The sequence below is a fragment of the Peromyscus maniculatus genome, chromosome 16 (genome assembly GCF_049852395.1).
Source record: "Peromyscus maniculatus bairdii isolate BWxNUB_F1_BW_parent chromosome 16, HU_Pman_BW_mat_3.1, whole genome shotgun sequence".
NCBI lineage: Eukaryota > Metazoa > Chordata > Mammalia > Rodentia > Cricetidae > Peromyscus > Peromyscus maniculatus.
The window spans coordinates 8,022,098-8,281,288 of record NC_134867.1 but is presented as its reverse complement, the minus strand read 5'-3'; the positions used below and the strand labels follow the sequence as shown (position 1 = coordinate 8,281,288).

Sequence of the window (259,191 nt, the reverse complement as noted above, 5' to 3'; positions counted from 1 at the left end):
CAGACGTTGGGGTGAAAACCTACTAGCTCAGAGAGGCCAAGAAGCAACCAGCTGACCTTCCTTGTTTGGCTGGAGACCCAGCAAGAGATGGTTTCTCCAGTCGTCCCAAACCAAAAGACAGCAAAACTCGAAGTCCCTCCCTCCTCCTTCCTGTGTGTCTCTATCCATCTTCCTGGGTCCTCTGTACTCTCTATGACTAACTCCTGTCAGCTAGCTGCTGGCTCTGCCCCTGATCCGAGGTTGATTTTATTAACACAGTCTCCAGTTTCACAGTGTGATCAAATATCCCACAAGTTGGGTTTTCAGTCAATTACAGCGATCTGCTGGATGAGTTGGCAATTAGATGTTATAGATTATAGCTTTTCAAATTAGCATTCTGAGTGGGTTTTTTTATTTTTTATTTTCTTTTTAAAATGTTTCATGTATTTAATATTTTAAATATCTCAACCAATAATTAAATCTGAAGATGGGAAAGGTTTGCTTTGGCTCATGGTTTCAGAGAGGCTCCAATCTGTCGTGGCAAGAGCTCTCAGTTGGTATCATGGGGAGCTGCTAGTGTTGACTGCTCACACGGCACAGACCAGGGGCAGACAGGCTGGGCCAGAAACAGTAGATTCAAAGGTTCATCCCGAGTGTCTCACTTTCATCACCGAGCACCCACCTCTCAAAGGCTCCTCAGCCTTCAAAATAGTGCCACAAGCTAGGGACTGAGTAAGCATCCGAAGTGCAAGCCTCACCCATCTACACAGTCCTGCTCTCCCTCACCCCGGGTACCTGCTGCAGATCCATGTACTGCCACAGAGGGGTCGCACTGCCTTTCTCTACGCTGTCTCAGGATCTGCACTGACAAATGACAGGAAGATGAGTGGACTCCTCAGGCCGCTTACCACTGCTGGGGCTGCTGTCTCAGAAACCCTTACTGTTGGACCCCAAAATTTAGGGTCTCAAGTGGGCACCCCAAGAACCCAGACTCCAGTCCAGTTGATGCAATAGCAGGGGGATTTATTAAGCTTCTATATAGAAGGGCAAACCCTGCTCCTAAGAGCGAGAGCCGCATCTTACTGCAGCCCCATAAGGGCTTATAAAGGAAAAACCCACAAAACCCACAAGATTACAACTCCCATACAATTTCGTTTCACAAGATCATGGTCTGGGTACAGAGTGATCACAGAGGGGGTACAGTTACGTCAACAGGTACATTCTTCCTGAAACCTCAAGGGGGGGGATATCAGGGCAGGAGTGGAGTTTACACAAAGGTCACAGTGGTCCTTCCTGGAACACCTGCAACTATCCCAGTCACAGTTGAGCACATCTCTTAACAGAAATCTCTTTACACTGTTATATGGTTGCAAGGGAGATTGAATAATGACTAAGTCAGGTGGCCCTTGGAACTAGATTTTTAGTTTCTCATTTCCTGGTGCTTGAAGTTTCTCTTTTCCTGAGGCTTGGGGCTGTAAGCCTGAAGGGCTAGGGTCTTTCACTTACAATGCAGATCCAGAATCAACAGCTTCTGACAGAAGATGCATTGCTCAGCAGGGGGCCACCAAGCCCATTGTGGGGATAGCCACATGGTGGTGAGGGTCCCACACCCACATCCCCCTGCCCACATGGAGCTTGACTGCTACTGCCCTCACTCCTGTGCTGCAGGGTGGGTCTCTCCAGCCTTCAGTCACAGTCAAAGAACCATCAGAAGACACCGAGCTGGAAACCAAGGCAACATTGCACAACAAGGTAAGGCAAGAAGATACATCTTTGCAAGAAAATTGTTTACAAAGAAAGCCACCCCCTGGAAGTGGTGGCGATCCCTGATCCAGAAGCATGATGGATATGAAGAAAAAAAAAGCAATAAAGTGATTCTCCAGCAATGGATCCCAAAGAAATCAACAAGGATAAAGCGTCTGATGAAGAACTTAATTAAAAGGCTAAATGAGAGCCTAAGGAGTATAGAAGAGTCAAAGGGAACCAGGAATATCATGCAGGATACTACTAATAAATTCAGTATGAAACACAAATTTGGACAAAGACCCAAATACCCCTAAAATAAAAAATTTAGTATATGGTCAGGGAGGGAGATGCCACAAAGTCAATCAAGCAAGAGAAAGGAAATATGAATGCAACAACAGGTCTTTTTCAAAAGACAGTGTAGCACAAATCCTAAAAGGTCTTATTAATGAAGATAAACCTGGAGCAAAGTATTGGGGTGAATGCTGGAAGATCAGAGAAGCAGAACAAGCCACAGCCACCTCACTTTGCCAGTTCCTCAGCTGATCCTGTTTCCTCAGAATGGAAACCTCTGAGTCCTCATCCAGAATGAATCTCAACTGAACTGTTGCTGAAAAGCCTAAAAGCTTAACCAGCTCTAGTTCTTGGTTTTCACGACTTATATACCTTTCTGCTTTCTGTCATCACTTCCTGGGATTAAAGGCTCTTGTTACCACTGCCTGGCTGTTTACAGTGTGGCCTTGAACTCACAGAGATCCAGGTAGATCTCTGCTCTGGAATGCTAGGATTAAAGGTGTGTGCTACCACTGCCTATCCTCTATGTTTAATATTATGGCTGTTCTGTCTCTCTGACCTTTCAGCATTTACCCTAATACCTAGGTCCAGGTTTGTTTTTATTAATAAGACCTGTTAAGTTCTGTGCTACAGACAGGTCTTTTAAAAAGTCCCAGTCAGGCAAAATTAAAAAATAAAGGACACATTTGAGGTCTTTGGGACACCATTAAAAAAAAAAAAGACACATACCTGTGTGTTTCAACATCCGCAGAGAATCACACATGTCCATGTTAGTGTAACAGTATTTGTAATAGCCAAGATGTCCATTAACAGAAGTGTCCACTAACAGATAAAAAGGGCTGGAGAGTTGGCTCAGTTAATAAAGTGCTTGCTGCCCAAGCACAAGGACCTGAATTCAGTTACCCAGAACCTACATAACAGAGCTGAGATGCTGTGGAGTGTTACTTTAACTAGGCAAAGATGTGTAACATTTGTTTATGCTGCATTTATTTAACTATGTAAAGATGTGTTACATTTGTTTATGCTGCATTTGTTTAGCTATGTAAAAATGTGTTACATTTGTTTATGCTGCATTTGTTTAGCTATGTAAAGATGTGTTGTTGTTTTACCCTTCCTGCCCAAGGCATCTGATTGGTCTAATAAAAAGCTGAACATCCAATAGCTAGGCAATAGAGGGATAGGTGGAGTTGGTGGGCAGAGAGGATAAGTAGGAGGAATCTAGGCTTAGAAGAAGAAAGAGAAGAGAACAAGGGAGGAAGAGAGAGAGAGACACCCAGGGGCCAGCCAGCCAGGCAGCCTACAGCCAGCCAGACATAGAGTAGGACACACAGAATGAAAGAAAGGTAAAAAGCCACGAAGCAAAATGTAGATGAAGAGAAACTGGTTAAAATAAGTTATAAGAGCTAGTGGGACAAGGATAAGATAAGGCCAAGCATTCATAATTAATATTAATTCTCTATGTCATGATTTGGGAGCTGGATGGTGGCCCCAAAGAAAGCATGCCATACTGAGCAGTGCAGCATGTACCGCTAACCCCAGTACTGGAGAGGTGGAGACAGGTGATATCTGGCTTGCTGAGAAGTTTAGTTCAATCAGCCCTGGGTTCAGCAAGAGACTGTCTCAAAAAAATAAGGAGGCGAGTGATTAAGGAAGACACCCAACATCTACCTCTGGCTTACACACACACACACACACACACACACACACACACACACACACACACACGCACCTTCCCACTCTTTCCCATCTGTACATACATGTAAACATACACAAACACATGCACACACAAAAAACAATACATAAAGAAAGTGGAGCTTTATGTTTGGCTATGAAGAATGGAATCCTGCCATTTGCAGCAAAATGGATGAAGAGGACATTCTCTTACATGAACTAGTCCAGGCTCAAAATAACACGGACCCCATTTTCTGTCACAGCAGTAACTAAAGAAAGGTGACCTGAGAATAAACAGTGATTGCCAGAGGGTGGGAGCCGTCTGTGTAATGGTGGAAGCCAGACTGACTCGCTCACGCCACAGGCAGGTGGGGAAATGTCATGCCGAACTTCATTAATACTCAGAATTTTAAAATCTCAGTAGAGGGGACGCTATACAATACCTGATTAGTAGTACCCTGCAGTGTCACAGGAAGTCTGTGGAGGGGTCCCAGCAAGCAGACACCTGCAATCTGACCAATGGAAGTGCTGAAAGGGGGCATAAGATAAAAACTTACAAAATCTGAACAAAGAACATGGACCCCAGTTAATGCAGGGCTCATTATTTCTGACTATTGTCAACAGTCAGGGGAAGTAAAGCTGGACTGGGCAGGACCTCTGCCTACCTTTACAACCTTTCTGTGCACCTCAAACCATTTTAAAAGGAGGAAGTCTGATGACTTAGAAAAGGAGATCACTAAAAATCAAGCACCAGGGCACACATGGCTTCTGCAGTCCTGGACGCTTGGCACAATGAGGCATGAGGATGGTAGGAACCAGGAGTTTAAAGCTAGCCTGGGCAACACAGCAAAAACCCAACTCCAAAATAAATAAAATAAAGACAGGAAAAGACAGGAGTGTGTGCCCTGACCACCAGGCCCTGGCTGGTAAGGATTCCCTTTCCCGTGCTGGTCTCTAGAGAAGAATTTTCTCATTTTCAATAATTCACTTAAATTTGATCTTAAATCCTGAGTCTTTGGTCTACTTTTCCTAAAGCTCAGTTTTTCATCTGTATACCTAAAGTGATGACAGATGGCATATGAAAAATACCTCACGCAATGGAGAACACGACAGATTAGGTGTGGGGAGTGGCCTCCCGAGCTTGTGCTGTGGCGTTCACGTGCAGAAGCTTGATCTCCAGTGTAGATATACTGGAAGGTGGAAAAGCCTTAAATATACAGGGCCTAGTGAGGGATAACCAGGTCATGGGGCATTACACTTGAAAGGCATCGATGCTGGCCTCACACGGGGAGCGAGGTCCTGGGATTGTGGCTTGTTATAAAAAGCAATCCTGGGCCCTGCATCTCCGTGACTTTGCGTCTCACTTCACCACCTCCACTGGAACACACTATTTTTTTTTTTTTATTTAACATGTATGAGTGCTTTGCCTGCACATAAGTCTGTGCACCACAGGCAAGCATGGCCCCCATGGAATCCAGAAGAGGGTATTGGTTGTCCTGGAATTGGAGTTACAGACAGTTGTGAGCTGCCATGTGGGTGCTGGGAACTGAACTTGGTGGTCCTCTGAAAGAGCAACCAGTGCTTTTAACTACAGAAGCTTTTCTCCTACCCTACTATGACAACATTCACCATGTTGTGACACAGCCAGAGGCCGTCAACGGTGCCAGTAGATGGTGATCCCAGCTCTTAAATCTCTCTAAACTAAGTGCACTTTTCTATCAAAGCAAGAAAAATGTGTTAAACAACAGGGTCGTTACTGGTACACTAAAACTTCAACAGTGATGGGCAAAATGGATGTCCAGACACATCTTTTTCTTTTTAATTTCCTTATTTAAGTATGTCTGGTTTTGCCTGTGTGGATATCAATGTACCATATGTGTGTACTGCTCAAGGAGACCATAAGAGGGCGTCCAATGCCCTGGGGCTGTAGTTGCAGGTGGTTGAGCGCCTCAGTGTGATCCTGGGAATCAAACCTGAGTCCTCTGGAAGAACAGCCAGTGCTCTCCGAGACTGAGCCATCACTCCAGCCCCTGTCCACACTTTTCACAGAAAGCCTAAACTGACCTGCGGCTGAGCACTTCCCTTGTTAGAGATCCCACCCTGTCTACTGGCAACTTGAGTCTTCCAGACAACATCAGTATTCTATAAGAAGGGCTCTCAGGCTGCAGAGCCTTGTGAGGGAATCGTCAGCTCATCTGGGGGGCACAGAGCTTTTTATCCTTGACAGTGTCATGGAAGGTAAATGGAAAAAAATCCATGAGTGGCAGGGGGAGAGAAGCAGGAAAATGTCAAACCAGCACCAAGAACGCTTAGAAAGGGCTTATTGTTTCCCTGCCTTGAACAACTTTCAATGTGGATTCATCTTCTGTGGCTAGGAGACAGCTTGCAATTCATCAAGGACACAGACGAAAAGCTGTCCTGCCTCACTTTGTTTCCTTAGGAAATGAATCCTAACAGACCACGCTGAGGTAGGAGAATAACAAGGACGGGGGTGTGCACCTGCCGCAGCCCGAGGAAGCAAATATAGCAGCTCAAGGGACTCCAAGGTGTGAGTTTGGAAAAGAGAGATTAGAGAGAGCCAGAGACAGTGAGGGAGGGGGGTAAACGGCAGTCCTGGCTGTTAGAAATTTATGAACTAATCAAAAATAACACACTAGAGAGATCCAGAACAATGCACATCCAAGTGTAGAAGAAAATGGCCTGAAAGGTATGCAAATTTGAGAAGGAATTCAATAGCTTCTTTACCTGAGGGTTGTTGCATTCACTCTCCAGCATCGAGACAATGTCCAGGGTCTGCAGAAATCCCCACTAAAGGAGCTGTGGTCACAAGTGAAACCAGGGAGGTGAGCTGAGACACATTCTCATAGTGTCCATTTGTAGTTAGCGGCCTCGGAATTCGGTGGCTACATAAGCACCTGTGGGCTGCAAAGAATGGGGAAGCAGAGGAGGGGACATGGAAAACCTGTCCGTGGCAACGGCTTCCAGGTCTAAGAACTGTGGCAGAACGCTGCCGCTCTGGAGTGTTGTCCAGAGCACCAGTTGGAGAGTACAGTTCAGTCCTGGGGCTGTGGCCTCCCTGAACTAACTTTGTGCTAGAACTTAGATGTTTAGGACCCAAATCTTTCTGTATTTCTCACAATGAATTTCTGTTTAAATTAAATAGCTTAGTTTTTCCATCCTAATACAGGGATGGCTCTAGGCAATGGAGCCCTAAGAGGAACAGCGAGAAATCTGAGGCTGCTCCCTTGACTGGCTGAGGTAAAAGGCAGCAAAGTAGGAGAGGGGAACTCGGCCCTCTCCAGACCAGCAGAGGTGAGACAGTTGACTTCTTGGCTTCCCTTGGTCATCAGATGACTTGTACCCTGAAGGTCTCCTCAACCTGGGCTCTACTGATGGACATTCTGTGTGGTGGGGTTGCCCTGTGCATTGTGGGATGTTTAGCAACGTTCCTGGCTTTGACCTGTAGGTGCCGATAGCTCCCTTCCCATCCTCACACAGTTATGATAGCCAGTCACACCAAATGTGCCCCCGGTTCAAAACGACTGCCGTGACTAGAGAAGGAAACCGGTGACTCACAGGACTTTGGGGTGTGTAAGTTAGCACAGGATAACAGCACTCCCACACTAGTCCAAGGGACAAAGACAGCCAGGGACTTGACTTGACTTTGCTAAATCCCTTTATCTCCCCGTGTACCTAGCTGTAACAGCCAAAGGCCCACCTCTCGTTGGAACCCGGCTCCCAACCCAGAGGAGCCTGTGGTATGCAAACCGCTGCAAACCGGGGCGGCTCTAGCTGGTGGCAGGCGGTCCTTGAGAACTACTGCACACTTGTAGGGGGTGTGCCCAGCTCTGTTCAACCATCCAGTCTCTTCGGAATCGCCACCACCAGAGGTGAGGCCTAACAAGGGCACACCCACACCCAGTGCCTGCCGACATAGCAGTTCAGGTGTCTGGACACTGCCTTCGAACTCCGGACGTTTTAAAAAGGCTGCCCCAGCCTCTCAGCTCTTTGTGGGTTCGGGTAAGGCCTTGCTCGATTGCGTTGCAGCTACAGGTGTGTTGGTAATCGAACTCTCGGGAAGAGGAGGGAAACTGATTTACAGTGTTCACCACTCTCCATACAAGCTGGCTCCAGTATGCCATGTACTGAACCTATCTCTCAGGCCCTCTCCACTTTCCTCCCTTCTCTTCTATGGGATTTTTCAGAGCATGGCCTAATAAATCCCTCCTTCCCAATCTCTGTCTCAGGGTCTGCGTCTAAGGGAATCCAACCAGCAACGCACATAGACTCAAGGTGGCTGAGTTCCGAGAGTGGGGGATCTTCCACTGAGGGCGACTTCCCAGTTGATGTTCTTGCTGGGAAAACCCTTCTTGGGCACTCCAAGTCTTTAGAATTTGTCTTACAGATGACGAAGGAACAGTAAAAGGTTTAGAGCAGATACATGGAACACTGAGCACATTTTAGGATGATTTCTTGGAAGCAGAACACAGAATAAATTGGAACACCAAGAGACTGTTCACAAGTCCAGCTGGGACTCGGTACTCTGGGGAGACATGGTGGCTAGTTAGACACAGGGATGCAGGAGAGGCAGCTAGTTAGACACAGGGATGCAGGAGAGGTGACTAGTTAGACACAGGGATGCAGGAGAGGTGACTAGTTAGACACAGGGACGTAGGAGAGGTGACTAGTTAGACACAGGGACACAGGAGAGGTGACTAGTTAGACACAGGGATGCAGGAGAGGTGACTAGTTAGACACAGGGATGCAGGAGAGGTGACTAGTTAGACACAGGGATGCAGGAGAGGTGACTAGTTAGACACAGGGATGCAGGAGAGGTGACTAGTTAGACACAGGGACACAGGAGAGGTGACTAGTTAGACAGGGATGCAGGAGAGGTGACTAGTTAGACACAGGGACGCAGGAGAGGCGGCTAGTTAGACACAGGGACACAGGAGAGGTGGCTAGTTAGACACAGGGACACAGGAGAGGTGACTAGTTAGACACAGGGACACAGGAGAGGTGACTAGTTAGACAGGGACACAGGAGAGGTGACTAGTTAGACAGGGACGCAGGAATGGTGACTAGTTAGACAGGGACGCAGGATGGGGAGAGAAGAGATGCCCAGCATTGCAATTAACTACTACTTTGGGAAGCTGACTTTATTAGTTCATGGCGGACAATTAGAAGAATGATGGACTTTGATAATGACAAATTTAAAGCACACCCTCATGGACTTTCAAAGGGAGATAAGCAGCAGGGATGCATTTGGGTAAATATGTTACATCATGTTACTTATACCCTGAGCAACTCTAAAGTAAAGCTATATAAATAAAGTACGATATGATAAAAAGATAAAACTTTCAGTTTAAGGGGATCTCGAGAGGCATTGGAGGGAAACTAACCAACAGCTACAGAGCCGGCCCCAAACCTGCCAGAACTTGTCAGCACCAAGCAGAGGGGATTGCTGCGATTTCCATCATCATGGTTTCTTTCTACCCTGCCCTCGAGCCAGTCGCCCCAGGGACTACGGTTATTAAGAGAGCTCTTGGGTACTGTGGACTGGCTCATTTAAAGGAAACTTCTGCACAGGAAGGAAAACTCAGTTTATTCGGATCTAGTGTTGGCTGTTAGGCATTCCTGGTTTTCAGCTGCAGAGTGAGTTAGGCCGGGGCCAGTGGCAGGACCATCAGACTCACTGAGGGGGAGCTTTAAACAACTTATAAGCTGGTAGTGCTGACCTGTAATCTCAACACTGAGAGAGCTGAGGCAGGAGGATCTTGAATTCCAGGCCATCCTGGGCTACAGAGCAAGTTTTAGGCTAGCCTGGATCACATATCAAGACCCTGTCTCAAACATCAAGAAACAAAAAGTTAAGTAAACAACTTGATGTCCAGCCTAAAAATGCATGTCGAGGCAGCAGTATTCTGCAAGTCTGAGAGAGATGCAAGCCCAAACTTCACTGAGCCTGTATTCAGCAGGAGCCAACAGCTTGGAGAATCACCTGTTCTCTGCCATAAGCTCAGGGCAAGCATCTTCCAGGTGAATCAGCTGCTAGAAGGTCTGAAATAGGGACGGAGTCAAAGGGCACAGGGTGTGATGATGGTGATCACCAGGAGAGTGTCTAATGGGCAGAAAAGGACCACAGGTGCTACCCCAAGGAAGATGTTCATTCGAGGAGACCTGGGAAGGAGGGAAAGAGGAGTGGGGATCTGAGACCACACAGTGAATCACAGATGAAGGAATTGCAGATATTGTTCAGGAGTACCTGCATTTGCAGGTACTTATAATTCTGTTGTCTATGGAAATGACAGCAGCAGCCATAGTCCTGAGGGGGGGCAGGGAACTACTGACTGACAGCCTTCAAATGCTTAACTGGGGACAGGAAAAGCTTAGCCATCTTGCTGTTCTCATCAGAGGCAGGACCACTCGCCAGGCTCATTAACATAACCCAAATATAAAGGACTATGAGGGCCTATCAGTGATAAGGCAATATAACTAGAAATACATTGGCAGATCGTCTCTGCAAGATATTACTAATAGTTCCTAACTCAACTCTAAAATAGAAGACATAATTCAGAAGTGATCAAAGCTTCAAGGGATATGTAAATATAGATTTGGAGAGTTTTGTTTTTGGAGAGTGTCAGATGTAGTCATAGCTGGCCTCAAACTTGCTATGTAGCTGAAGATGCCCTTGAACCCCTGACCCTCTCTCTTTCTTCCATTTCCTGAGTCCTGAGATCAGAGGCAGATCTCAGAAAAGATCATATTTTTTAAAACAAGTTTCTCTAATCATCCTTTCTTAAGAACATAAAAGTTTTGTTCATTGGTTTTATTTGCAAAGGGTTTTATTTCCCTCTCTATCACAGCAGACAAGTCACTAGGCTTATCTGTGGATTAGCTGATAAATGAAATCAGGTTGTCTGTGCCCTGAAGAAACTCCAGAGCTGTGTGATCTCATGAGAAGGCAGGCTTGAAGGAATGAGTTCAGGAGGTCATGGCGGGCACTGCTTTCCTTCAGGGTATAGGGAAGACATGAAATACCCTGAGACACGCAAGAATAATGCAAACAGAAATGACCATATCTCCCAAATCCAAGCACTACCTGATAAGTCTTTAATAGAAATGCCATGAAGAAAATCTACTGTTTTACCTTTGATTTTGAAAGGAAATAGAGAGTAGAAGTAGGTACATCCTATGAGAGAGGAAGGAACAGATGTGAACAGGCAACCACATGGGCAGCCCATCGAGGAGAACTGGATGATTAATACACTACAAACAAGTTGGGACAGCATGATTTATCTCCATCTCAGAATGGAAACCCATGAAGCAGAAAATGAGGTTAAAATGAAAAATGTAGGAATCTTGACAAACAGCAGAATAATGGATAATCTATGTTTAAAGTAAGGACATAAATTAAGAGAAAGAACCAAAAGTCTCATAAAGAATTCAGGAATCCTCTAAAAAATTTTTCACAAGCAAGCAAGCAAGCAGAGGTTGAACACCTTCTCAGAAAATGAAGTCTTTCTTAGCACCATAGCCCCAGAAGGGAACAATCGATACCCTGCACTGCTCCGTAAGATGATGCTTTACTAGAAAAGGAGTCAGGCAGGAAATGGAAGCCACTAAGACTTTCTTTATGGGAGACATGGGAATGTTCAGTGTTCCAAGAAAAGTTACACTTGGCCAGTGAGTCATGACAGAAACTAAGTAAAAGTAAATTAGGACCAAATTTGCAAGTTATCAATATTAATGATCAAAACCAAGGATTGCTTGCCCAGAGCCAGAGCAGTATGTATGCACCTGCAATGATTTTTGGCTTAGTGATATCTTGACTTCACAAGACACCAGGGCAATAGGTGTTCTGTTGAACTTTGGTCTTTCCTAGGCCAGAAATATGTGTCACTGTTTGAACAGGAATGGCCCCCATAGACTCAGATATTTGAATGCTTGGTCATTAGGGAGCGGCACTATTAGGAGGTGTGGCCTTGTTAGAGGAAGAGTGTCACTGGGGGGAAGGCTTTAAGGTTTCAGAAGGTCAAGCCAGGCCCAGTGTCACTTTCTCTTCCGGGTGCCTGCTGATACAGATGTTGAACTCTCAGCTCCTTCTCCAGCACCATGTCTGCCTACATGCTGCCATGCTTCCCCCCATGATGGTAATGGACTAAACCTCTGAACTACAAGCCAGACCCGATTAAATGTTTTCCTTTATAGGAGTTGCTATGGTCATTTCTTCATAGCAATGAAACCCTAACTAAGACAGAAGTTGGTACCAGGGACTGGGGTATTGCTGTGACAGGCCATGCCATGCCTTTCTTTGGAGGAATAAGGACTTTGGATTAGAAAAGCAGTTGAATGCTTGAAGTGGGGCTTAATGGGAACATGGAAGACAGTGGTGCTGAGGGTGATTTGAACTGTGAGGGAGGGCTCGGCTCAAAAGATTTCAGAGGGTGATACTATTAGTATGTGGCCTAGAGACTGTTCTTGTGGTATTTTGGTGAAGAATGTGGCTACTTTCTGCCCTTTTCAAAAAAAAAAAAAAAAGAAAAGAAATCTGCCTAAAGCTAAACTGAAGAGTTATGGGTTAACAGCTTTGGAAAAGGAGATTTCCAGCCAGCCTAGTATTGACTGTGTTGCTTGGTTATTAGTGCCCATGCTTTCGCAGATCTATAATGAAAAAGAGGAAGCTGAGCAAGGAAAAATACAAATGTACAGGAGAAAGGAGGCATGAGAGAATGCAAAGGAACTAAGTCCTGTGTTCAAGGAGATAAAAAGAGTAAAGAAAAGCCTCATTTTTTTCTGTTGCTTTTCTTTAATGGAATGAAGGGAGTGGTGACCTCAGGGCAACATTCCATCCAGCTTGTAAAAAGGAATTAAAGGATAGTTTAGGGCCAGGTGTGGTGCACACCTTTAATCCTAGCACTCCAGAGGCAGAGGCAAGTGGATCTCTGAGTTTGAGGCAGCCTGATCTATAGAGCACGTTCTAGGACATCCAAACTTAAGTAGTGAAGGAAACCATTAAAAGCAGAAAGTTGGTGAAAATATATTTGAATGAGGGAGGTCATGTTCCAGCCCCAGCAAGCAACTGAACTTGGCAGCTTTGGCCACATGGTTCCAGCTTTAGAGTCAAGGATACAAGATACGGGTTATTGAATCTCCCTCCAAGACTAAGGAAAGCCTCTGGGGCCAGGCATATAGCCCTGCATGGAGGCCTAAAAAGGCCATTGTATGAAGCTGTGAAGGTGAAGCCTGGACTGTGTTAAAGACCCCAAGATGTTGGAGATGCCAGATTCGTGGGATACCTGCTGAGGAAAGCTGCTAATAGGGGGTGGAAACAGCCCAAGAGAGAGAAGTGTGTTGCAGTCAACAAAGCTGAAAGGAGTTGGAGATCTGAAGAATGCTTTGACATCAGACAAGGAGATGCAGACTTTGAAGTTTGCCCAGCTGGTTTTCAGTCTTGCTTTGGTCCAGTATTTCCTCACTATGCTCCTTTCCCTCCCTTTCTGAATGGTAATGTATTTTCAATGCCACTGTATATTGGAAATACATGATCTACTTTGATTTTGATTTTATCAGAGGTTACAGTTAAGAGATTGCATGAGTCTCAGAAGAGACTTTTTAAAAAACAGAGTTGAGACTGATAGATTATGGGGACTTTTGAAATTGGACTAAATGCATTTCTGTGTTAGGATGTGGGTAGAAGAAGCCTTTGGGAGTCAGGGAGTAGAATGTGGTAGTTTGAATAGGAAAAGTCCTCATAGGTTCATATATTTGAATGCTCATTAAGAAGTGGCACTATTAAGAGGTGTGGCCTTGTTGGAGTAGGTGAGGCCTTGTTGGAGGAAGCGTGTCACTGGGGTTGAGCTTTGAGGGTTTTAAGTACATGTGTGCAAAATTGTATCTAATGTATAAATCTAGGAATAGAACTATTAATACATATTGATCAACAATTCAGTGTTTTAATCATTAACTCAATTTCTTTGTGACTTATTAAATACTTCATTTCTTTCTGAATCAATTTTTATTATCATGTACACATTGTCAAGAAATCATAACTTATAGTTAAAAATTGACCACAATTGATGGGGCTGGATAATGATGGGGGTGTTTTATGATTTGTTTCATTGCTATAAATGTTTGCAATTTTTCTCAACATAATTTTTAAGCTGCTAGAGGTGAAAACCATGACCTGCATATATTTTATTAATATATTTTCATCTATCCACTTTTATCTTAAAAAATTAATAAGTGAAAGCATCGTCACTAACATAAGTGAACACACTTAATCACTTGGGTACTGTCCATACCTGTGTTTGAAGGGAAATGTGCTCCAATTTTATCTTTGAAGACACTTCAAATGCTTTTTAGAATATAGTGGCTGTGAAGAAAAATACTTATGCTAATTGCTCAAACATATAACATTTTAAAAGTATAAAAAGCACCAGACTCTCTCACCTTCTTAAAAGATCAAATCTTTAAATTCTTTTCTTTAAATTCAGTCAGTTTCCAGCTGAGCAGACATCAGCACTCACAATAATCGCATGTTCCATTTCCTGCCTCGCTTCCAATGCTATGCACCACTAGAATGCATGGCACCCCCATCGGAACGTGGGCTCCCTGGGATTTACCTTGGGCTCAGGAAGCTAGCCAAATGCTGGCACGTGATTTGCACCCAACAAAGAGAAGAGTAATGCACTGCATTACACCAGTTACTACTCCGTCACTAACTTAAAAAGTCAAAGCCTTGAATAGTGAGTATCTGCTTGGTTGATCCTCTACCCCAGGCAATAAATAAGCTGTTCTCATCTCTTCTCAGAGAAATGGTTCTTTTTCCTCCTCTTCTCTTTTTGAGACAGGGACTCACTATAAAGCCCAAGCTGGCCTTGGAGTTACAGTCTTCCTGCCTTACTTTCCCAAACAAACCACCTCAGCCAGCTCTGAAAAAAAGCTTCCTGAAGTGAAGGAGCAGTCTTCACACACACACACACACACACACACACACACACACACACACACACCCGGGCACAGTCTGTTGTTGCCTCACAACTGAGGTAGGCCTGTCCTGAATGTAAGGAAGAGGTTGGAGTCAGGAGGTACAAAGGAAGCCGGGGCTTGCCGCCATTCACAGCATCTTTCTTGGGAGGATATCCTAACTGAAACTCTGGCACTTTCGTTAACTGGAGAGAAAGATCGGGAACTGCATGGTGAGGTGCACCACGTTGTAGCTAAAAAACACAGAAGGATGAATTTGTTCTGGATTACTCTCTGTGGCCTTTCTTAACCTAGGGCATCTTCTTAAGTAGTTCACATCCTAATTGGAAAGACTACGAATCCCATGCTCCTGTCTCTCTCCTCTCTTGACAATGAGAGGAATTTTAGAGGTCACTTATTATTTCTGTAGTTTTCTTCACTTCTCTAGTGTTGTGGTTTGCAAGTGAAACCTCCCCCATAGGCTCGTGGGTTTGGATCCTTAGTCCCCTGTTGGTGGCGCTGTCTGAGAGGTTGGTGGTGGAACCTATAGGAAGGGGAGCCTTGCTGGAGGACAGACAGCGTGGTTTATAGCTGGTCTCCCTCCTCGCTCTCTCTCTGGCTCCTGACCACTAACTCATGGGATGAACTGGCTCCACACTCAGACTGCCACTTCTCCCTGCCATGGCCTTATCTGCTGAGAACGTAAGCTGGAAGAAACCCTCTCTTCTCTAGGTTGCTTTGATCAAGTAATGTGTAGCAGCAACGTGTAACAAAGACACATAGGTAAGATAAAACATGAATGTATGAAACAATTAAATCCATTACATTAATAAGCACAAATAAATACAATTGGTAGAAGTATAGAAATACTTAAGTTAAACTTGAGCTTGGTATTTAATGTCAGTTCATTATTTAAGTTGATTTTTCTGTGCAAGTCAAGAAAGTCTTCAGAATGGATCTCAATGGAACTCAACAGTTGCCAATACAGGGTGGATTTCTAAACGCCACTTAGAAGAGGCGGCCTACATACATTGGTCTAGGGTTGGCTCAATGAGTTTTTATGACCTCCTTTGTCTAGTAGATTCTTGCCTTCATATATGCTATAAGATGAGTGAATTCTGTGGTTTCATACCCAGAACCAGCTGAGGAGGAATTTTAGATTCTACTGTATTTAAGGTCCTACATCCACATCTGTCCATGCTACTACAGTGACTCCTCTCTCTCTCTCTCTCTCTCTCTCTCTCTCTCTCTCTCTCTCTCTCTCTCTCTCTCTCCCTCCCTCCCTCCCTCCCTCCCCCTCTCTCTCTCTCTCTTTCTCTCTTGGTTTTTTGAGACAGGGTTTCTCTGTGTAGCTTTGGTGCCTGTCCTGGATCTTGTTCTGTAGACCAGGCTGGCTCTGCCACCCGAGCGCTGGGATTAAAGGCGTGTGCCACCGCCACCACCGCCACCACCACCACCGCCCGGCTCACTTCTCACAGTTTCCTGTGTGACTCTGACCAAGTTTCCCTATCCTGCAGGACCACAAGGGTACACATCAGTAAACCCTAGTGCAGAGAAGCCAATAACCAGTTCAGCCCTGCGGCTCAGAACGGAGAGGACCTCCTAACCCCCCACTGCCAAAATCAATTTACCACTTGGATCAATGGTCTCAGTTCCACAGGACTCATGCGCCAGACCCACCTCATATAATTTCCCTCACCACCAAGATGTTTTATAGGGAGTGTATCAGGGGCTGCCTACCTGTTGACGGGCTCCTTCCTTGTTCAGTAGGGAATTGGTGCTTCAGGGCTGTCCTCTGCCATCCCTCCCCCGACATCTCTGCTTCTAGGTGTCCTTTGTCAGCTCAGGGCTGGCAGAGAATTACCACAAACACAGCACCCGACTGGTCTGCTGCTGCTGCTGCTGCTGCTACGCCTCTCAGATGGAGAGGAGAGAACCTTCCAGACTAAGACCAGCTCATGTGAGTCTTCCTTCAGACACAGGATGACTCCTTTGTATTTTCATCTCTCTGTCACCCACTTTGGTCAGTGATCAGAATGTCACACAAGGAAAAATTCCTAAGTCCTAACATGGTGCATGAATGTTAATGTTGTATGCTGTTGTGCATGTGTGTTTAGATAATTTAGAGAAGCATACTGTCCTGGAAAGATGGGCCAGTAAGTACCTGGGAGAGATGTCTCGTAATTCTGCTTCCTGTTGTGCTAAACATTTATTCCAATCACAGCTTGTCAGTGGCCAACAGAATTCAGAAACCAAGAATGCAAAGAACAGGCTATTGCGGTCCTTTCGAGACCTAGGAACAGCTTGGGGTGGCTGTTTCAGCAAAGGAAGCCTGGCTCCACTGGAAGACTAGCCTGCTCATTCTGCTGATGAATTAGTTGTATTAGCATGCCAGAAACAAAACAACAATCTGGGGATGATTTCTATAAAACTTGATATTTCAGCCAAATGTGATTAACGTAGCCAAGGATTTCTGCCCTTGCTACTGTGAAAGAACTCGGAGCCACAGGCTGAGTTAATCAGGGCTAATTTTTTGTTCGCCATTGCCGAGCACTGCAGTTGATTTTCCTTCCTTTCTGGATATCAGTGTTTGAAAGAATCATAAATAAGCCTCTTGTTTTTCCAGCCAGAAGTTTGTTTTTTGTGTGTGTGTGAGATTCAGATCATGGAGTCTGCCGGGGCAGAAGTTCATCTGGGGTTGCAGACTTCTCAGGAGAACTACCCAAACTTTTGCAATGAAATACAGATTAGATGGCTCTGGCCTTCAAGCTGCCAGGGGGACAGGCCAGGTGCGGTAAACACAAGCTCGTCTTTAAAGCCTGGGAATCCATGGAGAAGCGTGGCTAGACGTGCACAGGGCATCAGCATGAGCCTGGTTCAATGGTCTTCCTTTAGGTTGTGCTGGAGGCTATACCTAGTCACTCCAGACTGCCTGTATGTCCATTTCCCATCAAACAACCTCAAAGTAGCACAAAGTAACCGCTCAACAAATGATGGCCATTGTTACTAGCTGCTTACGTCTCAAATCCTTCAGATGGTAAAGAAGACAATGCCTCCAACTGGAAGAAATGCTGAGAATTTATCTCGTTTCAATTAGTGATTAGTGTTAGCACACTGACCAGTTTTCTTCATAATTCAGACTGCCTTATTTATGCATACTTAGACTGAAAATTTTAAATTATCGTTTACGGGCTGGTGAGACGGTGCAGTGGGGTAAAGGGGCCGCCACAAAGCCAGACAACCCAAGTTTGACCCCAGGAACCACGTGGTGGAAGAGAAGAACTAACGCTTGCAACTCGTCCTCTGGCCTGGATGCATGTGCTGTGGCTGGCACACACACACACACACACACACACACACACACACACACACACACACGGCAGTGTTTTTATAAAATAATTAAAAAAAATAAAACCACATACTGCATCTGAGACAGCTGGTCTCCAGGAAGCTTTCTGAACGCATGAGGATCCGGTGACAGGGCTGTGAGTCAGAAGGCGGCGAACAACTCAGTGTTTGGGTACAGAGTATGATTTCTATTTCAGACTCCCTAGGCATTCAGACCCCGGGTTCTTCACCAGCCAGGGTTTGAGATGCAAGGAGCAGGCGCGGTAACTGACTGTCCCGACTCTCTGCTAGGCGGTGGAGCCAGTAGTCAAGAGGGATTGAGAAGAGACGGTGGAGCCGGGAGAGGGAGAAGAGAGTCACGGCGCGTGTGAATATGACCAAAGCACATTGTGCATATATGGAAATGTCATCATAAAAACCACCCTTTTGTACAACTAAAATATGTTTAAAAATGATGAGTCATTTAGATACCAAAATATAATCCAGGGCAGCAGCTACAGATGTGGGCTGTTCGAGCGCCTGAGTGGAACTCCACTGAGCTCCGGAACCCTGGGAGTCAACCCTTCCTGCCCGGGCTTCTTTATGTGGGAGACAGAGACGGGAGCAATAACTGCTCTCAACGTCCTCGGAAGATCAATGTCTTTATACCGGGGGCCTGCTGACAGCCCTGCCCAGGCTACTGGGAGCAGTGGTGACTGCTACTTCACGTGTGGAAACAGTCTAGGTCTTGTTTGTTTGTCTCTTGTTTGTGATACATTTACTTTGTAAATTTGGTCCTAACAGGTCTGAGTGTGCACCTTTTATTTATTTATTTTTTTTTTTTTTTTAGCTTTCCACTTCAAAGAGATTTCTAGAGAAGGAAAAAGATATTTCTAAATCAAGACTATAAATATTAAATTATTTATCTTTGGGAGCAATGTATTCTGATTCACTTAGCTTTTTTTTTTTTTTTAATGAGTTCTAGAAAGAGTTTCATAAACCACTAAGATTGTAAGATTTAAGATACACTCTTGTCGCCGGGCGGTGGTGGCGCACGCCTTTAGTCCCAGCACTCGGGAGGCAGAGGCAGGCGGATCTCTGTGAGTTCAAGGCCAGCCTGGTCTCCAAAGCGAGTTCCAGGAACGGCGCAAAACTGCACAGAGAAACCTTGTCTCGAAAAACCAAAAAACAAAAAAAAAAAAAAAAAAAAAAAAAGATACACTCTTGCCCAGGGAAATTGGTTCTGATCATGGATCTAAACTCAGCATCTAAGAGAAAAATTAAAGATAGTCAAATTGCCCTGGAAAGTTACAGTTCAGGAGAGCTGTTTTATATCAAGCCCACTAAAGCCGTTTCCTCTCCTGCCTGGATATCCTATTTTTTCTAGTGAGTATCCATTTAAAGTGTCTGGTTTGCATTGGAGGACCTTTGTATAAAAAATAAATACAACATAAATCCAGCACTTTAAAAAAAAAAAAAAACCCAGCATTTCACTTACTACCCACAATGGCCTTATCATGGGTTCTTGATCCCTTCTTACCCACGAATGATGGGAACAAAGCCCAGAGTGTTGATCTCGGCTCTCTGGATGCCAAAGCCCTTATTTTCTCTTCCCGTGTTTCCTCCACTTAGATCCACTATGACACAGCATTGAGGGACCCAGACTGGCCCTTGCCTGAGACTCTTCAGTGCCTCTCAGAGGAAGGTGAATTTAGAGTACCTCCCCTTCAATAAATGTGAAGGCATTGGAGACAGGCCAGTGAAGACCAAGCCAGCTGAAGATGCCTTGGGGGGGGGGGGATTTAGAGAGGGAAAGGACATTATTGCCTCTGCTGGGGCTTAAAGCCATAAATAAGTGATGGTGAATAGCCCGGAAGAATCAGTCATCCTTAAAGATGGAGCTGGGCGGATGCCCTTGAGATACTTTATATCTTACAGTTCTAGGAACCCACCCTGCCATCACTAATGGGGCACAGTGAGAGACCTGCACCATCCACAGATTCTCAGAATGCCTCTGTAAGGGGAAACAGTCATGACTGCTGGACTCAACTTAAGATGAGGAAAGGAAACCCAGGGAGATGATTCACAGGAAGTGACTGTCAATGAGTGGGCAGCTCCAGAGGACCAGCTCACGTATCAGTTTCCCATGTATGACATCATTGAGAGAGGACACCACTTACTGTGTATGAAAGCGCTCAAGTCTATCACCTGGGCAGGAGGAGGGCATCACTTAGTGACTCCCAACTGGCAGGTTGGTGTGATCAGAGGGAAAGACTGTTCAGTGTGCTGGTGGCTGGTGTCACCTACCTGTGGCAATCTGAGTAGCCCACCTCCTCTCTACAGAGACGCTTCTCAGAGTAGCTGGTCCACACTAAAGACAAGGTCCCCTACTTACCTTGTTCTTGTTAAAGAGTCTTTGGTTTAGTTGCTTTTTAAAAATCACAGTGCAATATATAAAAGAGAAAATGTGAGATAAACATCATGTCTACTAAAAAAATCATACGTTCATTATATATATCCTTTTAAAAATATATGTTTAAGGATTTTGTGGGATGTGTGAGTGTGTGGGGGGGAGGAATACCTGCAAAGGCCAGATGAGGTGTCAGATCCCTTGGAGTTGAGCCCCCTCATGTGGGTGCTAGGAACTAAGTCCTTCAGCAAGAGCAGCAAGCGCTCTCCTCTACTAAGCATCTCTGCGGCCCATATATATAGTGATATATATATATATAGTGATATATATATCACTACAAAATTCCCGCATGTGCGAACCATAGTAACAATGACGATGGTGGCACAGTTTATGTCCCGGACACTGCGAAGGACTTAATTTGCATCATGTCACTGAACAGTCCGAGAGAGAAACGCTGTACCTTCAAGGAGTCACAGACTTTCTTTTCTTTCCTTTAAAAAACCTAAAACATGGAATGATACTTAACACTTGAATTATCTGAATTATAGCCTCAGAGTTAGGGCCAACTGTGGAGAAGCAGTGAAGATTAACTCTAGTGATCCGCCCCTAGCTTGCGCTAGTCTGAAAATCTGATCATGGGGACCACACCAGGCCCAAGGTAGAATGGACAGCGCCATCACAGGACTAATGAGAGCCTCACCTTGGCCATGCCTGGTCTACTGACTCACAGCGAGAACTTCCTGGGGCAGCTCTGTGGCAGCAGGCTCCTGGCTATTAAAGATGATGCAGATATAAACACTTCACTGATATTTTTGAAAGCATAATTTTTCAAAAGTGAACGTGTCTGAAAAATAAAAGTTTCTTTTAATTGCAGCTTTTAACAGAATTTTGTTTAAAATATAGTGTAATATTGAACAATAAACAATAAAAATTTTGAAATCCATATGGAAAATCCATATGTTTCCATCTTCATGATTTCTCTTCACCTAATTGGTATATTTTTCAATTTTCCAGAAATTTTACATTTCTTGATTATCACTAACTTCCCATTAATTCTCCTTTCTGAACACAGATAATTTATGATTTAAAAGTCCTTCAAGGGCACTGAATTTACAAATGTACTTTCTATCAGAAACATTAGCAATAGTTCTTACTAAAAAGGCTTACTGTTATGAGCTGGGTTTGCATATTTTTTGTCTTCATTGTATCCCATTTCCAACTTCTCTGTAAGACAGAAAATGAGATGTAGGAAGATTTTTCTGTCCCGCCAACCATCTCCCAAATATCTACACAGAGACTTTTTATTAATTATGAAAGCTTAGCTGATAGCTTAGGCTTGTTTCTAAATAGCTCTTATAACTTAACCCATTTCTAATAATTTATGTGCGGCCCCGAGGCTCGTTGACCTCATCTACATATTGTCCATGCTGATTGTTCTGTGTTCCAACATCTCCTTGCGACCTTGCCCTTCTTCTTCCCAGCATTCTCTCTGCCCCAAGAATCCTGCCTAGCTATTGTCCATTCAGCTTTTTCGTAAACCAATCTAAATGACACATATTCACAGTGTCCAAAATGATTATTCCACAACAATGAGACACTTTGTGTCCACTCTTCCCCTGTGTAGAAAAGCTATATCGTCACTTGGGGATTGGGTTTGAATGTTTGAGATGTCCGATAGATCTAAGGCTAGTCTGCTCTCTTTCTTGAATCTGTTTTCCTTGCACTGGTGTTTTAGGATGAGCTTCCAATCTCATGCTTGCAGCACGCTGTTGCAATGGCAGGGTTTGGGGGAAAGCAGATTTTCCTGTGAGCCAAGGCAAGAGACCCCCAAATCTTCCCAGGACCCATGAATGGTGGAGTCACCTCTCAGAGGGCTTCAGAGACAGGCTGTCATTGAGGTTTTGCTGTGGAGCACAGAGAAGCCTCTTCACAAATGCTGGCTGACAAGGATCTTTTATAGTGAGCCTCTGCTTTTTATTTTTTTATAAGAACTTCTTTGATGTAAGTTAAAGAAAAGCTTGTTCCATAGTCATTCTTTCTCTACTGATTTTTTGTTTTCTGAAAGAACGATTACTTAATATGGCATAAGCGTTAAGACTGTGTCCAAGTTGCAGCTACTTAGGTAATCCTCTTAATAAGATGGCACAAAGTGTGTTTTTCAGGTGGTTACAACACTACGTAAAAAGAGTTTAAGGGGCTGGTCAGAGTGCTCTGTGATTAGGAATACTTGTTGCTGTTGCAGAGGACCAGGGTTCGATCCCCAGCACCCATAAGACAGCTCACAACAAGCTGTAATTATAGTTTCAGGGGATCCGATAACCTTTTCTGACCTCAATGCCCACCAGGCATACATGTGGTGCACATAAATCTACAAAAATTAAAATGTGCTTAAATGTGCACTCACAAACATTTTCACACCATAGTTTACATGCACCGTCAGTGAACCTCTGAATAAACTTCTTTATGGTTATGCTTCACTCATAGCACACTTCGCATTGACAATTGAAAGTTTCTTTACATCAGTTTTATATTTGCTCACGTACAATAAGAACCTTTCATATTCAATTCTTTTTGGCATTCTCATAGACCAGTGTTATCTGCCATCCATTCTCCCCACAATGATATTGTCTAGTGGTAACTATTTGTATCAATCTATTGTATTTACCATTTTAAGAAAGAACTATTATTCAGCTGTATACTGAATTTCTTGAACTTTGGTCTTATTTAGTTCAAAATTTATGTAAAATGAATGATTGCATAATTGTGATGTAAAAATATAGGTATATATGGGGATTTATTTACCAGGCAACTCCATGTAGTTAAAAAGGAGGTTTATTTTGGGATAACTTACAGCCAGTAAAGGGGTTTGTTACAGGATCCGGGCGAGGTGAGGTGCAGTCCAGCAGGGTTCTATGGAGAACTCTGACTCAGTCTGCCATCCAGCATCCAGGATCACCAGGAACCAAGGCACTTGGCACATCTGTATTTTGGGTCTTAAGGGCTCCTGTCTCTGCCCCGCCCCAGCAGCAGGTCATAGGTAAGCGTGACAGTTACCAGAAGCCTCACTAGGGGTAGTACTTCCTGCTCAAATCCCCACATTACACATATACCTATATTTTTACATCACAATTATGCAGTCATTCATTTTACATAAATTTTGAGCTAAATAAGACCAAAGTTCAAGAAATTTGGTATACAGCTGAATAATAGCACCGACTACACACGTGCTAGTTCAAGTTCTCTAACTTAAATCAGTTTCCGCTTGCATCAGGTAGCATGAGGCTATAAGAAGGGATGAAGCATGAATGAACATTCTGGAACTCACTGGGATGCTCTGAAGTTCTGGGTCCATCTTTCAGCAATCATCTTAAGATGGATGTTGAAAAGCAGTAAAATTCAAAACCAATCATAGGCACATAAAATCCCCTACAACCCTGAACCCTTCCATCTCCTATACATTCCAAATGCCTCTACGATGCCCTAGCCAACTCCCAGCACTGTGCCTGCTGTTAAAGGGAAAAGCTAAGGGCTGTGGGCGCGAGAGAGGAGAAGACGTCTTCCCTTGGGTGTGACGTCACATGAGAGCTGGGAGTTCTCAGTCCTCTCAAAGGGCAGGATAACATGAAACAATCTCAAAAGGCAACGGGAGGCCCTGTAGAGATGGCTCAGTGGTTAACAGCACTGGCTGCTCTTCCAGAGGACTGGGGTTCAATTCCCAGCACCCAAACGATAGCTCACAACCATCTGTAACTCAAATTCCAGGGTATCAGATAACCTCCCTGACCCCTGTCTGCACCAGGAACAAATGCAGTGCACAGATATACGTAAAGGCATAACATCCATAAACACAAAAAGAATAATAAAATGTTCTTAAAGGCAGTGGGAAACCAATGATGGGGAGGGACAGACAAAGAACAGTGCAGAAACAAAATACAAACATGCTTCAGAGAGCAGTAGGAATGACTGTGGGTTCCCAGCTGCTGCTGGGGACAGATTAGCAGGCGGCTCTTCTGCACTGCAATCCTGAGCTGGGGACAGACAAGCAGGCCGCTCTCCTGCATTGCAATCCTGAGCTGTCCTTGCCATGATGCTGCACTTGGTAGCATACTTGGCATTTATGTGGAAAATGTCAGCTTCTAAAACAAAATTGAAAAATTAAGGGAAAGGACAAAGGTGTTGTGGAATATTGTTTTAAGATGTGTTGCATTTGTTTATGCTGTGGAACATTTATTTAATGATGCAAAGATGTGTTGCATTCTTTTATGTTGCATTTGTTTAACTGTGAAGCTGTGTTACTTTGTCTAAAACACCTGATTGGTCTAATAAAAAGCTGAACAGTTAATAGCAAGGCAGGAGAAAGGATAGGCAGGGCTGGCAGGCAGAGAGAATAAACAGAAGGAGAAAAAGAGAGAAGAGAGATCAAGGAATGAGAAAGGAGGAGGACACCAGGGGCAAGCCATCCAGCCACACAGCCAGCACAGAAATAAGAGTGAACGTAAGATTACAGAAGTAAGAAAAGGAATAAACCCAGAGGCAAAAGGTAGATGGGATAATTTAAGAAAAGCTGGCAAGAAACAAGCCAAGCTAAGGCTGGGCATTTATAATTAAGAATAAGCCTCCATGTGTTTATCTGGGAGCTGGGTGGCAAGCCCCTCAAAAGAACAAAGAGCAAAGAGTAAAAACAACCAACAACACAAAGGATAGTGAGGTGAACAAAAGTCACCCCTGAGGAGTAAATTTGCCTAAATACAAGATTCATAAGCTGAAAGCTATGGAACACTGCAGAAAGAAGTTACAAATGACCCAAAGAAGCCACCATGTTCGTTCTCGTATTGGAAGACTCACTATCATGAAGGTGCCATCCCTGGGTGGGCTGGTCTGGGCTGTATGAGAAAGCTAGCACAACATGAGCCTGGGAGCAGCCAGAAGCGGCGTCTCTTCAGGATCTCTGCTTCAGTTCCTGCCCTGGCTTCCCCAGATGACAGACTATAACCTACAACCCAAACAAACCCTTCACTGCCCACCACAAAAAAAAGATGATGACATTACCAAATCACAATCCAACAACATAATCAAAACCCAACAGCCATTCTGCAGAGATGGAAAACAAAAGAGAAAACACAGAATGGTGAGGCTCACAACCATTGATTTTGAACATTACAAAATAAACAAAGCACCGTAATCAAAACGATGTGGCCCTGCCGTAAAGATCCACACCTGGATCAGTAAAGATCCACACCTGGATCAATAAAGAGCCACACCTGGATCAACAGATGCAGTAAGACTGAACGTCCTGATTCATCACTGACTCCAGTAAAAGTGGCGGACAACTCCGGGAGAACAGGGTATTCAAACACAACACTGGGACCACGGAGGTCTTCCTTAGAAAAGTGCAAGTGACTTGCTACCTCACAAAAACTGAGGAAAGAGGCGGGCTGTTGCTTACTGGCGGAGCACCTTCCAATGTGTGCACGGCTCTGAGTTCTGTCCTTAGCACCATCAAAAACAAAATTAATATAGACCAAAACCTGAACATAAAGGTTGAAACCACAAACCTCGAAACTCTTAAAACAAAACACATGGGTAAATCTTTATTACATCAGACTTTACAATAAATTCTTAGATATGACTCAAAAGAATAAAAGAAAAAAGCATGGGGAAAAACCTAGATAAATCAGATTTCAGTAAAATTTAAAACTTTCATGTATCTAACAACACTATAAAGAAAATGAAAACATGACACAGAATGAAGAAAATATTTGAAAATAAAAATAACCTGGTGTCCAAACTATGTAACGATATCCCTCCCCTCCTCCATGAGACAGGGTTTCCCTGTGCAGCCCTGGCTGTCCTGGAAGTCACTCTGTAGACCAGGCTGGCCTCAAACTCAGAGATCTGCCTGCCTCCACCTCCTGAGTCCAGGGATTAAAGATGTGTGCCGCGCCACCAGCACGTAAAGATAGATATCTTACAACCCAACAATAATAAACAAGCAAATGAAAATCCAGCAAAGGGCTTAAACAGTCATTTCTGCAGAGGAAATATACAAAATCCCAATTTAGCATATGAAAGCATATCATATAATGATTAATTACAGAGATGCAAATCATAATACCACCCATTCATATCTGCTAGGACAGCTTTCATGCTTTTAAGAGAGACTATAATAAGTGTGGTCCGGGATACAGACAAATTAGAACCCTGCGTAAGCTGCTGTAGAACAGACTGTGTGTCCAAAACAGTCAAGCATAGGTCTCCACTCGCACAACCTTTGCTTTCCTAAGTGTCTACCCCAAAGGATTGAACACTGGTATTCAATAAAAGTAGGTGTGTTCAAATGTTCACTAAGTGGACTAACAGAGTTTGAGCCACCTATGACATAGAATGTTACTCAGCTATAAATGAGTGAGGTTTTAGAGCTTCTTGTCCGTGAAAGGAACCGGATACACAGTGGCACATACCGTATGAGCCATTTATATGAAATGTTCAGAAGATTGGTGGTGGCCAGGGTCCGGGAGAGGGGTTAATGGGGAAACGAAGGCTTTAGGGCACAAAATTTCCTTCTATGGAGACTGAAAGTCTCACCACTACATAGTGGTGATGTTCGCACTAGTGGTTGTATGTGTTATTCATGTCACAGTCACCACGTGGTTTGGTCACCCAAACAAAATAAAAACTTCATAGAGGCAAAAATGCGGTGGCAATTACTTTTAAATGCATATTTGCCTATTGAGCTCATGTGACATTTGTGTTTTAGTTTTCTTTTATGTTGATCTATATCCTGTATATGCTTGTTTTTTTAACCATTTTACCCACGAATAAGCACTGCCCTTTCTCTGTCCTGTACTCTTATGTATCCCACTCCCCTCTGGTGATTTATCTTCTCTTTGGCGGGATGCAGCGTGGTGATAAGGTGGACAGCAGATTTTCGTGCTGGTGCTCAGCTCCATCACTCTCTCTCTACCTCGGGTGACCTGGCGTCTGGGCCGAAGGCCGGTATCCTGAGCTGAGCGCGTCTTTGCCAACTTAGGGCCTCGCGAGTCCTCCACGCCGGTGGCGCCCGCTCTGCCCGCGTGCCTCGGAGCGCGCGCCCGAGCCCGTCCCCGCCGCTGGGAGCGGCTCCGATCGGCTGCGCCCCGCACGGGCAGGCGCGGGAGGACGCGTCCGGCACCCAGGCGCGGGTGGGCGGACGGGCAGCGAGGCGTGCCCGGGTCGGGCTCGGGCCCTCAGGGCCGCCGGGCCTTGCGCGCTCTGCCGGAAAGTTCTGCGGGCGCCATCGGGAGCGGCGCGAAGCTCGGGAAGGTAAGCCGAGAGGTGGGGGCACGAGCGGCCGCCAGGCAACTTTGCTGGGCTGCGGGGAACGGGAACGGGGAGAGGGAGAGACCCCGGTGCGCGCCCCCTCTACGCGCGCCCTGGAGCCGGGTACGCGCCCCGCAGCTCGCAGCTCCCGCCGGGGTCCGCAGGGGAGCGAGCGGTCCGCCCCTCAAGCCGCTAGCCCCGCGCTCCAGGTCCCTCGCGGGGCCCTAGACACCTGGCGCCCAAAGGCAAAGATTTCGGGGGTTCGGGGAGCCGATCCCGGGGTCCTGGCAGGCGAGGGTTTCACCGTGGGCGAGTCGTGGCCCGCCGCACTTGACTTTCCCCGGACTAAAGGCCCGACTGGCGTCTGTGCCGTTAGTGTCGGGGCAGCTGGGCTCTGACCTGATCTCTGTACTTGAAGATCCCCTTGCCAGAGAAAGAGAAATTTATAAGCCCCAGATGTCCTCGCCAAGGTCGGTTACAGCGGTTTAGTTTTGAGAGACTTTATTTTAGGAAAAGAGCAAAGGCACTGTATCAAAATGCTGTGCAAGGATCGAGGGGGGAAGCAACATTTGGAAAAAGAAAAAAAATCTGTTAGTAAGTACTGAGAAGATGAAATTTAATAAATTACTAAAAGTAGATGTAGAATCCCACGTTTAAAGGAATACTGAATCAAAACAAAACAAAACAAAACTACCCACCTCCCGGGTGTTTCTTCTGTGTACTAAGTTCTTTTGAATCGCGCGCCTGCAAAGTTCAATTAAACTTCATGACAACCTTGAAAAACATTGGTGTTGGATTTAGTGGCTACTTTGCTCCCCTGATCGTTTTTCATTCTAAAGCCTGTCGCATGAAAACACTCATTCCGTGCCAGTACAGTAACTTGCCGTTGTCCTCTGTAGAAGTAAAACCAAACAAAAAACAAACCAGAGCTACAGAAGCGAGGAATTGGATCTCAGCTTCCCCATCTGCAAAATAAAGGATTCATTAGTTGATTCCATCCCAAATAATCCGAGGTTCTTCTGTCCTGAAAAATCTGAGTGTGGTCTTCAAGAGTTTGGTAAACAAATCCTAATTGAAATCTACAGTAAGGTATTATTTGTTGTCAAAACTTTTACAGTTAAATGGGAGGCATTTGCTAGTTAAACTTATTAATCCAATTAGTCTCTCAAAATAGCTGAATCATTGTGTGGCCTGTGCTTGAGAACTGTTTCAGCCTGTGCTACTGAATACAAAGAAGTCTCGGGAACCAGAGATCCCAGAGTGCACATTGCCAGACTAACAAGGTAGACAGCCACAGCATCCGCGCCTGCTCCTTCTGCAAGTCGGCAGTGCAGACCAAGCGTCAGGAAGCGTTTGCCACAGTGCACGACAAGGAAGCAACAAAGCAGGAAATTTCAACCTGCTTTGGAAAATGTCTGTGATGGGCATGCAAGCCTGCAAACTGCAATTGAGGTAGCTTTTTTATAACTATACTGGTCAGCTAAGGGTTGTGACAAACAGAGTTTGACTTTACCTCTGGAATAAAGGAGCATATTGAGTCACTAATTACATTTTTTAAAGGAAAGGGACTTCTTTTCCCCTTTTATAGAAAATGTATTCAAGTAAAAGTTATTATCGAGAGCTGACAGGTTAAATCACCTGCAGTGTAACTATGTAGGCTCCTCCTCCAGGGCGGAGATTCCAGGATTAAGTCACACAGACCTGCAATGATTGCTGACTTTTCACTTTCTGTTCTTCAACAGAGATAAGCTCCAAGGGGCTGTCACACTGAAAGTGGCCAGGATAGGACAACCAAGGAATGGGGTGTGATGAGTGACACCTCCCCCCCCCAGCGTGTATACGAGAGTCCCTGGGACCAGTGTGCAGATACTCTGAAATCCAAACAGAAGAGTTACAAGTTGACTGCAATGAGAAAGGGCAGGCAAAAGCTCACCTCTGCGCATGTCAGTGATGGCATTCCCTGAGGCAGCTGCATCTTGAGGCTCTGACCTGATGAATCGATGAGCTCATCCCTGGATGGGCTCACTGTTGGCATTATTGGGAGGTGGTGAATGGTAGGAGATGGGCCTAGTGGGAGGAAGTATCACTGGTGGTGTGTCCTTAGCGGCAGTGTCTTGTCCTGGCCTCTTCCTGTATTCCCCTTCCATTGCACACTCCTCACCAGGACACACACTGCTTTGCCACGCCCCCTGTCGTGGCCTAACGCGTCTGAAAACATGAACCTGATACATTGTTTCTCCTTCAGGTTCTTCTCTCAGGTTACTTCCATCACAGCTACATAGAAGGAGTGCAAACACTTCTGAAATTTGAAATCCTTGTAGTCTTAAGCATTCTAGACAAGGGACCCCGGATTGTAGGAATACTTGGATGATAGAACCGCTGATGCCTGGGGAGGCTGCTGCTTGAGATCTGACACCCACACTCAGCAGGACCGTTGTCTGTGCCACGGCCTATCTTCCTCCCAAGAAGGTGTTTGTCTCAGACAAAAGGAAATGCCGGCTAAATAATGAGTTCAGTGTTGCTTTTTCACAACTTTGTTGTGGAGACCTTGGTATTTGTTGGATCTGGGTAATGGCTGTGTGGGGTCCTGGGTTTGATACATCTGTTTACTCTGTTTTCCCTTCCAGTGCTGGGAACCGAACCCAGGGCCTTTCACATTCTAGGCAAGCTCTCCACCACCTCAGCCCCTATTTTAACTGTATAAAATTATTCGTCCAGGAGCTGGAGCGTTAAGTAGCTCAGTTAGTTGAGCTCCTGCCATGTATGGATGAGGACTTGAGCTGAGGTCCCCAGTCTGTGAAGGGACTGTCTGTGGCCCGACAGTGAGCCCCAGTGGGGACAGGCCGGTCCCCGAGCTTCCTGGGCAGCCCAAGGTGAGCTCCAGGTCCAGTGTCAGATCATGTTTTAAAAGCTAGGGTGGAGAACAGTGGAGGAAGACAGCTGCTATGGGACTCTAGTCTCCATGTGCATACACACATATGCAAACACACACAGACACTAAACACAAAACTTAAAAATTATTTATCAAGCTGGGCGGTGGTGGCACACGCCTTTAATCCCAGCACTCGAGAGGCAGAGCCAGGTGGATCTCTGTGAGTTCGAGGCCAGCCTGGGCTACCAAGTGAGTTCCAGGAGTGGCACAAAGCTACACAGAGAAACCCTGTCTCGAAAAAAAAAAAATTATTTATCAAAAAAATTGAATTTGAAAAAATGAGGCATTTACTAACTCAGCATTTCATTTCAAATTATATAGGGATTTAAAATTGTATTTCAGGTATTTGAATGTAGATTAACATTCCTTATATATAGGGTATTTGCAGTCAGGGAAGGCGTCGGAGTAAAAGCTGCTGGTGATCTTCAATGTTTTGTGGACTTAATAATGGAAAGATCTAAAGAAAATATGATAGCATTGACTTTTTTTTAGTTCTGGTTGCTGTGTTAATGCATTTTACTATCTTTAAAATCTTGTAAATTATTTTTATATTTCATATAGTGTATGAGTATTTTGCCTGCATGTATGCATGTGAACCACATGCAAGCTTGGTGCCCATGGAGGTCAGAAAAGCACATCAGGTCCTCTGGAACTGAAGTTGTGAACCACCGTGTGGGTGCTGGGAACAGAACCTGGGTCCTCTGAAAGAGCAGCAAGTGCTCTTAACTGATGAGCCATCTCTTCAGGCCCTGAGTTTATTTTAATGTAAAATCACCTTACAGTTTTCTACATTATATAAAGAATAGAGAGTGCAGCTGCTGCATCATAAAAGGGAAGGAAAGGTGTCCTGTCATGTGGGAATCTGCATTGTTACCATGGAGTGAAAGCTATCCTCTGAGTCTTTCTGTGCATTTATACAAATTGCATTCATAGAAGACAGAAACACTTTTAATTTAAAAAATAGTGTTTTTAAATAAGCATGAGGCCACTAGTCTGAGTCCTGATGCCCTGCTTTGATTCTGTTATAACAAACTCAGCCTAACATCATAGTCAGTCAAATGGAAACCTAATTTACAAGAATGATTTCTGTAACAAATGGCCAGGTTTCAACCAGTCACAAGCAGCTGAGTTTCAGCCACCCATAGGCAGCCAGCTCACACCTCCATGAAAATGGCAGAGGCCTCACTGGAACCAGCCAGGATGGAGAGTTTTTGTTTTATTTTTCTGTTTGGCATTTTAAAGGTTTATGGCTGAGTCTTGGCGGAGTCCTCTGAGTCCCTTCTGTTTTCAGTGCTGCCAGACTGACTGAGTCTCTTTGCTCACCTCTGTCAACTTGTCTAAAATTATCCTTCTCGTGAGATAATAATAGAGGTGGTTTGAATGAAAGTGGCCCCCATGGGCCCCTAGGGAGCGGCATTATTAGGAGGTGTGGCCTTGTTGGAGGAAGTGTGTCATTGGGGGTGGGCTTTGAGATTTCAGCAGCTCAAACCAGGTCCAGTGTCACTCTCTCTCTCTCTTCCTGCTGCCTGCCTATCCAGATGTAGAACTCTCAGCTTCTCTCCAGCACCATGTCTGCCTGTGTGCTGCCATGCTCTCCACCATGATAATGGACTAAACCTCTGAACTTTGTAAGCCAGCCCCAGTTAAATGTTTTCCTTTATAAGAGTTGTTGTGGTCATGGTGTCTCTTCACAACAATAGAACGCTAAGGCATGCATGTCTTTAAGAAAAAAAAAGTGATATTTCAACAGAAGAAAAGACTAGTTTTTTAGAATTTGACATCAGTATTGAGGTGGGCATGGTTGGTTGTATGTACCTGTAATCGCAGGGCCTAAGAGGCAGAAGAGGATCATGAATTTGAGGCCACATTGAGCTATATAGCAGAGCAGAGGGGTGAGGGAGAGAGGAGAAGAAAACAGGAAAGGGAGATGAATGTTTTAATGTCCGGAGTGGTAACAGGTCCTTCCTAGTTGAAAAGGAGACGCATCTCCAGAGTAGACTGTGTGTGTGGCTCCCTGCTATTAGAAAGCAAGTCATTATGTGCTGGAAGTCCAAAGTCAGCATCCCAGTTTCCCCCAATGCAGCTGACCTGCTTTTTCTGCCTAGAGACCTGGTGTTTCCTTTCTATTTTTGAGATTGAGTAGTTCAGCTGGACTATGTCATGGTTAATATCTGTATCAGTTCCTCACGGAACTTGTTGTGTTCTCTTTATTGGAATAATTTATTGTTCTTAATCTTGGGTGGTCTTATCATTATTGATATATTTCCCTGCATTTTGTAATTCTTTACTTTGGACATCAGTAATTCTTACAGTATCTTAACTTTGCCTTCCATATCAGTTATGCTGTTTATTTTCTTTTCTTGTTTTCACTATGATTGTCTGAATGATTTAAAAATGTAACTCATTAAGAAGTGAAAATGAAGCACGGCAAAAGCAGTTGGTCTGGAGAGATGGTTCAGTAGGTAAAGCTTTTTGCCGAGCATGATGATCTGAGTTGGGTCCCCGGGTATCACGCCGGGGTTGGAAGGAGAGAATGACTGCTCAGATTGTTCCCTGACCTCACACGCTACTGCAGCACGTGCACCAAACCCCAAATAAAGTGTAATGTAAAAGATGCAGCAGTAGGTCATGAATGAGGATGTTAGGATGCTGACGTGGCCAAGTCACTTCTTCGTGTGGTACCAAGGAAAATAGCTGCCCCTCCCTCTTTCCCACAGTGTTCTTACATCTGTGACGACTCTGGCATAGAGTTCCTCATGTCAGATGTTAGCTGTCACTACTTATTATAGTCTCCACGCAAGGAGAGGATGATGTAAAACTCAAGGTCCAATGTCTGTATGTTATGTTTGTTATGTTGTGTTATGTTTGTTATGGTATGTTATGTTTGTTATATTGTGTTTGTTATGTTTGCTATATTGTGTTTGTTTTGTTATGTTTGTTATGTTTGTTATATTGTGTTTGTTTTGTTATGTTTGTTATATTTGTTATATTGTGTCTGTTATGTTCTGTTTGTTATGTTATAATTGTTCAGGAAACTGCAGTACATGAGTAATGGTGCCCTTCTTCTGTTACAAAAGAAAATTGGGTTTCTATAGAAAAAGGAAATAAAATACTTTAAGCCTTTTAGATTTTATCTTATAGAATCTAAGCTTTGCTTCTGTCCTTTGTGTTCATTTTAAAGTTGAAATGCAATCTTAGCAGCTAACCACAGCATTAACTAGTGGGTCTGTCTTTGGCTAGTTCTTGGTCACATAGGCAAGGAGGGGTTAGTATGAAAATTCTGATTTCTTTGTCAAAGTCATTCCTGCCAAAGAAATTCTTCTTGGGAAATAAGAAAGCTAGCCATAAAAAGATGTAAATTTAGCTATTCTGGTCTGGACTCACTCGACCTGATAGGGCCCTGTGCAGCTCTGAGCTGAGACGGTAGACTGGCCACGTCTGGCCTTCGGCATTACGCCTTTTCAGCATTCTCTCTTGACAGGATTTATAAAACTATCACTTCACTAGCATTTCAGTGTCAGTGGAGTTCTCACAGAATCTGGATTTCTGGCTGCTTTTGATCAAACAGTGATATGCCAGCACTAGGGTCCCTCACAGCCGTCAGCCGGAGCTAAGGAGGGTGCCCTGTGGATGTGGTGTGTGCAGGCCAAGGGCTCTCCTCACATTCCCAGGTTCACTCATGTACATTGGCTGTACAGTTGCTGAAGACGCCACTGAGTATATCCCCTGATGAGTATACATATTAATCCTCATCTTTCAATCATTTTTATTGAATTTTTCATGCAATATATTGTGATCACGGTTTCCCTACTCCATCCCCTTCCAGCTCCTTCCCACTTCCTCACCCGCCCAAAGTCACACACCCCTTTCTTTCTCTCTCTTATTAGAATACCAACAGGCATCTAAAATAACAATAAACTAAGATAAGGTAAAATAAAGACAAACCAGAATAGGACAAAATGAACAAACAGGAAAAAAGAGCCAAAGGAAAAAAACACAAGAAACATATAAGGACACTGAGACACACGGTCACACACAGAAAACCCAAAGAAATAAAATCAGAAGCCATAATATATAAGCAAAAGACCTTTAAGAACAAAATAAATGTCCAAACAAAGCATCATGAGACAAAACAACTCCAAAAATATCCCGTTTAAGCTGGCTGTCTACTTCTGAGCATGGGGTCCCTTAGGTGTGGGCTGTGTACCCTGTGAGACTGCACTCGGGGAAACTGACCAGTCCTCAATTCAGGGAGCCTGCTGAGGCCCAGAGAAAAGTCTTGACAGAGTGAGGACTAGTACCCAGGTTCTTTGGTGTCTACATCTCCTGTGCCTGCTGCCCGCCATTGATTACAGCCTTAGCCTCACTAAGAAAAAGGGAGAAGATATAATTTTCATATAAATGCCAGCCAACACCAGGAATTGGTTTCTGTGTAACCAAAAAGTCTAATAAAAGAAACACTTGACTATTAAGTACTAATATTATCTGAAATTTTGTGGGGGAGATGGGGAGATGGTTCAGGGGGTAAAATGTCACAATGTGAGAACCAATTTTAGATGCCCAGCACTCACAGAGAAAGCTGGGCACAGTTCTGTGTCTCTGCAATCCTGGTGCTGATGAACTGGATCCCTGAAGCCAATGACCAGCCAGTCAAGCTGAATTAGTGAGCTGTAGGGCCAGTGAGAGATCTTACCTCAAAAAAGAAGGTGGGCCAGTGTGGTGTGTATGCCTTTAATCCCAGCACTCTGGAGGAAGAAGCAGGAGGACCTCTGAGTTTGAGGCCAGCCTGGTCTATAAGGGAGTTCCAGGCTACCCAGGGCTGCATAGTGAGGCTGTATCACAAACAAACAAAACAAAGGGCTGGGAGATGGCTTAGCAGTTAAGAATACTTGTTCTCGCAGAGCCTCAGACTGGATTCCTAACTCACGTGGCAGCTCGCAAGCACCCATAACTGCAGTTCCAGGGGCTCCAACATCTTCCTGCCTCCTGGGGCACCAGGCACATATGAGCAAAACACTCATACACATAAAATAAAATGAATAGAAAGAAGGTGACGAGCAGTTGCAGAAGACGCCCAATGTCAGCCTCTGGCCTCCATGTGCACATTCACACACACAAATACACATGAGCACACATAACATACATACCGTGCACACATACACCAAGAGAAAAAGAGGAAAATCAACTCATTTGCTGACCCATTATACGTCAGTTTAAATTAATAGAAGATTTATGTTTTATTTATTCTGGCTGATATTTAACTAAGAAAAATACCCTTTCCAAGTTGGATGAGATTCAGCAACAGTCACATTCATCTGGCCCAGAGTCTAACTCCCCTCAATAACTCTAATTTGAAAGTTAATTTCAGAAAATATGGTGGTAGAAGGACTGTGATTCTGTAAAATTGGGGAAGTTTCAGGAATAAGGGTCATGTATTTCCCCTACCCATCATGCCCAGCTGCTGGCTACTGATGAATTCCAAAAGGGGAAGTCACTGAGTTCTGTCATGTACCTCCTTGGGGACTTACCAGGCTCCAGTGATCCTTCCAGACAGGTGGCCTTGGTTAAACTCGGTGATCACAAAACCAAAAGTCATGAATGTTGGAAAGGGACTGGGGGGAGGGGGGCAGGGACTAATAAGGATGAGAGGGAGATAAGAGAGTGTGGGAGAGAGAGTAAGCAGAATGCACTATATAGACTGGATGACGTCACGGAAGAAACATTTAAAAGTTTGGAACATTGTGGAACTGGGGCCTTAAAACATTGTTTAAACCTATAGGTTTATCATAGCAAGTATTTTGAGTAGACATTGAATATTCATCGTAATATGTGAGGCATTGTCAACGTGGCGAGAAAGGTGGGCATGCTGCTGACATGTTTTCATAGACCAGGTTAATAAAAGGATAATAGTGCTGGTTATTGTTTAATTGTTTCATGAATACTTTAATGAAATAGTAAATTTTTCAGTTTTGCATAACTTGTCTCTAAACTTGAGTCTGTGAGCAAAGGAGAGTCTTTACGATGGTATTTCTCTCAGGCATGACTTATCTGGTTGCTGTGGATGGGGGAGGTTGGGGGGAGACGAGGTCGACACAGTGTAGTTTAGACCTGCGAAGCTTACCTGCCTGTGCTGTGCACGCATTGTATTCCTCCCATAGCAGGCCCTGTCTTTCTAAAGGCAGTGACCACTTAAAAATCAGTGTGTAAAGATTGACTCTAGAAGAGTCTCAAGGATTACTTGTACACATCTCATTTTAATTATGTAAATGGCCCTGTAATTTAGAAACTAAGTCTATATAGTGTCGACATTTGAATTTTAGTAAAATGCCAGCTTCCTGGGAGAAGGAATTTGAATTATTGCATATATTGATTTACTGGTTATTTGAGAGTTAATGCTATGATGCCCGTTTTGAACATAGGCCTTGTCCAAACACAACTGACACATTAAGGAACAACTTGAGCATATGCAACCCTCCTGCTTCCTTGTGGATGATTTATTACACAACAAAGTGCTGGTGAGTGCATTAGGCAGTGACCGGGTGACCTCAGCTATGGGGGGGACACACAAAACACCAACACACACATCAAATATGTACCAGCTGCTCTGACTTCATCACACATGGCCCTCTGATGTCAGGGTTTGCTGTCTTTTCACATGTATGCCCTTTCCTGTATGAAAACATGTTCACTCAACATCCCAAACATACCCAAACAGCTCGGTCGAAAAGTGACAAATAGAGTTTGCTAATGGAAAGAAAGCCTTCGTATTGGAGAGAAGCTGGAAATAACGAAGCACCTTCGAAGAGCCCAGGTACTAGGTGGCATCCCCTGAGGAAAAAGGGAATGGATGAATAAGGCACTTTGCCAGTCATCAGAGCTGCCAGAGAAAAGTCTGTGGCGGGGATAAAATGCAAGTCAGAGAAGAGGCTTAAAGAAGTCCAGGCGGAGAGAGCGTGGGGCACACGGGTGAAGAGAGAAGTCCAGGCGGAGAGAGCGTGGGGCACACGGGTGAAGAGAGAGAAGTCCAGGCGGAGAGAGCGTGGGGCACACGGGTGCAGAGAGAGAGAAGTCCAGGGGGAGACAGCGTGGGGCACACGGGTGAAGAGAGAGAAGTCCAGGCGGAGACAGCGTGGGGCACACGGGTGAAGAGAGAGAGAGAAGTCCAGGCGGAGACAGCGTGGGGCACACGGGTGAAGAGAGAGAAGTCCAGGCGGAGACAGCGTGGGGCACACGGGTGAAGGGAGAGAAGTCCAGGCGGAGACAGCGTGGGGCACTCGGGTGAAGGGAGAGAGAGAAGTCCAGGCGGAGACAGCGTGGGGCACGCGGGTGAAGGGAGAAGTCCAGGCGGAGAGAGCGTGGGGCACGCGGGTGAAGGGAGAGCACTAGCCATTTACAGACACCTTCAAAGGAGGCTGTTGCTTGCTACAGGAGGCTCTCTGATCATTAGCCGTGGCTGCCTTGAGGTTGCCAAATGCTTTTGGACAAAACCAAGAGTTCCCAGCCAGGACCTAGAAGCCAGTTGAGGAAAACTGCGCACTGGATCAAAAATGATTTTCTGACAAGACAGGCACTAATCTAAATGTATCCTTCCCCGGCTTACATTTTAAAGAAAAGAAGATCCTTCCAGGACTCATGGGAGATGGGTTCCTTCCAGCCGTCTTCCCTCAGCAACCCTCCCGTGCATGCTACTTCCTGCCCCTCCAAGTATTTGGTTTTTATGTCATTTCTTTTAGAGTTTGGGGGCAGAGTGGTCTCACTACTGGGCAGGTTGAAGGTCTTCTTAACAGTTAAAGCCCTATTTGTGTATTTTTAGCCATATTACATATATAAAATGGTGCCATTATTTTTATTAAATTCCTATCCTTTTACAAAGGCCTGGTGAAGGTTTGGGGTGTTGCATCTCTAACTCCATTCCCCTCCCTATGGTTCAGGTTGCAGTTTTGCATGGTACAATGATTTTTTTTTAAGGATCACATATATTGTGTTGTAGCAGAATTGACTCTAGTTGGCTAAAAGTAGACTAGCAGTGTCTTGCCATTTGATAAGGGTGACTCCTGGCATTTCCTATACTAAAGGTCCAGTTATGACCAGGGCCAAAAATGACTCCTCTGACCCAGGGGTATGATGTACATATTTAGCTAGAAAAAGAAAAGATTATAGCCAACCAGCTGATCTTCTCAAAGCTATGAGAAAAAGGAAATGCATCTGGTCTGCAGAGGTCACTGGGAGCAAGAAGAAATGTGTGTGTGGGGTAGGGAGAAATTTATAGTTTAGAAAATAGGCCGTCTAATGGTCCAGCTTCTCTCCCTTCACCAGGAGTCGCCCTATGGCAAAACAGCTATGTGGCATGATCAGGAAAGGGAAGAGTTCCCATCTGCAGGGTGTAGGGAGCCAGAAGAGCAGCGGCTGTGAGTCAGGCACACAGCACAGTGAGGAAGGAGATCAGAGCAAATGGGCTTTTGTTGTGTTTTTTAGTTAATTATTGGACTGAATGACCGAACTTTTTTTTTTTTTAATTACAAACTGAATGGCCTATGGCTTAGACTCAATACTAACTAGCTCGTACAACTTAACTCAACCCATCCCTGTTAATCTATGTTTTGCCACGTGGCTTCGTGGCCTTGCCTGTTCTCTCATATCTTGCATCTCTTGGCGGCGTCTCAGAGTGTCTCCTCTGACCCTGCTTTTCTTCTCTCTCTGTCTCTCGAATAACTGAACTGTTGAGGCCCACCTTCTCATCCTTTGTGGCTCAAAAACTGTGGTTTCCCAACCAGACATTTAAAGTGCTCGAATCTAACCCTGAAGGGCACAAACAAGAAAGCTTTGGATTTAGCAAGTCCAAGGACACAGATTAAGATGATACACGGAGAGCTGTGTCGGGCAGAAGAGACATCTGTGTAGGGTTGACTCGGGGCTCCATGGTTTGCACATCCTGAGGGAATCTGTTCACACTCTCACCTCAGCTTTCTCATATATGAAATGACAACAACAAAACTATCTACTTCAAGAAATCTTTTAGAGATTAATTAGTATACTATTTTAAGATCCTTAAGTTCCTGACACACAGTAAGCGCTGAATCAATGCGACGTGCTGTCAATAGCACCCAAGGGCAGAGAAGGGCACTGGATCCTGTATTAATTCCTCATTGGTCATCTGGCTTCATAATAATCCATTGTTTGGAGTCATACATGTTGAAGAATTACGGAGTTGTTGTTTTGTATCCTTATGGGCCAGATTTTGAGTGTTGGTCTCTGGGTATGTATTGAACATCACGTATTTTTGCATTATCTATATTGGATGAGAACTGACTGAACTGAAAGCCATTCAAGAATTCAAGTCTTGAGTGGTGTATGCACATCACAAGGTTGGTCAATGTATGTATGTATATATATATCAACTGTTCAGAAGCTGCCCGAGTATTCAACAGTGCAGGGCCTTCTGACCCCCTGAAGAGTGCTCGCTTTCATTTCTAGTGTCTCAGTGCCTCGTTTTCCAGATGCTTTGGAGGAAGAAAATATATATGTATATACATCATGCTAGATACTTTTCTATCACCTTGCCACAAGCTAGTCGTCTGAGAGGAGGGAACCTCAATTAAGAACATGCCTCCATAAGATTCAGCTGTAGGGCATTTTCTTAATTAGTTATTGATGAGGGAGGGCCTAGCCCATGGTGGGTGGGGCCATCCCTAGACTGGTGCTCCTGGGTTTTACAAGAAAGCAGGATGGACAAGCCATGTGGAGCAAGCCAGTAAGCAGCACCCCTCCATGGCCTCTGCAAAAGCTCCTGTCTCCAGGTTCCTGCCCTGCTTGAATTCCTGACTTCCTTTGTTGATGAACTGTGATGTGGAAGTATAAGCTGAATAAACCCTTTCCTCCTCAGCTTGCTTTGTGTGTGTGTGTGTGTGTGTGTGTGTGTGTGTGTGTGTGTGTGTGTGTGTGTAAACAAAACCATAAGCTTACGATCTTAGCCACACACTTATTATCTCAGTTTCTGTGGGTCAGGAGTTTAGGATGCTCAGCCCATGGCCTCACAGATCTGTAGTTCATAGGGCAAACACATTTCATTTCTCATTTGCAGTTTGCAGTCTTTCAAACTCTGAAGTAATTGGAGGGTTTTGTTTCTCAGTGACTATAGGACTAAGGTCTTAATTACCTTACAGATTGTCTTGTTGGTTCAGGTCTTCTTTTATCTCATAGAGACCACTTGTCTTAGTTAGGGGTTTTATTGCTGTGAAGAGACACCATGACCACCGCAACTCTTATAAATAAAAACATTTAATTGGGATGGCTCACTTACAGTTCAGAGGTTCAGTCCATTAGCATCATGATGGGGAGCATGGCAGCATGCAGCCAGATGTGGTGCTGAGAGTCCTACACCTGCACTCAGAGGCAACAGGAAGTCCACTGGCTGTCATACCGAGGGAAGCTTGAGCAAAAGAGACCTCAGATCCTGCCCCCACAGTGACACACGTCCTCCAACAAGGCCACACCTAATAGTGCCACTCCCTTCGGGGGCCATTTTCTTTCCAGCCACCACACCACTTGCAGTTCCTTTCCTTAGAGACTTCTCAGGTAGATCACAGCCTGGATGTTGCCTTTCTCTGGTTCTGCAGGAGCACAGCTCTGACCCGCACCCCTCCTAAATCCTCTAATCACGTCCCATATAACTTAACAGTCACAAGAGTGACCTTTTCACCATCATTTCCCTTAGAATGCTGTCTAAGTACGGGACATTTATCTCATCCCGTTCACTCTGCTTCTCAACCTCCATAAGTGGGAATTATATAGATTTACATAGTGGGATCTACATAGAGAACACACGCAGGGATGGGCAGGCTGAATGCTGAGGAATACCTTTGAAGTATGTGATAAAATGTGAGAACAGTTATGGCTCAGATACTCAGGGGTGATGCCAACTGTGACACAGGGGTCAGAGAAAGTATGGTGTTCTCAAGGATACTCCACACTGTTTAGTAAGGAAGAGCAAAGGCACAGTCCAGCCTGCAGAAGAGCAGGACTTAGAGAGTCTCCTCCATGCCCTAAGTGAGATCCGTCGCTGGTGTGAACCCTCTGGAACTCAGAAGGGCACAGAGATGTCTGATTTCAGTATATTCGTGCATTTGGTGAAGTATCATCAGAAGATGGGATGAAAGGATTAAGTCAAGTAATATAATTACTTGGGCGACTGAAACTCTCCTAATATAAAAGGAAAAATTATGTTTCCCTTGGTATATTAGAGGGCCGGTGGCTGCAGGATTGGCCATTCCTGGGGGCAGAAACTAGATGGCAACGTGAATTCTTTGAGTAGATTGCCTGCGGTGCATGATTATTGTAGTCAATATCTTCTACATTTGTGTCAACTCTCTGTTCACAATCTTGGATAATTCTTGCATATTTATATGCTAATGCATTCATTATACATATGCACGGTTCCCCAGCATCTTGCCAAGTCTTTCTATCCCCTCTTCTTGCTTGAGAGATTCCCTACCAACATTGTTCAAAAGAAATGCAAAGCAAGAAAAACCATCATACGCATAAAATGAAAGAAAACAAATTAAAGACCATAAAAAAGCTACAACCTAGAAAGTGACTGTCAATTTACTTACTACAAAATCTCAAGTCTTAAGCTCTTTTAGAATGATCAGTGTGAGAAGAAAAAAACACCTCCTTTCCTAAGCAAAGAAGTGAAATGCAAACACTTGTATTAGCTTTCTTTTACTGTGACAGTTATGTGTCCAACTTACAAAGAGGGGTGTTTATTCAACACTTTGGAGAGTTCAGTCTGAGGTTGATTTAGCCTTTTTTATTTGTTTATTTTTTTAATGGGGGGGGTGGTGCTGGGTATGGTGGCTCATGCCTTTAATCCCAGCACTCAAGAGGCATAGGCAAGAAGAGCTATGTGAGTTTGAGGTCAGGCTGGTCTACTCAGTCAGGTCAGGTCCAGGCCAGCCAGAACTACAAAATGAGACCCTGTCTCATTTAAAAAAGATTTATTTTATTTATGTCTGTGCTCATGTGTCTGTGTGTATGTATCTCTGTGAGTGTGTGGATGAACATATGTGTGTCTGAAAGGAGTACCTGTGAAGACTGAAAGAGCTTATGAGATCCCTCGATCTGCAGTTACAGGCATTTGCATGCTGCCCAATGTCTTAGGGTTTTTATTGCTGTGAAGAGACACCATGACCATGGCAACTCTTATAAAGAAAACATTTAATTGGGGTGGCTTGGCTGGCTTACAGTTTCAGAAGTTCAGTCCATTATCCTCATGGAGAGGAACATGGCTGTGGTACTGGTTACATCTTGGCTTTCAGGCAACAGGAAGTTGACTGAGATACTGGGTGGTATCCTGAGCATAGGAAACCTCAAAGCCCACAGTGACACACTTCCTCCAACAAGGCCACACCAACTCCACCAAAGCCACACCTCCCAATAGTGCCAAGCCCTATGAGATTATGAGGGCCAATTACATTCAAACTACCACACCCAATATAGGCTCCAGGATGTAAACCTTGGCCCTGTGGTAGTTCGGATGAGAGTGGCCCCCATAGGCTTTTATGTTTGAAAACTTAGTCTCCAATTGGTGGAACTGTTGGGGAAGGATTAGGAAGTGTGGCCTTGTTGGAGGATGTGTGTTTCAAAAGCTATTCCAGTCACCTGTCTCTGCTTCCTGATGTGAGCTCTCAGCTACTGCTCCAGCACCACACCTGTCTGCTTGCTGCCATGCTTGCCACCATGACGGGCATGGGCTCCAACCCTCAGGAACTGTGAGCCTGCCCCTCGGTAAACATTTTCTTTTATGAATTGCCTTGGCTATGGTGTGTTATCATGACAATAGAAAAGTAACCGATATAGCCTTCATGATTGAGTAACAAGATGTTGAATCATCTCTTTAGCTCCAGGCTGTTGCTGTTGGGTCTGCAGTGAAGCAGCATGGTAGGAGGTGTGTGCCAGTGTCCCTTTCTAGGGCATGCCCCTGATGACTGGGGCCTTCTAAGAAGTCCTACCTCTTGAAGGTCCAACCACCACCCTAGCAGTACCAAGCTGGGGACTTGGCCTTTGTGAGGATATTTCAGCATAGAAGGAGAGTATGTATGTGCCTTGCCACTGCCTTTAAAACGAGGATTAAAATCCGAAGCTTGTTCTCTGAAAAATGTTCTGGTTCCATCTCCTTTCCCTTAGATTTACCGTAGATGTGTAATGTGTAACCAATTACACAACAAAATCCCAGGAAGTTTGTGAAAATGACCCTCAGTTGGAGCACACGACAGGCCTATTAACAGCCTTTGAAGTTGGCCCAGGCACAAACCTGGTGAGAGCTTGAGTCTTGAGTCAGCTCTGCAAGTCAGTGCTACATTTTGACCAGTGTTTGGAATGATCTCATTCCACGTTACACCGAGTCGCTGTTTTAGATTACAGAGACTCATACTATGTTGCTTAATTCCTTGACTTATCAGTGGAAACCAAGGTTAAAATCGCATAGTACTTCTGATGAGCGGAAATGTACCCTGGCTAGCCCAGTCGCCATCCCCGCTAATCTTCCCACAGAGACACAGCTAGGGACCAGAGCACAGCACCCAGTAGGCAGCATGGCGGGGCAGCAAGGGTCCTCCTGGAGTGACCAAGCTGAGGTCAGCCAGATAAGCAAGGGTAATTCAGATGTCAATCATCAAACATTAGGGTGCCTAAAAGTCGCCTGGGGGACTTGCTAGAAGGGGGTCTGTTGGCCAGTGAAGGGACAGAGTCGGGCAGTTGAGCTGCCAGGGTGACTCTGATATGAGTGATTTGGGAAGACTGCTAGGAATTACTGAACTAAGAGAGAAAACGGTTGCTGGCTTCCGGAGAGGGGCTCTCTGCCCTCTGGAAAGAAGGGCGGGCTAGTTATGGGTCCACAGGATGAGTGAGGGGCCAGAACACAGGACAGAAGACAACAGCAAAGAGACCACCATGGCAGAACCGCACCAACTTTACACTTATAATTAAAGATGGAGAGTAGACAGTGTGTTCCTGTCTTCAGGTAGAGTCCTCTAGGGAAAGATGGGTTTAAAAACTACACTAGTCCCAGTGGCCAGACTCTATAAAATACAAGCAATAAGTACAGTGGTACTCTCTCTATATTTAAAATAATAATAATAATACGTGTGGGGAAACAGATTTCTTCATTTGAACCATGTACTATTTATTTATTAACCGTTTAAAACACTATGCATTGACGTGTATGTAATGTATTCTGACCACATGTGGTGGTTTGAATAGGAGTGGCCTCCCTTGACTCATGTGTTTGATTACTTGGTCCCTAGGGAGTGGCATTAGAAGGTGTGGCCTTGTAGAAGGAAGTGTGTCACTGTGGGCCTGGGCTTTGAGGTCTCATACATGCTCAAGCTACACCCAGTGTCACAGTTCACTTCCTGTTGCCTGCAGATGAAGATGTAGAACTCTCAGCTCCTTCTCCAGCACCTTGTCTGCCTGCATGCCAACATGACAGTAATGTCCCTTGGAAACTGTAAGCCAGCCCCAATTAAATGTTTTCCTTTATAAGAGTTGCTGTGGTCATGGTGTCTCTTCACAGCAACAGAAACTCTAACAAGACACCATATTTATCCCCTCCTACCCTTTCTTATCCTCCCACAGTGGACCCCTCCTTCCCAACAAGTTCTCACTTGACTTCCTGTGTGTGCATGTGTGTGTCTCTGTGTGCATGCGTGCATGTTTGCGTGTGTGTGTGTGTGTGTGTGTGTGTGTGTGTGTGTTTAATTGGGGTTGATTGTATATGGGTGGAGGGTTGTTTGCTATAACATAGACAGCTTAACTTACTAGTGACTACATCACTGACAAAATGATCAGCTGCCAATGCTACTCAGTTAGGAGTGGACCCTCAAGAGTCACATTCCTAGCCCACGATGAAATGTTTACTGGCCCAGTTTTGTGCAGCTAACCACGGCTGCAGTGATTTCATGAGAGCAAAGGCCATGCCATGCCTAGAAGACAATTTCTCAGCACTGTTCTCCAGCTCTTACATTCCAGTGTTCCATGAGCCTTGTGTGTATGGGGGGTGGGTGGGGGTGCATGGGTGTCCCATTTAGGGCTGAGCACTCAACAGTCACTAGTTCTCAGCACTCTGGTTCTAAGTCTTTGCATTAACCACTGCCCACTCGAGGACAAGCTTCCTTGACCAAGGCTGAGAGCCTTAATCCATGGATATAAACATAATATTTAGAAGGCAGCTTGATAATATGTCCATTTAGTAAAACAACAGTTGTAGGTTTTCTTCTAGGTTTGTGTGTTTGCAGAAACTGGGAAGCTGGGGGGGCGGGGCGGGGGGCTTGGTTTGGGCGACAGAACACATGCAATGTGAATGTAGACAAGAATACGAGTGGTGGAAAGGTCTAAGTGGCGATAAGAGAGAGGGGGTTATAGTATACTATCCCAGGGGGCCTAGAAGGGACCCTACCAGTGGCACAGGAATGAATCTAGATACTCTGAGTTCTTTAGTCCATTCACTTTGTTCTTCTAAGCCAATTTCATCCACAGTTTCAGTCCTGTCCTCACATTCGGCTCCTCTCTGTGCCCAGTTTTCCTGTCCTCATAGTTTTAGTAAACTCTTATGCTTTTGACCTGTTCTTCCTCCTCTGTCCCTTCGTCCTCCGTCCCTTCACCCCTGGCCCTGATAAACTCTACAAGAGATCTGCTTTACCCTCCACTGAACCTCTGTCTTCCTCTCCTCTCTCCAGTCATGTGGTTCTGTGTCCGATTTTCTGCTCCAGTCCTTACTGCACCTGGTTATGTAAAATGCACTATTGTCCTCAGTCAGTCTCTCTGCCATGCCCCTAGGCATGGAGTAAGGGGATGGTCTGAGCTTCATTTGCACAAGAAACAAAGCTGTGCATCTCCAGCCAGCTTGTCTCCTAGGCTCAGCGGGGGAGTTAGTTACCTAGTTCAGCAGGTCTGAGGTGCTGAACAGTTTGCCAATTGGTCTGGGAATATTTGGGCACGCAAGAATTTCATAGCAGAAGACAGCTGAAATATTAAAAGCTGGATATCACCAAATATTCATAAGTGGCTTGCCTCTTGACAGACCCTTGGCCGGTCAAAGTACAGCTTTAATACACAGCTGAATCTCTATAATATATTCTTGTGGCCTGCAAGAAGGGAGTGGGTGTAGGTCAGCCAAAACTAATGTATGAGAAAGAAATATGGAAGCATAGTACTTTGTAGGCTAATGAAAATATGTAATTTAAGAAAAGCAAGGGCTAGAGAAAAGACTCAGTGGGCAAAGCCTTTATATGCAAGTATGAGGATTGAGTTTGTATCCCCAAAACTCAACTCATGCAAAGCCAGATGCATCTGTGTGTATCTGTAAAGCCACGGCTCCTACAGTGGAGTGGGAGGCAGAGACAGCGTTCCCAGGAGCTCACAGGCCAGCTAGCCTGGTGTGTACTGCAGAGAGCAACAAGGAGGTGAAGACCAAACCCTGAGGTTGTCCCCTGACTTCCGCACGTGTGCAGTGGTGCATGCATGCACACGCACGCACGCACGCACGCACGCACGCACGCACGCACAGTGAGAACAGAAGTACCCTGCATGGGTGGATAATGCTGTTCCTGAAGCTGTATGCTATTAAAGGAATATCCTAGAGCTATATGTGACCAATCTTCCTGAGTTGTTGACCAGGGAGACCCCAGAAGCCACCAAAACAATATGGGCTATTACCATTGCTCTTGGCTGTGCCCCAGGCCTCGATAACAAGACGCCCATGCTGGAGATGCCATACACTGTTGTTTCAGAACACAGTAAACAAGCGGAACTGAGCTGGAAGCTTCCTCCTGCTGGCTAGCTTTCATGGTGCTGGAAGGGACTCTGCGGGCTGCTGGGGCAGAAGAGTCATCGGTTATCTTAGCCAGTTGTCAACACTGCAAGGTCAATACTGACCTGCCAAGCCAAATGTGTCCACTGGTACAATAGTGGCATTGCAGTTATGGGGGGTTAAGTGGCTGCTTTCTGATGATTTGAGATCTGCTTAATAGGGAATTCAAGCCTAGTACTGCAAACCACGTCAAAAGCCCATGGGCCGGGAGGTCATAAACAGACCCTGGGGGCGGCGGGGGTGGGGGTGGGGGCGGTAGATACTACTGGTTGTTTATTTGCTATTTACTTTTTAGACCAGGTCCCACAAGGTAGCCTAGGCTAGGCTGGCCTCTAATTTGGCCTCCTGAGTGTTGGGATTTCTGGAGTGGCCACCTTACCCAGTTTCTGGTGCCGCTTTAAGTAGAAAGAACAGGTGGTGTTTCCCCTGCTTGTTGGTGATTAAATGTTCCTAGGCTCCCATGGAGAACAGGAGGCAGAGTAAGAGCTGTGGCTTCTAAGTCTCAGTGATGTGTGGTGGAAGCAGATTAGTGCAGCAGAGAATACGGGTAACGTTTAAGCAGTTTGACCTTCAACAACTTATTTTCCTTGTCTGAATTTCAAATTTCTCATCAGTAAACTTGACATAACATTACCTGCCTCACAGGGTTGTTCAGTGAGATAGTTTTAAAAATCTGCCTTTCACACAGGTACTCAGCAGTAAATATACCATCTCAAGGATCAGTAGGAAAAGAAAAACAGCTCACGAAAATGAGAATTTGGCATATGGAACACATACTGAAGTTGGGATCTGATTTTAATTAATGAGTTGAATATTGGAATTTTTAACTTGTGGGTTGCTTGGAAACCCAAACTAACTCAATAGCCTGGCACTAAACTAGTTGTTGTCTTAATCAAAGCAGTAATCAAATGTTCTGAAGCTCAAGGTTGTAGGTCAAGAATTCCCCTGTGAATTTGGCATTGGTCCAGCTGTTTTGGGAAAAAAGAAAAGATTCCCCAAATCGTCAATGTATTTGTGCTGAAGTATCTCTGAGGTTTGGCTCTTTCCTGCATCTGTACCCCTAGAGCACCCAGAAGGTATTTCAACATCCCAGGTTAGGGTGGAATAGCCCAGCATATTCAACCAACACCCACTGAGTGCCAGGGGTCAGGAACACGGTAATATCCATCTCTTGCCCTCCTGTCCTTTAGAAGTTTAGAGCCTAGGGGAAGAATCAGTCAGCGTTAAATAATACAGCAAACGGTTTCATGAGTGGCTGGCTGTGTCTCCAGAAATAGACCATTAGGAACTGAGCAGTACAGGCAGATAGAGCAGGTCTTACACATCCATTGTGAGCTGTTTTTAGTTTCCTGGCAAACCTGTTGCCCAACATTTTCACACTACCTGATCCGAAGCTTTGAGTCCTGGCCAGAGTGAAACTGGGCAGAGGGGCACTTGGGCATCCATGCTGCAGGATGTGACTAACTACCCTTTCACCGGCACCCAGGGACTTGAACAGCCTGTGCCCAGCTCCCCGGGATTTCACCAGGCTGTGCCCAGCTCCCCGGGGATTTCACCAGGCTGTGCCCAGCTCCTCGGGGATTTCACCAGGCAGTACCCAGCTCCCCAGGACTCCACCAGGCTGTACCCAGCTCCCCAGGACTCCACCAGGCAGTACCCAGCTCCCCAGGACTGCACCAGGCAGTACCCAGCTCCCCAGGACTCCACCAGGCAGTACCCAGCTCCCCAGGACTCCACCAGGCTGTGCCCAGCTCCCCAGGATTGCACCAGGCTGTGCCCAGCTCCCCAGGACTGCACCAGGCAGTACCCAGCTCCCCATGTTTGGCATGATGACTTAGATTCTGCCTCCCTTGGGCAGTGAGATAATAAACGAGACTGCTCTAAGCAGCTAAGCACAGTCCTGGGCTAATCTTCATCAGTGTGCCACCAGAGGTGTGCTGCCTGCCACTGTGTACTTTTATGGTTGTTTGCATCTTATTCCTTTATAATTCACAGTCTTAAAGATTTAGGAGAAAAACTGGATAAAATTGGAGTGCTGTGTTAGTTTGCTAGACTTTGTCTCCACTTGTAGCTCAGTGGGCAAAATCGGTTACTGCTGGGGGAAGGTGTCCATGGTGCTGCGTGGGCATCTCAGCAGATATTTACAAACAAAAATGCCAAGGCCTGGGGGTCTGTGAGGCAGGCAGCTGGTGGATGACTCATGTTCGGCCCTCAGAGCGATCGTGACACATGGCAGAGGCCCTTTCCTGCCCATCACCTGCTCCTGTCAGTTCTTCCTCCTCTAATAAAGTGCATCTGTTGTGGTGACTGAATACAAACACACCAAGCTGGGTGTGGAGTAATTCAATCAGGGCAAGTCCACATGCTTGGCGGTACTGTGTCCGGGATGGAGAGAAGGCCGGTAGCAACTTGAGTGTAACAGAAGTAGGCCGGAAGCACAGTTCCTCCTAGGACCGTCCTGGATCACACTTCTGGAGCATAGAGGCCCCGACATACCCTCCACATCAAGCATTTTAAGGGGACGATTCCCCTGTGCTCCCTTCTGAATCATGGTAAACGTTTTATGTGGCCTTTCTCTTATCAGTATCATCTTAACATTTCACTGAGGATTATAAATTTTTAAGGGAGTTCAAACCAAAGTTCAGAGACATACTAGCAATTCTTTTCATATTGGTTTTTGTGGCTGTGTTGTGTATCCTGAAGAATTGATTGGTTAAAATGCCCCAGTTTCAAAAGTAAAACAGCAGGAGTGACATTTGCAGGCTGGTATTTGCAGTTCTCACTCATCCTTGCATTTTTAAGAGCCGTCCTTTGTTGTGAGAGTCTAAGTAGTACAGAATTTTGTGTGTTGTTTTTCCAAGAGCAGAAAGTGAGCATGCTCAGAATGCTAGTCTGCTTGAAGTGTGTGTGTCTCACAGATTGACTGGAATTAGGGATCTGCAAGATGCTTGAAAGGTCTTTTAAAACAAGTAAAAATCACAGTAGCACTCTAAGTTGCATAACTAAGCCTTTTGTCCCTTCCCTCCTGTTCCCTTTCCTCTTTCTGATTCATCTGGCAGGGCTCTTGTTACTTGAGAAAAGGTGCATGAATGAGGAGCCTTCATTTCAGTCTCTGCTTCTGTGAGTGAAGACCTGTGCCTTCCTACTCAGTAAGACATGTTCACTTCTGTGTGTGGAGTTTTATTTTTCTTTCTGAGACACTGCTGTGATACAGGGTACTTTAGCAGGTGTCCTGGAAGACAGTAAATACAGCATCCACATTCAAGGTCTTTGCATGTTAGTGTTAGTGCACTGACCCTCGACCTCTGCCCTCACAACCAGTTCTCTCCAGACCCAGGTAAAAATGTTAGCATTTTTATCACATTGTGGCAGGGTCCTGTGCTGTTATTCCCATTGGGGGAGGGGCCAAGTAGGCGCAGAGTCAATAACACAGACTCCGGGAGAATGTTGAAACAACAAGCTCAGTTGATTCAGGAAGAGGCAAGCCTTATATACCCTCCACCCCACCCTGGGGGAAGGTCTGATGAATATGCATCTGCTGGTGTGACATGGCTGCCTCTCATTGGTCCAGCTCATCTCTAGATCATGTCTCAGCTGCTTTTGCTAAGGCCCTTAGGCAGACCCAGGTTGGCTCTCAGAAAGTATCTCATTACTGGTTTGGGCTGCCTGACGCTCAGGCCTGTTAGGGATGAGTCATCCCACACCACATGGTTGAAAGAGTAGAGAATATATGAGCAGAGGTGCAGAGCCAATAATATTGTTGATCATCTGGTAAATATTTAAGAAACAGGAATTAATAAGTATGTTTATTTATATGGATTTGATATTAACCTGAACCACTGATATAGAAAATTATGCTATACTATACTATATAATTTCTTAAATTATCTGAATCTAACTTATTAAACATTTTCACAGACTATTATGTATTATGTAAGATCTGTCTCCTGGCCATGTGTTTCCTGATTTATTTAAGGTCCTTATAAAGTCAAGTTTAAACCATCTTCCATGAAAGACCGTGTGACTGGATCCAGCACATGGGCATTGGTGGTGAAGCCCTGCTCTGCTTTGACTGTTGTATAGCTTGGATATATTCCTGGCTTCTCTGAGCCCCCATTTTTTTCATCTATAAAGTGTAAATACTGTAGCATCAGACCGTGTCCCTCAAGAGAGGAGGAGCTTGGAAGGTCCACGGGTTCATCATAATTACACGGAGAGCTTGTTCAGAATACACATCCCTGGGACTGCCTTTAGTGATCCTTATTTCATATATGTAACATGGGCACAGCCTGTGGCTCTCCATTTTTAGTCATCATGTCATGTGATTCTGAGTTACACTGTACCACTGCTGTAGAGACGAGCAGACTTTAAAGGATTTAGTTACCCTGTGTCCTAGTTTGCTCTCTGTTGCTGTGACTGAAACTAATTTGGGGGGAAAGGGTTGATTGCATCTTACAGATTAGTGTCTGTCATTGAGGGAAGTCAGGTCCGGAGCTCAAGGCAGGACTCAGGAGGCAAGAGCTGAAGCAGAGACCATGGAGGAACGTGGTACTGACTTGCTCTCATGACTTCTCATATAACTGCAGACCAGCGGCCCAGGGCTGGCACCCTCCACGGTGGGCGGGGTGCCACATCCATCATTAACCAGGAAAATGCCCCACAAATTTGCCTTCCACAGTCTGAGGGAGGCAGTTACTCAACTGAGGTTCCTTCTCAGGTGACTCTAGTTTGTGTTAAAAAAAAAAATTAACCTGCACACCCTGAAAAAGGAATAGCTAGCTAGAGCCGGAGAGATGGCCCAATGGTTAAGAGTACTGTCTGCTCTTCCAGAGGATCCAGGTTCAATTCTCAGCACCCACATGGCAGTTCACAGCTGTCTGCAATTCCAGTCACATGGTATCTAACAGCGTCTCACAGATATAGAAGTAGGCAAAACACCAATGTACATAAAAGAAAAATACATGAATAAAAAAAGAAATAGCTAGCCAATTCTAGTAAATATGCTTTTATTAGAATTTTAAGTAGTATTTGTGCCTGAAACATCCTGATTTCATAACAATGGGAAGTCAATTTGCATAAGTAGTGCTGTTGATTCATTAAGTTAAAGCATAATTCATTCCTTTTGCTGAATTAGATCCTCTGTCCCTTTTCTCTTACACAGGAAATAGCACAGTTTTTGAGGACTTGGCCTAACTCAGGAGCCCAGATGAGCTTAAAGACACTGGTGCTGAATCTGTAGTTTTTCGGCTCCATGCCCACTGAACCCCTGGTCATGCCAGCTCCCGCGTGCCCTGGCCTGCGAGGAGTGAGCAGCAGTCGGTGATGGGAAAGCGAAGGACTCCAGGGCTGGCTTCGGTATCATCTAAAGTAAACTGATAAAGGAAGCTGATAGCCCGGCCATGGAAAAGAACTCAAGTTTGTGGAGGAGCCTGGTGGGTGAACACCCAGTCTGCACGGCCTGGAAGGAAGAGGCGGAAGGCGCCATCTACCAGCTTGCCAGTATCTTGTTTGTAGTAGGTTTTATGGGCGGCAGTGGGTTCTTCGGGCTCCTGTACGTCTTCAGCTTGCTGGGGCTGGGGTTCCTGTGCTCCGCGGTCTGGGCGTGGGTAGACGTCTGCGCTGCTGACATATTCTCCTGGAACTTTGTGCTGTTTGTCATCTGCTTCATGCAGTTTGTTCACATTGCTTATCAAGTTCACAGCATCACGTTTGCCCGAGAGTTCCAGGTGCTGTACAGCTCCCTTTTCAAGCCCCTCGGGATCCCTGTGCCCGTCTTCAGAACAATCGCTCTGAGCTCCGAAGTGGTTTCTCTGGAAAAGGAGCACTGTTATGCCATGCAAGGCAAAACCTCCATTGACAGACTCTCCCTGCTTGTGTCGGGAAGGTTTGTACCCTCGGCTGCCTGTCTCTCCCCTGAGGAGTTGTCCCTGTTTGTATTTTCCATCTTGGTGCAGCATAGGCCTGGGCGGCACTTAGCACCCTGAGACTTGGAGAAATCTTTGAGACAGGAATCATAGGTGTGGACATTTAGAAGACAGGGTATGTTTACTTGAATCAGGAAATAATCTAGAGTCTTACTCTTTCCTCTTAGAAATAAAGTCCCCAGGCCTTAAAATGATGCATGAATTCATTTCTGTGGATGCAGTAGCTGCATCGTAGCTAGTCACTGGATGTCGAGGAGGAGGAGGCAGCTTGAATGGGCACAACCTTCATTGGTACACAAAGGATTTTAGGCAGACTCTTCTGGCATTCTGTTACATGACTGGGGACTTCTAGTTTTATATTATCAAGTTTATTTAGTAAATTCTGTCATTTGCCCCCTCGTGTGAAGTAGGAGTGAGGGCTTCATGAGTAAATGGTACATATGTATAGACTCAAAACTTGGAACAGTTTGAGGGGGCAAACACTAATATGTTTTTCATGGAATTGAAAAGATTAAACCTGTAACTCACAGAGATGCGTGTAGCAGATCTCCACCTGCTCTTAAATGCCCTCCCACGTGATCAGAAAATCTGACTGAGTACACTCAAGTCTTGTGCCAAAGCACAATAGACACACAGACTGGACTCACTTCGTCCACATTCAGCCTGATGACGTTTTGGCAGATTTCACTGACTGCTGTTCCCGATGTTTAAGGGAGGAGTATCCGTGCACAAATCTCACAGGGTACTAAGGTAGTACATGAATTCAATATTTTGTTCTTCAAAATTCAACAGGGCAGAAGTCACCAGAGGCTGGAAGGATATTCCCCCACAACATACCCCCAAATGTGCTCACACGTCCTTGCCCCTCACAGAAGATGCTCTTGTGTCTTGCTAGGATCCGAGTGACAGTTGATGGTGAATTCCTGCATTACATCCTCCCCTTTCAGTTCCTGGATTCTCCGGAGTGGGATTCACTGAGACCCACAGAGGAAGGCATTTTTCAGGTGAGGACCCAACAGGCTGCATGGTTGACACCCCAGTCTCCTGCACAGAATAATCTCAGTCCTGAAGCAGCAAGCATACCAACAGAGCAGCACACAGTGCGGCTTCAGTTTACATTTGACTTTGGGATGCGGTTTGTTTCATGCACGCTTCCCAGTTCTGAGTCCTGGGGACTGACGTTGCAGTCACAGAGAGAACGGGACAGATGTGGCAGGAGGGAGTCTGTGAATCCTCTCTGGACTTCCTGCGTTGAACCTCCCATCTGGGGGGTTGATATGGAATAACTAAGATCTGACTTTGAACACTGTTGGCGGGTGTGATGGTTTAGAAAACGCCAAGAGAAGGAACTGCACTTACTACAGAAGAAATGGATTTTGAAATTTAAAATGCCGGTGGGCTTCCGTTTTCTCCAAACTTGCTGTCACTTCTGGAGGTCATGTAGAGGTGGTGTGAGGCAGTCATTTCAGTTGGTTCCATTTGTCATGCTGTTCTGTTTCCTATAAGTCAAAACGCACACGTATATGTAAATTCTCGTAAGTGTGCAAAGGTGGTATTTGTAAATTCCATATTGTAGTAGAGAAACCAAGTTAGGGTTAAAAGCCCGCAATCTTCGTATTTAGGTATCTTTCTCTGCCATAGCCAGCTTTGCTCTTTCATTTTAATATCAAGTAGCTTTGCAAACTGCAAGACATAATCAAGAGGAGCACTGAGATTAGATAAGTAAATTATGTCATTTATTTTATTATTTAATATCTTAAGCTTTTACAATATTTTTTAACATAAGAGGATAACAAGAAATTCAGTTAAAATTTGGGGCAGAAGAATGTGATTGAAGGAGCTGGAGAGATGGCTCAGTGGTTAAGAGCACTGGCTGCTCTTGCAGAGACATGGGTTCAGTTCCCACGCCGCCCACATGGCAGCCCGCACCACCTGTAACTCCAGTTCCAGGGTATCTGGCGCCCTCTTCTGGCCTCTGTGGGCACTGCACACATGTGGTGTATATACATACATGGAGGCCAAACACTCAAACACACAAAAATAAATCTTTAATAACTGTGTTTGAGTTTTTTGCTTCCTAGTTTGATTTACGTGTCTCCGTGTTTTCAGGTGACCCTCACAGCAGAAACCGACTGTCGGTATGTGTCTTGGAGGAGAAAAAAATTGTACCTGCTCTTCGCACAGCACCACTACATCTCCCGCCTCTTTTCCATCTTGATTGGCAGTGACATTGCAGATAAACTCTATGCCTTGAACGACAGGGTGTATACAGGGAAAAACCATCACTATGATATTCGGTTACCCAACTACTATCAAATGTCAAGTCCAGACTTGTCCAGATCACCCCTGACGGAACAGTTTAGGAATTCCAGACCACACTGTAACAAATGACATCACAACCTGAAGCTGTATGACGACTATGAAACAGACTTCATCATTCCCCAGACAAGTCAGCACACTGATATTTTTATAACTTAAATTCAGAGTCTAGATGCCATTGCCAGCTGTTTAATTCAGTTTAACTTCTGCATTGCAAATAAAACTCACAAATTTTCCTGTATTCCTTGCTGTTATGGTGGGATAGGAAGATGAATAATGACGGGCAGCTTGCCCTTTTTCTGCATCAGAACTGGGAGAATGTAATTTCTCATTCTACAGTATTTTCTCAAACATGCTGTCTTGTGCTGTTAGCCCAGGAGAAGCAGTTAGCAAATGATCTCAACATGAGAACAGGTGGCTACCGTCCACAGACCCATTTCTAGAATCCGCTTTTTTTGCGACAATCTCTGACAAATGTAAGTTCCACTGCTGGTGTGGGAAGCAGTTATTTCTTTTACATGTGAAGTTCTTTGATGTGACTAAAAAGTAGAATAAATATGAGAAATGATAACATGCCGATTTGAAGGCTGCTTTCTTGCTACAAACAAGTCCTGCACTTACGCTTTACAGTGACCATTTAAAAGAGGCAACTCTTAGAAAGCACAATTGCACATTAGTTGCTGAGTGAAAAGAACACCCACAAACAGATGGCAGAGTGCATGTCCTTTGAGCTCCCTGTGCTCAGCTGCAGAGCTAGCCATTTGCCTGGGGCGGGGGGAGCCCTGGAGGGGAGGTCACAGTGAGTTCTCAGCTCTGGAAGAAGCACTTGAGAAAGAGATCCTTAGGTGCAGATCGGATCCCTATCTTTGGAAAACTGGCTTTCTGAAGCTCGTATGCAGTGGTCCTCCGTAGAAAGATCGGTTACAGATTTGACAAATAGGCCTTGTGCCTTGCTTGTGGCTCTGGGTTATAAATTGGGCCCTGATGATAGCTGTATCCAGTGACAGAAGAGATTCATCCCTCACAGAGCTTACATCCTGGGGGCAAGAAAGAAGATAAACCAGAAAGCTTCTGGATACCTAGTGATGGGTTTGGGTCAAGGGAAACCAGAGGAAGCAGATGGGGGAGGGGTGCCGTGTTAGGGTGAAGGTCTCAGCAAAGAGGCGATGCTTCCTGAAGACGTGGAGGAGAAAGCCTTCTATTGCAGATGCCGAGGAAGGGTAGCATGCGGGCTCCTAGGCAGAGCATGGCTGGCCAGGTCAGGGCCCGTGGGCAAGCCAGCATGGCTAGAGCAGAATGAGCACAAAGAGGAGAAGGTAACTGTAGGAAGGGTGGGTGGGGACGATCAGTCATGGGGACTTGGACTTGTATTCAGCAGCATTGTGGGGTTCGAAACAGAACAGTGATGTGTTCTGCCCTGTGATCACCTGATGACCTGCTGAGGACAGGGAAGATCAGGAGTGACAGTCAGATGTCCCTGAACCCGGAATCTGAGTTTGGACTCAAGGGACGGGTCTTGGCTAGAGATACAGCTCTGAGATGCTTAGCAGTGGATGGTATCTGAACTCACCAGGAGATGCCAAGTGAGAGTGGATCAGGACAAAAGTGGCACCAGGATCTTACCTGTGAGATTTCCTTAGTGAACAGGGTAGGGACGTCAGCAGAGGGCATGGAGGAGAAGCCGGTGAAGCCCCAAGGACACCAAGGGAGCAGGAAGTTCCAGAGCCACGTGAAGACATTGGCCCACAGACCCATTCCTAGAATCTGCTTTTTTGTGACAATCTCTGACAAATGTAAGTTCCACTGTTGGGTGTGGGGAAGCAGTTATTTCTTTTACATGTGAAGCTCTTTGATGTGACTAAAAAGTAGAATAAATGTAAGAAATGATAACACGCCAATTTGAAGGCTACTTTCTTGCTACAAACAAGTCCGGAGTTTTAATTTTAAAATTTCATTCCTGCTAATGTCTCACCTGGTGTTACATTATCAGTTGGTCTTAACGTCTGAAAGACACAGAGACCCGACTTCCCCCAGAGCCACTGTGAGGAAGGGACAATGAGGCGTCTTTAATGTGGCTGGGAGGCTGCACAGGAGGAGGTCTGGAATAAACCAGTGAGCTGAGCAAGGAGGAAGGATGCTGAGCACTTCCCCAGGACACGGTGGTAACAGGTAAGAGCTGGGTGAAAATGCACCAAAGAGGAATGAGAGGCAAGACACAGGAAGAGCAGAAACAGATGGGCTCTCCAAGCACTTCTGATCTGAAGAGACACTGACATGGTCAGTCACCTGAGCAAGAAGTGGGGTTAGAAAGAGATGGTTATCGCTGATGGAGACATGAGAACAAGGCACCTAATGGAAATGGCGTGATCTCCAAGTGGGGTGCACTGCTTGAGTGCTGCTCTTGAGTGGGTGAGAGAGGAAGGGGTCCCGAGTCCTTAGACAGGACCGGAGCCGTCACAGACGGACAGGAGGCATAACTGACGGAGCACAGATGTCGGCAAGCGGGCGGGATAGGGGGTACAGGCCTGACGTTCTGCTTCCTCAGACACCTCCAACGTAAAGCCAGGAAGGGGCTGGGGAGAAGTTTGCCAAGAGCAAGGTCTGTGTCACCCGTGGGAATGAGCTGCTGGATAGTGCAAGTCCAGCATGAACTAAGAACAGCATAGGATGCTCTCCTCTCTGGCCACACGTGGCCACGGCCGTTCTTACGCAGACAGTCAGACACTGTGGCAGACATGTTCTGCTGTAATCACACCTTCACCATAGCTCTGGGAGAAGTTCGGGTCTCTGTGTCTTTAAGACTTGGTTGCAGTTAAGCAACAAATTCCCGCCTTACATTAATCCCAGGTGATAATGTAATACCTTGGGTTACACCAGGTAATAATTTAGCAGGAATTAATTATCAGCTAGCCTTTTAACTACGAAAGTCACTGAGAACAAAACCACAACGATCAGATCACACAGCAGGAAGAGAACGAGATAGCTTATAGACGAGTTTTCCAGAAATCTGTTTTTTAAGAAAGGACACAAGGGAGCTGGAGAGATGGCTCAGAGGTTAAGAGCACTGGCTGTTCTTCCAGAGGTCATGAGTTCAATTCCCAGCAACCACACGGTGGCTCACAACCATCTGTAATGAGATCTGGTGCCCGCTTCTGGTGTGTAGGCAGAACACTGTATACATAATAAATAAATAAATACATCTTTAAAAAAAAAGGAAAGAAAGGACACAAATGCAAGGGGATGGGGGGTCTTAGAGGGAGAGAGGGACAGTGCAGGGACCCTCGCCACCTCCACTGTCACGGAGGGTTGGTACCAACCCTCGTACTGACACATGTGCTGTGATCCAACACATTCGTTTGTTTACAGGCTTTCTAACCTGGTAAAAAGTAGAAGCAAAAGACTCCATGGTGACCCCTTGTAGCTCGAGTTTTCTCCAGTCCTGCCCAGCACCACGGACCCTGCAACCACTTATAAAATAATCACTCAGAAACTTACATTAATTAAACTGCTTGGCCATTAGCTCAGGCCTACCACTGACTAGCTCTTATTGTGCTAGTCAGTCCTCTTTGTGCTTTGACGCAGCCTATTTCTGTTAATCTATATGTCACCACGTGTTCCGTGGCTTTACCTGTGTGCCATTACATGCTGCTCCCCGGACGGCGGGGCTGGCGTCCTCCCGGCTTCCACCTCCCGGCCTCTCTTCTCTGTTTGTCCCCCATATCCCATACTTCCTGCCTGGCTGCTGGCCAATCAGTGTTTTATTTATTAATCCATCATAGTAACATATATTCACAACATACAGGACATCCCACAGCAACCCCCCCCCCTTGTAACTACACTGTGTGTCTAATGGAAATGTCTAGAAAACAATATTGTACTATCTCAAAATATTCTGATCAGCGCAGATGGAAAGCAGAAATGGGATCCTAGAAACTAGAGAAGTCCCCATGAACTGTGGTGCACAGAGAATTTAATTTCTATTAAAGCTGAGCGTATTTTCACCTCTGTCTCCCATTGCTTGCAGCGAGAGGAGACACAGGGTGCGCTCCTGTGTTAGAAAGGCCTTACAGCTGTGGGTAGAAGATCTGCGTGTGTGAAGATAAATGGAGCCCCTCTTCAAAAAGCAAGAAGAATTTCAAATCAACAGAGCGCTAAACAAGTTCGGGGACTTGCAAGCTGGAGACCCTCTGTAATCCCCCATGTCACGTGCTCAGAAAGCCGGCGCTTGCCAAGCAAGGGTCAGCCCGACTTTAAAGATTGGTGTGACTGCCTTAAGATTTTTCTGTCCTTCGTTTTGTGGCCAAGAGGGACTCTGAAGAGCAGTGAGAGGAAAAAGGAGAGCCGGGACACTAAGGGCCCAAACCACCACACCGCGCTCGCCCGTGCAGCTCCGAGGCTGCAGGAGCCCCGAGGCTGCAGGTCCGTCTCACAGGCCCACTTCATTCCAGTTCCCTCAGAGCTGTTCCCGGGAACTGATCTGACCCGTGCGCCCCGACTCCATAGCCTTAGGAACTTGCTCCCAAGATCGCTCTACTGTGAAGAACAGCAGCTGCATCTCTGAGCATTGGTGCTTTGTAGAAATCCTCTCCCCTCTTCAACGGTGGGGCGAAGGGAAGTTTGTGTGCTGTCCTCGGCATGAGCCCGGGGTGGGCCAGGCTTACATCGCACACGCAGAAGGGCAGAACCAATAAAGACGGCCCACCACCCCGATCTGTCCCTCCTTCCCTTTCAATCTGTGTTGAACCTTCTCTTGTGGTGGCTTATTCCCATAATCCCAGCACTTGAGAAACTGAGGGAGAAGAAGCATAAGCCTGGGCTACACATTGAATTTCAAGCTAGCCTGGGCTATGGAATGAGCTCTTGCCTACAAAACAACAACAACAACACACATACACACACACATCACACACACACATCACACACACACATCTCACACACACATCACACACACACATCTCACACACACATCACACACACATCACACACACATCACACACACATACACACATCACACACACACACACATCACACACACATACACACACATCATACACACACATCACACACACACATCACACATATCTCACACACACATACACACATCATACACACACATACACACATCATACACACACATCACACACACATCACACACACATCACACACATCTCACACACACATCACACACATACACACATCACACACACATCACACACACACACACACACACACACACACACACACACACACACACACACACACACGGGGGGGGGGGGGGATGGGTGGAAGAGCCAGCACTACTTGGGGATATAGCTCAGTGTTTGCCTAGTAAAGTCCTAAATTCAATCTCCGGTTCAAAAAAAAAAAGTAAAACAACAACAACAACAGCACAATGCTCCTGGCTTAGCTAAGAAAAGCCACAGGACAAACAAAACACTACAAAAGATGAGGGACGTGACAAGTTTGGTCATGTGGGACTAGACAGTGTTTCCTAATGGGCTCCATGTTTCCACAGACAGTGAGCTGTTTAAAGTATGAACCTTCCGCCGGGTATAGCGGTGCATGCCCTTGTTTCCAGCATTCAGGAAGCAGAGGCAGAGGCAGGCAGAGCTCCATGAGTTTGACACCAGCCTGGTCTACACAGCAAGTTCCAGGCCAGCCAGGGCTACACAGAGAAACCCTGTTTAAACAACAACAACAAAAACCCTCCAGAGATGAAGTTCAAAATTAATACTGTTTTTATAAAAGATAGTTTTAGTATATTCTAAGCCCAATCGATTCTATTTTTTCATTCTACTAAAATGTTATACATGTGTAAGCACAAATAAATATAGAGTTAATATGATAGACCAACACCATATATTTATGAAAAGATGCAGCAAGATTGTAACATTAATAAATTTTTATCATCTACAATACCACTACCATTTTAATAACAGCCTGCATATTTGTATATATATCATCATGATCCGAGCATAATTTGAAGTTTTATTATCACGGTAACTTTGATTACCTTAAAAGCCTACTATCTATATTAAAGACTGACAGAGAATATCAGCAAAAGTACATGTAATTCCATTTGCTTGCTCCTTGAAAGAATACCATTTTATGTATACAGGTCAGAGTCTGTCTGTGGGTAAATGGTAGCAGTCGAGCCTAATTCTTCTAGTCTTCCATTCTCCACAGTTTCCCTGACTTAGAGAGCATCAAAATGTCCCCAATCTGAACTGAAGAAAAAGTCAATGCCAAAATGCTAATAACACATCTTCTGAATTTGTCAGTGATTGCCGAGGAACGTTAGCCAACCAGGCGCCTTTCTCCTAAATCAGCAGCCCAGCTAGCTCCAGCTCAAATCAGTCTGCAAGAAAAATGCGTAATCACAGAGAATGCTACGGAGTTGGCCAGAATGAAAGAGCATGGCCAAGTTCTGTAAATCTGAGGTGGTCCGTTTTCACTTCAGATATTTCCACGGCTCATGTGCGGCGTGTTTTCTAAGAGGCCTCCCTCGTCTCACGCATCAGCCTTGCGTGCCACCCATCCCTCCCTTAGTAGAGAAAAATCCATTCAGTGTTTCTCGTGGTTCTCTTTCCTTCCTCTTCTCTGGAGTAACGCTTCATGCTCAATACAATTTTGTCAGCTGGAGCTTTTTCAAATAGGAGCTGATGAGGGCCGCAAGACACAGCAGGTATTTTCAGTGTGTCACAAGCGGTTTCCAAGGAACAGGATGTTACAGAGATGGAGCTGTTTCCCTTGAGGCAAGGGTTCAGCCAACGCAGAGACTCCACATCCCTGCTCCTGAGAAAGGAACCTCCCTTAATTTCCTCCCCGAGCCTCGGGGGAGCGGTACCTGGCACACGACGGCAGCTTTGCCAGCTCTCTGTCTCACAGAAGGAAAGCAATTGTATCTGCTCTTGCATCAAACCCTTCCCCAGTCAGATCTCAACTAAGCAGTGCCTCCGGCAGTTCATCATTAAGTAAAATGGAAGGCCCGTGAAAATGCCGTCTACACACACCTTCCCCCTCACTAACACTGTTGATAGTTTGAACAATGTTTATTCTGAATGCGGAGCCCCGAAGCAGTTCCTGCATTCCAAGGTAGAAAACCTGAATACTGATTTGCTAAGAGATGTTTTGTGCTGGAAATATTAAAAAAATAAACGGAGGCACATTGAAAATTTTGAAGAGTATTTGAGCAACTCCAGACCATAAGCAGTCCAGCCCTTCCCTGGGGTTGGGGCTGACGGAGGTGGAAGAGACAAATGGAAAGGATACAGGATTTGAGTGGTAAGTCCCTACTGCCTGTTAGCTGGTGGTGTCTGGCTGCATTGTGTACAGTGGCCTTTGATTTGCCACTAAGGAACTCAGGATCCTGGCATGCTCTCTGCCTAATGGCCTCCCAATTAATGTCTTCAAACAGAAACAGGCAATGGAGAATTATGCAAATTCTTCTGTTTTAAATGATAATTAGTGTAATTGCTTGTTGTATTTTTCCCTAAAAAATAAACAGTTTGGGGGACTCCTCTGACTTCACATTAAACCAGTTTCTATGCTGTTTCACTTATAAGCAACTTGTTCTGGCAAAAACTTACCTCTAATCTTGTGGCTGGTACAGAGCAAATGCTCACTAAATTCTTATTTTAAAAAATGAACTGAGAAGACACCAATCCAGCATGCGCCATGGGCAAGCGCCTTTCCCCTAACCTGCCACTGACCTCATCCCACAGCGATCTCACACTCTCTCCCCAGTGAGGGCAGAAAACATTTTATCCTGTTACTTGAAAGAAGTTCCCAGCCAGGTGGTGGTGCATGCTTTTGATCCCAGCACTTGTGAGGCTGAGGTAGAATTTCTGAGTTCGAGGTCAGCCTGGTCTACAAAGTGAGTTCGAGAATAGCCAGGACTACACAGAGAAACCCTGTCTCAAAAAACCAAAAAAGGAAAAAAGAAAGAAAGAAAAGAAGCATCCAACTTCAACAATAGTTTGTAAGGAACCCTGTTTTTGTTTTCTCTTTTGATCAAGGTGTTCAGGATTGTTTATCTGTCCCTAGTTCCCCTTGGATCTGGTTTCTGGTCATCTGGACTGGAGCCCCGAGAGTGTGGCATATGGCCCAGCTGTTGGCTCTGACATGCAGAGGTCTGCTTTCTTCCTCCTCCACAGACTGACCTTAGGCATTTCCTACCACATGACCACTCTGGGTGAATTAATGGATTATGAATAAGTGAATGAGTTCTGGAGGAATCTCGGGTTATCACCTCTATCCCTTCACTACTGCTTCCTCCTTGCACTCCTTTCTCAAATTGTTCCTGTTCTACAATTAGTCACCTAGACTGGGGGTGGGGGAGGCGGGGAAGGCGGAACTGGAGAATACGGGGTGGGCAGAGGAGTGGGATGTCGCTGTCAACAGGCAGGCACCATAATTCTAATAAAATGACCCAATGTGGAAGGATATTAAATGCCATTCGTTATTTATTCCTTGTATTAGAAAATAGTATGATTGTATCATCAACAAGTTGAATGGAAGAACATAAAGAGGCCATTCCACCATCGTAAGCCATTTTTCTATTGACATGTTGGGTTTTTTTCTATTTTTCTCATTCACAAATATAATTTTTTAAAAACTATGTGCTATTTCTTCAATGGAAAAATGTGTATTATTTCTCCTGTTGCAAGTACACTCAATTTTTCAACCGCCTGACATTGTCCCAATTGTATATGAACCATACTCTGGGCACACTACATCTGAAAGTTAAACTAGACATGGCCCCTGGCCTCCAGTAACTTACAGGTTAGAAGAAGAGACACTGGACCCCAAATCTGTAAAAGTAGCGAGTGGTTGAGGCCATGAGGCACAGACAAACTGTTCGGGGGCAACAAATATTGGGTAATGCCACATCTAAAAAGTTGAGAGACACTTTAGGATGCAGGCATAGGCAAGGACTTCTTGAAAAGGACTCCAATTATTCAAAAAATAATTCCAAGAACTGACCAATGGGACTTTGTGGATGAAAAGGCTTCTGCTCAGTAAAATGGAAAGACAGGGTATGGAATTAGGGATGGAGGTGTATTTACCATCTTCACATCGAATGGGATTAATATCTGGAATCATAAGAACTCCAAAAATTAAATACCAAAAATAAATATATTAATAAAGAGGAAAATGAACAGTCCTGAAAGGAAAATACAAATGACCAATAAACATATGAACAATGTTCAATATCCCTAGCCGCTCGGGAGAGGCACATGGAGACGACACTGATTCCATCTCACCCCAATCTGACGGTGACAATCAAGGAAACCATGACAACAAACGCTGAATGGGGCTGTGATACAGGACCGAGACACACTGCTGGCGGGAACCTGAACTGTGCACCCATGGAAGTCGCAGGACCGAGACACACTGCTGGCGGGGACGTGAACTGTGCACCACCTGTGCACCCCACGGAAGTCCCAGGACCGAGACACACTGCTGGCAGGAACCTGAACTGTGCACCCCACTGAGGTCCCAGGACCAAGACACACTGCTGGCAGGAACCTGAACTGTGCACCCCACTGAGGTCCCAGGACCGAGACACACTGCTGGCGGGAACCTGAACTGTGCACACACAGAAGTTGCAGGACCGAGACACACTGCTGGTGGGAATCTGAACTGTGCACCCCACTGAGGTCCCAGGACCGAGACACACTGCTGGCAGGAACCTGAACTGTGCACCCCACGGAAGTCGTGTGGCGGGATTACCACATGATCCAGCTATACCACTCCTGGAATCGGAGTGTGCACAGCACAGAAATACTTACACATCCATGTTTACTGCTGCACTGTTCACAACAGGCAAGACATGGAACCAGTCAAGATGCTAATCAGTGCATGGATGGATAAAGAAAATGTAATACATAGAGACAAAGGTATTTTATTCCACCACAAATAATGAAGCTATGCCACTTGTGGGAAAATGGGTAGAACTGGAGACCATCGTGTTAGTGGAGTGAGCCAGACCCAGAAAGACAAATGTCACAAAGTCTCACATATACACAATATAGATTCAAATATAAGTATATATATATATATATATATATATATATATATATATGGTGAAAAGGTGGGAGGGGGCTATTGTGGGTGTTTTGGTTACTGCTGGATTGCTGTGAGGAGACACCATGATGAAGGCCACACAGAAGAAAGCATTTAATTGAGGGCTGGCTTACACTTGCAGAGGAGTGTATTATCATCACGGCAGGGAGCATGGCAGCAGACAGAGAGACAGAGACTGGGCCAGGCACAGGCTTTTGAACCTCAGAGCCCACCCCCAGGGACACACCTCCTCCAGTCCTAATCCTTCCTAAACAGTCCACCAACCAGGAACAAAACATGGCGCCATTCTCAATGAAACCGCTGCAAAGGGGCCAGACCTGGTATGAAGTGAGGGGGGACATGACGCTTTTTTCTGATTCATAATCTACATTCAGACGCACACGTGTGTACATGTATGACATGAAGGCAGAAGTAGGTCTGCCAGAGGGGAAGGGGACACCAAGGGGTGAGGGAAGGTGAAGGAGAAGAAGGAGAGCTTGGCTGGTGGAGAGGCACAAACAAATGCACATGTGCACACGGAATGAAAATGTCGTAAGGGAATCCACTTTGTATGTTAACTAAAAGTTCTAAGATGTTAAAATATTAAAAAGACAACAGCAAGTGGGAGACACATGTCGACATGCTGAGTCACTAGCCACGTAAGCGCCGGTGCCGAGTGGTTAACAGCCGTGTTTTCTACTGAGTTTTGCCGTTCCCTGGCCCCACTTTCTAGGCATCTGAAGTGTTATTCTTTCAATCAAGTCATTTAAAAACGTCAACACATCTGTGGGATTTCCTGGCATATTTAAATGCTCTGCTGCTTTCAGATGCCAGTTTCTTAGCTCATAATGTATTCATACACTTCTTGTGAGATAGAGTAAGCAGTGTAGCCGATAGAGAGAAGAGCTTTAAAACTCACACTCGCAGGCCAAGTGCCCAAGAACAGCTTCGTTTGGGGTTAGAAACTTTCCCTATATTGCCTTCCCACACTCTAAACAGACGCCATCGCTCTCAGAGATCCCGTGCAAACATTTTTATTCTTCTGTGGAAGTGCATGAGCTTCTCCATAGTTTTCAAATAAAATGTCATTGTAACCATTCTCTGCAGCTCTAAGTTGGGCCAAATATGTTTGATCTGAGATTAAAGAAATGTTTCATTGTATTTGCCGTTTTTTAATGCTAAATGATAAAACTGCTGGTATGTGGCTCATAAATATTTTATCAGGCTTTATATATGCATTAAGCTTGAGAGGTGTCTTATCTTCATGAATTTATTACAACAATTTAAGTAGTAATAATAATAAAAATTTGCATTTAAATAATTCATTTCCCTTGGGAACTGAAGTGCTCTGGCCCATCAGTCAGTGCTGGATGGTAGCTCTGTCACCTCCACCATTTCCCATCCTTCCGATGTGCTGCTTTGGGATTTGTTTCTAGCCTTACATCAGTTACTTGGCTGGCTATTATCAGGCTTCACATTTGCCTCCAAAATCATCTTCTGGGATAATTAATTCATGAGACAGGATGATATTATACAATAGAAGCCATATGTTTCAAAGTCCTGCCTTCACCAGACACAGATTAAGTCCCGAGTGTGGGTTCACTTCCAATTAAATACTCACCAATCCATCAAGTAAAGAATTGTTACTAAGAATTTCAAAGAAGTATTTTTCTACAATTAGCCATTTTCTTTATTTCTAATGAATACCTCACGTTCCTCATGAACATAATGTTTAACTGTTGGGTAATAACAGTACCCTTAAAAGTGTCCTCCTAGGGGATTAAATAATTGTTTAATCTCTCTCTGTTCTGAAAGTACAGGTGCTTGGGATTCATCAGATGGCCAAATGGCTAAGGGTGCATGCGTGTGTGCATGTGCGTGCATGTGTGCATGCGTGCGTGCGTGCGTGTGTGTGTGTGTGTGTGTGTGTGTGTGTGTGTGTGTGTGTGTATCTGCGATTCCCTACGACCTAGAGGAAGAGAATAAAAGACACAGAGGTTGTCACTGGTTTGTCTGGACCTTTCCACCTGTCCTTCTGGAAGTGTGTTAAGTGCCTGGCCCTCAGAGAAACTTAGTTTTTAAGACCTAACCCATCCCCCTACCTCCATACCTCAGAGTCTTCTTTGGGAGTCGAGTGAAATTCATAGCCACTTCTCTGATCTTCTTTTTGAAACTTTAAAAAGGAGGGATTCCGTTCTGCCTGATTACTTATGATGAATTCCTTTCTTCTGAAATCACTTCCTAAAGGGTTAGGAAGTCCTATCCAATGCTTCAACAGTTCTTTTGCTATTAATATTTAAAACCAATACCTCACAACTATCCCTGCTGTTTTAGAAGGAAACGATGTGAGTACAGTGAGAGGGATTATCATCCCTCTTATGACGTTTTAGTTACTGTTACTGCCACACACCACAAGACGGTGAATTACTGTAACTCTGACCAGGTTTTAAAAATCTGTACTGTTGTATATTTTATGAGTTTGTCTTTGAAGCCAGTACCTGATTTCTGGCTAATCCAAGGAAATCCCAAACCATTAGAAATTTTAGAATGCACCGAAGTCTTGCAGTTTATAAGAAATGTCGTTTGGCATATCTGTGTATCCTATATCCTGCCTGTCCAAGACAGGCACACAGATGGAAGATGCAATGCCCAGCAGCTAGCTCATGTGTTCACTGGGCAGTTTAGTTCCTCAGACTAGGGAATTCTGACCACTGTGAAGTGGGCAGGAGAGGGATTGGATAGATCATTTGTCAAAGAAAACCTAGACGTCAGGCATCTTAAAAAACTGTCTCTGGAGTTCAAATAATCTAGTTAATCATGTGCTTCTTCCCCCAGGTTTTACAGACAACTGAAGTTCAAATTTTAAAATTATATTTTACTTATTAAATATAGAACCACTGCTCAAATCCAGCTGCTAATTTCAAAGCCCCGAATCTCAGTTGCCTTCATAATTCATCATCCTTTAAGTTTCTCAGTTGCTTTTTAAATGTTTAGTGTGTGCCATGTGTCTTCAGAGGTGACGTCTCTCAGCAAAGCTGTCTAATATGAATGTAATATTAGAAATACTTGGCCATCGACTTGGCCATTTTTAGACTCTAGGCACTGGATCACAATAGCATGAAAGTTTATACCCTTTGCTTTAAGACGTTGTTTCCGGTCTCTAAACACATCAAACAACATCTGTCCAATACATATGCTACTTGGTCATGTTGAACAAATCCACCAAAGAGTCCATTTGAAAAGCAGAAGGCACACCTATCGGATGGCTAAAATGCAAGCAACAGGTGATAACAAACTAGCAAAGCAGTGAAGCAACATAAACAGCCATTCGCTACCAGTCAGATGGCCAAGTGGTGCAGCCGTTTTGGAGGACAGTTCGGCAGTTTCTTACCAAAGAATCTATGGTATCACTCAGATGGGCTTAAAACACATGCATATAAAAATTTACAAATGAAGCAGGGCATAGTGGTCCACGCCTTTAATTCCAACACTCGGGAGGCAGAGGCAGAAGGAGCTCTGTGGGTTTAGGGCCAGCCGGGTCTATATACATAATGAGTTCCAGGACAGCAAGGGCTACATGGAGAGATAGAGAGACTCTGTCTCAAAGCCACCCCCTGAAGAAAAATTACACATGAATGTTTATTCATAGACACATCATCAAAAACAGGAAGAAACCAAAATGCCTTTACAATGGTGAGTGGATAAATAAGCTGTGGTTCAGTCACATGATGGAAAATTATTCTGTGATAAAAAGAAGTGCACCATCAACACCCCCAAAACATGTGGACTATACAACCAGTACCGCACAACTCTAAAGTATCAAAACAGACTACTACGAAAAATTATATACCCAAAACTGGATAGCAAAGAAAAATAAATTTCTAGAAACCAAGGCTGAAGGAACAGAAAACCTGAACTGAGCACTGTGAGTAAGGAGACTGACTGAGTACCAACTGAGACGGTGCCCAGCAGCAGCAAGAATGGCAGGAGGAAGCAGCGTGGAGCCAACGCCAAGCTGAGATGAGGAAGGGGACCCTAGGTTTCCCCATTGAGGCCTGGACTGCGGCCTCTGCCCTGGCTCCTCCAGAGCCCTGCAGCCTAGGCTAGAGCCAGCCAATCAGAAAAGGAGCAGATCCTGCAAACCCTCCCACCTTGTCTTTTTTTGATACATCTCTGGGACATGTCCAAAGATGCCACGGCCCATCAAGTTTAAACTAATGTAACCATTGTTTGCTTAGCCAATTGTGTTTGCGGGAGATGACCCAACTGTCCTTGGAATCCCCTCAGCTGGGCTTAAAAGGAGCCCGTGAACTCTCACAGGGTCTCTGCCATTTTGTTGTGTGGCTGACCCTCACATGCTAGAATTTGTTGAGAAATAAACGCTCTTGAGGATTGCATGTGTGAGTGGTAGTCTTTGTAGAGCAATCTGTGGACCCTAGCATAACAATAACAACACTCCCATGCTGTTGATAAAATACTCTAAGTCAAGGACCTGCTGTCCTCTTGCAGCCTCTCTGATGGGTGCCCCCACTTTTTTTTTTTTTTTCTTCAAGACAGGGTTTCTCTGTGTAGTTTTGGCTCCTGTCCTGGAACTCATTCTGTAGCCCAGGCTGGCCTCAAACTCATAGAGATCCCCCTGGCTCTGCCTCAAGTGCTGGGATTAAAGACTGCCCGGCACCACTTTTCTTTTTTAATGAAGTTCCTTTTCGCCACTTTGAAGAAAAAATCTTCCAATACAGAAAAGCAGAGGACAGATGACCTCCTTTGTGAAGTCTCTCAAATGCCTGAAGAATTTGCACTAGTTCCTCTTGAACATTTCCTAAAAACTGAAGGGAGAACATTTCTAAACTCATCTGACAAGGTCTGTATCACCTAATACCAAAGCTAGATAAGAAAAAAAAGCTGGGGCTGGAGAGATGGGCGCTGGTGTCAGCACTTGCCACTCTTGTAGTAACCTGGGTTCTGTGCCTATCTCACAAGCACCTACAACTCCAGGTCCAGGGAAGCTGGCCCTTTCCTCCCCAATGTGAGCTCTTACACACACACACACACACACACACACACACACACACACACACACACACACACAAATAAAAATAAAATAAATCTTAAAAAAGAGATTACTGACAACTATCTTTAGACATAGACCCGAGTTAAAAAGAAGTTCAGTTATACATTAAAATGATCATATACACAATCAAGCAAGAGTTGTCCTTGGAAGGCAGCAAGGATGGCATAATATGAAAATTGGCTAATGTGATATCCCACATTGACAGCAAAAAAACAAAAACAAAAACAAAAAACCCATCAGTTTAATAGATGTGGGAACAATTTGCTAAAATTTTGCATTCTTTCATGATCAAAACAAAAAAATTGAAAAAACTCAAAACAAAACATTTTTCAAGAAATTGAAAAAATGTATTCAATACAAAGGTCCATATACCACAAACTCATAGGTTATAGCACAGCCAATGGTAAAATGCTGGATACTTTTCTCCTAAGGTCAGGAATTAGACAAGAGTTCCGACTTTCAATACCAGAGAACTGGAACCAAGCAGAGGAATTAGACAAACAGATGGACAGACAGACAGAAGGAAAGAAAGAATTTCAAATTAGAAAAAAAAAAGTAAAATTGTGTCTGTCTATAGAGGTCATGATCTTAGAGAAAACTTGAAAGATGCCATTGAAATTATTAAAATTAATAAAAATATTTAAGAGTTATAGCATATAAAATGAACATATAAAAATCATCTGTATTTTGACATAATAGACCACCTGAAAACTTAAAACAGCAAATTCATTTACAATAACATCAAATTTAATAGGACACTTCGCAATAAATTTAAATCAAGGAAACCCACACGCAATGGAAAGGTGTTCCACGTCCACAGACTGGAAGTGCCTCATTCAGTCACCACCAGGGACGCTTCCTCCTGCACGATGGGAACAAATACAGAGACCCACGGCCACATGTTATGTAGAGAATGAGAGATTTTGGAACACTTGGACCAAAATGAGAGATCTCCATCAAATCCCTCCCCAAAGAACTCAGGGAACACCTGGGAAGAGGAGGCAGAAAGAGTGTAAGAGCCAGAGGGGATGGAGGACCCCAAGAGAACAAGGCCCTCTGAATCGACATGAGCAAAGTTCACGTCAACCCAGGGACCGAGGCAGCATGCTCGGGGCCTACCTGGGTCTTTACTAGGTCCTCTGTACATACACCATGGCTTTAAGTTTAGTGTTTTTATGAGACTGCCGAGTGTGTGAAGAAGGGGTCTCTGAGTCCTGTGCCTTCTCTTGTGCTTTTTCCTTCTGTGGGTTTGCCTTAGCCAACTTAATGTGATGGTTTTTGTTTTATCCTATTATATTTTATTTTGCCATATTTTTTAAATGAAGTAAAGGTTAACAACTGAACTTCCATTATACCTGCTGGGAGAGGGAAAATCAGTTTTCTCCAATGGAGTGACACCGAGTATATCAACTGAGTATGTCAGTCATATAATGGACTCTATAGGTTTTTGTGTGCTTTCGTTTGGTTATAGTTTGTTGGTGTTTTGCTTTGCTTTTTGGATGATGTTTTATTTTTTCTTGGTTTTGGGGGTTTCGTTGTTGTTTTGGGTTTTTGTTTTTTTGAGAAAGAATTTAAAGTTGTGTGGGTAGGAAGAGGTAGAAGATCTGGAAGGACTTGGGGGAGGAGCAAGAACATGATCCAAATATATTTAAAGTTGTGTTAAATCATAAAAATATAAAAAGCCCCTACTACCTGTTTTAGTTAGGGTTTCTATTGCTGTGAAGAGACACCAAGACCACAGCAATTCTTATAAAGGAAACATTTAATTGAGGTGGTTTACAGTTAATGGACAGGTTTAGTCCATTACTGTCATGGCAGCATGCAGGCAGACATGGTGCTGGAGAAGGAGCTGAGAGTCAATACATTTTGATCTGTAGGCAAGAGGAAGTGATCTGTGTCACTGGGTGTAGCTTGAGCATAGGAGACCACAAAGCCCAACCCCACAGTGGCACACTTCCTCCAACAAGGCCACACCTACTCCAGCAAAGCCACACCTCCTAATAGAAGTGCCGCTCCCTATGAGCTTATGGGGGCCAATTACATTCAAACTACCACCCTACCCAAAGTATAGTACCAATTTAAATGAATTTATACCAAAATTCCAACAGCAGGTTTTACAGAAGTAGACAAAAACATTGAAAATGTGTAGAAGAACCACAGAAATCCCCCAATAGTTCTGAGAAAGAACAAAGCCTCTTACTTGAGGATTTCAAATTATGTTACAAAGCAACAGTACTCAAACCTATTTGACTAGCATAAAGCAGACATACAGACAGCCGAACACGACAGAACTCGTGTGTACACGGCCAGCTCATATCTGCCAATAGCATCAAAATGGTAGGAGCTGGAGAGATGGGTCAGTGGTGAAGAGCACTGCCTGCTCTTCCAGAGGACCCAGCTCCCAGCACCCACACGGTAACCCACAACTGCCTGTAACTCCAGTTCCAGGAGACAGGATGCCTTCTTCTGGCCTCCAAGGATACCAGGCACACACGTGGCACACACATGGTGAATTGATATACATGTACTCAAAACACCCATACACTTAAAATAATGATAGATAATAAAGATGCAAATAACGTTTTAAAAGATACATACGATGGCAAACTGTGGAAGAGTGCACATGCCTATCAGCCTCGCACTGAGGAGCAAACATGAGGGGGAGAAGTTCAAGGTCACCCTCAGCTGCCTAATGACTCCAAGGACAACCTAGGCTACACGAGAGCGTGTTTTAAAAACATAAAACAAAGCCGGGCGGTGGTGGCGTACGCCTTTAATCCCAGCACTCGGGAGGCAGAGGCAGGTGGATCTCTGTGAGTTCGAGGCCAGCCTGGGCTACCAAGTGAGTTCCAGGAAAGGCGCAAAGCTACACAGAGAAACCCTGTCTCGAAAAACCAAAAAAAAAAAAAAAAAAAAAAAAGAGAGGTGGAAGCTAAAAGTATTTTGAATTTTGTAGTTAGCATTCGTGTATCTTTAATTGAAATGCAGTAAGATAGGCTAAATTATGACTTAAATCCTGAGGTAGGTTGTCCTGAGAGGACGAGGTTTGCTTTGTTTTGTTTCAACCTTCTGCTTCTTAGAATGCAGAGTGAAAGCAGAGATTCCTGGAACTCGGGTCATGTCATCATAATTCAGTGCTCTTCATAGAGTATGCAGTCCATGTGAGCGGAACACTGAGGACCCCTGTCCGATGGTACAAGTGAGTGGAACACTGAAGGACCCCGGTTCTCTGAAAACCACAAAAGCCATTATGTGGATCTTTTAATAATTTTCAACTATAAAGGCAGCACATGATTATTGCGGGAAATTTGGCAGAAGCAAATGCAGAACGAGGCGTAGTCGGGAAAAGAGGCTGACAGGGAAAGAGCACAGGGGAGGAGGGAGAGAACAGCCCATCCATCATCTCCCGCTCTGACCTGGGGAGCATGCCCGACACTGTCCTGACACACCGGTGCCACCTGCCCCTTCCCACTTCCTGCTTGACAGCTTTGTGCAGGAGGCACTGTAGCTAAAGGGACGGAATGGTAGACATTGTGTCCAAGAGTACAGCTCTGGAATCAGACTGCCTGTCCCGTCTGGCTCAGCGTCTCTGAGATGTGTAACTATAAGTAGTTCACTCAGCCTGTTACTGCAATTTCCCATCTATAAAAAAATAGATGTAAGAATAGAAAATCGCTTATTATAGTGACTGGCCCAAAGTATAACCTGTATCAGGAGTCAGTATACTTCTGTAGAGTCAAATAATAAATATCGAGGTCTTGTCACTACTGTTCAATACTGCTGTTAAAGTACAAAAAAGGCCATGAAAATCCACATGACCGTCTTCCAATAAAATTTTACATACTGAATTTGAATTTCATGGAATTTTCACAGATCATTAAATGTTTTCAGATCCTTTTTCAACCTTTGAACAACAACAACAAAATATATTAGCTTATAGGCCTTAAAAAAAGTTGTGGGCTGGGCTTCTGGGTCACTGTCTGCTAGCCACTGCCCTGTATATTCAGTAGGCATTACCATGATATCTGTAATGCCTGTCTGCACATGTTCATGTTTGTGTGGTATGCTCACTAATGTGCATGCACACACAAGGCAGTGAAGGCCTGGGGATGATCTCAGGAATCTCCCTCGTAGCTAACACCCATTAGCCTCTGAGTGGAGGGTACCTGTACACACATGGTGCATACACCAGAACATGCACACACACACACACACACACACACACACACACACACACACAGATTAAAATAATAAACAAATCTTTTAAAAATAGAGGGAGCAAACCCAGGGCTTCCCCCATACGGCTTGTCTCACTAGATGGCTTGCTCTGGAGAGCCCCATCTCGGTCTTCTGATGGTGGAATTAGAGGGGGTGCCTTCCCAGGATTGTCTGGGTCCCAGGGATCACAACTTGGGTTTTCTCACTTGCACAGCAAGCTCTTGAATGTCCAAGCCATCGTTTCCCTGTAGCAGGCTTTCTTGGACCATCAGCCCCCAAATCATGACACGGAAACTTACAATTAATTATGAATGATCAGCCTTAGCTTGGGCTTGTTTCTAGCCTAATTTTGTTTTCTTAACTTAAATTAATGCATTTCTATTCATCTATGTGCTGCCCTGAGGCACGTTTACCTCATCTACATACTGTCCCTCCTGCTTTTCCTGATTCTTCAGTGTCTGGCTGTCTGGGCCCTGTCTGTCTGTCTGTCTGTCTGGCTGGCTGGCTCCACTTTTCTCTCTGCCTGCCAGCCCTGCCTACTTCTCCTCTGCCTAGCTATTGGACATTCAGCTTTTTATTACACCAATCAGGTGCCTTAGGCAGGCAAGGTGAAACAACAACACATCTTTACATAGTTAAACAAATGCAGCGTAAACAAATGCAACATCTTTATATCGTTAAACAATTATTCTGCAACACAAACAAATGCAACACATCTTTACATAGTTAAACAAATATTCTATTCCACAGCATTTCCCCAGTCCTATGGACTATTTTAATAACCATCTAGAATAAGACTGGTTGTTCTCAAATGTATTCACTCTTCTGTGGTTAGACTGTAGGCTATTTCCAGTTCTCACACCAGGAACCATCGTGCGGTGAACAGCCACACAGTGAAGTCTTTGTACATGGAAGTTGACACCCATACCGTAAACGTATGTAACCGTGGCAACCAAAACGGCACACACAACATCTAGGAACTAACAGACGGAACAAGTAGCGTCAAAAACTAATTTCAGACAACTCAAAGGAAAATCAACAGACAATACATATTGATACGCACAGATTTTACATCGGTAACATTCTGAGACCTTTGCAAGTGTGATGAAATTCAGTCCTCAATACAACCCTGGAGACATGGTATACAGTTAGTAAAGTCCTTGCTGCATAAGCTGGAGCTCAGTCCCTCAAACCCGCGTTAAAGAAAGCCCAGCATCACCAGGCGGTGGTGGCACATGCCTTCAATCCCAGCGTGTAGGAGGCAGAAGCAGGCAGATCTCTACACAGTGAGTTCCAGGACAGCCACGGCTACAGAGAGAAAACCTGTCTCAAAAAAAGCTGAGCGACAGTGACATCCGCCTTTAATCCCAGCACTGAGGAGGTTAGCCTGATCTACAGAGTGAGCTCCAGGGCAGCCAGGGCTACACAGAAAAACAAACAAACAACAACAACAAAAAGAAACACCAAAAACAAGCAGAAGCCGAGTGTGGTGGCCCCAGGCAGGTTCCTTGAGGCTCAGTGGCCAGTCAGACAACTCAATAAGGGTCCTCCTGGCCAATGAAAGACCACGTATCAAAAGACAAGGCTGATGGTCCCTAGGGAATGACAATATAGGGCTGACCTCCGGCCTCCACAGGCTCTGGCACATGCACTCATGGAGAGGAAGAGGGAAGAGAGTGGAAGGGTAGGAATGGGGATGGGGGGTGGTGGTGGAAGTGAGGGGACCGGGAGAGGGAGAGAGAGAGAGATGACGGTGAGTCCAGCTTGCAGCTGGAGGAAGGAGGAAAACCTCCCCTGAGGCCCTGCCTTCCACCTTGTTTGAGACCTAGTTTTCCTCCGGTGCTGCTGGGGATGCTCCCCTGTCCCCATGGGAACGCCGGGATAACAGATTCCAGGCTATTTCATCCTGCTTTGCGGAGTTGCAAACTCAGGCTGTCGCGCTGGTAAGCGCTTTACTCCTGAGCCACCTCTTCTTAAAAGTTCAGTAAGGTTGGGATCAAGCCAGGCCACGAGCAGAGGCCCTTGGGGACTGCTCCAGAGCCATCTAGAGCAGACTTCACTCTGGAACAGCGGGCTGCACCTCTCGGTTAGGGAGCCCGGACAACGTGAACCTCGGGGTACTCTACAATGCACCTTTACACAGCGGTGGTCTGTTTTGTACTCTGATCACTCAGGACCTCGTTCTCAAATAACCGGTGCGCAAAATGTCACACAGTGGACACGTGGTGGGAAACGGACGCCCATTTAACCTTCCTATTCGTCCTAGAACCTCCACCCCACCGACTTTTCATTTACTGTCATCGTTCTGCATTTCTTACCCAGAACCGTTGACCAGTATAAATACTGATTAAAGCATACGTCCATATCCCTTTTTTTTTTTTTTTTTTTTTTCCGTTTCTGGTCTCAAATCTAAGTGGCACATTCAAACGCAGCTTGGCCCTCGAGAGAGGCCCCGCCTCACCCCGGGCGTGTGCATTTCGGACAAGCAAGCACTTCAGCGCGCTTCTTTGAAATCCTGCCCAGTGGCTGGCGGGGAGGACCCTGGGGACCACGCGTCCCGCTGGGCGGCCGGGTGTCGCGGCGCAACAGCTCTCCGAGCCTTGGGCACCTCTGCGGGGTCGGGAACCAGGGTCTGTCCCGGTCCCCTGCCCGCCCGCCCCCTGCGGGGGGCGATCCGCGCGGGCGCGCCTCCCCACTCATGCCCAAACAAGGCAGCGCGGGAGCCGGGCGCGTGCACGCGGCGGGCCCGGGCGGCGGGTCTGCGGGGCGCGGGGCTCCGCCCGCGGGGCAACCTCTGGCGGGCGGCGCGTGCGCCGTGCGCCCCAGCCGGCCGCCGCGATGCCTATTTTAGTCAAAGCGGCGGCGAGCGGGGAGCTGGCCGGGGCCCGCGCCGCCGGGGGACCCTCCGCGAGCCCGTCGAGCCGCCGCTCCCCGCCGCCGTCGCAAACTCGGCGCGCGCCGCCCGCGCCCGGCGCCGGGACACGCCAGGTAAGGGAGCCGAGCGCCGGCTCACCGCGGGCAAAGTTGGGCCCCCGAGCGGCCGAGCAACTTGCCGCGCGCCGCACTCCGCGCCGTCCTTGCAGCCGCCCTTCGCTCGCCCGCCCGCCCGCCCGCTCGCCCGCGCCCGGGGGCCCTCGGCGGGACAGCGCAGGGGCGCGGAGCTGGGGACGCTGACACTCTTCCAAAAGCGAGGTGAGCGGGTCCCCGGGTGGGGTGCAGATGGCCGGGGGCCACGGGTCCTCGCCACCGGCCCGCGCGCGCCCTCGTTCCCAAGCCGGACTGAGCCCGTAAACCCGAAGGGAAGACCCGGCCCCGCCACGCCGCTGGCCGCCCGAGGTGCGCAGAGACTCCGTGACAGTCACCGTGAATACGTCTGTTTGCACGGCTCTTTACTCACTGCTGTTCATCGTCATTTTTGTGATTTGGTCAGGGTTTAAAGTTAGCTTCCTCATTCAGCATTTTAGAACCGCAGACGCCTATGTGAAAACCAATAGATGGGCACGATTTTACTACAGTAAGTAAGGAACTAGACTCTAGGGATCTGATGAGAAAGATGATGTTTTGATTCAATGAAAATGAATCTGACAGTTCACAGATTCGCTCACCAATCTGGCCTTCTTCATTCATTCCCTGTGTAAGGGCAGACCAGTGTAGGCCATTTAAACCCATTAAGTAGTGATTGAGCCCAAGCCCGTTAGATTAATCATTGAACATAAAAAACTGATTTTTAAAGACAGTAAGCACTTTTATGGGTGTATTTCATAAGAAGACGCTTTTATATGTGTATTTATATACCTGCAGCTGCGTCTATAATTTGTATAGCTTTAAAAAAGTGTAGTGCATCAAAATATGTTTTACAGTAATCCTACGTTTGAACCTGGCTGTTAGGGCCGGTGAGGAGACTCGGCCGGCCGGTAAGGCACTAGCAGGCAAGCCTGACCGCATGCCTTGTCTCCTCAGGACCCACGTGGTGGAAGGGGAGATTCTCCAGCAAGCTGTCCTTTGGCTTGTGCGCCACCCCCCCCCCCCCGAAATAATAAACACATGCAATACATTTTAATGGTTTTTAATATTGTCTGGCTTTGAGGCAGATTATAGTTTCCTCATCAATTTACTTTGGACAGAAATTTAAACTAACGCCACTTTTAGAACTTCCAAGAACCTGAAAGTGAACTAAGACCATGTAGTTCCAAGGGAAAACAGGTTGAGGAGGGAGGCACCATTCTCTGGCTTAGGTGGCTCCCTGGTGGCTTGTGGGACCGACCCTGACTCAGCCTCAGGAAAGTATGAGTGAACGGTTTTTTGTCCGTGTTGTGTTTCAGTCTCATCCCATTCAGGTCTTCCTCAGTGACAGTATCGATGGAGGCCTTGGAAAAGGGTATAGATCCATATGTACCACCCCTGCCTCCCACAGGCATTGTGTGGCTATAGCAAGCAGGAGGCCGGAGCGGCCGACTCGCACACTTCCAGGTTCTTGGAACTAGTCCCCCATCGGAATAAGCTGAGATTTTTATTAAGACTTTTGGAAAGTAGTTGAATTCTCATTTTTTTTTTTTTTTTTTTTTTTTTTTTTTTTTTTTTTTTTTTTTTGCAGAAAATCAATGTTTAAGTCAACTTATTATTTGTGAACTGTTTGGAGTGGGTATGTAACTCCCTTGTCATCATGTTTAGAGCAAATGTCACAAAAGTAAACTTCCACTTACTTCATTCATATTTATAAATTTGTCATCTTAAGATATACAGAATTGATCCTCGTATCCTTACTTGTCTAGCATCCTTTCAAGATGTCCAAACCACATCTATTATTATACCACTTAAAATCTTTACTATGTTAAAAATGTGAATTTTTCTATTTTGAAAGATGTATATATTTCTAAATTAAATTTAAAGATATTTTTGGTCTTCATTTAACTTTAAAAATGAAATAGATTAATTCATGTCTTCTGTAAACCTACATAGCTTTTGCCAAGGACCAAATTTGTGTAATTAATAATGAAGAGTGTTGTGTGTGTGTGTGTGTGTGTGTGTGTGTGTGTGTGTGTGTGTGTGTATGTGTGGAGCAGGGACCAAGAATAGATAATAATGGACAGAACAGAGTGATACTTTGTATTGTTTTATATAAGAGTATGTAAAATTTATATTATGTGAAATATAAATGTGCGTAAAATGTATATTACTTGAAATGTATTTGCTGTGGTGCTTAATATTAAGTACCCAAATATATTCATGAACCTTTACTACTTTCTAATTTGTGAGATGCTATCAACTAGAATTATTTGAGGAATGAAAATAGAGACTTAAGTTGGAGAATAAAGGAAACTTTGAATGCTATTTAAGTTCTTTATATGTGTGTATCTGCTAGTAGAGTATATGGTTATGTACTATGTGCACATACCATGATAGGTGTGTGGCAATGATTCAACAGCTTTTAAGTGATAAATATAAGGCTGTTCATTTTTAAAAGGTCTAGAGAACCAGGGGTTTTTTGGTTGTTGTTTCTGGTTTTTTTGCAGTTTTTTCCTGTGCTTGGATTCCGTCTCCAGTGTGAATGGTTTGATGACTGTGCTAACCCAGTGTAAACGCTGTGACCTATGAATGTAGGTGTTAGTCTCTCATGCTTGCTGATTCTCACCCTTTTCAAGTATGTGTGTATTCATTTCTAAACACACTGAACTCTCTGAGACGTTTCATTTCAACATAAGGCAAACGGGGTTCATTATGACAGGTACAGAAAAGGACATTCTTTGTGACAGGGCTGGAGTTTGAACCTGTGTACCTGATAAGTATTGGAAAACTGTTGACTAGCATGTAATTTGTAAAAATAATTTTGGCATATTACCTGTCATAGGTATGATAAGATGAACTTTCCATTTATGACTGATTGTGTATTTGTCTTTATAGGACTTGTCAACATGAATTACACAGAGTCCAGCCCATTGGCAGAATCAACTCTAGCAGGTTTTAACTCTGAGTTGGGAAGCGTCACACCTGTGCCTTCCAATGAGACCACTTGTGAGAACTGGAGAGAGGTCCATCATCTGATGTTTCATGTAGCAAACATTTGTTTAGCAGTTGGTTTGGTGATTCCAACCACTCTTCGCCTCCACATGATCCTTCTTAGAGGGATGTTGTCTATAGGTGAGGCACCCTGGGCTTCAAATAACACTGTGCCGCTGGTGTCCAGTGGACTTTGCATTGGGAGCTTAGAGTGTCCTTTCTAGGTCTATAGCGTAGAAGAACCGTAAGCCTGTGCTAATCGCTCAGCAGTCTGTCTCCCAGCTTAGCACATAGGTCTCCACACAGCCATCGACTCCCTTCCTTAGCTGTGTAAGTGGTGTACGCTTTTCTAGACTGTGCAGGTTCTACATGTCAGAAAGTCCATTCATGTGCGAGCATGTGGCTGTGAGAGCCAGACCGTGTGATTCCAGCCCTAATTCCACGCCTTGCCAACTGTGACTTGAGTAAATGATTTTAATTTCCTGTCATTCCAGTTTCCCCTTGTATCAGAGAAAGATAAAAATAAAGCTACCTTCTGGGGTTGCTGTGAGGACTGAGTAAACGTGTGTTAGGATAGTGCCTGGCACAGAGCAGCCATGTTGTCTCCACCGTTAAAGGTTTGAAGAGACACTTGCTGTAGCCAGTGAAGCGATATGAGAGCAAAATCAGTTCCCATTTACAGTAATCCAAGTGTACCATCACATAGCATGTATATAATGCGGACATTTTTGGCCCTATTAACTGATGGCGCATGTTTAGTCACATCAAAATATTGAAACAATAGTTACCGTTTTATCCAGTGATTACCGACAAATTCTGTGATTCCTCCCCTGAGTCTCCATTTATTTAGGTGTGTTTCTGACACTTGTAATATATCAGACAGATTAAGGAAGGCAGTCTCCACCATTGTGAAAACAGATGGGCAGTCACAGTGTGGGGTGTCAGCTGGGCACTGCTGGTCTGTACCCCGTGCTCAGGGCAGACAGGTGACAGGCTCAGCGCTGATGCAAGGCAAGGTCCCGCATGATCGTAGGATAGCTCTGGGGAAGTGACCAGGTTTCTCTTGAGTGTGAGCGTGGAGTAACCTGGTGAAGGGTGCAGGAGAGGAGACTTTATAGTGTAGCACAAAGGAAGACTAGCTTTTTGTGCCTGAATGTACAAACAGTGACAAGAAGAGACAGAAAGGCTAGCTAGGCATCAGCTTCTGGGGTTTCTGGAACTGTGTGACCTTTACTAAGGTGGAGACAGGTTGTTGGATGGGGGGAACCTGTAATCCACATTATAAATATTAAGACAGGGGTTCTGGAGGTACAGTGTACCAGAGTGCATCTTCTCGCCCGGCATTTTCATCCATACATAAGGAAACTGAGGCCAGGAGGTACAGGGATGAGATTTATTCAGATGTTCCACTGTGATGAAGTCCAGCATTTGCACGTCTGATTCTAAATGTGAAAAATTAGCTCTCATGTGCACGTGAATCTATAAATCCATATCTTAGTGATCGTTTTAAACTAGAACTATATTACATGCTTACTTTCCCCTATAAAATTATAAAAGAAGAATATTTTCTATAAGGCAAGAGAATGGATAAGGAGGTACAAGAAGAGACCATTTGATGAATGGATAATCACCAAGTGAAAATTCAGGTCACTAAAAAGTTTCAGGAAGGCGTTTGCTCTTGGCTGGGATATCACTCATTTGGTGCAGTACTTACCTCGGCTACATGAAGACCTGGGTGAGGTCCCCAGCACCTCATCAACTAGGCACAGTAGAGCATGCCGGCACTCAGGAGGTAGGATCGGAAGCTCAGTGACAACCTCAGCCACACTAGGGTTCAGCGCTGCCCTGGGCTACATGAGACCTTGTCTCAAAACAGCAAAGTAAATAAAGTATTTGAGTTCTTCACTGATCACGAAAAAACAAAATAAAATGCAGTATGTAATTCCTTAACAGATAATGAGGTTTAAAAAAAAAACTGGGGTGTGTGTGGGGGAATAGGGTCTCACTCTATAGACCAGGCTGGCCTTAAACTCACAAAAAGATGCACCTGCCTCTGCCTCCCAAGTGCTGGGATTAAAGGTGTGGGCTACTGTGCCTGGATAGGAGTTTCAGACTTTATAGTATTGAAAGTGCAGTACTGATGTTTCCAACTGGTAGGTTTGCAAGTTTGTAGGAACCTTTTGGAACACGTTTCTTCATTGGTATCCGAAGCTGTGGCGTTCATTCCCTTCCTCACCTTCAGCCCCAGCTTAAGTAAACAGCCATAAATGGAGAATTCTTTTGTATATAAGGTTGCCTTTGTTATTTACCAGGAATTGTACCCTCAAATGGGCGTGGCGGTGCATGCCTGTAACCCCAGTGTATAGGGGGACTGAGGCAGAAAGATATAGAGTTAAGGATAGCCTGGTCTACAAAGGGAGACATTGTCTCAAATGAAAATCTAGGGCTAGGCATGTACTCCGTTGATAGAGTGCAGTCTGCAATTCCCACACTCCGGGTGGGATCCTGCAGAAAGAAATGCAGTGAAAAAACAATGACACCCAAAGATGGTGTGTTGGGGATGGATGGGTGTGGTGTGGTCTCGTGTGTGTGTGTGGGGGGGGGGGGGGATGGATGGGTGTGGTGTGGTCTCGTGTGTGTGTGTATGTGGGGGGGGATGGATGGGTGTGGTGTGGTCTCGTGTGTGTGTGTGTGGGGGGAATGGATGGGTGTGGTGTGGTCTGTTGTGTGTGTGTGGGATGGATGGGTGTGGTCTGGTGTGTGAGGGGGGATGGATGGGTGTGGTGTGGTCTGGTGTGTGGTGATGGGTGTGGTGTGGTCTGTTGTGTGTGTGTGTGATGGATGGATGTGGTCTGGTGTGTGTGAGGGGGGGATGGATAGGCATGGTGTGGTCTGGTGTGGGGGGGGATGGGTGGGTGTGGTGTGGTCTGGTGTGGGGATGGATGGTTGTGGTGTGGTCTGGTGTGGGGGGTGGGTGGGTGTGGTGTGGTCTGGTGTGGGGGGGATGGGTGTGGTGTGGTGTGGTCTGGTGTGGGGGGGATGGATGGGTGTGGTGGTGTGGTCTGGTGTGGGGGGGATGGGTGGGTGTGGTGTGGTGTGGTGTGGTGTGGGGGGTGGGTGGGTGTGGTGTGGTCTGGTGTGGGGGGGGATGGGTGTGGTGTGGTGTGGTCTGGTGTGGGGGGGATGGATGGGTGTGGTGTGGTCTGGTGTGTGTGGGGATGGGTGTGGTGTGGTGTGGTGTGGTCTGGTGTGGGGGGAATGGGTGTGGTGTGGTGTGGTCTGGTGTGGGGGGGATGGATGGGTGTGGTGTGGTGTGGTCTGGTGTGGGGGGGATGGATGGGTGTGGTGTGGTGTGGTCTGGTGTGGGGGGGATGGATGGGTGGGAGTGGTGTGGTCTGGTGTGGGGGGGATGGGTGGGAGTGGTGTGGTCTGGTGTGGGGGGGATGGGTGTGGTGTGGTGTGGTCTGGTGTGGGGGGGATGGGTGTGGTGTGGTGTGGTCTGGTGTGGGGGGGATGGATGGATGGGTGTGGTCTGGTGTGTGGGGGGGGTGGGTGTGGTGTGGTCTGGTGTGGGGGGATGGGTGGGAGTGGTGTGGTCTGGTGTGGGGGGATGGGTGGGAGTGGTGTGGTCTGGTGTGGGGGGGATGGATGTGGTGTGGTGTGGTGTGGGGGGGATGGGTGTGGTGTGGTCTGGTGTGTGTGGGGATGGGTGTGGTGTGGTGTGGTGTGGTCTGGTGTGGGGGGATGGGTGGGAGTGGTGTGGTCTGGTGTGGGGGGGATGGATGTGGTGTGGTGTGGTGTGGGGGGGATGGATGGGAGTGGTGTGGTCTGGTGTGGGGGTATGGATGGGTGTGGTGTGGTCTGGTGTGGGGGGGATGGGTGTGGTCTGGTGTGGGGGGGGATGGGTGTGGTGTGGTCTGGTGTGGGGGGGATGGATGTGGTGTGGTGTGGTCTGGTGTGGGGGGATGGATGGGAGTGGTGTGGTCTGGTGTGGGGGGGATGGGTGTGGTGTGGTGTGGTGTGGTGTGGGGGATGGATGGGTGTGGTGTGGTCTGGTGGGGGGGGATGGGTGTGGTGTGGTCTGGTGTGTGGGGGGGATGGGTGTGGTGTGGTCTGGTGGGGGGGGATGGGTGTGGTGTGGTCTGGTGGGGGGGATGGGTGTGGTGAGGTCTGGTGTGGGGGTGAGTGGGTGTGGTGTGGTCTGGTGGGGGGGTAATCTTTTTAGTAATAAACTAGAAGGAAAATGTGGTATTCAGCTCACGTATTTCTAGATGTGTTTTGTTCTAGGCAGAGCAGGATTATAGTAAGCTCTTGGCTGACTCTGTTGTAAGTATCTAACACCTGCTTCTGTTACTCAACAGGGTGTACCCTTTATGTAGTCTGGGCCACTCTCTACCGATGTGCCTTGGATATAATGATCTGGAACTCGGTGTTCTTGGGCATCAATATTTTGCATCTTTCATATCTTTTGTACAAGAAAAGACCGGTAATTACTAAAATTTTTTAATAAGAAAGTGGCTTTAAATATGAAAGCTTTTTAAAAGGTACTTCATTCAGACTTGCAAGTGAGCATCTGACAGCCTTAGTCCCTCTCAAATATTCTGACTATTGAGCTTTCTGTGTAAATGCCTGAGAGAAACGCGTTTGAAATCTGTGAAATTTGTTTAACAAATGAGTTTTCCGAACTTTGACTTGCTAGAGCATGAACACATGACTAATACTGTCTTTTTTTAGGCATATTATGTGATTATTTCCTGGTCTGCTGATACTCAATTATCACTTGGAAATATCTTTGCTTAATTATAAAATTACTGATAAGCAACTTCCATTTCATACTAATGATTTGCAGATAGTTCGTTCTATTTTCATAGTATAATGGCTGTTATCTTTGTGGAGTTTAAAACATTCATGTAAAGAAATCAGCACTTTGGGTGGATATTTACCAGAATATCAATACTTACATTTTTATTTTTAACACTGGCTTCTCTTACAATGTCTTCTTAATACCTAAACCAAAAGTAGAGCAAGCCTGCCTGCTGCGGCACACCCCTGTGATCCCAGCACTTACGGAGTAGGTGGAGTGATAGTTCAAGGCCAGCCTGCTCTACGTAGTGAGTGACAGTTCAAGGCCAGCCTGCTCTACATAGTGAGTGACAGTTCAAGGCCAGCCTGCTCTACATAGTGAGTGACAGTTCAAGGCCAGCCTGCTCTACATAGTGAGTGACAGTTCAAGGCTAGCCTGCTCTACATAGTGAGTGACAGTTCAAGGCCAGCCTGCTCTACATAGTGAGTGACAGTTCAAGGCCAGCCTGCTCTACATAGTGAGTGACAGTTCAAGGCTAGCCTGCTCTACATAGTGAGTGACAGTTCAAGGCCAGCCTGTTCTACATAGTGAGTGACAGTTCAAGGCTAGCCTGCTCTACATAGTGAGTGACAGTTCAAGGCCAGCCTGCTCTACATAGTGAGTGACAGTTCAAGGCTAGCCTGCTCTACATAGTGAGTGACAGTTCAAGGCTAGCCTGCTCTACATAGTGAGTGACAGTTCAAGGCCAGCCTGCTCTACATAGTGAATGACAGTTCAAGGCCAGCCTGCTCTACATAGTGAGTTTGAAGTTAGCTTGGAGCTGTGAGTGAGGTTCCATCTTAAAAACAAAACAACAACTACCAAACATAACCTCCAAGAACATAAAAAAACAAGGTAGAGAGCAGCTGGGTTCACAGAAATCACTCCGTATGTGGTCACTGACTGTCCTAAGGGCAAGCATTCAGTCACCCAAGGCTGTAATGCTCATCTTAGCTCCGATTTTAATGTAGAAAACTATTAGAAAATAGGACATTCCACACAGAAATACAGATGTTATACATGTGGGTACTCCACTACTCCATAACCTCCTCACACACAGCCGCTCAGTTTGGGCTGCTTGTCTGTATTGGTCAGTTGTTGTTTTTCTGGGTTAGGCTGTGATGAATGAGATCTCAGTGATGCAGAACAGCAGTGGCCTTTTCTTCTTACCCACCTCACCTGTTGACTGGCATCACTGAATCTATCTTATGTTTCCAGGTCTCTGCTAAAGCAGCAAGTTCTTTTGGGACTGTGCATTCTTACAGCAGAGGGGACCATACAAAAGTTAGAAAACATCCATCTGCTCAAGGGTCTGGAAGTGGTGTGTGGCTAAGAGCACTGGATGCTCTTGCAGAGGACCTGGGTTTAGTTCCCAGCACCCACGTGGTGGCTCACAACCATCTATAACTCAATTCCAAGGGACCTAATGCCCTTTTCTAGTCTTCACGGGCACTGATGGCACATATTGCAGACCAAATACCCAGACAAAATTAAAGATAAAACAAAAGCAGCTGGGTTCACAGAAATTTCTGTAATAAAGCCATTTCTGTAAAAAAAAAAAAAAAAACAAACAAACAAAAAAAAAAAACTGTCTCTTCTGCTTACTGTTTCATTGGCCAAAGCCAGTGGCATGGCCGAGCCATCTGATGTTGGAGTTAGTAATTCTCTTACGGGACAGCAGACAATTGGAGGCAATAGGGTAGTGGAACACACTAACCGTTGTAGCCCTGAGTACACTGAAGGTGCTCGGAGAAACTTTTGACAAACAGATGCTTCCAAAGAAGAGAATTCAGACAACCTCACGAAGAAACTGAGTCTTGAGCTGAGGTGTAGAGGAAAGACAGGACATGGATGTGTGTGACTAGACTGTGACAGGTCCTGTGTTCATCACTCTGCCACAGTAGATATTGTGTGGGCTGGATGGGACAGATTTGTGAGGAAATCATGCTGGATGCTCACTGCTAGCGCTGTGGAGTAGAGGAGGTAGGAACTGTAATAATGAGGATGACAGGTCTCAGATGTTAGAGCCTTTTCTGGAAACCCAAGTTCACAGTCTCTGAGTCACTGGCGTGATTGAAGCACCACCAGAAAGAACATCTCTCATCTAAGGCTCTTGTTTTGCCTGGTTTGTTTATTTTTCTCTATCACTTAAATAAATAAAGATGATTCTTCATCAGAATGAAATGGGGACAGACCAGAATGACATCAGGTAGAAGCAGCTTTGTGCTCGGGCTCTGCGGGTTTCATTGTGTTTCATTGAGCTTTCACTGAGACAGAGTTCATTCACAGTGCAGTACCATTTTCCATGCACTCAATTACGGCGCCTTCCAGATGCTGCATGCCCTGCGCCTGAGAGACTCTGAGAAGGTGATTACGACAGTCACTGCCCTGCTGTCTGTAGCCAGCCTTGCTCGTCAGAGGGATCTCAGTGCTACGAAGCTTAGGCTGGGATGAGACCACCATGCCAGGGCTCTGCCCTTCTTTCTTCCTTTGCTTGGGAATATGTAAATAGAAGGGTAGTGATTGCAGCCATGAGTGTTGGCTTTCCTGCCTCGATGCATTAATTACATGGAGATAAAATGCTTAATGCATTATTTTTGTGAATTTGTTTTTCCATTTTCACTATCACAATTAAAAGTTAAGGTAATTTCTTCTTTTGAAACAAACATCTTAGGAAGGTATGTGTTTTGACAAAATCCAAAAACTCAGACGTTGCTTCAGGATCAGCAGAAAGGTGTGACCATTAGAGTCCTCTCAGCCTTCCCTGATCGAGTATAAATTACACCACTACTAACTCTCTAAGACCCCACTGACCACGTACAGCAAACCACCAGTGTGTGCCATAGATTTGTTTATTCTTATGTCTGTATCCCGCCCTCAAGAGTCCAGGACCTCGGCATCACTGTCTTTCAGGTCAAGATCGAAAAGGAGCTGGGTGGTGTCTACCACCGACTGTTTGAGCCACTCCGTGTCCCTCCTGACTTGTTCAGAAGGTTAACTGGACAGTTTTGTATGATCCAGACCTTGAAAAAGGGCCAGACATACGCCACAGAGGATAAAACCTCAGTTGATGATCGTCTTAGTATTCTCCTGAAGGGGAGGTGAGTGTCACATGGAAATAGTAACCCCCAGGTTGCCTTCCATCCTTTATAGCCTCTAGGAATGCGACACGGAGATGTTGCCAGCCAATGGAGGAAGTGGTGGCTGTGTGTTGGTGAAGGTCATTTTGCAACCGAAGTCTGGGCTGCTGTGGAACAGTGTGCCAAAGCGAGGTAGACACCGTGGTCCTGGATCCTATTGATACCAAAATTTTCTACAGTGGATGCTTCGTTAACCATGTTTACTTTTGCTTGAAGTTCATGAGTCAGAGTTGAAGTAGGTTCAAATTAAATTCAAGAAGCGTATGCCTGTGGCAGAGGTGGTCTGTTTTTTGAGCCTCACAGTCTGTATGGAGGATCTGAATGGAGAGTTGCCGATGCTGCATGGGTATAATTGTTACTGTGCTCATTCGGTGGTGGTTTTAGATGAGGGCTCAGACTCCTGGGCTCATGTGACTCTGTAGCTTCAGCCTCCTAAGTAACTAGATCTGTGGATCTGTGTCACTGTGCCTGCCTTGAAACGTGGGTATTAACAGCCTCCCTCCCCCTTGAAAGTCTGTAATGTGGAAATTACATGTTCGTTCCCACCACATGAGTGACAGTCATGGTAGCGTGGTCTGCACTGACAATGTGCGCTGTTGCTTTTCCCATGTCATTTTTTAAATATATTTGTGCTTCTGGAAGTGCTTCAAGTTGTGTCCGTTACTTGTAGAATATTTAAAATAGTGCGGATGCACTACTGTACTGTGTCGGTGATAAAAAGAATGATTTTGCTTTTGTGAAGCGCTGTATGTCTGTTAACGTTTTGACTTGTGTTAACAGGATGAAGGTCTCCTATCGAGGACATTTTCTGCATAACATCTACCCCTGTGCCTTTATCGATTCCCCAGAATTCAGATCAACCCAGATGCACAAAGGGGAGAAGTTCCAGGTAGGATTTGGTTTTGAAGGTTAAAACTATTTTGTATTTCATTCAAATCCAGTGAAATGGAAAAGTGACCACGATTTCAGGAGATAGCCACATTAGTGCACACAGTATAATTCAATAAAACAAAACAACGACAATAGCTACCTTTCAACGGTGCTCGTGCGCACACCTGTAGGTGGACAGTGCTTGTGTGTGCACAGCTGGAGGTGGACAGTGCTTGTGCGTGCACACCTGGAGGTGAGACAGTGCTTGTGTGAGCACAACTGGAGGTGGGACAGTGCTTGTGTGTGCACAGCTGGAGGTGGACAGTGTTTGTGCGAGCACAACTGGAGGTGGACAGTGTTTGTGGGAGCACAGCTGGAGGTGGGACAGTGCTTGTGTGAGCACAGCTGGAGGTGGACAGTGCTTGTGTGAGCACAGCTGGAGGTGGACAGTGTTTGTGGGAGCACAGCTGGAGGTGGACAGTGCTTGTGTGAGCACAGCTGGAGGTGGACAGTGCTTGTGTGAGCACAGCTGGAGGTGGACAGTGCTTGTGTGAGCACAGCTGGAGGTGGACAGTGCTCGTTCCCAGCACACAGAGGCTCACAGTCATCAGTGACTCCAGTCCCTGAGGGTCCATTCCCCCTTCTGGCATTTGTGAATTCACATAAAATAACAATACAGGCAGTCTTTTTAAAAAATCAGCTTTATTGTGAGAATGATCGTGTCATTGGTAGATAATTCATGTTCCCAAACACACCGTTGATTAACTCTATTAGGAAAAACAGAAAACTGGCTTCCCTCCTGAGAACTGCTGAAAAACACCCCTCCAACCACTTCGTTCAAAGAGGAAATTCCTCACGGGATCAGCAGTTCAGATACTGACTACTCAGCTTAGTTCTTCTCCATTGTATCGCAGCTGTCCGGGTTGTTCCCAAGTCCCCGGGCCGTCTGTTGTATTTGCTGTTCTTAGGAGCGCAGCCAAGAACACAAGTCTCTGGGTGAATAGCAGTGAGGAGATACTCTGGGCACAGGGTTGCTTTGGTGCAGTGCATATCGAGTGAGAAATAGCACTGAAGAGGGTGTCGTCACCGAAGAAAGAGGACCTGCCACCGTCCCTTGCTGCAGACTCTTCTGGGCTGGGTTTGGGATGCCCTTCAACTCAGCTGCCACAGGCCGGACATGAAGGGAAAGTGCAGTTCCCTTTACTTCATTAGCACGTCAGCCCTGTCTGGCTGCTGCTCTGCTTGCATAAAAGGCCTGGGTAACTGGAATTTGTTAAAGTTGGGCACACTTGCCGGAAGTACTCGTTTAAGCTCACTGACTGGGGATTCAATGAGAATGGCCCCCGTAGGTGCATGTGTTTGAATGCTTGGCCCCCACTTAGGGGAACTGTTTGGGAAGGATTGGGAGGTGTGGCTTGTTGGAGGTGTGTCACTAGGGGTGGGCTTTGAGCTCTCAGAAGCCCAGGCCGGGCCCAGAGTCTCTCTCTCTCTCTCTGCCTGCTGCTTGTGGATCAGGGTGTACAGCTCTCGGCTGCTGCTCCAGTCCTGCCATGATGATAATGGACTAAGCCGCTGAAACTAAACAAGCCCCCAGTTAAGTGCTCTCGAGTAGAAGAGTTGTCTTGAGCATGGCAATAGAACACTGACTTAAGACACTGATGATGCAGTTCTGTTCTGTGCTGGTCATGTTTGACATATAGGAAAAGAAAGCTAGTGTGTGTCCAGCTGTTCTGACCTTGGTACTGTGGGGGGTCGTCTGTGCCCCAGGGTGTCATCCGTGAGCCAGAACAGGACCACGTCTGTCTCCTCTTTCTTCTGACCTCCTTAGAGTTGCTTTGCACCGCGGTCTGTTACACTCTTTCTTCTGTGTGGGAGCAGGTGGTTTTATGTAACACCTCAGTCTCTTTATAATCCTGAAGAGAAGAGTCAGTTTGGGGTGGAAACTAAACCTTTGTTCCAGAAGGAGCCATCCCCAAGGAACAGGGGTATAAGTATGTACTCACTTTCCACTGGACTCTAAGTTACATTTGTAATTAAGCTAACAAAAAAGTTGCTACCACTGGCAACAGGTTTCCTTCTTCTTGGGGACTGAGTTTTAGTAGTTTAGAATTGTTCTTAACTGATGCGAGGATTCCAAGAACATGAGGAAAGCTTCAGTACCCTAGCTGCATGAAGGCTGTGGATTCATCCTTGATCACTCCAGCCAGCTTTCTTTGGCACAGGGTATGGTATTTTGTGAGTTCGTGGTATTTTGTGATTGCCAGTGGACAAGAACGACACAGCCATCGAGTCTGTGCCAACCACAGAGCCAGCTTCATCGAAATAAACCCGGGGAGATTGTGCTTTGACTGTTTACGAAGCATTTCTGTTGGCAGATACTCAGTGAAAAGTAGTTGTTTCTGTGTGTTCTTGTAGCTGCACATCAGAGCCGTGCATATGGCCTCTTTCTGAAGCACATTCACATCCTTCCCTGGGAGGCATTCTGTTACAGACTTATGTCCATTGGATTACCTTGTTTGTTTGAGTCCGGGTTTTGTGGAGCCCAGATTGGCCTTGAACTCTCTGTGTAGCCAAGGATCTCCATGGACTTTGGATCTTCCTGCCTCTACCTCTTGGGATTATGCAGTGTTGGATATCAAACCCAGGCTTCTTGCATGTTAGGCAAGTACTCTACCACAGAGCTACACCCTCAACCCTTCTTATTTTTTGTTTGTTTGTTGACACAGCATCTTACTGTGCAGCCCAAGCTGGCCTTGAGCTCACTGTGTGGTCCAGGTTGGCCTCCAACCAGTGACAGTCCTCTTGCCTCAGTGTTGCAAGTGCTGGTATTCTAGGCGTGTACCACCACTCAGACCGTTGTTTCTGTAGATGTGTTCTGTGGTCAGGTGCTGATTGAACAGTAGTAGAAAAGAGAAGACCGGCAAGGCAGCCTAGATCATCACTTGGTAAACACTGTCGTAATTCAAGTGCTTCAGGCAGACTGATGATGCCAGAGTCGTCCCGAAGCCCACCGTCCTTAGTGCCTGCTGCTGTGGGACTTGCAGATCAGGCTGTCACTTAACAGCCGTTGACAGGGTCTTCGGTATCACTGTTACAAAAGTAGCGGTCGTCTTTCGTGTTTGGGTTTCTCTTCACTGAGTGAGCATTTCTGATAAACATTTTTCTTTTGATTCCATCTCGGGCTGCTGCTTTTCCACGGTCAGTCCCATGGCATGGTTCTGTGAAACCTGAAAGTCAGTCTGAGGGAGAGGTCTTAGAAATGCGTGTCCCTGCTCTTGTGAAATAAATGAGCATTAAATTTTAACTGGTATTTAAAGAAAACAGCACCTTCGGTCTGGAGAGATGGCGCTGAGGTTAAAAGCAATTTCTAGTACCCACGTGGCAGCTCACGGTGGTCTGTAGCTCAAGTTCCAGAGACCTGACACCCTCTTCTGGCTTCCACAGCACCAGGCACCGTGGTGCACAGACATACATACAAGCAGGACAGCCGTATTCTTAAAATAAGGATCATGTGTGCAGGTGTGTGTCTCTCTGTGTATGTGTGCACTTCTCTGCCATTCTGCCTTGTTCCTGGAGGACAGGATCTCCCACTTAACCTGGAGCTAGCCTGGTGGCCAACAAGCCCCAATGATCCCCCTGTTCCTGCCCTCCATAATGCTGGGGTTACCAGCATCTGGGGCCACACCCAGCTTTTTATGTGGACGTTGGGATTTGAACTCTGTGTTTATGCTTACATGGCAAGCAGTCCTACCACTGACCCCTTCCCCGCCTCCCCCATCTCCCTTTCTTAGATAGCGTCTTACTGTGGATCTCAGCCTGGCCTGGCACTCACTGTGTAGCCCAGGCTGGCTCCAGACTTGCTAACATGCTTTAGCTGCTTGAGTGCTAGGATTCCAGGCATAGGACACCATGCCTGGCCCCTCTTGGATCTTTTCTTTTTAGAAGGTTTTTTATGGCTGTGTTTGTGTGTGTACATGCACAATGTGAGGACCCCTGGCGGTCAGGAGGGCATCACACACCCCAAAACTGAAGTCACAGATGTGGGTCATGGGAACTGAACCCAGGTCCTTTCGAAGCACAGTGGGCTTTCTTAACCATTAAGCCATCTCTTCAGCCCTGGATCTTGTCTTTCTTATTGGCGGTTGTACCTTCAGTGTCTTGGGTGGTGTTTGGCAGGAAGTGCGTTCGTCATAGTGTACACCGAGGAAGAGTGTCACTTGGTGTTTTATGGACTCAAAATCTGCATTTCTTTTTTTTTTTTTTTTTTTTTTTGGTTTTTCGAGACAGGGTTTCTCTATGTAGCTTTGCTGGAACTCACTTGGTAGACCAGGCTGGCCTCGAACTCACAGAGATCCGCCTGCCTCTGCCTCCCAAGTGCTGGGATTAAAGGCGTGTACCACCACCGCCCAGCCAAAATCTGCATTTCTTAATTCCAGATGTTCTTGGTTTTCACGAAGCCTCTTCTGATGTAATAAATGCAAACTTTATTTTTCTGGGAGCATTGGCCCACTTTTGGAAGTAACTAATTAATCTAATTTTCCAAAGCGCCAGCTTCAGCCTGTTGGTATAAGGGAACCAGGAAGCTGGGGTTTTTCTTTCTTTCTTTCTTTCTTTTTTTTTTTTTTTTTAACTCTTGGTAGACGTAAATCCTCCCTTGACTTCTGAAAAGAAAGCTCTTTGGAACTATTTGTTCTGAGGCCCAGATAAGACTTCATGTCAGTTTAGTTAGCTTTTACCAGTCTCCAGCGGGGACAAGCGCTCGTCTAGTGCTGAGGATGTAAAATGAACTTTAGTGACGCCGGTGTCTGCTTCTGCCAACTACTTCTTGTGAGTGTGGGTAGACCGCCACTCTGTGATGAAGCCAGGCATCGGACCTGAAGACACCTGGTCTCTTCCGTCAGTGTGCTCAGGAGCCCGCACGTGTGTGCACGTGTGTGTCGGGGAGGAGTTGGGCCTTTGGGCTATGAGTGTCATCATGAGGGAAGTGACAGCATTCTGAGTGCTGAAGAGCAGTCGCCCGGTAGGAGGGGATCCTGAGCCCTGATAGCACGGAGAAGGGGATGGGAGGGTCGCTTGAGCTCTAGCACCGTGACAGTGAGCACCCCTGCTTTCCCATGTTGCACTGCTTCCACGGGAGGGTATGGTTCTCAGCTCTGGCCTAGTTTGAGCACCGAGCTCAGTAGGCTACCTTGGAGCCAGCCTCGAAACCCACGGCAGAAGGTCACTCACCAGCCGTTCTCATCAGCCTGAGCCTTTGAATCTTTCTCGGTGTGTATGTATTTCTGAGTCATCTGGGTAAAAGGTTTTCCTAGGAAATTTGCTTTCCAGGTCTGGGTAAAGACATATTTTACCATAATTAGTATCTCCCATCGCATCATCCACAGCAGTATTGACACGGTGGTCATTCTTTTGTCCAGAGACCACAGAAACCAAAGCAGTAAAACTCAGAGAAGTTGCCTGGGTTTAGTCTACTGATTTTGTGTCTTTAAACATAATTCTGTACAGTGTGTTAGGCTATAACTAATTTGATAAGTATATCTATGACTGTGTCTGCTTCTCCCACAGGTCACCATTGTTGCAGATGACAACTGCAGGTTTTTATGCTGGTCAAGAGAAAGACTGACTTACTTTCTGGAGTCAGAGCCTTTTCTGTACGAAATTTTTAGATATCTTATAGGAAAAGACATAACAAATAAACTCTACTCACTGAATGATCCTACCTTAAATGATAAAGTAAGTGCCTTTCTGATCCTTTTGGTTAAATAGATATGTGTGTTTTCCTAAATTTTCATTAAGTATTCAAAACTTCAGAGGGGATATTTGTAATAGAGAGACTCTTTAGCAAGTCCTTTCTTGAAGGCAAGGAAGTATGTTATAATTATTGCCATTGCCGGAGCGTGGCCTGACTGTTAAGGAGCACATTTATGGGATGGAGCACTGTCCTTCCCAGAAGTCTTCTGTGCGGATGAAGGAGGATGGGAGGGAGAGGGCGTGGAGAGGGCAGGACTGCAAGAAGTAAGACTAAGAGCTGGCATTTGGCCTTGGTGCCCTCTGCGTCTCCCAGGAATCCGGAGACCAGAGAAGACGGACTTCCAGAGCTCTAGGCAGCACAGTTTTCTGCATTTGTTTAGAAGGAAGTTAAAACAATTGCAGATGAGAACTTTTAAAACATTCTCCTGTGACCCGGACTGCCTGCCGGGAACACTGGATATGGTGTTCCTCTTAGGTTCCCTGTCCAGGTGCTTCCCACTGTAAGTCAGGCCTGGGGCTGAGGCACAGCCAGAGAGGGCTCGCCTGCTGTGCACGAGGCCTTGGGTTTGAGCCTTAGCACCGCAAAAGAGAAACAGTTGTGCTTACTATTTCAGATTACTGAGTAGAGTATTCCTATTTATAACTTTAGAATCATGTATTTAAAGGGACAGCTAGTAATAACACAGCAGACATTTCCAGAGCACTTACTACCTTTTCGTTTTAGCACTAACTTAGATCCCCGTGCAGGGCTGTCTGAGTCACCGCTGTAAACCTCAGGCGTCTGCTAACTCTGCTTTGCAGAAAGTGAAGAAGCTGGAGCCGCAGATGAGCTTGTGCACACAGATCACCATGCTGGAGATGAGGAACAGCATCACCAGCTCCAGTGACGGCGAGGACGGCCTCCACCACTTTCTGCGGAGCTCGTCCAGCACCTCTTCTCTCCGTGAGTCCCCTCCACACTGGTAGACGTCACCAGAACACTGTCATCAGATTTGTTACTTTGCAAGTCACTACTTGGTGGCCTAGAGGAGTTACTGCCCTGTGTTTGATGTTGTCCAAAGTCCAGCCTCAGCGCCCTTGTTTCTGCTTCGGGAACTGTTCACTTACATTCTGGCCCTCTGGCATGGTGTGCAAGGGTCCGTGGGCTTGGGTGGCTGCTTGGCATTGTGCTTCTCATGGTTTGGGCTCTGGTGAAAGACAGATGTGGCAGTGTGGGAGTTTATGAGCAGCCAGCTGCTGGCTGCTCATCCCAGTGTGCACCTGAGACTTAAAAAGTGAGCAGGCATCAGGGTGCTCTTGAAGATGGCCACTCAGCACCCGTGGGAGTTACGTCCACACACCACTAACAAGTAAGTTCTCAGGATTCTCCTGTGTGGTTTATACCATTATAAATGACATAAGTCACACAGGTGTTCAAAGTTACTAAAATGAAAGAGACTAAATTATTTTAAGAACTCACTGATTGAAACTGAAGAATCAGTTTGAAAGTAGGAGAGCTTTGGATCAGTTAACATGAAGCTGCATAAAAGCCGGCAGATTTTACACGAGCTGGATTAACATTCTAAATATTGCACAATGAGAAGAGGTTGAAATTTACAAGCCACAATAATTGGCATCTGGGAGAAGCAGAATTTCACCTCTTCCCTTCTAGGGTTTTCTTCTGGGTTGGCCTGAGAACGAAATTGACACAAGACAGATTAACAAAGAAAAACATGCACATGAATCATAGAAATGTCAGGTGGCATGGGAAGACCCAAAGAAGCAGGTAGATGCTTGTATGTACCCATTGGAACAGAGATAGGGAGGGTGGCCAAGCAGCCCTGTCAGGGGGAGAGTTCAACGTATCTACATGAGGTTTGCACAGAATCCCGACCCAGCGTCCTGTCCTTGATAAAGAATGCTGCTTCCTTCTAGCGTAGGGAGGGCCTCTTTTCCCTGAGACCTCCTCTGCTCGTCAGAAACGGGAGAAAACACAGAGGGGGCTGTTTAAGGTGTTCTTAACTCAAAAGTCAGTATGCTATGCGCAGCTTCGACTCCTTCGGATAGAAGCTTCCAAACCAAAGTCTAGATAGACATGTGCCGCAGACCTGAAGGGGACTTCAAGGGTAACACACACGAGAAATTAAAGATGGCTGTGTTTTATTCCAGTACAGCTTAATTTAGAGTGTCAAACGAGACTCTCGAGAGGCTGGGCGTTGCTGGTGCCAGGCCCTTCCTATGCCGGGACCTGGCCAGGGAGAGCACTTGTAGAGCAGGTACCATAGGCACTCTGTGAGTCCTGAAGCTCCACCCCAGAGTGACAGGTGCATGTTCCTGTGACAGTGGATCCCACTTAGCCTGTACCAACCCTGTTGGCAGGCCATAGCATCCTCCTGCTGTGCCGAAGGGCTGGCGAGAGTGGAAGACCAGGTACTGTGGCGGTGTCCTGGTCTGCCTCGGTGACAGTTAACTACAGATGCGGAAGTTGGCAGGATTCAGTGCTTCGCTTGCCTTGGTTCCGTAGCCATGGGTGCTGGGATCCAGATTTAGGGATCCGCCCTAACTATAAAACCCACACTTGTTAGGTCAAATTGATCCTCAGCAAAAGCTGCTACCCCATGGGCATAGAACCTCATGTTACAGTACCAGGTCTTTGAAAAGATAAAGGGGGTGGGATTTGTTGGAGGCCAACTGCCAAGGAGACAGGACATAATCTCAGCTGTCGCCTGACCTGGCAAAGGGATTTAAGCAACTGGGCCAAGGCAAGATGGAGAGCTCAAGATCGTCCCTGTAGGTCTTGATGGGATGGCTGGCCCGTGGAGGACAGGTCAGGTGAGCCTGTAGATCATTCCGAGTGTTGGCCGGGCCTTGAGTCTAACCAGAGTGAAGCCCTGTTCCTCCTCCCTCTCTGCTCCTCAGAAACTTGGTTCTGCTGGGCGTCATTGTCCGAGGTCCTGATAAACAGTGTGAACAGCTTTCAGAGACAGGGGGGTTGCCGTTTTCAAACAGGCCGAGTTTCAAATGACTTCTTGTGCTTTGTGGTTGGTGGATCTGAGCCAGCCAGAGCAGTTACCGTGCCAACCAACAGGTGTGTGCGTGTGTGCCCAGTCTCTTAGTTTGTGGGCTCCCTGCTCCGTCTCTGTTACCAAATCTTCATTCCTTTCTTACATTCTTTTTTGAGACAGATGTCCCAGGCTGGCCTTGAACCTCCTCCTCCTGCCTCTACCTCCCATGCCTTCCAAGTTCTGGTGTTATAGATGAGTGCCACCCCACCTAATTTTATACAATGCTAGGGATAAACTCAGGGCTCCGTGGATGTCAAGGGAACCCGGTACCAGCTACTTCCCAACCCTAGGTCATTGATTTTTACATATTCCCGTGGACCACGTGGCATCGGGGGACAACTCCTGACACCGCAGTGCAGCTTGGGGGGTCACATTTGAACACATTCCCAGGTGACACCTGTGTGGTCATCCTGCAGGCAGGTAGATGGAGAGGCTGTGGCCTCCCTGGGTTCTGGGATTCTGCTACTCCTGTCACGCGGGAGTAGTTGCGATGGTCTTGTAGGTCTTGTCTGACGTAGTACCTCGGGCAGCACTGTGGGACATCCTTTCTAAAGGCCTTGCTGGGATGCCGTGGAACGCCGTGAGCATCACACCCCAGAAACGCAGTTCACAAAAAGGTGAAGAGAAACTCTGAATGAGCTGTGTGGATGAAATCACTGCCCCTCTCACATCTTACATCATGCTCTATTTTTATACATGTCACGATGCCAGATTCCCAGCAGGATCTGTACTCTATCGCAAAGATTCTATATTCTGCTTCAGAACGTCACTTCAAGGGAAAAAGGCATTGTGATTGCCTGGGGAAAGTTCAGTCCTGTAGTTTGGTAGCTCATAATCCAGACAGCTCATGTGACTCTCCTGTTCTTCGTTTGCCGTGTTTCAAGTGTTCATGTGTAATTGTGAGATGCAAGAGAGGGGTCAAGCTAGCCAGCATGTGTGAGTGGGCGTAACGCTGTCCACCTGTGTGGACGTGACGCTGTCCACCTGTGTGAACGTGACGCTGTCCACCTGTGTGAACGTAACGCTGTCCACCTGTGTGAACTGCCCCCCACTCTGCTGCCTGCTCAGTATTGCTGCATCGTAAGGGGAACTTGCCATGCTGTCTTCTGACTGCAGCTCCCTGACAGTGACGTCCAAGATGCTCCGCCTCTCTCTTGTCTCTCACACAGGTTGATTATCTCTGGTATTTCTGCCACTAGGAAGTGTGGCCAAGTGTAGACATTGCCATGGCAACAAGTGAGCCTGTTACATCTCCTTGAAAGTTGTAGGATTTTGTTTTAATTTAATTGGAATTAAATAATAGTTGCTTGGTGTCTCTGTTTTTCAAGTCATGGGATAATTTGGATTAATATCACCAGTTGGGATTCATCTTTGAATGAGTTTGTCAGTTTAAACCATTTTTCCTGAAATAGGATTAATATTTATGATGGTGTTAAGATAGTCTGAAATAAGAGGTTCCTTACTGAGAGAAAGCCTGTGCTCTGTGTCAGGGTGTTGCCACAGGCAGTGCAGTCCATGGGTGAGCTGTGCCGACATGCTTGGTTCGCACTAGTTAGTATTCTAGTCTGCAGAGAGAGGCCACAGGCCTGTCGCAGCAGGCTCCTCTCGGGTGGCTTGTGAATTTGTTAGCTGGGCAGACACAAAGGCAAGTGTAGCATTCTCAGCCTCAAGGCTGACGTCATGAAATAACCTGTTCAACCCAATTTGTTTTCATGCCCACCAAGAACAGGAGCAGCCTTATAAGCAGGGGCGTTGTGACTCACAGAGAAATAGCAGATGCCACCAGACAGAGGGACCTGGAGGAAGAGCTGGATGGGCAGGTGTGGAGGAGCAGCGCCCCATTTTGTAGACAGGAAGGTGCAGCTTGGGGAGGGTGAGTCACCTCACCAGGGTCTCCTGTCGCGTCTCAGCCCTCAGTCCCCTGACCCGCCTGATCGCGAACTCCCGTGGGGCCTCCACTGGCTGCGCCAGCTGACACATTCTGACCATATTTTGTCCGTTGCTGTTTGATCCTCACAGCACTCTGGGAAAGAGTTCCTTGGCACTTGAGAATGGAGACGCGTGGTCGTTACCTCTCTGCTTGATTCTCAGCCAGCCCGGGCTGTGGTGAGGCCCCTATCCCCACACACCTCAACTTGTGGAATGACAATAATAGGATTTCAGATGGCTGGGCACATTTATCTTTTTAATGAAAACGTTTAAAAGAGTGGTGAGGAGATGTTTCCGTTGGTGAAGTGCCTACTGTGTGGGCATTAGGACCTGAGTTTGGACCTCAACACCCACACAAAAAAACCTGCATTGGCAGCATGCATTAGTAACCCTGGAAAGGAAATCTTATGGTAGAAAGTTGATCTCATCCAGTTTTATTTTAGCACTCCTCCCAAATAACAGTTGTTCAAAGTGCTCAATAATGTGCAGTTACTTATTGATTTATTCATTTAAACCCTCTTCTAGCATAATTTGGCTCACTGCTAGCTCCCCTTTCTCTTTCTGCTCAGCTTGGTAATGTCATTAATTTTTATTGTTTGGTGTTCATCTTTGGAACATCAAGTGATACATTCCAACTTCCCTTTCCTTCTCTCTCTACATGTTTAAAAACATGTAGACACTGGCATCTCTACCTTTTATGGTTTGAATATGAAATGTCTCCCAGAGGTTCAGGTGTCTGAACATGTGGTCCCCAGCTGGTGCTCAGGTGTGGAAGTTTGCAGAACCTGTAAGAGCTAGCGCCTCACTGGAGGAGGTGTGGAGTTAGAGTGTAGCTGGAAGTTTTTCTGTGTGTCCCACCTGGTCTGCAGCCGCTCAGACCCAAGTAAACACACAGAGGCTTATATTAATTAAAACTGCTTGGCCATTAGCTCAGGCTTACTACTGACTAGCTCTTACATTTAAACTCAGTCCATTTCTGTTAATCTCTATGTTGCCATGTGTTCCGTGGCTTTACCCGTGTGCCCTTACATGCTGCTCCCTGGACGGTGGGCTGGCGTCTCCTCACTCAGCCTTCCTCTTCCCAGAATTCTCCTTTTCTGCTTATCCCACCTATACTTCATGCCTGGCTACTGGCCAGTCTACTGGTTTTATTAAACCAGTGTACAAAAACATTATACCACAGTATTTCCCCTTTTCTGTTTAATTAAAAAAGGTTTTAACTTTAACATAGTAAAATTACATATAACAAAACAGTTATCAAGCAAGAATTATAGTTATAATATTTGGTCTATTTGTATTTGGCAAAAATCAAAGAAGATATCCTATCTGTCCTATATTTGTGAGTTCAAGGTTTCATACCTACCTTATCTCCTGTCAAAACCAAGGAAAACCATAATTATAACTATCTAGTCTTCAACTACATCAAAGACCTCAGAAGGATACAATATTATCTAAGTAAACAGGAAGAGCATTGTAAGCAACTTCCAAAAATCTAGAATGACAGAAACAGCTGGCTGCCTGGACAGTGACCCAAAGTTCCTCTGTAACGTTGGGGCATCCATCTTCAGCCCATGGGCTTAGAGTCTCTTAATCATTTCTCTGTGTGTCCTGTAGAATGTCTGGCAGTTTCTTCTGTGAAGCAGGAACCTGAAGGACCATTTTGTCTTGCAAAGTTCAGTGGTCACCTGCCTATGGTCCCACATGTCCAGTCAATACAACATTTTGTCAAGCAGTCCAGGCAAGAACAGTTTCTTGCCCAAATGGCTGTTTTTGCCAAGAAGAAGATAAACTCCATATGGAGTGTCTTTGATGCCCATTCTTCTCTTTGAAGTAAATCGGTGCTGCCAGGAGCATGCATGCCTCATTGTCCAGAAAGTCTTAAGTTTTTAAAACATTTTAAATGCCATATTCTGTAGGTCTTTGAAGTGTTTGAAGATTACCTACCTAATTGAATTATATCTATCTATCTATCTATCTATCTATCTATCTATATATATATATATATAATTGAATTATATCTATGTATATCTAATTGAATTATATCTATGTATATCTAGAAAACTTAACATGACTATCGGTTTGACTATCATAGACTAATTATTAATCTGTATTTTTAATTATCCATTACAATTTAAATGAGCTGCACAAACATAATATCTTAAACAAGAGTAGAAATATGTATGAGGTATAACAAAATTAACTTTAATTTTAATTTAATTTAACTTTGTAGCAATAAACTAAAATCCATACCAATGTAAAACATTTTAAACAAATTTCTCTTTAAAAGTAGGTTCAACAATCCATCCTTTTATCCTATCATATCATATTCTACATTTCCATATCATATCCTACTTTCTTCTTTTAGAAAGATATGGACTGTGACCAATAACAATTTGTAACCAATAACCTAAACAAAGACAAACATCCATAATCCATTTTTTGGGAATGTGGGCATAGTTTTCTAGGCTACTTCCTGCTGATAAAGGGCACTGTATTCTTATGGGAATCCTGAGAAAATTAAAAATTATGGTCATCAAGTCCTGACTGAAATAGTCTATAAGACTGCATTGTCTGAGTCATTCGCCTTGAAACCATTCTGGATGCTGGATCACCTGGGCCATGGTGTCACTGGAGACCTTTCAGGGGGTTTTGGCTGGTCAAACCATATTAGCCTGGAAGCAATCCACAGGTTCTCATCTTCTATGGAAACAAAAGCAGAACCTCTTTTCCAAAGCAACATATCCTTAGACATAGATTTTGAAATCAAGGTGTCTTTAAAATATACATATTGATTTAACTCAGCAGCTTTTACAATCAAATGTCTTTCTTCAGTTAAAAATCCCAAACAAAGACAACACAATCAAGATTCTCTGTATAATATCCAAGACTTTATCTTTTATTTTTTTAAAATTTTATAATTTAATTTAATTTTACATATCAGCCACGGATTCCCTTGTTCTCCCCTCTCCCGTTCCTCTCCACCCCACCTTCCCCCCAGCCCACCCCCCATTCCCATCTCCTCCAGGGCAAAGACTCCCCTGGGGATTGAGTTCAACCTGGTAGATTCAGTCCAGGCAGGTCCTGTCCCCTCCTCCCAGGCTGAGCCAAGTGTCCCTGTATAAGCCCCAGGTTCCAAACAGCCAACTCATGCACTGAGGACAGGTCCCGGTCCCACTGCCTGGGTGCCTCCCAAACAGATCAAGCCAATCAACTCCCTCACTTATCCAGAGGACCTGATCCAGTTGGGGGCTCCTCAGCTATTGGTTCATAGTTCATGTGTTTCCACTAGTTTGGCAATTTGTCCCTGTGCTTTTTCCAATCTTGGTCTCAACAATTCTCGCTCATACAACCCTCCTCTTTCTCACCAATTGGACTCCTGGAGCCCCACCTGGGGCCTGGCTGTGGGTTCTGTATCTGCTTTCATCAGTCATTGGATGAGGTTTCTAGCACAACAATTAGGGTGTTTGGCCATCCTATCACCAGAGTAGGTCGGTTCGGGCTTTCTCTTGACCATTGCCAGTAGTCTATTGTGGAGGTATCTTTGTGGATTTCTATGGACCTCTCTAGTACTTTGCTTCTTCCTGTTCTCATGTGGTCTTCATTTATCATGGTCTCTTATTCCTTATTCTCCCTCTCTGTTCTTGATCCAGCTGGGATCTTCTGTTCCCCCAAGCTCTCTTTCCCTCGACCCTTGCCCTTCATTACCCCCACTCACATCCAGGTTGTTCATGTAGATCTCATCCATTGGGGTTGGGGATTTAGCTCAGTGGTAGAGTGCTTGCCTAGCAAGCACAAGGCCCTGGGTTCGGTCCTCAGCTCTGGAAAAAAAAAAAAAGAAAAAAGAAAACAAGACTTTATTTTTTTAAAACTATCTCTTTATGTAACGTCTATATTCCTTTTGCTTTTTCTTCCAAGCCTACATACATTTTTACACATACCATAAACCATTTAGGGGTTTACTTAATCTGAATCTGACTTATTGTACATCTATTGCTTTAAACTGCAGAATGACTAGGACTGAAATGGCAGCTTTGGCTGCTGGCTCTGCCCACCTCAGCTTCCCAACATGGTGGAACTACGTTTACAGGCAGCCCTGGGGGAACCATGCTCAATGCCGACTCGGGGAGGCAGTGGGTCTATGTCTCTATCAAAGCAGTGTGTAGCCCAGAAACTCTTTTTTTTTTTTCTTTCTTAAGTACCAAAATCTATATCCACCATGTACCATGTTGTGCAGGTTGCAGAAACCTCTGTGTAACTCGGCAGGAATCCACCATGCTGTAGCTCCAGCCCACATGCTATGAACCCACCACAGCCTGGGGACACATCATTGCACCTAGGCTGCCATGAGCGACATGAACTAGGAAGGTGCTCTTAGCTACATTTATAATCTCTTCTTAAGCTCTCTCAGATTTTAGGTGGAAACTCTTGCCACCACATGTGGGTGCCATTTGTAGCTGGTAGTTTTCTTGTATCCCACCTGGTCCACAGCCACTCAGACCCAAGTAAACACACAGAGGCTTATATTCATTAAAACTGCTCGGCCATTAACTCAGGCTAACTACTGACTAGCTCTTACACTTAAACTCAGCCTATTTCTGTTAATCTATATGTCACCACGTGTTCTGTGGCTTTACCTGTGTGCCATTACATGCTGCTCCCTGGACATCGGGCTGGTGTCTCCTGACTCAGACTTCCTCTTCCCAGAATTCTCCGTGTCTGCTTATCTTGCCTATAATTCCTGCCTGGCTACAGGTCAATCAGCATTTTATTAAACCAGTGTACAAAAGCATTATTCCACAGCATTGGAGGTAGGCCCTGAGACTCTATACAGAACTTGTAAGAGCTAGTGCCTCACTGGAGGAGGTGTAGAGTTGGAGGTAGGCCCTGAGACTCTAGCTCAGTGCTTTTGTCTGTCTTCTCTCTGCTTCCTGACTTGGGAAGCAGCTGACCAGCAGCCTCATGCTCCTGCCACTGGGCCACCTGCACCACAGTGGACTGTGTCTTTTCTTAAGCAGGAGTCCAAACACGTGTCTCCTCAGTTTGCTTTTGTTATGTGTTTCCTCATGGCTTTCCTCACTGCAACCCTTCCTGGTCCTCCAGGCAGACTGCTGTGGTTCTCCCTTTATTGAGACTCTCACAGTTATTACACGTTCTCTTTGATGACGACATCCACCCCACTTTGGAACATTGACAATATGGCTGATGCAGAACCTGATAGCAGGTTCTTCCTACATTTATTACTTTGGAGCTTGGATCATGATTGTTAAAAGACACTGTTCCTAATATTAAGTACAAATGTATTGTTTTCCTTTTGTACATAACATAAAAGTTGTCCTATAAGCTTTAAAACATCTGTATTGTTTATTTGTTTTTTGTTTGTGTTTTTTTGAGACACGGCTTTTATATAGATGATGGAGTTGACCTCTTGATCTACCTCGACCTCTCAAGTGTTGGCATTGCAGATGTGTATTATCCAAGATTTATTTTTGATTGACATGTAACAGCTGTCCATGTTTATGGGCAGTGTGATGTTTTGATACATTTGTACAATGGGTAACAGCTTTTATCATAAGTCAGCAGTTCTCAACTTGTGGGTCACAACACAGACCCCTCTGGGATTCATATCAGATATTCTGCATGTCAGATATTCACATTGTGATTCATAACAGTAGCAAAATTACAGTTATGAAGTAGCAACAAATAATGTTATGGTTGGGGATCAGCACAGCATGAGGAACTGCATTAAAGGGTCGCAGCATCAGGAAGGTTGAGAACACTGCCTTCAGGTGTTACCTTGTGTTTGTGTTAAGAACTTCAGAATCCTCTCCTCTGGCTACTTGGAAATATGCAGTACGTAGTAACTGTAGTTACTCTACTACACAGGAGCATCAGAAGCTCACTCTTCCTGCCTCTCTGCGCCTGCCACGCTGCAGCTCACTCGGCACGTCGACTCTGAAGGAGTCGTGTGGCTTTGCTTTCCGCGAGGGTGTCAGCAGGGATGTGAGGGTCAGAGCCTGAGCCCCGGAAGTAACAAGCTGGGCGCACATCCCTGCCCTCCCGGCCAGTTACAGACAGTGCTGAAAAGCAGAGATGTCTTCAGTGTGGCCACACTGGGAAGAGGAGTGACGTGGGCAAGGGCACACGGCCCTCAGAGCCGAGCCAGCTGATAGGACGTTCAGCACTAAAGAGAGGGCAAGACGTATGCACGGCTGTCAGCCCAGGTCAGAGCGGGTGATAATCATCACCGCTGTTCACGCTAGTTCCTCCTGCAGGATGGTCTGACAAATCGTCAAATGTGTGAAATCTCCTTTTTCTGGCTAGCAGGGCCACAGCCTTTTCCTTTTCCCAGCATGCAATCTCTGGGATAAGTCCAGTTTCTCAGAGTCCATGTCTCCATGGTCTGTCAGCCAGAGGGAAGGGCACAAGTGTCTCTTGAGAAGCTCCTCCTCAGGCCTGGTGGTGATAGAGGAAATGTACACGGGTCTCCGGTGCCTTTCAGCTTCTCCATCATCTGTCTGTCTGTCCTGTGGGGACTGCTTCTCGAAGCCTCTGGGAGGGAGCCATGTCTAATGTGGCAGTTCTGTGCCTTTTATCCTCATCCCCCCCACCTTTTCCTCCTGTAATCCCCCCCTCCTCAGTTAGCCAACCCCTTGTCCCTTCTCTCAGCGACCTGGTCACAGAGCCTGTCTCCAGCTTCCTCTAGGACAGGTTGTGTTCGGAACTGTGACAGGGCTGCCATCCTGGAGCCTGCCCTCTCTGCTCTCCTGGATTGGTCTGTTGTCTCCTCCTCAGCTTTCTCCTCATAGGCAGAAAGAGGCTCTAGGATTCCTCCTGTTCACCCCAGGTGCCCTGCAGCCAGAGACCTGACTGCCCATCCAGCTGTCAGGGAATAACCTGAGAAGGACCCTTTGGGCCACAGGAAATTTCCCTGAGAGCCACCAGCCGGTAATTGTCCCAGCTACTACCCCCAGTCTTGGCTTTAGTTCCCTGGTGTCGGTGTTGAATCGTTTTAGGGAGAATTGGGTGTAAAGGCAACAACCACATTTAGGTGTTATTGTCCAGAAAGCTTCAATTCAAACTCAGTTTCCTCAATCAAGAAAAATGATGTCGAGCTGAGGAGATGCCTCAGTGGTAGAGCACTTGTCTAGCTTCAGAGCTTGGGTTTGATCCCCAGCCTAAGAAGGAAATCAGAGAAGGTCGGGGAGATGGAGGGGGAGAAAGAAACAGAAGCAGTGCCTATAAATAATGGAGGCAGGAAATGGATGACAATTCTTACAGAAAAGCCTGTAAGTCCTTCCTCATCACTATTCATCAAAAATTGTATCATCTAATTAAAGTCCTAACCCCTGTAAACTTTTTTAATTACTTGACTTGCTGAAGCAGTTAGCCAGATGGTTAGACATAATAATACTTTGAAAAGAATGGCGGGGGGGAGTCGTGAGAGTCTACAGGGAAGGGAAAACACCCAAGAACGCCATCAGAGGGATGACAAAAGCGTCATGCCTTAAAATTGCTGTTTCTCAAGCCAGGAGGCGTCACAAGACAGACTTCCCATCCCAGAGCGTAACGAGCTGGCAGCTCAGACGTAAGGCGGCTTCCTCAAGCCGGGCAGCAGGCATGACCTTCACTCTGGATCTAAAAACAGCTAATCATCTGATTACCCTCGTCCTAGGAGAGGCCCTCAGGCCCGGGTGTAATTATAAGCTCACAGAAATAGAAATGAACTTAATAGGCACGGAGTTCTGACTAATGGAATTTCCCTCGCTGACTGTTCCCTCTGCGATGCGTGAGTTTTGACTGCCACGTCTGATCCCTCCAGTCCACGGGTTAAAAGGCCCCCCTGGTTCTAGCGCTAGACTTTTGGAAGACAGAAAAGGGTCTGTGGAGGGCCAAGCCTATCTCCACAGCATGTGTCTATTGGTAGAGCAGGCGAGGCCCTGCAGGGACCCTTTGGGACCTCACAGTGTGCTCTGATCTGCTGACATGCAGTGGCCACAGTCTCCGCGGCTCTGCTGAGGGATGTTACGTCACTCTGATGTCGGGCACACATGGAGGTCCCCCTGGTGGCAGACAGGGTGTGACTGGGCCCCAGTCTTCCGCCTTTGCTGCAGGAGTGCAGCCCAGTTCTCTGTTGTCACCTGAGCATCGGGGAACCTGGGGTCCAGCTCCGAAGCAACAGTGCTCCTCTGGCTGCACCTGCTCATGAACGGGGTGTTTATGGGAAAGGTCGCAGAATTCTGTTGACAGCGATCTTTTGCTGCTGGGTGTAACGTGAAGGTAACTTCTTAACAGTTTTATGCCCTCTCTGGGATGCAGTTCAGTTGGAGACTACTTATTTCATAGACTTTTAATGAGAAACTGCTAACTAGTAGCCATAGCCTAGCAAATTAAAAGGTATTTTTAACTAATAGTGAAAATAGTAATAATTATAATGATCTCTTCCTGACCATAATACATAGTTGAGCTCTCTGTCTCCCAGCTATGATTGTAGTTTAAATAAGAAAAATGCAAGGATCTGTTTTCTAGAAATTTAATGGCTATGGAAGAATTACTTGCCCCCCCCAGTACCCCCCCCCCAATTTGGATAGACAAGTATGGTAGAGATGTCCTGAACCTTGAGTACCGTCCTTAAAGGATGCAGATGCTAGAAAAAGCCCCGTTTCTCCCTCAGCTCCTCATGCTTTCTCATGTACATAAGGCAGACAGGACTTCCGGGTAAATGCTTGGGGATGCCTCAGTGCGTAGGGTTAATGCAGAACTGGGCGAGCTGGTAGGAGAATGTATTATGGCTCAACTTCCTGGAGATGTGTGATAGTCCCTCAGGGTTTTTGTTTTTTTGTTTTTTTTTTTTCCTGTACTCCAAAGTGGTTCAAGATTCAAGGGGCAAGGAAATAATTTGCAGCTGTGTGATAATGGGATCGAGTCTTCCCCTAGCCTGGAGTTCTGCCAGTGGATCTGAGTCCATCCAGGGACCAGGTGACCTCCTCACTCTTCTTGCAAGTGCTGACAGTGGTAGATTTTTAGGCCAGGCCAGGTGACCCCATCAGACTGCTGACTGTGACATTCTTTGAGCCCCCGCGGCATGGGAAGCCTGGGCTAACTGGAATGGCTGCCAGGACTGGGTGTGGCTGTGATTCCTAGCCAAGAGTCGGGCAGCCAGGAGCCACTGGGCAGTTAGTTGCTGGCGGCAATAATTGGCTCGTTCCTCTCCTCTGCTTGTCTGCCCTGGAGGAGACAAAGACAGGGAAGCAGCATTTGGGAGCCCCCAAACCCGGCCACAAATCGGGGCACAAGTCCATCGCCGTTCTCAGCGGTGAACCCCGCCCGGCTGCCAGGGCGCCTGGTTGGTCCTCCCAGGTGTCTGTCCAGAGGCTCCTCCCTGGTGAGGAGGGGTCCCGAGCTGCTGGCACTTCTGCCATCAGCTGTCTGAGGATGAGGTGGGACTCTAGCGTGGTGATGTCCCCTCACCCTGAAGGGCGGTGTGAGTTCCCGAGGAACGGGTAAGTGGGGTTCTCGGTGTGTGTATGGGGTCAGGTTGGCTGATCACATCCTCAGCACGCCCTATTCTAGGCCGACCTTGCACTGACTACTGCCTCAGCCTCCCAGGTGCTGGAGTTTCAGGCATGCGTTACCCAACCCCCAACCCCTTCCAGGCACTTGTCTGTGCTGAGAAGACAGGAGAGCTTTAGTAGTTGATGGTACTAAGCAGACAGAGTTCTTGGCCATGTGCTGAGCAGTGTCCTATCAGTCTTCAGCAGCCGTGGGGGTGAGGCCTAAGCACCCAGCTGTGAGGGTGAGGCCTAAGCACCCAGCTGTGAGGGTGAGGCCTAAGCACCCAGCTGTGAGGGTGAGGCCTAAGCACCCAGATGTGAGAGTGAGGCCTAAGCACCCAGATGTGAGGGTGAGGCCTAAGCACCCAGATGTGAGAGTGAGGCCTAAGCACCCAGATGTGAGGGTGAGGCCTAAGCACCCAGATGTGATGGGCAAGGCCCTAAGCACCCAGATGTGATGGGCGAGGCCCTAAGCACCCAGCTGTGATGGGTGAGGCCCTAAGCACCCAGCAGCGAAGGACAAGGTTCTAAGCACCCGGCTGCAAAGCCACAGCCTGTTCCCTACCACCTGTACAACACAGGCTACATATGCAGTGATCGAGACTGAAGACTGAAGAATGTTTTTAGAGTTGGGATGAGCTAGAGTCCCTGTGTCCTAGTAAGGTTTCCCAGCACCGGACTTTCTAATTTGGAGGAAGGCTCTGGTACTCCCCCACCGGGGCTGGCCTTGCCTGGGAATCAGTGTGGGGACCGTGTCTCCCACAGCTTCAGCCTGTCTTCGGACAGTTTCTGTGGAGTGCTGCAGGGGAGGGGACCGCCATACACCTAAGTAATTATGAAGGGCCTGCCCTCACTGTGCGCAGTAGGCTGACGGAGCGAGGAGGTGGTGGGTACCGCTCTCAGCGAGCTGAGGCTCACATCACCCCATGGTGTGATGCAGAACGGGGATGAACATGGTGGAAGGAATGAGGGAGGATCAGACTCGTTAAGTTTCAAACCGGGACAGACGGCTGAGGTGTCTATTTAACACATCACAACAGACCTGGCTGCCAGGTTCTCCCAGCATCCCCCAGTCCCTACAGTCACAGGGAATGGCTGGCATATCCTGCTCCCTACTCTGAACTCTCCATGGGGCTGGGGTCTGGGCTGCCTTCCCCAGCTGCCGTTTTTTATATAATCCAGACATTTTGGCTGCCCGGCCCTTTGGGACCTTTGGCCTCCTGGCTGCTGTATGTGGGTCCCATCTCTCCCTCCTCCTCCCCACATCTCCACATGGCCCCGTTCCGTCTGGCCATGTCCACACTGGACTCTCGCAGACGTCCCTGTCCCTGCCTCTACCTACGCTCTCCCTTTTATCTACAATGAACTTTCTCCTCCCCCATCCCTAGGAGCAGTCACGTCCTTTCCTTTCCTTTTTATTTCTTTTTTTCACTGAATACTAAGGAACTGTACAAAGAATGGGTAGAAATTTGACCGAGGTGGGCATTCCAGATAGAAAAGCAACGAGAGAGCAAGGCCGGGCTGGATTTGGAAGGCAGTGAGTTCCCAGGGACTTAGGAACACCTGAGAGCCCCGGGTGTTGCCCACTCCTCACCCTTTGAATGCTGCACAGTAAGTATTGCAGCTGTGTTTTCCAGGAAGATACCATGGGGACAGAATAAAACTCTTTCCCAGAAGGGCTGAAAGTTCTTGGGAGGTTTTCCTTGACCATTTCCAGTTATATTGGAGCACTGGAAGTTATGTATTTTTTTTCTGTCTAAAAAGATAACAGATATTGGGTTGAATAGTTGAGAGACCCATCCCATTTGGGCTCTAATGTAGAGCCCAGTCTCATGGACCAGAGGCTATCATCCCTGGTTTGATAAATGGCCTTGAAAACTACAGATCAATTAGCCCCACTTCTTACCCAGATGAACTGGGTGTGTTTGTTACGCGCCTCAGCAGCCATGGCTGGACGTCGTGTGGTATTGATTGGGTAATGCTCTTAGGCATGCTGTCCTCAGGGTTTTATGAGACTGTGAATTCTCAGCCCGCGTGAATATTTTATGAGACTCAATCATAACTAGAGGCTATGATGGAAGCCTCTGCCAAGGCAGTTGATATTGAGAAACACAATCTGCTGTTTGAGCACAAACCCCATTTCCGGCGAGGCCGTGACGGGTTTTGGTAATTGTTCTCCCTTAGACCACTGACCTCCTCAGGCTGTATCGATTAGTGTTTTCACAAACACGAACAAGGTGATCATTCTATTTCCCATACTGATCTAAGAACTCAGAAAATGCCTCCTGAGAACTTGCCAGGCAGGTGCCGTCCTTACTGGTCCTGTGGCAGCGCAGTGGGAACTCTGACCCTGGAAGTGTTTCCCCGAGCTTGTCTGGTGTAGGCCGCTGTAGTGCGGCCTCTGTCGTCTGTTCTGACTGAGCACACAGCACCTTGCTGCCTGCCACCCGGAGCAGCCTGAGGCACACCGCCATCCTCCTCCTCCTCCTCCTCGATAGCTGCAGTTGGCCCCAGCTGGGCGGCCTGGTGTTCCCGCCTCTCTCCTCAGCAAGTGTCAGTGGCCTCGTGTAACTTCTGTGTGTCCAGTCTGCTTCACAGCTGAGATCCGTCTGTGTGCCTTTGTTAGCCCAGTACTCAGTGTGGTGTGTCGTCCACTGTTCTTCCCCAACACAGCTCAGCAGTAGCTGACTGGACGCCACCAGCCCTGTGGCTGGGCATAAAGGGAGGCACAGGTGCAGGGGAGGGCGAGGCAGGTAGAGACTCCTTTACATACAGGATGGATCTTGACCTCAAATGCAGTGAAGTTGTTAAGGTGAACAGGTCATCACACATCTTAAAGTCTACTTTATAAAAACTCACTTTTGGGGGCCAGCAAGATGACTCGGCAGGTAAAGGCACTTTCTCCAATCCTGACAACCTGAGTCCAATCCCGAGGACCCACAGGAGGGTCCTAGGAGAGAGAACCAACTCATGAAGGTTGTCCTCTGACTTCCACTCAAGCCATGGCACAAATGCACACACACACACACACACACACACACACACACACACACACACACACACACCATCTATCTACAAGCATACACAATACATGCTGTCCTTGTCAGGCATGAGGTCATTAGGGTGAGTGTACCATGAGCTTTGGGTGAATGAGTGAGTGACCGAATTGTCTCTTGTTGGCTAGCATCTGCACCCTTCAGATGCCCCCGCCCTTCCCTGGGCTGTATTTCTCCCACCTGACACTTGATCTTCCATATCTGAGCTTACTCTCTCATTTCAGTCCTGGAAGTAGCTGGACCTGTGGTGGCAGGAAATGTACTTTTAGGTTCAAGTCTGTAGTTTGGAAACAGAACTTGTTCTTAGGGAAGGAAATATGAGTTAAAACACCTTTCCAAGGCCAGTATTGATTAGATGGAGTCACATCAAGGATACTAATGTGGAGCATGTATGCAGAGACAGACCTCAGAGCAATGCCCCAGAAGTCTGCACATTTGTGAGGCTCGTGTTGCTCAGACCCATGCAGCAGGGTCTGTTCAGTGAGAGTCTCACTCTTGACATTAGCTGCTCAGTGGACCACTCCATTGAGACACGCGGGGTGCTGCATTCCCAGAACGAGCTCTGCGTCCCCGCGAGGTTTGGTCTCCAGGCGTGGGGCACGATGTGCATTCAGCAGTTTGCTCTCTGTGCTTCCTTCCAGCTGTGTCCTCCCCGGGGCATCGAGCCTCTGCCAAGATGAAGCCGATAGAGGAAGGGGCAGAAGACGACGATGAGGTCTTTGTGCAGGTGTCTGCAGATACACCTAACGCCCATCGGTTGCGCTGATGGGCATTTGAGTGACCAACATGGGAGCTTCCTGAGGAGAAGTGCCGCGCTCTGCCGTGACTTCCGGGTGGTTTGCTTCTGTCCTGCCGGATGGGAAGTGAGGAAGGCCGTGGTCAGAAGGTGTGTGCTGCTTGCCCTGGCGCTCAGCTCCTTAAGTTAGCTGAGCCTTCTGACTAGGCCTTGCTCTATTTTGAGATACATATTTTCTCAGTAGATATATTGATATTTTAACTAATCTTATAGCTGTCAACACAAATGCCTTTTCACTTATTTTTCTAAGTGTGGCTCCTTTTTTCTCACATGCATTTTTTTTCCTCTGTCATGGTAATTTAGAACGAGTTGTTCTTTTGATCATTTTAACAATGTAAGTCGAAATTGAGGTTGACATGACATTAAAAACTTTACCTTTTGTTTGGTTGACTTTTTCATGACAAACTTTAGAGAAAGTTTGATTTGTCTGCTTCTGTTTCCTGCCCCGAGACCAGAAGTGCCCCCCCACTGGGTCATCCTCCTTGTTTGGGTTGCAGATTGATTGGTTGTGACTGCCCTCACCCCTGCCATTATCAGCGACTCTGAAGCCTGGACCTCCAGTGGTAGTGAGTGTGAGCATTGCTGAGCTCAGTGCGACGTAGAGCTAAACTCAGCTCTCTGCCTTGTTATCTGGAGCCATCTTGGCCACATGCTCAGCTGTGAGGACAGAAGGGAGATGCGCCGAGCAAGGGCTGGGGTTAGAGGAAGTGGGGGAGGTAGGCTAGGGTCACTAAAAACAGTTTCTGTGATCCCACATTGCTCCTCTAGAAGCAGATGTACTGAGCCAGACACAGTGGCTCACACCTGTAATGCAGCACTTGGGAGGTTGAAGGCAGGAGGACAGAGAATTTGAGGTCCACCTGGGGTCCCCTAGTGAGACTTTGTCTCAAAACAACAATATTTTTTTAAGGGCCAGATAGTTCCAGAGCTGTGGTCGAGAGCACAAGGCTGTGTGTCAAGGCTGTGCCCGACAACCAGGGGACACGTTCTCCGTTAGCACATGAGAGATGTGATAGTGTGGATCTCAGTTTCCATGAAACTACTTAGCTGGCCCACACATAAGGCTGGTTTACCGTCACTCTGGAAATGACACCCCCCTGAGGGGACGGGACTATCAGGTTCCACTGTGGCCACAGTCTGCATGTGTGGTGACGCCACAGACTTTGCAACCCCAGATGGTAGAACAGGTAACCTCCACCGATCGGCTTGGATCTAGTGAGGTGTCTGGAGTGCCGGCAGTGGAGCCGTTTGAAAAGCACACTGTTAAAAGTGGGCCATTTAGAATCATTTACTCTTCTCGTGGAAACGTGGGCGTATCAGTGTTGCCGGAAACAAAGATCATAATCTCATGGTGAGGAATCTTCAGAGAGCCGCTTAGTCTGAGTAAGAAACTTGAAACTCTGTTTAAAGCCGTACCTCCAGGGAAGACAAAGAGCCAGGAGAACCGGAGCCGAAGCCATTGAATAGCCTTCCCCTGTGGGCTTGACTGCAGGGGAGCCGAGAAGAGAACAGAAAAAGAGTTCTGTGTTAGGTCTGTGACAACTTTAGATTCCTTTACACAGGTGAGCAAGTGCATTTTTGTACAACGCATAAATTAATACATTAAAGGATGTTTGTACCCGTCTCCAAAAAGATGCTTCCTCTGATGTTAGCATTCAGTCAGCTCTGAGGTCAATGTTCAGAAAATGCTCTGCAGAAATTAGTCTTATCTATATCCCTGATCTATGTTTAAATGTTGTATGACCCTAATATAATATTTATACCAAAATGTATTTGTCGTTTAGAATATTTTGAAAGCCCTCAGAACATTTATATTTATAAAACAGCACAGATAGGATACAGATCCGCAGTGAAATTTCTCTATCTTATATTAGTCATAATGGGTGCTATGCTACCTTCTAGTGCTTTCTGAAGCCCTGATTCTTCCTGTCACCCTGTTACACGCTAACTGTTGGGCACCATTTGTCTTCGGCTACTCCCTGTGTGTCAGATGCTCTCCGGGGTGGCTGTGTGTCAGATGCTCTCCGGGTGGCTACTCTCCCTGTGTCAGATGCTCTCCGGGGTGGCTGTGTGTCAGAGGCTCTCCGGGGTGGCTGTGTGTCAGAGGCTCTCCGGGGTGGCTGTGTGTCAGAGGCTCTCCGGTGTCTGAAGAGTTGGTGTTTTGTTTTTTGTTGTTTTTTGTTTTTTTGACTCTGACATCAGTCTCTGCCTCCTGATCCCATTAGGGCCCTAAACACGCATTTGGATACCGGAACCGTCTTTAGGAAAAGCTGGTGGGACCTGCATACTGTGCATACTGCTCACTGTTTCCAGTGTACCAGGTTGAGGCACGCCCTCCAGGAAAGGTCCCGTGCTAGGCGGTGGCCCTCAGCCTCCCAGTCCGCCCTTAGGGCTTGGTCTCCCCACAGATCCCTGGGGTGCCGCTCCAAGGGTTCAGTTTTGACTTGAATCCATTTGTTTTGTTTCTACACCTGCTCTGTGGAGACCTTTGACCCTACTATGCTGGTTTCCTTTTCCTTCCCTGGTTCCCCGCTTTCCTGTCACCAAACCAGAGTGATGGAGCTCCCACGTCCTCGGCTCAGTCTCCAGGGTCGGCAGCTCTGTGCTTCAGCTCTCTACCCATAGGACAGTGGCCGGCGGCTGCCATGCTTTCATTGTCACAGCCCTCAGAACACCTGGGGGATTACGACGACGTAGTGCAGGTGTGGTAATGTAAGGAAACCGATGGCAAGTGCCATGCACAGGTTTTCTGTTAAACTTGCGAGCTAGTTTTGAGATGAAGCATTTCATGAATGCTTTATGCAGACACATTACAGGAAGCTTCAGGTGCCATTTACATTAACGTTCACTTTATATTGAAGGTATATGTCTGAGTATGGCGTTATTGTTCAAATTAACTTCATACATTGTCATTTGGTCCAATAAATTTTTTCTTAGAAAAAATGTGTGTATTTTCTGTTCCATGCCTCTTATGCATAAGAGCAGGGTTTGGCCTTTAACTGCCGAGGTAAGAGAGCCACTCTGCTGAGCGGCCCTGAGAGGTGGTGCTGTTGGGTTGGTTTTGTTTTATTAAGTGACCCAGGGTCTGCTGTCTTCACTCTGCTTGGCCAGGATAAGAGGATGTGGCAAGGCATGTCAACAGTTGACTGATACAACCCCAAAGCCTTTGCACGGTCTCTTCTGGGACAGAGATTCACATCTGAGCATCCCTTCTAGTTCCAAAAGGTCTGACAATTCAGAGGTCTCCTGGAAGAGTCAGAGGCCCCTGCACCTGCCCTGAGACTGAGGGCATTTTGTTCTTAGAAACCCGCAATTTATTTCACCATGTCTCCAAGGTTTTTAAAAAGTTGATTTTATTATATGAGTGTTACTCTGCATGTGTGTGCACCATGTGCATGCCTGATGCCCACAGAGGACAGAAAAGGGTGCTAAATCCCCTGGAACTTAGTGATTTACAGATAGTTCTGAGCCCTGTGGATACAGAGAGCTGGACCCGGGTTCTCTGCAAGAGCAGCCAGTGCTCTTAAGTACTAGGTCATTTCTCCAGCCCCAAGTTTATTCTTAGCAAAATACTAAATACCTTAATTCTCTACTCTGCCAGAACAAGCAAAGGCTCATGCAGTTGGGTCAGTGCCGCTGTCAAAGGGCAGGGAGCAGGTTAGGTACTGAGTGAGTGTATATTGTTGACATTCGCATCGCCATGTCCGGGACCCCAGTGCTTCGGCCCATGGAAATTAGCAAAGCTTTCCCTGGTGCAAGGACAAGTGTTTACAAAGGATTGACCACTGTGTATAGCAACTGACAGCCACAAAGCCACGGCTTCCTCCTGGATTACTGCAGCCTGACACTGTTTCCCAATAGACAGCTCCTGAGGAGACTAAAGCTGCCTCCTCCCTGTTCACTGTACACAGACCTGCTCCCTGTTCACTGTGTACACACACCTGCTCCCTGTTCACCGTGTACACACACCTGCTCCCTGTTCACCGTGTACACACACCTGCTCCCTGTTCACTGTACACAGACCTGCTCCCTGTTCACTGTGTACACACACCTGGTCCCTGTTCACCGTGTACACAGACCTGCTCCCTGTTCACCGTGTACACACACCTGCTCCCTGTTCACTGTGTACACACACCTGCTCCCTGTTCACTGTACACACTCCTGCTCCCTGTTCACCGTATACACACACCTGCTCCCTGTTCACCGTGTACACACACCTGCTCCCTGTTCACTGTGTACACAGACCTGCTCCCTGTCACCGTGTACACACACCTGCTCCCTGTTCACTGTACACACACCTGCTCCCTGTTCACCGTGTACACACACCTCCTCCCTGTTCACCGTGTACACAGACCTGCTCCCTGTTCACTGTGTACACACACCTGCTCCCTGTTCACTGTGTACACACACCTGCTCCCTGTTCACCGTGTACACACACCTGCTCCCTGTTCACTGTGTACACACACCTGCTCCCTGTTCATTGTGTACACACACCTGCTCCCTGTTCACTGTGTACACACACCTGCTCCCTGTTCACCGTGTACACAGACCTGCTCCCTGTTCACCGTTACACACACCTGCTCCCTGTTCACTGTACACACACCTGCTCCCTGTTCACTGTGTACACAGACCTGCTCCCTGTTCACTGTGTACACACACCTGCTCCCTGTTCACCGTGTACACAGACCTGCTCCATGTTCACCGTGTACACAGACCTGCTCCCTGTTCACTGTGTACACACACCTGCTCCCTGTTCACCGTGTACACACACCTGCTCCCTGTTCACCGTGTACACAGACCTCCTCCCTGTTCACTGTATACACACCTGCTCCCTGTTCACCGTGTACACACACCTGCTCCCTGTTCACTGTGTACACACACCTGCTCCCTGTTCACCGTGTACACACACCTGCTCCCTGTTCACCGTGTACACACACCTGCTCCCTGTTCACTGTATACACACACCTGCTCCCTGTTCACTGTACACACACCTGCTCCCTATTCACTGTGTACACACACCTGCTCCCTGTTCACTGTGTACACACACCTGCTCCCTGTTCACTGTACACACACCTGCTCCCTGTTCACTGTGTACACACACCTGCTCCCTGTTCACCGTGTACACACACCTGCTCCCTGTTCACTGTGTACACACACCTGCTCCCTGTTCACCGTGTACACACACCTGCTCCCTGTTCACCGTGTACACACACCTTCTCCCTGTTCACTGTGTACACACACCTGCTCCCTGTTCACTGTGTACACACACCTGCTCCCTGTTCACTGTACACACACATGCTCCCTGTGCACTGTGTACACACACCTGCTCCCTGTTCACCGTGTACACACACCTGCTCCCTGTTCACTGTGTACACACACCTGCTCCTTGTTCACCGTGTACACACACCTGCTCCCTGTTCACTGTACACACACCTGCTCCCTGTTCACTGTGTACACAGACCTGCTCCCTGTTCACTGTGTACACACCTGCTCCCTGTTCACCGTGTACACACACCTGCTCCCTGTTCACTGTACACACAGCTGCTCCCTGTTCACTGTACACACACACCTGCTCCCTGTTCACTGTACACACACATGCTCCCTGTTCACTGTGTACACAGACCAGCTCCCTGTTCACCGTGTACACACACCTGCTCCCTGTTCACTGTGTACACACACCTGCTCCCTGTTCACTGTGTACACACACCTGCTCCCTGTTCACTGTGTATACACACCTGCTCCCTGTTCACCGTGTACACACACCTGCTCCCTGTTCACCGTGTACACAGACCTGCTCCCTGTTCACTGTGTACACACACCTGCTCCCTGTTCACTGTGTACACACACCTGCTCCTTGTTCACCGTGTACACACACCTGCTCCCTGTTCACTGTACACACACCTGCTCCCTGTTCACTGTACACACACCTGCTCCCTGTACACCGTGTACACACACCTGCTCCCTGTTCACTGTACACACACCTGCTCCCTGTACACCGTGTACACACACCTGCTCCCTGTTCACTGTGTACACAGACCTCCTCCCTGTTCACTGTATACACACCTGCTCCCTGTTCACCGTGTACACACACCTGCTCCCTGTTCACCGTGTACACACACCTGCTCCCTGTTCACTATGTACACACACCTGCTCCCTGTTCACTGTGTACACACACCTCCTCCCTGTTCACTGTGTACACACACACCTGCTCCCTGTTCACTGTACACACACCTGCTTCCTGTTCACCGTGTACACACACCTGCTCCTTGTTCACCGTGTACACACACCTGCTCCCTGTTCACCGTGTACACAGACCTGCTCCCTGTTCACCGTGTACACAGACCTGCTCCCTGTTCACCGTGTACACACACCTGCTCCCTGTTCACTGTGTACACAGACCAGCTCCCTGTTCACTGTGTACACACACCTGCTCCCTGTTCACTGTGTACACACACCTGCTCCCTGTTCACCGTGTACACACACCTGCTCCCTGTTCACCGTGTACACACACCTGCTCCCTGTTCACCGTGTACACACACCTGCTCCCTGTTCACTGTGTACACACACCTGCTCCCTGTTCACTGTGTACACACACCTGCTCCCTGTTCACCGTGTACACACACCTGCTCCCTGTTCACCGTGTACACACACCTGCTCCCTGTTCACTGTACACACACATGCTCCCTGTTCACTGTGTACACAGACCAGCTCCCTGTTCACCGTGTACACACACCTGCTCCCTGTTCACTGTACACACACCTGCTCCCTGTTCACTGTGTACACACACATCTGCTCCCTGTTCACTGTACACACACCTGCTCCCTGTTCACCGTATACACAGACCAGCTCCCTGTTCACTGTGTACACACACCTGCTCCCTGTTCACCGTGTACACAGACCTCCTCCCTGTTCACTGTATACACACCTGCTCCCTGTTCACCGTGTACACACACCTGCTCCCTGTTCACCGTGTACACACACCTGCTCCCTGTTCACTGTGTACACACACCTGCTCCCTGTTCACTGTGTACACACATTTGCTCCCTGTTCACTGTGTACACACACCTGCTCCCTGTTCACCGTGTACACAGACCTGCTCCCTGTTCACCGTGTACACACACCTGCTCCCTGTTCACCGAGTACACACACCTGCTCCCTGTTCACCGTGTACACACACCTGCTCCCTGTTCACTGTACACAGACCTGCTCCCTGTTCACCGTGTACACACACCTGCTCCCTGTTCACTGTGTACACACACCTGCTCCCTGTTCACTGTGTACACACACCTGCTCCCTGTTCACTGTGTACACACACCTGCTCCCTGTTCACCGTGTACACACACCTGCTCCCTGTTCACTGTGTACACACACCTGCTCCCTGTTCACCGTGTACACACACCTGCTCCCTGTTCACCGTGTACACACACCTGCTCCCTGTTCACCGTGTACACAGACCTGCTCCCTGTTCACTGTGTACACACACCTGCTCCCTGTTCACCGTGTACACACACCTGCTCTCTGTTCACTGTACACACACCTGCTCCCTGTTCACTGTATACACACCTGCTCCCTGTTCACCGTGTACACACACCTGCTCCCTGTTCACCGTGTACACACACCTGCTCCCTGTTCACTGTATACACACCTGCTCCCTGTTCACTGTACACACACCTGCTCCCTGTTCACCGTGTACACACACCTGCTCCCTGTTCACTGTACACACACCTGCTCCCTGTTCACTGTGTACACACACCTGCTCCCTGTTCACTGTGTACACACACCTGCTCCCTGTTCACTGTACACACACCTGCTCCCTGTTCACCGTGTACACACACCTGCTCCCTGTTCACCGTGTACGCACACCTGCTCCCTGTTCACTGTACACACACACCTCCTCCCTGTTCACCGTGTACACACACCTGCTCCCTGTTCACCGTGTACACACACCTGCTCCCTGTTCACCGTGTACACACACCTGCTCCCTGTTCACTGTGTACACAGACCTGCTCCCTGTTCACCGTGTACACACACCTGCTCCCTGTTCACCGTGTACACACACCTGCTCCCTGTTCACCGTGTACACACACCTGCTCCCTGTTCACCGTGTACACACACCTGCTCCCTGTTCACTGTGTACACACACCTCCTCCCTGTTCACTATGTACACACACACCTGCTCCCTGTTCACTGTACACACACCTGCTCCCTGTACACCGTGTACACACACCTGCTCCCTGTTCACTGTACACACACCTGCTCCCTGTTCACCGTGTACACACACCTGCTCCCTGTTCACCGTGTACACACACCTGCTCCCTGTTCACTGTACACACACCTGCTCCCTGTTCACTGTACACACACCTGCTCCCTGTACACCGTGTACACACACCTGCTCCCTGTTCACTGTACACACTCCTGCTCCCTGTTCACCGTGTACACAGACCTGCTCCCTGTTCACTGTGTACACACACCTGCGCCCTGTTCACTGTGTACACACACCTGCTCCCTGTTCACCGTGTACACACACCTGCTCCCTGTTCACCGTGTACACACACCTGCTCCCTGTTCACTGTGTACACACACACCTGCTCCCTGTTCACTGTACACACACCTGCTTCCTGTTCACTGTGTACACACACCTGCTCCCTGTTCACCGTGTACACATACCTGCTCCCTGTTCACTGTACACACACCTGCTCCCTGTTCACTGTGTACACACACACCTGCTCCCTGTTCACTGTACACACACCTGCTCCCTTTTCACCGTATACACAGACCAGCTCCCTGTTCAGTGTGTACACACACCTGCTCCCTGTTCACTGTGTACACACACCTGCTCCCTGTTCACTGTGTACACACACCTGCTCCCTGTTCACTGTGTACACACACCTGCTCCCTGTTCACAGTGTACACAGACCTGCTCCCTGTTCACCGTGTACACACACCTGCTCCCTGTTCACCGAGTACACACACCTGCTCCCTGTTCACCGTGTACACACACCTGCTCCCTGTTCACTGTGTACACACACCTGCTCCCTGTTTACCGTGTACACACACCTGCTCCCTGTTCACTGTGTACACAGACCTGCTCCCTGTTCACTGTGTACACACACACCTGCTCCCTCTTCACCGTGTACACACACCTGCTCCCTGTTCACTGTGTACACACACCTGCTCCCTGTTCACCGTGTACACACACCTGCTCCCTGTTCACCGTGTACACACACCTGCTCCCTGTTCACTGTGTACACAGACCTGCTCCCTGTTCACTGTGTACACACACCTGCTCCCTGTTCACTGTGTACACACACCTGCTTCCTGTTCACCGTGTACACACACCTGCTCCTTGTTCACTGTGTACACACACCTGCTCCCTGTTCACCGAGTACACACACCTGCTCCCTGTTCACCGTGTACACACACCTGCTCCCTGTTCACTGTGTACACACACCTGCTCCCTGTTCACTGTACACACACCTGCTCCCTGTTCACCGTATACACACACCTGCTCCCTGTTCACTGTGTACACACACCTGCTCCCTGTTCACCGTGTACACACACCTGCTCCCTGTTCACTGTATACACACCTGCTCCCTTTTCACTGTGTACACAGACCTGCTCCCTGTTCACCGTGCACACACACCTGCTCCCTGTTCACCGTGTACACACACCTGCTCCCTGTTCACCGTGTACACACACCTGCTCCCTGTTCACTGTGTACACACACCTGCACCCTGTTCACTGTGTACACACACCTGCTCCCTGTTCACTGTGTACACACACCTGCTCCCTGTTCACTGTGTACACAGACCTGCTCCCTGTTCACCGTGTACACAGACCTGCTCCCTGTTCACCGTGTACACACACCTGCTCCCTGTTCACCGTGTACACACACCTGCTCCCTGTTCACTGTGTACACACACCTGCTCCCTGTTCACCGTGTACACACACCTGCTCCCTGTTCACTGTACACACACCTGCTCCCTGTTCACTGTACACACACCTGCTCCCTGTTCACTGTACACATACCTGCTCCCTGTTCACTGTGTACACACACCTGCTCCCTGTTCACTGTGTACACACACCTGCTCCCTGTTCACCGTGTACACACACCTGCTCCCTGTTCACCCTGTACACACACCTGCTCCCTGTTCACTGTACACACACCTGCTCCCTGTTCACCGTGTACACACACCTGCTCCCTGTTCACTGTATACACAGACCTGCTCCCTGTTCACCGTGTACACACACCTGCTCCCTGTTCACTGTACACACACCTGCTCCCTGTTCACTGTACACACACCTGCTCCCTGTTCACCGTGTACACACACCTGCTCCCTGTTCACCGTGTACACACACCTGCTCCCTGTTCACTGTGTACACACACCTGCTCCCTGTTCACTGTACACACACCTGCTCCCTGTTCACCGTGTACACACACCTGCTCCCTGTTCACCGTGTACACACACCTGCTCCCTGTTCACTGTACACACACCTGCTCCCTGTTCACTGTGTACACACTCCTGCACCCTGTTCACCGTGTACACACACCTGCTCCCTGTTCACTGTGTACACACACCTGCTCCCTGTTCACTGTACACACTCCTTCTCCCTGTTCACTGTGTACACAGACCTGTTCCCTGTTCACCGTGTACACAGACCTGCTCCCTGTTCACCGTGTACACACACCTGCTCCCTGTTCACTGTGTACACACACCTGCTCCCTGTTCACCGTGTACACACACCTGCTCCCTGTTCACTGTGTACACACACCTGCTCCCTGTTCACCGTGTACACAGACCTCCTCCCTGTTCACTGTGTACACACACCTGCTCCCAGTTCACCGTGTACACAGACCTGCTCCCTGTTCACTGTGTACACACACCTGCTCCCTGTTCACTGTACACACACCTGCTCCCTGTTCACCGTGTACACAGACCTCCTCCCTGTTCACTGTGTACACACACCTGCTCCCTGTTCACCGTGTACACAGACCTGCTCCCTGTTCACCGTGTACACAGACCTGCTCCCTGTTCACCGTGTACACACACCTGCTCCCTGTTCACTGTGTACACACACCTGCTCCCTGTTCACTGTGTACACACACCTGCTCCCTGTTCACTGTGTACACACACCTGCTCCCTGTTCACCGTGTACACACACCTGCTCCCTGTTCACTGTGTATACACACCTGCTCCCTGTTCACTGTGTACACACACCTGCTCCCTGTTCACTGTGTACACACACCTGCTCCCTGTTCACTGTGTACACACACCTGCTCCCTGTTCACCGTGTACACACACCTGCTCTCTGTTCACCGTGTACACAGACCTGCTCCCTGTTCACTGTGTACACACACCTGCTCCCTGTTCACCGTGTACACACACCTGCTCCCTGTTCACCGTGTACACACACCTGCTCCCTGTTCACTGTACACACACCTGCTCCCTGTTCACTGTACACACTCCTTCTCCCTGTTCACTGTGTACACAGACCTGCTCCCTGTTCACCGTGTACACAGACCTGCTCCCTGTTCACCGTGTACACACACCTGCTCCCTGTTCACTGTGTACACACACCTGCTCCCTGTTCACCGTGTACACACACCTGCTCCCTGTTCACTGTGTACACACACCTGCTCCCTGTTCACCGTGTACACACACCTGCTCCCTGTTCACTGTGTACACACACCTGCTCCCTGTTCACTGTGTACACACACCTGCTCCCTGTTCACCGTGTACACACACCTCCTCCCTGTTTACTGTACACAGACCTGCTCCCTGTTCACCGTGTACACACACCTGCTCCCTGTTCACCGTGTACACAGACCTGCTCCCTGTTCACTGTGTACACACACCTGCTCCCTGTTCACCGTGTACACACACCTGCTCCCTGTTCACCGTGTACACAGACCTGCTCCCTGTTCACTGTGTACACACACCTGCTCCCTGTTCACTGTGTACACACACCTGCTCCCTGTTCACCGTGTACACACACCTGCTCCCTGTTCACTGTGTACACACACCTGCTCCCTGTTCACTGTGTACACACACCTGCTCCCTGTTCACTGTGTACACACACCTGCTCCCTGTTCACTGTGTACACACACCTGCTCCCTGTTCACCGTGTACACACACCTGCTCTCTGTTCACCGTGTACACAGACCTGCTCCCTGTTCACTGTGTACACACACCTGCTCCCTGTTCACCGTGTACACACACCTGCTCCCTGTTCACCGTGTACACACACCTGCTCACTGTTCACCGTGTACACACACCTGCTCCCTGTTCACCGTGTACACACACCTGCTCCCTGTTCACTGTGTACACACACCTGCTCCCTGTTCACTGTACACACACCTGCTCCCTGTTCACCGTGTACACACACCTGCTCCCTGTTCACTGTGTACACAGACCTGCGCCCTGTTCACTGTGTACACACACCTGCTGTCTGTTCACTGTGTACACACACCTGCTCCCTGTTCACTGTGTACACACACCTGCTCCCTGTTCACTGTACACACACCTGCTCCCTGTTCACTGTACACACACCTGCTCCCTGTTCACCGTGTACACACACCTGCTCCCTGTTCACTGTGTACACACACCTGCTCCCTGTTCACCGTGTACACACACCTGCTCCCTGTTCACTGTGTACACAGACCTGCTCCCTGTTCACTGTGTACACACCTGCTCCCTGTTCACTGTGTACACACACCTGCTCCCTGTTCACCGTGTACACACACCTGCTCCCTGTTCACTGTGTACACAGACCTGCTCCCTGTTCACTGTGTACACACCTGCTCCCTGTTCACCGTGTACACAGACCTGCTCCCTGTTCACCGTGTACACAGACCTGCTCCCTGTTCACCGTGTACACACACCTGCCCCCTGTTCACTGTGTACACACACCTGCTCCCTGTTCACTGTGTACACACACCTGCTCCCTGTTCACCGTGTACACACACCTGCTCCCTGTTCACCGTGTACATAGACCTGCTCCCTGTTCACTGTGTACACACACCTGCTCCCTGTTCACTGTACACACACCTGCTCCCTGTTCACCGTGTACACAGACCTGCTCCCTGTTCACTGTACACACACACCTGCTCCCTGTTCACTGTGTACACAGACCTGCTCCCTGTTCACTGTGTACACACACCTGCTCCCTGTTCACTGTGTACACACACCTGCTCCCTGTTCACTGTGTACACACACCTGCTCCCTGTTCACTGTGTACACACACCTCCTCCCTGTTCACTGTGTACACACACCTGCTCCCTGTTCACTGTGTACACACACCTGCTCCCTGTTCACCGTGTACACACACCTGCTCCCTGTTCACCGTGTACACACACCTCCTCCCTGTTCACTGTGTACACACACCTGCTCCCTGTTCACTGTGTACACACACCTGCTCCCTGTTCACTGTGTACACAGACCTGCTCCCTGTTCCCTGTGTACACACCTGCTCCCTGTTCACTGTGTACACAGACCTGCTCTCTGTTCACCGTATACACACACCTGCTCCCTGTTCACTGTGTACACACACCTGCTCCCTGTTCACTGTGTACACACACCTGCTCCCTGTTCACCGTGTACACACACCTGCTCCCTGTTCACTGTACACACACCTGCTCCCTGTTCACTGTGTACACACACCTGCTCCTTGTTCACTGTATACACAGACCTGCTCTTGTTCAGCTGACTACAGTAAACCCACTTCCTTTATAAAATAAATGAGCTGATCTCCAAGCTTGTGCTGCTGTGTCTCCATCAGAAAACATGGGAAACCCAACCTCAGTTCCTCTGTCCATGTGTGTGTATCGTCCTTCATCATCATCCCTCAGGCCAGTCCCTGAGCCTTGCAGGTCCTGGCATCAAAGTAATTGGAAAATTTGCAAGCTTATATAAAAACTGTTCTGATAGAGCCTGCAGAAAAAAGCTAATGGTTTCCTTTAATTATTTATTTTTGTGTGTACATGTACATACCCAAGCCTGCAGAGCGGGAAGAAGAGGATGTCAGGTCCCCTGGGACTGGAATTACAGTTGTAAGCTGCCCATGTGAATGCTGGGGATTGAACCCAGGTCCTCTGGGAAAGCAGTCAGTGCTTTTAACATCAAGCCATCTTTCCAGTCAGTTACCCAAAGCTGATATGGTTAACCCAGCCATCAAGGCCCTTCCTACATCTAGTTACTTCTACCCTACACCTTGGCCAGAGCACATTGGCCACCCACTGTCTGCCATGCCTGCATTTCCCCTCCAGTGGGCTCATCACGGCAAGCAGTTACATCTCTCCGCCGCCATCTGTGTCCCCCGTGAAATCCCCCGTGAAATCCAGTGTGCTATTGCCGTCGGATTCACGCACACCATGAGTGGTTGTAGTTGGCATCCATGTCTATGGAGTAAGCCAGTCTTGAATGTGGTGGCGCATGCCCTTAATCCTAACCCGTGGGAGGCAGAGGCAGGTGGAACTCTCCAGTCTGATCTACAGTGGGTTCCCAAACCAAGCAGCTACATAGTGAGACCCTGTCTCAGTTTTTCTAAGGTGGAGGAAATTATGTCTCTATCAAACATGTGAAGGCTTTCTCACATTCCATCAGACCCCTGACACAGTGGAATGGCTTTTTACACAGCATTTGCTTTGTGCTAGCTAGGCGTTCTAAGTCATATAATGCTGAGTAAAGTATGTGGGGGACTAGAGTTTTGGTGTGTTTTTTTCCTGTTTTATGTAAGAGACTTGGACATACGCTGGGGTTCTAGAACAAAATCTTGCCAGGTAATAATGAGAAAATGTCATAGGCAGGTTTATTAGTAATATGAAATATTTAGATATTCAAATAGTAGCTAAGGTGATATAGAAGAATCACTTTGGAGCGTGTGGTACGTGCGCCCTCTGCTGGTGGCACTGAGGTACAGCGTGGCCTCCGGTCAGAATGTGCAACTCTAGATATCCACTCTTCTTCCTTCCCTTTCTCTCTTTCCTTTTTCCCTCGCCCCACTCCCTTTCCTCCTACATTCTTTTTTTTTTTTTTTGAGACAGGATTTTCTAGTCACCCCTGGCTGGCCTCCAGCCTCCTGCCTCAGCTTCCTGAGTGCTTGGATTGAAGGCATACACCACCACACACAGCCTTTCTACAGTTTCTTAAAAGTCAAAACTTTTTAGTTAAGATAAATTATTTTAAAATGTACTTTTAGCCGGGCGGTGGCAGCGCACGCCTTTAATCCCAGCAGTTTGGAGGCAGAGCCAGGCGGATCTCTGTGAGTTCGAGGCCAGCCTGGGCTACCAAGTGAGTTCCAGGAAAGGCGCAAAGCTACACAGAGAAACCCTGTCTCAAAAACAAAAAACAAACAAACAAACAAAAGGTGATTTTATCTGTATGATCGTTGCATGTGTGCATTGTGTTAATATTTTAAATTCATTTTTATAACAATTTTTACTTATTTTGTGTGCTGAGGAGTGCGACTGCCTTGTGGAGGTCAGAGGACAACCTGTGTGAGTCAGTTCTCTTTCCACCACGTGAGGCCGGAGCGGGTGGAACTCTGGTCATCAACTTTGGCATCAAGTCCCGTCACCTGCGGAGCCATCTCACTAGCCTGAGATATACAGCCTAACATTGTTGCCTCTAGGCCCCCTGCTGTGGGATAGTGCGGCAGAAGTCCTCACTGCTGTCTAAACCCCACCGATCAACTTCTGCCCATCCCCCACCCCGGCAGGAACTTCACACTTCCAGAGACCTATGGTCAATGGACTGCATTGAGACACACTTTTCTGTGTGGCATGGTTTAGGTCATATACCATACTCCCTCGAGAAAAGCGTCATGTCGGATGGTAGTGGCGCACGCTTTTAATCCCAGCAATCAGGACAATCTGGAGGCACAGGCAGAGGTCAGCCTGGTCTACAAGAGTGAGTTCCAGGATAGCTAGGGCTAAGCAGGGAAACTCTGTCTCAAAAAACCAAATGAAGAAAAAAGGAAAAAGCTTCACGGGGAATGGGTTCTACTTGGGAATAGTTACTAACTGCAAACTGGGGGCTAGTTAGTAATGTGTGCTTCTGAGAAATGGGATCTCTAAGGACTGTGAATGTGGCTCATCGGTTATTGCTTGTTTGCTTTGTTCTAGGGTGAGGCAGGGGGCTGGAGGGAGGCTCTGGGAACTTGCAGTGGATACTGTATCAAGCATATGTGCTCAGGTTCCAGCCTTCGGATGGGCCTGGCTTCCTTGATTTCTGTCAGCGCTTGATGCCATGTAGACTGACCGTTTGCACAGCGCATTGGGAGCACAGAGCAGCACAGACTGCGAACACAGCCTCTGTGCTCACAGGACCCGGGCTTCTGGTCTTCCCGCTAGAAAACCAACGTTAATTACAGGAGCGTGTTGGCCTGCCCATTTCATCAAATTCTTCTGTCACACACACATCACATCATCGCATTTGCCCCAGAGTAGCTCCCCGGAGAGGACGGACAGGGTGGCCATGCTTTTCTACATCGGCTGGGAGGTGCCACAGTCTGGTCGCACATTTCTAATAAAAGTTCAGACTGTGCAGAGCACTTACTTTTTGGTCATGTCTGGAGAACTTCATTCGGACAGCAGTTACTCATTTCTAGAGATCAACACACACCGATTCTGATCGTTGCCTCTGTGCGCCCTCCCACTCCACATGCTGGCTACTTCGCCCAGGGGTGAGAAGCCCCTCCCCCGTCCTGTGAAACTGGCCCCGTGTGACAGAGCTGCTCTCGCTTTCCCGTGCTAAGGACTGAGGCAGAAGGTCCCGGCCCGTGAAAAGGAAGCAAAGGGGGCTTTCTCTTGCTGTGGGGCTGCCTTCTTTCCTTTGTTCTTAGAGTCACTCGAGTTCCAATGCACAACGGGGATCTGGAAGAGACATCCGTATTCAGGGTAGCAAAGCGCACAGGCCCAGTGAGCTTGTAGCCACAGCTCAGCAACGCACAGCGAGGCAAACTGTTGAGGAAGCACATCGGATGGGGCAACTTACCGTTTCCACACTCATTAGTTCTCTTTCTTCTATTTTTCCCATAATGAAATAAAATTGAAAAGCAAGGCCAGAAGAGGGCCTGGGATGCAGATGGCTGTGAGCCATGATGTGGGTGCTGAGACTTGAACTTGAGTCCTCTTAAAGAGCAGCCCGTGCTCTTAGCCACTGAACCATCTTTCCAGCCCCAATCTTGAAAACTCTCAATGCTTGTTTTCTAGTGATTCCATTGTATTATTTTTCTTTGTACTCCCATTTCAAATAAACGCTTGTCCTGCTCTTCCAAGTGTCTGCTAGGTAGTTTCATATACACTGCGCCGTTCAATTTTCCCTAGCATCCGGATCCATCCTACTGACCCATCTTCCTGTGCACTTAACCTTGTTTCTAGCCTGTTAACCTCATCTGCTGAATGTTTTTCAGACATTGTAAGTTTGGTATCATTTCTCTAGTGTTTATTCCTCAGTGTAATTCTTATTTATTTTAATGTATCTTATCCTTATTTATGTGTATGTAGGGGTGGTGCCTGCAGAGGTCAGAAAAGGCTATCAAATCCCTTGGAGCTAGATTACAGATGGTTGTGAGTCACCCGACCTGGGTGCTGGAAACCAAAGTCCTTTGGAAGATCAGCAAGTGCTCCTGACCTCTGGGCTATCTTTCTAGTTCTTCTAGGACTTTTTGTTTGTTTTTTGAGACAGGGTTTCTCTGTGTAACAGTCCTGGCTGTCCTGGAGCTCGCTTTGTAGACCAGGCTGGTCTCAAACTCACCTGCCTCTGCCTCTGCCTCCCGAGTGCTGGGATTAAAGGCATGTGCCGCCGCCACCACCACCACCACCACCTGGCTTAGTTCTTCTAAGTCTTTTTTTTTTTTTTTCTTTTTGTGGAGCTGGGGACCGAACCCAGGGCCTTGCACTTGCTAGGCAAGCGCTTTACCACTGAGCTAAATCCCCAACCCCTAGTTCTTCTAAGTCTTAAGATTTAATCACTGTCTTAAAAAAACCAATCTATATGGGATCAGGGAGAAAGCTCAGCGGGTGACCTGAGAAATGGAGAGAACAAACTCCTGTGTCTCCCGTGTGCGTATCATGGCACCCCCCTCCCTGTATAGTAAATACAGTCATTTAGAAAAGAATCTCTATGAAGAATTTGGGAGCTTTCTTCCCTAGAAGCCGCCTTCTCTGTGGTTCATCTTTCAAATGTGCTCTTGCAGCAGGCAGCCCTGAATTCCTTATTCCTCTGCTCAGAATGCAACTTCCTCTTCGGTCCGCTATTCCCAAAGCACCGGGGGAATAGGAAGTGCTCTGAGGGAACTAACACAGGGTGCTGGGTCAGGAGATGTCCTCCTGTGAGGTCACACCAGCCGCCTCCAGTGCAGGCACCCAGTGAACCAGCCACACAGTCGACTTTCTCACTCACTACCTAGCTGTGAACTGCTCACCTGTGGTTTTGGTCTCTTTACAGTATTTCTTGTCTGGGATTCCCCTTCCTCCAAAAGTACCCAACAGTGCTCAACTTCAAACGAAATATACATTCATCAAAAGTGGTATTTCTGAACAATTTGTTTACATTTTATGTGTATGGGTGTTTTACCTGGTTGTGTGCCTGGTACCTGTAGAGGCCAAAAGAGATTAAGATGCCCTGGAGCTGGAAATGGCTTAGTGGTTAAGAGCACTGGCTGCTCCTGTGGAAGACCTAGGTGTGGTTCCCAGCACCCATGTGGTGGCTCACAGCCCATCTAGAACTCCAGTTCCAGGGCATCTAGTGTCCTCTTATGTCTCCCGAGGGTGCCAGGCACAAACAAGGTAAGCATACATACTATAAGCAAAACACTCATGCACATAAATAAAAACAGCATTTTTTAAAAGTATATAGTAAAATGGCTGTGAGACATCATGTGGATTCTGGGAATCGAACCCAGGTCCTCTGGAAGAGCAGTCAGTGATCTTCACTGTTGGGCTGTCCACCTCTCCAGTCCCTTGAACAAATTTTATCTCAACAACAAAACAAGGTATGACAGATGTTGAAGAAAAACTCCAAACTACATCTAATGCCAAGTAAATGTCAAATGTCAAGCCCCAAACTTTGTCTAATGTAGGTATGTAGAACCCGAGGTGTGTATGCATGCACATCTAACATAAGAAAATTAACAAAACTGTTAATTGGTTAGTCTAGATCATAGAAGACTATCTTAGAAGCTTTTTCACATTTTAAAACCAATAAAAGTACTAATAGTTATTTGCATGTAATGGTATTATATATTTTATTTCATATTTTTTAATATTTATTTTTATGTAAGTTTTTTTTCCTTCAGTATGTGTATGCGTACCTTGTTTGTACCTAGCACCCACAGAGGACCGAGGAGGACACTTGATCCCCTGGAACTGGAGTTAACAGATGGTTATAAGCCACTATGTAGGTGCTGGAAACTAAACTCAGGTCAGTGTTCTTAACCACTGAGCTATCTTTCCATCTCCTATATTCTTCTTTTTAAAAAACATTTTTCAGATTTTCTAAAATACAATACCACATTTTTAAACAAAAAACGTTGTATAACAGAAAGTTGTCCATAGCCTAAGAAGAGTTATTCTGTCCACTGATCATGAGCATAGTGGCCTCAAACTCTGGAGCTTTAATAGTTACTTCAAATGGTAAGGTTCAATTAATCAAACAAACAGGAAACCATGGGCGGAGAGAAGGCTCGCTGGTCACTGACTGAGACTGAGCACTGCCCTTGCAGAGAGCCTGAGGTGCTGCCAGCATCCATGTCAGGAGGCTCACAACCCCTCTAACTGCAGCTCCAAGGCATCCAATGCCTCTGGTCTCCACGCATACCCACAAACACATAATTTAAAAGATGTCTTTATAAATATAAATAATGTAGGGGCCACAGAACAACAGCAAATCATAATAAAAGTCAACCATGCAGGAATCGAGTGGAAAATGAGTTTAATTGTGAGACTGGGCAGTGTACAGAACAGTTTCACCCACTGATTTTGACAGTGCATCACCAACGCACACATCTGGAAATATCTGGTTCTAGTTTCTGCCTTCCAAATCCTTCATAATTAGGAAAAACCTGTTAAGAAAATTTTAAAATGATTTTTCCAAAAGGTTTTCATAAGCTTCATGACATTTTTTCTGACCACACAAAGAATGTGTCTTGATTAACAAGTTTGTACAATCTCGGCTTGATAATACTGAACAATCATGACGAAGACAAGCTCCCAAAGAAAACCCTTCCATGTTACCACCGCTAGCAGACCACGCTGAAACCTTTAACTCATCCCCACCTTGGCGTAAATACCTCCTAAAGGGCCTTTATCCATTTATTTAATTTCCCAATCATAGAAATCAACACAGAATATTTCCAAACCCATCATAAATGCCAACATTGTATCTTTTATTTTCTATCATGTAACTTTAAACCTCAAGACATCGATAGCTAACAGAGTAAAACATTCAGCATGAAAAGACAGTACTATGCTCAAGTCTGCAGATCAGTCCATCGAGGTGACGGAATGCAGTGTGCCATTCTAATATCAACTCCTCTTTTGTTCTTTGTAACGACAGTTCAAGTGTATTTTTAAAATGTTTCACTTGTAAACAACATGAATCAAAATGGACAATGAGGCAATCAACTACAAGATAATTTTAAAATACTAGACAAAACACTGTATTAAAGACATATAGAAATCAGGGTTCACTTTGGTCTTTATATGGCTAGAGTTGTTAACACCACAAAACCACACACACACTAATTAAAGCCAGCTTGGTGGTAGGTGCCTGTGGCTGATAAACAGTGACTGACGAGGTAGTCCACACCATCCTTTTCAAGCTGGGAACTGACAGGGGGTAAGCCACAAGTATATTAAATACTGGAATACTTTCTTACAGTACAGTGCGTTGCTCCAAGCATAAAGATCCACAATGAGCCATAGGTCACCCTATCACACTAATGAACAACTAGGTCACAACTCACACAGGCACATCTTGAAGAGGCTGTTGACAGTATGTAAGACAGAACTGGATGCTTTCAACAAGTTGTTCTTTTTCTAAAACAAATAAATCTCATTAAGACATCTAGAAAAGTAAAGTCGGCACAGCTGCACTTGCACATAGTTTCCTGGATTTTATACCAAAGGTGAAACTACATATATATTTTAAGATAAACATTTCTTAGAGAGAACAGATAAATTAATTTAAATTAACTTTAAGACTTAATGAGATTTCCCCACATCCTGGCTAATTCATCTTACAGTGAATGTTACAAAGTCTATTAACACTTGGGGGCTTCTATTCACACACTACATACAACCAGCGGCAACTCAGGCCTGCACTGGTGCAAAATAAATCTGAGCCGGAGTACAAAAATAATTGGCAATAAAAACATCCTATATTTGGGAGGTGGACTGATGCTAATAATGTGATGTCTTTATCTTTTCCTTTAGATTGCACACTAAAATTTCCATGTTATAAGCAGATAAAAATCTTCCTAAATCTTTCATTTGTAAAAATACATCCAAAGAATAGAAATGCAAGTATAAAAATGTCTCCACTATGGCCTGCTGTGTAGAGAATGAATAGTTCACAGGCTAAAAGGCTGGTAGTGCACCATTTTCAGGAATTACATTTGTGTTGACATGGGGGGGGGTGGCTCAATTCATAGACCATCGCTGCACTGTTAGGAACCCCTGAAAAAATGGTGCTCCACAGACCCTTCCTCCTGGCTGGCGGGGGCCCTGCACCCCATGTTCCCTCCATGACAGCTGGTGCTGGTTAGTTATGTGCCTGGGTATGGAATGCTGCAGTGTGCTTTGCCTTCAAGACAGCAGATACCAGTGGAGGGTAGGAGTCTTCATTCGCTTGTCAGCAAAAGACAACACCACGTTTGCTCTGTTAGCCCTCCTGCCCCCAGCTCTGGGCAACAGAGCTAGGGTCAAGATTATCTCTGTGTGGTTTTGCTTGGGATAAAGAGTGCCTGTATTTCCTCAAACTCAATACATGATAACTCTAAGGAAATGCTTGGAGACTTTGCTATCTAACATGAGAAGTCCTATTATTCACAGGCATTTCCCAGAAACATGCAGTTGTAAATGCCTATCTATGCTACAGATTAAAAGTGTCTGTACCAGAGAATTACCAGCAGCCTCTAAGGCTGCAGCAGCATCAAGGTGTGCTATGTAGGGGCTAGGAGGTAGCCATGTGCTGTAAACAGAATGTTTCACTCAAGTGGATGAGCAAAGTGCTCACATCAGTGGATTCACATCTACAAGGAGTAGGAGTTTTGCTTTACAAGGCTCTTCACGTGAAATAAAAACAGGAGGACCAACATCGGATACTCAGAATTATGATCAATGTCAGACTCAGAGGTAGTTACCAACAAGTACATGTACATACATAAAGACCTAATTTATTTGGCTTGTTTTGAGTAAGCAAGACTATAGACTAGTCTGTAAAGAAACAATAAAAACATTATATTGTATGTTCCCTGAGCAAAATTCTTTGTCCTGAGCATGTAATAATGACAATCTTTTCATATAAAAAATAAACCCCAACTTTTAATCATAAGATAGGTTTGGTATGTGCTCTTAGTAATTCCATCTGGTCAGATGCTGAAAAATGTCAACTGCACCCATAAGGTCCATAGTTCAAGTGTTTCAGAATTTTCTACTTTCATTTTTAAAAATGATCTCAGCTCTGATTTTTATATGTAAACAGAATGTCCAATTTTCAAGTCCATAGTTTCCTATTTTTATAGTCAAGGAACTTTGGTTTGAACTTTCAAAGTGACCTATCCTATTTTGCTTGTACAAGTGTTACTTTGTTCATTATACTTGGGTGACACTTTGATTTGTCTACATAATTGAAATCCTCACGTAAGGCAAGGCAGTACTTCTCTATGGCTACATCACATTCAATATCGTCAACAGTAAGCTCTGCATTACAGCACAATGATACGTCAATAAAACACTATGGAAATTCTCATAAATACTGTCAAAAGAGTCAAGCTAACCTGGAAAGGACTGGCATACAGGAGGAAGAAATTCCTCAGTAGAATGCATCTCATTTGAGTCATGATGCTTTCTTGTTTGATTATCTGAGCTTATACCAACAGGCCCATATAAAATTATATTTATTGCCAAAATTATTCACTGTAATTCCTTGGTACCTTCTTGGAGATGTTTCAAAAGTTTGCTCATCACATTTAGAACTAGGCTAACTCCATTTTTTTTAAACATGATGGAAAACAGACCTATACTATGATCAGTCCCTAGCCAATCTGTTAGCAAACTGAGACTTCATCTGACAAGATTACTAGTAGCCCTGAATGCTCATCCTGAATCCATAACTTAGGTTACTTCATCCTCTATGCTCAGGGTAACTGCCATCAGTGTTATCACATAAAGCACTCCCAGCCACATGGCAGGGAGGGATTTGGTAACTGCTCCCAGCTCGTCATGCTAGCTGCCGGCCACCAGACACTATTCTTTTCAGTATCAGTCCTGGGCTGTATCTGCTGGGCAGTGTGAGCATCTACTTACTTTTCACTCTAAGCCCCACTATTTTATTCACTTCTATGGTGCTATTGTTTGTTTTAGAAACAGGTCTGAGGACTCTATGGGGGGAATAAAAACAGTCACCAAAATATACCCAAATATTTAGTTTCCTCTAAGGCTTCAGTAGTAAGTAAGGAGACCTTCCCGTTCTAAGTGATAGTTCAGAAGCTGCTTAGTCAAGAGAGGCTTCTGTTGCCATGGTCCCTTAAACAACTCGGAAACATGTAAAAGAGCTGGTACCAAAATACCGCTGAAAAGGATCATACCATGATATTTATACATTACCTTCCCCTTCATTTTTCTTAATAGGCATGTAAATTACAATCAAAACAAAAAACAGTGAAATATCAGCCCAGAAACTTCACATTCGTTGTCTCTTCTGGAGTTGTTACGTAGCTAAAAGTGAAAAGCTTACGGCAGCCAGAGGCATTAAAGTTAGGTTACCACCTTCAAACAGGAGAAGGCAGAAAACAGCAATAAAAAACACTCCATCAGCACCAGGACACAATGATGAATCCAGACTCTGGAGGCACCAAGTATCCCCAAACCTTTAGTACCATTTGACTGGCAGTCTGAGATCTGAAACATGCTTTGGTTCACATGAAAGGTAAAGGCCGGAGGTTATTTTTAGGTAATATAAAAGAAGTGGTATTTAGGAAAAATTCCAAGGGTTAATTCTGAAACCACCTCAGATGCTTCACATGGACTTTCAATGCTTGGAGATGCTCAATTATCTGAGGGGGAGTATGTGCTTATATCTCCATACATACATGTATAAAGACAGGCACATACATATACGTATGTATGTGTATATATGTATATGCCTGCGTTCCTATGTGAAACCCTCACACACACACACAGAGCCTCAAGTTTCCCCTCTCACTTACGCACATACTATATGCAGTATCTCAGTTCTATAAAACATGACACCCTGCTTCAATGTCATTTGCTTAGGAGTGATTTGTCTGGTTAAAGAATCCACAGTTCCTCAACAGTAGTTAATGACGTCGGCTGCTCTCTGGAATACTATCCCTGTGCTTGCGTGAGGTAGACTTCCCAAGCGGGTGAAGAAGACGCTGACAAGCACTAAGTCTTTTTCCGTTTTTGAATCGAAGGCCCCTTTTTGTTCTGCTCTTCTGGTGCTGCAAAGGCCTTCACAGAAGAAACTTCTTGGGGTGACCTGTCTGGCGGCTCTGCCGTCTCTGACCTCGCCTCCTGAGGAGAGGGTGATGTGCAGCCACGCCCCCCGCCCCCTTCCCTCGGTGAAGCAGAGGTGCATGGCTGGCACTCCGCCTCCTGTCTCCCCTGAGAACTGGGGGGCAGCTGGGCGACGATTCTGTGTGGGCAGTTGGCCACCATGTGCATGATGCTCTGACAGTAATGGCACTTCTTTGGCTGCGGAGGTAGACTACATTCTTTAGCATGATGGTCAAGGCCACCACAGTTGTAGCATCTGCAAAGAAATAGGAGAAAAACATCTTAAAAGTAGGTAGAGTGTATAACTAATGGAAAAAAAAACAGTGATTATTAAAACAACAATTTACATACATATCAATTTTAATTACCAAAGTTCAAAAGCTGTCAACGAGATCAGTTTATTTTAATGTGACTTCTTTATATGTTCTATTTACACTGTTTATACTGATTGCTTCGAGGATTACCATCACCAAAATGCTCCAGCCACTTTATAAATTAGTTGGATGAAACAACAGCCAGCAAAAGAGGGGGGGGGGCACCCAAACCTGGCATTTCCATAAAGAAACGACTCACTCAAATGTAGTGGGGCTGTCGTGAGAGAATAGCTTAACCCACTAGGTGGCAGTCAACAATAAATCAGAACTCCAACAGCGGGCTTTAAAAATGAGTATAAAAATATAGCTGTTTGCCATGGTAGGACTTAACTTGCTCAACATTTAGAAAAATTGTAGCCTAATTGAGTTTTAAGACTTAAAGACTTCAGTGTTTATTAGTTTATTCACAGAAGCTACTAGAACTGAGATACATTTTTGCTGTTATATAAAATTTTGAAGGAAATTTGATACCTACGCTGTCTAGTAAAACAGACACAAAAACAAAACTGGTATCTAATGAATCACTCAGTGTGAGGCACCACAGTGCGAGTCCAAACCATAGTAACGCTGCACAGAAGAGCCGAGGACGGAGACCCAGTCAGTTTGCTCTGATGCTGTTGGTGACTGGAAAAGTTGCCCTCCCCTACAGAAAGTAGCTTTCCCTCAGAGAAAACGTTCCTGACTTGAAGTAAGCATAAACCTCGTTCTTATTTGTTATTTAAATCTGAGTAAAGAAATTCATTTGCTCAATTTCAGTCATAGTTCCCTTTTTCAAACCACAGTTCTAACAATGGAGACACGGGCCGGAGGAAGGCTCAGAAGTTCAGAGCACTGACTGCTCTTCTGGAGGACCCGGTTCAATTCTCAGCAGCACAGGGAAGCTCCTAACTGTCTGCAACTCCAGTTCCAGGAAATCCCACACCCTCACACAGACATAGACACAAACAAAACACCAATGTATGTGAAAAATAAAAAGGAATTATCAAAAAATAGAGGCCCTAAGAAGCACTCGTATTTTAAAGTTTTGATCTGAGTCTTAAAGATAGAATTTGCTCATTGACTTGCTTCAAATCAACTGTTTTGAGAAGTTTTTATATTAAATTACTTTCTAAGTACACTTACAATTCCATAATTCTCATTATAAAGCATATTGTAAATCAGTGTTTTTTAAAAAATGAAGAGCAAAATATGTGATAGACGTACAAGGTAATTTAAGACCATATGACAACAAAAAATATGACTAATTATTTGTATGTTGAGAACACCAAGCTTAGTAACTTATTTTACATTTCAAAGACAAACTAATTATTAGTAGCATAACAAGCACCGCATGTGGACACTAAGTATTTTATTTTCTGGAATCAGCCATAAATTAGCAGAAAGTTAACCATGCTCTGCTTCTCCATTTGTCAATGTTAGTGTTTATTTCTTTGTTTAATGTATATGTATGCTATATAAGTATGTATGACTTTATGCCAGAAGAGGGCATCAGATCTCACTCGAGATGGCTGTGAGCCACCATGTGGGTGCTGGGAATTGAACTTAGGACCTCTGGAAGAGCAGCCAGTGCTCTTAACTGCTGAGCCATCTCTTCAACTACCTGTCAATATTATCTTACAGAACAGACAGGATGGGATTCTATTCTTTGTAATAATCAATAGGCATTTATTTATCTTACTAATCCAGTTACTTGCGGCTCAAACACACAACACAGTAAATTAGCAAGCTCTGCCATTGAGATACAAGTACCCCACACATGACCTGAGAAGATAAAAGGAAATGAGGAAAATTACCAGCCAAAGCCTGAAATTCAGGCCTCAAAACAGACCGGAAAATATCACCTATGAATATGACCACATGACTTACTCAACTGCTTGCCCATATACTTTTCTTCTATAATGAATAGAGAAATTCTTAAATTAAAATTGTCTTTTGCCCACCTGTAAGATATCTTTTTTTTTTTTTTTCATTACGTTCACGTCCTGAGGTCAGAGTACAGCTAGGAGCTCCTTTTCAAAGACAGAAATGTCTTTGGCAGACTCCAGGAACAGAGCTGTCTGTCCTGCACGCACAGCAGCTTCAGTCACTGGGTATGCACTGCCTTCTCCAGTTCAGGGAGCCATTCTGCTCACCCAATGAACAAGGGCCTGGGTGTCAGAACTCTGTGTTTACAGATGGAGTCTTAGATCATCATGTTTTGTGTGCCTGATTATAAAAGATACTTTAAAGAAAGACACACAATTTTAGTTTCCCTGCATTTCAATGTACATATTTACCTGTTGGACTTCTCAGGTATGTGTTAACATTAGACCCACGGGCTTCCACACTGGATGATGAGCATGCACTGTATGTATGTGTAGCCTCAAAAGGGGGAAGCAGTATTTATTTCCCTCTTCTATTAAAGCAACAGCAATTGCTTTTACTAAGGACACAGATCACAGCCCATTATGAAACCCATCCATCCCAAGGGAATGACATAAAAATGTTCATGTTCAGCTGCATTTCAGCTCATAGATGATACCATAGCCACACGTGTGAAACATGCTGTACGTGGGTCTAGACCTCTTTGTTCACACTTTATACTTCTCCAGATCAGTTTGTTTTTGTTAATCAGAATGGATTTTATATTATGATGTGGGTATCAAAATATTTAGTAATCACACACAGCTGCAGACCTAACAAACACAGGGCATGAAGTGTCATGATCAAAGGACTATACAAAGAAAACTATGTCACACTGCTGCAGGTTCCAACAGCCTGGCCTGAAAATTAAAATGATCTGTCTGTCTAGCATGCAGGAGACCTTGGAACAGATCCTCAGCGGTGTTTAAGAAAATAAACCAAATAAATCATCTATGTTCAGTATGTTATAAAATGCTGAGCCAATGGCACCAAGCAGACTTTCTTATACATTAAGAATAAAGGTTAACAAAAATGTCCAATTTAACTTTAGAACATTAAGTCCTTTGTGGAATCATTTGATAGATACTTTAACTCCAATGAGGCAGCGCCCATTCTATAAGCATTACTTACTATAATTGAGAAGATTTTAAAGATAGAAGATTAATAACAGTCAATATTTTTAAGACTACCAAATTAAGATTAAAATTTTTAATTGAGAATTCCATTAGTAAATGGAACAGAAGACCTAAGATGGCAAAATTAAACAAACAAAAAGTTCACAAATCTCTTAAGCCTTTCAAAATATTTATTCCAATGCATTAAGAAATAAGCAATTGTATATGTACATATATATGTTAAAAGCATATCCAAACTTCTGTTATTTCTGTTTTTAAAAATGAAAACTTTGATTTGGGAATCAGAATTTAGATGTAACTATTACTCTTAGGAAATTTATTTTAATCAAGTAAATGAATAAGTAAATTGTATTTTTTTCTTTTAGAAAAGATTAATTTACCGGGCTAGAGAGAGAAGTCGGTGGTTAAGAGCATGTACTGCTCTTACAGAGGATACAAGTTCAGGTCCCCATGTTTGGAGGGCTCACAACCTCTCTAACTCTAGCTCCAGAAGGATGGGACACTTGTGGCCTCTACTGGCAGCTGAACTCACTTGCATAGACACATACATACATACATACATACATACATACATACATACATACATTCATACATACATACCTAAAAATAAAATCTTCAAAAAGGTTTGTGTTTGTGTATATTGATGTGAGCCTGTATGAGTATGTGTGCACCATGTGTGTACAGGTGCCCACAAAGGCCAGAGATGCTAGATCCACCGGAACCAGAGTTGCAGGCAGTCCGGAGCCACTTAATGTGAGTGCTGAAAACAAAACCCAGGTCCTCTAAAAGGTCAGCAAGTGCTCTTAACTGCTAAGCCATCTCCAGCCCAATAAACTGTACTTCCAAATATCAGCCATAATGATTAGAACTGAGCTAAACTGGGAGTATTACATTAAAATGCTCTTTTGTAAACAACACTTCAATACCTATAAAGTCTTTATTACTTGTATGTTTTCCCTTGGCTCCAAAAGGGATTTTTAAGAAAATCAGGGAGTAGTTATACTATAGACATCCAGGTGACTGTCTAAAAATTTTATGGAGAAACCACGTTGGAATGGCTCCCAATGTTTGGAAATGATAAGGATTTACAAAGAAATTCAAATCCCTGTCTGAGCTGTTATCAGGGAGCATGGGCAAAGTACAGAAGAAGAGGAAAGGCAAATTTTGGAGAGAAAGAGGTATAGGAAAGGCATAGACAAACTCCTGGAAATGGAAGATGAGAAGAACCAATACAATCTCTAAACGAGAGGCCATGGGGACTTAAAATCAGACTGGAAAGCACTGCAGAAAGCCTTCTAAAGGGTTCCTTTACCATGTGCGATTTTGATTCCAGTTAATAAGATCCAGAAACAGAGGAGAGGGTGAGCACACACAAGGTCCTGAATTCAATTCTCAACAAGCATGCACACACACACACACACACACACACACACACACACACACACACACACACACACACACACAGATGGAGAGGAGGGTAGATATGATACTAACATTTCTCAGATCAATACGTTGGAACATGATTTTGAATTCAATTATCGGTTAATCAAGCCAGCATGGTAGTGGTGAGGAATGGATGGATTGAAGCATTTGTCAGTGAAGCCAGGAGAGCTGAGAAGTAGAAGCCTGAGGGGCTTTTGTTGGGAGCACTTTCAGAAACCCACTGTGTGCCAACACCCTCTGGCTCCTAGGTTGCTGTCCAGGGGCTCACTTGTTCTCTACACAGGATCTGTCTTGAAATGTTCAAGAAGAGTCATGAAATTTTAGTAAATTTTAGGCAACCATACAACCAGAGGGGCCCTTTATCAGTACACTTATTTTCTAACTTCTCTCAAACAACCCGTAATAAAACTGCTTTTACATTTCATTAGTTTTTATATCCAAATTTCTTTTTAAATTTTTATTTTATGTATATGAGTGTTTTGCCTGCATACATGCCTATATCACATGTGTGCTTGGTATCCAAAGAGGCCAGAACAGAGCATCAGATCCCCTGAAACTAGAGTTACAGATAGTTGACAGCCTCCATGTGACTGCTAAAATCAGACCCAGGTCCTCTCGAAGACCAGCAAGCACTCTTAACGTGAGCCATCTCTCCAGCCCATACCCAAATTTCTAACACTGCATGCTAATTAAATAAAACATTCTGACAAAGTTCATTTGTAATTTCCAAAAATATCAGTGGTGGTAAAGCTTCCTAGAGAACAAATGCACATTTAATACCAGAAAAAAAATTCATTAGTATATTAGAAATACTGTGATCAGTATCCACCTCCTCTATTACTTATTTAGTGTGTGTGTGTGTGTGTGTGTGTGTGTGTGTGTGTGTGTGTGTGTGTGTTTATATGTGCACAAATAACTGCAGAGGCAAGAAGAGCCTTTGGAGTCCCTGATGTTGATAAATGAACTTGAATTCTCTGCAAGAGTAACTGGTGCTCTAATCAACTCAGTCATCTCTCCAGCCCTTCACCTATTATTTTAACACACACACACACACACACACACACACACACACACACACACACACACACGAATTCACACACGCACAAAGCCGGGTACTGGTGATGCACACCTTTAATCCCAGCACTTGGAAGGCAGAGGTAGGCGGATCTCTGTGAGTTCAAGGCCAGCCTGGTCTACAAAGCTAGTACCAGGACAGCCAGATGGCTATACAGAGAAACTCTGTCTCAAAAAACCAAAAACATAAAAAAAGGAAGAAAAGAAAAAAGAAAGACAAGACATAATTTGAGGCTGGTGTGTAGATGACTTGGCAGAGTGTTTGCCCAGTATGCACAAAGTCCTAGGTTCAGTCTCTAGCACCGAATAAAACCAACAAATTGAGTGTAGTGCTGATCACCTATAGTTCCAACACTCAGGAAGTAGAAGCAGGAGAATCAAGAATTCAAGGTCATCCTTGGCTATATAATCAATAGCCTGTGCCACAAAAGTCTCTGTCTACTGTCCTCCATACCCAAGAAAAAGAAATCTACATAGAGCAGGGCTAACCACACTATTAACAGAATTAAAATGATCATAATAGATATATTAATGGTTATATTCTATATTGAGAACTTACTATGTTTCTGATATGGTACTAGAAGTTTTCAAAATATTGTTTAATAAAACCTGATTTCCATAAATATTTATATTGCATTGAGAAAAATTAAGACTTATGAGTTTGCCTACAAGGAAATTTTAATTGAAAATAACAAATTTTACTTCACTTTTATTATATAAAAAGGTTGATTCCAACCATATTGATTACTTATATTGAATCTGAAACACCAAGTTGCACACATCATATCACATCACACACACACACACACACACACACACACACACACACACACACACACACACACACTATTTGAAGTTGACCTTCCTGGGGATATGGGCTTCTCTCTATGCTTTTTTCTACAAAATGAAAGGCTGGGTTTCGGTCTAGCCCAGACTTTTCCCTAGCAAGCGCAGGTTTTATTTCATATTTTAATATTCATATGTTGACAAACTTTTGCCATTTGCAAGGGAGCTTTTCCATTCACTGTAATCACACATTTAAGACTGTACATCAAGTAGCAAGGCGTGACGGCTCACTCCTTTAATCCCAGCACTCCTGAGGCTGAGGCAGATGGATCTCTGTGAGTTGGAGGCCAGCCTGGTCTATAGAGTGAGTTCCAGGACAGCCAGGACTGTTACACAGAGAAACCCTGTCTTGTGGCTAGTGGTTGGAGACTGTCAGTCAGAAGTCTAGGTGGATGGGCTATAACTGGGGCTGTTAGACTGACTCAGCAGTTCTGGTCAGAAGCAAGAAGTCAGACATCATGGTGTGATGTCTGAAGGAGCTACAATTCGACTCTGATGGCTAATGTGAATGTAAATTGTTAGGACTGTTACACAGAGAAACCCTGTCTCAAAAAACAAAAACAAAAACAAAATTGCATGTGAACCAATAAAATATACTCACCTTTATGGTTCAAAGGTACTATATATGATTAAATAATTTTATACATCTTTAAACGCATGGCAAAGTTGATGAAGGGTAAATGATTAGCAAATAGTAAGGCAGCGTTTCATCCCTCCATAAGACACTTTAGTTCCTTTTCAAAGTAACCAAAGAATCAATATGCTGTTTGTATAATGAAGAAAGCAATTATAAATATAGAAATTTATTTCTATTCTGTAATACAGTAATGCTGTCATACCACTGGGAATAATAGTGAAAGTCAAATTATAGGCTATAGATAAACTTTTACTATTATTTCCAGTGGTATGACAGTCTACTGTATAACAGTAGTCCTAAAATCTTGGAAGCTCTTTTTAAAATATTAACTTCTGGGTACAGACTGATCAAGTCAGAATCTTTGACCATCTAGGCACCAGTGCTCTGTGTCTCAAAGCTTTCTAGCAGTTACCGAGTCCTAAGTCTCTGCACCGGCAGTCTTAACAAGGGACACTGTTAATGAATGTGTGAGGAGCAGAGTAGATCTTTCAAGACACTGTTTCAACAGGTCACTGAGGTCTCATGAAGGAAAGGAGAGATGGGAGAAAAAGGAAAGGAAGAAAGGCAGGAATGAGAGAAGCACTTGTAACTTGTTTCTTTCATGGTACATGAAACTGACTCCGTTTCTTGTGGTAGCTGAAAAGTTTTTGATTTCTCACCATCACAGATCTTGGCTTACTGGGGAAGGAAAATACTATATAAAACTCCTGAGTTTAACTTTAGAACTGGCTTTTCTGTTCTGAGGCCATTATGTCATTACAAGTACATGAATCAGTAACAGGTTCAAAGTGTGGGTACTTGTGTCATCAAAATGGATGAGAGCTTAACATTCCTTAATCAACCGCTTCTTCCCCTGAACGTCTTTACTACAAATGAACATTTACTGACCTTAGTAAGATTTCCTATAGCAACTCTTCATTTGCTATCCTTAGTTACCTAAATAGAATCTCGAACTGCATATACCTTTGTTAGGTATATGTATTAGTCACTTTTTGTTGCTGTGATAAAACACCTTGACCAGAGTGATTTGTGGGAGGAAGAATTTACTTTGCTTTATGGTTCCAGAGGGAGAGTGTACAATGTTGAGGGAAGCATGGCAGTAGGAGGCTCAATCAGGAAACGGAAAGATCACATTTTTCTCTATAGTGTGGAAGCAGAGAGAACGAACTGGATGTGGGATAAGGCTATGAACCCTCAAAGTACACTCCCCACCTGCCCATGACACACCTCCTCTAGTAAGGTTGCAGCTCCTAAAGGTTCCACAAGCTCCACCAACACTGCCACCAACTGAGGGTCAAGTGTCAAATTCCTGAGCTTATGGAGGTCACTGATCATTCAAATCACTAGTTTAAAAATAGTCTTGCAAATTCGGTTGGTTTTTTAATAGAAAATTTATTTTCCATATTATTTAAAAAATGATCTTCCTCTAGCTGCATGTTCTCTAAAAAAATATCCTTAGGTAACAAAAACCTATTCTTTATTTCTCTTCTTAGGCCACTCGATTAGATTCTCAGCATTTTCAAAATAAAAGTGAAACTCCAACAATATAATTGCCAATCAGCTCTTTTTAGTGCACAATAAAACACAGGTGTTTGGATGGCTGTCTCCTAGTTCTGGATGGCAGGGACACAAAACGGAACTTGAAACTAAAACTTCTGGAAGAAGAAATGAATTTGCTATCTTCTAATCTCCATTTCAGACTATTTAAACTAAGGTGGGGTTTGTAAGAAGTTCAAAGGGGAGTTTCTTACCTGTCAACTACGAAACTCTTTTATTAGTCGGTTAGATGATGAGGAATTATCTCTACCTCTTACTGGTTCAACTATTTATAATACTCATTCAATCACTTTCCTAAAAGAAAGAGTACTTAAAAATATACACTGTGTGCAAAACTTTACACTAGACTCCAATGACAGGTATGGTGATAATTAGCTGGATAATAAAATTCACATGTTTATGTTGTCACCTTATTTAATGTCTTCTATCTTTTGAACTGCCTCAGGTTTATTAGTGTTTTGGCTCTGATTAATGATGTGGTCTGGCTTGTAACAGCAACTAAAAACGTACCAAAGTACCTTGGAAACCAGCTAAACACACCAACAGCTCTTCTTGAAAGCCTTTCATCATCTTATAAAGACAACAAGATGATGGAAACAGAGGGACAGACAGAAGACAAATGGCAGTCAGGTCACTGCAAAGTCGAGATGGAAAATGTAGTGGAAGGTTTAAAAGAGAAGCGAAGGGCAGAGACACCACGGGGCACGGGGGTGTGGTGCTCAAAGGGAGCCTTTTCTGTGTCGGCATAAGTCACGCAGGGCGTTATAAACCAGGCACTCTGGGGTTTAGCTCATTAAATTGAAAAGCACTTGGTATATTCTACAGAAACTGTATGAAACAACAATCATTTGTTCAGTGATCTATTTTGTATCACACTGGAAGAGGAAAACAATGAATTCTAGGTCACAAGCTACCTCTTTATGTGAAATAAATGTTATCTTTCTTGGGTGAAAAGCAGTATCTCCGACAACTACTCTGTTCCAGCTAATGGAAAAGGCTGGTGTGTTTGCATTTTTTTCCCCTAAAGGAAAGATGTGCTCAAACACAGATAACTTAATGCGTTCCACTTTCTTGGAAGTAAAAGCAGCTTGTTATGAAATAGGTCCAAATCCCACCCACAGTGGCCCCGCTGCCAGTACCAGACAATGAAGAAATGCAGAGGGAGTGCCCAGGTCACAGGTGACTTCCGCTCACGCCCTCACAGACGCCTTTCTGTAGCGGCAGTGGCACCACTACTCAAATGACAACCCCGCATTCTGGCGGGAGGCTTTTAGTTTGCCTCTTATTGTTTGGTCACGTTTATCTCTAGGAACAAAGTCTCTTGTATACAGGAAGAACATAGGCTTAACTTACCTCAAATTGGTTAGAATAGGAGGTAGATGCTTGGATAGATGAACATGAGAGTAATGTATAACTACTGATAATGTTTGCTCACTTATTTGTTTCGGTAGCTTGGCTGGAAATGTAAAACCTAGAAGTGCTTCTCATGGGACCATTCCAAGTCTCCAGGGTCAGAGATGCGACAAGGCTCTGATGAAAAGACCACGGTTCCCCAAAACTGTGCCAACTTCTATAGTTTTTTCTCTTGCTCGTAAGTTTTGGTGTGACTACACTAAAATTTTCTCCAATGAGCAATGAAATTTATTTTAATAGTAAGTACTGGCCTGGATGCCAATCAACAAGAGCACATACATAGGATTGAGGAGGCAGAGGCAGGAGGATATTCCATGAGTTCTTGGCCAAATAGTGAGTTCCAGGCAAGCCAGGGCTACACAGTGAGAACCTGTTTCACAAAAGTTTACAAAATAAATAAATAAAAATAGTAGACTGGAGCACAAGAAATATTAAAAGTAGGAGTTTCATCATTACTTGATAAAGGAATAATTTATAATCTACCAAGTAGATGTAGACATTAAACAATGTATGGAAGAATTTAAATAACACAATAAAAAATACCCTAAAACTATTAGATATATAAAACAAGAATTTCAAAAGTGACCAGGTCACACACATGCACATGTCTCTTTGTTAAAACAGAAGCAGACAGCATGAAATTTCAGAGGAAACAGTATACAGAGGTCACAAGTCAAGTTTGGCGGTATGATTTCATTAACTGTGAGCTTGTCTGCAAGTCAATGGCCAGAGCAGGCAAATTAAAAGTTGTCCTTCTGGGATCAGCCAATAGTGTACCTGCTGTGTTATGCAGAACTTTGGCATCACAATGATGGAGCTATTTTTTTTATACAAATAATAATGTTGATAGGAACTGAGTTTTTATGAAAATAATATTAATACTCCCTCCCTTATTGTTAAGTGCTATTACTGAATTTGTAAGGACATTCGTAAGTTCATTTTAACGTTTATTTTATATAAGCAACATTCATTTATAATAGAGGGTTAGCATTCTTAGGAGCATATTGTATGCTGTGATTTATCTAAAATGTGCCCTTGGGAACAACTTATGTGTGAGACTAAAGAAACTTGTGCCAAACCATATCCTGTCTTAATAACTATGCTGGAAGCAGAAAAGAGTTAAAATTTGGGCCAGAGAGATGGCTCAAAGGTTAAGAATGCTTTCTGCTCTTCCAGAGTTCCTTAGTTTGGTTCTAAGCACCCAAATCTGGCAGCTCTCAACTGCCTGTAACTCCAGCTTTAGAGGATCCGACATCCTTTGACCTCTGCATGTATCTGCACACACAGGGGCACCCCCTCCATGTACACATAAATAAAAAACAAACTCTTTGGGAAAAAGAAAAGACAAAAATTAAGACTGTTTGTGCTTAAATCACTAAGGATAGGCTTCTACTGATCAGTGAGTTTCATCTTCTACTCCAGTCCAGCTACTGCCTAAGAAAATGGCACAGAAGAGATGAGAAGAAAATAACCTGTCCTAGTTCTCTGGTCAAATTGGTTCTCTGTGACTGACTGATATTATCCCTTGCCAAGAATCAGCATTCTACAGTTGCTCACCATGCAGGCAGGTGGAAATCAGGCAAGTTCACTTGCTGTAATGTTCAGATAACCTTTGGAAAATGGGGTATTTTCTCCCATGTTGGTCTCATCTTGAAAATTACGAGCTGAAGATGAAGTCATGAACCTTTCCTTGCCCACAGGACTTCTCTTTCTTGATTTTGCGGGGATACTTTATACCAGGAAGGTATACATGGGAATAAGCTTGATAAAGCTAAACATCATTGCAATCTTTTCTTTCACTATTAATCACTTAAAGAAGTGGGTCTCAGGGCTTGAATAACGGCTCAGCAGGGAAGAACACTTGCTAGTCCAGTGGAAGACCTGGGTTCCATTCCCAGCACCTATACCAGGTGGCTCATAACACTTGCAACTCCAGTTCCATTGATCTACCACCCTTTTCTGGCCTCTTTAGGCACTAGCATATGGTGCACATACACAAATCCAAGCACACACAAATAAACCTTTAAAGAATCATGTCTCACTATTCGATCCTGTGAAGACATGGTCATGGATATAAGGAAAAATGCTTTTTAATGAGGATAGTTCCCCAGAGATCAGAATAAGTTGGGTTTTGTTGCTGTTTTTGTTATTCTTAGCTTGTCTTTTTGTGTTTTGTTTTCAAGACAGAGTTTGGTTTTTTGTTTTGTTTTGTTTCTCTGTGCATTCCTTGCTGTCCTGGAACTTGCTTTTTAGACCAGGCTGACCTCGAACTCATAGAGATCTGCCTGCCCCTGCTGCCTCTGCCTCTTGAGCACTGGAATTAAAGGCATATGCCACCACACCCAGTTAGAATGAGGTTTCTGCTGCAATCATCTTATGGATTTCGCTGAAGGAAGAAACAAAGCACTATATACATTTTGTTAATCTTGTAGTTGTAATAAAAGAAACTTCTTAACATAATAAAAGTGATATTTATTTCATCTAACAAATAAAAATGATAGCTATAATAGTTACAATACCTAGATTACAGAAGCAATATGGGTATTCAAAAACAGAGCTCATAGATAAAGAAAATGTATTATGTATACATGATGGCATTTTTTTCAAACATGAAAATGGATGTAACTAAAAATAACCATAATCATATTAAATGAGTTAAAAACAGCCCCAGAAAAACTAATATTCTATGTTTTCTCTCATTAGTGGTTTTTGCATTTTACATGGATACAGAAAACCATGTATGTACATATGACAACAGAAGCAGAAGTGAGCATGTTTAGGAATTAGTGGAGGGAGGAGAAAAAGTGGTAGGAGCATAATATGGGAAAATCTGAACACTGTACAATGGACGCCTTCGTGAAAGAGGCCTCATGTAACACAGTATCACATACTATTTACATATACAGTGAAATTTTTAAAAAACTGTGATAGCTACAGTGTGATGACTGAAAAAGAAATGCCCCCATGGTTTGAGCATTGGACACTTGGTCTCTGGTTGGTGGTGCTCTTTGGGGAAGTTTAGGAGGTTCAGCCTGGCTGGAGGATCAACTGGGGGCAGGCTCTGAGGGTAAAATGTCTCACTACTTCCAGGTCACTCTGCTTTGTGCTTGTGGCCCAAGACGTGAGCCTCAGTTTCCCGCCCCAGCAGCAAGTCTGCCACCTGCTGTCACGCTATCTCCACCCTCACGGACTCTAACCCTCTGGAACTGTAAGCCCCCAGCAACACTTCCTTCTAGAAATCATCTCGGTCATGGTGTCTTATCACATGTAGTCAGGGGTGGTGGTATCCATGCTGCAACCCCATGACTACAGAGGTTGAGACAGGAGGATGGATGGTGATTAAAACAAGGTAAGGCACAAGTGACTTTACATATAAGCACAATAAGAAACCAACCAGCCAACCAATCTCAAATGGTAACATGTCAATCCTTTACCACAATGAATGTGAACTTTTCACACAGTTAAGTTTTATAATCTGAATGAATGTCATGTACAAGGGAAAAGCTGTGCTTTACTTGAAAGCTGGTCTAGTCTAGGTCTATAGCACATACCTCTAGATTACCTAGTTCTGATCCCATAAAGTCTATCTTCTATCTCTTTATATGACTTGATAACTACCACAACACCGAACTGCTTCTCTATGCAGAGGCAAATTCTACCTTGGCAAATGGGAGTTCAGTTGATTCCTCTTCCTTCCTGCTAGTGTTACACATTCACGTCAGTACTCCTAGTCCCCAATTGCAGCTTGTTTGGATTCTCCTTTGAACCAGTTATAACTACTGCTCAGGTCTCATTTAATTGAGTTAAATAAAATAATTAATGCTTACTCCTTTGGTATCTGTATAATTCATGCTACTACTGTTTTTAAATTATCTCTTACTATACAATAATCACACGCCATGGAAGCTACTAGGAAGAGAGAACAAACTCCCAAGGTTAATCTCTAACCTCAATAAATGAATAAATAAATATATTTTTTAAAAGATTTATTTATTTGTTATGTATACAGCATGTATGACTACAGGTCAGAAGAGGGCACCAGATCTCTTTACAGATGGTTGTGAGCCACCATGTGGTTGCTGGGAGTTGAATTCAGGACCTCTGGAAGAACAGGCAGTGCTCTTAACCATTGAGCCATCTCTCTAGCCCAAATATATTTCTTTTAAAAGGTGGAGGAGAAAAGAAAGACATGAATGTGTGTAAATTACAGTTTTAAAGGCAAGGATTCTATTTCTTCCTTTTTTGTTTTGACTTCTAGAAATGCTTTATTATACTGGTTTTCTTTTCATCTCGCTGATATTTTATTTTCCCAGAAAGAAAAGTTTATCTATCATTTCCCTTTTGAAAATTTACTACATCTCCTTCATACTATCTACTATCTCTTGTAGAATCTTCAGGTCAGGTTGACCACTGACAATTTCCTCACTTTCCCTCCACTTTTGATATAGTACATTTATTCAAGGTCATCTCAACACCTCACTTTCAAATCTCTTTTTTCTAAACATTTCCTTTATGTACACGTGTACATGTTTGTGTGGCTGTATGCTATGCATGAGAACATTCAGGGAGGCCAGAAAGGGCTTGGATCTCCTGGAGATGGAGTTACAGAAGATTGTAAGTACTTGGCATGGTGCTTGGACCTGAACAGACCCTCTAAAGAGTAGGAAGTGCTATCAATTGCTAAGCCATCATCTCTATGTGTGTGTGTGCATATGAGTGTACGTGTGTGCATATGAGTGCACGTGTGTGCATATGAGTGCACGTGTGTGCATATGAGTGCACGTGTCTTTGGAAGCCAGAGGTCTTGAACTCCCCCTGGAGCTGGAGCTACATGAGGTTGTCAGCTGCCTAACAGGTATGTTGGGAACCAAACTCTACAAGAGCAGTAAGTGCTCTTAACTGCTGAGACATCTCTCCAGCACCTCAAATATCTTCTAGTATTAATTGATGTTCTTTAAAAGTTCATTTCTTCAACATTTCATTCATATTGTTTTCTAGTACAGTAACTGATTGGCTCAAGGAAAAAGGAAAGGTATTATTAAAATATTTTCTATATGTCAGCCTTCAAAAATATAATGGCAATGCCTTGTTTACTCTAGGCCAACTCTTCTAGTCCAACAAGCAGCCTTCTCTGCTGTTTGTTCATCTGGCCTTTGTGTCATGTGGTGAAGTATGTCTACCATCCCGCCAGGTCCATTCAGTACACAATTACTGGTTAACACACTACTATTATTTTAGATAATATAATTGAGGCAACTAAAAAATTACTTTCTAAATAAATCACTTTTCCGGGGCTGGAGAGATGGCTCAGAGGTTAAGAGCACTGACAGCTCTTCCAGAGGTCCTGAGTTCAATTCCCAGCAACCACATGGTGGCTCACAACCATCTGTAAAGAGATCTGGTGCCCTCTTCTGGCCTGCAGTCATACATGCTGTATACATAATAAATAAATCTTAAAAAATAAATAAATCACTTTTCATTTTTATTATAACAACCACAAGAAAATAAGTGTGTGGTTTGGAGATGGCTGGAGAGCGCATGTCTACTGCACAGGCATGAGGGCCTGAGCCTGGACCCCAGCATCCAGGTGACAGGCAGAGTTAAGAAATTAAAACTGAATCATACATAGTGCAAACCATACACAGTATCAAGGTTACTCTCCAGAGTTCCAAAGAAAGAGAGACTAGGGCCGAGGATACAGCTCAGTCAATAAAGTCAATAAAGTACTCACCATGCAGGTATCAGCACCTAGGTTCAGTTCCCAGAAACCATATAACAGGGCAGGCGAGGTGGTGTGTGCTTGTAACCCCACCACTGAGAAGGCAGAGACAGGGAGATCCCTAGGGATCACCGCTGGCCAGCCAGCTTAGCCCACACGGCCAATCCTAGATCACCGAGAATACCTGACTCAGTAAGAAGGTACCCTCTCACTTCCACATACATGCAGAAACACATGCACTCCCTAAACACAACACACACACACACACACACACACACACACACACACACGAACACGAGCGAGGGGGCAGGGCATGAATAGGTAATTAATTCACAGAAAGAGAAAAAGGGCACAAGTATCTTTAAAGTATCTACCTACAATAACAAACATACAAATTAACAAAACAGTTGTGGGAAAAGAATAATCAATGGATTCAATTTTCTTTAGAGTAAGTAACATATTCTGAGCAACTACATCGCTGCAAGCAACTAGAAGTACTGGATAAAGTCTTTCCTGGTGATGCTAGTGATGCAGCAGACATATCGGGAAACAAGCAGACCCTGAGCTACAGAGCTGGACCGGTGAAATCCCACCAGCAGTACGAAGACACCTGACAATGAGAGCCGCTGTGCAGAAAGGGGTGGAAAAGAGGCCTGCTGTACTAGTGCAGTGTGGGAGGAAAGCAGGTCACTCCTTTAGGAATGACGACCACAAGCCAGACTATGACAATGGTGCTCAACCTGGGGGCTGCAACCCCTTTGGCAGTTCAATAATCCTTTCACAGGGTGGCCTAAGACCACTGATATTCACATTACGATTCATAACAGTAGCAAAATTACAGTTATGAAGTAGCAATGAAATAACTTTAAGGTTTAGGGGTCAGCACAACATGAGCAACTGTGTTAAAGGGTTCCAGCACTAGGAAGGTTGAGTACTGCTGCTTATGGGGTCACAGCATCAGTGGGATTATGACGCAAGCTAAGTATTTCAGCACTGCTCCCAGTTAAGCGGGTTGCAGGACATGACAGAGTGAACACAAATTCTCCCTGGAGAAAATGGACTTCTAATCTAGGAGTTCTTTGTAGATAAATGTAGAATCATGATTTTTTATATTTTTTTTAAAGATGAAAGAAAAGAAAATAGGGGTACTATGGACCTCAGTAGAATCAGACCCAAATACTTCAAATATTGTGTTAGTCATATTCAGTCTATATAACAAGTCACCTCTTGGTCTTTTGGCGAAAATCAAGCACAGACAATATAATAAATGTATTCTTATGTATTTACAGATATATTTTTAACATTATCAAACTAACATCTTCTTTTATAATGTGCCTATTCCTATCCTGGAATTTAAAATTCCAGCCTACACAGATTTACTGAAACATAAATTTCTGGTCATGTACCCATTTTCTCCAGGAAATTATTTTTTATACTCACAGAGCATTCACAAACTTTATTGCAGATGAGAGCTCTGCTACAACTCTGGGAATAAAAAGTAAAATCACAACACAGGGCCTTGGCCCTGAGGGGCCTGAGTTTTGGGAAGGAAAATGCAGAGCCCTGATATCCCACAAAAGGTACCGAATGGTCTAGGCCTGATCACAGGCAGTTGCCATCACTGAGCAGAGACTGCTCTGGTACCATCTACAGAACACCCTGGCAAACAGCCATGCCACGAAAACAAGGGAACACTGCAGCAGCAGGCAGGTCCACGGCAGGAGGAGGTTCTGACTCCTCCCAGGACTTCCCACCCAGCCCCCATCTTTTGCCAGCAGCAAGGAGTGCTGGAGTAGGGGGGGAGAAGGCTGGGTGAGGCTGGGGACCCTCCAGCGCTGCTTTCTGGAGCTGCAGCCCCTCAGGCTGGGGGAGAAATGTTTTGGCTAGAGGTGCAGCTGCCTGAGTCACCATGCTCTCAGTAACCTGACAGGTTTTCCAAGCTAAACTCCATTTCTTTGGTTTGATGCAGTGTGCCATGCGGTATGAACAGATGTCTCCTTTGTGTCTCAGGAAAAGCAATGCACCAGATCTATTTTTGTACCCATAACGTACAAAAAAAGCTTAGGTAATTTGTAGCAAAATAATGCATATCAGCTTCAAACGAGCTACACTTTGTATGTGTAGCATCCAAGTGATCACTATGTTGTCATGTGACAGATAAATGTGTCACACAGATTAAATTCCACCATATACTTAGACATATACTTGGTATCATGCATATGAAAAGACCAGTAAGTCCATAATCTTTAATAGACAGCAAACAAATCAGAAAACAGATCCAGCAAAAGAAACAAAATCAAAACTCCAAGAGACTATGTAGAAATTCTTTCTAGAAATGGAATCATAGCAATAATGAAAAGAACCTGAAGCCTAAAATAAATAATCTCTACATGTCATTATAAAATATAGGTTATATTTTTATATGACAAAAAATTAAGGAGGGAGTTCCGTGGACTTCTGTTATAAACTTACTGTTATAAATATTTCACTAGACATATTCTTCTGTAGTATGTAACTCTGAACTGGAAAAGATATGTAAGACAATTGTTCACATCACAGGGCAGAGAAATGGGCAGCAAAGAGGTAGGATGCTTGATAGAATGGAATTATAGACCACTAGCTTCTGCCCAGGTAGCCTTTTGGACCAAGGGGCCTGAAAATGTAGCTCAAGTACCATAACCTCAGTGTTCCCGAGCCGAAGAGGTACTGCAGTGGAGCAATTTCCTCTGCAGTGAGAACACTCTTCTGGAGGGAGGGGGACTCATAATACTCACGGGAACCCCCTCCCCAAAGCTATATAATCTGTAAACAATGAGTGGGGGGAAGAGACTATCTGTCAAAGCTGCCTAGAGCTGGGCAGGAAACCTGGGGATACAGCTTTCCGGGGTTATCAGCTATGTTGCTGTGGGCTTTTTGGTGATCTTACTGTCTGTGAGTGAACCATGCTCCTGGTAAATAACCCCTCATCCAAGTTCCCATAAGTCAACCCAATTAACTCTGGTCCATCAAGCTAAACTTGGGGTAGGACAGTATCCTTGATCTGCCATTGATGCTCAATTAGGGATGGATGAATAGACATTTATTCACATCTCCTTAGGAAGAATCACACATAGGATACAGACAGACTTGAACTCAGGGTTCCTGAAGCAGTAGAATTTATAAACCAGGTTCCTGGAGACAAGAGCTATATGCAAAGGCATCTCCCTCCCCAATGCACACACACTTCTGATTGACAAGAAAGGCTTTATTATTCGTAGAGAGATAAACAAAGATATCTGAGGTCAGACAATAGTGAGAAATACTGACTAGCCAGAGCATATAAAAACCACACTAAAATTTAAATCCAGAAACATGGAAAGTTATTTCACCTTAGGGGAAAAGGACCATATTTTAAAGAAAGGAAGAAGTATTCTCCAGGACCCTGCAACACACCGTGTGTGTGTGTGTGAGTGTGTGTGTGTGTGTGTGTGTGTGTGTGTGTGTGTGTAAAACCTATATCAAAAGTAAAGTCAGTAAAATAAAAATTCAGTAATACCACTGCATACAAAACAAAACTCAATACCCTATAAAGATAAAATAACCCATACAGTCTACAACCTATCAGTTCAACACTTTTCATAGAACCACAAATTACTAGGCATGAAAAGCATGAAAAAGTAACCCATATTCAAGGGAGGAAAGCATTCAAGACCCCAAATTTTGTAATTTTGTAAACAGAAAAAAAAAAAACAACCCTCAAGACAAGCTATTTTGTAAACACACACACACACACACACACACACACACACACACACACACAATTAGACTTGAAAGTTACAATGTTTAAAATGAACGAATTTACTAATAGGGTAAAAATATCTACAAAACTGAAGAGAAAGCAGTGGCCTTGGGTTGGCAAGATGGGTCAGCAATGAAGGTACTCGCCACCAATCCTGACAACATGCACCTGATCTCCAGAACTCACATGGTGGAAGGAGAGAACTGAAACTTCTCAGAGCTGTCTTCTGGCTTCCATACACATGCCAGAGCACTCCTATGTCTACACACAGACAAAATAAACACATGGGGTTTTACGTCAGTGGACTTAAGGACTGATGACAAAAGCAAAGGTGAGAACTGAATCACACAGAAAATAAAAATTTATAAATAAGAAGAGGTCGCCTGTGCTCCAGTGGATGCCCCACACCCATGAGCATATGGGAGGCAACAAACATTGGGTTTGAACGCATTGGCGCAGGAGACCTCTTCCTAAATATAACACCAGTAGCACAGACACTGAGAACAACAATCAATAAATGGGACCTCCTGAAACTGAGAACCTTCTGTAAGGCAAAGGACACGGTAAATAAGACAAAATGCCATCCTACGGAGTGGGAAAAGATCTTCACCAACCCCACATCTGACACAGGGCTGATCTCCAAAATATATAAAGAACTCAAGAAACTAGACATCAAAATACCAAATAACCCAATTAAAAAAATGGGCTACAGATCTAAACGGAGAATTCTCAAATGTCTGAAAAACATTTAAGGAACTGCTCAACATCCTTAGCCATCAGGGAAATGCAAATCAAAATGACTCTGAGATACCATATACCTGTATCAGAATGCCTAAGATAAAAAACACTGATGAAAGCTTATGTTGGAGAGGATGTGGAGTATGGGGAACACTCCTCCATTGCTGGTGGGAGTACAAACTTGTACAGCCACTTTGGAGATCAGTATGGCAGTTTCTCAGAAAATTGAGATTCATTCTACCTCAACACCCAGCCATAGCACTCTTGGGCATATACCCAAAGGATGCTGAATCATACAACAAGGACACTTGCTCAACTGTCTTCATAGCAGTATTATTCATAGTAGCCAGAAAATGGAAACAACCTAGATGCCCTTCAACCAAAGAATGGGTAAAGAAAATGTGGTATATTTATACAATGAAGTGTTACTTAGCAGTAAAAAAACAATGACAACATAAAATTTGCAGGCAAATGGAAGGAACTAGAAAAAAAAATCACCCTGAGTGAGATAACCCAGACCTAGAAAGACAAAAATGGTATGTAGTCATTTATAAGTGAATATTAGATGTAAAGCAAAGGATAACCAGGCTACAATCCACAACTCCAGAGAAACTAGGTAACAGGGAGGACCCTAAAAGGGACATGCATGAAACACCCTGGGAGGGGGAAATAGATAAGATCTCCTGGGTAAACTGGGCGGGGGCAGGGGAGAGAGGAGGGGATGGGAAATGAGAACATAAGGGAACAGTATGGTCGAGTAGGGGGAGGGATGGAGAGGGAGAGCAGTGAAAGAGATATCTTGATAGAAGGAGAGCCATTATGGGGTTAGGGAGAACCTGGTGCTAGGGAAATTCCCAGAAATCCACAAGGATGACCCCAGCTACAACTCCTAGCAATGGCGGAGAGGGTGTCTGGCCTTTCCCTGTAATCAGAGTGGTGACTACCCCAACTGTCATCACAGAGCCTCATCCAGTGACTGATGGAAGCAGATGCAGAGATCCACAGCTAGGCATGGGGCCCAGCACCTGGAGTCAAGTCGGAGAGAAGGGACAGGGGGCTCAAGATCATGATGGGAAACCCACAGACAGCCGACCCAAGCCAGTGGGAACTCTCAGACTCCGGATGAACGACGGCCCTCTGAATGTGGGTGACAGTTGCACAGCTTGGTCTGCCTGTGGGGCTCCTGGCAGTGGAATTTAGAGTTATCCCTGGTGCATGAACTGACTTTGTGGAGCCCACTCCCTGTGGTAGGATACCCTGCTCAGCCTTGATGCAGGGCGCCTCAACTTGATGTGCCACACCTTGCTGAATCCCCATGGGAGGACTTACCCTCTCTGAGGGATTGGGGGTGGGCGGGGGAGAACTGGGGAGGGGGGGAGGAAGAGAAGGAAAGGGGAAGGTGGAACTATAGTTGGTATGTAAAATGAAAAAAAATTAAATAAAATTAGATAAATAAATAAATAATTTATGGCAGAGGCTGGAGAGATGGCTCAGTGGTTAAGAACAGTGGCTGTTCTTCCAGAGGTCCTGAGTTCAATTTCCAGCAACCACATGGTGGCTCACAACCATCTGTAACGAGATCTGGCGCCCTCTTCTGGCCTACAGTCATACATGCTATATACATAATAAATAAATCTTTAATAAAATAATTTACAGTACCTTTATTCAGTATAATGTATTACTCAAAAGCATCAATAAACCAAATGCCTATCAACAGATAAACTGAGATACAAATTTTTATGGAATATTAAAATAAAAATTACCTATGTAGCTTTTACTGCTACGACAAATATCTGAGAAAAACAATTGAAGTGAGGAAAGACTTATTTCCTTAACCATTTAAGAGGCTTCAGGCTGTTATTGGATGGCTCCATTGATCTTAGGCCCATAGTAAGGTAGGAACATCACAGGAACATGGGCATGATGGATAAAGTTGCTGGTCAATGACAACCAGAAAGCAGAGAAGACAAGAAAAATGTGGATAAAGACAATCTTCAAAAGCACATCCTAGTGACCTACTTTCTTCAATTAGGTACCAGCTTCCTAAAGCCCATCAAGTCATGAAGGCATCTATGGATCACTCCACTGATGAAGTTAGTGCCCTCCTGAGCCAGGAACCCTGAAATGCACAATATAGCTGGTGTGGGAGCCCACAAGTGACTCAGTTTCCCAGCTTGAATGTGAAGCCTATTTTGAGTCAATAGAGTTCAAGCTTGCTTGCTCCAGAGCCTCGAGAAAGTCCTGATTAGCCCGTAGAGTCTCCCTGAAAGGCGGTGAGAAAGTACTGATTAGCCCATGGGAAGGAACACACTATCTAGCTAGATACAGGCTGCTGATGCCAGCTGGAGGTACATTGAGATAGAAAATGAAACTGCCTGCTCCTTGACGCAAGGCAGGGTAGATAGTAATTGAATGCCTGTGCTGTGCATTGTTCTACTTCTGTCCTTCAAAACTGTGTATAAGCTGGCTGCGAAATAAACTCGGGGCTGTCCGGCATTGACTGACAGTCCTCTCGACTCTTTTCTATGTTCTTCATTGTCTCTACAACCTGCACGCCTCCACCCAGATACCAGTTGACTGTCGGCAGGCTCCGGCAAGCTGAAAACCAAGCAGTCCACATATGACCTCTGATGGGGGACATTTCATAAACAAACTGTAACAGATACAGAACTAATCATAAGACATACATAACAGACTCAACATCCTACTTGACAAGTACTTGCTCAGCCATGTTCATTGCTGCTCTATTCACAATAGCTAGGAAATGGAAAAAAAAACCTAAACGTCCTTCAACTAAAGAATGGATAATGGAAAATGTGATACATATGTACTATGAAATAATATTCACCTGCAAAGAAAAGTGAAATCATGAAATTTACAGGTAAACAGAGGGGAAGGGAAGAGATAATATTGATTGAGATAATGCAGACCCAGAAAGACAAACATTTGATGTTTCCTCTTCAAATGTGATTATGTAACCTGGAGTGACCAAAGAAACCAGGAAAGTAAAAGGAGAACACGGTGGGGCAGCTCCAGAGAAGGGAGTCACGGGATACAGGCAACAGAAAATGGGAAATAAGAAAAGGAGGGGCAGAACTTGAGAGGTGGCTCAGTGGTTAAGATCACTGGCCGCTCTTCCAGAGGTCCTGAGTTCAATTCCCAGCAACCACATGGTGGCTCACAACCATCTGTAAAGAGACTTGGTGCCCTCTGCTGTTGTGAAGGCATACATGTAGACAGAGCAGTCACACATAAAATTTATAAAAAAAGAAAAAGGAGGGGCTTTCACTGTGGAGGGAAGGGTGTGAGTTCAATGTAGTACACACACACACACACACACACACACACACACACACACACACACACCACAGCACAAGTGAAGTTAAAGCACCTGACTGAAATACTGCTCTCAAGAACCATAGACTAGCTATTTAAAGTGCCAGTATCGCGAGTTCAAAACTCTCTTTTGAGCTGCTGGCCAGGGGAGTCCAAGAGACTCCCCAAACAATGTAGGCTGTTGCTGTTGTCCTTGGGAGTGTTTAAGTCCCTTTTGCTAAAGACAACATGCACTTCCGACACAGCCTCAGAGAATCTGAGCTGGACCTAACACAAGGGCACTCAAGTTCATAAAAGAAACATTACTACAAAAAAAAAATCACATATTGACGCTAATATAGTAGTGAGACAAAAACCAAACAGAGAAATGCTGGAGCTAAGTAATGTCATAAATCAAACAGAACTAACAGACATCTACAGAACATTCCACCCAAACACTAAAGAACATAATTCCTTCTTGGCAGCCCATTGAACATTCTCCAAGATTGACTATGTGTTAGGACATAGAGCAAGTCTCAACAGACATTAAAAAAGAAAAAAGAAAAAAAAAGCCTACTACAGTAGAAGCTTCTTAAAATATATACATATGTCAAAGAAATCTATATTACTAAGTAACAGGTGAGGTAAAGCCAAAACTAGACATCTATCGGTACCCAATGAAACCCCAGTGCCAGGAATGGCATACATCTAACTGAGCTGTTGGCTGAAGGGGCCCCTTGAAAATCCCCCCAACATCCAGGCTATTGTCAAAGCTATTGGTTGCTCTCTAGAAACTGATGGTAAGGCCTGTTGCTGAGGACACCACCTACACATCTCACTGAACACAGAGAAGTCAAGCTGGTGATAACACCAGCCAGTCTATACTCCTACTGACCAGTGTTCATGGTATCCTGCTTTAATCCATGGTTTTCTGACTGGATGCAGGGTGTTGTTCCATTTTATATTTCTTTGTATTTTTTAGTTTTTTTTTAATGCAAACAAAATAATTTTTGTAAATAAGAACACTATGGTGCAGTATAATCCCCACTAGCAAGGCATAATACAATAATTTTATTTAAATAGACACTGCTGAGGAATGGCTAAGGGGGAGAAAGGTTAACACCAGCCCAGCCACACACACTTTTATCTACAGAGGTAATGTGCTTACAAGAAACACTGGTGCAACTGTGGCACAAAGTTGTGAGAGGAACCAACTCTCAGATTGGATTTACAGCCCACTCCATGAGACGGAACCCATGCCTGACACTGCTTGGGTGGCCAGGAACCTGAGACTCAATAAGTCATGAATCTAGGGGAAACCAAATGCTACTCTGCTAAAGAAACACAACAAAAAAATCACCCCAATGATATATTGCCATGCCCATAGAAAAGCCCATTACTCAACACTCAACAGAGAAGCTCCTTCTAGCAGTAGATGGTGATTAACAGAGAGATCTACAACTAGACGATATGCAGAGAAAGACTCTGGAACACGCAGCCCTAAATAGGATGTCATTATGAAACCCCTCCCCACAATGCTCAGGGAACTGTACAGAAGAAGAGGAGTAAAGATTGTAAGACCTAGAGGTCGTGGATGACTTCAAAGAAGCAGTGTCTTCCAGACACAACAGGACTGATACGCATATGAACCTAGAGACCATGACGGTACACACAAGACGTGCACACGTTCAAATCAGACAAAATCCCAGCACTGAGAAGAAGAAGACACAATTTCCCACCCCAGAAGCTCGTTGCAATAGATACCTGCTGGGAAAGGGAGATTCAGTTGTTTCCAATCAAGTGTCACGAACCACACCCTAGGGCAGTCCCAGGCCCAGGAGTAGTTAGTTGGCCAACACCAAATGAACTCCATGGTTTGTTTTGTTGTATGTATGCTACTTGTTGTGGCTGAATGATTTTCTTTATTTTAGACTGTCAACTTCTATTTTCATTTCAGAGTATTTTTGCTGTTGTTTTCCCTGTTTATCTCTCTCTGTCTCTGTCTCTCTCATCTCTTTTGTTGAGAGAAAGGAAGAACATGAAGTTGAATGGGTAAGGAGGTGGTGAGGATCTGGAAATAGTTGGAGGAAGGAAAAGAACATTAAAAAATAGTATATAAAATTTTTAAATGAGAATTTAAAAAATTTTAAATATAAGATGCAACTGTAAGTTGTTTAAATGAGACACATAAAACATAAAGACATAAAAAAAAAACTGAAAAGAAAAACACAAGAAGTAATCATCAATTTGTGCTTTTCAGACCAGGTTCATATGCTGAGTCCCAATCCTGGTGTGACTTATTTGTAGAGAGGCCACTTAACACATATGTCTGATACAATAGGTACTTAGAGAAGAGGAAGAACACTAAGGTTGTATGTGTTCAGAAAAAAAGCATGAGAGAATATGAACAAAGCAGTGGGAAGCAAGTCATGGATCCACATCAGGAGACTCAACCAGTGTCCACAACTGTGGGAAAAACAAATTCCTGTTGTAAAACAAGGACTATGATGAGACCAGCATTTTTTCTTTTTAAAAATGTGTTATTTTCAACTTTTATGAAATATTCTTATATTATTTCTATAATAATAAAGATATCTTTGAATAAACAAATTGAAAGAGAGGGAAGGAACCAAATAATTTATTCCAATATATGAGAAAAAATAAAATTTAAGTCAATAAGTCTATTTTATATACACTATAATAACAAGAACTTGATGGTTCCCAAATTTCAATCTCCAGCCCTTTCCTTTACCTTGAACTTCAGAAAAGCTCAGTCAAATGCAGATTTGACATCTCTAACATCCCTTATGCCTCTGGACTTCATACTCTTTAACTAACGAGTCCTTATGATTCTACAACCCTGACCACTTCCATCCAAATCTCAGTAGGTTGCACCATCTTTTACTCAAACTGCATTATAATAAATTGCACTACCTGGCTCATAATACACACAGACACACAGACATGGACACACACAGACAGAGACAGAGACAGAGACAGATAGACAGACACACAAACAAACAAACTCACACACATCAAAGTAAAATCTGAGAAAACAAAACAAAAATCCATGCATCTCCATGCAGACTGTGCTTGCTCTTCCAAAGAGCAGGGGCAGTGTGCAGAGGCTGGCATCCTTTGCTCCTCTGTCCTGAAGATCTCCCTAAGCAGGTTATAGTTTCCTCACAGTGACCTCACAATTGCAGAGAACACATCTTCCAAATACAGCTCCAAGTTCCAAATACCGTCCCAGGAGAGCCGAAAGCCAACTCTGTGTTCCTACTAACAATGGAAAAACAGGCTAGTGAAGTGGCTCAGCAGGAAGGACAGACTGCCCAGCCTGACAGCCTGAGTTCAATTCCCTGAACACACTTATTAGAGGGAGAACTGACTCCTGCAAGTTGTTCTCTGGTCTCCATATACATGCCCTGGTACAGATGCCTATTCACATACACAGACTGAAAAATAATACAATCTTTTTAAATAGAAAGGACACAGTGAAAAACCAATAATCCACAGAACAAGGTAATCAGAGGGAGAATGCTGTGTGTTTTTAGAAAATATGGTTTCCATTGGCATAGAGAGAAGAAAGGACCACAGACACAAACACCGTAAGGCAATTTCTAAAGGCACAGTGAAGCAAGCATGTCGAACAGACAACAGGATGAAGAATGTGGAGTGACGGAAGTGGTGTGCTGACAAAGCCCTGGGTGTCTCCCATCTGGTGATAACCTGTGGGCTGGGTTCTTTGAGAAGGCTGTTTACATGTGTGATAAAAACCTACTCCCAATCAGTTCTGTCTTTTGAGAACCATGCCTGCTATGTTTTTGATGCTTAGGGTCTGCGTGGGGCTACTGGGACTCTCCAAGCATAGGGAGGACAAGCCACTCACATTAACAAACCAGAGCAGGAAACTGGAGTCTAGATCAATAAAAATCAATCCTGGGCTTCTGTGAGAACTGCTGGGAATTATATCCCTCTTGATGCTGTGATTGAGCACTCACATGCCCATGTGCCTGAGACCACTTTCATTCCTGGAATCAGTAATTATTTGACTCAAAAGCTTCATCCTGCATTCTTAAATCAAGGGGTCCAATGTCAGTCTCTCAAAGTTATATGGAGAATTTGCTGGGAAACACCAAGGTCCCGGGGTAAGGCTGGGGAAGCCTGGGGGTGTGCATTTCCCCTTTTCCCTTAAAAGATTTTATTCATTCTCTCTCTCTCTCTCTCTCTCTCTCTCTCTCTCTCTCTCCTTCCCCCTCTTCCCTGTGAATGTGAGTGTGTGTGTGTGTGTGTGCGCGCGCGCGCAAGAGTACAAGTGCCTGGAGAGGTCAGAAGCATCATATAACCTAGAGGTGAATTAAGTCCTCTGGAAAAGAAATGCACTCTTAACCATGGAGCTTCCTCTACAGTACTCCCCTTCTTTTTCTGAGACAAAGGTTTCACCAGGTTTTGTAGACTGGCCTCAGCTTCCCAAGTGCTGCACCAACAGCTCTCACAGGAGAGTGGGCATTTCTACTAAGATTCTGAATGCTGCTGCTGCTCCATAAACCATACTTCCTCAGCATGTCAGATATTCTTCACTTCCCCTTATCTTCTAGCAATATTCATATTAGTACTGCTGAACTGTGTATCAGTTTCATTAAGGTTATTAGCACCTATATTTCTCTCTTATGGATGGTCCTAGATTAAAGCCAAGAGAAAACTTATGAAAGATTTAAAAGGGAAATTGCAGATGCTATTACTCTTAGAGGAATCACATGGTCAGGTGTGGAAACAGACTGATACATATAGTAGGTTCCAGCTGTTTTCTCTCTTTCTCTGGTATTCTGTGCATAGACTGTCTCCCAACTATTAGATCTGTTAGCCAAGACCTGTGCAAGTCCTTATCAACCACCCCCAGAGGTGACAACCAGAGGCAGTAGTTTGCAGGATCTTTTCTAGGGACCATCGTCAGCTTCCCTCACTAGTTGGAAGTACTTCTCTTTTTGGCTCCCAGAAGACTGAGTCTGTCTAGCAATTCACATCGTCTCCAAGAAGAAATACCACCTTGTACATACACACTGTCTCAGTGTTTTGTTTGCCTTTTGGCTAGACAACAAGTAATTACATGTACATACTTAATTTATCTTATTAGAATTTTGAAATTTTGAACAGAAAATTGAGCAGAATTACATTGAATTTATAATTATTGGGAAATTAGCATCTTTAAAATATTGGGTTTTAAGAATACCACTCAGGGGTAAAATGCTTACCAAGATTCAATTCTCAGCACGCGCGCGCGCGCACACACACACACACACACACACACACACACAAGAGAGAACAAAGAAAGAAGAGAAAAAGAAAAAGATGAGTCTTGGGCAAGAAACATAGTTCAGGGGTGGAGTCATTATTCACCATGGGCCATATTTTGGTGTTCAATTTAATCCCAAGTCCCAAAAAAATTATTTGTTCATTTTTAAAAAAATAATAAAATAGAATAGAATAAAAAATAAAAACTAACACATCAGAACAGGACAGAACAAACAAACAGAAAGAAAAGAGCCCAAGAAAAAGCACTACAGATACAGAGATGAACTCATTCGCATGTTCAGAATTCCATAAAAACACAAAACTGGAAACTGAAATATATATGTAAAGGACCTGTAAGGCACAAAAAGAGAAAAAAAATTTACATTTATATTTTAATTTTATTTCTATTATGTTTTTATAAAATATATTTATATAACAAAATAATGTTATAAAATGTTTTAAAAGCCCTGACATAACATTTTAAGACAAGGCAGAGAGTGAGACTGTGGAACACTCAAAACTAAAGGGGATGTTACCATTGCATCCCTCCCCTCGGGCTTAGGGAACAGCAGAAGAGGAAGCGGAAAGAACATAAGGGTCAGAGGAGACGAGGACACTAGGAAAACAAGGTCCTCGAAACCAACATGATTAAACATGAGCTTTAGCTCATGAACTCAGACACTGAGGCCATGCAGAGGGCCTGTGTGGGTTGCACCACATGAGGTCCTAAGGCTGAAAGGAGAAGGGAACACATGTCACCAGGACTCAGGAGCTAGATCCAAGTGATAACCACTTGCAAATGAGAATTTAGCTTTCTACATGGGAGTCTCACTGAGGAAACAAACTGCTCTTAGAGGAGTCTGCATGCCCAGCAGTAGACAGCCAACAGAAAACTAACCCAACAGCACCGTTTCACAGAGAAGAGGTGGAAAACAACAAATCTTGGTGTTCATGCACAAGGTCTGCTCCCATATCTAATGTACCTTCATCACTTTCTTCATAAAGTCCCTCAGTTCTATCAGATGCACTTTTTTAGGTACAGTTTGAATTCCAATTGCAAAGTGGACCATTTTCCTAGGGCTACTAACTGAATCCAGGACCTCTCGCCTGCTACACATTAATTGACCCCTGAGCTATGCCCCAGGACCCTGAATGAACATTTTTATTTTAAAGAAAGTAAGAATTCTAATAGAAAGTTCTTGGGATATGGAATATTCCCTTAAATTTCTTATATTAAGATGTTCTTAGTTCAATTTGTGTGTTGAATTCATAATGGAACAATCTTTCATAAATATGGCTATTTAATTCAACTTTCCTCAGTATAATATTCTCAGAAAACAGACTTCAATTTCTGTGGATTTCCAGTTGTGAAGAAGAAAAAGCAGGTTACAAATGTTGCAATGACTACATTTTTAGAGAACTTATACAAAGACTTTTTTCTCATTTTTAGAGATCCTGAGCTGTGTGTATGTGTGTGTGTACATGTGCCACAGAGGACAACCTCTCTTGTCAGCCCCTGCCTTCCACCTTGCTTAAAATGGTAGTGCCCAGGCTAGCTATCCTACAGGCTCCTGAGGATTCTCAAGTCCTCACCTCTCTGTCTCACTCTAGGAGTACTGGAGCTCTACTGTGCAAGTATCATGTGGGGTCTACAGATCCAACCCTACCCACTGAGCCTTCTCCACAGCCCCCAATTCTAAGCATTTTTTTATACCCTAATGAGGGTCTTTTGTTCTTAAAAGCAAGGGAGATGTCTGATTTTCCCCTTACCAGTTTAAAGTAACAACCAGTGAAGACTTAACAAAGCACTTCAAAATGAATATTCTTCAACTCTTCCTTGACTTTTTTGAGACTTAAGATAATCAAAAGAACATTTTTTTCTCTCTTGGATTTCTTTTCAGATTTAACATTTGTTCTTTGCTCACATGAACTGCACCAACAGTTTACACATGCATCTGTATTCATGTGCAAGTGTGGAAAGACAGGAATGTGTGTTGAGGCCATCAGATAAGCATGTTTGCCACAGCACATGTGTGGAGGTCAGAGGACAACTTTGCGGGATTAGGTTTTCTCCTTCTACCATGTGGTTCTGGGACTCAAACTCAGGCTGTCAGATCTGTCCGTACAGAAAACTAACCCAACAGCACCGTTTCACAGAGAAGAGGTGGAAAACAACAAATCTTGGTGTTCATGCACAAGGTCACTCACGGAGCCATGGTAATGCCCCAGAGACAACTTGCAGAGCTGGTTTTCACCTGGTATCCTGTTGAGTCAGGGTCTCTCCTGCTTCTGCTGCCATACTCTGCACTCCAGGACGACCAGCTCCGCTATTCTCCTGTCTCTGCCTCCCAGGTGCAGGGATTACAGACCACACAGCATCTGGCTTTTACTGAAGTTGCAGAGATCACACTCGAGCACTAGGCCTGCGTGGCCTCAACTCTGCAGCCCTCCCGTGTCTTCAGGCGTCTCTCACTAGTCTGGGACTCCCCAAGGAGGCCAGGCCACCAGCTGGCTAGTGAGTCCTAGGGATTTCTTTGCCTGTCTGTAACTCTCTGGAATTTTGAGCACACAGCCACACATAATTCTGTAGGTTGGTTCTGGGACTCAAACTCAAGTCCTCAGGTTTACAGGACGAGGGCTCTACTGACTAGGCTTTCTGCCTAGCCCTCAAAGTACCAATAATTTAAAAAATCTGACATGTAAAAATGCATTTTTCTAAAATAAGGAATTATGTGGAAATTTACTAATCATAAATCTGATTTTACAAAAGGGCAGTCTGTTTTATCTAATTACTATTTCGGAGAAGTATATGAAGATATTTTGTTTTATGTTATATGTTATTAATTTAAAATTATCTTATAATAGCAACAAAAATAACATTTTCTTTGAGAGTAGTTCATGTTCTTAATCTATTTAAACTGAAAATGTTAAGTTCTAGTATAAATGAGGGAGAATCTTTGAGAGGACTTCAGTTTCATGAGGAGAGAACTAGCTTTGTCTCTCATTAATGGAGCTTTAGTTATTCCCTTGTGTTTCTAGAAGTTAAAATATAAGACTACTATTTCAGTGGAGGGACTTAAGAGCATAAATATGGAAACTTTGTTAATTAATATTAAACTTGGCCATACTTTATATTCTGTCCTCACAGGAACAAACTGAACACAATGATGAAATAGGGTATATAAGAATTTATAATTAAATTTAAAACATTTAAACAATGTCATAATGCAATTTTAAAAACATGTAAGGCTGGTCCGGTGGGAGTAGGTTATCATCCAAGTGGTAAAAAGTACATAATTAATATTAGAAGCTAACTAGATTTCCTTTTTTGCAAGGATCTCACAGTTTAAAATTTCCATCTCTCACTAGAACTTTACCCTGAAATCATGCAGTCCATATTATACTTGCAATCAGAGTTGCTTCCAATTTTTTCCCTTAAGACACATGTATTTATGACACTTCAAATAAACAATGATCAGAAAATGAACCTAAAATTCGTTTACTTGCCACTTGGCATCCAACCATTCGTGTTATGCATCTAGGGAGACCCTCGCAACACCATGATGAAGCCCAGTCCCACCCAGTGTCTGGCAGCGGGTGATGAGAATGCCACATTGTCTGCTTGCTCTGAGCACAGGTCACAGCAGGGAAGGCATCTGCTAAGATAATGTGAATGGAGGAAACAACTATAATTGCCTCATTAAAAGACCTCTGGCCAAATAATCACAAGAAGAAAGGACTAGGAAAACCACCCCAAAATTAGGTCTATAATACGGAAAAAGGGGGAGGGGCAGAATTTTTAAAAGCGGGGGGGGGGGGGGGGGGGGAGGAGAAGGAGGGAGGGAGGGGCTTGGGTAAACTGTTGGTTTCACTAACTTCCTTAGGTGCTACCTACATAAATTAACAAAAACTTAGACGCAACAATCAGTTCTCCGGAGAGCTGTAGTCCTCACAGTTGTTCGAAAGTAAGGCTGCAAACTGACAGCGACCCAGGACACAGTGCGCAGCGGAGTGAGTGCTGTGTGGCGCTTCCAACGAAGGGCCAACATGGGACCGGGAGAGGCATGCCTACTCGTCTAAATTCTGGAGTTTCTGCATGAAAAGCATGTAACTAGAAAGCTTAGGAAAGACTGCTTTAAGAAGCGGGATGTACAACTTTAACCAGCGAAGTCTGGAAAAGACAAAGCAGAAGGAAAGATTCAACTGTGTCCACTGGTCAATGCTTTTCTTCTGTTTTCCATCTTCACCTTTTAAGAATTCTACTTTTCTTGCAATTCAACAATGTATACCTAGTGCTATAGTTTGGTCACTTCAAATTATGAGACAATAGAAGCATCTGCATTTTATTCAACATTATTAATAAGTATTTCATTGTAAATATTAGGAAATGTTTTTCCAAAATAAATAAGTATCCAAACTGGTTCACAGATTAAAATGTAATGACACTGAGACAAATTATTTTGCATTTCCTGATATTTTGGGTTAAGCTATATGAATGTAATCTATATCATACAATTAAAATGTATTAATGATATAACAGTACCCTAAAGTTAAACTTTTTTTCTGAATCCAACAGACATGGTAAAGTGAGCTTGTTACAGCCCTAAGCCAGGTTTAAAATAAGCAAGTTGTGTGATGACTTTGATGCTCTGCGCCCAAAATGTGCTGGCTAATTTTTCCATTCCATTTACCATTCCAATCTTTAAACTGCCTTAATCTCCTGCCCTCAGATGTTGATCTTGTAAGAATAGGGGTCACAGGTCAGGACAGACAGACCTCAAAGGCTCTGGCCTATCAATTCATGCCTGAAAGATTTCTCTGCCACAATAGGAACCTACTAAACAGCAAATTCCTAAATCTAATCACACAAGTATCAGGGTGAAACAGTTATTTATTGGAATTTGTCGATTTACATCTTTTCAAATACCTCTGGCACCTAAATAGCATTTTAATTTTCTTTTGGAAATAAGTTCTGAGATATAGTAAACCTGAAAATAATACCACTTACGGACTTCTTAAAGTAAAACAACAAAGTCTAAGCATGCCTTATTATTCTCAGGAATGCTATTAAGATTTCAAAAGACACACCACCAGATTTCCGGGGTAAGGGAAGACCTACCAGTACCCAATTTGTAGCTCTCCTGTTCTAAGGGTGAACAAGGGCATGATGCAAATATTTTCCATGGGATAAATAAAACATACAATTCTTCATTAAGCAATGTCTGCCAATTTTTCTAACCCTGAATCTCTTCTAAAACTTTCTTACAAATTTAAAATAATTTGAGCCCACAAAATTACAGTTTTGTAAAAAATAACTATCATACATCTCATGTAAAAACCAGGGTCCTGTGTTTGTGTGTGTGTGTGTCAAACTCTGAGTTGAGTTTAAACCAGATACCATATAATTAGATTCTATTTATACTCACCCTGGTCTTTTTTGACCATAAAGACAGCATATCACAATGTGTCATTTTAATACTGGACTACCAGGAATGCCAAACTCAGAATCAGTGTAAATAAAAACCATTTAATTGTACAAAATAAAGGAATTCCCTGAATTTCCACTTTAAAAAAAAAACCCTTTGCAATTAATATTCTTTAGAAACAAAATACTACTTTAAGTTATATAGAAGATGAAAAAAGGTACTAATATGCTGATATGGATTAAAAAATTAAAAATTGCACCAAAATAATTGGAAGCACTGGAATATTCTCTCAGTTGCTTTTAAAAATCTAAATTATTTTTTATGAATTCAAGGCACGGCTGTTAGAAAAGGCTTCCATTATCATCCAGTGTGCGGTGGGTCAGGAGATGGGAGGTTAAGGAGGACAAAGACAACAGTCACTCCACTGGGTGGAAACAGAGCTACAGAGGAAAAAGAGAAACTGCAAACAGAGAAGTCCTAAACCAGCAGATAGTATACCCACAGATCCATCTCCTGTATGTGAATTCACTACAAATGTTCTGAAAAGTTACACGTATTTCATTTACTAATTATTTAGCATCAAGTCATTTCATCTGCACAAAGATTTCTAGACCATTAGTCTCACTGCAAGTCTGGTTAGTCATTCCAGACATAAATGTAAATATACTACATTTAGTATAAACTAAAATTTCATAATGGAAGTTAATTCCATAATGTAATTTGATAATATTAATTCATGTAAATATGATAGCAGTCAAAATTATCATTTTATTAGTCTACTACAAATTTAACTGTTAAAATTGACTTCTTGTTTTCATAGTAAACTGTGTTCTTTAGAGAAAGGTACCAAGACTAGGCTTTAAGAAAAAAACCATAAAGTCTCCAATTTTTCATTAGCCACCTTCATTTTATAATGAGGAAAACTACAAGGGGTTTTGTCTCCTTACTCTTCCAAAGATGAGCATAAAACAAACTAAACACTAAATACAAAATTATTTCATCTGAAATTGTAAGAAATCTTTTCTAATGTGGAAGATTTAACCATACAGAATGAACATTCTTCATTTCAACAGACAGTATTTAAACAGTTCATATGATTCACAAATGAAAATAAATCAACCCAAATGTTAAACTAAATACAAAGCCAACTCTAATTGGATCATTAAGTAAATGCAAAACATCTAACTATAATAAGAATTCTCTTTTTTATTTTGTTTTTTGAGACAGGATTTTTCTATGTCGCTCTGGCTGTCCTGGAACTTTCTCTGTAGACCAGGCTGGCCTAAAATTCAGAGATCACTTGTCTGCCTCCCACGTGCTGATTTTAGAGAGGGAGACCACCATGTCCACCTTTTAAGCAAAGGTTTTTTTGTTTTGTTTTTTTCGAGACAGGGTTTCTCCATGTAGTTTTGGTGCCTGTAGACCAGGCTGGCCTTAAACTCACAGAGATCCACCTGGCTCTTCCTCTGAGTGCTGGGATTAAAGGCATGCGCCACCACCGCCTGGCAGCAAAGGATTCTTAAACATGACATTGAGCAAAGGTTAGTTAAACTGTCCTCATCAAAATAAAAAACTTTTACACTACAAGAGAGGAAAACAGACTATAGAATGAAAGAAAATATTTAGAAAAAGTTTATCTGGCAAATGTCCTGTATCATAATGTATATTAAAAGCTCTCAGAGTAACAAGAAGAAAATAAACATCTCAGTTTTTTTTTTTTTTTTTTTTTAAAAGGCAAAGACAACCAGTTCGCCAGAGGATAAAGTCAGCAGCATCAAAATGCCTTGATCAATGCTCGGCATCAGCAGCCATAACCACAACAATACACCCTAATTACAACCATAGCCACCACATATACAGGGTAGCTAAGCTTATGTTCAGTTGAAAACATCAATTACTGGCAAACACGCATAGCGGGTGGTGTGCACACTGCTGACAGAATTACAGAAGAATGCGACTCCTCTGCATACCCAAGGTGAGCACGGACCACAGCCACAGTACATTACAGGCGTTCCACTCCAAACCCCAGACTGACGTGCATACAAACTCACACTCGGTCTGTGTAGATTCTGTTCATAACTGCCACAACTGGAAAATACCCAAATCCCTCAACAGATGAATTAGATAGACACTGTTATAGCCTAATAATGGAATATTACCCAACAATATAAAAGAATGAACTACTGACACATTCAACATTGCAGATAAATTTCAAAAGCATGATGATAGAAGAAAAATAGAAAATTTCAAAAGGTTATGAAACAAATCTGTTCATATGCCACCCACAAAGACAAAACCTGTCAGAATATGAAAGCACACATTACTGGTCGTCAAGGTTATACAGACAGGAGCGGGTAGCTGTGTAAGGCGGTGAGCAGCTGTTTGTCGAGTGTAACCAGTTGTTCTGAGTAAATCATAATGGTGAGAGGAGCAATGTATGCGTGTGAGCATTCACAGAACTGCGCATAAAAATATAAATTGTTATGACAGTTTGATAAATAAAATAAAATCAATATTCCAAACAAGCAAAACAAACAGAAATGTACCAGTGTTAATTGTTCTCTTAAAAAGAATTAACTGGAAGTCTGCCTTTTTCAAGCTTCAGTAAACCAAATCAATTACCTATTGTCACTTTTTAACTATCCAGCATTAAGACCAAGGCCTTGCACATAACGAGGCAAGGGCTTCCCCATGAACCCATAGCCCCAGCCCTATTTTCAGTTTTGCAAACTCTAGGTTCAAAAGCGGCTCACACCAGTGCAAATCTCGTGTGCTTTCCTCCCGCTTGCACTGCTTGTACGCTTGGGGTCCTGCGCGAAGTCTTTTGACACTTCAATCTAACCACATTCTTCTGTCTACCTTTACACCCAAAGGCACTAGAAGAATGAGAGGTGTGAGTTTTGGAACACTGGGGTGAATCTAGATTGTAGTCTGTATTTGTGTGCTAGTCCGTTAGAGTTAGACTGAGGTTATTCATTTTCAGCAAAGCTGTCATGGCAGTCATGTTGTGCAGTATTCTGTCATCGGATGCCACAGGCTTTAAGTATTCCCATTACTGATAATTTTTATCTTTGACCATGTAACCAAGATGTTATGGGACAGACTTCTCTATGTATTTACTTTTGTAATTAGTAAGCATTTTGTTGGAGGAGATGCCTTAAGACTGTAAGTAATCCACTTCTCATCACACTTTAAAATTGTCATTTATTTCTATGTCAGAGCCATTGGTTTCCTCTCCAGGATTTATAATCTATAGAGCTGTTATTGACTTCAGCACTCAAATTTCCATCCTAGCAACACCTCCCAGCCAGCTTCTACACCTGTCTGGCAGGCCCCTATCATTTTTTAGATACTGTTCATCATCTAACTCCATCTTCATGTAGGCTAAGAGTAAACCACCCACAATTATAGTCAGACCTCAGAGCTGTGCTTTCAATTTCACTGCAGCCATGGCCTCCTCTCTTCTGCAGGCTGACTCCTCCTTCTCTATTAAACCACCTCCGTCAATAAGTACCCATTCTGTTATTTTGTAACCTTTAGAAAATGCCCCCATACTGCATTTGCTGCTTCTGCTTCCTGTCCTGTCCTTTTCTGCTGAACAAGACACACAAGCTTTCGATCCCACCAGTCTACAGAGCTGTTCTTGTCATGTCCAGCTGTCACTTCTGTGTTGCTAAGCAGCTGGTGTCTCGGTGGTCATCATGATCATTATCATCAGCATCTCTCAACAGTCAAAACCCTTCTAGATGGCCTCCCACTCTCTGTCACTCCTCCTTCTCCGTGCTAGCATGACCCAGGGCTCGTTCCTCTGTCTACTATGGGTAAAAATATCATTCCACTTGGTACTGCTGAACTCTTACTTTCAGCCCTAGAACTCATGTACCTTTCCACTTAATCCGTAACCCTCCTGCATATTCATCATGCCCCAAGCCAAGCTGTCCATGTGTTGCTCCTTCTGCAATTTTTCACAGCTTGGCAACTGGTCCCTCCATCTTTTTTGTTGCCCAGGCCAAACAAACCTTGGAATCATCCTGGACTCTTCTTCTCTCACAGTCCACATCTGATCCATCAGTAAATCCTGTCGTCTCCACCTTCAAAACATATAGGAATTTCGCTCACCACTTCTATGTCTACCACCCCAATCCACACCACCACCATCTCTTTCTGGTATACAGGAAAAGCATCCCTTATTGATTTCTCAGCTTCTACCCTTGCTTCTTCAAATTAACTAAAGTAACAGCTGTCAGAAGGTTCTTTAAGGAATGTTACAAATTAGATCTAAATGCTCTGAAGAGCTGATGCTAAAGGCGTGGCCCCTGGGCAGCGGTGTTCAGAAGTAGGGCCTTTGGGAAGTGGTTCACTTTAATGACATCAATGGGTTCATGGCTTAACAGGAAACTGGACTTGAGAAGACGGGTCTTAGTTGGCAAAAACAGATTACTGAGGATGGACCTTTGAGGGCTTTGCCAACTCTCTCTCCTCTCCAACAGCCATGAAGTGAGCAAAATAATTTCTCCTTTTTAAAGTTAATTTTCTCGAGTATTTTGTCATAGCAACAGAAAGCCAACTGGCATAAAGAGGAAAATTAGATTATGAGATTATGTTGCTTTTTAAACTCATTCTAATGATGTTCCATTTTTCTTTTATAATCAAAGTTTATACTGTTGCAGTCAAATGTTACAAAAGACAAAACCCACTGAGGTCTGTAGCTGTGTAATCAGAAAAGACTAAATAATATTCAGAAAACTATCTCACTTTTGTTGTATTTTCTGCTCTAGTTATTCTGGACAGCAGTTTAGAACCAGGTTCCAAAAACTTTCAGAACATAATCTTTGGTCAGATTTTCAATAGTAAATATTTATTCTAAGGATATAATCAGACAATATTTCAAAAATGTACACATAAGAATTGATACAATGGTGCTGATTTCAAAGCACAGAAAACAGACTCAATAGCCCTAACAGCATTACTTGTAAATTTTGGCAGATTCATATAGTGAGAATGTATGTAGCTATTAATTAATGACAAATTTAAACCATTAATGTGGTTTAAAAACAACAACAACAACAAAAAAACCAACAGTATATAGTTTATGACTTCTGCCTGCATTTGGGATTTCAAGTGACTTTCCCAGTTTTTTAATGTTTGAATTTTCAAAGTGTGAGTTGTCATTTTAAAAACAGACAAAGGAGTAAGCATACTCTCATTGGAAAAAGCATGTGGTGAATCAGAAAACTGTACACAGAGAGAGGCATTTCTTCTCAGAGAATCTGAGCTCCTCCTCTGGTCTTCCAACAGGCTGGGGAATGGTAATCATAGCACTATCCCACACTTCATGCTAACTGGGCCTCAGCACTCTGAAGAGAGTCCAAACTACAGGACAAGACTGTCTTGACCCAGTCTCTTCAGCTACAGTGATGCCATTTTCTTTCGGCTAGACTCCATAAAATCCATAAACAAAACGGTACGAAACTTTTACAAATATTTCCCAAATACAACACACTCACAAGTCAGCCGCACAGTTACCTGTCTCCTTTTGGTTTTCTCTTCTGCAGGGCCTTCCCTTTGGGTCTTCTTTCGCTTCCTAAGCAGGGGCTCCCACCTGGTCCTGTTACCCGTATTGACTCAAGGCCTTTGGGGGATTTTTTAAATGTAAATTCCACTGGCTCTCCTTCTTTTAAGCTTCTAAATCCTTCCATGAATAGTTTGCTCTGTAAAGAGTAGGGGAAAGAGAGATATCATGATTATCACTGCTTTATAAATTATCTGAATAATTTTAAGATTATCAAAGCAAGAAATTCTGTTATCCATTACAAACATATAGGTTTTGTTTTATTTTATTGAAGTTTGATAAACCTTACAATGCTGGCAGTTAAAAGCCTATACCATTATATAAAAAGCAATTTAGTGATACAGAAATGTAAATGTACACATTCTTGTCCCATCCATTCTACCACAAAGGTTCTAGTATAAAGCCAAAGCAATACCACCATCCTGACCTGAGATCAAGCCCCAGGACCATGTGGAAAAGGAGAGAGCTGACTCCAAGCTGTCCTCTGACCTCCACATGAGCATCATAATCACACACACACACACACACACACACACACACACACACACACACACACTAAATAAATAAATGCAATAACACTTTTAAAACGAAGATCTTACTATATATAAACAGTATTTATTTTTTTAAGCAACTATAGCAGTGTCTGGTAAAATAAATTATATCAGCTTTAAGAACATTTTAATCCCATTGATTAAACAAATTCTACTAGAACTATATAATATAATATTATCAAGATTATCTTTATTAAGATTTTTATTTAGCTCTGGGCAGGTGGTTTTTCTGTTACTGCCTTACCCACTGCTCTCTTTGTAGTATGTTAAATAACATCTTTTTTCCTTTAAAAAAATAAAGGTACTTAGCGCTACATGTATTGATGTAGGAAGACAAATGTGATATTGTTGTGCCTAAAAAAGAATAAAGAACATGTGCCTACCATAATGTCATCAACAGTTTTTCTTTTATTTTTGAGATTATACTATTTTTATATCATTTCCCCCTTCCCTTTTCTCCCTCCCAGCCCTCTTTGCCATCCTTCAAATTCATGGCCTCTTTCTTCATTCATTGCTATTACATTCAATAATGTTATATTTAGTGATACATATTTATACACAAATCACTAATACAACCTGCCCAGTCTGTATAATGTTGCTCATATGAATATTTTCAGGGACAACCATTTGGTATTGGGTTGGAAATACAATTTTTAAAGACTCATATTTATTTTTGCAGCTATGGAGTACAGAGCAAAACACTAAATCATAGTCACTTTCTCTACTCTGTTGTAAAGCAGAAAGTTTTCTAGGATACTTTATTGTGTTCCAGGAGTATTTTCTACTGAACAATTGACTTTTATAACTTACAGTTATTATTTTAAAATTTTTTCTCAGTGACAAAATCATAACCTGGATTTCAAACATTCCTTCACTCTTTTAATATTACTTTTTCTGTCAAGGTGAATATGCTGATTCAAAATGTACTAAGATAATTAAACCACTAGTTTTTTATTTACCTGTCTGGATTCCTTTTTGTGTATTTTGCAAATCCAACTTGGAAGACCTCACAGTTTGCAAGGATTTTTCTGATCTACTGTGGAAGACCCTGAAGTGTGTAAGGACTTTTCTGAGCTAACATGGAAGACTCTGCCATTTGTAAACACTTTTCTGCATTGTATGGCAAAAGAAGAAGCAGTTACTGTCTTTTCTGATGATGTATAAACTCAGGCACTTTGTTCTTAGTAACAGCAGACCTGAAAAACAGATTGTGAATGAAGGGTTTGTGCTCCTGTGAATGTGTAAAATGTTGTTTCTCCTTGGAACAGCCACCTTATCATATTAGTATCAGAATCGTCCTCCCCTTCCCAACTATCTCCAGGATAAAAATCTTAATGTTGCTTAATCCAGCAATGTCCTGATTTAGTTTATCAGAGGCCAGAAAATCACGACTTGAAGTTCACAACCCTAAACCATCTATCTGCTAGTGTTTAGACCTGTTTTGCACCCTGCCCCCAAGAATTCACAGCTCCAGCGTTGGAAAACAGTGTGCAGTTGCTGGGGACTGGGCCTACTAGGAGGACCCCAGGTCAACTGGACTCAGGCTTTCTAAAGAGACTGTGAACTGCAGTCTCTCTGTATTCCCACCATGATGCTGTCTATCCACCTTTTCTGCAGGCAGAAACAGTGCCCCCAGCACCTGAGCACTTGACTTTGAGCATCCTGAACTACGAGCTACATAAGCCTCTTTTATGTATAAAATTTGTCTTCATTACAGTAACAGTAAATTGACTGCTAGATACAGTAGGCCCCCAGTTTGCTTCCCACACTTTCCATTACAAAAGGTAACAGCAGTTAGAAAATACTAAATGAAAACATTCAGAAATAAGTGATAAGCTTAAGATGTAAATCAATTTGAGTAGTGCAATGAAATTTCTGGCATCCCACCCCATTGCAGAGGATGAATCATCTCTTCAGTATCCTGTGTTCCTACTTCCTGCTGATCATTAGTGAGCAGCCATGACGTCCATCAGATCCACCTGAGGCGCTGCGCCACTTCTGCTCCAGCAACCCTCCCTAACTGAAACGGCCCCTACAGAAAACAGTGATGTTGATGATGCAGTTATGCTGGAAGGATGCTCTAGAGTGCTTTAAGTTAAAAGGTGACAGGTAATGACTTAATAAGGGAATAAAAATATCCACAAGCTGAGGTTGCAGAGATTGACAACAAAACAGATCTATCTATCCACGGCACTGCTGAAAGGAGTTCCTTCTCAAACTGTAGAAGTTAGGGCCACAAAGCATAGTGCTTAGTGAAGAAGAAAGGGACATTCGTAAAAGACTTCAATAAGGAAACACAGTGTATAGAGGGTTTGGTCCAGTGTTCCCCCTGCATCCTCCTCCAGCACCCAATGGGCATCTTAGAATATATATTCCACATAAAAAGAGGAAACTAGTTATAAGTAGCCCAAATAATTACATAGGATGCATAATGATATTACTTCAAAATTTAGTACAAAGGGAGACTATTCATTGTGAAAATAACATGTACAATAAAAAAAAAAACTGTTTCTGGTACAGGTCATGTGACAGTGAAAATTTTTAGGTCGAGCCTGTAATTTTCAGACCTTTTCTGCTGTCTGGTGGAACATGGGGAGGGAAAGATATCATGACTAAATCATCTCTGTTAAAGCCATCTGAACAATTCTAAAGCAGCTTTTCTTCCCCCCCTTCCCCCTAAATCAAGCTCACTTACTTTAAGCAGGAGAAGTGAATTATAGTTGACTATCGACTACAGAACGAAGGAACAGCTGTTTAAGCCACAGCTCTCCTAAGTTCACACTTCGTTTCTGTAACAAGCAAAGTCTGCAGTATATTGTTGTACTTTTACCAACTTGATGATTGCATTCTTCATTAAGACAGGCATAGTTTTTAGTTTACACTCAGGCCTAAGGATCCCCAGATCCAACCAGGTGGCAAGAGAGAAGAGACTGCCACCAAGCTGTCCTCTGAACACCATATGGCATGCCCACATACTACACACATACACTATAAGATTCTAAAACAAAGTTTTTTTTTAATCACCATGTCTTTGTAATTAAAGAGAACTCTTAGCAAATATACTGTTTAAATATCAGAATAACTCAAATATAAATGGTAAGGATTTGCTGAAAGGGAGAACTATATTATTTTATGTCAAAATCAACCTTTAACCCTGATCTCCTAATTTTTATGAATGGCTCCATTGTTTTAGACATATATTGTTACTGACCTTGTGCATACTTAAGTCATAGCCTCTCTTTCACTTGTCACATCCGTCTCACCAGATTGCCATTCCCTATTTCAGTCCTAGTATCTTCTACTAGAATAAGTAGAATAGTTTCTTCAGAGCTCATGCAGCACCGACTCCCCTCTCGGATGCCCTTGAATGCTGTCTCTCAATTAACTCCGCCTTTCAGTCTCAACTCACAGTTCTACTGCCTTCTTAGCTGTAGGTTAAGAGCACTTACTACTCTTGCAGAGGACCTGAGTTCAGTTCCCAGCACCTACACAGCAGCTCACAAGCCTCTGCAACTCCAGTCCTAGGGGTCCAACACCATTTGGTCAGCACTGCAGGTACATGGTATACTTACATGCATGAGACAAAGCACCCAGACACACAAAATAAAAGTAAGTATTTATTATTGCAGATAAAAAGAGGGAAATGTGGAGATACATTGTGTACCCTAATAAACTTGCCAGAGGATCAAAGGACAGCGCTAGCCACTTGATAGAGGTCAGGCAGTGGTGTCACACACCCTTCCATTGGAAGTAATACGTAAACAATTTCCTCAGTCTACAGTTTACCAACATGGATGACATTTTACTAGCTAATTCAAATGTAGATATTTTAGAAACAATATTTGAAGAAGTAAATAAAAATTTGCCTTGCTGAGGATTACTAATTGCTCCTGAAAAGATACAAAGAGGAGATTCTATTAATTATTTGGGATATAAAATAGGTCTACAAAAAATTAGACCCCAAAAGGTGCAAATAAGGAGAGCTGGATTATGGACACTTAACAACTTTCAAAGATTATTAGGAAACATTTCCAATCTACAAACCACTATTGGTGCAAAAATGATGAACTCAGTAATTTGTTCAAAACCTTAGAGGGTGACAAGGACTTTAATAGTCCAAGAAAATTATCACCTGAATCTGAGAGAGAATGTACATGTGGATTGTGTGGATCCAAAGCTTGATTGAATTTTGGTTATTTTACCCTCTAAGCATTCTTCTACAAGAATTTTAATGCAGAGGGAAGATATTATATTGGGATGGATATTCCTACCAAATAAACAGAGTAAAAAATTAAAAACTTATGTGGAAAAGATCTGAGTAGATTTTAAAAGGAAAACTGAGACTTTGTCAATTAGCAGGAATAGACCCAGCAGAAATTGTCACACCTTTAACTAATGATGAAATTGACAAATTATGGACAGTAAGTGAACCTTGGCAAAGACCTTACAGTAAGTTTTTGGGAGAGATTAACAGAAAACAGCCCAAAAGCAATAGAATTGAAATTATAAAGAGAGCTGATTGGATCCTGCCTCAAATTGTACAGGAAACACCAATATCTGGATTCCTTACATTTTATACAGATGCAAACCAAAAGGGAAAGTCAGGTTACAAATCAGAAAATTTAAATAAAGTGGTTCAAAGTCCTTATAATTCTGTCCAAAAATTGGAATTATATGCCATTCTGATGGTATTAATGGATTTTTCGGAAACTCTCAACATAGTTACTGACTCTCAGTATGCTGAAGAATGGTCTCACATATTGAAACTGCTGAATTTATCCTTGATGAGTCAGAATTAACTTCATTATTTATTCAATTACAAAAATAATCAGGAATAGGAAGCATCCCTTATATATAACTCACATCTGATCCCATATGAGTCTGCCAGGTCCTCAAGCAAAAGGTAATGATGAGATTGATAAAGAAATGTGCTAGAAGCCTCAGAATTTCATTAAAAAAAAAAAAAAAACATGTCAAGAGTAAAGGTTTTAAAAAAAGGATTTTTCCATAACCTGGCAACAAGCCAAGGAAATCATATGGAAATGTCCTACTTGTTCTTTTTATATTCCACTACCAGGAAGATGTGACCCAAAGGGTACTCAGAGGAATAAAATCTAGCAGATGGATGTGTTTCACTTTGCAGAATTTGGAAAATTGAAATATGTACACCACACCATAGATACCTATTCAGGATTTCAATGGGCAACTGCTCTGAGTTCTGAAAAAGCTGATTCTGTAATCACTCATTTGCTAGAAGTTATGACCATCATGGGAATACCTGCAAAAATTAAAACTGACAATGTTCCAGCATATGTCTCTGGTAAAATGAAATATTTTCTTGCTTATTACAAAATAAAGCATACTACAGGTATACCACACAATCTTACAGGACAAGGAGTCATAGGAAGATCAACTCAAACTCTAAATGATATGCTAAATAAACAGAAAGGAGTAACAAAAGCCCCCAGAAAGAGATTACATAATGCTCTATTAACTTTGAATTTTCTCAGTGCTAATGAGAAAGGAACAACAGCTGCAGGAAGATACTGGATAATAGAAAAAACTACAGAATTAAATCAGCCTATATACTTTAAGGATGTGCTGACCTCAGAATGGAAAACAGATATGTATTACACAGGGGATGAGATTTTGTTTCTACAGGGGAAGAAAAGCTATGGATACCATCAAAATTGATAAAAGTTCAATTTGAACAAGAGAGACTTCTAATTAGAAGAGATGATATTTCATCAACCAGCATGACCATTCAATTTAAACTAACTTATACCACTAACCAATGCTTTTCATTTGATCAGCTATAACTTGCCAAAAAAGAATCTCCCCAAAGTTAGGGTTAGGGAAGGTCTTTGTTTTTGTCTTTCAGGAGAATGAAGGCTAAGGAACTGAAGAACACTGGACAAATAAGAAATATGAAGAAAAAGGACAAGTCACCCAGAAAAAATGTCCCAAGAAAAAGAGTAAATTGGTCTATTGGTATATCACATATCTAACAGGGTACAATTTCATAAGTCTTTCTAAATGTTTGCTTCTGCTCTTCTCTACAGACACATAATGCAAATGGTCTTCATGTAGTCCCAGCTCAATTAAAAATTAAAGCTGGCTTTGGAGTTGGAGTATGGCTCTCTTCTTCTCTAAACCCAAGCATGCTTGTAAAAAGGAAAATCCAAAATCTGTTTCATGTCAGAAGAGCCACCTGACATGGGACAGAAGAAAATCAAAATTAAGGGACTATTCTATTGCCACTAATCTCATAATTCTTTGGTTTTCTTTTGACTCTTTAAAACTTTTCTTAAGGTATGAATTTTATATCAAAATTATACACACACACACACACACACACACACACATATATATATATACTTTTAAAACTTTTGTCACATATTAATGGTCATATAAGTACAAACTAATTCTAGAAAAAAGGCTTCATCCAGCATCCTGTACATGACTTTGGGTTTGAGTCTCTTATCAGTTTTCTGCAGTGAACCATGACCACGCCTAACAACAACTTTGAAGTCTCCAAAAAAGATGATGGGACCACACAACAACAATTTAATCAGGATGATGATAATACCACTGAGCTGACAAACACCACTCAAAGATTGGCTTTGGACTACAAACTGCTCAGGACAATTTCAAGATATGGCTAGCTGAGATGATCCAGATTCACAGACTACTCAATTAAGGACTTGAGACAAGCCCTGCATTTTCCCATTATGCAGAGACCGAACAACAAATGATACAGCTACCTCTTCCAGGATTTGACAATTAACCCAAAATTTTTCTTTTCAGGATTGCCTAAAAATGCATTTGCCCCCAGACAGCAGGAAGTAATTTTAAGAACACAACGCCCATATTCCCAAGAGGTGGGGTTGGTGATTTTTGGTCATTCAATGGATTATGGATAAATATCATTGTTTGGGATAGTTGGTTACAAGTTTTTATTGTTAATGGTCAGGATAAAGGCTAAGCAAAGAAGATTACATTTAGGGTTCTTGTTTGAAAGAAAAAGAAAATGCAAGAAAAAGAAGAGGACATAGATATGATAAAAAGGTAGATTATTGAATCTACTCAGAAAAAAAAGGGAATATGGATATGATAAAATAAAAGGGCAGATTATTGAATCTATTTTTAGGCAACTAATAGTTTTAAATATTTTACATTAGATTGGTTTCTTATATATTGGATACAATTTTTGTATATTGATACAAATTTGAGATTAATTTTGTTAGAAAATACTCTACATATATTTCTAATCTTGTTCAAGGTATTGTACCTATACAGTTCACTTAGCAATGTAATGCAAACTGCTAGTCCTTGAAAGTTATTACCAACTAATTAGGATATAAAGAAATGCAAGTGGGGCTGGAGAGATGGCTCGGAGATTAAGAGCACTGACTGCTCTTCCAGAGGACCTGAGTTCAATTCCCAGTAACCGCATCTGTAATTAGGTCTGATGCCCTCTTATGGCCTGCAGTCATACATGCTAAATACATAATAAATAAATAAATCTTTACAAAAAAAAAAAGAAATGCAAGTTAGTATTTAGTCACCTATTACAACTGAACATGTAGTCAGGTTAGGTATGCTTTTAAGGTAAAACAGATATTTTAGATAGACAGGTCATCTTCAAACACTTCAGAGATCTACAGAATATGGCATCTAAGATATTTTAATAACATAGACTTTTTTTTAATGAAAATGAGACATATCTGCTCCTGGCAGCACCAATCTTCAGAGAAGATGATGGGCATTGAAGAAATTCTTTATAGTTTACTTTCTTTGTGGCAAAAGTTAGCCAATGGGCAAGAAAGTGCCCTTACATCAATTGTTGACAGTATGCTGTCCAAATGGACAAGCAAGACACAAAAAAAAGCATTGCTGAACTTTGCCAAGACAAGGTAGGAAAGCCTTTTAGAAAATCCTGCTTCACAGATATAGTATATCTGTCAGATATACTAGACCTGTAGGCCAAATATGGATGACTCAATATTGCAGAGGAACCTTGGGTGACTGTCCAGGCAGCCAGCTGTTTCTGTCATTTCTCACATTTTTTGGAAGTCACTTGTTTGCACTTCCTGCTTACTCAGTTATATTATTTCCTTCTCAGTTCTCTGAGGGAGTTGAAGACTAGATAGCAATAGTTTTCCTTGTTAAGAAAATCAGAAAAGAAACTTTCCTGAGGCTGTTCTCCAAATACCTGGAATGTGTATGTCCCGAGAGTGATCAGTCTACACTGTTAGTCCTTCTTAGGGGAAAGCCAATTGGAAAAACTATGAAGGCACACATGATTTTCATAACAGAAGACAGCTGATATATAACAAGCCAAGTAACACCAAAAACTCCTTGGGATTTGGCTTCCTCTGGAGGAATTCCCTGATCCCTCCAGGTAGTGACTTTGCCATAACCAGCTGAGTTCTTATGATATTCCTGCGGCCTGCAGCACACATCAACTGTCAATTTACGTTTCAGTTAACCTAGCCAGCACCATTAATTTGCATTCCTCTTCTTCCAATCAAGGTTTTTTTTCTCCCGCTTCTTTTGGTCCAATTTTTAATTTTTAAATTACATTTATTTATTTGTGTGTATGTATGTGTGAAATGTGGGCACATGCATGTGAGGTTGTTCAAGGACAACTTGTTTGTTGGAAACTGGTTCTCTCCTTCCACCATGTGGGTTCTGGGCATAAAGATCAAGTTATCAGGCTACATGGCAAGTGCCTTTACCCACCTAGAATATGGGCTTCCAATTTATAATTCCAATGGGCTCAATATATGCTTGAGACAGAAGGGACAGAAGCAGGCTGGTTGGAACAAAAGGAAAAAAAGCCAATAAAAACTAGAGGCATCTTTTTTTTTCCCTTTGAGGAAAGAGTTCAAGAGCCCCAAAGTTGGATCTGATGAATGTCAGAATCCCAAAGTCTGATATGATAAATGTCAGAGTTCTTGTTAGAAGCCAATAAAAACTAGAGGCATCTTTTTTTCTCTTTGAGGAAAGACTTCAAGAGCCCCAAAGTTTGATATGATGAATGTCAGAGTTCTTGTTAGAAGCACAGACAAAATTTTCTTGGGAAAAAAGGTTTACATGTACATACATACATTCTCCAAAGTGAAAGACAATTCTTGGAAAACTACCCTTCTGGCTTCCCATAAAGTAAGTTAATTCACATTTACAGTTTAAGGATGCATATTGTGAATGAACCTGGTTTTAACTATGTCTCCATCAAGAGCAATTTCTCTCATTTGCCACACACAAGAATTTTACTAGCATAAGTATACTGAATATTTATTTTTCTACACATGCTCTTTGAGGAACTATAAACCTAATAAAAACTGGTTTTACCCACATAAAAACCAGTTTTCACCCCTTATAATATTACCTCATTTAGAATATGTGAACAATCAAAAAGGTGCAATAAAGAAAACAATGGAACAGAGTGCTGACCCAAACTCTAATCCCAGCATTGGAAAGCTGAGGCAGGAGGATCCTAAGTTCAAAGCAAGCATAGGACACAGAATGAGTTCTAAGCCAACTTGAGCTACATAACAACAAATCCAAAATAGAGCAAAATGAAACAGAAAAAAAAAAAAAACAATGGATGAATTAAAAAGAAATTTAATAAATGCAGAATCCAGATAGTGGTGGTGCACTTGCAAAGTAGAAAAAGGAAGATCAGAAAGGAGTTCAAAGTCATCCTCAGAAACAATGTATTCCAGGGCAGCCAGGACAAGTAAAACCCTATCTCAGAAAAGAAAAGAACAAAAATCTGGTCTTTTTTTTTATCCATTAGAATAGTCTCGAGTTTTAATTAGAACGTTAAATTCATTTAGAATGTAATTACTTTTGTGATCAATTTATATATATTCACTTAATTTTCTGCTTATCCCATTTTGGGTTAACTTTTCCTTGCATTCTGAAATAATTCAAGGGTTAGAGGGAAAAAGGCAGACAGAGCAGAAGTTCAACATCTTCCTCATCAGCCTAGAATACATAAGACTGGAAAGAAAGAAAAATAGAAAGGAAAGGGAAAGAAAACACAAGCCACAAAAATCAGGAATCAAGGTGAATAAATTTTTTTAAAAATGCCAGTAAAATCAACAACTTAGAAGAAATGGTCAATTCTTTGAAAAATAAGACAATGTGACAAGGTTTTATGGTTTTCATCTATGGTCCCTGGCTCATGATCCCTATAGCCATTGTTATCTCCTATGTGATAAGAATGATATTGTGGTGTTTGAGGCCTTAGAACCCCAAATCTCTTCCCCTCTGACCTTCTCCTGTCTCCTGTGACCTGTTGTCTTATTTTCCACAAGGAGGAGCATAGAGATTTAAAACATCTCTATTTGCCTTGGAGCTTCCAGCCATTAAGAAAGTCTCTGACTTATCTTGTCTGGCAGTAGTTCACAGGATGTCCATTCAGAAATGGCTTTGTCTATCTCCCCAAAGGAGGGAAACTGGTAAGAATCTGAATTGGTAGGTTTTCTCACTGTAGTCTGGAAACTTTATTACCTCCTTTGGTCCAGTAATATTATATACCATTGCCCATTATTCAATTATGATTATGCAATACAGTCCTCATAAAAACTCAAAAGAATGGGCAGGGTTTGAAAGAGCTGAACACATGGAAACTTACAAAATGTTAAACAAGAACTAATGTTTTCAACTTTCTGAAATTAACACAAGATGAAACAGAAAATCAAAATTGAAGTATAGTTCAATAAAAACTACCAGCAACCTACAACAGAAGGAAATATCCCCAAGACACTAAAGGAACTCTGAAAACTCATCAGCGACTCAGACTTAATAACGAAGGACCGCACACCTGCCCTGAGCTGGGGGCGGGGGGGGGGGGGGGAGGACAGCAGTGCCCAGTCTCCCCTTCTCTCTGCAGCCATGTGCTGGAGGCTCTGACTCTACAACAGCAACAAAAATGGCAGCAATATTAGGAAGGACGGCAACTTGTCTCTGTTTTATACATAATATGACTGTGTAAAATATCCCATGGAACCTGCAAAGCAACTACTAAGAATTAATAAATAACTCAGCAGGTATGATGAATCAAGATAAATACACAAAAATCTACTGAAGTTTATACACTAACAAATTAAAATTTTTTCTTTTTTTAAAATAAATTTCTAATACTGTGTACACAGAAGAGGGCACCAGATCTCATTACAGATGGCTGTGAGTCACCATGTGGGTGCTGGAATTGAACTCAGGACCTCCGAAAGAACAGTCGGTGCTCTTAACCTCTGAGCCATCTCTCTAGCCCCAAATTTAAAAATTTTTAATGAGCCATTTCTATCAAAACTGCAAAATAATTTAGAAAGTATTATATCAAAGACATCTTACAGTAAAAGAAATAATAGTAACAGTGCTACAGCAGAACTAACAACTTAAGAAGATACATGGTAGAATGAATTAGAAACAGTATTATCATTTGCCAGGCATGGTGGCATTTGTCTGTAATCTCAGCACTCAGGTAACTGAGACAGGAAGGATGAAGTCAGAGGTCAGTCTGGCATACAGATAAGTTACAGGGCAGCCAAGCCTACACAGGGAGACCCTTTGTCAAAACAACAACAACAAAATACTCTACCTAATGTTTGTGAATATATATACAACAATATTAAGCTGTTAACTGTTGTTAGTTTGAACTATAAAATACCAACTCAGAAGAAAAGAAAAAACTCCTAGTTGGTTTACCAAAGAAACAGAAAACCTAGCAGACCAATAACAAATAATGAAAATGATTCAGCAATAAAAGTCTCCCATCAGAGGAAACTTTAAAACCAAATGATTCCAATACTACCTCTATCAAATATTTTAAAAAAGAAGAACCAATACCAATTTGTCTTAACATACTCTACAAAGTGTGGCTACCCCGATACCCAAACCAAACAAAAATACAATTTAAAAAGGATGTTACTGGCCAATATCCTTGATGAACACAGATATAAAAATCTGCAACAAAATTCTAGCAAAACAAACTGACCAACACATTATAAAGACTCACCACAATAAAGCAAGATTCAACACCTGCTGTGGGATGTTCTGTATGCTGTGAATGTGTTGCTCTGTTTAGTTGATAAATAAAATGCTGATTGGCCAATAGCCAGGTAGGAAGTATAGGTGGGATAAATAGACAAAGAGAATTCTGGGAAGTGGAAGGCTGAGTCAGCAGACGCCAGCCTGCCGTCCAGGGAGCAACATGTAACAGCACACAGGTAAAGCCACGGAACACGTGGCGACATATAGATTAACAGAAATGGGCTGAGTTTAAATGTAAGAGCTAGTCAGTGGTAGGCCTGAGCTAATGGCTGAACAGTTTTAAGTAATATAAGCTTCTGAGTGATAATTTTATAGGCAGCTGCGGGGTCCGTGGGGCTGGGCAGGACCAGAGAAAACTTCAACTATAAACACTAGTGTGCAAGAAGGGCTCTACACAGCCAGATCAATAAACACAATGGACCATATCAACAGAACAGAAGAAAAAGAAAACCAATCTTCTCAATAAAATGCAGAAAAGGCAACTGACAAAAATTCAACACGGCAAGAACAAAACTATAGAAGAAACACTTAAGTACAGTAAAAGTCATTTCTAATAAGCCAACAGTTAACATTACACCAAACTGGGAAAGCTGAACATGTCCTCGGTAAGAAACAGAACAAGATCAGGACATGCTTTCACCATGTTGATTAAATACTGACAGTCCTAGCCAGAACAGTTCAACAAGAGAACGAAGAGTCAGAAGGAAGAAAGAGTGAAATCATCACTTTTTGATGATGACGTGATCTTACAGATGAAAACGTCCAAAGAAAGAGTCTATGAAAAACATTTCATAAGAATACTAAATGAACAAAGTTGTAAGTCTTGAACATGAAAATCGGTGCTGCTGCATGCCAACAGCAAATTATTTAATGTCTAGATAGACAAAGCTCAAATAAAAATATAATATCCAAGAACAAAGTGGTGAAAGAGCTCTATAAAATTTTAAGGCACTGAAAAGGAAGCTAAAGATGACACACAAATTATGGAGAGATGCTCATTTTCACAGATTAGAAGAAATAATAGCATTAAAATGTCCATATTGACGAAAAATGACCTATATATTGGATAGGATTTCTATCAAAATATCAATGACATTTTTAATAATGTCTTTACTTATTTTGAGAAAATTATACCATGTTTTGGTCATATTCTTTCCCCTCCCTCAACTCATCCCAGGCCCTCCCCTACTTCCCTACCCACCCAACTTTATGCTCTTTCTGTTAGGCGTCCAGTTCGTGCTGGCTGACTATCTTGTGCATGGGACCAGCTCTGGAGTATGACTGATACAGCATGTCACTTCATTGAAAATAAAATAAAATAAAATAAATAAAAACCTGATTTCCCCTCTCATAACAACTATCAGTTATGATCAGCCTCCTGGCTAGGGATGGGATTTTGTCTATCTTGAGCACATGCAGATCCTAAACACTGCATGGAACCACAAGAAACTCCAAGTAGCTAAACCAGTCTTATCAAAACAACAGGAAAGAAGGCATTACACTACCAGACTTCAAAATATAATAATACAAATGTGTAACAATCAAAACCGACAGGAATGGGCATGACCAAAAATGGAAAAGAACAGAGATCATAGAAGGAAACAAACACATGTACAGCCAATTGTTTTTTTCAAAATGATACTGAGAATGAACACTGAAAAAGAAGTCTATTTTTTAGACTTATTTATGTGTATGAATGTCTTGCTTGTATGCAAGTATCTGCACCATGTGCCCACAGAAGTCAGAAGAAAGTGTTGGCTTCCCTGAAACTGGAGTTACAAATGGTTGTGTGCCACCATGTGGACACAGGTAACTGAACTCAGGTTTTTCAGTTAATCATACAGGGAAATTGACAGTTCATATTACCTAGTAAAAGACACTTCATTAAAAATCAAGTAGAGAATGTGTTGTCTCATTTATTTCGAGTTTTCAAAGAGGGGAAACTGACTTATGGGTTTAATTTTTTTAGAAAATGGTAAAAAGCAGGCATGGTGGTGCATGTTTCTAATCCCAAAAGCAGAGATAGGTGGATCTCTGTGAGTTTGGGGCCAGTCTGATCTACATAGTGAGTTCTAGGATGGCCAGGGCTACATAGTAAGACCCTGTCTCAAAAAGTAAATAAATAAATAATTTTTTTAAAAGAAAGAAAAAAAGGATGGTAGGAACAAATGAATGAAAAAAGGAAGAAAGAAATGAAGGGAAAAAAGAACAGTTACTTGAATGAGAAAAATAAAAGGACTAGTTGTTTCCTATAGAGATAGTCCAGTGATAGGTTAACTTCAAGAGGAACATGAAGGATCTTTCTGGATTGACACTGATGTTCAGTGTCTATGTGGTTCTCTCTTCTCTGATAAGTTCAACTTGTGTCAAGTTGACATAAAAATAGCCAACACAAGGGCCAAACCGAAGGCCACAAACATGTTAGGGTTATGCTCATTCCTAAAAGCCATTTGAAAAAGAAAATCCATTACAGCATATTATAATTGTGCTGTAAAGAATATTTCTACAGCTAAAATAAGTAAATATAAAATATTACTTTTAAAAAGTCTCTCTCTCTCTCTCTCTCTCTCTCTCTCTCTGTGTGTGTGTGTGTGTGTGTGTGTGTGTGTGTGTGTGTGTGTGTGTGCACTCACACGGTTGAAGGTGTCCAAAGGCCAGAGGTATGAGACACCCCTTTAGCTGGAGTTACAGGTGGTTGTGAATGGCCCAACATGGATATGGGGAACTGAGCTCAGGTCCTCCACAAGAGCTATAGAGCCATCTCTCCAGCCCCTTAAATGTTTACTTAGCCAAAACTTTTGCTCTTTGTGCTTGTTTGGGGTGACTATTAGAAGAGATGGCCTTCTGCAGTAGGAAACCTGCTGATTATACAGAAGATAAAGTAAAAGGCAATATGACAGCAAATCCCAAAAGCAGCACTACAGAATGTACACTTGGTGGTAGGACAGGAAAGGCAGTGAGGCTGAGGAGTGAAAGGGTAGAGAAGAGCTCTTCCTTGGTGGTAGTTGGTTTGGTTTGGGTTTTATGTGTGAGTGCTTTCCAGCATGTATGTATGCACACCTGTGCGTGCTTGGCACCAAAGAGATCCGAGGGTGCCAGACCCCTGAAACTAGAGGGTAGAGTTACAGATGGTTTGAACCTCCACATGGGTGCTAGAAACCATGGGGTCCTCTGCAGGAGCTGCCAGTGTTCTTAATCGCAGAGACCAAGGCCCCTTTGCCTTGTTTTTGTCCATGCTTTGAAGAACTATTTGATGTTTAAATAATTATTTGCACAGCCAGGCATAGTGGCACATACCTTTAATCCCAGTACTTGGGAGGCAGAGGCAGGTGAATGTCTGTGAGTTCGAAGCCAGCCAGCTCCAAATAGTGAGTTACAGGACAGCCAGAGCTACATAGTGAGACCCTGTCTAGGAAAGAACAAATTGTAAAATTAATTTAACATTAAAACCATAGCAATGGTAAGAGATCCCTAAATACCTGGTCTCTACAGCCTCTTCATCTATTTACTCCTCTGCCCTTGGTAAAGTGACCTTTGTTCTCAAATCTCCACCTAGGAGAATGTTCTCACTAGGGTCAACCCAGTGAGATCTTCAATCTTCAGCCTACTCATGTGAAATTTGGCTTTTTGTTGGTTCTTGTTTGTTTTGTTTTGATTTTTGAGACAGAGTTTCAAATAACTTGTAGCCCTGGCTGTTCTGGAATGTGCTTTGTAGCCCAGGCTGGCCTCAAACTCAGAGATGTGCTGCCTCTGCCTCCCGAGTGCTGGGATTACAGGTGTGCACCACTGCCACGTGGATTTGGTGTTCTTACTCTCTGCCTCAAAGCCCTCAGTATGTAGGACCGTCAGGCCTAGTTTCCTTGTTATGCATGTGGTCATTCTCCTTTGCTATAGCCACACACTTGTGAAATTATCAGTGTGCAAATGTTCCGTGCTGTCATCAATAGACATATTTTATATATTTAAATATCTATGTACATTATATTCCTTGGTTTCATATACTACTTATATGATAACATCCATCATAGCATATCCAGCTCATACTTCTCTGCTGAGCTCTCCTGTATACATTCAACCACAGACTTCCACACTGACTTTGTTACTAGATCTAAATATTAAGAAAGCTCATACCCTCACTATTACCAGCTAACATATCTACTGCTCACTGTATGTCCTGGTTACTTTTTTATCAGCTTAACATAAGCTAGAGTTATTTGGGAAGAGGTACTTCAAATTAGAAAATGCCTCTATCAGATGGCCTGTAGGCAAGTCTCCAGGGCATTTTCTTTTTTATTATTATTTTCAATACATTTTAAAATTAAAACATTTTTTAATTTTACTAACCCATCTCCTTCTTGAAATCATGGCCTCTTTAATTTTATACACTTAACTACAAAATAAAACAACTTGCAAATAAATAAAAACAATACATATATCAAAATTAATTCAAAGTCTATATAATTAACTTCCATACAATTGAAAATAGGCTTTGGAGTTTGTTTTTCTGTTTTGTTTTGAGACAGATTATTACTAGATAATCCTGGCAGGACTGTAATTCACTTTGTAGACGAACCTGGCTTTGTACTTAGGAATATCCACTTGCCTCTATCTCCTAAGTGCTGGGGTTAAAAACATGCTCTACTACATCCACCTAGAATAGGCATACAGAACAGAAGCTGTGACACTTCACATTAAATTTTACACTTTCAGTATCAAATATATTTCATGAACTTGATCACCACCAACAAAAAAATCCCTAACAGAATTAGAACTAGAAAACAACTAGCTTAATGTCCTCTCTCATAACTCATGCCCATTACATGTATTCAGTCCTTACTTATCTCCTTATATTTAGCCTTTCTTGATCTTTTTCTTCATGTTATACTGTACTTACATGTAATTTGTTTATATAAATTATTGGCCAGATTCTACATATTAGAGAACATTTAGTTTCTTTTCAGCTTGTGTGACCTCGCCTAATATTATACATTCTAAGTCCATCCATTTTCATTTTTCTTTTGGAGTGAGGAATATTTAATCTTGTATACATATCAAATTAATGCACTATATATTAAAATTCCCATGTCATATTTCACAGGCTTAGAAAAAATAACCTAGGACTTCATGTAGAACCACAAAAAAAGCAATCCTAAGGAGTAATAACAATGCTAGAGATAGCCAACCTCAAACTAGACTATAGAACGATAGTGACAAAGACAGCCTGGGACAGGCAGAAGGACAGACAGGAAGACCAATGGAACAGAACCGAGGACCCAGAAATAAAATGGCAAGGCTATGCCTACTTAATTTTTGATAAAGGATACAAACATAATTTCGAAACAAAATAGTCTGTTCAATAAATGGTGCAAAACTGGACTTCTAACTGCAGAAAAATGAAGTTAGATTCTTACTTTTCACCTTGTACAAAAATCAATTCATGGATCAAAGACCTTAATTTAAAAACAGAAACTTCTAGAAGAAAACACAAGGCTATCCTTCAAAATGTTTGGAGCAGGCAAGAACTTTTTAAAGAGCAGCAGCAGCAGCAGAGGCGCCAAGCCCAAGTATCAACAGGTGAGACTACACGGAAATAAGAAACAACCAGCAGAGTTCACAGCGCACACAATGGGAGGACACTTTACCAGCTAGCTACACTTCTGGGAAGGGGCTTAAGTTGAACTTACAAAGAAATAAAACTGCCAACAAACAGGCAAAAAACTAAGTAGGCAGTTTTCAAATTAGGGAGTACAGACATATTTTTTTTTAAAGGTTTATTTATTTATTATGTATACAGTGTTCTGCCTGCATGTCAGAAGAGGGCACCAGATCTCATTACAGATGGTTGTGAGCCACCATGTGGGTGCTGGGAATTGAACTCAGGACCTCTGGAAGAGCAGCCAGTGCTCTTAACCTCTGAGCCATCTCTCTAGCCCCGACAGATATATTTTAAGTGTTCAATATCCCTAGTTATCAGGAAAATGCACATTAAAACTACTTTAAGATACCAACCACTCAAATCAGAATGGCTATCATCAACAAAACTGACAACTATTGGAGACATGGAGAAAAAGAAGCCCTTATTCACTGCTGGTGGGAGTGCAAGTTAATACAGAAATTGTGGAAATCAGTTTGGAGAGTTCTCAAAAAAAAAAATGAAACAGAACTACCATATGATGGAGCTATTTCACTCCTGGGCATACATCCAGAGAACCACACACTCTACCAAAGAGAGTGGGGAAGAAGGAGAAGGGGGGAGGAGGATAAGGGGGAAGGAGTGAGGGAGGGAGGGAGGGAGGGAGGGAGGGAGGGAGGGAGGGAGGGAGGGAGAGAGGGGGAGAGGGGGAGAGAGGGGGAGAGAGAGAGAGAGAGAGAGAGAGAGAGAGAGAGAGAGAGAGAGAGAGAGATGCACTCTTGTGTTTATTGCTGCTTTATTCACTATAGCAAGTAACTGGGATTAACCTAGCTATCCATCAGCAGATGAATCGATGGTGAACACTTGGTGTGTGTATGTATATATAATGCATACACATATATACTTAAGCTGGAATACTACTATTTTGTTTATGGGTGTTTTGTCTGCGTGTACATATAGGGACCACATGCATGCCTCATACTCACAGGCCAGAAAAAGGTGTATGACCTCCTGAAGTTATAGACTAGTGTATGCTGTACAGTGTACAGGGAAGATCAGCCAGTGCTTTTTATGAGCCATCCCTCTAGCTATATTTCCTTACTTGTTACTGTTGCACATACAGACACACAGACACACCTCTGTTCAGTCTGTTTAGTGTTCTTGTATGTATGTATGTATGTATGTATGATTTTAGGTCTGATCACTTAGTATTGGATAACCAATGAGGGCTCCTCCCTGGGGAAGACTCCTCCTGATTTCAGCAGCACTGTTTAGCTGCTTATAGTTCTTTGCCCATGGGTGCAGCAGGGGGAGGAGATTTCCCCCTTCATTTCTAGCTTGTCTATTGGTGGTGTATTTCTTCAGGTCTTGTTTAGACACCATATTTTTGCCATAACATGGATGAAGCTTCACAGTCATTTTTAGGAGATACAATCTCACAGTCAAGTCCCTGCTCTTCTAGCTCTTACAATCCTTCTGCTTCCTCTTCCACCAGCGTGCAGGAGTGGTGCTGTGAATGTATCCGTTAGGGCTGAGCACCCACGGTCACTTGTTCTGTACATTTTGACTAGTTTAGATTTTTTTTTTAATGCTCCCCTTTTTTTCTGCAAAAAGAAGGTTCTCTTTTAAGAAGTGAGAGGTACAGTTACATGTGGTTAAAGATACTTAGAACTCAGTTGAGCATATAATGGTTTAATATAGTAGCAGTAGTAAGTTCTCCTATAACTTCCATGACCTCACTAACCCTGGGTGACTGGCTAGTAGGGCATTTTCTTACTTGCTGATTGTCTACTGTGGGCTATGCCGTTCCTGGTACTGGGATCTATAAGAAAGCAAACTGAGCAGGCCAGGGGAAGTAAGCCAGTAAACAGGACCCCTCCATAGATTCTGCTCCTGCCTCCAGGCTCCTGCCTCAGTCCTGCCCTGATTCCCTTCAAGACTGATTTTTTAAGTCTATTAGAATATCCCCTCCAGTAGCTCCCACACCTTGGACACTTAGGGAAGCATGCTTCCCTGTACTTACATTTGCTTGTCCTCTGTAACTATTCTTTCATGTGGGAACTTTGTTAATATCCCTTCCTTTCTCTTGCACATTGTCCCTTCCCCCTAGAGTACTGTTTTCTGTCATCCATCAAACCTAAACAATAGCTTAGGTTTGCACTACCTGTTACTGAAACAAAGACTAGGCACAGAAATCATTAGTCTATGAATGCAACTCAGACTTTCCCAGCTTTCTCACAGAAATGTGAGTAGACCAGTAAATGGACGGTTCAACAGTAGTCAGTTACCACAATAAATAAATCAACCACAAACTTCATGGACAGGAGGAAGTCCGGATTAGGATGTATTATCAAAAGATTCTATTTTCCAGTATAAAAACCTGATTTGTGTGCATTCCAAAGACAAATGACTTGAACAGACTCCACAGGTAGAGCAGGAAGACGGGACAAGCAGGCAGAAGCTGCTTTAAAAACGCTTAGTAACTCAAGGCTTGGGCTGCCTACCCAGTAGATCTACACATGTTAACAGTGGGCATCTGATCAACTTCGACCATTGCTCTTGTTTACTATCTGCTAGGCTCGGATGTGGTTTGTCCTCTAACGACGGCTCTGAGAAGGGCAATGAGAGAGGAGGGGAGACCTGAAAGCATAAAGCCAGATGGGTAGTTTTCATGGAACACTGAAGCAAACCTGGGCCTCCCTGTCCTGGGTTCCTGTCTGGAGACGTGTCTCTTGCTTCTGCATTCCCCTGCCTCTGTGGTGTCACAGGCCATGAGGCCTGTACCAGAGCCAAGCCGCCATCAGCACCATGCCCTTCAGCTCCCAGAATTGTAGTTAAGCCATGTTCTTTAGAAAGTTATTTGGCTTTAGGTATTTCATTTTAGTCATAATAAACAAATGCTTCTCAAGTATATCAGGACAGTGAAGAGTAAAACAGCAACTGTAACTCAGAGGCTTTTAACACAATAAATCTGTAAACAGAAAAGAAGGTAGAGAGCAACAGAATATAATACCCGGTGTTGATGTGTGGGCACACATGGGTACACATGTGCACATGCATCCAAATGTACATATATGCACATGTACACACATGAGACAAAGCCATAGTGGATAAAGAATGGAGAAGTGGTCAGTTAACTCTCTTCTTTCTCCGAGGCCTTCAACATAATATAAAGGAAAATAAGGAGATTAGTGAACCGTTTAAAAATCTGCTTAAGAACTTCATATGTTTAAACTGGCTACCCAGTCTTCCATTTAACTGATGTTCATTAATCTACTTATTTCTAAGTCTTAGCTATTATAAAAGGTGCCACAGTAACTACCTTTATGTACCTCTATCCTTATTTACATACTTTGACAAAGTAATCAGGTAGCAAGTTAGTATACATGTCTGTAAGGAGGTATGAGACTTAATTCCCTCCATCAATGCAATATCAGGGATTAACATCAAAACACAAGTTAAAATTTCACTCACCAAATCCTTTCAATTTTTAAAAATTGAGCAATGTTTCCAGCTCTTCTATTTAATTTGTAAGAATATTTTTACTGAAAGAGTAGTAACACATTGGTCTATGTGTTAAATTTTTCTTGTTTTGCATTTACCTTTCCAATATTCTATCAATTTTATACTTAAGTTTAATTAATGATAAAAATATAATTAAAATGATAAGAGAACCATGATCATGCACAACATCCAACATTCTATTTTATGTGCCTTATTCTATAGATACATTCATGTCCAGCTTATATACAATTTACTCATTATTCATATGTAAGATTCCAAGATGTAGATAAAGTACTCTTTATGAGACAAAATATATTAGGAATAAAATATTTTATAAACTACACCAACAGCCATCAACACTTTCATTAATAGTCATCTAAATGAGGTGGCTCTAAGTGTCAGTATCAGTGAGTGATTAGTGATACTAGTTTCTAAGAGGAAATGAACACATAAGAAGAAACTAATTTCATAAACAGTCATAACATGACACAGCAGGCAAAAGAAAAACAAAGCAATTAATTTATAACTGGTGACTGTCAAATTTCATTTTTATTTAATTTTATGTATGTGTATGGGTGTTTTGCCTACATGTGAGTACTCAGTACCCTTGGAGGCCAGTAGAGGGCACTGGATCTCCTGGGACTGGAGTTATAACCAGTTATGAGCTGCCATGTGGGTGCTGTGAATCAAACCCAGGTCCTCTGTAAGAACAGCCAGTGCTGCTGAGCCATCTCTCCTGACCCAAGGTCAACAAATGTTAAAAACAAATAATTTAAGAACTATTGATAATTATTTTATTAGTGTTTGGGGTTTGTTTGCTTTGTTTTTTGTTTTCCTGAGACAAGACTGGCCTCAAATTCACAGAGAGCTGCCTGTGTCTGCCTCCCAAGTGCTGGAGAGATGGCTCAACAGTTAAGAGCACATACTGCCTTTGCCTCAGCACACATGCTCACCAACACCAATAACTCAAACTCCAAGAGTCTTAAACCTTCTTTTGACCGACAATGGCACCTGACACATAGGCATAATTTTGAAAGAGGGAGGGAGAGAGGGAGGGAGGGAGGACCTACTGACCAAGGGCCGGCATGATGACTTAGCAGGCAGACATGCTCCATCAATTTTGGTAAACCTGATCAACCAAGTTCAATTCCTGTACCCCACGCCCATGGTAAAAGAATAGAATACACTCAGAAAGCTATCCTCTGATCTCCATAGCCCTGCTGTGGCATATCTGAGACTTCACCCTCAAATACAGAGATATAACATACAAAACATCAATCAAAACAATGCCTATATAATTACATTAACATCAGAAAAAATGGACTTTTAGAGGAAGAAATACTAAGAGGGGCTGGAGAGATGATTCAGTAATTAAGAACACTGGCTGCTCTTCCTCACACCAAGGTTCAATTCTCAGCATCTACATGACAGCTCACAACCATCTGTATGTAATTCCAGTTCCAGAGGATTTGACAACCTCATCTGGTCTCCACAGCACCAGACACACAAATGATGCACAGACACACATGCAAGGAAAACACGCCCGTACATAAATAAAAACAAAGTGCAAGAAATGTAGTACTTCACAATAAAAGCTAACTGAACAGAAAAAATTAATTATAATGCTACTTACCTAAAAACATAGTTTAAAAACATAAACAGAAGTTGACAGAATTGAAAAGGAATAGTACACCTTCAACTATTTATGAATATTTAAATGAGCTTCTTAGTAAAGGTTTTTTTAAAGCAAACAAAAATATGTAAGAATGCATATTTGAACTATGTGAGTAACCAGCTTTGACTGAAACAACTATACCCTTTTCAAGTACATACAAGACTACATCCTGAAACATGTACCCAGTGTCAATAAATCTGAAGGGATTGAAATTATACATATACAAATATAGAGTACATACCCTCTGACCACTGCAGAATTAAATGTAAATCAACTACACAAGTAATAGCTAAAATATCCTCAAATATTTGCAAATTTAGCAAAAATAAAACCCACGAGTCAAAGGAAACAATCACAATGAAAATTAGAAAATTATGCTTTGGAGTGAAGGGTACTGAAAACAGCACAGCAGAGCGAGCAGTGGTGAGGGCTGGGGTAGCGTAGTGGAAAGGTGTGCCTTGTTTTTTTAAGGTTCATTTATTATATGTACAGTGTTCTGTCTGCACATATGCCTGCAGGTCAGAAGAGGGCACCAGATCTTATCATAGATGATTGTGAGCCACCATGTGGTTGCTGGGAATTGAACTCAGAATTTCTGAAGAGCAGCCAGTGCTCTTATCCTCTGAGACATCTCTCCAGCCCAGAAAGATGGATCATTAAAGCACTTTCAATAAGAAAGTCAAAAATTCAATCTAAGGTTGTAGTTCAATAAAAGGCTAAGAAATAACAAATTTAACAGTAGGCAAGTAAAAGTAGAAAGAACTGAAATCAGTGGATTCGAAAGGAGACATACAACAGGAAGAAGTCAACAAACTCAAAATAAAATTTATAAGCTTCTACTTAGAAGATTTACCAAGATAAAAAGAGAGGGGACAGGAACATAGCTAAGTGGTAGAACACCATCTAGCATACACAAGTCCCAGGGTCTGATCCTTCAACACTGAATGAGATGGAGTGGGAGAACAGAGACAGAAAAGGAGTGGAGGAGAGAGAAGGGAGAAAAGCAAGGTGATTCTGAATGAGAATGGCTCCCACAAGGTCACATTAGAGTACTTGGTCCCCAACTGTTGGAATTGCTTGCTAAGGATAAGGAGGCATGCCCCTGATGAAAGAGGTGTGTCCCTAGGGGTGGGCTTTGAGCTTTTAAAAGCCTCTTAATGTTGTCACTGTGTCCTCTGCTTCCCGTTTTGTGGATCAAGATGCTCGCTCTCAGCTGCTGCTCCATCCCCATGCCTGCCTTCTGTCATGCTACCCACCACGATAGTAACAGACTAGCCTTCTAGAGCTGTAAGTTCCAAATAAACCCTGCCTGACTTGGTCATGATGGTTCATCACAGCAACAAAAAATAACTGAAACAGGAGAGGAGAGGGGAGCAGGGGGCCATCAAGAAATTTCCAATACTGAACATGAGAGCATGAAGAGCATTACAGAAGACGGAACAAGTCACCCCTTATGTACTTTAGGCAATACTTCATAATGAAAATTTGAAAATTAATATTCAATAGATAATTCCCTTGAAAAACTACAACGTACAAATAAACAGAAAATCTAAATAATGCTGTATCTAGTTAAAAGTTGGACCACTAATTAAAAACCTTCCTACAAAGAAAGGAAGCTCACCAGGAGGTGGTGGCAGTACATGCCTTTAATTTCAGCACTCAGGAGGCAGAGGCAGGCTGAGTCTCTGCGTTTGAGGCCAGGCTGCTCTACAGAGCAAGTTACAGGCCAGCCAGGGCTACACAGAGAATCCCTGTTTCAAAAACAAGACGAGTGAATGGGAGAGGTACATTCCAGGCCATGTACCATGTGAGTCCTTCCAACCCAAGGACAAAACAACTATTCAAAAGATTCCTTCAAGAATCAGAAAAGGCATTCCAACAAATTCAGGTTTTACCTTGGTATCAAAGTTAATACAAAAAAGAAAATAAGTAACACAATATATATTACAAACATGGGCATAAAAATTCTAAGCAGAATCTTGGCAAATTAGTTACAGTGATACATGAGAATAGATCATAACCACTTGCAATTACTCAGTGAAAGAAAGTTATAAATTCAGAAACCAACCCAACTGTAATAAGAGGAACACTTATTAGCACAGCAATAAGAGATATACTGTAATCTCTGTAAATACAGAAAGGCATTTAAATTTATTTTCTCATAAAAACTACTGGCAAACTATGAATAAAAGGGAAATGCCATAACTTGATAACTATTAAAAAAAAACTATGGCTAGTATCTTGATCAGTTATTAAACATTTTATCCCTGAGGTGGGAACCAGGCAAAGATGTCCACAATAAACAATTTTTACTCAGTGTGAGGTTTTTTGGTTTGGTGTTGCATTGTTTTGGGGGGGTGGGGGGGGTAGGGGAGGGGAGTCTTAGCTAGGGTTTCTATTGCAGCAATGAAACACCATGACCAAAAAGCAAGTTGGGGAGGAAAGGGTTTCTTTGGCTTACACTTCCATATCATAGTCATCACTGAAGGAAGTTAGGACAGGAACTTAAGCAGGGCAGAAACCTGGAGGCAGAAGCTGATGCGGAAACCATGAAGAAATGCTGCTTACTGGCTTGTTCCTCACAGCTTGCTCAACCTGCTTTCTTATAGAACCTAGAATTGAGGACCACCAGCCCAGGGATGACACCACCCACAATGGGCTAGGTCCTCTCCCACAAATTACTAATTACGAAAACACCTTACAGGTCTGCCTACAACCTGCTCTTAATGGCAGCATTTTCTTAATTGAGGTTCCCTCCTTTCAAACAACTTTTGTGTCAAGCTGACATATAACGAGCCAGCAGAGAAGGGTGGGTTGGTTTGTATGTTTGCTTTTGTTTCTGAGACAAGGTCTTACTAGATAGCTTTGGCTGACCTGGAACTCACTATGAAGACTAGGCTGGCCTCAAACACACCAGAGATCCACCTGCCTCTGCCTCTAAAGTGCTGGGATTCAAAGTGTATGCCAGCACACCTGGCTTTAGCCAATGTCTTAATAAGCAAAAACAATAACAAAGAATGGGGCCAAGAATCCAGCTCGGCACTAAAGTGTGTGCTAAGCACGCACAATGCAGTGGAAAGAAGAAGGGAAGGGGGCATGCTGGGAAGGGAGAGAGAATGGGAGGAAGAGAAGGAGGGAGAAGGGAAGGAAGGAAGGAAAATAAAGATACTGAGATGGAAAGTTAAAAACACTATTTTCTGAACATAGCATAACCACACATGTATTTTTTAAAATCTATACATGATTAGAATAAGAAAAGTTAAGAAGGTTGCCAAACATAAGGACAATATTTTAAAATTTGTCTTTTTTCTTAATAGTAAATCGGATGTAAGACATTTACAGTAAAACTTCACCAAAAAGGTCAACTACACAGACATTACATAAAGGCATCTGTACGCAGTGGTAGTAGTAGAAACAGACAGGGTCAGGTCAGCACAGGAAAAGTGAACTAATTCAAATACCCTTTACTTCAGTGCTAAGGCTGAATGGTGGCTAATGCCCCACAGCATATTTCCTAAGCAAGGAGCTCTGTGGATATTATTAAACACTCTCTAAAACAAAATTTTAAGTTAATTTAGGGGCTTGGAGAGATGGCTCAGTGGTTAAGAGTGCGTGTTGCTCTAGCAGAAGAACCAGCTTCAGTTCCCAGGACCTACACTGGGCTACTCATGAAAACCTGCAACCTGAAGTCCAAGGGATATTCTGGCATCTTCTGTCCTTCTCAGGTACCTGCACATGTGTGCACATACACACACATACCCACATGCATATAAATGAAAATGAAATACTTCTTTTAAAAGAGCAATTTGGCAAATTTACAAAAATTAAACCTACTTTTAAATTTTAGTGATATAAAGTAGACAGCACACAATTAACAGGGAATGATAAGTGTGTAAAACTCTTTATGTAAATCTCATGTGGTACATTGATTCTCATCAGATGCTTTTGAAATCTTTCTATCTCCAACTCTACTGATAAGCAAGTACTGATTCTCCCAAGAATGTTTAATGGCATATTTGATACTAATGACAAAAGTAAAATAACAAAACTGAAGACATGTCAGAATTTTATTTGCTTGAGAATGTTCCACACAATTTCTTTGCTGAAGTGGATATAGGTTTTGAATAATGTAAAATTATTCTCTATATTTTTGTGCTACTTATAGACTGGAGAGATGGCTCAGTGGCTAAGAATACTCTTAAGACTGCTCTTCCAGAGGATTCAGGATCAATTCCCAGCACCCCAGTGGTGGATCACAACTGTCTGTGATTTGAGTTTCAGGGGTCCAATGCCCTCTTCTGGCCTCCTCAGGCAGGACATGTACATGGTGCACAGACATACACATAGACAAACACTAATACACATAAAAATATATAAAATACAAAAATTAAATGTATGCTATTTATAATGCAAGGGCTGTCGACAATATACATTATTAAATTTAGTCTGCAACAGTGACTTTCTAAGTATCTAGACAATGAACTCAACACTGCATCAAGCCATGACTTGTAGTACATTTCAATCATAGCCAGTGTTCACAATGGGATGTCATTAGATACCACTCCATAGTGATAAACTGTGGATGTGGAGAATAAAACTTCTTAGACTAAAAAAGACAAGCTGAAAAATAGAAAAACATTGAAGTCTGTTTAGAATAAAGCTTGTATGATATACAAGCTTTTACAAGAAAATGAGAAATAGTTAAGCCTAACTATTTTATACTAGGTTTGATAAAAAGTAAAAAGCTGTGAAAACCACTTATAGGAAAAGGGGAATTTAGTCAAATACAGTAATCTAGGAAAACTCAGCAAGGGCTGTTTTGATGCTTTTCACTGTATTTTAATTGATTGGCCTTTATTGATTTGCAATAGCACTTTACATAGTCCTGTTAGTCCATAAATTTTCTTTCTTCTTCAGAAACTGTCTTTTTAATCCCAGGCTGCCTTTGAACTTGCAGTCCTCCTCACTCAGCCTTCCTAGTGCTGGGGTCACAGATGTAGCCTGCAATACTCACCAACTATGGTATATACCTCTTTCGTTCTGGGTTTTTAAAAATTATTTACTTAGTATTGCATATGCGTGTACATTCTTGTGTGCATACCCACACCACAGCTCACACGGGGAGGTTAAAGGACAACTGTGGACAGATGATTCCCTCCTTCCACCTGTGTGTAAGCTCCAGGGTCAAACGCACATCACCACCCCTGCACAGCAAGCACCGTTACCACTAAGTGTCTCTCTGGCCCTCTGATTTTAATTTTTGAGTCAGGGTCTCACCTCATAGCCCAGACTGTTCTGTTCTAGCAGAAACTGGCCTTAAACTTGCAACAATCATCTTTCTAAAAGAAACAACACATCTCCAGTTTTCCTGGGAATCTTTGTACTCTTCTCCAGCAGCACAATTCTCTTACAAGCATGTTGGAATTACTTTCCCTTGGTTTTATCTGGAAAGTGAATAAGAATTACCAAAAAAAAAAAAAAAAAAAAACAAAAAAAAACCACTCATTTTGATTGTTTATTTGAATAAGTAACAGCTTTATAAACTGAATTATGCAAGTATTCAAATTAGCTAGACCCACTAAGCATACATGACTTACAGTGAAATAGTTTTTCATTCTCTACATGAGATTAACTAAAAGCCCAAGTTAAAGTTTATAACAAAAGGGTAAGGTAAGAGGGCCAGAAGCTGGGCAGATGCAAGCTAAGAAGCTCTGGGAAAATGACAGAATTTCAGGTTAGCGATCGTTTGTTAAAAGAAGCTTCTCCACGAAAGAAAAATTGATGAATCAGAGACTCTGACAAGGATCACAGGAACCTGGTCAATTCCTCTTAGCAGGCAGCACCAGTGTTAAAAGACTTGAAAGCAGAAAGACGCCGATTATCAATTTCCTACAGAAGCTCTTTACAGCAGGAAGAGGGAGCCAGGGTGTCATTAAGCATGGGGGGAGGTTGGGGGGTTGGGGCTGAGGGTATGAAAGGAAGAAATGTTAAGTAGCAGTTTCAGGAGAGATGGGAAATGACAGCCGGAGCTAACAATGCTGGGCTATGCTTACAATGCGGATGCTCTATCCTCCTCCCTGGGACGCCACAGTTTACTAGGAACACAACTGCTCCGGAGCCTGCTGTTGTATCCAGCCTCCAGCCTGTCTGGCACTACCTCAGGAATGGGCCAAATCCACAGGAAAGGAAAGGAAAGACATATCATAAAACAGATAGCAAAAAATTGACAGATTTTATCATGCATTTGAATATATGGTAAGAACAAAATTAAGAATCATAGGTTATAGATTGCTCCTAGAGGCTGTGTTAAGAAAATAAACATCTAAATGGACAGCATTATGAAAAGATCAGTCCAGTCCATGGCACAGCGGGAAACATCAGTGTGTAGTAGATAAGATACAAGTCTAACAGGTAACAAATACACATGGATAGGATGAACACATCATGAATTAATCACTGTGGTAAAAGGAAGATTTAAAAACAGTATAAAGGTGGTTTCCTTTAATATTAAGGAAACTATTCTTAACAGATTTTGAAATTCTATATTGCAAGGTACATTATAAAATATACTTACAATTTACATTCAGACCAGCATAGGATCTTTCAGTCATGGGAAAGATTACATATATCTGTGTATCTTTGAAACCAATTTAGGAAGATAAAGTTGACAGTTATTAGTAGGAATAGAATAAAGCAGATAAAATTAAGAATCACAAGAGTGAAAGGTTTGTTATTCTGTTAAAAATAGAGTAAATGGCTGCTGCCTTCAGATGAACCAGAAACATTTAAGTCTCATTCCCACTCCTGTTACAACAGTCACAAGAGAATGCCATGTGCTTAGATACCAGCAGCAACATGCTTCAGCCCAAAACACAAAGGTCCAATTTTTTTTATTAAGTTTAATTGTGTAGGTGTGGTGAAATTGTACCTATCTGCTATTAAATTTAAGTTTGTAGGTGTGGTGAGATTGTACCTATCTGCTATTAAGTCTTGGCTCAGCCATTCCTTCACCACAAACATCTCTGTTATATCAACTGCAGCACATACACATTTTTATAATTAAAGAAAGATAGGATATCTTTTATTCTCCTTTTAAGGCACTGGACTAGAAACCCAAAGTATATTTGCTCTGATCATTCACAACCCTGTAAAATGGTTATTGCTATCTAATTTCCATAGATAAGAGAACTTAGGTAAAATAATGTAGTAAAATTCAAGCAACTAGTAAACACCAGTCTGAATTCAAATCCAGGATCTCCACTGTTTATAATTTATATAAAGTTTATAATCTCCACTGTTACATTTATGCTACATCATAGCTTCCCTGTGAAAATTCTACTTACAAACACTATTAAACATCTACCTACATGCTCTCTAGTTTGACAAGCAGTACTAAAAAAACAGGTGCTTGCTTGAACATGGTAGTGTGCACCTTTAATTCCATAACTCGGGAGGCAGAGGCAGGTGGATCTCTGTGAGTTTGAGGCCAGCCTGGTCTACAGAGCGAGTTCCAGGACAGCCAGGGCTGATACACAGAGAAACCCTGTCTCAAAAATAGGAAAAAAAAAAAAAAGAGAAAGAGAAAGAGAGAAAGATAGATTCTTCACCTCGAATAAACTGTAGATAATTTAGACTTATTAAACAATAATAATGCTACTTGGTAAACAATAATAATGCTAACACAGAAGCCACCAATTTTCATGTTAAAAAAAAAAAGAACAGAAATCAACATGTCCTTGATGGAAAGTTTTTTATCTATTACTCAGTGCATAATTAAAATGAACATGCTAGAGAAATGTTAAAAGGAAATCAAATACCAGGTTTTCTTAAGTAAGAGTCCACACATTTCTCTGAGATGTCAGTCTAGCTGGCTTCCCAAAATGCACATTGTTAATCCAGAGAAAGGCAAGGATAGCCTAATGTAGTTTTTATTGGTTCAAAAAGCTTTTGAGAAACTGGGCAGGATGAAACATAACTGTAATCCCAGTACTCGGGAGTCTGAGGATGAAACATAACTGTAATCCCAGTACTCGGGGGTCTGAGGATGAAACATAACTGTAATCCCAGTACTCGGGAGTCTGAGGATGAAACATAACTGTAATCCCAGTACTCGGGAGTCTGAGGATGAAACATAACTGTAATCCCAGTACTCGAGAGTCTGAGGATGAAACATAACTGTAATCCCAGTACTCGGGAGTCTGAGGATGAAACATAACTGTAATCCCAGTACTCGGGGTCTGAGGATGAAACATAACTGTAATCCCAGTACTCGGGGTCTGAGTTTGAGGCCAACCTGGGCTAAACAGCAAGCCTCTGTCACAAAACAAAACAAAGAAACAACAGCAACAAAGCCCTAACCAGAACAATGAGAGCAACGTTCTGAGTAGGAATTACAAGAAAACACACACACCTGCCTATTTCAGAACATAAAACTTGATGTGACAATTTCCACTTAAAAGCTGAAATGCAGGGGTCAAAGAGAAGAGACTGCTCTTGAATAGGACCTGAATTCAGTTCCCTCAATCTATGTTCTTCAGCTCACAAATAACTCTAACTCCAGGGATCAAATGTCTCTGGCCTCTGTGGCTCCTGTACTCACATCACATACTCAGACATAAACACATACACACATAATTCAATATTTGAAAGCTAAAATTTAGGCCAGATGTGGTAGCACACTCCTATAATCTCGGGACATGGACAGGTCAGGTCTGAGAACGTAGAAGAAGGAAGATTACTACTTCTAGACCAGCCTGGGCTACAGAGCAAACCATGTCTCACACAGAACAGACTGAGTAGGTTCTCTTTAGGAATCTGTGTGTATATCCATATCCATTTAAGCATGTAAAAATAAAGGAAAGAAAGAGGCCCTGAGCTGGGGGGGGGGGGGGGCGCACGCCTTTAATCTCAGGATTCAGGAACCAGAGGCAGTTGGATCTCTGTGAGTTCAAGGCCAGCCTGGTCTACAAAGAGAGTTCCAGGACAGCCAGGGCTACACGGAAAAAAAAAAAAAAACATCTAGAACACTCTCCCCCCCGCCAAAAAAAAAAGGAAAAAGAAAGAAAAAAGAAAGGCAGAGGCCATGAATTTGAATGAAAGAGCAAAGAGGGGTACGCGGAAAGATTTGGAGGGAGGAAAGAGAAAAGAGAAATGTGACTAGAGTCTCAAAAAATAGAAAATAAAAAGAATGTAAGAAAATTTCAACATTAAAACCCCACTTCCGAATCCTCTGATGTATATGAAAAAATCTTGTCACTATTTTTATTTAAAGAATAGTCTTTAAACAGTACATTCAGGGTTGGAGAGATGGCTCAGTGGTTAAGAGTACTGACTGTTCTTCCAGAGGACCCAGGTTCAATTCCCAGCAACCACTTGGCAGCTCACAACTGTCTGTAACTCCAGTTCCAGGGAACCCCACACCCACGGCAAGACACCAATACACATAAAATAAATTAAAAAAAAAAAATTAATTTAAAACAAATAAATTTTATTAAAAGATAATACTTTCTAAACTACAAAAAGAGAAACAGAAACAGTCAACTATGTAAAAAAGAAACAAGAAAACCAAACACGAGGAAGTTACAACAAATGACACAATATTTACAGAGTTTTGAGTTTGTAAGAAGAAAGCGTGAAGTTCCAGACAATTAAATATCCTGAAGAAAGGGCCCAGCTCATGCCCCAGCCCATGCTGGCTCCGAAGGAGAGGAATGACTCGTTCAGGAATAAACTGGGGGCTGACGAAGTACTGCTTGGTACAAACAGAAGACGTAGGTCACAAGATGGCAGATCTTATTTCAACAATAAAAGCAATTTAAATAAAAACTATGGGGGAGGAGCATTGTATAAACTGAGAACATGACCCATGACTACTGCAAGGCAGGGTGATGGGAAGGGTTTTATTGTAGATATGAGGGAGAGTACAGCCAGAGGCATCTGGAAGAGTCCAGAGCAGAGAGAGGAAGTAATGAGCTAAACATGGTCAGCAGACTGGACAGGACCATGAGAGGAATTGAGGGAGAGAAGGAGGGAGGAAGACAGATAGAACGAGGGCAAAGGAGACTAAGACAGAAGGGTAGGAGAGAGAGCCAAGAGAGCAAGACCAGGGTGAAGGGAAGAGTCTGAGCCAGAGAAGTCTGGGTAGAGAGGGGGAGACCTGGACACCTGTGACACTGAAGGAGCCTGGAGGCCAGCATGCACTCTGGTATAATAACAGGCACCACAGATAGCCACCGGTCCCTTCTGACATCGATAAGGAAATGTCTCCTTTGGTAGAGGGGAACTGGCACCAGAATTTGGGCAAGTGGAGTTTCCTTTGGACCTGACAAGCACATAAAGCATAAGACTGGATCAGAGTACAAACAGCATGGTTGTCTAAGTCTAGATTTTATCCAAGACACAAATGGCCAACGATGCTTTGGGAACAACGAATCCTTTCCAGAAATCTACACACAGCAAATACTCAGAGTAAAGGCCCAGAAGGAGAAGAAAGCTGTCTGCTCACAAGCTAGCCTCCACTGCTTAAACACCAGTTTCCACCATGCCCTCACACCCACCCACCCAGCCTGAGCTGCCCTGGACACACACTGGCCCTCTTGGAGGATTTCCCACCTCACACCATGGCACACTAACAGTGTAGAATCCTCTTCCAGGGACACATCCTAGAAATTTCATCAATCATCTCAAAAAGGTTACCTTCCCTTGTAAAATAGCCTTCCCTGCTACTAAGAATGCAGGCAACCATGACGTAATGCTTAGTCTGAAGATAGGGACTAGCTACTACCAACTTACAGAGCTTAATACTTTGTAAAGCTAATCTTCAAAAGGCCTCGACTCAAAACTCTTTCCTTTGCTTGTTTTTCCTTTTTCTTCATCCCTCATCACAAATATTATGCCCCAAAAAGCTTTCTTGCTGAGTATTCTGGCACATGTCTTTAATCCCAGTACTCAGGAGGCAGAGTTCAAAGCCAGCCTGATCTCCATAATGAGTTCCATGCCAGCCAGAGCTATAGTGAGCCTCTATCTCAATAAACAAACAAAGACCAACAACAAAAAAATCTTTCTTAGAAAAGACTAGTTTAGGTCCTTCGCCATCCTATTCTCAGAGGATAATTTTTCTTCATCAAGCTATAGCAGTTTTAATTTTATTTTATTGTGACTGAATTATCTGCCTCTCTCTTCTTTGCAATCCATAAGAAACTACAGGAGAGGGATGAACGAGGGAGCGAGCGTGCATGCGTGCAGGAGGTCAACATCAAATGTCTTCTTCTGTAGCTCTCTACCCTGTTTTGAAATAGCTGTCAAATCCAGAACTCACAGGCAGCGAGATGCTGGCAGGGAGCTCTTGGGGTCTGCGCCTCTCCCAGCCCCCTGATGGCATTATCAGTGCATGTGCCACAGTTGACTTTTTCTGCTGGGGTAGGGATCCAAAATCAGACCTTCAAGCATAGCCAACATTTTATCTACTGAGCCATCTCCCCAGTTCCCTCCCTGCTTTGTGCTCACAACTGAACCTCCAAACCTGGCACAAAAGGAGCACATTAATATAAAATTAAAACTGCTAAATATGATGAGAATCCAAAGATGTAAGAACTTTGATCTGAAATCATACCACTGACCCAATTGTGAAATTAGACAATTAGCAATTCTATGATTACTTTCTTTATTGGAAAAAATGGATAATAATTACAACTATGCTTCAGAGTTGAAAAACTTTATTGACAATAAAATACATGGTACTTGTATACCTAAGCTCTCTATAAAAGTTACATGGCTCACTGTCATCCTATTGCTCATCAGTGACATCAAGATTATCAACATCACTCCAATACGACCTGGATGTAGCTCAAGGGTGTCACCTGACAGAAGAGACGTGAGATCAGGTTACACATGTGGTTTGGGGTGGTTAGTTAGGAAGCACTTACTGTTTGGTGGCAAAGTGGGGTCTATGCCTAGAGATCGATAGTTGTAACAATTTAGTGTTAACAAGCAGCAAAAATGAGCCTCCGATTATTGGGGGACATAGTCAAGTGGACCTCTGTGAGCTCAGGGCAAACCCAGTGTACATAACAAGTTCCTGACCAACCTTAGCCATGAATGAGACCCCATCTTCAAATAAAAAACCAAGACACAGGAGAAGGGCGGCACTTGCTGCCAAGCCTGACAACCTGAGTTGAAAACCCAGGATCAACATGGTGGAAGACAAAGAACCAAGGTCAACAAGAATAGCAGCTCTAACTTCCTGAAAGTTGTTGTCTGGCCTCCACACAGCTGCTATGGCACAAGCACATCTATAATGTGCCCACAGACCAAAAAAAAAAAAAAAAAGATTTTTAAATAGCTAAAACAAATAAATATAAATGTCAGCATGGTAAAGGTTTGGGACCGAAAATGAAGGACGCTGGATTACAATCTGCTTTTTATTTATGATTCTATTAGAAGATTACACGTACAGTTATAACCTTTACATTACCTTAAATCTACTTAGTTATCTGTTACTTTTATTTGCCTACAAGCAGGTATTTTAAATTTTTAAATGTTCAGGATGAACACCTTCCTCACGTCAGCTCACGACCCTGTCTCCTGTTTCTCTGGTGACACTAGAAAGGTAAACATCAGCCTTTCCAGTCCTTACGTGGGGGAATGCCCATGGGCCTGGGGAGACATGAGAATCGGACAGCACACGATGGTCTCCTCCTGTCAATTGCCTGGACAAGAGTCTACCCCTTAGGAAAGGCGGTTTACCTGAAAGCATGCTAAGGAGAGGGAGGAGCAGTTACCCCTCTGAGACAGTGCACTTACCTCTCCTCCTGCCTTGCCACCCCTGCAAAGCTTCCACCAAGCACTGCAGAGCCTACTCACTCTTCTGACTCAAAAATCTGGCTTTCTCTTTTGCTCCTTTGTATCTTTTTCTTTTGAATAAGGTCATGCTTGCCCTGATTTTTGGACTTTCTCACTCTTCTCGGAAGCTCTCCTTCACCTTCTATCATGTGGCTACTTGCTGACCTCCATTACTGAACCTGCCTCATTTCTAGGACTCTAAAATAAAGGGCACAGCTTTCTCTCTTCTGTTACCCATTTCCCTTTTCCTGGTAGCTGTCAAGATTTACAGCTTACCCACCCTGTTGTTTTTCTCTCAAATTCTAATAAAACCGTCCTCAGATTTTCAAGTCAGTTTCTAAATTCTTTATTAACAAGACTAAGAACCAAAACAAGAGAGAAAAGTCCCAATTTCCTTGGTAACAAAATAAGTATTATGTAATTACTTATTTTTCATATATAAATTATGACATCTAAAATCTTGTTTCAGCTGATTGTAAGATTACAGGATCACAGGATCATACTGCTTAAATTCTTCAAACTCCTGTCCACCAGGACAACAGACCTAACTAACATGTATGGCCGTCTGTGAGAAGACATGCTTAGCAGAGACATCTCCAGCACACAGAGGCAGCAAGGGCCTCTCAGAAGTCTTACATCATGGTCATCAGTGTGCACCACAGACAGTCTCTCTAAGGAAGCAGTCCATCCATATCTGTGTATTATAAATCGATGGTTTCAAAGCCTTGCTGATAAAAACATGCTAAACCCATCAACATTATCTTTAGAGGTCCAGTGACAGGGGTGCAGAGTAAAGCATTCATTGTCTCTTTCCTTTGAGAATTTAGGAAATAGCAGAGGATAAAAATTTTAAAAGTACCTGATTATCCAATGAACTTACTTAGAACAAACTCTTCTCTTTAATATTAAGGAAATCACTGACCATGACCTTTAAAAAAGAAACCAAATGTTTAACTAAACTTAAAAGGGAAGAAAGAAGGACCAGATTTGAGTTCACAGGGCTTAAAAATAAAAAAATAGATTCCTTTTTTCCCAACAGCAATAAGAAGTTATATCAAAAATAAATTATAAATCCCAGCAATCAGGAGACTGATCTCTGTGAGTTTGAGGCCAGCCTGGTCTACATACAGAGTTCCAGGATAGCTAAGGCTACCCAGAGAAACCCTGTCTCGAAAAACCAATAAACAAATAAGTAAGTCAAGTCTACATTACTTTAGAATTCTACGTTTCTCATCACCTGCTGTTAACTCCTTCTCTAAGGAATGGCACACACGTGCTGAAGACACACACTTGCAGCGGAGAGACTGCTTTTTCCCAGTCTCTCTTAGAGTCGGGACCTCAGGCTTCCTTCTCAAAACAGATTGAGAGTGGGGAAAAGAGAAGACTAAGAAAGACATCACTCAGGGCTGTAATGATTCCTGATGGCACATCACATCATAATGATAGAGTGAAGAACAATTGGGAAACAGAAAATGAATTAATAATTTGGATAATTCCTTTAACCTACAATTTAAAACTGAAAAATAAATTAAAATAATCAATTCTTCTGTATAAAATCTACTCTGAACCCTTGTAAAGGCCCCAATTTCAGTCTTTAGCACCCACATCACATAGCTCACAACCACTTATAATTCCAGTTCGACAGGCTCACTGGAGCCTTTGGTTTCGGCAGGCTCTTTACACGCATGTGGAGCATATAAATTCATGCAGGCACAAATACATACAACCCATAACTTTATTTTAAACCATTAAATTCTACTCTGAAAGCATTATTCCATTATGAGATTTTGAATATATATTTAACATTGAATCTCACAAATTCTAAATTATTTGCAGGAACACAATGGTGTGATAGTGACCAGAAGAAGAAAGAACAGAAGTGCAGTCATCACCTAACAAAACAATCTCCCAAACATCCCTTGTTCCAAGTCATGAATTCTCCATCGTAAAACCATGTATTATCTTGGCGCACTCACCCACAGGGGAAAGATAAAAAAGTAAGAAATTCCAAGATTCTTGAATGTCCCCATCACCTGAAACCTGGAGTCCGTCCTTTCTATAGCAGCCAGTTCAGTCCAACTCAGAGCCCGTCTCTACCAAACACAGCATAGTTGCTCATTCTCATAGTCATATTCTTTGCCCCATACACCTCGCTCCTTCACTAAGCCCTTTTTAACAGCACTTAACAGAAAAACGCTAACTTCCTTTTTTAAGACTGGTTTTATGTGTCATCAGATCCACTAGAGCTGGAGTTATCAGATGGCTGTGAGCCACCCTACACGGGTGATCGGGACTGAATGTAGCCCCCCAAAACTAATTGTCAATATTAAAATAAAAAAAATCCAGCCCATTTTGGCTGAAAAGACGGCTTAGAGGTTAAGAGTGTTTGCTGCTCTTTCAGAGAACCAGAGTTCAGGGTCATCTCTGATGCTGGTTCCAGAGGATAGGACACCTTCTTCTGGCCTCCAAGGGCACTGCATGCAAATGGTACAAACATACAGCAAGCAAAACACCTCTACACCTGAAATATAATTAATAAAAACTGAAACATTGTTAAAGTCCACCAAAAAAACTGATCATTTTTGTGTGAATTTTAATGTGGATAGAATCATGGAATAACTAGTGCATTCATTACAAACTTTACCCCAGATCCTAATTTTTAAAAAAACTGATAATCCATTTATTAGCAGACACTTAAATAACCTCTCTGTGTAACATAACAACCTTTCATTTAATTTTTAAGGTGGTTTTTATCTTACATCACAAAACATATTACTAAAAATAAGATTATTTTCTTTCCTCTTTATCCTAATAACACCACACACAAAAAAATCATATTTAAAAATCTGGTTAACTAAGTTATGGACTGTAACAAAATCACACAATCCAACATAATTGCCTTTTAACATCTACAAGTCTATGAAAATGTTAGAAAATTTTTTTATATAACAATTGTCTAGAATATTGTATTGAGATTAAATACTTTAAACAAAAATGCACATTTAACTTTAAATTCTATCATTCTTGGAAATCTTTAAAAGTACCCTCTTACATAGAAATATCAAAGAAAAATACATTTTAAAAATCAATCAAAGGTACTAAAGAGATGCCTCAGATGATTAAAAGAATTGGCTGCTCTTCGAAAGGACCGTGGTTCAATTTCTATCACCCACACAGCAACTCACAACTATCTGTAACTCAAGTTCCAGTAGATGTTACTCGCTCACACAGACATACACACAGGCCAAATACCAACACACATAAAAATTAAATGAATTGATAATTAAAAAAAAAAACTAATTAAAAAAAAAGAAATTATTGTTTCACAGCCAGGCAGTGGTGGTGTATGCCTTTATTCTCAGCACTCAGGAGAGAGAGGCAGGTGGATCTCTGAGTTTGAGGCCAGCCTGGTCTACAAAGTGAGTTCCAGGAAAGCCAGGGCTACAAAGAGAAACCCTGTCTCAAAGAGACAAAACAAAACAAAAAAGGAAATTATCATTTTACAAATTTCATTTATTATTTGGTGATAGTGACACTGTTTAAAATACAAATCAAGTATCTGAACTCTAAATACAAACCAAAACAGCTTCCAAGTCTAAATATTTAATGGCTTTCAGTAAGCCACCACATTAGGGTTGGCAGGTATTCTCTTTTAACTCCAAAATCAAATGATGGTTGAAATAGATGTACTCTCTCGAACCCTGGCTACACTGTCTCACAGTGATGGAAAGAGTAAGAAACACAGACACGGCTAATACGTTTTTTGGACGTTTGTATCAAGTTGTCTTTTTTTTTTTTTTTCATTTCGCGTTGTCTTTTTTTTTTTTCATTTATCTTCTTATATTTTAACTTCTGAGAAATTAGTTACAATTTAGATACCTCAAATAATGCCAAAAGATAACTGACAGAAAAGTGGATATGCTAATACCACTTAAAAACTATTATTTTAGGGCTCAAGAAGATGGCTCAGCAGGTAAAGATCCTTGCCACACAAGCCTGGCTATCTGAGTTTGATCCCAGAAATCTACATAAATGTGGAAGAAGAAAACAGAGTCAAATTCGTTCTCTGCCCTCCACACACACTGGCTCACCCACTCACACTTCACACACACACACACACACACACACACACACACACACACTGGCTCACCCACTCACACCACACACACACACACACACACACTGGCTCACCCACACACACTTCACACACACACACACACACACCACACACACTGGCTCACCCACTCACACTTCACACACCCACCCACACACACACACACACACACACACACAAAATGATGATAAATATTTTAAGTGAGGTTTTTTTAGGATTCTATTCAATAATAAATATTTTGGCCTCCTAAAAAAGTATAAATCAATATAAATATCAAGTAGTTTAAGAGGCACATTTTAATAAACATTTCCTATCAACTGAAAACCCTGACATCTCACTCATTCTGAGACTCACTTCAGCACAATCAGTGACTGGATAAAGAAGAAATCATTAAACTTAAGCAATCAAAGAGAAAGAAAAGCTTTCTTGTTTTTCTGCAGGAAGAAACAAAAGCTTGGTATTAACTCAAGGCCAATGGATGGGGCCTACAAGCTAGAAAGCTGTAAGGATTGAGGTTACAAGTAGTCCACTAAAAGCTTTGAAAGTACAAAAAATGACCACCACAAGCACTGACATGAAATAGCAAGTATCCAACATAAATTCTGCAGTCCATGCAATGTTGATGCTTCTGCTGGATTAAAATCGTCTAACTGTGGTTCCCGGCACAGAAACACACCCATCCCCCACTGAGCACAGCCACTTCACAAACCTCTTGAGTAAATAGGAGTATCCAGTGTCCAGGGTGATGGGTGGTCCTGAGGTCTGGAACCAGAGCTGTATACTTTTAGGGGATACTAAGATAAGAACAAAGTGTTTTGTGTTTGTTTAAATCTGAGTCTAGATGTAAAATCTTTGCACCATTATTGGCACAGTTCATAAACTCATTGACTAGGTAAAGTTGAAAGTCAGGATAAATTAAATACATCACAAAAATATTTTGGGACCTTTTATAATCCAAGTTAACTAATTCAATTTTCTTAGAATTTGTCACTACATTTCAAAGGTGCAAATATACTACAACATGTTTTTACTACCAACAGGAGTTATTTAAATAAAATTATATAAATCACATAAACTGCAACTCAATGAAACAAGACAGCAAAATTAATTCACATGATATCACAATCAAGCATCAACTACTATTTAATACTAATGGCTTTCTAAAAATCCAACAGAAAGAATGGGTTTTATGTTTGTTTTTACTTTATTTTTCCTAGAACAGAAAGCAGGATTTACAAGTAACTGCAAGAAAAGATAAGCAAAGAATAGCCTGACAGAGGCTTCTCTGACTCAATCAAGAGGGTCTGCAACCTGAGCCAAAGGGCACAAATTCCTCCTCACCATGCAGACCTTCAATGGTGCGAGGGAGGAAACAGCTGAAGGGAGAAATGTGCAAATTCCTAGATTTAGTAGCCAACTAAGTTCTTTACACCAAATACCTAATAAAAATAAAGTCAACACTATGAATGAATTTTGGCTGTAGTTTTAACCAATTCTAAAAACAGGAATTTTTTTTTGAACAATGAAAAAGACTCATTCACTTTAACATTCATGATTTCCAGTGAACCAACCATGTTAGGTGTGTGTCTGTAAGATTGGATCTAACTAAGGTAAAGTAGTTGCGGAAAAGCATAATTACGTTGCAAGCACCAGTTTCTCTATATTGCATTGAAAGCATACTTAGGGAAAATCTTATATAAAGTTTTTATCACTGGCCTAAGTATTTAAAGTGATAGATACAACTATGCTGCCACACCTTCGTTACTGACTGACCTAAAGAAAAGTCATTTGATATATGTTAAAATGAAAGAATTTAGGCATTGTAGGATCTATAAACATCCTAGTCATTATTATTACTAATTGAAGGAATTCATTGCTAAGTGAAGCAAAGAAAAGTCTGGCCAAAGTAAAAGCCATTTGAAATTTTACATGAAATCTTTATATCCTATAACACAAACTATAAATATAAATAAAAATCTTAGAGTGATTAGAAAATTAATGGTATTTTAAAATAGAGTACTACTTTAAGATTAACAGAAGTCACAGGTTTATGCTAAATTTTATATTTAAAAGAAAAATGTCATAATAAAAGACTTAGAAGACAACCAGTAAAAACAAGATATACTGTTAAGTGCCAAAATATATTGGCAAGATCTAGTTTCTCTACATGAAATCTAAAAACTACACTTTAGAAGATTTTAAGAACAGTGTATTTAACTCAATATTTTTTAAGAGAATGTGCGCGCATGTGTGTGTGTGTGTGTGTGTGTGTGTGTGTGTGTGTGTGTGTGTGTATGTACGTACTTGATTCCACGTGCCTGGAGTCCAAATCCATCCGAGCCCCTGAAACTGTAAGAAGGTGTGAGCTGCCATGTGGGTCCTAGGAACGAATCTGAGTCCTCTGGAAGATCAACAAGTGCTCCTAACCACTGAGCTATCTCATCTCTCCAGCCCCTGAATCTGGCTTTAAAAAAAAAAATTCTTTTTTAAGGTTTACTTTGTTGTTTTTGCTTTTGAAGCGGGTTTTTACTATGTAACCCAGACTAGCCTGGAACTCACTATGTACCATCTTAGGATGGTCAGAAACTCATTATGTATCCAAGGCAGGCTTGGAACTTGGTGAAATTTCTGCCTCAGCTTCCAAAGTGCTGGGATTATAGGCATGAATTAATATGCCGGTCCTAAGATTTGTTTTCTATCAGTTATTCCCAAATAAAATTAGCAGAGCCCTTTTTTTAAAGATAGTTTTATTATTTTTTAATTATGCATATGTGTAAGTGTGTACAAGTGCTCATGTAGGCCAACATCATCACATCCCTTAGAGCTGGAGTTAGAGGTAGCTGCCTGATGTGGGTGCTGGGAATTGAACTCAGCTCCTCTGGAAGTGCAGTGTATGCTCTAAAGCACTGAGCCATCGCTCCAGCCCAAGGACCTGGAGTGGTTAATAGCCTTTTAATCTGACTTTGTAAACAACAAAATGAACGGTAAACAAGAAAAAAATAAACTCTTCCTTTTATGAGAAATAATAAAAAATGTTATTGAAAAGTGTGCCAAATATATGTGTGTGAATGTAGTAAATATGTGTGGAGTATGTGTGAACATGTGGGGGCCAGAAAAGGATCTGAGGTGTCCTGCTATGTCAATGACCTCCTTATTAGGGACAGAGTCTTTCTCTGAACCTGGAGCTAGGTCAGTGGCCAGTAAGCCTCAGTGTGATACTCTACTTCCCACAGCACTGTGCTTACAGGTGCACAGGACCTTGCCTGGCTTTTTAAGTGTGTGCTGGGATCAGAACTCAGGTCCTCATACTTCTATCTACTAACCCACCTCTCTAGCCCCAAAGTATGCCAAAACTTTAGAGAGATAGATAGATGGATGGATAGATGGATGGATGGAGGGATGGGATGGGATGGGATGGGATGGGATGGGATGGGATGGGATGGGATGGGATGGGATGGGATGGGATGGGATGGGATGGGGAGGGAGGGAGGGAGGGAGGGGAGGGAGGGAGGGAGGGAGGAAGGAAGGGAGTCAGGGAGCAGAATCCTCTAATATATCACTCAACAGTGAGTGCTTTACATTTAATGACTAGTAAAGACTATGGAAACAGAAAAACTAAAGAAGCACAATTTTTTAGTGTTCTATTCACTGTAGTAGTGCTATGAATTGACACCATGACCAAAGCAACTCATAAAAGGCAGAGCATTTAACTAGAGGCTTGCTTACAGTTCAGAGGTTTAGTTCACTATCATCGTGGCGGGCAACATGGAAAACACATGGCTCTGGGGAGACACATGCTGATCCGAGGGCTGAGAAAGAGAGACAGTGGACTGGGCATGGGCTTTGGAAACCTCAAAGCTGACCCCCAGGGACACACTTCCTCCAGCAAGACCACACCTCCTAATCCTTCAAATCCTTTTAAATCATGCCACTCCCTAAGTACTAAGCATTCAAATATCTGAGCCTGTGGGGCTATTCTTATTCAAAGTACCACACAGAGTACTCATTTTCTTAAAATAAGCATGTATCTGTGACAAGGAAACACAGTCTTCTTAATTCAGTATGAATAAGCCTAATCATAACCTGAGTCATGTTAATGAGGTAAGCCATGAGTTTATACTGTATGGAAAAGGATTATAAATCAGTTAAGAGTAAATTCAGTCCCAGAACTCGGGAGGCAGAGGCAGGCGGATCTCTGTGAGTTCCAGGCCAGCCTGGTCTCCAAAGCGAGTTCCAGGAAAGGTGCAAAGCTACACAGAGAAACCCTGTCTTGAAAAACCAAAAAAAAAAAAAAAAAGAGTAAATTCAGTAAAATACATACAAACTGATCTCTCCTTTCCCTCATGTGATGGTAATTTACTAAAGAAAAATACCTACAAAAAATGGACATCAATATGGACTTTATTTGACAAAGGATACTGAAATATATATATATATATGTCTTACATGAGACAGGTTAAAGGAACCTAGCCAGTAAGCCAGTTAAAACAACATAGAGAGGGCTAGAGAGATGGGTCAGAGGTTGAGAACAGTGACTGCTCTTCCAGAGGACATGGGTTCAATTCCCAGCACCTACATGGCAGCTCACAACTGTCTGTAACTCCAGGATCCAACATCCTCACACAGACATACATGCAGGCAAAATACCAATGCACATAAAATAAAAACAAATGTTATTTTTTTTAAAAAAAAAAGACACCAGAGATGAATAATTGGTCAGCTGAAGAGTCCAGTGACTATAAACGGGCAAAAGAAGACTCCCTGAAATGATGGCAATGTTCCACACTATGAGGAGAGTAGTGGTTATACAATTTGTCAAAGCTCATTTAAGCATGTGTGTGTGGAAGGGATCCATAAATGTTAGTGAATATATAAACTATGGTTCAAAAACAGTGATGAAACAAAGATATAAAATTCATGACATAAGTGTAATACCTTTTGAAAAACATCATGTTCAAATAAAGATTAAAACTATAATCTGGTATTGTTTAAAAGCTTTAAATTACTTTCATAGATATGATGTCATCTTCAATGGAATTAACCTTATCTCTAAAATAGGAGATTGCACCAACCACGTTTTAATCATGTGAACACTGAAGCTACTGGAGTGACTAACCAAAATATTGAAGACCACCATGTGGCACCCAAGACTCCCAAACCCACAGGTTCTCCTCACTAACACCACACAATAAACAATAAATGCTGAGACCTTTTCATCTGCCACACTATTAAGTCTTCCATATATGGTAACATTGAATCTGCACAATATCCCTATACAAAGTATTACATTAGTGTCCCAAATTATCTTATATTGACAAATAACTTCCTTCCTACCCAAATATCCAATGAACTAAGACCAAATATTGGGTTATTTAATCAGTCTATATCATTCTATTAGTCTATGTTCTTGTCATACACAAAATTAAACAATTAACAGCATACTGAAAAAATAATCTCAATATACACACCTAAAAACCAGGTAAAAATCCCACAGAACAACAAATTATTAAAACAAAAATATCTACATGTCAAGTTGTTTCCAAACCTCAGTTTCCACCCTGATACTTCCAACAGTTTATATACATTTTGGATAAGGCCTCGCTCTATCGCCTAGCTAGGCTTGAACATCTCGGTCCCAGTGATCTTCCTTACCCTCTCAAGTGCTAGGACTATAGGTGTGCTATATATGAAACAATATTACTTACCATAAAACTGTTATACATTAAACAATATTAATTATTGTAAAACTATGATTAAAAACTTTCAAGTTCACTGTAATAAAAATTAAGCTATCAATATTATGCAACATATTTTACCAAATTTTAAAGTGTGTTTAACGAAGACCAATTCGGAAACTGGAGAGATGGCTCTTCACACCTTTGCCCCCTAAGAATAGCGTCAACAGGCATGAATCTTCATGCTCTGCAAAAGACTTGTTTTTACATACTATACTGAATATGGGCTAAGAAGTGTTTAAATTTTCATGAAATCCAAAAGCTCAGAGGTAACTGAAAGGCATATTAGATATCACTAGATAAAGTGAGTTGTTACCTAGTTAGTTATTTTTTAATGTGTTTTGAACAGTCATTTAAAAGGCATGCACAAGGCTCTGGGCTCATTAAAAGGGGAAAGAACAGGAGAAGGGAGAGCAGAAAGGCAGGGAGCAGAGTGGGAAGTTTAAGAAATGCAGGCACATTCTAAACAGGTACCCAGCTTACTTCTCAGTTAAAATGAAATGCAGGTACATTCTAAACAGGTACCCAGCTTACTTCTCAGTTAAAATGAAATGCAGGCACATTCTAAACAGGTACCCAGCTTACTTCTCAATTTAAAATGAGAATGACTAATGGCCAATTTTTTTAATTTTAAGTATATTTCAAAATCAAAAAGGAAATAATATTCAGTGTCTTTCATGTTGCATTAAAAACTTGCCAAATGTTGCCTTAAATGCCTTTAAACAACAATACAGTTCTAAAGGATTGTAGCTGATCCAATTTTCTGATTGGTAAACTAAGAAAGTTTAAGTTAAAGTTTTGGGAAAAGTTTTGAAAGTTTTGGAAACTTTCTTTTTTCTTTTCTTGACAGTTTCACCATGTAGTCCAGGCTGGCATCAAGCTTAAGATCACTCTTTCTCAGTTCTGGGAACACAAGCCACCACATCCAGTGAGATGTTTTTAAGATTGGTATTTGGGACTGAGGACTTAATACTGTGGTAGAGTTTGCTTAGTGTGCCCAAGGGCCAGGGTTTGATCTTCACATCAGGAGGGGGAAGAGGCATGTTAAACAGCCTTGAAAACAATAATCACATATATTTAGCATGTGAAAAATATAATCATGTCAATGTATATACGACAAAAGTTAAATGTCATTCATTAGCAACATAATATTAGGACAATGCCCTGAAATAAGAAAACACTGAAGTAAATGTCTTCATATATTATTAAGATCAACTATGTTTGTTTGTTTTTAGACAGGCTCTCACTACATTGTTGGCTGGGGTCAAATTCAGAGATCCTCTTGCTTCTGAGATCAAAGGTGTGTGTCATCCTGTCAGGTTTAAATATTTTTAAATCCTTTCAAATGTTTGAGGTTTTTAAAAAGATGTAGTTATTTATTTTTATTTATGTGTGCATGCAAAATACACAGAGGCCAGGAGGTCAAAGAGAATGTCTGATCCCCTGAAGCTGCACGTCAAAAATGGGCTGTAAGCTACCAGACGTGGGTACTGATAACTGAACACGAACAGCAAGTGCTTTTATCATCTGAGCATTCTCTCCAACAGTTTAATATTAAAATACAATGTTGACTAACCTGGGCACAGCACTTAAATGTTTCATTTGTTTAAATATCAGTTATCTCTAAATACCTAATAGAATGTAATAACACTTTTTGTTACCATAATTTTTTTTCTGTTTCCTTGTTTGTTTTGGACAGGCTGTAGCACACGCCAGCTCTCCGACATTAGACCCCTGATGCCCCTGCTTCCACTCCCCTGGAACTGGGATTTCAGGCATGCATGAGTACACTCAGCCATAATTACTTTTAATTCTTTAATTTCCGTTAGTGAGGTGTTTCCTAAGCCAAACAATAAGAGGAACATGAAACATATTAAACTTCTGTAATGCAAATATTTGTATTATTTGTGAAGATGAAAATATAAAGACTATACAAGGAAAATAATCATAACTGAAGAGAACTCAGGACCTTTGGAGCAGGAAGTGCTCTTCACTGCCCAGCCAGCTCTCCAGCCCAGAAGATGTCTTTTGTTGTGTTTTGGTTTTGTCTTTGCAAGAGTGTCCGAGTCTCTTGGAATGAGACTTACAGACAGTTGTGAGTTGCCTGATGTAGGTGCTGGTAACAGAACCTAGGTTAATATTCAATGGCAAAGAATCCCAAACATACTAACACGTAACCTGTAAAAAGCATCACCAGGCATATATGCTGCGAAGAGGTCAGGAAGAACTATCTATCATATCCAATTGATCTTGTTTTCATGAGTGAGATAAAGACTTGGGAAGTCAGTATCAAAATCTATATAAAGAAAAATGTACACATCAATATCAAATTACTTAATTACCACGCAATTCCTCTAAAATCTTCAATCACACTTAACTCTTATTAAAACCTTGTATTTTGAAAAAAAAAAAAAAAATGCCAGTGACCCTGTCCAGGCAACTAAAACATGTTTCTACCTACAATCTGATCTTAGAGGCGATTTTTTTTTAAAACATACTGATATAAAGAAGCTGATAGGAGTATAATTATTGGCACTTACAAAATAACTGTATTCTAGTTTGATCAATTTTAATGGTAAGACCCTTGACCAAGATTACTTGTACTTCAATTGGGACAAATCTTCGTGCTCTGCATTGGATTCTTGAGCAGTTCCTATTAGATGGGGACATACAGAGCTCAGTAACAAAATGCTTGCCTAGCATGCATAAGCTAAAAAAAATGAAATGTGACAAAATTCACAAATTTAATACTTATCCATTGTTAGTTCTTCATAAAATGTGTTACTGAACATCAATGATTCATTATTAACATGAGTCAGAATACATAGAATACATTTTCTTTTTTCTTTCTCTCTTTCTCTCTTTCCCTCCTTCCTTCCTTCTTTCCTTCCTTCCTTCCTTCCTTCCTTCCTTCCTTCCTTCCTTCCTTCCTTCTTTTTTTTTATTTTTCGAGACATGGTTTCTCTGTGTAGTTTTGGTGCCTGTCCTGGATCTCACTCTATAGACCAGGCTGGCCTCGAACTCACAGAGATCTGCCTGACTCTGCCTTCAGAATGCTGGGATTAAAGGTGTGTGCCACCACTGCCCGCCCTCATAGGTGGATTTTCTAACCATAAAAACATGATCACTTAAAACACGTTCACAGTAGAAATCACTTGAAGATTGTCATTTTAATCCACCAATGGTCACTATCTATCAACAGTTGAATCTCACCCCTTTTACCTATGTTATCTAAAGACAAGGGAAGCACACCCCTATGTACATGTCCGACTTCAGGATTTAGATATCACAAGAACTACAAGTTTAATTACATTAATGTCAACAGATTTTAAATACAATCATATACCTAATTTACAGAGCTACATATAAAATTTAATACAAAGAACTGCCTATCAAAACAACTCAACTGCTATGAAATAAAGAGGATATGCAGTTCTTTGTAGGAAATATCTTTAAGAAATAAAAAATTCTTGGGTCCCTTGGCATCAATTTTAAAGATTAAGGACCCTTAAAACCATTTATTTTGATTCCTCAAATACATAATATTAAAAATGTGCTCAGAGGGCTGGAGAGATGGCTCAGCGGTTAAGAGCACTGGCTGTTCTTCCAGAGGTCCTGAGTTCAATTCCCAGCAACCACATGGTGGCTCACAGCTGAACATTTAAAATTTCTAATTATGATTTATATATATTCTTATATAGCAAACTAGTATAAAAATATAATGAAGAAAATTTAACCTAAAAAATTGACATGCATTTTAAAAATGTTTATATGGTAAAATTAATAGCTAGATTAAAAAGCATTTTTTAAATGTTATATAATAGTCCGGAATCACAACCTGATTGTACAGGGCTGTTCACAGTTCCCTAAATACTTCATTTACAACCATCTAACTTTTGCTTTGTCTGACTAAAATCAGCAGGAATTCTGACTTCTCCAATGTAATACTTCACATAATGCATAATTTATTTGTCACTCTCAATTTTAGAAGCTAAGAGTCTTCATTTAGGCACTGTGCTTTCACATGTACAGAGGTACATGAGGGGATACTAAAAAGCAATGTTTATAATATAGAAACTGCGACAGAATTTGAAGTTTCCCAGCAATATATTTTTAATTCAATGTACACAAAAATGTTAATCTCATATCTAGTAAATAGTTTAAAGTGGATATACTTCATAGGTCTAAGTGCTCACACTGCTTAACAAAATGGCTAGTATTTTAATATATTTCTATTTCTTTTTAAAATATATTTTAAAACCTAAACAAATAAAACCAAATTATAACAAGGTGTGATCAAGCAAAAAAAAAGTGCTATTTTTTCATTTATCATCTATAAAACAAATTTATGACATCGTAAAGAACAATTTAACAACCTAAAAAAGGTTGAAAGGGGAAGAAGAGCCCAAGAAGATAATTTATCAATTTTAGTTATTCAATCTAAGAAATTTTCAAAAAGAAAAAATAGGTCAGAATATGCAATATAAACGTAATAGGCTCTACCCAGGCTCCTATTACTATTTAAATGTTCCACTTCACAGACTGTGCCTATCCTTCCACTGTGGACAGCCAGGCCTTCAGGAAAGGAGGAGACAAACCCCACGGCAAAGGCAGCCAGCCAAAGCACCGGAGCACAACAGGTTAAACAGCGCGGTCCCCTAGGCTCCGCCTGGTTATAGGTGCGTTTAAAATGGTCTTCCTTGGGGAGTGCGGTATAAACGTTACCAGGAACAAATAGCACAGTATCCAACTTTTAGCAGAGTAACTTCAGTATTTCAGACATGGATCCATTCCAGTCAACACGCAATGTACAATTCATTCAGTTCCTTTTAACTTAGATAGTAAGCCACATAGACCTCTTTACTCATAAGCCTTTCTGTCCATAGCCTCAGCAGAGAATTTTTATTTCCTTTACTTGCAAACTGTAAACTCTTCTCAACTCTGAAGCAATTAGTTAATAAAAATGAATTTACGAGAAAAAGGTATTTATTGTTTCCTAGGGAAATTTTTTTAATGGGAAACAATGATCTTCCCTTTGGTATTTAAGCATTTTAAAAAACTATAATGCAATTGTAGAAATTTACCATGTAACCAACTATCAGGTTTTAAACAGCCTTTGGCTATTTTTTTTTCTTTTTTTAAGTTCAGTCTCTTTTTAAAGAGACAGTATTCCTGGATCAATAACCTAAGAGGGAACAGTTCTTAAAGGTGTGGTTACCAAGAATCTTTTCTGGCATTTCTTTAAATCCACTCTTCATTATCGATTTTCTATTTCATTTTACTATAAAACCCAATTATTTTGACATAAACCTGCAAGTGACAACGGATGTTCAAAATCACGGGTGGTACTTGTCGTTAGAGCTATCTACACAGAGTACCTGCACTTTCCTACGACGAGCAAATTGTTTGGCTTTTTAAAAACTTTCAAGGATCCACGGGTGCCTCTTCTTGCATTTCCCATTCATTCATTAGGCACAGGCAATATGAAGTCGATAATACTGCATGCTAGATTTCATTGTCCAGTGAAGGGAAGGTTTATTAAATAACATCAACCCAAGCCCAGTCAGCGAAATATCAGACTCTACTTCCTATTTAGAAAAACATATCCTGGAAGGAATTCGTACACATGCCCTAAAAACTGGACAATCGCCCAATTTTAACTAATATTTTCATTTTTTCAATATACTTAGTGCATTTTTTATGTCTATTAACATTATTACAGACCAACTCCCACACATGGAACCAGGCAAAGAGGGGATTAAGAAGTCTGGCTTACTTGGTGTACAAATACATCCACTGGGATATCCAAGGGGTTTCCCTCTCGGTTTATCATGGAGATGAATCCGAATCCCATGCGCACATTGAACCACTTACAGTGGCCAGTTCCGTGCAGAACCTGGGATTCCTCCTCGGCCAGCTCAGGCAGCTTTTCTGGCTCTTCACCTTTGCTTGCCCCGCCTGACATGGAATAGGACAAAAAGTCGGTTAGCCTGCATTTCTACATTGTGCTTAACGGAAAAAAAATTTTTTTTTTGCTTGTGGGAAGAAGAGAAGCTAGGAAACAAAAAGTTGGTAAATGTTTGCCTTCTTTAAAAAATATCTAAAACGAAAAGGGTTAAAAGTAAAGCCGGGGAGAGGAAGCCACGGCGCTGCATCGCTCACACCAGCTTCCACGTTTCTGCACATCCGCACACTTTTTCACGTATCTCCGTTGCTCCTCCGTAACATTCTACAGTTACATCCTGTGACACTTTCACTCACATACTGCTGACCTAATACTATTCCAATCTGCACAGAGTAATTTTCCAGCGAGATTGGCTTTTCTAGCAAGCAGGAAGAGAAAAGAGAAACGCTGAGGAGGGCTGGCTACTGGTTAATGCACATGCGGCGGACGGGAATCCCGGGTTATTTGCAATGTGCATTCATTCCCCTCCCCCTAACTTTCAATTAAAGTTAGGGTAGAAAGGGGGAGGGGGCAGGTGTATAAAAGTTTTCTTGGTCTCACTAACTGAAACTACGCGTAATCGCACGCACACAATTCAAACAATAGCCCCCTGAAAGCTTTTCAAGTTGTGAATCGGTGTGGGCGGTACAAAACATTTTGGAGATCTGTAACAATAGGTTTTTGCCGAAGCCCCATGGCACTATGAGGGGGTGGGGAAGTAATGCCCAGTTATTAGGGTAAAGGGGGACAGGCGAGAAGGGGTGAGAAACTGGGTAGTGGGGAGAAGCTGGGGAGAAAAGAAGAAAGAAATCAGAGTAAAACAATAGAAAAGAAAATTAACCTTCGGCCATGTTGCCCCACCGGCCCTCAGCTTCAAACTCGAGAGATGAAAACTTTCCCTTTGGACCGGAGTGATCTTCAGCATCCGTCTAACATCTTGATTTTGTGCGATCACAAATTTAGTTCGCATGGTCTAATGTGCTTTCCTTCTTTTGATTTTTTTCTCTTCTCTCTCCAGTTTCTGGCCCCCTGAGCACACGTGACTTTGTCAATTACATGCTTTCTTGCTACTAATTTCACCTCGGATCCTTAAGGGGCTGGCAAGAGGAAGAGATAACCAATCGCCATTTCATCTGTGCTGACATCAAAATAATTTATGAATGAACACGGAAAACTCAAGCATGTTATCTTAAAGACGATTTGGGACGCTTCTTTATGATTAACCAGAATGCTAATTTTGTACTGTTTAAACACAACGAAGGGTCCTTGTGAATTGCTGGTTTGGAAAAGCGACAGTCCGTATTTGTGCACACGCGTGCTCCACACACAAGCCTCTCTAATCTCATAGGGGGAGCCATTTAAATAAAGCAACTGACGTTATGATTCCCCACACACACACACCCCACAGGCAATCTGCTATTCCATAGCACCAAACCACCTTAGGGACGTTAATTTAATATTTAATTCGTGGAAGGAAATATGTAATTCCTAAGCTCAAATTTAAATTTAATTAACCATTAACTTCAGATATTGGTAACATAAACCTACCAAAAGGCAAAAGCACTCCTAATTCCAATCTGAAATTCTTTCAAATTTAAAATAAAATCCTACTGGGAAAAAAATCGCTACAAATTTCCTAACCAATAATGCTGCTCGTTTCAGAATATTTTTGAGAGGTATAGTAAGAAATTGTACTTCACAGGTTTCTCTGCCATCTCTTTCCGGGGGAGGAGATGTGATTGATGACTTCCTAAATAACAGCCCAGTTTTCCAGTCTAACGTCGAGTGAACCTCAATCAGTGGTGATTGTTCCCCAAGAGCAGGAGACTGGGGCGGAGGGGGAGGGGAGAGGCGTGGGGAGGTGAAGAGAATGCGGGAGGCTGCCGGACAGAAACAGCCTGCATTGCTGGCGCAGGGAGAAGGCACATGGGGAAAGGTACATCGGTGTAAGATGAACTGAACCCTGACATCTTACAAGTCACTGCCAGCAGGCAGAACGGTCAAATAAACGAAACTATAACGAGGTGGGCTCCTCCGTCCCTTCTTGTTGCACCCCCCCCACCCCCACCCCCGCATCAAAACACTTTTTGCTTTTCACACTGGATTTATCGTGTTTATAACAATATTAACCACCTTATTGAATATTTTAAAATATGGCATATTATGTATTAACTAGAAATGCCTCCTTTCTTTAAAATAGAAAATGTTACCGTTTTGAAACATTATAAGGCTTCCTTCTACCAGTCTTGGGCTGCCCCACCCCCACTTTCTTAAACAAGCAGTTTACAGAAAAACTGTAGATACCACTTCCCTTCTTCAAAGCCACCAGCTGACCCTCCCCCACCATGCCGGCACCCCTCACCCCATCTCTCCAAGCAAGCCCACATTCTAACAGTGCTTCACACAAACTAAAATGTTGGGATTATGAAAAATCCACGTACACCTATTAAAAACCCTTCTCACACTGAAAAACTAAAAACAAATTTAAACTAATTGGCTCAGATCTGAAAATAATCAGTGCATAAAGAAATTATTTTCAGCTGTTAGTGATAAATGGTGTCAATCAAAACTGATCAATTTGGAAAGATTTTTTTTTTCATCTGTTTCTTTCTTTTATTGTTCTCAGGAAGGAGGCAAGCTTTTATTTATTTTGAGAAAGATAACAATGTGCCAGCTGGTGGAGAGAAAAAAAAAAAACTAAAAATCCAAACGATTTTCCGAGTATAACAAGTCCCACATTCTGAAGAGGTTGTTTGCTAAAGCATTTACTAAACTCTATTTTAATAACAAAAATGGATTATTACCAAAGTTGTTACAATATATAATTCTGAATGTATTTTTTTTGTAATTTAAGGAATTACTTTAAAAAATCTACTATCAAATAACCTGAATATGTATTCATGTAAATTGGGATAGTGCAAAAGTATCATAAAATTAACAGGCTTGTAAATTTTGGGTTGTTTATGGTAAATTACATGTTATCTACAAGTTTGTTTTATTTGTAAGGGTTTACTACTAAGAATCAAACAACAATAAGTGGATTCTGAGTCCTTGCCTTCTTAAATTTGACAGATTTCAGATATATTGATAGTATGTATAAAGTAGGAACACCACTGCTGAACTACATTGGATAGTACAGTTATGGGATTCACAGTTGTGCCTGATTAGGGGCCTCCAGTATTCAAAGCATTAAGGTAGGGTTCACCAGACTGGTCACTGGTGTCAGAGGTTATCAATCCATTCATTTCCTGAGAGGGACATCAGCCTTTCAAGTTATGTAGAAGGCTTTTCCAACTGGGAATCCTGAGAAAATCTCTAAAATTCATTCACAAAGAATTTTAAGGCACAACCATTTACACACCTTGGGGGTGGGGATAAGAGGGGGAAAGAGAGGGAAGAGAAGGCTAGAAAGCAGGAAGGAAGCTGGGAAGGGGGAGAAAAGGAGGAGACACACAATCTCATCAACTCAGGACTACGGCACTGTCTTTTAAGTAGATTATTCTTGGCTGCCCCTTCCCCAAATCTTTTGAGCCTTTTTATAAACTGACCATAAGCTCTTAAGGCTCAGAATGCTTCTTTCACATAAAATGGTTCTTATGAGTCTCCTACAATGCTTTTCAATTTGTCACCTCCTCAAGTCTTCTGGTTTTAATTTTTTTCTCATTTCCTACTTGTTTTTAGTGCCAGAAAGACCTGCGTTTGACTAAAATGCATGTTTTAAACCTTCAAAAGCCAAATGTTTCACAGCTTGATTTATCATAGCTCTTCCAAAATGTCTTTAAAATTAGCTCAAGTCCTACACTGACTCCTCAACTCAACACAGGAGGGAGGAGATGAAAAGCAATCTATCATGTGTCCTTCGGTTATCACACTAGGGGTTTCCAACTTTTAAAGGTGGTACACATTTTCTCATCTGAACCACTCCCCAACACCACAATGCAAGGACCTCCATCCTTGCTCACTGTTAGTCCCTGTATGACTTCTATTAAAGCATGAACAGTGCTTTGGTTGTTTTGAAAACTGTGAGGGGCTGTGGCACAGCTGAGACTCTGTCTTGTTCTCTAGCAAGCAAGGAGAGAGAGGTCTCTAGCCCTAGCTCAGCAGCTAGCACCTTTCTGTGCGGATCCTGCCCCCAGGGTTCCCAAGCCCGACTCCAGGACCAGCCCCTTCCTTCTTCTTCCAGCATCCTGCTCACCACCTTTCACTCTCTGCCCCTTCACTCTGCCTTACTCCACCAACTCCCCTGGAGAAACCCAGGCATTCCAAAGAAAGCTGCTGCTGCCTTAAGAAGGCACTTCTAAGCATCTGTCACTGTGCTCCTCAAAACAAACAGAATCCTTATCTTCACCACCGGGACAAACATTAGCCCCAAACTAGACTTTTTACTTAATTTACGCATGTATCGTTTATAATTTGACCTCTTTATCTATGAGGTGCCAGAACATTGTAAATCTAAGCAAGGTCCAGCGGAGACTCCAGAGAAACTCAGAAAGTGACTGCCCCCGCCCTGCCCCCACCGGCCACGCTTAAAAGGAGCAAACTGCGAAGCTTGCAGTTGGGAGCTGGCAAGCAGCGAACACGTCCGCAGCGCCTTTCTCATTTGGAAGGCAGAGGGCGGGAGGGACTCCAGGCCTGTGGATTTGGGGAACCCATCTGTTCCGCGTGATCTTTCCCAGGCAGCTTGGGCAAAGGCTATCGACCTGCCCGTCTCGGAAAATCGATCCGATTCCACCCACTGCCTGCATTTCTGCGAAGTGCTGGGAGTGGATTTAAACAGGGAGGCAGAGGAAGCCAGCCCGACTGAGCGAGTCAGCAGAGGCACCCCAGAACCCGAGGGTGTTTGTTTTTGTTTCCAAAAGCAAAATTCCGGTCTCATTCAGTTTTTTCTTTTCTTTATTTTTTTTTAAAACTGGAAAACAAAAATGCAATTTTTCTTTTTAGAGTTACTCACAGTTGTCAAAAAATCTCTTAAAATTTTTCTTAAATGTCCTTTGAACTATAGTGCTAGGGGACTATTGTAGAAACAGAGGAACTCGTTACCATAAATCTTAAGATTTTTTTGTTCAAATTACTTTTATATTTCAAAAACAAGGTATTTGTAAAGGTTTTTGTCAGGTACTTTTGCTGTAAAACAAAATTTAGAACAATAAAATTCATAAATGGCATTATTTTAAAGCCCTATTTTATAAAATGTTATTTTGAAAAACTAGCAAAATTCCATTATAGTAACATTTTTCTTTTTCCATAAAAAGAAATAAAAATTGAGTATTGCTTTCATTGCATTTTCTAAGCTACATTCAACACTTCCCTAAAATATGTTAGTTAAAATGGTAACTTTGTGAACAATCCTCTAGTAATAAAAAAGCTTTCCATAATTATTCAGAATAGCACAAAAGAACTTTAATTTGAAAAATGATAGGCACTATTTTCCACACGTTTTTCTTGTACATGTATGCTTCAGAATTCAAAGACCATTTTACAGTAAATAGAGATGTCTGAGTCCATAAGATGAAAAACACAATGAACACATATGCATTCTCCCTCCCCTAAAATCATTTACAGGTTAATTATTTAAAATCTCATCTCACAAAAACAAATAATCAGCTGAAAAGAGTCTGGTCTACCTCTTAGGATTATTTCAATCCTTCCTCTGAAGAGTTCACCTAGCACAGCAGACACAGGAAGCTGGAGAAAGGGAGGAGGAAAAGATAAGAGGAAGGGCGGTGGGCAGCAAATCCTGGAGAAACACCGCCCAGTCCCTCGAGCTGGCAGCGCTGGTCACTCACGACATAGCATGGCTTCAGTTTCCCCGGCAGCAGCGGGAAGTGGGTCCCGCTGACAGCCAAGCTTGTCTGTTTAAAGCCCAGCCCGCAGGACAACCTCCCGGCTTCTCCAGCTCCCTTTTCATCAAGAGGAACAGACAAGAAACTTTACTGCAGTCATTTAACACACTGGTGTCAACAGTTTTTCCAAACAGAAAAATGCCAGTTTACCTACAGAAAAACTCCACAATCAACAGTAAGAAGAAAGGAAATGATACATTAACATTTTGTAGCAAATTTTAATAGTGTTCTTTTTCATGAAACTCACTTAGAGCATCATCAACATGTTAAGTTTTATTCCACAAAAGTAGTGTTTGCCAAAAGGCAGCATTGACTGTGGCTTCTCCATTAAATATCTGATCCTTTCTTTCTCTGATTATACAATCCTTATTAGTAAACTTAGTAATAAGATCATTTTATTATGAATCATTATGAATTTTGTGTATCACAGCTCTTATGGAGTGCCTTCAAAGATACACTAATCTAGGACTTAGTCAGAGCCAGGTGGGCAGCACACACATTTCACCCCAGCACTCGGAGCAGAGACAAGGACATTTCTGTGTGCTCCAGGTCAGCCTCGTCTACTAGGCAAGTTTCAGGCCAGGCAGGGCCACATAGTAAGACCCTTCCTCAAAAACAAGACAAGAAAAGCAAGACAGGTCTTTAATTCATTAGGGAAAATGCCAGAGTACCATACTATTATCAAAAAAAAGAGTATTACTGAAAAAAAAAACATAATATAAGAAAATAAAATTCCATATCTTTAGTCTGGGTTTAACTTCAACCAATTCCATTTTACAATAGGATAATAAGCAGATTTTGGTAGTTATACTTAAAGAGCAAAATAAATGAAGCTCCCTGGATTAATGAAATGAAACTTCCTCAGAAAGTCCACTTTACATACAATGAATTATTTGAAAACACTGCCATTGCTGAACTTCAATCCAATAGATATTTATTAGCACCTATTGGGAATCACAGAAAAGAATAAGCAATGGATTTGTCTCCATAAGTCTTTAAGTATGTTATCTATCTTGCTCAAGTCATGGAGAAAAAAAAAAACCCAAACCAAACACTGTCAAACAGAAGGTAGAGTAAACAGAACGTGCCACCCACACAGCTGGGGTAAGAAGAACAGTTTGAAAGATGGAATATTCTGGATAGAGTATACAGGTAGATGACAATTTTGCCCAAGTGGAAAAATCGTTAGGGTTGGTCAAGCCCTCTCATGTTCCTCTACTGATCGTTCAAGGCATTGGGTTAAATAAAACATTTAATTTAAAAACAAACTAACCTGGGGCTGATGAAACCTGGTTGAATGACCTCATCGTCTTCTGAAGTACCTAAAATCAGAGAGCTCAAGTCAGTACTACAGTAGCCGCCTATGCTGCGTCGGCAACTTAAAGACTCATTAGAAAAGAATAATGATGGTATTTTAACTTTGTGAGCTCACCCACAAACTGGTCTTTACAAAACCCCCTGCTGAGTTAGATAACTACTTGCCATAACCTTATCTGTAAATGTCTATCAAGGGACACTGGCTTAAAAAACAAAAAACAAGAACATTCAGTTGTAATAACCACAATTTAATTAATGTAGCTTTACACTTTTTGTCTGTTTGGTTTTGGTTTTCTGAGACAGGGTTTCCCTGGCCATCCTGACATTCTCTTTGTAGAACAGGCTGACATCAAACTCGGAGAGATCCGCCGGCCTCTGCCTCCCAGGTGCTGGGATTAAAGGTGTAAGCACTCACAATTATTCAGTTAAAAATCTACCTAAGCTACAATACCATGTTTCTTGATAAATTTGACTATCTATTTAGATATATTTTAGAAGATAATCATAAGAAATTAATCATGTTCCAGAAACTAATTATAACCCTACACCACTGACTACTAGACTGGCTGTTACACTCAAACACTGTTTTTTCTAATTTTTTGAGATAGGGTCTCAACTATGTAGACCAGGATAGCCTTAAACACAGAGCAATATTTTTACCTCAGTCTCTCAAATCCTGGGATTACAGGCAAATTCTGGGATTATAGGCATGACCCACTGTGCCTAGCTTCAAATACTTATGGGGGGGGGGGTGCAACAAGGTCTCTATAGCCCCAGCTGTCTTTGCACTTGGAGACTAGGCTGCCCTTGGAGACTAGGCTGCCCTTGGAGACTAGGCTGCCCTTGGAGACTAGGCTGCCCTTGGAGACTAGACGGCGCTTATACTCAGAGATCTGTCTGCCTCTGGAGTACTGGGTGCCAACACACCCAGCTTACAAATATTTTAAAGATAAAATTACTTGAATAGCAATATATTTTAATTAATAATTAACTATATTTAAAGACATCAAATACATACTAACCCAAAAATTTTCATTTTAAAAATCTAAGTATTAAGTCAGGTGTGGTGGCACACACCTTTAATCACAGTACTCCAGATGCAGAGGCAGGAAGATCTGAGTTCAAGGCCAGCCTGGTCTGTAGAACAATTTCTAGGACAGCCAGGGCTATACAGAGTAACCCTGCCTTGAGAAACCAATGGACAGATACATAGACAGACGGACGAATGGATAGATGGAAATAAAAATCTAAGTGTTGATGTTTCTAGCATAGTTGTTAACATACGCTACAACACAATGAAATTTGTAATGAACAGGCCACACAAGTAATAGCACTCAGAAGAGAAAATCCTGTTGGCCACTGAGTTGACATTTAGTTACTCAAATCTGAACAACAGATTGGTTTGAACATGCATCTAGTCACCTAATACATTCAATGTTTGACTTTCCTTACCTACGTTTTAGACTCTGTATCTGCTATATATTCACACACACACACACACACACACACACACACACACACACACACACCTTATTAGGTGCAAATAATTTAGCTGCAATCTAATGTTTTCTCAAGAGGTAAGAAGGCTTTCCCAGGTAGTGAGTTCTACTGTGTTGATTCTGGGGTTTTTTTATTCATTCATTCATTCATTCATTCATTCATTTGTGTGTGTGTAGTCTTTGTTTTTTGGTGTGTTTTTTTTAAAGAACAAGCCAAATAACATTTGAAAACAATAAAAGAACACAAACAAAAAGCACATGAACTTCTGTATATTAACTCCTTCAGTTATCCTGTGTTTACAACAAAAATAAACAAGATAATGACAGGCTATAACTTTAGCAAACTTCAGTAAATATTATTCCAATAAGCTCTCTTTTACTTTAGGTATATCTCAAGTCTTTGTTTTGCTCAGCTGAGTTATATGTGTCTCGGTAAAACCTTGGCTTACACTTTTAACAACCACAGCCTATACTTAGTCCCTCTATCTGTTTACACTCATAAAAAAAATTCAAATCAGTATATTTTAACAATGTGCAAATATAATGAATGAGGTTAATTTTTTTTAAACTTTCAAATAATTTGGAGAAATTATAAATGTCAGGTTTAATAAAGCCAAAATCATTATCACGGAACTGGCTAGATACTGTTCTTTATTCAGGAGTTGTAACACTAGCCAGGCACTCAGGATGCTGACCTGGGAGGACCTCGATTTCGATTTTGAGGCCAGCACGAACAAGACCATATTTTTCTTTTTATGTATGTGTCTGCATGTAGGTATGCACATTTGCATGCAGGATCCCAAAGTGGCAGAAGATGGTGTCAGGCTCCTAAAGCTAGAGTTACAGGCAGTTATGAACTGCCAGACATGAATGAGAGAGCGAGCGCTGGAGACAGAGAGAGAGAGAGAGAGAGAGAGAGAGAGAGAGAGAGAGAGAGAGAGAGAGAGAGAGAGAGAGAGAGAACGAGAACCAGAGCACCACGTATTGTGCCCAATGCCTTAATCTCAGCACTTAGAATGCAGAGGCAAGGAGATCTCTGTAAATTCAAGGCCAGCCTGGTCTACACAGCCAGCTCCAGGCCAGTCAAGGTTCTATACTGAGACTGTGTCAAAAACAAATTTTCCCTCCTTCCCTCTATCCTTTTTCTTTTCTTTCTTTCTTCCTTCCTTCCTTCCTTCCTTCTTTCTTTCTTTCTTTTTCTTTTTTTTCCCTAAGATTAGGTTTCTCTGTGTAGCCCTGGCCATCCTGGAACTTGCTCTGTAGACCAGGCTGGTCTTGAACTCACAGAGATCTGCCTGCCACTGCCTTGTGAGTGCTGGAATTAAAGATGTGTGCCACCACTGCCTGGCTCAAAAATTATTCATTATAAAGGGAAGATCCAGAGTTCAAAGTATCCAAGTGGGGGGGGGGGGAGAGCCAAGCAACTTGAATAATACTCAGATATTTCACTTATCAATTGAATTTCATAATAATTTTCAATTATACAAACTCATATAAGATATTTTTGGATTATTAGGTTCTTATATTAGCATTCTTTTCAACAGAAAAATAAAATGGAATTATTACAAAATTCATATATTTGACTAATTCTTGGGTCTTGTTTGTCTGCTGTACTAGAACCAGGACCTTGAACAAGGCACTGCATGAACCTGCATGTTCACAGGTTTATATGTCTTCAATTTTTCTATTTTCCTTTCTTTCCTTTGGTTTTTGAAGACAGGATATCACTCTGTAGTTCAGGCTAGCTTCGAACTTGCTGTCCTCTTGACTCAGCCAAGTCTGCTGGGATTACAAATATGTCATACCATTTTTCCAAATTAAAAGTTAGTAAACAGGGGACTGGAGAGACAGCTCAGCAGTCAACAGCACTGGCTGCTCTTCCAGAGGATCCGGGGTTCAACTCCCAGCACCCATATGGCAGCTCACAACTGTCTGTAACTCGAGTTTCAGGGGACCCAAAACTTCCTATGGCAAAATACTAATGCACATTAAAAAACAAAAGTTAGTAAATAGAATTAAGTTTAAAAATGGATTATAATCAATCCATATACTATTCACTGAATGACTACTGTTGGAATTAGATAGGCAAATGTTATATGCCTATATATTTATTTCCAGCAGGGCAGTGGTGACACATGCCTTTAATCCCAGCAATTGGGAGGCAGAGGCGGTGGATCTCTGAGTTGAAGGCCAGCCTGGTGTACAGAGCAAGTTCCAGGAAAGCCAGGGCAACAACATGTCTTGAAAAATCAAAAATAAATAAATAAAATTCATTTTCAAAAGAAAATAAGTATTTAAATGTATACATATATTAGTAGTACTAAAAAACAGCTACTTATATTTTATATATGGGCATTTTTATTTAATATTATTCTGGTTTCCTAAAATACTTCATGTAACACTCATTTTTATTAAAATTAAATTAAAACCAAAATCTTGGAATTGATTTCTCTGCTGTTTCACTGGACTACACTCTGTTCACTTAGAGCTCCACTTGCAGCTCTTTATACTTTTTACCGAGTACAATGCTTCTACCATGTAATAACGGTTTGTAATTTACTGGAATAACCTTGTGAAAAGATGTTCTTTCTCCCAACTTCACTGGGTTCTATGGCAGCAGAGATTGTAGTATACTTAGATCATTATGATTATCCTGTATTTATTTTTTCTTTTTCTTTTTTTTTTTTTTTTTTTTTTTTTGAGACAGAGTTTCTCTGTAGCCATGGCTTGGCTAGCTGGCCTGGAACTTACTCTGTAGACTAGCCTAACCTCAAACCTCAAACTCATTGAGATCTGCTTACCTTGCCTTCCAAATGATGGAATTAAAGGCATATCCCACCACTACCCAGCTTTGAAACATATTTTTAAAAAAATTCCTGTGGCCAGGTGGGAGTGGCCCCATGCTTTTAATTACAGCTCTCGGGAGACAGAGGCAATTAGATTTCTATGAGTTAGAGGCCAGCGTGGTCTACAGAGCTAGTTCCAGAACAGCCACAGCTACCCAAAGAAACCCTGTCTCAAAAAACTAAAAAAAGAAAAAAAAAGAAAAAGAAAAAGAAAAAATTCTCCAGGCTTTTATGACAGGAAAAATCTTTTCATAAGAAAGTGAGTTGATTATTGAGTATTGAACCTATAAAGTACATATATAATTTCAATTTTAGTTTGTTTTAAATATATAGGGCCTGAGAATGTAGCTTAAATGGTAGACTTTGCCTAGCATGTATGAACTCCTGAGTTTAATCCACAGCATGATATACACACAAATATAGACAGACATACACACATATATGCACAAACACACATCACTTATAAGTAACTACCTTACTTACAATCACTATGTATTACAAATATTCCTAAACTTTGTTTTCCATTAAAGTAAGAAAAATATTTATATGTTAAAATCCACTATGGTAATTAACTGCATAGGAAAATGATTCTTACTTTGAATTAAGTCATTCATTCAAACACTGACAAACTGTTAAGCTTACAAAACTGAGTAATGAATTTAAAAAATACTAGTATGTAACATATTATTCTGAATTTTGTTTGTTAACTTTTATTTCTAATATCAATAAAAGGGAAGCTAGCTTTATGTCAGCAAAAAGCAATTTAGCAATCAAGAATAATATTCACCATAGAAGGATTATTCCACAATTCCCCAATCTTTTTAGAGATATTAGATACTTTTAATTATCGGTACTGACTAAACTGATATAAAGATAATGACTTAGTAAATATTCAACCTACAGCTTACAGCAAAAATTAGTCTATTTACAATACATCTTCAATTTACTGTATCAAATACATTTCTGGAAAGCAAAATAGACAACAGTGTACAATGCATTCTTTTTTTTCTTTTTTGGTTTTTTGAGACAGGGTCCCCTGTGTAACAGCCCTGGCCTGGCTGGCCTGGAACTCACAGATCTATCTGCCTAAATAAAGCACAATACTTACTTACACTAACAATAACTTAAAATATAACATACACATATAAGCAAAATATTAGATGTACAATGATGAATTTTATCTTAAACTATGCTCTAAAAAATGTTTGATAAAATCATATTGTAATCATTTGTTACAAATTTAGTTAGCTGACTAAATTCAAATTTTACCTAAAATCAGAATAAATTACCTTGTAACTCAACTAAATATCCTACTATAATTTTAGTAATAACTGGACAAATTATTTATGTTGTATCTCAATCATACAAAAGTAAAAACTAAATAACTTTGTAAAAATGAAACACAAATACATGCAGTTTAAAAAAAAATCTTAGGTTACTGAAATTTTAAGATGAGAATGTTATAAAACATTGAAAATTAAGATAAGAACAGAGAAGCCAGGCATAGTGGCCCATGCCTTTAATCCTAGCACTTAGGAGGCAGAGGCAGGTGGATCTCAGTGAGTTCGAGGCCAACCTGGTCTACAAAGGAGTTCCAGGACAGCCAGAGCTGTTACAAAGAGAAATCCTGTCTCAAACCGCCCCCCCATTGGAAAAAAAATCAGTCAAAAATTAATTATCGCCAGGCGCCAGTATCACACACCTTTAATCCCAGCACTTGGGAGGAAGAGCCAGGTGGATCTCTGTGAGATCAAGGCCAGCCTGGTCTACAGAGCGAGATCCAGGACAGGCACCAAAACAGCATAGAGAAACCCAGTCTCGAAAAACCAAAATAATAATAATAATAATTTTATTTTTATTATTATTATTTTTATGTACAAAGTATCTGAGTTAACTTATAATACATTATAAGAGGGCAATATTCATAATATTGCTGAATCAGAAAGATTAATTTAACTTTTTAGTCAATTTGCAATCTGAAATTTTACTGGCTTCATGTCTACCAACTCTTCATATTCTGTAAATAAATAATTAATTCTAGAAAATAAAAACTTCAGTCAACCAGCATACTGTTAGAACTATGTGAAGGTAAAGATCATGGAACAAATGTTAACTGCTAAACACAACTCTTTAAATTTAAACAATACAGTTGAGTTACAATACAAATAAGATATAGCATAATGGCTTTTCTAATGCAAATGTTGACTTTCTAACAGGTGAAATAATAGTTTCATAAAACTAAATTCAGTCACATTGAAGAGTAGAAAAAACTGGCAAAATTTGTTGTAGATCAAAGAGAAAAATCAAACAGTGGCAAACTTTCCATGCTGTGGGATGTTCTGTATGGCAAATGTGTTGCTCTGATTGGTTAGTAAATAAAATACTGATTGGCCAGTAGTCAGGCAGGAGAAAATATAGGCGGGACAAGGAGGAGAAGAATTCTGGGAAGTGGAGGCTGAGTCAGAGACACTGCCAGCCACCGCCAGGACAAGCAATATGTGAAGACGCCAGTAAGCCACAAGCCATGTGGCAAGGTATAGATTTATAGAAAAGGATTAATTTAAGCTATAAGAAGAGTTAGCAAGAAGCCTGGTACGGCCATACAGTTTGTAAGCAATATAAGTCTCTGTGTTTACTTGGTTGGGTCTGAGCGGCTGTGGGAATGGCGGGTGAGAGAGATTTGTCCTGACTATGGGCCAGGCAGGAAAACTCTAGCTACATTTCCATCTTTATAAAGCTAACCACAAGATTTTTGAGGGCCCCAGCATTACTTTAAAATAGCTTCTTATGGAGTAAAAGAAGTGATTCCAAGTAAAACCAAAAGGTTATACTTAATTACAATGTTAACAACATTTTATTTGGCATATTTTTAGTTTTAATACACATTGTTAATGCTTAAATGTTTATATAGCCAGAGACAGAACTAAACAAATACCATAACTTTTAGCACATTCCAAAGAGTTTGAATACACATCTTTAAAAACATTCTAATATAACAAAAACAATGCTTGCGATTATGAGACTGAAAATGACCTAATGTAATAATGTCATGTTATATAAAAATCAATAGCATTTTAGTTAAGAGGGTGAAACTAGGACTATTTTTTTCATTTATAGATTTCTTTTCTAAAATTTTAAATCTACTCAAAAAATATTTTTAACCCTCACTTGTAGTCTAAAATATTGTAATTGAAATGTTGCATAAAGGGATTATCTGAAAAACAAAAAAGTAGCATTGCAGCTCTGGCATTCATTAACATGTAAAAACAAAACAAAACAAACAACAACAAAAACAACAACATAAACACAGATTTGAAATATCTGAACAGCCGGGCAGTGGTGGCACATGCCTTTAATCCCAGCACTTGGGAGGCAGAGCCAGGCGGATCTCTGTGAGTTCGAGAACTCATTGGGCTACCAAGTGAGTTCCAGGAAAGGCGCAAAGCTACACAGAGAAACCCTGTCTCGAAAAACCAAAAAAAAAAAAAAAAAAGAAAATATCTGAACAATTTGAGCCACATTCTTCCATCACTGGAACTAGTCATTCAACACTAGATCTTCATTCTATATAAGTAAGCTTTTGTTCAAACATGGAAAAAAAAAAAAAAAACTAGAAATTGAATTGCTTAAAAGGAGCTCCATGCCCTTTGTCCTGGTTTGTCACCTCTGGCCCTTAATTTGGTGATCCTGCATATCAATAGATTCTATTTTTAGAAACTAATGTCAAAGTTCTATACTTAAAATAGTACTTCTCTTGCTAAAACAGTCAGTGTGTTCACGGACACACTCCTCTTCAGATGCTTTCTACAGACTGTTTACATCGTTTCCTCTGTCACACAATTCATCAATCACTGTAAGCTCTCAGACCCTGATGCTTGTCAAACAACAGAAAATTAATTTCTTCAAAGTGCTAATTTAAGACTATTTCAAAATTTCTATTCTTTTGGAAACTGCCCATATTACTATTTTTAAGTAGAATTTATTTCACGTGTAGTTTATAATTTGGTGTTTGGTAACTACACATTTTGATACTGATTTTGATGGTGCTAAAATGTAAACCTCAATCAAAACTTGTAAATAAAAATTCTTATATAATCTTGCACTTCCATCAACTAAAATCACAATTTTTTAGCTAATTCACTGGCTTATTTCTGTCCCAGGAAGCAGCAGCTTTTAAAGAGTGAGAAAACCTCCAGCTTTGATCCTATTGAGTTCACGCATATTACTCAAAATCAATGCTGAACAGTAAATTAATATACTTTGGGGATAACATTTCTTTATCACATCTTCAGGATGAGTACAATACAACTGGGTGAAAATTAATTAAATGAAATTACACATAAAAGGCATACAGACTAAGTTCTGCTTAAATCTCCATATAGTTTCTGTGTACAGTTTTCAGTTAGACTGAACAGGGACAACATGGCTGTCCTGATTCAGCACTGTGGTCAGCGACTTGGTGGAGCCATCCTGCCAGAGAATTCAGCATACCATTAAGCATGTACATGGTAAGTTCTTAAGCCAATGTAATCCTATAAATCATATTTCCAGATATGTATGAACAAATCAATTTGAAGTATCTGGATATAAATGATTCCCATTGTTCTGCTGGGCAAGCTAGACATTCTTGCTTACCTTGGAATTCATCAAAAACAATGATTGTTTATAAATACATTACTTTTGAAGGGCAAGAAAGTCAGGACTGGTTGGTTCTAAAGCATTTAAATACAACATCTTTAACCATTTGGCAATTTTAAAACAAAAAAGAAATTTTAAATAGACAAAATAAGCCTTTGTCTAATGAAATATTTTAATGTTCCTTTCATGATCAGTAGCTTTAATTACTTCTAAATTGACCATCTCCATATTTTTATTTTTATGTTATCATAATCAACTATAAACTAAGATGTTTATAAATCATCTCCTGATCAGAGCTTGGGAAAATGTGATATCACTTCAATCATTTTAAAGACACCAGTCCCTATACCTAAAGAATGCCAAGTACATATCTTTTATTTGGGAGCACATTTTCTCCTCTAGGAATTGTAGAGTATTATATTATAGCAAAGTGTTACAATGACAAGATCAGATACTAATCATTATTAAGGTTTCAAACGGATAAGACACACCTACCTCTTCTTTCATTAGGATCAACACAAAAATAAAACTTTCTACCCACTATATTTACTCAAAGTTTGGTGGGCTTGGGAACTTACATGTGCAACACCTTTTGAAATGAGTCATTCTGAAAGCTAAGCATAAGTGTTTCAAATCTCAGTCTGCTTCATTTACAAAGACCCCAGCCCAGTAAACTTTTTGTGTATTGAACTCATGTTTAATTTCTCAACAAATTTTCATTCTTTCTCAAAGAAATTTGGTCACAGAACATATATAAAAATATACTCCTCTATTATTTGAAAAGGGTAAGTGGTAATATAATCACCATATCATGTGGTTTCAAATTTATTGAAAGTATATATAAACAGATTGTTCGTATCAGCAATGTGCACTAAATATATTTAATTCCTTAAACACTTAAGCTATTTTATTATCAAAACACAATCAGCTGATCCTACTTGAAAATTTGGAAGGTCTAAAACTCCTTACTCATGGGAATCTTCCCCTTCCTCTTGTGCTAGAAAAAAAAAGCCCGTGTTAATTCCTAAAGGTCTTTCAGAAACCAGGCACATTAGACTTCAGTAGTTCCCACACATAAAGGTAAGCCAATTTAATATTTAATAAAAATAAATATTTCTTTGGTAACTGTCCTCAAGATGAACACGGATCATATTACTAATTTAAATGGAGAACTGGTTGTTACATCATATTCTTTTGTTAACTTAGACTAATTCAGGTCCACTATCAAATTTACTCAAATGCACAATAGGAAGATGTCATCTCACAAATTTACAAAAAGTGACACACATTTCCAATAACTCAATTTTAATTCTAAAAGGTTTCTTTGAAAGATGTGATAAAGTCGTGATATTTTATAATTTACTGGTGGGCTTTAAATTTTTGTTTTAAAAGGCTGTTTTCCATTATTGTTCAACTAAATGTTAATCTGCACACATAAGAAAATAAAAGACAACTCTCTGATCAGTGGGAAAAAAATAAGTTTGTTTTCCAGCAATACTGTAAAATGTTTTATATCGTTGTAATACTGTCTCCTTCACTCCCACAGTATTTTTGACCAAGAAATAAGACCTACAATAAAAGAGGATCACGATGTATTCGTCTCTTGCGTTTACAATTCTCAGCATAAAAATCTTTACAGGAGAAATTATGTCTGTGAACAGTAATACTGCACGACCACCTTAAAAACCTACATATGAAAAATCACAGAAAAGGAACTCAAAGGAACGCTGGCACCTAAGATTTCACCCCGTTACATGAAACAATCCAAAATGGCGGACTTACTATTACTTACATTTAAGATATTTGCGCAATAAGGGAACTAAATACATATTGCAAGCTGTTACTCGGAAATGCTCAGTATTTGTCAACGCTCAATTTAAAAAAAAAAAAAAAAGTTTTCGGACTACAAATCCTGATCCAGAGCCCGCAGCCCGTCCGCGCTGCTGCATTTCTTCCCGCGTCCTATCCTTTCCTCCAACACCGCCGACATCTGTTTTCCTCGGCTCGCTCCAAATCCGGAAACCTAAGGCACGAACTGATGCCACCCCGGACCGTGCGGCGCGGCCGGCTTCCCCGACGCCGCGGGTACAAAGCGGCCGGGGGGCGCGGCGAGCGCCAGGGGCAGGGGCGGTCGCCCCCTGGCGGGCAGCCCGCATGCCCGGCGCCCGCACCGCCGCGCGGGCCACCGAGCGAGCCACGGAGCGAGCGTGCGAGCCGGCGAGCCGTGAGCCCCCCGCGCCGCCCGCTCCGAGCCCGCCCGAGCCGCGGACGGCGAGCCTGGGCGGCTGCGCTGGCTGCACCGCGCCCACCCGCGCGCCGAGCGGGGCCAGGGAGGTGTGAACCCGGAAGTACATGGGCCGCCCGCTCGCCGGTCCGTCCGTCCGCTCGCTCGCCCAAGACGCGGGCAGGCGGGCGGGCGGGCGGCCGGCGACGGCGGGGGGCTGCGGGGCTCCCTCCCTCCCGCGCCGCCACTCGTCGCGGGCCCCCGTCCCGGCCGCCGCGCCCTGCCGCGCAGCCCTCCCCGCGCTCGCGCCTCCGCGCCCCGGGACTGCGCTCGACGTCGCTCACGTGCCAGACCCGCGCCCGCGCGCACCCCCGCCCCGCGCCCGCGCCCCGCGCGGCCGGCCGCTCACCTCCGCGGCCTCATGGTCGCGCCGCCCCGGAGCCTGTCACTTCCTGAGGGAGCCCGGCCGCGAGGGCCCGCACATGGCGAGCCGCAGGGCGCGCGGGGTCCGCCCCACCCCCGGGAGGACAGGGGCGGGGTGAGTGTGTGTGTGCCGGGCGGCGTGGGCCCCGGGCGGCCGGAGCCGAGCCCTGCGTCCCGCGGAGGCTCGCACACACACACCTGCCCGCCGCCGCCGCTCCCCGAGCCGCGTCATTGGCTGCCCGCGCCGAGCGCGCGAGATTGAACCTTCCATTCATTCCCGGGCCGGGCGCGCGCCTCCCTCCCTCCCCGCCCGCCCGCCCTCCGGGGCGCGCCCCCGAAGCCTGCCTGTGGGCGCGCACGGGCCGCGGCCCCGCCTCCCCAGGTCCCGGCGTCGGTCGCGCGCCCCGCGGCTGGCACGGAGCACGCGCGGCGGCGGCCGCGGCCCGGCGCTCGTCCCCGCAGCCCCCCGCGCTCACTCGGGGCCGGGAAAGACGGAGCCCGCGGGGCTGGCGATCGGCGAGCCGCTGGGGCGGCGGCGGCGAGGGATGCTGGGCCGCCCGGAGAAAGCGCGCGTGACACCCGCGAGCCACGGGGACCTGGCCTCCGCCGTGCCCAATAAAATGTGTGTTCGACCCCCAAATCGGTAGACTTACTGATGGTCCCGGGGAAAGCCGTAACGTCCGAGGCCAGAAATGAGGCTGTGTGCGTGCGTGTGTGTGTGTGTGTGTGTGTGTCTGCGTGTGTGTGTGTGGTGTGTATAGTGTGTGTGTGTGTCTGCGTGTGTGTGTGTGGTGTGTATAGTGTGTGTGTGTGCGCGTGCGCGTGTGTGTGTGGTGTGTGTGTGTGTGTGTGTGTGTGTGTGTGTGTGGTCCCGGTGTAGCTTCCCACGTTAGTTCTGGTAATTTCGTTATGTCGTCCCGTTTTCTCGCTGTGATGGTCAGCCGCCTGCAAAAACCAGCTCTTCAGCCTTGTGAATGGACTGTTTGTTGGTGGGAATTGATTTAAAAAAAAAAAAAAAAAAAAAAGCGATTAAATGTTTCAACAAATAAAACCAGGTTTGTTCAGAACTAAAAGTACAGGGTAGAAACGCAAGCATAAATTGTAGAATTTTGAAAATGGCCAGAGGAGGCCAACGAGCTGCACAATCTCACTTAAACGGCAAACCATCCAACCACCGCTAGGTAAAGAGGACCACGTTCTCGGAATTTCTGCACTGGGATTCAGAACCCAGTTCAGCTATCCGCAGCGCTGCCTTCTAGGAAAGGGCTTCTGCCTTAAAGGGGGTGAGGTAAATCAGAAAGCTGACCAGAATCAAAGTCCCATTGTGACTCCCCAAGAATTAGCCAACTGGCTCCTTTGAACTCATACCCAAGATGACTGCCTGCTTCTCCACTGAGTCGGTGGGGAATGCGATTTACGTTAAAGATACTTTGTCTTTGGCAAATACAAAGTATTTCTTTCATAATTTACTGAGCAGTACAGAGGATTCTTTTTTCTTAACCGTGTGTGTGTGTGTGTGTGTGTGTGTGTGTGTGTGTGTGTGTGTGTGTGTATGTATTCCCACGTGGGGGTCAGAGGACACAGGCAGGCGGTCCTTATACCATGTGAGTACCAGAAATCCAACTCTGGTGATGAGAATTGGCCATCATCCTCAGAGCCATCTCACCTGCCTGAAAGGATTCTTTTAAATACTTAAAATCACTGTATCAATAATTGCAGATGGTCTGCTATAATGCTACCTACCTTGCAGTAGGAACTTAAATATAATTTAGAGGAGAGGATGCAGACATTAATTACTAAAAGTGGAAAACAAAGCTATTATGTATTACCGTATGAAATGTGACATGCTGATTTAGCATTATAGTAATCTTTATTTATGTATGGTGTCTACAAATTATATATATATATATATATATATTATATATATAGAGAGAGAGATTTGTTTTTAAATAACTTTTAAAGTATAACACTTTCAGTATTATTCAGGTGTGTTAGATATGTATGTAATATCTATTTAGTCCTAAGAGGATTCTGACATGAACCAAAAAAACATTAAAATGTAACCCAGGGTTGACATCTTAAGCAGTCAACAAGTCATCATTTTTTTAAACCTCAAATTAAATCATGGCATCACACAGCCAAAACAGAAGTGAAAACTGAACAATTAAAATTTTAAGGTATTATTTCATGTTGGGTATGAGGAAATGATGATAGACTTTGGTATAAAACTTACTAACAAACACTTTAACAATACCAAAGTAGATTTAAAAAAAAAAAAAGTAGGAAGGCAGGACTCTGGTGATTTCTTTCTAAAAAATGAATATTTCTAATTGGAGTCCTGGTGATAACGTGCTTTGATCATAGAATGACATCTAATAATCGTTCCCAAAGATTGTCGACAGGCTCTCTTTGCCTAGTATTGCATACCTACAACAGTTTATATACAAGTACAAAAGGAAAAATATGTTTAAGTTACAGATTCACTTGGACTACATAAAAAACAAACAAATAAACCTCAAACCTCAGAAAGACAGCTAGGAACTAGAAAATGCAGCGTTTTACATCTCTCCTGCCCTTAATTTTCTGTGACTGGCAAACAGAGAATCCCAGACAAGTCATTTTACTAATGAATTTCAAGTGTTGCTTTAATGTTGAAAAGCTAGACTTTTTACATGTTTTCCTCCTCTAAACAGTTTTAAAAGGAGGGTTTATGGATAATATTTTGTTGGTTGAGACTGACATACAAAGTGCTACAAACAAGGCTGCTGAAACAACAGAGATCTATTACTGTCTCACAGCTGTGGAAACTAGCTGTCTGGAACAAAGGTGCACACCGAACAGTTCTCTCCAGGGGCCGTGAAGAGGACTCCTTTCCCAGCCTCTCCTGGCTTGCTGCAGGTGTTCTTATCTTAGCTTTTTCTGCTGTCACCACATCAACTCTCTGTACATGTCTGTCTCTGTTGTCTGTATTTCCCCTTTCAGTACGGACGCCAGCATGTTAGAGTCTGACCCATCTTAATGATCTCAACTTTCCTGGCAAAGATTGTATAACCAAATAAGGTACCATACAGTTACTAGGATTAAGACTGCAACACATTTTGACACAACAAAATGCAGCCTGTCACAAACACTGTTGTTATAACTGGATGGTTTTGCTTCTTAGTTTAAAAGTGAGCCTCTCTTCTGCAAAGAACTGATTATATTTGTATAGATTGTTTTCCATTTATTATAGTAAAAGGAGGAACTCAAACCACAGAAGCTTTTTTTCAATCTATGTAACTATCAACTAATATATGTGACCCTATTTTCAAACTTATAAGTTAAAAGCTACACACACTGTAAGGTTTTTGATTAGTGTCCCTGCACATATGAAAGAGAAAAATGAAGAATTGGCAAGACATTTAACAGTCATAAAAATTACTATAACCTTGTATTTACCTATGGAACTGGCAAAAATCTTAAAGCAGTCATACATTAGTTCAGTGGATATAAAATCTCCTGTGTCCTAGTAGGAAAGAAGAGAGAATATTTAAGTGTAAGAAGCTGAATGCCAGATGGGCATGGTGTTACACGCCTTTAATCCCAGCACTCTGGAGGCAGAGGCAGGTAAATCTCTGTGAGTTACATGGAGAAACCCTGTCTCGAAAAAACATTTTTTTTTTAATTAAAAGGAAGCCAAATGCCAAACACCATATTGCTACTTTTGTAGGAAGAAAGTAGGGACAATAGAATATGCATATATGTTTATATCTGCATATAAAAACACTCAGAAAGATACTTAAGAAAGTAGCAGAGTGTATGTTGGGATGAGAGCAGGAAATCAGAGTAGATGGGTATAGGGGTGAGAACAATATATGCTTATTGCATAGTTTTGATTTTTTAAAAATGATCAATTTTTTTGTTAAAAAAATAACAAACTATGATAAATGATTAGTGCTACTTCTATGGAAAATGTTTTGCATATGTAAGTTACTTTTCTATTGCAGTGATAAGATAGCGTGACCAAAGAAGGAAGGGTTGATTTGGGCGTATGGTTTTAGAGAAATAAGAGTCCACTGTGGTGGGGAGCCAGCAGGCAGGGCAGCTGGACCAGCAAGGGGAGAGCTCACATCTCAACCAGAAAGCAAGCAGCCAAGAGTAAACTGGGAATGATGCCTGACTTTGAGATCTCAAAGCCCACTCTCTGTGACCTCTTCTCTCCAGCAAGGCCACACCTCCCGAACCTACCCAGAGCCAGCAACTGGGGCCGAGTCTTCAAACATCTGGACCTATGGGGAACATTAACATTTAAAGAAACACAGTGTGTATATATGATAGGTGTGCATGTGCATATCCATGTTCACAAGTGTGTGTTATATACATGCGCGCGTGCACATGAATGTGGAGCCCTGAAACTGAGGTTGGATATCTTCCTCAATCACAGCAGCATCTCTCAATAAACCTGGAGCTCTCGGCTGCAAGGTACTGCAGATATCCAGCTTGCCCCCAAGATCCGGCTTCTGCCCCGTGAATCCTGGTTACAGGCAGTCTGGCATGCCCACTGGCTTTTTTTAGGTTTGAGGATCGGAACTCTTGTCGTCACACGTGTGCAACAAGCACTCTATCCTCTGAGCCATTTTCCCCGGTCTTGGGGGGTATTTTATTTAATCATATAGTTCGAAAACTTGCTTTTGGTTTTGTTTGGTTTTACAGACAGCATCTCACTCTGTAGCCCAGGCTGGCTCTATGGGCACTTTGGTCACTGCAACAGAAGAAGCTACTCACCATGTGGCTCTGGATGGTCTTGATTTTGTGGCAGTCCTTCTCCCTCTACCTTCCTGGCAGGGGAAAAAAGCCAGGCACGGTGGCACGTGCTTATGTGGAAATAAGCGGATGCCTCGGGCTCTCTGACCAGCCAGATCGGTCTGCTCGAAGAGCCCCAGGCCAGGGAGAACGTATCCAAATGGACGAAACGTAGACAGTGCTACTGAGGTGACCTGCTCTCCTTAAGCTTTTGCTACTGTGATAAAACACTGAGCAAAGACGACTTGGAGAGAAAAGAGTCCCTTTGGCTTGCAGGCTAGCCCATCATCAAGAGAAGCCGAGTCAGAAGCTCCAGGAACGAACCTGGAGCAGGGACTGAGCAGAGACCCTGAAGGAACGCTGCTTCCTGGCTTTGTATCCTCCTGGCTGTCTTTCTTAATACAGCCCAAGCCCACCTGCCTGTGGATGGTTCCTCCCACAGTGGGCTGGCCCCTCCCACATCAATCAGCCTATCTGATGGAGGCAATTCTCAGTTTAGATTCCCTCCTCCCAGGTATTAAATCAAGTTGACAAAACCCAAGCAGCACACTACCCAAGGCCGCTCTTTGGCTTCTGCGTATACACAGATACCTGCATGTACAAATGCACTCTACACACTTGAATGCTCAACAACACACAATTTAAAACAATTACATGGCTGCCTGCCATAGTGTATACCTGTGAACCCAGCACTCAGGAGGCTGAGGCAGGGCGAATCAAGATTTGAGGGCCGGGCTGGAGAGATGGCTCAGAGGTTAAGAGCACTGACTGTTCTTCCAGAGGTCCTGAGTTCAATTCCCAGCAACCACATGGTGGCTCACAACCATCTATAACGAGATCTGGTGCCCTCTTCTGGCCTGCAGTCATACATGCTGTATACACAATAAATAAATAAATCTTTAAAAAAAAAAAAAAAAAAAAAAAAAGATTTGAGGGCCAGCCTGGGTTACAGAGAGAATATCAAAACAAAGCAACACAAAACATGGTTCATGGTACTGTATGGTAGGTAGCTGAAAATAGTGAAGCCTCTTTTGAACAGTTAGTTTGGTCAAGTAAGCTAAGCAAGGAAAAGAAACTATTTCACAGAAAGGATATTGCTGTAGTTCATAGTGTTATATAGACTGACAGCTACCCCTAAAACTCAAATTTCTTTTTAAAATAGTGTTTTAAAGAGGCTGCCTGCAGATCTTCCCTTCTCCCTCGGTTCCCCCAGATCCAATCCCCCAGACTCATCACCGGCTCTGCAGCAGAACACCTGGGCTACCTTCCCTGCCTCTGTCCCATCTCCTCTGGATCCCACAGCTCTTCCCCTTCAAAGCTCACTCCCCCTCATGCATTGCTTTGTCCCAGCCCCAGCTCCAGCAGGCACCCCCTGCTAACCCAAGGGCCACTCCTCCCAGGGCCACAAGAGGACTGGAGGTGGACCTACACCTCTCCTTCTGCTCCTCCAGATCCAGTCCCCCAGCTTGGTCCCCAGCTCAGTAGCAGAAGACCTGCTGCAGTCTCCCTTTCCTTTCTGACTCCATCTGTAATGGATCAAAAGACCTTCACTTCCAACCTTCCTTCCCCCCAACTCATCCCAGTACCCCAGCCCCGAGCACCAGCAGGCATTCCCTGTGAACACACCAGCTGCACAGGCTAAGAACACAGGTAAGCTGACTGAAGACCTCCCCACTCCCTGAAGACCACTCCCTCCTCTCCTGCAAACTTAATCTCCCATCCTCATCCCTCTCTCTGCAGAACACCTGCCGCAGCCCTCCTCTCCCGTGCCCACACCTTCTGTAGACTGCACAGACCTTCGCCCCCAATCTCCTTCTCCCCACTTGTTACAATATCCCAGCCTCCAGCTCCAGCATGCACTCTCTGCTGATCTGCAGACCACTCCTGCCAGGGAAGCAGGTAGGCTGTGTGTAGATATCCCCCCTCCTTCTCTTCCTCTACATCCAGTCCCCAGTCTTATCCCCGGTGCTCTAGTGGACTTTCTGTGGTGACCCCTCTTTACAGTATCCCCCCATTTCAAAGACATGAAATAAGCAGACCCTGGTTGAACACTCCATCCTCCTCCTGTGAACCCCTTCAGACCCCCAGCTTATTCTCATTCCTAAGTGTCAGCTCCAAATACCCAGAAACACATTTTACCTGGAACCCCCAGTGGCCACAACTATCAAGTCCAAAGAAATTTTCCTACCAGGCAGCACACAGCCAAAAAGCACACAGCGCACTCCAAAAATCCAGAGAGGAAACAGAAACTAAGGAAGAAAACACCACCCAACAAAGACAAACCCAGAAATCAACACCTAGACCTATAACCATCCCAAATCCAGATGCCTAGATGCCAGTGTGAAAACATAGTCAAAAACAGCCAGGGCAATGTATCTCCCCACCAGAGCCCAGCTTTCCCACCACAGCAGACCCTGAATATTCACTCAGGGCTGAAATAAATAAATAAATAAATAAAACAAATATATAAAATAAATAAATAAAACAAACTATATGATGATGATGATGATAATGGAGGAGGTTCTTAAAGAGGAAATGAGTAAATCCCTTAGAGAAATGCAGGAACACACACACAGACACAGACAAACACACACACACACACACACACACACACACACACACACACACACGCACGCACAATTGGAGGAAATGAATAAATCCCTTAAAGAAAGCAAAGCAAACACAAGCAACAGCGGAAGGACCTAAAAAGCTCAAGACCTGAACAAAGACACAGAAGCAACAAAGAAAACACAAGCCAAGGGGATTCAAACAGGAACTACTGAGGCAAACTTCCCCAACAGAATACAAGAGATGGAAAAGAGAATCTCGGGCATTGAAGATAAGATAAAAAAAAAAAAAAAAAAAAAAAAAAAAAAAAAGGTACATCCATCAAAGAAAATGTTGAATCTAAAAAGCTCCTAACACAAAACATTCAGAAAATCTGGGACACTATGAAAAGACCAAACCACAGAATAATAGGAATAGAGGAAGGAGAAGAATCCCAGCTCAAAAGCCTAGAAAATGTTTTCAACAATATTACACAAGAATATTTCTCTAAGTAGCTGGATACAAAATTAACTCACAAAAATCAATAACCCTCTTATATACAAATGGCAAACAGGCTGAGAAATTAATCAGGGAAATAACACCTTTCACAATAGCCTAGAATAATATAAATATCTTTGGGTAACTCTGACCAAGCAAGTAAAAAGTTTGTATGATAAAAACTTCAAATTGTTGAAGAAAGAAATCGAAGAAGATATCAAAAAATGGAAAGCTCACTAACCATGCTCATGGATTGGTAGGATTAACTTAATAAAAATGGCCATCCTACCAAAAGCAAACTACAGATTCAACGCAAACCTCATCACAATTCTTCATGGACCTTGAAAGGACAGTTCTCAACTTCATATGGAAAAACAAGAAACCCAGAGTATCTAAAAAAAAAATCCTGAACAATAAAGGAACTGCTGGAGGTCTTGCCATTCCTGATTTCATGTTGTACTACAGAGCTATAGCAATAAAAGCCTTATAGTGTGGCATAAAAACAGACACATAGCTTAGCCGGGTGGTGGTGGTGTACGCCTTTAATCCCAGCACTCGGGAGGCAGAGGCAGGCAAATCACTGTGAGCTCGAGGCCAGCCTGGTCTACAAAGCTAGTTCCAGGAAAGGCGCAAAACTACACAGAGAAACCCTGTCTCGAAAAATTAAAAAAAAAAAAAAAAAAGATCAATAGTATTGAATTAGAGACCCAGACATAAATCCATACATCATACATATGTGGACACCTGATTTTTGGTAAAGAATCCAGAAATACACTCTGGAAAAAAAAAAAAAAAAAAAGACAGCATCTTCAACAAATGGTGCTGGTAAAACTGGATGCCTACATGTAGAAGAATGCAAATAGATCCACACTTATCACTCTGAACGAAACTCAAGTCCAAGTGGATCAAAGACTTCAACATAAAATCAGATAAGCTGAGGCCTGGAGATACGGCCCAGTGGTTAAAAGCACTGGATGCTCTTCCAAAGGTTCAGTTCTCAGCACCCATGTGGCAGCTAACAATTGTCTGTAACTCCATTTCCAAAGGGTCTGATGCCCTCACACAAGTACACATAAAACAAAATTAAAAATTATTAAAAAAAAAAAAAAAAAAAAGATACACTGAACCCGACAGAAGAGAAAATGGGAAACAGCCTTGAACTCACTGGCACAGGAGACAACTTCCAGGACAGAACACTGATAGCACAGGCACTAAAATCAGCAATCAATAAATGGTACCTGAAACTGAAAAGCTTCTGTAAGGCAAACGACAATGCCAATCAAACAAAGTGGCAGTCTACAGAATGAGAAAAGACTTTTTACGAACCCCATATCCATCAGAAGGCTAATATCCAAAATATATAAAGAACTCAAAAAACTACATATCAACAAACAAAATAATCCAATTTAAAAATAAGATATAGATCTAAACAAAGAACTCTCAAAAGAGGAATTTTAAATATCTGAGAAACACTTAAAGAAA

At 43.1% G+C, this 259,191-nt stretch overlaps 3 protein-coding genes across 16 annotated transcripts; 2 read left to right on the top strand and 1 right to left on the bottom strand.

The window, feature by feature from the left end:
* Nucleotides 1-27,486: 27,486 nt before the first annotated feature.
* On the top strand, nucleotides 27,487-56,309 carry Popdc3 (popeye domain cAMP effector 3). Of its 5 annotated transcripts, XM_076552354.1 has the most exons (6): nucleotides 27,487-27,694; nucleotides 50,547-50,607; nucleotides 50,715-50,824; nucleotides 52,649-53,371; nucleotides 54,307-54,415; nucleotides 55,521-56,309. In XM_076552354.1, exons 4-6 carry the CDS (start codon nucleotides 52,887-52,889, stop codon nucleotides 55,800-55,802), a joined length of 876 nt encoding a protein of 291 aa, XP_076408469.1. In that variant the 5' UTR covers nucleotides 27,487-27,694; nucleotides 50,547-50,607; nucleotides 50,715-50,824; nucleotides 52,649-52,886; the 3' UTR covers nucleotides 55,803-56,309. The 5 variants fall into 5 exon arrangements, with proteins under 5 accessions (XP_076408469.1, XP_076408470.1, XP_015857786.2 ...); XM_076552355.1 differs by lacking the exon at nucleotides 50,715-50,824; XM_016002300.3 differs by lacking the exon at nucleotides 50,715-50,824 and having other exon boundaries at nucleotides 50,547-50,636.
* A 21,619-nt stretch (nucleotides 56,310-77,928) lies between these two features.
* Nucleotides 77,929-114,444, top strand: Popdc1 (popeye domain cAMP effector 1). 6 transcript variants are annotated; one of them, XM_076552348.1, is made up of 10 exons: nucleotides 77,929-78,075; nucleotides 79,682-79,729; nucleotides 80,601-80,684; nucleotides 80,989-81,225; nucleotides 85,446-85,570; nucleotides 88,841-89,028; nucleotides 89,848-89,956; nucleotides 95,503-95,670; nucleotides 96,490-96,631; nucleotides 113,910-114,444. In XM_076552348.1, exons 4-10 carry the CDS (start codon nucleotides 81,000-81,002, stop codon nucleotides 114,032-114,034), a joined length of 1,083 nt encoding a protein of 360 aa, XP_076408463.1. In that variant the 5' UTR covers nucleotides 77,929-78,075; nucleotides 79,682-79,729; nucleotides 80,601-80,684; nucleotides 80,989-80,999; the 3' UTR covers nucleotides 114,035-114,444. The 6 variants fall into 6 exon arrangements, with proteins under 6 accessions (XP_076408463.1, XP_076408464.1, XP_076408465.1 ...); XM_076552350.1 differs by lacking the exon at nucleotides 77,929-78,075 and adding an exon at nucleotides 78,133-78,279; XM_076552351.1 differs by lacking the exon at nucleotides 77,929-78,075 and adding an exon at nucleotides 78,301-78,423.
* A 19,537-nt stretch (nucleotides 114,445-133,981) lies between these two features.
* Nucleotides 133,982-240,655, bottom strand: Lin28b (lin-28 RNA binding posttranscriptional regulator B). 5 transcript variants are annotated; one of them, XR_013044964.1, is made up of 7 exons: nucleotides 238,209-240,655; nucleotides 230,925-231,106; nucleotides 178,986-179,170; nucleotides 177,479-177,550; nucleotides 138,501-139,062; nucleotides 135,032-135,104; nucleotides 133,982-134,128 (listed from the first exon to the last, which is right to left on the bottom strand). XR_013044964.1 is itself a non-coding variant. In XM_016002305.3 (5 exons), exons 1-5 carry the CDS (start codon nucleotides 238,240-238,242, stop codon nucleotides 138,696-138,698), a joined length of 840 nt encoding a protein of 279 aa, XP_015857791.2. In that variant the 5' UTR covers nucleotides 238,243-240,655; the 3' UTR covers nucleotides 133,982-138,695. The 5 variants fall into 5 exon arrangements, 2 of the variants coding, with proteins under 2 accessions (XP_015857791.2, XP_006983799.2); XR_013044962.1 differs by having other exon boundaries at nucleotides 135,032-139,062; XR_013044963.1 differs by having other exon boundaries at nucleotides 133,982-135,104.
* Nucleotides 240,656-259,191: the final 18,536 nt, after the last annotated feature.

Bases quoted from the DNA above. Each gene is read 5' to 3' on its own strand.
- Popdc1 (XM_076552349.1), top strand. From the start codon at position 81,000: ATGAATTACACAGAGTCCAGCCCATTGGCAGAATCAACTCTAGCAGGT. The intron at 81,226-85,445 runs GTGAGGCACCCT...GTTACTCAACAG, and splicing joins TAGAGGGATGTTGTCTATAG to GGTGTACCCTTTATGTAGTC. The intron at 96,632-113,909 runs GTGAGTCCCCTC...GCTTCCTTCCAG, and splicing joins GTCCAGCACCTCTTCTCTCC to CTGTGTCCTCCCCGGGGCAT.
- Popdc3 (XM_006983733.4), top strand. From the start codon at position 52,887: ATGGAAAAGAACTCAAGTTTGTGGAGGAGCCTGGTGGGTGAACACCCA. The intron at 53,372-54,306 runs GTTTGTACCCTC...GTGTCTTGCTAG, and splicing joins TCCCTGCTTGTGTCGGGAAG to GATCCGAGTGACAGTTGATG. The intron at 54,416-55,520 runs GTGAGGACCCAA...CCGTGTTTTCAG, and splicing joins CAGAGGAAGGCATTTTTCAG to GTGACCCTCACAGCAGAAAC.
- Lin28b (XM_016002305.3), bottom strand. From the start codon at position 238,242: ATGAGGTCATTCAACCAGGTTTCATCAGCCCCAG. The intron at 179,171-230,924 runs GTAAGCCAGACT...TACTCTTTACAG, and splicing joins TGGATGTATTTGTACACCAA to AGCAAACTATTCATGGAAGG. The intron at 139,063-177,478 runs GTTTGTTTGGCC...ATTTCTTTGCAG, and splicing joins GAGTCCAGGATGATTCCAAG to ATGCTACAACTGTGGTGGCC.